Genomic DNA, 231481 nt, shown 5'->3' on the forward strand with positions numbered 1-231481 from the left:
TTCTGGCCTATAAAATTTTTTTGTTAGCACAGAATAGTATTTTACATTTTTTTAACAAGATTGTCATAAATAAATAAGCTTTCATCAGTACAGAGAAAAGCTCTCTGTATAGGGGAAAGTTGCACAGTCTACATTGGCAAAGTAGTAATATTGTAATAATTGAAAGAACATTTACTAGAATAAGATAAACAGATGATTTCATACGAACTCTCATCTAAATCACAGTTTATAAGCGCTGCATTATACAAGGATTGCTACAATTTGTGAATCGCATTGTATAATTCCCAAGCTATACAAGGTTTACCTGTATTTGTATCTTTAGAACGTGAATATTTATCAGATGTCAATGAGCCATAGTCACACAAGTGTCTGCATTTAATTGAAGTAATAATAATGATTTGTGCAGAATAAAATATATATTTCTAATGATATCAAAATTATCTAAATTACTGTAATTGAGATCTGAAATTATTTATCACACAAAATCCTTACGTATCTGGTTAACGACAGAATGAGATTTGAAATTTTATGCTAATACTTATTTTAAAAAATATATCCTGATTACAGTATCTCCCAGTTGACAATACCTGGATTCAACACTGAAAATTAAATTTTAAGTATTAAAATTATTATTATACAAATCTACTTAGATAGAAATTAAATAATATATGAACTTTGTAACATATTTTTGTAAAATAATTTCTCTACTAAAAGTTGTTTTTAAATCAATTTGATATTCTTTAAATGTATTTATTAAAATATAATAATGAATCTATAGGAAAGAATATTATTGAAAATATCCTAGAATTTTATATATATTATGGTATTATAATGTATACAAAATATATACGATACATGATCTATAAAAGATAACCCGAACTTTCTCCGGTTTTGTTTCCAAGAGCATTTATATATTTTATGATATATACTACAGGTACAGTACATAGTTATATTTTGATTTTGTATCTTAAAAATATATCTGTTGTTTTTGAAGTTAAGTATATTTATTTCATTTAATTAATTTTCTTCAAAAGAACTGTTTTTTCTTCTATCAAAGAAATATGCTTACTGTAATTGTGCTTATACAATGAAGCTTTTTCTACAAAGAATCTTGCCCTTTTCAACTCCTACATATTGTCAATAAAAATATCTCTCTGCTGACATTGAACATAGTGAAACGTACAGACATTTCTTTGGCAAGAATGATGCATCTCGTATAAAAGCTTTTTTGAGTCGATGTTTTCAGACTAAGCAAGTGTTGGAAAAGAAAGGGGGAAACAGGGTTTATTAATCCCAAAAGTACATTCAATTTACATATTAACATTTAAAATGTACAGTACATCTCTCTATTATTAGTTAGAATCAAAAGCATGACCAGCCTGTCATTTTATTTAAATTGGAAGATACATTTTCAGTGACAAAAATAATTTTATGCTATCAAAAATTTGATTAGAATAAAATGTGCACTCTGAAAAATTATAGTGTAGTTATAATGATTTATGATAGAATTTTCAATTGGCTCAATTGTCTTATAATTTAATCTTAATATCAATATCTTAACCAGTATTTAGAGAAATACAGTTAAGATCATTTCAAAATTGACAACTGAAAAAAATTTTCTTTTTTAACATTTTAAGGAAAAAATGTATTTCTGATCTGTTAACTACTCTGCATATTGTAATAGCCTTGTTAATTGGCATAAAACAATAGATAACTGATTAGTTTGTTTCACCAATAAAGAATTTAAGAGCAACAAGTAAAATATTGCTGTATCGATTGAAAGTTGACGACAAAGAAAACATTGTAAATTCAGTAAGAAATTCATTTCAAATTGATTATAACACAAAATTTAATTTCAGAGTTGTCAATTAAATAGATTTTTAGTATCACTAAGAAAGTATGTTAAAGAAGAGACAATTGAGTCTTGAAGAAAGAGTACAGATTGTACATGAGTAGAAAAAAATGGCGATTCTCCTTCTATTATTGCAAAAAAGCATCAAATATCACGAGAAGCAGTCAGAAAAATAGTGGTCAAATATTTAAATAACAATACAGTGAGAAATTTCCACGGGGACACTGCTCCAAGGCCACAATATCGAGAGAAAATGCCACGATTTTCCACGAGACTACCAAAAACTCTTATAACAGCTAAAGAAATAAAAGAAGAGCTTACGCTCAAAGCCAGTGTTTCAACTATTAAGAGAAGAATAAATAAAAAAGTTTCCGTGGAAGAGTGGCTCGTAGAAAACCGATGATTTCGGCAGTGAATTGGAAGAAAAGATTTGTGGACAAGCCCCTAGAATTTTGGAAGCGTGTTATTTGGAGTGACGAGTTAAAACGAGAGTTGCGGGATGCTAAAAGACGGAAATTTGTTTGGAGAAAGAAAAATCCAGCGTTCGATAAAAATAAACTGTGGGAACGATAAAACACTCGCCTTACGTAATGGTTTGGTGGTTTCTTTCGGGGCTCGAAACGGGCAATATTGTTCAAATTCACGATCGCACGAAAGCAGTAGATTACAAACAAATACTTAAAGACAATTTAATGGCATCGGCAAGGAGAATGGGGATCGAAAATAAATTAGTCTTTCGACAAGACGACGATCCCAAACATGCAGCATTGTTTCTCAGAAAATGATATCAAAGTTCTCGAACGACCACCGCAGTCACCAGACTTAAATTTAATAGAACATCCGTGGGACAAATTAGATCGCCATATTCCTCTTAGCCATAGAAAATCTTTATCATTGTACAAAAGAATTATTTAAGGTTTGGTCGGAAATCGAGCAGGATATCATTGGTAAATTAATTAACGGTATGCAAAGTCGACTTCTTCGTGTAATTCGGGCCAAAGGCGGTCCAACAAAGTTCCGATTTGACTCTCTCCGAATGTTTTATTTCGTGTCGACTTTGAAACGGTTTTTGCCGTACAACACAAATTTACAATTTGTAAAACATACATAATATTTTCTTCAAAAGTTTTTGACGGATTTAATGAAAAATTAAGTCTTAAAAGTAAAATTAAGGTTAATTTAATTTTTACATATTGATAAGATGATGATAAACTCAAAAGTTCAGAAACAGGCTATGTCAACTTTGAAATGATCTTGACTGTATGTTGAATGATTAGAAGAGCATAAAGGTGCTTTTTTGGAACATGTTACAGGCAATCCTTGATTTTCAGCAACTTGCACTTTCATATTGTTAAATTGGTTTTTATATGTCAAATTGAGACTTTTGTACATTTTCAGCCGATATTATACTAAAATATGGTGGTGCTTTGATAATTTTGGTCTCGGAAACAACAGAATCAATCATTTGCGAAAAGTATTTTTTCTTGTCTTTTTTCTAAGTTATGGCTTTAACCTTTTAAATAACGTCGTATGCATTGTAAGATATTTATTATAAAAAACTAAAACTTTCTCGTGTTAGTAAGATTTTATAATCTTTCTTTTTGGTTCTCTTTTATAACACGCAGCTCTATTATTTGATTTTTGTACAGTTTCAGGAATGCATTGTCTGAAAGTTGGGGACTGTCTATGTTATTGATTTTAAAAACTTCCAGAAGAAATTTTAAGAGATTATTGTTGTTGTAGCATTTAAGTTTTGTATATAATGTAACAGAAAAATAACAAATTAAGTTAAAAAATTATTTATAGTTTCGTAATACGATTTCATAGATACGAATTTTTTTTATCGAAACGGATATTAAAATAAATTGTAATTTTCTTTCTACAGTGGAATTATTTGAAATTTTAAAAAATGTTAATTAGTTTTGTTCTAAACGAGGAAATATTTTATTCTAATTTATTATAGCTTAGCAGAAATTTATTTTCATTTTGAAAAAAACTAAGTATTTAAATTTAACTGTAGGAAAATAAGAAAATAAGTGTGAAATTCCATAGGAATTTAGAACCAAACTTTGTAATTTTTCCAATTTTTAAGTATGCAAGTTATAATGAATGGCAATGGCAGTGTTAAAGTATTACTAAATAAGAGAAAGTGATTTATAACTTATAAAAACTGATCTTATATAGGTTGATCATGATTTTCTGGCACACTTAGTTTCAAAGTCTACCAGATCATTTTGTTAGACTGACCAAAGTCAAATTACAATTCAAGTCTATCCCAGACTGCTACAAGCTTAAACATGTATTAAACGTGTTCTGATCTTTAAATTTTATACCTGTGGTCATTCGGTGAATAAGTCTGGCGGTAATGAGAATTGTAAATGCCTTTTTTGTAAATGTTTTCAGAATTAAGAGCTGCCGGACAGTCTGGTATTGGAAAATTAGTGTGAACCTGTACTACAGGGCGATTCGTTTGGGACTCGTTCAATGCACGATTGCGCAGTCATGTTTTGAATCACACGTAATGAAAAACATACCTTGGTCAACTGCTTCATTATAAAAAGCTAAGAATCATTCCATTTGTATTTCGTGCTCATCTTTTTGTTTTACTCAGTCCCGAGTGAATCGTCCTGTAGTTTGTTATTTACATTTTTGTTTAAATCGAATGTTTTGGAATCGTTCGAATAATTATTCAAGAATTTCATTAAGGTAGTCATCTTTCTTATCCAATATATTCCTGATTTGTTGAGATAGTGCTTCTTCATAAATGATCATGCGCTGTGCAAAGCTCTAATAAATCTAATTCTTTTCTTATTCCATAACAAAACTGCTCAAACTGTATTGTTTAAAATATACTAATTTTTTCTGAAAGATTTTGAGATACTCTTACAAAATATAATTTCTCTAAACTGACAGACATATAGCTTCCGTTTTAACACAATTGACAAAAAATTTGCTAAGTTTCTACAATAAAATTTTGTAAACTTATACATACATTTTTCTTCAACGTAGCAAAATATTAAAATTTGGGTTCTTCGAATTCAAAGCCGCAGATATAACTATTAGTATCTGTTTCAATCACAATTTGTCAAATGTATATATATTTTTCAATGTATTATAAGATTATGATCTGAAAGTAGGATTTAATATATTGTTTTACAATAAATTTTCCATATTTTAATAATATAATTGTTTCGTTCAAAATTTATACAAACGATTTTATTGATGTCGTCGAGATTTGAGACTTTTCTGCTATGCCGTGGGAAATTGTGCCCAGATTAAACTTTTTAACCGGCTGATTTTTATTAATAATGTTCATAAATTTCAATTAGCTAGGTAAGGAAGTTTAAAATAATCAGAAATTTACTGTGTATAATGATTGTAATTATTTCTTGTTAAAAATAATAAAAATCTTTTAAATACTGTTTTGAAATTTTGAGTTTTTTTTTAATCATTTGTCACATTTAGAGATCTATAGATCACTCTGAGAAAACAAACTCTGAGTAACTAATTAACTTTTATTAAATAATAATTATTTTTTTCCGTCGCGTACGATAGACTCGGCTCTGATTATTATAGTAGGATTTTAAAAAAAACTGTATTTATTTGTGATGTAATTATTTCACTTTTTACATTACATTACTATACAAATTTGATTTAAAAACATTCACTCTTCCAAATTTCTAAATTTTCCTCGCATGTGTTTTGGGAGAACGACGACACCTGGACAGGGAACCTGACCCGGAATCTCACACATGCAGTGCCTGTCGCATCCTCTTCCAAAGTTGGCAGGATTGTCTTTCTTCTCTTTCTGCTTTTCTTCTTCAGCCAGAATGTCACTGAAATAGAGATCAGAATTACCAGAAATACAAATTTTTGTTTATTTTTAATAATAAACTTACTCGGATTTGCCTAAAATTCTTATTAAGTGGTTCAAGATTTCGTCTTTTGTCTTTCCTTCTATATCCACGACGACATCTTTTAAGTCCTCTGAAAAATTTATAAGATATCATATTTACTTGAATCGAGACGCCTTAATTTCTACATGCCCATCCGTAGATTAATTTGTCTCGAAATGTCTATTAAAAATAATGCAATAAATACTGATCTGTTGACAAGTAAAGTAATGAATCACTGTATTCTGTGGTAGCAAAATCAGAAATGTCTTCATTTGCCTTGTCTTCTGAAATCAACACTAATGTTTTACTTATTATATGTGTGTAGTTTTAATTTTAGTCTTAGTAACTAAAACTATGCTAATCAACACTGATTTAATGTTCACATCTTCCCAAATGCAATCGTACTCGGTGCCATATAAAGTATCAGAATGCAATATTTCCCGAAAGTGCCGCAAGACTTTTTCTGGTATTTTCATCCAAATACTTAACGTTACCATGATAGACTAACAAGACTGAGCTAAGTTTATCTCTATTATTAGTCTATTATGGAAAAGACTACCAACAGATAAAACAGCTAGCTAAGTGAAGAGAGAAGCTATAAGACTACATACATTCATGTTTGCCCACCAACCATTGATTGAGGAGAGAGAGAGAGAGAGAGAGAATGAATAACAAACTAAAAGCAATCTCTCCATTTTTCATAGATGGCACAACTTTGTTTCTCCGATTTTTGTTACTCCTTTATCTGCTCGAGTCTTTTTCCTTATATCTTTCTTAGCTAAGATTGTATCTACTGTAGACCTGTTGAAGTCATAAGTCATCTGCCTACCATATCAGATACATTCTGCCAACTCTCTATCTTGGCTATTATCTCTCGTTTAGTTTCTATAATGAATACAGTTCTTGACATTCCTCTTTCTTTAGGCCCCATAATAATATCAGTTTATTTAAATACAAAGTTCAGAAAAGCATTTACAAAAATTCAGAGAACAGAAATTAACTGCAAAAAAGGTTACGTCTCTTTCCATAAACTACATATAGATGTTATTAAAATATAGTTTCACAAATCTTAAACGCATCATCACTTCTTTTCGTGTTTGTTCTGCGAGGTATTCGTTATCCGAAAACGCGTTTGTCGTCGGAACATAAAAATCTTTCGTGAAAGTGTTCGTCCGATCGCCCACTGTATTCCGAATAAACGAAAAATACTAAACAATTCAAGAAACCTTACAGGTTTTTAAAAGGGTCCTGGAATTGTTTAGCAGTTTTAGTTTAGTGGAACTGAATGTTAAAAGGACTAATAACAAAACCTTATATTTCTTTTTAATAATGGTAATATTGCAGTTTACGGTAGCTTTGCTTTTCCAAAATATATCAGATTTGCATCGACAGAAATAAACGAACGAACCAACAAACCACGGCTCGTTCTTCGAAGGAAACAACTCGATTCCGGTGGCGTGCGGCGGCATTCGACGACGGGGAAGCCGTGCCGGCCACGGACGGAACCGTCGAAAGCACAATACGATATTTTTGTGCGTAGCACGCACGAACCAAACCGCGCCGGGTCGGCGCTCCGTAAAGAGGAGGCGCGTAACAGACCGCTTTACGCGATTCAAATATTTTTGCCACGGAAGCCATCCCGTATTCGACGACACGGCTCTTCCGTCGTTAGTATTCTATCGTATATTCAAATATACGATAGCAATCTCGTCATTTTTTTTCAGACATAGTATAGAAATTTGTAATAAGATACATAATGCTGTTAAAAAATACTGTATTCATTTTAATTAATTCAAAGCACGTTAAAGTAGGAAAATAATTGCACAACACATTTATATTTTATAAAATATAAGGGAAGCGGCGCTTTCGCGGGTTCCGCGGACGGCACACCACCTCTCGATTCGTTAGGGTCAAAATTAACAAACTTTATATCGGACGTACGGTACGCGACCCACGGGAAGACGGCTCTCGAGAACGGACGTCGTCGACACTCGGTAAATAGGGTATAAGTCACGGCATTCACGCAATTTGTATAACACATTAAGGAAAAGATAAAAACTTACCAAACCAACACCTAATAAAAGGATTGGGTGTCATCTCATTAAGAACCACCACTTGAATGTTAGGATTCTTATACTGTAGTTGGGCCAAATGCCAAAAAACAAAATCCCTGCAATAGAAATATTTAAATGTACTGTACGTTATTTCAATTAACTGGAAGAAAATAGTCTCGGGGACAGTTATTGTTCCACTATACTATCTTTCAACTTATCCTAACCTATATCAGGATGTATTTTTTATATAACATTATATAAATTTTGCCGCGTACTGCGACAAATTACGACGATAAATGAAGAAATAATAATAATAAATAAAATCAAACAAAGTAGGAATGATAATTTTATAAATCAGCAGGCGAAGCGATGAGTGCCAAGATGGCGCCGGCTAGTAAAAAGGAAATTTCGATTTTATCGAATGTAACTAAAATCATTATACAATAAATAATATGTCGGTTAGATCCATTCTAGCGAAATAAAAGACTTAATATAAAGACAAAAATGCACTTATTCTCTCACCTGGCACCTCGGTGAAGATCGCCGTCGGCATTGAAATTAATACTAAATATCTTAACTCGATCTTTAAAAACTAATCTTCCTTTTTGTAAATACTGTAAAGTGCGCCTGATGGGCGCGGGTCCTATTTTGAAAGGCATTTTTTGCCTACTTTAACGCTTCCGCGGTAACCGAGTGCCTCCAGCCTCGGACAACGTGCTCGGAAGACACGTGACCCACAAGCAATCACGTGACCCGCTTCCAGTGCGGTATTTTTCGAAATTGAATGGGCGTCCGAGTTATATCAAATGATATTTGTTTGGTTTTATCGTTTCGTAATTTGTTTTTAGTGTGTTTCGGACAATATAAAGTAAATGGAAAACGAAAGGAAAGTGTGTTTTGTTTATGACAATGATTACTTAAGAGAAATGAACAGATTGCCCAGAGTGGAAGGTCGAGTAAGTCTTCTATTTCTCTCGTCAATTTCATACTTATGTAAGGTTTGTTTCTATTGGTTTACATAAATGGCAAAATGCCACCAATTACTTTAATTAGTTTAAATGCGTACAGTTTATCTTAAAATAATAGAATTAAGATACATTTATTAAGTATTCGACAAATGTACTCAAAATAAATACAGTATATAAAAAATATGTACGAGTGGCATCACCTCTACATATATACACAGGTTACTTACTTACAATCAGTATATCGTGTGTTAATAATTTTTCGATATTATGCACTAATACGTGTACGTACTGGTACGTTAGTCTTTGATTTGCCAATTTGTGTTGACGGAATGTTTCGTAGGGAATGGATTAAATTATTCTTTCGATATTTGGAATAAATCGATAACTAGAGACGTTAAGCGCCGGGCGGCCTGCCGGCAGCTCCCCTCCGAGAGAAGTCCGTCGGGAACACGAACGGTCAAATGCCACCTAGTGGAAAACTCTAAAATGGAGTAGAATGCATTGCGAAAGGAAAGAAACCGTAAATACGATAGCTTTCTTATTTTTCGTTTCCGGTCCAAAAGTAGGGTATCGTCGAACTCGTCTCGGTCCCGAGTTAACGTATACGGTGGAACCTCGGTATACGACCTTAATCCGTTCCCGACGTTTGGACTTATACCGAATAGGACGTATACCAAACCGACCTTTCCCATAAGTAGCAATGTAAAATTGATTAATCCGTTCTCGTGTAAAAAAAACCCTCTCGATATGATATATTAATAGGGTTGTAAAATAATTTAAGCACTGTTTGAGCACATTAATAAAAAAATAAATTTTATTATAGATTTTTAAAGTTATTACAGTATATTGTATTATATTATTTAAATCATTAAATCAAAATCAAATCAAACCAAACTCTCCTTAATACTAATAATCCGTTTAGAAGTTGATTAAATCCCTTTTGCCACGTTAGCAGATTTAATAATGTCTTTATTTTTCACGATTGTAGATGTCGTCGTTCTCGGAACAGTTAAACCTCGAACGCCCGTGTCACCTTCGTATTTCTTAACAATCTCTTTTTTCGGTTCCATTGTGATTCTAGTCATTTTTTTAGTTTTCTGTTGCTTTTCATTTGTCTTTTTGCAATTCATCATCAATAAAAATAATAAAATTTTACTTACAAATTAAAATCAGAAGAAATTTAACAAAGTTATAAACCGTGGGACCACAAACGAGTCTGGTCTAGTACACCGATAGTGTTACTTGTTCGTAGATGGTGCGTGTAATTGAATTAAGTCGTATACCGAGCAAAATTTGTTTTGTCCAAACGGGACGTATTCCGAATTGGACGTATTCTAAAGCAGACGTATACCGAGGTTCCACTGTACAGTGGTGCCTCATATAACGTACTTAATCCGTTCCAGGTGCACGTCCGTTAAGTGAAACGTTCGTTATACGAAACGCATTTTCCCATAGAAATACATGTTAAAACATCTAATTCGTTCCGCAGCATAAAATAATCGTACTGTATCATTAAAAAAATGAACGTGGGGTGCGTTCTTTTATTCCTCCGCGTAACTCTGCGCGAGCGACATCCGTTTAAAAATTCCTGCAGAACGCGTTCCTAAATTCCGGCGGGAGTGCGCACCGTCAAACGGCAAAAACAGCCGCTCGTAGCAGTAGTTTACGGTGGAAAGCAACATGGCATCCTCCATGGCTTCAGATAGTTTCATTTCTGGGTCCATTATGTGGTTCATGAACGAAAATTTAGAAATTGTGAAAGCGCGAGTTGCGCACGCGGTGATGTGTCTTTACGAATTTTTTTCGAATGGTAGCCGACATTTAAATTTTTTTCGTGTCTATTTTGAATGTTCTTTCAACAAATAATCCATTTTATGGTTAAATTTTACAACTGGGACCCTTCTTTTGCTTTTAAAAGCTCATATTTTAGAATTATAGATTCCTCCATCACGATATTATCGATAGTGCAGGCGCTACCATTTTTTTTTCTTTCACCGTCGTTCCTAAATGTCTACAAACAGCAGCGCACTCCCGTAGTAGCGGAGACGCAGAACGACCGCTATTAAAGAACACATTCACGAAGCACTCACCAATTATGCCAGAAAGTCCGTTGTTCACAGCCAGTCCGTTGCTCAAGTCACGTAACGGCCAAACAGAAAGTCTGTTGTTCGCAGCGTTCGTTATTCGAGGCGTACGTTATACGAGGCACCACTGTATACTCAAAGTCCCGAAATTCCATACGGTGCAATCTATACAACAGCCGTATATTAAAATAATCCAGATCTCCAAGATCATATAAAATGTCATAGAATGCACACAGCTTAAATATTTATTGAAATCTCGATAAAACTTCTAACTCAATTATCAAAAAAAATAACCAGCAAAATACTCACTTGAAAAGCAAATGTTTTCATTCATTTTTTTAAAAAAGACATCTTCAAGCTGGTGTTTTAATATGGAATTGCACAATTTTTGAACAGTGTAACTTCTACATTGCAGTTGCTGCTGATTGAAGGTTACATGACCACTGTTGATAGACAGAAATATAAATATATATATATATATAATCTTGCAATCCCTGCAAGATTTATGATGAATGGATATGTATTTCCATGGAAATATTGGTGTTTTTAATGAATTATCATATTCACTATGCAGAAAGAAATTATTTAAATGTATTTTTTTCTTTAATTTCAAATGATAAATTTTTTTTTTACAGAATGTGTTAAGTATTTTGATCAGCTTTTATATATAAAATATTTTAACGGTTATGTACAGTCTGATTGGTTTCGACTAAAATCACCAAAGTGAAATATGCACAATCCTGTATACATTTTTACACCTTGTTTTAGATTGTTTTCAAAGATTGTATTTTTTTTTTTTTTTTAATTGTATTTCATAAAATATGATTAACCTTGAAAGCATACTTTATGAAAATTTTATATTTAAAAATACTTGTAAGTGTATTCTTTATAACATTTAAAGTTTTTCATTTTTTCAATTGTTTTAATGTGTTCTAACGTAGCTCATTTATATATTTTTATTGTTATTGGTTACACGAGGGATTGAAATCATTTATCTCGATCAGACTTTTTTTAATGTAACTAAAATAAGTAAATAAATAAATATATTTTTCAGTGCTTTGACTTACTTAAATGTTCTTAATTCTTTAAAGTTAATTCTTAGCTTGAAGAAAGTATAGATATTTCATACATATTTTGAATACAAGTCAAACACAAAAGGGGTTTGTATCATTGCACATATTGCTAATATTAGGCTAACAAAGATAAGTAGTAATGTAAAAATGGAGGCAATAATACAGTAGGAAGACAGTTAACATTAGCTATAAGTTTTATTTTTCAGCATGTATTCTAAGTACCCATAAACATTAATTGGTTTCAAATTAGAAATCTACAGAACAAAAAATGTTTGTACTCTAAGTTAATACCAAAATGATATTTCATTAGTTTTCTATGATTTTAATTAATTCAGCAATTCTATGAGGCATTGGGTCTACTAATCCATGCACTTTTTTTGATGGAATTCTGTTCTGTTCTTCTGTCATAAAGGTTTGAAGTTGTTGACACTTCAAGATTATGTGAGTCAGCATAACATTGAACTCTTTAAATATAGTCAAACATTGTTGATTGTGTTCTAGCAGGCTATGGCATCATATTCTGCCATAGCCTGCTAGAACAAAACTTAAACTTGGTTTTAAGTTAATGTTCATATTCATACTAACTAAAAACCAAGCCTGTATTATCTTGGCAATGTGGGGTCTGGCTTTGTCTTGTTGGAAGGTATAGGACATTCTGGAGAACAAAACTAACTTAAATGGCTGTAAACAGGTTTCAAGGGTGCCAATGCAGTCAATGTACAATAGTACCATCACAGTTCAACTGTAATAGTTTCCCTACACCATTTACTGACATGCAGCTCAGACACTAACAGAAGTTGGATTAACAAATACACACCAACGAAACCCGATAATTTAACCCATTCACTTATGGCTGTTGGATGTGTTGTAGAAGTGGGATTTTTCATCACTCGTGCAAAACAATCTGGGTTATTAGCCTCGTTTCACATTTAGATAATCTTATATGTATCATTTCATACATAGTCTATCTGACCATAATATTTATTTCCGCATCTTCACAAATCACTTTCTAATACCTTTTGTCCAAATAAGATGACAGCATTTGTTTACTGCAGTAAGAAATAATTTTTCTTTAGCATGATAGAAACCATAGCCTATTCTTTTGGTATATCTTTGTACCTCAGACACACTTAGCCCAAGTTACCAGATCAGTTAAATTCTGGTTTTTATGACTGTACTGATACAATATGTTTCCTTCCTGTATGTCATTTTAGATTTTCAGTTCATTTAGTGTATTGTACAATTGACTGAACTTTAAGATTTGGGCATTTCAATTGTTTGGTTATTTGAAGGTATCTTTGACTCTCTTTTTTCTTCAATAAAGATTTGTCTTCTTAGATCTTCAGAAAGCAGCTTTTATTGAGGCATTTTATCAAGTTAAGAACATTTGTTGCATTTATCAGCTTGCAAACAACTCCACTACAACTTCTCAGTAGCCTTTTTAAAATACATGCTGTCCAGTAAGGTTTTACACAACATTTGCATGCCAGTATGAACTATATTGAATGCTATAGACTAAAACATTGAAAATTATTTGAGTTTTCTTAGCAGTTCCTGTTTTTCTCGTAACAGATATGTATATTGTTTTGAAACCTTTTAGAATCATAACCATAAACTTCTAGTAACATCTATCCTACATAATGTCAACTTAGTGATTCAAGAGAAGAGTGAAAGCTCAATTCTCTACATTCTGAGCTGAAATTTACAAATATTAAGTCATACTTTCCACACTATTTCCCACAGAAACCAGTTAATAAAACTTAATGTAGTCAAAAACATCAGTTTCTTTAAGTTTTATTAAATTGTTTTTGCTGGAAATATTGTGGAAGGTGTGACTTAATATAGAGTGCAAACTGCTTTGCATTTGACTTTCTATTCTATTTATTTTCTAAATACAAAATAAAGTTTAAAAATAAATTTTGATTTTCAGGCTTACGTAGTGCACGAATTGATTAAAGCTTATCGTCTGTTGGAGTCGATTACTATTTTGAAACCGTGTCAAGCAACAGAAGAAGAATTAAAATCCTTTCATACGGAAGAATATGTAGAATTTTTGAAGAGAATAGAAGACATTAGTGACTTAGAGAAGGAAGACTTGTTGAATATGTGTGAACAATTTGGATTAGGTAAACTAATAGTGAAATTAAGCAGTTCAAAGTAATAGAGATAAGAAAATTTTTAATTATTTTACAAACTTTAAAATGTGAATTTCATCATTTAAAGATTATGACTGCCCTGTGGTAAACAAACACTATACCATGGTGACTTGGCAGGCTGGTGGGACTTTGACTGCAGCTCGTGCATTACTGAACGGTACTTGTACTATTGCCATTAATTGGGAAGGTGGTTGGCATCATGCTAAAAAGTAAATTTATTGCGTTTGTTTATGTATTAAAAAAGAAATGACGCTTAATCTAATGTTTTAATAAATAATTTCTACTTTAGAGATGAAGCTGCAGGATTTTGCTATATTAATGATCCCGTACTTGCCATTTTAGAGCTACGTTCAAAATTTGACAAAGTACTCTACATAGATTTTGATCTGCATCATGGTGATGGTATGTATCTTAATATTTTTATTAATGTGTTTAATTGTGCTTTATATCTATGAAACTTTTATTTAGGTGTAGAAGATGCATTTGCCTTTACAAAGAAAGTAATGGTTGTATCTTTCCATAAATATGGTGAAGGTTTCTTTCCTGGTATGTTACTAACTTATATTTTCAAGTTTTATAATTTTAACTATTTTAAGTTTAAAATATTTTAATATATTTAAGCATTAAAAAACTGCATAGCATTAAGTAGTTGCAGTCTCTTCTTCCCTAATGCTGATTGATCCTGTTGTGAGTTGAACTTTCAGGTAAAGAAAAAAAATTGTGGTATATTTTAATGTTCATGTACTGGTCTTCATATTGAAAAATTCATAAAACATCATCTGGTATATGAATTAATTTCTGTTTCATTTAAATGTATACAAACAACAGTGCATATGAATATCATGTAATTTTGAATATTTAGTGTCTTTATAGTTCTTTTTTTTATTTATAGTCAAATATCCCAGTTGGTGTTTTTAATTGTTCTACAGAGTATTCTTGAGAACATACTACTTTCTAGTCAGCACTTATGCATTATTTTCAAGTTAAGTAAAAAGTAAATTATTAAATTAGTACACATAAATATTAAATTAAAAAGTTTTATGTTAACTTATGTATAAAAATATTGAAAAGTTCTATTTTTCAATATTTATATACATAAGTTAACATAAAACTTTTTAATATTTGTATGTACAAATTTATTCATAAAAGTTTTCTAATTTCAGCTTCTTTTTTTGCCTTTCTTTGCATGTCATGCAATTAGTTCTAGTAGTAGGTCTACACCATACATTCTCCAATTTTCTTTTAATTTAATGTTTCACAAATCTCTACACAAAGGAATTTTAAATTTAATCTAAGAGCAGAGAGTTTAATGTTGCAATAAAATTTTGACATTTAGTACTGAAGTACTACTAACATTTCTTCAGGATCAACATTTATGTCATTCTCATTTATTAATTTATCTAAATTTTTAGACAAGCTTTTGTAGTATAATTCTATTAGTTTCTCAATGTTTTTCTTGAAGTTTCTTCTCCTTTAATTGTTGTTTTTTAAATTATATAATTTGATAAATTAAGGACTTATACAGAAACGTATTTTACAGAGATGGACAAATTAAGTTCTTTAAATGGTCACATTATGTAGAATGCATTTAGGATGATAGACTTATCTTCAGTTGCAGAGTATTTCTTAACTCTTTAAGCTCTGAAAATTTCTTCCTTCTGTGTATTTGGAAACAATTGGAGAGATGAACATATTTAGTTCAAACCATTTATGAAAATTTCTGAAAATACAATACAACCTGTACTTCAATCTGACTTCTTTAGAAGTCACAGGTGACAGTTGTGATGACTGGATAAACAGTAATTCAAATGGTTTTGTTATATTTGAAAATATCTTTATCTAATTCTGTTTTATATATAAAGAAGAAAGTTGTATCTATCTGTTCTTTATGTATTTGAAGACATTATGAGCAAATACACTTTCTAAAAATTATCTTCTCGGTCGGAAAAAGTCAATGACTACTTTTTATTTGAAAAAATTTGTTCTCTGTCTACAATAGGATAACTTATGTATCTAACTAATGAAAGTGTGGCATTCTGTAGTGTTATAGTACTACTGAACATCACACTGTGAGCAAGTACAGGATATGTACCTAGAGATTTGAAGTTATTACATGTTTAATTACAATTCCTAGATCAGGTTTTCATTGATACCTAGCTTTTGTAATGGGTCACAATAAGTACTTTTTGGATCATTTTGCACCTTTTTCATTGTCAAGAGTGAACAGTTATTGAGCAAAATGGCAGCAGATAAATTATTCTGTAAGTGAACTTGCATGTTTATTTTCAGTTGCAACTTCTACATATATCTTTATAGATATGAAGTTTTCAAGCAATTTATAAGTTTATTGGCCATTGTTCCCATTACAATAATGGACAGTATTTGATGAAATTATATTGCCTTACTTGAAAACTAGAATTATTGTATTTAAGCAAATTCAAAAAGAAGAAAATAAAGATTATTCAATAGCTCATTGTAAGGAACTAAGTCCGAACGTTATTTTTATTTTATTATTATTTCCGTTTTATTATCTTTTGTTTGGGGTTTATGTTTATTTAGGACGAAGGTTCCCCACCACTCTCTTGTTAGTAATGAAAAATGAAGATAAAACAACTCACGGAGAAATAAGCGCCATAGGAAACATCTTGCGCACTTGCGCTGCCCAGCGAAAGTAACAGTCCGCAGAAAAAAAAATGGAAGGGGGAGTCCCCACAATCACTAGTAGAGAAATACTTGATAAACCGTCTTAAACATCCCAGAAAATTATGATAAATATTTTGTAAACGGTTTATAAGCTTTGTCGGAAACTTAAAGCTGCCAGAAAAGAAAGTTAATGTTAGCAACTAAGTATGTAAATAAGGGGAGTAACCCAGCTCAAGTGTGACGTCACCTCACAGTATAAAACCCGTACGTTAACCGAAGAAGGAGAGGTGATTTCCAAACCGAGGTGATTTCCAAATCGAGGCGACTGTGAGAGCGAGGTTAATTCGAAAGCGAAGTATTTTCTGATAGAAGTCCAGATTGATAATTGGACGATCCAAGGTGTTAAAGAGGAGTTCAATTGACGATTTGACGATATCGAAAGGATTGAGGAAATAGTTTTCTTCGTATAGTGAGGTGACGGATAGACGTTTAATTAGTAAGAGATTTTGTTCATAGTTTCTAAGTATTTGATTTGTCGAATTTCAAAGGGGAATTACTATTAAGTTAAGCTAAGTAGCTAAGTTTATTGTCGGGTTGACTTGTTGATTTTCGTTAATAAATTTTGTTTGGAATTATTGACATTTGTACGTAGTACGTTCTAGTTATTAATTAAATATATTTGAACTTTTGATTTGACTTGGTATTTATCGTTATTATTACTAATTTTTCGGTGCACGCTTAAAAGCCCAGGCCTGGCAAACTAATCTCGAATCCGCGTAAAGTACCCGTTAGGTTAACGGAAGTTTTACCGACCGTAATTATAGTCGGTTTCCTAAGCTACTAAAAAAATAGTACTTTACATCATTAAGTGAATAAAATGAATTAATTTTATTTTAAAAAAATAATTTTTTTTTGTATTCAGGTACAGGTGCTATTACTAATGTTGGTTGCGGTAAAGGAAGATATTATAGTGTGAATGTGCCTCTTCATGATGGAATTACAGATTCTAAATTCTGCAATATTAGCACAAGGTAAAATTAATTTAAATATTCTATAATTGTATAAATTGACTTGCTGTTGTATTTCAATTTGATTTATGAGAAAACACAGATTATGTATCTGTTGCATTGTGAAAGTTATTAGTTCTCTTATTAGATTTTGAAATTTTCAAATTATTTTTTTTTTTTGCTATATTAAAAATTTATGAAACTTAAACAAATTAAATTAAACATATTCTTACACATTGGTTGCATGGTATTATTTACATCTTGGAATAATTTAGATTTGAGTCTGATCTAACTTTTCATGAGTAATTTGAGTTTTAACCTTATTTCTTATATCTCGCATATATACATACATACAAGAAAGACATCTGCCGTACACAAAGTGTTTAGCTAGCAGAAAAGAGGGTAAGGGGAAGGAGGGAGAGGAAATAGACAGTAGAGAAAGGTAGGATCCCTCTGAACGGTGTACATAAAGCTACAGTACCCTCTATGTTTGATGTTGGCATGCAGTTTAAGCTGCAAGGTCGTAGTCCCCCAAAGGGTCTAAAAGGAAACCAGAGTGTAGTGAACACCAATAATTGAGTGCTGCCACGAATAGCTAAGTGTAGAAGTTAGTACCAAGTAGGGTTTCTCAAATGGGATCCCAGTTGTTTTTTAACCCGGGAAATTTTTCTTATCCCGGGAAATCCTGCAAATTTCTTAAAAATTCACTTTTTTCTTACTTTACGTTAAGGTTGAGGAAATTTTGCAAATAGAAAGTATAATTAACTCATAAACTGTCAGAATAAATTTGTATTTATTAATTTTAAACCTACTTATTAGTTTTTTAAATTTTTGCTCATTATGGTATGTCACAAATGGTCAATAATCAATACGTAGCTTATTTGTGGCAGGACTATAAAAATTCTTTACTTGTCAGAACCTGTAATATGTGGAATAATTGTGATTATGTTGTCTTAACTTTTAACCATGCCCAGTAGCTTGAATAACTGCATATCGCCAGGTTGTGCAAATTGGGCAAGGATACGAACGAGTACGAAGTCTGCAAGTATGAAGTTTTTCTTCATAATCTGATTATTAAAGACAAACGAACTGCCAAATTATTGGGTTATGATGTTTCTATCAGGGTTGGCATGATTTTAAAAAAATGTTTTAAAACATAGGCATCAGACATTTAAAACATGGTTTTTTTGGGGAAATAAAACACTGGGGTCTACGAGTAGTAAAATATAAAAATAAATCAGAAAAACTTCAGTGTAAGACTCAAGAATGTACAGAATGTTTTATTTAATATAAAATACAGCATTTTTAAATGTTTCTTTACGAAATGGCATTTTTAAGATTTGCATGTACAAAACCAAAACAGGATTGACAACAGTGGCTTCTTCAGCTTGAAGAATTTCTTATTTTCAGAAATGTATAACACTCAGTAGTGTTGTTTAGGTGAATGAAAACTTTAACCCTTTTAATGTTGATATCTTGAGCCAGTAAGTTTAAAATATGAGCAGAGCATCCATAAATGACAATATCTAAATTTTCTGTCATTGCTAATGTTTCTCTCATTTTTTTCATATTGCTTGCATTGTCACTTACCAGGCTTCTTACTTTACAGCCATACTTTTGATTGCATTTTTTTTATTGCTGCAGTTGCAATAATTTCTAAGTGGTCTGATGTGTGCTTTTCTGCGCCTGTATCAACTGAGTCAATCAAATGAACTGTTCTATTAGGATCAGTCATACAGACACAAAACACTGGTTCATTATGGATATTACTCCACCCATCAATAGCCATACAGACTGTAATATCCTTTAACTCATCAGCTGATTCATTCTCAATGGAATTGTGTACAGTATCCAGCAAGGGTCCCCCAATTTCCTTTCTGTGTGCAGGATCATATCCAAGTGGCAACATCTGACAAAATTTTATAAATTTGGGGTGTTCTACACGAGTAAAGGCTGAATTGGTGACATATATAAATTTTGCGCATTGGAGATCCAATTGCATTTTTTGATTAGTTGACGTTTTCACAATAAATGAATCAATGCGTTCCAATTTTACTTTGCTTTGGGATGCAGTGCCAGCGCCACTAGTGGAGCCAGAAGTGGTGTTGGAGCGCTTCCCACTCGTCTCAGACTCAGGCTCCTGACTTTCTGACTCCTGCTAATCTAAATAATAAATATAGAAACAATAAATTAATTACTAATTAGGTGTATGTTTTTAAAATTACTACTGCATACAGACGTGTGAAAATTATTAGACTCAAGTCAGACAAGTGCAATATAAAATGATACACTTTAGGATAAGAACCAAAAATAATACACTTTAATGCACGAGTCTAATAATTTACACACTTCTGTATGTTCAGTTCACAATGTTTACGATATATAATTGTATACTATTGACTTCAGTTTCCAAGGCCTAATTAATTTCTGCTTGGAAAATTTTTAATCTATTCATTTTTTTATATTAAATAATTATTTCCACGTAAAAGCGAATCTGACAGCCGAAATAATTGCCGGGGAATAAATACCCTTAAAAAACGAGTTTTTATAGAAAAACTATATGAAAAATTTAAAATAACCAAAAAATGCTTTTATTTGATAAATATAGCTGCAGGGATTGTTATTCTTTCATTTGACAGGCGTGAAAATTCACACGTGCAGTCTACATTGTTTACCAACCAGTTGACAGTAGCATAAAAATCAGAAATTTTGTGTTATATTAAAATAGGGAAGAAACTGAAAAAGGTATATATAAAAAATTCTGCTGGATAAAAAACAAAAAACACCGGCTGATGTCATAAAAATCATCCAATAGTATTTTTTTAAATTTTATTGAAGTCAAAATGGTCCTATAAAAGTTTAGAATGATTTAATTAATTTGATTTAAAAAACTCTCATAAAAAACAATGAGGCAATTAATATGCTAATTAATAAAACGTTATATAAAACTTTCGCGGCAAAAGTAATTAATAAAATTTTCGTAGGTCATAGATAACGATGTATACGTACTAGCCCATACATTTTTGGAAAAAGACCGTTTTTTTCGTAACGCTATGTAAATTGTCCGAGAGGACAGAACTTAAGAATATCTATATAGGTACAAATTGAATTATGACCCAGGTAAAACTTTATAGCAAGCTATAGAAAAAATTAAAACTTATAATGGTTCAAAATACTCACCCAGCTGTTGCAATTCCTGTATATCATCTTGTAGGTGGTTATCTTCAATATGTTTTCTCATACGAGCGACTAATCCAGCCATTTCTTTCCTACATATTTTTCATTACACCCTATATGCCGGTTTTCCTGGATTTCCACAAATTAGTTTGTACTGGTTCCAGATATTATCAAGCCTTCTTCCTGCACTCATTTTTTACTTAACAAGTAACGACAATAATAATAGTCTTTTACCATCCACGTAATATTACAATACATTAGCTGTATTGCTAACAGTCCTGGCATGTGGTCGGGAAATCTCTTATTGATAAAAGTTGGCGTGTCACGTGCTTTTATGACCCATGACAGTGAAAAAATTTCCCATCCCCATGCTCGTATTTAGCTCACAAGTCAGAAAAAGTTTATTTACTAAATTTATGTAATAAAACGTTTTTTAAAAAATTTAAAACATTGTTTTAAAACAGTATTTTATAACGTAATATAAAACTGTTTTAAAACAGAAGAAAACAAAGGTTTCTAAATAAAACGTGTATTATTGTTTTATTTCAAAAATAAAAAATAAATTTGCCAACCCCAGTTTCTATTAAAGCAGTCGAGGTAGACAAATCAAGAATACTGAGAAAACAAAAGAACAAAAGAAGTGTTACAATCTTTAAAACAAACTAGAAATCTTTCAGGATACAGGTGAAAAACACATATTTGTCTTCTTTTAAATGCATTAAACACGATTCCAATCACATCAATTGAATTGGAAAAGATATTCTCGGTAGCAAGACTTTTCGTTACTAAAATAAGAATTAGATCGAGTGATGGGAGTATCGACCATCTTTGCTTTTTAAAATCTCATAAAAATTTACAATATTTTGTATTATATTTTATTTAAAAAAAACAAAAATTACCTTCTAAGTTCGAAGCTTGATCTAAGTTCATTTTTTTAAATTTTCAATTCAATTCAAAGACATTTTTGTTGTTGTATGCAGTTTCCAGCAAACTTTAATAAATTTTTTTCTATTTGTGAAAATTTCTACATAATTCAAAGGGAATTTTTAATATATTATAACTTACATAGCATTATTAATATGCTTTTGGAGGTTACAGAACATATTAAATTACTTTAAAAAACAAAAAAATAATTATATCATTTGATTTTAAGATATTTTGTATATCTTAAAAGTAATTAATTTTGTCCCGAGATTTCCCGGGATCCCGGGAAACAGTTCACTTTTATCCCGGAATCCCGGGACAAGCAAAAGACCGGGAAATGAGAAACCTTAGTACCAAGTGGCTGTTAGTAGGAAAACATATATCTACTTAACACTAATAAAACTGAGTGCAGTCGTGAATCTTAATACTACGTACAGCTAGACAGACAGCACAAAAAGCAAATGAAGACAATGACAAACTAGGTGAGATGAATGGATCGACAGAGACAAACGAGCAACACCCCAAATTTTTTTCTATTTTATGATTATTATTATTATTATTATTATTTTTTAAACATTAACTTACTCACACACAGATTAATTCCATTTTAGATTGATCTTGCTTATATAATTAGTGGTAGGCACACACTGGAAACTATAAACAAATTATGAAAATGAACACTTGAGTTGATGCTACTGAAAATAATAACTTTCAGTGTTGTTATTTTATCTCCTTAAACTATAGAAATGTTTTTTGTTTTATCAATCAAGCCCCTTTTGTCAGGCAGAAGAACAAGGATTTTTAAATGGAACATATTTGAAAATGAAGAAAGTTTCAAGAGAGTGTAAAAGATTGGATTATGATAGGAAAAAAATTTTAAAAATAAGAAATATTATGTGGAGGGGAGGAAAAAAAGTTTCCATATATTACTCAGTTTACCAATATTGATGTTACAAAGCTTTTGTTTTAGAATTTCTAAGAATTCTTTTGCAAAAATTGGGGTTATTTTTGGTGATAATAAGCAATAAGTTGGATACAGTCCCAATCCGAAAAACAGCCTTCTGTTACTAACAGCTTAACTAATTCTGTTGTAACCCTTATGTTCTCTAATTCTTTTTTGTAACATATGAATTGTAGCACTGATTTAAAAGGTAGTACGTGTGAACGGAGGATCGGCACATCTTTGATACCTTGTCGGGACTGACACTACCATGTCTTGGTTGATGGGAGCCGTGACGGCGAGTTTAGTTGGGTTTAGAGTAGGCCACGCGAGTGGCTGCGTGAGTAAGTGATTGGGTTTTGGATTGAGACCGAGAGACAGCCCGACAGAAGTGAAGTATTCAGACACTAAAGTTAACGACTAAATAACTGTTTAATTTCAATGAAAAGGAGTGCATGATACAATATACAATATATATATTGTGTTATATCGACTTAGCCTATCTTTCTAGCAGTCGTGAGAGAGAGTTTACAATTGTTTGCGAGTTGGGAAATACCTGCATTGATGGTGATGCTTCTTGATTTGGATTTCGTGGGGACTCTGATGTCTAAGTCTTGAAGTTGTCCCGATTTGGATTGTTTGGGACAGATCTGGATCGGGAAAGTTCTAGGCACAGTTGAGGGTAACACGAAAATCCGATAGAGTATGATTGACACCGACACAGGAAAATTTTGATGACTAATCCTAGAGGGATAGGCAACGACTGCTCCTTCGGCCATTAATTACGATATTAAAATTGGTAACATGCGGCCGAGAGGTCGAGGGATCACGAGAAAGTTAAAAACAAAATTGTATTTAACAGATACAAATTAATATACTTCTAAAATAGAATTTTTTGATTATTATTAATCTTCTTAAAATATTGAATACCATGTATAATGTAATATTTAGGGTGTAAATTAAATGAAGAAAAATAAAAAACGTTATGGAACTGGCAATATGTGACATGTCATAGAGACCAAAACAAAGCAGCTGTACAATGAACTAATGAATGCCAAATTCAAAATTATCCAGTTTTATTACTCACCTTTTCTCACTTATTGCAAAAATTCAAATTCTCTTCCTATCCTTTATCATTCTTTGGCATCTATTCATGTAAAATAAGACGTGCCAAAAATTTGGCTCAAATATTGTCATAAGCACTTTACCATCATTACCTACTCTATTTTGCAATGACAGACACCTTCAACATCTTTACAAAAACCAGTAGTATATAAAATATAAGTTCTGGTATAAATACTACTTTTTACATTGGTACTATGTTCATATTTTATAGAAAAGAATTAGAAAACACAAGGGTGATACAGAATTAGTTAAACTATTAGTAATGGAAGATTGTTTTTTCATACTGGGACTGTATTCCAACTTATTACTTAATCATTACCAACAGAACCCTAATTTTTGCAAGAGAATTCTTAGAAATTCTAATACAAAAGCTTTGTAACATCAATATTGATAAACTGAATAACAAATGGAAACATTTTTTTTTTCCTCCTCTCTGCATAATACTCATTTAAAATTCTTTTTACCATGATCCTACCTTTTAGATTCTCAAAATATGTTCCAATTTTAATTGTTGTTCTATCTGAAGAAGCTTCTTGATTGATTGATTGAAAACCTTTGCTAAACAGTTTTATAATTTTAGCGTTCTTATACGGTCATGCCTCTTACTTTGAATTTAATTCATTCCAGGAAGCTTTTTGAACTCCAAATCATTTAAAGTCCAAATCAATTTTCCTCATAAAAAACAATGGAAAGTGAATGAATTCATTCCCAGATTGTAAACAATACTTCTTTCAATCAAATTAAAACCTCAAATACTCATAATTTAAGGTAAAAATAACACAATGAAATGCCCTAATTAATGAAAACACAAAAACAATAAATAAAATATGTAAATACTGTAAATAAAATGAAAATTGCATTTATTGGTTGCACATTGTCAACTTTGGATCATAAACATGGTCACCAGATCTGCCACATGTGTACCACTTTCATGATTTTCAATAAGTTCCTTTTCCATCTCAATCATAGATATTACAACCTTCATCTTAGACTTTGTTGCTTCCACACACTTCTCGCATGCCATGCTTAATACTTAAAGTTTATATTGAGTTGAACAGAAAGTTTTTGCATATTTTTAAGAACTGTTATTGCTTAACATAAATGTGTGATTTAATTATAACAGTTGCAAAATTTAACACATTATTGCTAATGTAAAATTGTATTTTTTATTTAGAAGCTTATTTTAAACTTCACATTTTGTTTGAATAGAATCAGTTGAAATGTCTTCAGATAAAATGCATATCATACATATTATTATGCTTTATGAGTTTCAGAAAGGACATAATGCCATACAACCATGAAAAGAAATTCATAATATGAATAGGAATATGCTCTTAAACTTTGAACATGTCAAATGTGCTTTAAAAAGTTCTGTTTGGAAAATTTTGAACTAAAGGATGCAAAATATACGGGTTACCCAAAAGCTGTTGACAAAGAAAAATTGCAACAAGAAATTATTGAAAATTGACAAATAACACACAAAAAATGAAGCAAAAAAAGCACTGAAAACATGAGTGTAATGTGAGACTGAGAGATGATTTATGCACACAACATACTGCATTTATACTTCAAGTGCATTTTTTTGCTGTGTGTATTTTTGTCAAATTTAGTGTTTGAACTCAGAAGCATTCAAAGCTAATCATTTGAAGTAGGAGGTACCACTGTAGTAACAACTGAGAACTGGTGTACTGTAATATTAATATCAAGAACACTGTTGGATTTTCTGGTTTGGTGAGTGTTTAGTGTTCTTATTTTATCCCAAAGTTTTTACTTTCAGTAACATCAGCTCAAATGTTCATTTTTTTTACTATTCATTTCGGTGTTGCGTATAGTTGGGGAGAGTTTATTACTGGTCAAATAATTTAGTGTAGTAATATTGTATGTTACAAAATCAATTGACCAACTCTAATAAACTAATTCTTTAAGTCTTTTATTTAGTTTTTTGTTGATATTATTCATACTTCTTATTGTTTATCTCAGTTTACAGATGCAAAGCAGTTCATTATTTTGTTCATTTAATTTCCATTTCAGAATGTTACTATTCAAATTATATTTGTATAGTTATTTTCAAATAACAGTTTGATATTTAATTGTCGGTATGCTGTTAAAGTTATAACAACTCAAAACAAAATGATTATTATTTGGAGTTTGGTGAAAATTTAATTGAACTGTTGTCATTCTATATCCTAGGGCATGTGATCTCAAGAATAAGTCAAGCTTGCAGTTTAATGTTATTTAGTTAGGGGAGGTTTTCTTTTCAATTTCTTTCTTTTAAGTTGTCCTGATGATTTTATGACTCTTTGAACAGGTATACCTCGAGTTACGTCGTTCTCGATTATACGTCGTTTGTCAAAAAAGTATACGGAAAAATAAAAATCGAGTTTAAGTCATTTTATTCGACTTTACATCCGTCCGCCACAAATATCGAAGTCGTAATATCACTAGAAAAGCGTTAAAAGCGCATAAAATCATATTAAAATATATACATTTACAGTAAATGTTAATATAATCATCATAAATCCTAGAGAACGAAACACAAAAATGTGTGTTTCTGTGTCGTCGTCTTATTTAGCGGTCTTTAAGTGCTTGTTATTGGCATTTTCCACCGTAGTTTCGACTTATGTCATAACTACACAAGTGAATTCGACTTACGTCGCCTCTCCTGGAACCAATTGCTGACGTAAGGCGAGGTATACCTGTATAGGGTGGAACATTTAACTCTAATTTATTTACAATTTTTGATGCTAATGCCACACTTGCCTGCAACCCTCAAAATTTGCCTCTTATCTCTTGCATTAAACTCAGAAGGTCTTTTGTCATTGTATTTATCATCTTTTTGTTAATATAGTTGTACAAAACAGTGTGACTTCTTCCTATTTGGATAGCTACAGCATGATACTTTTGTAACTGTGGCCATAAAATATCAATTTGTCCTTGTTTTTTCTCTGCCAGTTTTAACCTTTTCATGTATGTGACAGATGATTTTTTTACGCAAATATATGAAAATTTGAAGTTATTTTTTCAGTTGTATTTAAAGTTTTGCCAACATAAATTACCTGGTTTTGTACAGTTTGTTATATAAATGTCTACTAGGACAGATCTTATTAATAGGACTTATTGTACTGGTGTTTGGTTTATGCAATTGAGGAAATCTTATTCGGAGAAAAACAAACAATCTTTATTATTCATCTGGTGTTTCACCTGTACACACTTTATTTGTGTTTCAGACTTTCGGGTCCCTCTTCGGCAGGTTTACAAAAACACGGCGGTAAAAACAAAATTTACAAAAATATAATATATTAAGAGTATCCGACAATAATATATAGATTTTAGTGCGACTTACAATTTCTCTTTTGTTAATTACTTCGATATGTAAATAAATACACAGAAGAATTCCTATCGTAATACCACAATACCCGTATAAAGTTAAAACAAGCATTTATAAAATTATAATGTTTAAAAGGTTTAAAAATATTTTTTACTCACATAACTTTGCCTGCAACAGCAAACATTGAAATTAATGGACATGGAATTAGAAAAATTGGAATAGTAATAAGTAATGGAATAGTAAGTAATAATGGATGAAGACATTAAAAAAGTCAAAACAGAAGATAACAGAACACCAAAATTTAATATCAGAGTGAAAAAACATCAGGAACCAGTTAAGTATAGACCTTTAATAGATGTTAAAAACTACATTTATTATAATTTATAAAAATTTTTAAAAATAAGTTAAATTTATTAGAAATATCAAAATATAACCTTAAAAATGTAGACGAATTGTTAAACAGATTAAAAAACGATAAAATAATTATTAATAACAACGAGAAATTACTGTCATTAGATATAAAAAGTATGTATCCTAGTAAAACTAAAGAAGATATCAAACATTTGTTATTAAGAATAAATGTCCCACATTGGCTAATTAAATTATGCTTATTGGTAGTAGAAAATAATTATTTCCATTTCGACGAAAGATATTACACTCGAACTGATGGAATATCGACGGGAACATGCATAGGTCCAAGATTGGCAGAAATATTTATAATACAGATTGATGAAAAGATTAGAAATATATATGGAGTCAAATTTTACAATAGGTATGTGGATGACTGTATTATTATTTTTGACAGTAAAAAAGCGAATGAGGAGTTAATACTAGAACAAGGAAACCAAATTAAAGCAAATATCCAGTTTCAATTAGAAACAGAAAAACAAAATAATATTAAGCCTATGCAGATACCTAAGGTCTTCAATTATAAGTCAAATGTACCTAAAACTATGAAATTTAATATATTTAAAATGTATACAGATAAAATAAAAAATAGGACAAGCGAATTAGAAAATAAAAAAAACGGAAATAGAGCAAATAATAAAAATGTTCGTATTAAATGATTACCCGAAGACACTGCTAAATAAATGGATACAGAAGATAGCTATTGATATACAGGGAGAAAAAATTTTGTAAAATATATATATCAAAATTATTTGAAAGGGTTAAGAAAATATTGGCTAATAAAATAAACTTAATATCAGAAAAAATAGACTCAACCAAAAAATATTTAAATTATAGAATGAATAAAAAAATGGAAACAGAAGAAAAAGAGGTAATATATTCATTTGATTGCAGTTGTGGACAAAGAAGAACATGTATAGGAGAAACAAAAGCAAAATTAAAAATATGTGTAAAGGAACGTATCAGAGCCATAAAAGGAAATTATGCAAATTCGGCGGTAGCAGAACATTGTAATAAAGAAGGATGTGAAATAGCTTTAGATACGATTAAAATAAAGAAAAAGGAAAGAAATAATTTTAAAAGACAGTTATACGAACATGTGTACGTAAAAAGACAAAACAATAGAATAAATAATAACTCAGGTAGAGAAATCCACCAATCGTGGAACATATTATCGATAACAGGAGTAATAGACCAGAATGTTTATAAAGGAAGTAAGCTAAGTAAAAATGTTATTCGTTGTTTGCTGTTGCAAGCACAGTTATGTGAGTAAAAAAATACTTTTAAACCTTTTAAACATTATAATTTTATAAATGCTTGTTTTAACTTTATACGGGTATTGTGGTATTACGATAGAAATTCTTCTGTGTATTTATTTACATATCGAAGTAATTAACAAAAGAGAAATTGTAAGTCGTGCTAAAATCTATATATTATTGTCGGTACTCTTAATATATTGTATTGTTGTAAATTTTGTTTTTAGCACCGTGTTTTTGTAAACCTGCCGAAGAGGGACTCGAAGGTCTGAAACACAAATAAAGTGTGTACAGGTGAAATACCAGGTGAATAATAAAGATTGTTTGTTTTTCTCCAAATAAGATTTCCTCAATTGCATAAACCAAACACCAGTACAATAAGTCCTATTAATAAGGTCTGTTCTAGTAGACATTTACACAAATAACAGACATATAACAAACTGTAGAAAATAAGGATATAAAGGCATATGAATTAATATCTGGTTTTTTACTTTTTGGAAGAATTTTCCAACATTATTCTTTCATTACTGTAAAAATCTATTAATTTACTTTTTTAAAGCTTATGAGCTAATAATTTTAATTAAGTTATTTGTTTAGGTGGAATTTTTGCTTATCTTAAAGTTTTGTCCACCACTGTGTGTCTCTCTAAAAATTTACTTATCGCATTTTTTGATCCAATTTGACCATTTTCAAAGCAATTCAATAAAGCTATCACGAGCGAGAATTATTACATCCCCGAGTTCGACAAGAAAGCGTGTCAAATCAAGGAATGCATGGAATGTCAAAAGAAGAGGAAGAGGTTAATGCAACAACCTGTGGATAGCTTTGCCGAGTTACAGATAAAGGAATTTGGACCATTTCAATGCGTTGAATCGACTACTTCGATCCCATAAATCTAGCCAACCGGAAGAGAAAATATGCTTTAATAACAACGTGGGGTTTCGAGAGGTATCGGTATCGAAGCGGTCGAAGTCTTAAATTTCTAGTCGCTCAACTGCTTTGAACTTCCCGTTTCTTCGATACGGTATGGTCTAATGCAGTCGACGTCGAAACGGTTTTTCGAACTCGTCGAAAGACGACGATAAATAATTTAATCGTTAGAAGAAAGTAATTTTCTAGACAAATTAAAAGCTTAAGCATTAATTTAGCTTTCTGTTATCATATTTTATATCTACAGCTGTTAAATGAGTTTTTAAAAACTTATTAAACTGTTTAAAATTATAGAAAAATACTCAAATTATTTAGCAACGTTCTGTGTAATATACTTTTTCCATCTTATTGGAACTAGTATGTCTTTACTCGTGGTTATTACAGCTTTCGCATAGTGAGTTTGCTACTTGATAAGGAACAATACCCGATATATCTGGCTAGATTACTTTTATAAAAATTTCTGAAGATGTGATCTATGCTTGAATATCTCTCTCAGAATGACAAGGCCATCACTTAGTTTATCTTAGTCTTCTGATCATTTTGCATAGTAAGTTAAAAACAGGTCAGTGCACAATGGAAATCAACGAAGCCATTTTACTCTTTGATAATTAGTGTTTGAATATGTTTGTTAATTTTGACATATGTCTTAATTATTTGCAAAATCATCTAATTATAATTTTTAAAATATTTTCTGTTAATGTGAATAAAATTACTTTCTAAAAGTTTACTATAGATCTTATTCCAAAATGCCTCTCTATATTCAAAGAACTGTAGATTTGAATCTGAATATATCTTAAAAATGAGATTTTTTATTACATAATGGCTAGTTGTATCTCATATTATGAAATTTGAGTGCTTCTACATTTTTCCTCGATACTTGCTTTAATAAATTAAAATATCAGTGTTTCGATAAAAAATTTCAGGATATTTATATTTATTATGAAATTTAACAAACTTTCGGTGTAATTGACGTTGAAAAATGATCCGTTCAAATTACAATTCAATAATTGACTTACTATATTTAAACTATTAAATTTTTTAAAATTTAATAATAAATTGTTGTATGACTTACTGTTAATTTTTTTAAACGAAAACTTACCTTACTTTAAATTATAATGTTGGATATAATTGGCAGAATTTTGACTAAAGTTTACGAGAAATTTCGGCCGGATGCGATCGTGTGTCAGTGCGGCGTCGATACTCTGAGCAACGATCCCATGGAATCATTTAATTTGACAAATTTAGGAATTGGAAATTGCCTGAAATTATTATTATCTTGGAAATTACCATTATTAGTATTAGGTGGTGGTAAGTCAAATCTATATATACCATTCTCAAATTACATTTGTTTTGAGAAAATTTATAAATAAAATTGCATTTATATAAAGAAACTTACGATTTGTTTTTATTATTCATTAACCATCATTATTATTTCAATTATAATCAAGTTGGTTAAAATATCTGTTTTTTGTATGTTATTTATATCATGATTAATTAAAATACAATCAGGAAACTGATAGTGAGAGACTGGATTCAATATATCCATATCTGACTAATCAGGAAAATGTCCTGATAATCTAGTCCATTCAGAGACTTGGGTTTTCTGAATGGCTCAGATGCCTAAAACAGTACAGACATTTGTCTGACTTTATGCTTGGTAATACCTCAATTACCATGGTTAATTCATTCCATGAAATTGACATATTAATCAAAATCAAGCTAATCCAATAATATAATGAATCTCGAAACTCCAAAAATTTAATTATTGTCACACTCAGTGGCAGCATAAATTATTTAATTTCATAATGCAGAGTTAATGAACACGATTACACACCTATAAACAGCAGAAAACAGATAAATGTTAATGAAAACAAACATTTTCCTCTGCTTTAAATGGACATTATCAGATTAGATGGAATGAAAATAAAATTGAATGCATATTCAAAAAATAGAACGAAACATCAAAAAACTTCCAACCGGCATAAACACAACTTATGTTACCAGTTACCAGTGGTTATAGTTATGTTTATTAGTACATTAGAACAGTATAAGTTAATAGTTGTGACTGTGTAATGTGGAGTTGCCAGATGTCTGAACAGATTTATTTTATTAAGTGAAAAATTTGATTTTCTTTAAATTATGGTACCCTTTACATAATCTTGTTGTTTAAGTAAAAATTGAACCAATAAAAAAGAACTTTAGTTTTAGATTAAATGCCATCTAGTCAAGTTTAATTAGCACCTAGTGGTCTGATGGACAAAAGCCCTCTGTTCCCTCACAATATTTTTCTAGACTGGAGTGTAAATACACAGCACAAAAACACCTCAAAGAACCATAAATAACTCCAGTAACTGATCAAGGACATTAAGACTAATGCTTTTGATTCTATCCACAGATCTTCAGGTCAAAGGTTTTGAATTGGAATGCTTTTTGAGTATCATTGAAATCAAAGCATTTCAATATCATTACATTTTCAAATAGGTTCAGTTTAGAATAAATAATGATTAGTTACTGGAATTATTTGTGGTTCTTTAAGATACCGTATTTACTCACATATAAAACAAAGTTTTTATTCATTTTTCACTGCTTCAAAACCTAGATCGTCCTATATGTGCAAGTGAAGGATTCTTTGCATTTTTGCAATAATTTTTGTGAACCGTGTATAGTTTATTCTGCCATCATAGCACCATTATAGCAGTGTTATCGAAGTCGAGGTGAATGTCGCTTTCAAAGAAATTATCCGAAAATGGATGGTCACTTAGCAATGATTATAAACGTGGTTATTTCAAATTTGTTAAATTGGTATTTTTAATGAATATTTGCACATTCTGAATCATCAAAAATAAACTCTTTCCTGTCATGCACATTATAACTTTTTGGGTTTGCTATGTGGGTATCAGGTGCATGGAAAAGCATTTCTCAAGAGCTGATGATAAAGTCATTCAAGAAATACTGCATTTCAAATTCATTTGACAGATCAGAGGATGATGATTTGTGGAGTGAAAGTGAAGAAGAGGAGAGTTGTAATGAAGCTTCAGGGGGTGAGTCCGAGTAGACAAAAGGTGATAGCGTAAAGAAAACGTGGTTGTTTGCCTTAATACGTGCATTTGATAATATTTTATTTGTGATTAAACGAAATAAAATTAGAATTCTATTAATAAATCTAATTTTCTTTATTTTGATCTTTAAAGTCATACCTCGTCCTATATGCGAAATCATCTTATACGCAAGTAAATACGTTATCTTGGGCCGTTCCCTCTATCCCGTCCCATTAGCAGTCAGATTCCAAAGTTACATAATACAGTACTCTCTAGTTTTCTTCTCATTTCCTTTTCTTTCCACCTTACTGAGCATGATTGTTTTTCTATTCCATTTGCCTGTAATCATATAGCCTAAATAGTTTAATTTTTCTTTATGGAGCCTTACCTCCAAAGAGTGATTGTATTTATTTGCTCTACTACATGCTAGTTGGTTCTTTTTGTAATCAAAAGTATTCCAAGCAGCTTCCAGATCCATGTTTCAGATGAATATACTTTCTTCCTGTCACATATCCTCGGGACTCGGCTTTCGTATCCTTACATTACAGCAGAAAAACTAACGTCTACAAAGTTAAGAATTGTGAAAACAATGAAGTCAGTTTTTCCTGTGCCTAAGAGTATTCCCTGTCTGATTTCTTTTTCACATTGCCATTTCTATTTACTCTGAATCCTAAGAAAATAAAGTTAACCACTGCCTTAATTTTATTCTACCTGTAAGCTCACTGAGCATTCTAGTTGATATTACCTTCATCTTACCACCATTCAATGTTAGACTAGTTTTATCATTTTCTTATTTAACTTTTCAAATAAGCTCTTCCAGATTTAGAAAATATCTGGAAGAGCTTATTATCTGCAAGTTAAGTAGTGTCATCTGTATATCTCAAATTATTGATCTTACAGCCTTCTATTTTCTAGCTGTCATCTTGACCAGTCCAGCCATTCTTATAATATATTCACTGCATAAATTAAATAGGCAAGGCTGTATACAAGTATACTATGCCCATATCAGATTTCTTTTCTTATACCAAACCATTCTTTTTCCAAATTTTATTCTAACTCTGTCTTTTTGTTCATTCTAAAGGTCTTTTCAATAGTACAGTTAGATGTTCTGGCACACCCATTCATTATCTTTGGTGCATTTCAAAATTTATAGTAGTCAACAAAATACAAGTAAACCTTCTTTTACTATTTTCTTGCTCTTTCCATTATCCTCCTTGTGTTTATTATCGAGTCTCGTGTTCCTTGACTCTTTTTAAACACTACCTGTTTTTCTGGCATTTCTCTTTCTACAATTTCATACCAACTGTTTTTGTAGAATCTTGACTAAAACTTAACCATACCATCACATGATCTCATGCAAGTAACTTTCACCATCTTTCATCTCCATTTTTTGTGATGAGTATGTATGTTATGGACATAGTGATTAATACGGGCATTGTGAATAATGACTGACAAAATTGGGCATTGTAACAAATTTCAATAATTTAGCAAATTGACCAGTCATTGCTAATACTGCTATCATCTAGTCGGGTAAGGTGATGATAATATGTCGAGGAGTGACGATCCGACATACGCTAGCCAATCGGAACTTACAACTTAGTTGCGCGTGCGTATTGCATTTAGTACCAAATTTTAAATTTATGTGACCGGTAGTTAACCTTTCTTTTTTGACAAAGGTAACAATCGTGGAGGAATCATTAAGTGATACAAATAATTGCTTCGACGACCGATTAAACGAGATAATAGCAGAAAAAAATGAGAACAATCAAATTTTTACAAAATCAGCATATTTGTCAATGATACAAAAAGTGAGAGTCAAAAATGAAAGTTACTTCTAAGTTACCGGAAGAATATCAGTTAATAGTACTTTGAAATAATTTACAAAAAAAAAAAAAAATATTTCTAAATGAAATAAGTGGAGTTTTTTTAATCAAATTTAAAATTCGGTACTAAACACGATACGCACGCGCAACTCGGAGTGCCGATTGGCTAGCGTATGTCGGACGATCACTCTTCGACGTATTATAATCACTTTGCCCGACTAGGTGATAGCAGTATTCGTAATGACCGGTCGATTTACTAAATTATTGAAATTTGTTACAATGCCCAATTTTGTTGGTCATTATTCATAATGCCCATATTAATCACTATGTCCATAACATATACATTGATCTTTTCCAGTCTTTGTTAGCAAATATAGAAGATAGCACAGCAACCCATACTGCAGTTAATAATCTCACTGACTCTTTCTTTACTTTCTTAAACAGTTTCACAGGTAGTTTGTCAATACCTGGTGCTTTTCCTTTTGATAGCTGTCCTTATGCCTATGTACTGTACTTCACACTGCATTTGTTCTGATTCCTGAGAATGTTTTATTGTTTACTTTCAAATGATCCTATCATTTTGCAATCTCACTTGTATAGACATTCAATATTTTCTTTCCATTAGTGTTTTCATGTAAGCTCTTTAGGGTTCCCACTTAAGGAACAAAATTTTCAATAATTTTCCAAATCTTTTCAGAAGTTTTTTTTATTGTTCTCTTCTACTTTAACATTCCTAGTTAAGATATCTCTCTTTGTCCCTTCTTTACTGACATTGAAATTCAGCATTAAGTCTTATTTCTGGGCTATGGCTATGGCTGGATTTAACCTTTTGTTGCTGTAGGCACAGATCAGAAATTCCTCTGATGTAGCCCAGACTTGTAACTATGGGAGGATAAGGAGGTGACTAAGCCTCCTTAGCTTAATCAGTAATGTTAGTGCCCATATATATGTTTTCACATAAACTTAGGCTACTGTTACTTATTTTACACTTAAATTGCAGCTAATAAGCTTAATATTGGTTGAAAAAATGTCACAATTTTTTCAGTTTGCCCCTCCAGACTCCAATGATTTATTCCTGGCTAAAGGACTGATTTAGTATAAATATAAATTCTTCTGACATTAATATGGGCTCTAATTACAGAAAATTATATAAAACTGTACTAAACTTAGTACATTTTAAATATAAAAATGATACATTTTACTAAATTGTGCGGTTAATGTACACGGTACATTTGTTTTAATTAAAAATTATATCATGCATATTGGTGTATGTTTACATTATAAGTGATTTAAGTAATTAGAAAGCTTAATCATTATCTTTATTTATTTATATAGGTGACTTAATTATTAAGTATAAATTTTAAATATTTGGAATATTTACTTTTTTGTGAAATCGTTATATTATACTTGCCAATTTTGCCATCCCTCAAAATCTGCTGCTCTAGGCCCAGTCCTACTGTGCCTATTTAGAAATCCATTTCATTCTTCTCTTTTCAGCAACTTCCACAACTTTTTCAAGAGAACTGCACTTTTCCATCTTCTATTGCCTATAATGTAATAAATCTGATTTTGATACTGTTCATTCAGGGATGTCCAGGTGTAGTGCTTGCATTTCTGCTGCTCAAAGTATGTATTGGCAGTTACAGGTTACAAAACTCTTCACAAAACTCAATTATCCATTTTCAGACTTTTTCTAAATTATGTTTCTGTGATTTTTGACTCTTTCTTATTTTCAGCTTTAGCATTCTAACCAACAGTGATTAGAAGTAAATCTTTGTCGTTGCATCCGGTACTACTTGTAAACTACTGTAAAATTCTTCAATATCTTCCTCCTATGCATCAATGGTACACTTGTATGATAGTTGTGTTCACTGAGTTGGCTTTTATTCTGATGGTCATGGTTCTTTATTTGGATTGTGTTAGAGGACATATTTTACCTGTGTTCCTCTGGAGAGTTTTAGCAATGCCATTCTTTCATATTGACTCGTGCCCTAAACAGTATATACTAAAATCATTGAAATGAAAGTGACCCATTCCAATCAACTGGGCTCACTGATGTCTAATATGTGTGTGTTGTTCCTTTTCATCTTTTTTCACCAGTTCCAATTTTTTTTTTTATTCTTGCTCCTCATATTTCAAATTCTGATGGTGTGTGTGGTGGAGCAAAGAACTTCTCTTTTGGTGCCGGCATCCTCAATGGCCAAACGTCCACGTGGATTTGGTCCGGCCGCATCTCTTCGACAAAGTCCAAATCTTCTCCAATATTGTGGCAAGTATCTTTAGCCTGGAGAGTCTCATCTACTGGCACAGTATTGTATTTATATGTTGAGCTCGTGTCCATAAGTTTTTTGGCAAGATTACAAGGTGTTCCGAGTATGTTGTATTGATAAGTTATGTAATAGAACTCGTTGTAGACTGCATAAATGGTTTGTCATTGCCTTCTTCTAGAATATTTATTACATTTTCCAGTCTAGATCTCCATTGTTCTGTAAAAAAGGTTGGAAAGATTGTGTATTTATCACACAATGAGGTCCCGACGGAAGAGAGGCTAAGACCTCGATAACCCATGTTAATTGTGAGGAATGTGTTAATGAAATACATGTTAACCGAGGACTTGCTATAGTACAACTTCTTTTCAAAAGTTTAGAAACCGTCATTAAAAATATAGTAATTTTATTTAAAGTTTAGTAATTTAAATTTTGAAAGAGCCAATTATATATTTAAATTTGTCAATATCTTATTGTTTTACTCGATTGTCTTTTTTCAGAAATCTTAATTTTTTCTTTTTTTGTTAGCTGCTTATATTTGCACTTGTCATTAAAGTTTCTAAACTTTTGAAAAGGAGTTGTAGAAACTTCATTTTTATGGGTTAATTGATTCTTGGTAAACTCTCATAAATTGATCTGCTATATTTCCTATAAGCTGTGTCATAAATTGAGATTATGTTCATGAAATACAGTTTGAGTTATATAATATCGGACTGACATATCACATTTTTCCAAAAGTCTGTCATACAATGGTAGAAAATTTTTACCATCTGTAAAACAGAATCTGCTAAATTTTCTTTCAACAATCAAAGAAAAACATTTGTTTTAAGACACTTTCGTGGACAAAGATTAGGAATCAAGCAATGTAAATCTTGATATTGCAGTTGTGTTAGAGGAAGCTCGTGATATAGTTATCAAAAATATTTCGTAAAAAGTTATTTATATATTTTACCAAACAAGATTTTAGAAGAAATTTCGGTTCTTTCAATTCGTTTGCAAGAACTGATGTTACGGGGAAAAAATTGACTTTAATGTTTGTGAAAAATACATTTGAAATTTTAATTTTATTTACAATACAAAATAAGATTCAAATAGGACCGATCTTTGAAATGTGTTGCAGTATTTAGGATCAAACTATTCAAGTAATATTTATGCATATTAAAATTTAAAAATTTAAATTGCCGAATCCTTATATAAGAATTCGACTTTCTCGTATATTTTTAGAAATTAATTATTTTGTCGACTAGTAACGGGACGAGTCGGGGAAAGACGTCTCGTCGGACGAGAAACCGTCTCGCGTGGTTTGCGAGATCGGGACGGCGGCAGTGCACCGTCGGTCGCTAAGGTGCAAGTTCTTATTGTTACGAATGCAGTGCAAAGTAACTTTTGCTCTTACTTTGCAGACTGTTTTCATTATTAGGAAAGAAATGATTTAATTAGTCCTAGAAAATAGAGTTTAGGGAGTGTACATTAGAGCCAAACGGTTGCTTGGCAGTCGAGATTGCTTTTGTTATCGTGGCCGGCATTTTGTCTAGCTAATTTGGATAAGATACCTCGTTACGGTAGGTGTAAGATGCTGCAAATTTTTTTTTTTTGTCGATAGTAAGATGTTTGTTAAAAGTTTTAAACAAATGTGCTGTCTGGTAGAGCTGAAATTGTTATCAAAGGAAGAAAGAATAGATTAAAGAAGTGCACAGAAAAAAATAGAATAAAACTGTGTCTAGTTTCATTTTTCCACTCTTCTTTTATTGTTAAAAAAAAATGAACATAAGTTTAGTAATTTTCTTTACACCAATATATTGTAAAAGTTAAGTTTGGTAAAATGTTTTAACTGAAAAATTAATAGGTCTAATATTATGAGTAACGAATATTTTAATTATATTGAAACCTTACTGGTCATCCTATTCCATACTCAGTTGATCCATTCTGTCAAATTTGTTTGTGCTCAGTTTTTCCCTACATCAATTTTATTCTGTTTGCACATTTTGATGAATTAACAATTTAAACTTCCAATATTTTGGAAATCTTAATTAATATGACACTGTTCTAATTCCATGTATGTTGGGTTAACAAGACTCTACTGCAGTTTTTATCATAATGCAACTGATAACTATGAATTATTTTATAAGAAAGTACATAAAATAGAAAATTAATTAATTTGAACATAATTTTCTTAGCTATGTTTCTTTATATCATCAAGATAATTATAGATTTTAGCTAATAAATTTTCATTGAAACAATAAATTTCTTAATAATTAATTTACAATTTAACAATAATAATAATTATTGTCTTTTAAATTACAATCAGGAGGTTACAATTTTTGGAATGCCGCTCGCTGTTGGTGTTATCTTACTGGCATTCTTCTTGGCATAGGATTAAATCCTGATATACCAGATCATAAAGTGAGTAGAATGTAAATATTTAAAATAATTTTTACATACATAAAATATTTAAATACAGATATAAACATCTAAAACCCTATTTTTGATTAAAGCCAAATGATTGCTGGATTTAATAATTAAATGTTAATTAATTTTGCATAGAGGTAGGCATTAGGCACCATCTCTTTATTTATGTTTAAATAATTTAAATTTCTCAAGCCAAACAATTGCCAGTTTAAATCGGCTGTATTAATTTATATTATTTATTTAATATTATTAATTTTTAACTCCAAATATTGCCATCATCATAAAATTATGGATATTTTACATTAAATACAGTAGTACCTCGACTTACGCTACCCCGACTTACGCAAACCCGGAGTTACGCGATTTTTAAATTTCATCGATTCGTCTTTTGTTTGAGCGTCACGCAACTATTGATTACTCACTCCCCCACACTATTGTTCGGCTTACATGTTTGGACGTGTCACGTAGAATCGACGCATAGTTACAATTTATTTTGTGTTATTTATTTCTGTGTTTGTTATATCTACGGAGACTCGAGAGTCTCTACTATGTCATCCAAATGAAGTAGAACTGATTCTTCTGCATCAAACAAGAAAAGAAAAACTTTATCTTTGAAATGTAAAGTTAACATTGTTAAAGACTTCGATACAAAAATGAAAAGGGGTTACAAATTTTAGAAAATATAGACTCCAACGAAGAGCACATTTCTTCTACAATATGAGTAATAAAAAAATTATTAGCATGCTACGAGGAAATTTTGCAGGAGAAAAAACAATCTGAGTCGTCAGACGAATTTGTTAGATTTTATGAAGCCTTCTACATCAAAATAACTTTGGATTATGATTTTAATAATATAATTTGTTATACATATGTATTATCTAAGATTTTATTAAACATTTTTTTTTTCTAAATTATTGATTTCTTTAGTCTCCGGCCCCAATTAAAAATAATTTGTATGTATTTTATATGCAAAATTATACCCCGACTTACGCAGTTATTGCTCGGTCCCACCTATCGCATAAGTTTGGGGTATTACTGTATTTGAGTTTTAGAAATTAATTATTCAGTTATATTTTCCTAAAACTTTAAACATTTGCAAAAATTATATGTTATCCAGGTTAATGAAACAAATCAGTTTGCTTTAAGCTGATGAAAATCATATCAAATAAAAAATGTAGAAGTTGAACTGGAAATATTATTTGTTTATAAAACTATATTGAGAACAATACCCGATAGCTTGTCGAGAGTCGTTGCCAAAAAAGTGTATTTTGATATTTTTAACGTGTAAATTTAATAGGTGTTGGATTCAATTGTTGCGAACACGAGATTTTTAAAATAAATTGAGTCATTCCGTACAAAATCAGAAAGGCCGGTTCTCGTATCGCTTCTTTTTTACCCCGAATCCAGCGATGCCCGGATTGGGCCACGGACCGAAGACCTCGCTCCCTTTCCATCACTCTGCTGTTATCAGTTTTCTTGGTCTTCACCCCTCCATCTCCTCCTCCAATACTAACTTTGGTATTCTATTGTCCTCCATTCTCTTGGTATGTCAAACCATCTCAGTCTAATTTGTTCTATCTTCTCCCCCAAATTTTTCACTCCTGTTCTTACTTGGTGTACTTTCGAGGAATTTCATTTCTGCTTCTCTCTGTGATGTAGTCTCATATCACTGAAATATTTAAAGTAAAAAGATTTTTACTTTTATAAACTGTAGGAAGAAGAATGATGACATAAGAATAAATATAAAATTTTGTATTTGAAAAATGTAAATCTCAAATGAATTTCTAATTTCTGCTACATTTATTTTTTAATATATACAATGTAATTTTTAATCATTTTTTAATTAGGGAAAAATAAGAAATTACAACTTTTATGTCTAATTTTTTTTTAGCTTTGATTAAATAATACTTAGACATCAATTATGTACAGTAGTATTTTTTTTTTATTATATCTTTGAAACTTTATCATTGCTCTTTAATTAATATACTCATTTATATTTTGCACAAATACAAAATAAGAGAACCATATCGATTGAGGGATCTGTAAATTAATCCCTCGATGTTACTGTGTCTATCAGAATTGCATTAATCGAATACAGAAGTATCTCGATACCGGACCAAACAGTCACCATGTGCTAGCAGAAATATTTTTATTTTAAACAAAAATAGAAAATTCACCAATGTCTTAGGTTTTTCTTGGAAAATATCTGTTTAATACAGCTTTAACAGCTGTATTTACTTAAGTTTATGCTGCCTGTAGAAAGGGATCACCACAATTAATTTTGCACATTTACAAAACGTGTTTGTTACGAAAATGACAAAATAATTTATTTACAGACAAATTAGAACCAAAACATCCATTGATACACACAGCACAGTGGCACACCAACGGAAGAACAACTCGCAACTTATTGGTCTTCTCTTTGGTCCGGTGCAGGACGGATCGACGCGGAGAACAAAAACTTATGCCACGTATCGAGTATTCTGTGCCGAAATACACGTACGAGATGCCGTTAACAGAACGCACGATTGGAATTCGATTACTGTGTGTTAATTAAATTCTGCATTTGGCGAGGGATAGCTTACCTACATCATTGGGAAACAGATTTATTTATTTGTAACATGTGTAACAGCCACACTACTATGTATTAACACACAATTTTATGCATATAAATATTGTCTGTTAGTCAAAATTGAAAACAAAAAGGACATGACAGAACTTCTTGTAGTAGAAGAAACTGCAGAAATCATATCATTTCTTTTTATAATCATCTGCATGTTACATGAATACACTGTTTGAAACATTTTTTTCAATATGTAGGACTGTGTTATTGATGTAGCTCTAAATTTTGAAACTGCTTAATACTTGAAAAGGAGTTTTCTATGCAAATTCTACATCTGAGATTTTAAATTAAAATTTTATAATGATTGGACTATGTAAAAATTAATAAATATCATATATTGGGTTGTTCGGAAAGTTCGTAGCGATTTTTAAGAGAAATAAAAGAAATTGTTTTAATACTAAAAATATACTTTTATTCCATTATGTATGTGCCATTGTTTTAATGACGTGTTGCCATCTATGGGGCAGCTTCATGATACCCTCTTCGTAGAACTTTCCAGTTTTTTCCGCGAAAAACTGATCCACGTGGTTTTTGCAAGTTTCCAAAGTATCAAAGTTTTTATCATGAAGGGAATTTTGTAGAGAACGGAACAAATGGTAGTCCGACGGGGCAAGGTCGGGTGAGTAAGGGGGGTGGGGTAAAACATCCCAGCCTAGTTCCAATAATTTTTGGCGTGTTCGTAAAGACGTGTGAGGATCTGGCATTATCTTGGTGAAACACAATGCCTTTTCTATTGGCCAGTTCCGGATGTTTTTCTTTAATTGCCATGTTCAGCTTATCCGATAGCTTCCTGTTTAACAGTGTGTTTGTGACAATAATAGTAACTTTAATTTTGAAGCGTAGTGACAGAATCTGTGAGCATGATTTGTGTAAAAGGAATATTGTGACGAGTTATGTATTGCTTATATGAACATTATGTTTTCGCGATATACTTTATTCATTATAAAATTAAACTTTTTTTGCCTTAATAGGAGAAAAACTATAAAATCTCATAAACTCTAAAGGGAACAGAATCACTTTTACAACATGTAACTTTATTCCTCAACTTTCGAACATCCAATTTTCAGGAACAATACTTATCAGAATCAATTGTTTGATTCTGTGGAAGCAGCTCGTAGTACAGGATTCCTTTCCAATCCCACCAGACAGTGAGCATGACCTTCTTTGGATGAAGACCGGCCTTTGAGTTTTTAATGGCAATTCATTTCTCTTACCCCACGATCGTTTTCGGCTGATGTTGTTATAAATGATCCACTTTTCATCACCTGTCACTAAACGCTTCAGAAAAGGGTCATTTTCATTTCGTCTTTCAAGAGAATCACAAATGGAGATGCGATCCAGTAAGTTTTTTTCCGTTAAGTCGTGAGGTATCCAAATGTCGTAACGATTCACGTATCCGAGCTTCTTTAGATGTTGAAATACAGTACTGTTTGATGACTTCACTATGTCTGCAATCTCTCGAGTTGTGTAATGAGGGTTTTCATCCAATAATGCTTTGATTTGGTCCTCTTCAATAACAGGAGGTCTTCCTGAGCGAGGAGCATCTTCAAGGCTGAAATTACCCGTTTTAAATTTTGCAAACCACTTTCGAACAGTTGATTCTGATACAGCACTCCCACCATAAACATCACATATCTTTTTTGCTGTTTGTACAGCATTTTTGCGTTTACGAAAAAAGAAAAGAAACAAGTGTCGATAATGCACGTTGTTCGCATCCATTTTTGCAATGAGCCAAATTAAACGTTATTTGAATAATCTTAACGGTTTTTTTGTAACGGACGCGTCTCAAGGTCATTTATCGTAATATTCATTGGTTTGTACAATTCTAATCATTTTTGCGTCAATCGGTGTCTCAACTGTCGGCTATCAAAATCGCTTACGAACTTTCCGACCATAAATATCATATACATTATTCCATTTTGTTTTAAAAATTTAAATGACAATTTATTTTCTTTTAATATAAAAAGATTCCGATTTTGACATCACCTTCAATATGGACATGCATGTTAATCAAGAATAGCGGTACTTCTCCGGTATGACTATGACAGCTTAAAGAAAACTGTTACATTGGAAAATCAAAACCTGTAATGATTTAAAAGACATAATTCTGTCAAAGAATATTTTATTCCAAAATAGAATTGCTTCTTAAAATTTCTTTTTGTAACCTGCAGAAAGCTTATCAGTCAGGCTGAGAACTTTTTGTTTTGATTAAGTTTTGCTGCTAGGAAAGGGTGTGAAGGGTGTGAAATGTGTCTAGTGTCTTCTTAGACACTAATCCAGCTTCAGATGGTGAATAAACAAAGATTAATGGATAGTTTGAGATAGTATAACATAAGATATGTGCTTTTCCCTATTTTTGTTGGATGATTGGATGAAGGACTATATAAAGTTTTGTAATAATACATGCAAGTATAAATTTTGTTAGTCCAGATCTGGCTGTCTTGCAAATCCTCTCTATGTGAGTTGACATTTACGACCACTGTTAATAATATAGTGATAACAATGTATGAAATTAAATTCGTTTCCATAATCATTATTGCCAGTAGCAAACAATGTTTGGTCTTGATTTGGAAAACATTTAGTTTGCATAATATACTATCACCTGGCATCACTATTGTACACTATAACAAAACCAAATGAAAGTGATGTAAATGAGGTAAGCAGTGCATAATTCTGTAACATTTTGTTTGTTGGTTATGTTTACTGCAAATAACAGAAGAAAGTATCAAAGCCTACTACTGTCTAGAAATTTAATTGTTTAAGAATATTTTATATTATGGTTACAATTATTTAATATTTGCTTAGATTGTCCAAATTATTATTATTGTCATTCTTGAAGGCAGCCGGTAGCAGAAAGAATGATTTGAAATTTTCATGCTTGGGAGAGTGAAGGTTTTGTCCAATACTGAATAACATTCTCTTAAATAATTATACAGATAGAATATAATGAAATAAATGTAAAAGAATTAGAGTTTATCCTCACAAATGAATAAAAGCTTTGGCCATTGGGTCATTTAAGGAGTAGTGAACTAACTGCTCTGGAGACCTGGGATAGAATTTAGTCAAATTTTTCACAGTGGTTTTGTTCTGCATAGATTGAGTGAGCCCTCTCTTTCCCCATTATAGGCCTAGAAAATGCCCTCTTAGTACACAAAGAGTAGAAAGAGTTTAAAATCTGTTTTATTTCTGTCCCAGACTTGTTTTTATTTGTTAAATTTACACACACACAAACATCTCAAAACTCCATATATTAGTAAAATGCCAGACAATTACCAGATTATAATTATTAAATTTAATAAGCGATGGCTCCTAACATCTGCCTCTAGTTACAAATTATTATTTTTAATTAATTGCAGAGAAGTAGTCATTTGGCATATACACTCACAAACAGTATGTTATAACTCAAGTAATGCCAAACCACAAGGTAGATATGTTTTGATAAACAAAATAAAGTTTTGTAATTTTTGTTGTTACAGTTTTTTTTAAATTATGGACCAGACTATGAATTGAATATTACTCCTGGAAATAGACCAGATAAAAACAGTAATGAATATATTGAGCAACTTGTAAAGACAATATTAGGTAAGTTACTATACTGTAATAATACTCTAATAAAGGAGGAGGGGCTGCCTGCTTTTGCAAACTTAGCCCACTAGGAAGAAAAAGAGAGAAGTATAAAGGATAAGGGAAAAAGTAAAGGCGAAAAAAGTTCTTAGGACCTCAGAGCGCTGTATCGGAAATTCTTAATTAATAACCAAAATTACAATAGTTGACAATATCATCAATTATGGTAGATAAGTAAGATAGATAATATTATTGTAACCTTGCAGTGATCAAAGTTATTAAAAACTGATTATGATTTTAATACGCAGAGAATGTAAATATTAGCTTACTATGATATTGAAATTGTAATCAATATTATTATTTGCAGAAAAGGTAAGTGATTTACAAGTTCTCTTACAATTGATAAGTTAACATGCCGAACATATATAACTGAAATGAGTACATATTAATTCATATTTTATTTCACCACATTGGGTACAATGCATCTGGGTGCCACAATAAGTATAACTTGATACAGATCCAGTGCAGTTAATCGATATGTGACAATTGAAGTAAGTAAAGATTGATTCAAGAATATACATAAGATAGCAAAAGAGGAGATAAAATGTACATACACGAGATACTATACAATAATATACAGGATAATTAAGCACAACAGCATTATAGTATACATACACGTGAGGATGACAAAATGCAGATGTCATGAGACATAATATACAAAGTAGGACAGGTACAATTATACCAATTATGTTTACAATGACAAATATCAGTTACAAAATACAATTACAGTATCATGGTGCAAAGGTAGAGAGTTGCTGGTTGAATGTACTTACAGCAGTTCTTCCAAAATACATGTTACTTACGATGCATTTATGATGCTGATTGTCTTTGTTATCGAAGACTTTGTTACAGTCAGTTGGCCAAGCACCACCGTAGCCTCGATTATTGTCTCTAGTTGATGTCTCTGTGACTCCAGCATGGGGCAGTTGAAGATGTAGTGCTGACTGCCGTCTGCAACTGCACAGAGGGAGCAGTTGAAGTTGGGCGTGTTCTTGAATCTTGCTAGATAAGAATTGAAAGGAAGGAGGAACAATTGGTAGGAAGACAAGCAGGCGTATTATTGACACAGTATGGCTCCTGACAAATTATAAAGTCATATTTATGCATTAGAGTAGTGAGAATAGACATCCGGCAATCCTTCACCCAGTGTTGAACTGCAGGAAACTAATGGCTTTATGGTCATACATATTAATGGAAATACTTTAGTTTTAGATTCTAGATTTAAAAAAAAAACTGTGCACAGAAGAATTCTGCACTGCCAATCAATCGCTGATAACATCACTGTCTTCTTGGTCATCTTGTCTGTTCTTGTTGATCTTCACATTGTTTACAGTGGAATATAAAACGTATGGCATCTCCTACACTATTATTGTCACACCGGCATTTATTAGTGTTTCTCTTCTTAAAGCGGTAGAGGTAGGCCATAAAATTGCCGTGCCCGTTAAACATTGGATAGTTTCGGATCTAGGTTCGTAGTAATTAGCCTTGATGCATTTAGTAATAGAGGGAATAAACTGGTAGCAAAGTCTCCCCGTTGTAGAATTATCTCAATCTTCCTGCCATTCAATTAGTGCCCATTTGTGTAAGGAATTTTTCAGTGTTGATTTTGGTAACCTGGTATATGTATCCTGCATCTTGAGAGTACCAGCCATTTTGGCCAGTTCGTTTCCTTTATGTCCTGGTATCCACCTGAATTAGATATTGCGAGTAGTACTGAGATATTGCGATACTTTAATAACTTCTTTGCCCACTAGCGTGATGTTTTCAGTTTTTGCCAAGACATGAAGAACTACCTTGCTGTCAGTAAGGAATTTTATATTACCTTTGTATTTATTTAAGTGATTGCTTTGTATGTGGCCCATAGTTTAGCTTGCATAATGCTACAATGTTTAGCAAGCTTTAATCTGGCCTGATACATTGTCTTATTGTTGTTGTTTTGAATGTACACACCAGCTCCCACTCCACACTCTTGCTTAGAGCCATCAGTGTACTGTACACTATCCACTGAAAGTATCTGTTTGATTCGGGATTATACTCAGAACTTATTTCGTAGCTGTGCATATCTGCTGAGTGTAGTTCGAGGCATATATCATTACTAGTTCTATCAATTTCATATTTTTTAATATCATCGGGTACATTCAAGTAGCTGTTTGGAATCATTTTATTTTTAATGCGTTTTTCAATATCCTTTTGTGTATAACCGTGTAGTCGAATATTAGTGCAGAGCCAATTCCAAACTATTTTTCTTGCCATGATATGTATTGGCATTGGTCCAGCCAATACCAGTATTGCATCTGTGGGGGCTGTTCGATAAGCACGAGTAATCTTTCTTGCTGCTCTTCTCTGCAAAAAATTACTGTCGATACAAACGTGTGTATGTTGTTAAGTGCATCTTGCCATACTGGGACAGTGTATAAAATTGCTGGTTTATTTGCCATCTTATAAATTAATTTGCTGTTTGTAAAGTTTAATCCCAGTGTTTTCCAACAATCAAATTGAGGAGGTTAGCTCTTGATTTGTTTTCTTGCTAATTTCATTCATGTGAAGATGCCAACTGAGATTTGGGTCAAAGAATATTCCAAGGTTATTGTAATATTATTGTTAATTGTCTACTTGGACTTTACTTATTAATAGGACTTTATACTGGTGTTTAAAGATTGGCACAGTAATGAGAGTTAGTTCAGGAAAGAACAAAATTTCTTTATTATATCACGTGTAGTAATAATTTCTGTACACATATAATATATGTGTTTCGGGCTAGCATGCCCCTCATCAGCAGTATTACTACCAAACACTAAAAAGTAATAACAACAAAACAAATAAGTTACTGTATAACTTAAAATTTCTTAGCAATAAAATACAATTTTAAAACTTACTGTAAATACATATTCCAATCCCGAGTATAACTGGATATTTCTCGTTTTACAATTTTAGAATTTAAGGACAGTAAGGCTTTTACAATTACTTAATATTCCAAGGCATTTCAAAACTTTCACCTGTTTGATTTTGTTATTATCTATACGGAGTTTAAGGGTTTTTTTGTAACAGTCCACACCATTGCTTCACACTTAGCATAGTTAATTGGAAGCATTTGTTCCTTGTTCCATTACTTTCGTCGGTCAGTTTATCGCAATTTTTATTTATAAGTAAGTCATCAGCAAAAGCTTGGACTTTTAGATCATTGCATCGGTCAAAATTTGTCAGTAGTTTATTGAACACCAAATTCCATAGTCCCGGGCCGCTACGGGAGCCTCGAGGGCATCTCCCGTTTATTGTTCTCCTTATATGAATGTAGTTGGAGTGAAACTCTATGAACCTTTCGTTTAAGTAGCTATCTAATAATAATCCAAAAAATGTTGACAAATTAACATCTTTGAGGCGATTTTTTTTTATGACTGGCCATCTTAAGTGGTTGAAGGCTTTTTGTAATCGATTGCTATTAATAAAGCATGTTTGTTCTCCTCCCATGCTTCATAAACAAATTCTTTAACGCTCAATGCTGCATGTATCATTGATTTGTTTGTTCTAAATCCGAATTGGTTTTGGTGCATATGACCATTCTTGTACATTCTTGTCTGTCGATCCGTTTAATAATAAGTTCGTGAAGGACTTTTCCCATTACATGGAGTAGGCTAATTGGTCTGTAATCACCAGGACTAGATGGATTAACTTTATATTGGCTGTCTTCCATTTAGCCGGGAAGTAACCATGCTTTAGACATTCATTGTATAAGTAAACAAATAGGATTGGGATCTCCTCAAAAGCATTTTTTAACATTTCCACTGTTATACTATCCAGACATGGTGCTATGGCATGTGTTATCTCTTTGAATGTGAATAATCTGTAATTATCATAGTATTTGTTAGTGTTTACTTCTGTACCTGACTGGCCATCTAAGTTACAATTATCCAAATTGATATCAGTAGGAAAATGATCATCAAGGATCCTATTAATGTTATGTTCAATATCATAGTCTTCACTATCTTCTGTTCCTTCCTTCCAATTAACAATGTCTGGTAGCTTAAGTTTCTTTCTATTTCTAAAGACAAGTTGACATGGAATTTCCCATGGACCTTTGGAGTTTCTCTCCAAGCTTTTGTTCTGGTAGCATTTATACTCTTTTTATATTCCTTGAGTAATTTTCGTACTTGTCACAAATTCTTTGCTTGGTTTCTTTGTCTAACGTCCTTAGATACTGCTTTCTTGTTTTGTTAATTATTAAAACCAACTTCTCGCACAATCCCTGGGAAGGATAAATCAACACACTAAAAACCTTTTTTAGTAGCCTGCACCTCTTCTCCTTAAAGTTTATACATTGACCCTGCTTCTCTGCTTTAAAAATCTCAAGCACCTCGAGTCCATCCGTGTTTGCCATTGTTCTAATTAATGTAGCACATTGTAAATTGGGTTTAACTTCCTCTATCCTGCATATATCTTTAATTTGTTTTTCTTTCACTTCACTTCTACATTATATACTGTCTTCTCGTTCAAGTGACCATTCCATCCGACCTTCTCTATTTGGGTGCTTTCAATGTCAGGTTGCTACAGGACTGAAGAAAAAGAAGACAAACTGCTAGTACTGTATTAAAATAGCTTCTTGCTGAATTTCTGGAACGAATCACACAATCGACAACATTTAAAGTCCAGTAACATAAAAATTTTAATGGAAACGAACCTTTTCGGCCGTATCCATGGTCTTCAACCAGTAAGATTCCAAAATGGAATGTGTAGAACAAAATTATTTGAAAAGTTACTTTTTAAAAATTTGGAATAACGCCAAACATATATAGAACAATTTTAACTGTAGATATTACAAAAATATAACTACCCCATTTACTGGTTAAAACCTGATGCAGACCATGGGTATGGTCGAAAACGTTTGTTTTCATTAGAATTTTTGTGTTTCTGGACTTTAATACAGTACTACACATAATCGAGAACCTTTAAATTTTACTATTCTAAACACTATTTATATACCAAAATATAGACAGCTTAATTAGCAGAAGATGACATTTTTAATAAAATTTAAGGTTATACAGTGGGTGATTGGACAATGAACACCTCAGAGAACAAACACGAGAAGTGACATAAAATAATGAATACCGATTGGTCTTCCCTCGTCTTCGGGCAACAATTTGAAACTTTCCAGAATGCGGGAGACAGCGACACTCAACCCGGTATATTCCGATCGGATAGTATTCCTCCAAACTTTGAAACTCTCCCTCGTAATTTCAGCCTTTTATTTTTGACAGAAACAATTCTTTTATAGTATTTGCAAGACCGTCGGGCGGGCACTCGTTAAGTTTTGCACGGGTTTTTTACCTTAGCTATTATACTCTCACCTTTCGAAAATAGAGAGTGGGCAGACGACGTTGCTGGGCAGTATGGCTTATACGGGTCTACAGTAGGTCGCAGTTCGATCTTATCTAAGATAGATACTGTATAATCGAGAAGACTCAAGCAGCTTAAGGAGAAATAAAGAACATCGAAGAGCTCATAATGGAACAAGAAACGCTGCAAGATACGTTTTTCTTCCGAAAAAGAGGATTAATGCCGACATCCGCTATTAAAGATCTTTCGAAGGAGTGGGAATGTCAGAACGACGGTCTTAGAAGGGCATCCAAACCGGGTCGAGGTTAATAGGCTTAGGGATCTCTACGATTACAATGCTATTCTTTGGGATTTTTCGGAAGTAATTAAGAGAGAAAAGCAATCGACATTAGACAGATTTTTTAAACCCCCCACAAACAATAAAAATACACATATACGTAGTCGTGTTTTTTCTATTACATATAAATAAATGTAGTAAGAAAGTATATATTTTTTATTTTTTGAGGTCTCCAGAACAAATTTATCAATTTGATCATCGGTTAACAAACAGCTTGGATAGCAAACAAAGACTCCGAACGGCTTGCGTTCGTTAACCGATCACCCATTGTATATTCTTTGGTAGTTTTAAACATGCAGAATTTCCATTAATTGTAGTCTTATTTGCTTAGCCCACATGAGATAAGGTTGGTTACACAAGTTTTAAAGTTTAAAAGCATTTTAATTTACAAAATTGATACTTGTGTAACATGTTGAGAATAAGCCAGCAGTTTATCCCAAAGATAAGTTAATTGGCCAATTTTGGGCAGTTAAAATTATTCTGTAGTGTAGTGAAGAAACAAAATAAATCAGAACTGATGAGCCATCTTAAAATGTTCCACCAATATCTTTCTTGAAATTTACAACCATTAATCAACATTAATCAACTCTGATTTAAAAATAAAGTTTTGTTTTAATTGTCAAAAGTCAAAATTAAGTATATAACACGATATATATACTTATATTGTACTATTTTTATGCACACTCCAATCCATTCTTTACTGTTTTTCTCAGTGTACATCTGCACAATAAGAACTTTTGGATGGCTGCCAATTCTAATCCCAAGAATAAGCTATTTACTTAACAATACGACCGAATAAATTTAATCCTAATTGTTCCATAGTTTAAATGACAGTTTGTGCAAAAGGCTCTTAATTTTATCGGGATTTGCCTACACAGATAACCATAAATGACCAAAATGATTAAATACGGCAAAACTTGTTAATTGTATTCTGTTTTCAGATTTCTTAATGGTTTAGTTAATTGTCAAAACCTACAATTTACAAGTACAAACGTTTTTGATCTTAACCAAGATCCCATCACATCACCAACAATATTCCAAATTGGAATGTGCAGAATATCATTGGCCACCTAATGCAGATCTCGGTTAATTTAATTAAGAAGGAAAGCATTCTTCAATTTGAAATTAACCTTTAACATCCAGTAATGAAAATTTTACACTTAGTATTTAGTTCCAGTCATTGAGAAGAGAGATTTTTTATTTTTTACAGTTCATACTATACTTTCGGGTGTTAATGATTTATCTGACTACAAGTGAAAAAATAATAATGCCAGACTTTTTATATTTATAAATGCTTCGATATTTTTATTAAATTCGGCAAGAATACGGTCAAAAGTGTCGTAATAAAGAATAATGCCCCATTCTGTGCATTAAAAATACTTTTTTTTTTGCAGGTAATCTGGATTTTGTGTGTTAAATTCAAAGTTTTTACAAGAAAAAAAAATTCTATTTTTGCATATTTAGCTTTTAACGAATTATAAAAATATTACATGTTGGTGTACAATGTATAATTTGTGTTATAATGTTTTAACGTATAAAATATTTTGTATTTTTATAATATATATTTATGACAATTTCAATATGTAAATGAAATTAAAAAATAAATTTTATTCATCGGTGAATTTTTTCTCATAAATCAAAGTAACAAGGAATGTGAAAGACATTCTCCAATTACAGTTAGCATCGAGGGATTAATTAATCGAGAGGTATCACATATATCAAGATTGCACTAATCGAGTACAGTGGTACTTGATGAAACAATCACCACCTACTCGAATAAAACTACTTGTTATTAACCAAAAATGGCTAATTTACAAACACCTTATTTGCCGAGAAAAACGTATCTACGTTAAGTAAAGACGGTCGTTAAGACTTCTGCCGCCTATAAAAAGGGATTGCCACAATTAATTTTACGCACCGAATCCCACGTTAAGCACGGGATACCTGTATGTTGACAAAGTTCCTACCTGTCGGAGAATTTGCCTCGTCGACTTTTTCGCCGTCTGCGGGCAGCGACGTATTTGCGACGCAAATTACGAGCGGGAATGCGGAATATTTTCGGGACCACAAATCATCACACGCAAAATAAAACCATAATTTATGAACTAATTAATAATTATTATTACATAGTTTGGAAAATTCAAACTAGTGTTGCGTGGCAGGCCTATTTAAACTGGTAACTTAAAACAATGCTTTAAGGACGTCTTCGTCGTAGCATAGCATATATACCGTTATAAACTCGATGCAATACCTCGATTAATAGAAAAATTGAAGTCAATGCCTATTTTTATTTTTAGAAAAGACTAATTCTGGGGTGTCAAACTCAAACTGTTTAAGTGCCAATTTTTTGTCTAGAGTATGACAGAGGGCCAGATGTTTTTAGCTTTTGTAGCCAAAAATTGTTTAAAAAGTAGCCGACTCAAAAAATTTCTTTTCAGTAACCCGAGATTTCGCAATAAAATAAAAACACAATTTGTAGTTTTCCAGCAATAACTTTAATCGCGGAACAAACATTTTCGGCCAATTTACAGGCCCGAAGCATATCCGTAAAATGATCTAGAAATAAGAATCGCGAGACTCAAAATACGAGCGTAAACTGTAATTTACTAATGTGTCGAAAACACGCATTTTCGTATGCAAAATCGTGAGAATTATGCAATAAATGATCTCGCCAAGACTGACTTTAATTTGAAATTCGAAAGATGAAATAGAGAAAATATAAAGTAAACAAGAAATTAAACACAAAAATAAATCACATAAAATAAAATCTAAGTAATACGAATAAATAACAATAATAATACTTAAATAATTGAGTTCAACAATTTTGTTTATTAAGTACAAAATATCACATCCTAGCACGCATCTAACGACATTTCACTATTTAAATTTATATTTTAATATACCGAAGTGTTCTTTAATGCGACGTTTAATTATACCACTTATATATTGTATAAAGAGAATAATATGATAACTTCGTACGTAACAGATATAATGTAAAGAACGAGAAAACAGCTAAACGGTATGTCTCCTTATTTAAACAGTTTATACGAAAAATATAAAAGTAAATTTAATGATCTTTCTACATTTATTGTCGGTTCCCAAAAAGCGGGTTATCAAATTCGTTAAATTTTATTTATGACGAAGAGGAAAATCAGCTGCCGGACGTAGCGTCTGTGGTATATAAACCTTCACATACGAACCAAAATGTTACGTAGGCAAAAAAGCGGAAGCTGGAAAATAGACTAAGAACACGAAGCGGCAATACTATTAAGGCGTAAAGATTCTCTCCGGTATCAACACCGTAATAAATATAATTGTCAAATTAATATACAATATTTTTATATTATTTCTAAAGAAAATAATATAATTAAACGTCGAGTTAACCTAATTTACCGAAGTGTTCTTTAAATTTTTTAAATAGTGTCTCGCCCCCTTCCGTCACACTTATACCATTAGTAATAGTCGTACCGGGCCGGATGGCCGAGCGGTCAAGGTGGCAGCCTACCGCTCTGGGGGACCCGGGATCGAATCCGAACGGGTCGAAAAATCCCCAGGAATTTTTCGGGGGATGGTCCGCTCAGGAAGCTCCTGGTAAGTGCAATGAGGGTGGTCGGCAGGTTCGCCTTCCGCAGCTCACCTACAATGGACGGCCACCAGACATTGTCGAATGCCCCCTCGACATCCATCGAGACGAAAGACGTGTGGAGGCTCTACGAGCAATTCTGGTGAACCAGATTGATCGCTCGGTGTAATGCACGGCAGGTTGACGTGTCCGGGCGGAATCCATATTGTTGCGGGTGTAGCATCCCTCCCTGCTTAAAATGGTAAAATATTCTGTCACTGAGGATTCTGTCGAGAACCTTCCCCAGGACTGGCAACAGGCTGATCGGTCTGTAGGACCTAGGTTCGTTCTTCGGGCGCCTGCTCTTATGAATGAACACAAGACGCGCCCGCTTCCACTGCACTGGGAAGTGACCCAGGAGTAGACACTTCTGATACAGTACACAGAGCAAGCCAGGACGTTCATATTGCAGAACTTGTACCATTTCGGCCGTGATTCCGTCATCGCCAGGTGCCTTCCTCTTCCGTATGTTGCCGATGGTGTAGGCTACCTCAGAGTCAGTTACCGGCTCTGTCGACACGGCCTCAAGAACGGGCAGCTCCGCTGTTCTTCAGTGTCCTCGGACTGCTCATCGCACGGGAAGTGCGAGCGGAGCAGCACCTCTATCGACTCCTCCTGTGTGGAGGTTAAGGTTCCATCGGGCTTTTGGATAGTCCCCAAGACTGTACTACGTTTCAACTTGCCCACCACTAGCTTGTAGGGTAGACAGAACGGGTTTTCGTCACTTATCTCCTGACAGAATCTGAGCCATGAGGTCTTTTTAGCATCGTTTAACTTGTACTTGTACTCAGCATTGGCCCTCTGGAACTCCAGTTTCCTGGTTGCCCGAAGGTCGTTATCCCTACAGCACTGAAAACATCGGCGGAGTGCCCTCGCACGCTTCCGTAGGACACTCAGCTCCTGGGTCCACCAGGGAACTGACCGGTGGTTGTTGGGCCTACTCTGCACGAGTGTGCGGTCTCCCGCTCCTCTGACTGCATTAGTGAGTTCGGCCACAACTTCCTCCAGATCCTCGACGCTCTCTACCGCGGAAACGCGGTTGATGATATCGGCGGTCTTTTCTACGAGGCATTTGCTAAATCGATGGCGGTTTCCTTCAGTCAGCTTGTAGCGCCTACTCAGCCACTGGGGCGAGCCGCACCCCACCTCATAAGAGATGAAGCGGTGGTCACTACAGCTTTTTGCATCGATAGTTTCCCACTGCGAGGTCAGTCTCAGCATTGCTTCACTCGCGATGGTGAGGTCAATCCAGCTCTCGCCCGAAGGAGAGGAAAAGGTAGCAATACCGAACGGATTGTTCAGGACATGCATCCCCCATCCCTCCATCGTATCCTTCATCGCGTTCCCGTCAGGATCGTCCACAGGTGAGCCCCACAGCGAGTGCTTGGCGTTAAAATCGCCAGCCAAGACAAGCTTACTGCAGAGCGAGACAACCCCTTCGAGTTCACTCAGAAGGGCTCCCAGATTTAATGACGGCAGGCGGTAACTGGAGACCGCGACCCAAGTGCAGGTGGGCGACCATATTTCTACGGCTACCACGAGTCGCGAGACGTGGAGAGCGAACGCATCGACGTCCCTCCGTGTAAGAACGACTGCCGCTCGACATTCGTCACCTTCTTGGGCAAATACGCTCCATTGAAGTGATAGACCACTAACCTTTCCTTGTACTAAGTATGGCTCTTGTAGCAAGAGAACATCTATCTCTCGCTCGACCACTTCCACCCTAAGTTGGGCAGTCGCGGCGCGGCACTTTTCGGCATTAAACTGCAGCACCCTGCAGTAACGTTCTTTGTCCCTCTGTGTGTATGAAGGTGAGGTATCGAACGCAATTTTGTTAGTTATCCCTGTTTACTGACTGTAGTCAGTCCTGGCCCGAACTCTCGAGTTCCCGCGCGTAGCACGGGCAGTTGGCACTCATCGCTGAGTGGCCGAACTCCAACTGCAGGCCAAACTTTGCATTAGCGCTTGTGCAGTTGATGCACTTCGGGGTGTTTTCTTTGCACTCTTTGTACGAGTGTTCCCCGAGCATCGGCTACATTTTTGAGTTGCCGCCGTACAACTCTTAGCGATATGCCCGAAGGCATAACACTTGTAGCACCGGGTACAAGCTACATATTCCCTTACCCGGTTGCGGGTCCAGCCCAAGTGGACTCTCCCCCTTTTCAGGAGGGTGTGGAAGGCCTTGGGAGTGGCGTCAACCACCCAGTTGACTAGCCCTCCCTTTCCCTTCAAAGGGAATTTGACTTGCAGGTCGTCACTCTGCAAATCGAGATCGTTCTGACCTCTTAAGGTCTCCACAAGACCTGCTTTTTCAATGTCTGCACTAACATCAAAGATTATGAGCCTCGGCCTGCGCCTTTGGGGCAATCGGCAGGTGACTGCCTCTCTTAGCACAGGTGGCCCTTCCGTCAACTCCTGCTTTAGTTTCGCGACATCCTGGCCCTTTGAAACCTCTACCAGGATGCCATTGTTTCTGATTCTGCGCACATTTTTAATCCCAACGCCCAACTTCGCTGGGTTGATGTGCATCTTCAATAGCGATCGTGTTTGATCACTATTCATCGTACTTTCGTTTCTAGGGTATACCAGGAGCGAATGCTCCATGGATTGTCCCCTCTGGGCTTGTGTCGCTACCCACGGCTGGACGGGCAGCAACAGTCGCGTAGGACGCGCGACTCGGTTGAACCTCTTTTCCACCTTTAGGCGTTGTGGATGGTGGGCGGCCATCCACTATGCTCTTCAGCGTGGCGTTCTCGGCTTTTAATGAGGCGATCTCAGCCTCTTGTGCGCCGAGGATGGCAGACACCCTGCTGAAAAGCTTATAGATTACCGCACAGGTTGCCTTTTGGCACCTGCTATCCTGCTTTGCCAGCAGTTTGGTGAGATCATTGTGTATCTCGTCCAAAGCGGTACACCTGCTTTCAACCGTCGTAAGCTTTCCTGTGTCACCACAGGGGCCGAGGTCGACAGTGTTTCAGCGTTGGTGGCCGGACTTGTTTTCCCGGCCACCGCTGCAGTAGGGTCTTTTTTCTTGGACCCGCCTTTGCTTTTAGCAGAGGGTTTCCCTTCCGCTATGGCCACCGCAGCTTTTGCGATTTTGTCTTTGGGTTTTCCACCCTCCGACTCTGCCGCTTTGGCTTTGGCCACCTTTGCCCATCTTTCTTTACGCCTGGTCCTGGCGTTGGAAGGCGCGGGCTTCCATTCGGTATCTTCGCTAGAAGAACTGGCCGTGTTAAACTCGTCCCCCCCGTCGTCGCTAGACGAGTCGGTATCCGACCCGCTGCCGACGAGAGGAATTGACACTTTAACAGTGTCCTTTAGCCCGCCCGCCTCGGGCTCTTGAGGGGGATCATTGGCAGTTTTGCGTTTCCGCGACTGCCTCCCCTGTGGCTTCGTGGCGGCGACCTGACCGCCACTAGCCTCCGCTCGCTCTCCTCCACTTCCACCTTCCGCACTAACGTCAACAACCACAGGTTTCGTAGCTTCACAATTCGCACTACTAGCCATATCGCACATTTGTTTATTCGTCATCATAAAGGTAAAAGAAAAATAAGGAGGATTCGGGGTGGTCCCAACCTTTCACGGGTGCCCGGAATCCGTTCAGACTTCAGGGAATGCGTTTGAGAGCCTGCTCTGGCTTCGGACTTACTGATGGTTCCATTTTGGCCATCTTATTGCCGGGCCGTCACCGCCTTGGCCCGCTGCCGGGACAGCTGCCCATTAATGGCCGCCTACCCAAGGTCACCCCAGCCCGGCTGGTTGCTTGGCTTGGGCCGCCCCATCCGCCCTACTTGGAAACCTTCTTCCCGCTTCCAGTCCTCTGAGACCATATACGGCCATCCAACACATCGTCAGGCCTTTAAGCGCCGCTCCCCTCCAGGACATAGGGAAGTTGGCCCTATGCGCCTGAAGAGCGGCTCTGCCAACTGCCCGTCAGGATAGATATCAGCTAGCAGAACCCTACCAACCTCTGTAGGTGCATACATCCCCCTGGCCATCACAATCAGGGCTTCGGCTTGGGAGTGCGACTCCTTGCCCCGTAGTTTGGGTAATGCAGTTCGTGGCCCCCAGGTCAGCGCCCAGGGTGTGTGCGGCACACCGGGGCCTTCCCCCAGGAAGCTGATTCTTCTTTTACCGGGCAGATAGGATTTACGTGGTTTGCGTTACCACGGGAGAGGCGTAATCAACTGCATTCGACCGCCCCTATACGACATCATCCCGCGCCACCAGGTCCGATGCAGGAGTTCGTTTTGTGTGTCTTGGATTCCAGATTGTCTCCGGTTTCCTCGCCGACACGGGAATTGAATCCAAGAAGCCCAGCAACCTCTGTGGCTAGTCAGAGGTAAACTCGTTGGATAAGTTCGACGATCATCTCGCTACAAGCAGACGATTTGACCGTTGCGAGTAGGGGGACTTGGGACCGTAACACCGAGGTGTAGGGTCCCTACCACGTTACAGCAGCGCCCCTATCGAGTGATGCCGATCAACGAGCGCCAGAACTTCTATCGGCAGGACTACCAACTTTCGTCGGACAAGTCCAAACGACTACACTCCACATATCTCATCCGAAGACGAGGCCTCCTGGGACTCCTGTTCGTAGCGGTTACAGCGTTCATCGCCCAGCTCTGGACTTAAGAGGGCCAAAATGAGCCCTCGGTATTGCCAATACTATTAGCGATAAACCCGTGCCACGATCGCACCAGTCTCCCTTCTGTCTCGACGTGAGTCTTTGTGTTATAGGCCAATTCACAGCTTTATTTGCCATCTGCCCCAATCAGAGATAGGTTCCAGATAGAGAGAAAAATACGGAAACTCGGGCGAACCCACTGCACTCTGGACGGCTTGCTGCCATGAGGCACATCACGCAGACCCAAAGCCTCTGATACTCTGACACCTCTGGAACCTTCGGCCCGAGTTTTAAAACTCCATCGGCGATCGAGGCCAAGACGTTGGTCTTCCGTCCCTATTTGCCTCTCTGAGACCGAGACTTCGGCCCGTGTCTCTCGCCGCTAGGCCCCCCACCGCGACAAGGTCGGCTTCCCTTCCGGGGGGGTGGTCCGTTCGGATATGTCGGGCCCCGTCCCTCACCACCCGGTCGCCCCATTGTGGGCCTGGCCGAACCCATAATGGGCCTACTAAAAGAGGCCCTCTTAATGCCCACAGGGCGGAAAGAGTTAAAAAAAAAATAGTCGTACCGGTTATCTATCTAACTCCATTCGCGGGAATATTTTTCCATCGAAATAACCCGACTTGTGGTGAAAAATTGTTATATAGTTAATCCGGGCCTCCCGGGCCTAATCTTTCCGTATCTGGTCTCGACTTTCATCCGTCTATGTTCTGTGGACTAAGGAAGGTCAGACAGTAAAAATTTATAGGTCTACAATGTTTTCAAATCACAGCCCAATAATAATGCTAACAAGGCGGTAAAAAATACATTATTTTTTTACACAAAAAACAAAACTAAACCGAAATTCCCAATGTTCGAACCTACATCGTCTATCTTGCGCCTAGCGTCTTATCCTGTCGGCTATTGCCGCCGGGAGACGCGAAACTTTCGAAGTTCTTATAAACTAAACATTAAATTCTCGGAGGTTTGTTTTTGGAAATGGGTTTTATTATTTGGACGAGAAGTTGTTTGTTTAGGGCTACGTACTCATCGCGTTTCGTTCGAATCGTAAAACCAAACGTCTGGTCCTCTCCTGGCGACAGCTTAACGCGTTACTTTCGCTTTTCACATAACTGTATTAACTATAAGCAAAACTGTTGGCGAAAATAACTTAAAACTAGCCAATGGTTGGCGACATTTTTAATTTTCCGGAGCCATCCCCGCTACTGTATAAAAATTTTAAAACTTTCCGTTCGGATTTAAAGAATCTTTTCTTTACCCGTTAAGCGGCGAATTCGAAATTTCACACCTTTATCGAATACCGTCGATTCGCATAAAAGGCGTGAAGTTTTCAATTTATAGAAACTTGTAAAGGAGGAAACAATATTTAAAACCGATAAACGAGCAACTTTCGATGTCAAAAGGACACGTTTGATAATTGATCCGTCCACCCGTCTTGCGTATTTAGATCTTAACGAATTTATTTCACCCGCGGTGGTAGTTTCCGGGACAATGGTAGGAATTAAATACCGTATTTCGTTAAAAATAGAAATTCGGTGGCAGTTGGTAATTTAAAATTTATCGACTCGGGTGTTTTTAAAATTTGGAGGACCAAAGTAGCGCGATATATTCTAGTCCGCGATATAAGGAATGGCTTTTTTTTTTTTTTTTTTTTTTAACTCTTTCCGCCCTGTGGGCACTAAGAGGGCCTCTTTTAGTAGGCTCATTATGGGTTCGGCCAGGCCCACAATGGGGCGACCGGGTGGTGAGGGATATAAGGAATGGCTAGTGTATTACAGTATATACAGACTTAAAAATGTATTTAACCATAACGGAATAAAAAGAAAGAAAAATAACTTACTGCTATTTTGCTGAGGTTTTCCTTCCGTATCTTCACTTTGTTCGGTCACTATTGCGCTCACTTTTTCCATATTTCACCGGCTTTTCTCACTTTTTCGGATTGAAAACGACACTCCGAGCCAGGCCTGTCGATGTTTTAAAAACATCATTACTGTCGATAGTAATGATGTTTTTAAAATGATTTTATATCTTACTTTTCACGTCAAAAAATATTATTTTCACGTCAATATTATTTTTTTTTAAACTAACTTTTAAAAATTTTTAATAGCGCTTTACTCAAAGGTTTACAATATCCACTCTTTCTAAGTTTAACCGTTAGCGGCGTAGTTCTCAGTACCGTCGAGGAAAACAATATTTCTGTTATCTTTAAATTGTAGAATATCCGTCAGAAAGAAATTAATATTTGGGAGTATTTCCAAATTGACGAGTCGATCAGTCAATATTTCACCAGCCGTGGAGATGTTTTCGATATCGACAAAAAAAGGGTAACTAATATAAATAAAATATCGGCAATATTCATCGCCTATGATTCACGACCGTATTCTATTGTTCGAGATAAGAGTTGTGCAATTTACACACGAATTAGAACTAAAACATAAACTACCCTGGACTAAATATATCGGCAACATACAGTACTTGTACTCAACTTATACGGTGTGTGTAAAGAAAAATTAAAAGTTACGATCGATAAAGTGAAACGTGTATCCGTAACAATCGATATGTGGATTTCTATAAGTAACCAGTCATATTTAACTGTTTTATTTTTAATCATATGTACAGTCGACTCCGCATAAGTCGGCACCCGGAGGGGAAGAGGAAATGTGTCGAGTTATCCGATGTGACGACTAAAGCCGAGTTGGAGAAAAACCACAAAACTACAATTAGGAAAATACAATAGTGCGTTATACAGTAGTATAGGCTTACGATACCTTGTGTCCTCCATTTACAATTACTCCGTAGATGAAAAACTGAAAAATTCGTTTAGTGTTGTTTGTTTTGAGCACTTAACTGTCTCGACTTTCTTTTTCAATCACGAACGCCTTTAAAATATCTTCGCAATTGTCAATTACAGTTGTCCCTTGATAATCCGACAGGTATGGGACCAAAGGATGTCGGATTACCAAAAGTGTCCGGATTACCGAAATTGATTACATATTTGGTATTGTTTTGCTAGCAGTAGCCTACAATATTCCTACATTTTATGAGTAAAATGTTGCCTAGGTTAATATGGAAATGAAACACCCATTTCGGTTAACTAAAACATGTTTATTAAAAGAAATATGGAAGCCAATAAATGTACAGTACATACAGTATGTACTGTATAGGCATAAATAATACAGTACGCGCAGAACTGCTCACGGAAAACACAAGAAATGTGTCATCGTGTAAGAATTGGGTGGGAAGATTCGTGTCGCGACATCCTTCTGTGCGAGCAGACACGTAACGGAGACGGGGACTACGGTGACCTTGACGGGAGGTGCGTCGGATTATCATTACTGAGCGTGCGGATTACAAAACGTCGGACTATCAAGGGACAACTGTATTGGCAAGTAACGTCTAAGGATTTCTAATGCCTCTGGCGTGAGAAAATGCAAAATTGGATTCTGGTGTGACGTTGATGTAGATTGTATATTTTCTTTTTATCTGTTATTATTTTATACATAAAAGTACATAAAATGTTAAACCATTTTTATTAATATATTAAATATATTAATAAATAAATCGATTCCTCTTTTGGAAAAAAAATGAGTTCGCACCACACGTGCGGAGTGAATTCATTTTTTTCAGGAGGGGTGACGACTTATCAGTGTGTGGGACAGCAAAAGTATGTCGACTTACGTAGTAGTGACGAGTTAAACCGTGTCGAGTAAGCCGGAGTTTTTTTTAACATTAATGCCTATGTAAGTCGGCCGGGACCACAGAAAACTCACTACTACTCCGATGGTGTCGAATTATGCGGACTCGACTGTATTTACATCGTGTGCGGTTCAAACGCCGGTAGTGGTAGCCACTACTCATACGGCCGAGAATATAACAAATATGTTGAAAAAAAGATTGTTTTTTAAACGGTCCGCAGAAGACAAAATCGTATGTTTAACTACCGATAATGCGGCCAACGTATTAGGTGCTTACAACATATTAAAAATCGGGAATCTACCTGGTTTTGTCCTCAGCTTAAACCTTGTTTGAGATGCTCTAGTAGGAGACGAACAACTAATAAGGATAAAGAAAAATGTAAAGAAACGAAACATACTTTAAAACCGTAATCAAAGCCTCCGATAAACTTCGAGATATCCAAACCAAACAAGGAAAAACGCCTTAAAAAAGTAACTCGAAAAGTAGTAACTCGTTGGACAGTTATTTAAATATGATAAGATGATTATTGGAATTAAAAGACGATGTAGGACTCGCCCTTATTTCATTACCAAAATCTCCCTTGCCACAGACAGCCGAAGAAATTGTAGTTTTACAAGATGGTTTTGATTGTTTGGAACTTTTTGAACCAGCAACTAACAGCTTTAGGGAGATACGTACAGTACGTTACAATAGCGAGGTTGCGGCCGAAGTTTTCGACGCCAAAACGTGTTCGTCGGACGTTCGGCGCCACCTTCCTGTAAGCCTAGAAGTGTGACAATGGCGTTTGGAACGTCAGTGGAATCACGCTCGACGTTCCAAACGCCATTGTCACACTTCTAGGCTTACAGGAAGGTGGCGCCGAACGTCCGACGAACACGTTTTGGCGTCGAAAACTTCGGCCGCAACCTCGCTATTACGTTCAATCGTTTCAATTCTTCGTGGATCCGAAGACGCTAGAAAATTCCGTTGCGACAGAATGCGGTAAAAAGTTACCGTAATCATAAGAGTAATCGAGAGATTAAATGGTCACGAAACACAAAACATATGTGGCATTTCAACAATTTTACATCGTAGATTAAAAAATCTACGATGTAAAATTGTTGAAATGCCCCGCTTTTCGAGTTAAGGAGAACTATCAGAGGCGGATTAAGGTCGGTCGAGGCCCCGGCGCAAAATATATTGGATCCCTTAAAAAAGAGAGAGAGAGAAAAAATATTAACATGTATTTTTTTCTATTTATTTAAAAATATAGTTATGTACTATTAATGTTTTATTTCCAATAAAATTTGATAATATATATATTAATATTCAAATTTTACCACCGATTGTAAAGTTGTAATTAAAATTGCACGTATGAAACTAAGCGCGGTGTCGTTAGAAAAAAAAAAAAAAAGTGTAAAGTTGGGGTTTTGCGGGGCCCCGGGCGCCCTCCGTTAAATCCGCCTCCGAAAACTATATACCTTTTTCGGTTAATGTTACCTATGGTTTCAAGATGGCGGCTCGTTTGATTCCAACAGGGAAACAGTGGGGATGCATGTTCTAACCTAACCTAACCTATTCTAATAATTTTGTTGGTAATCATTATGGTAATTTATTAGAATAGGTTAGGTTAGGCTAGAACGTGCGTCCCCAGTTTCCCTTCTTCTATTTGCTGGAATCAGAGACGAGCCGCCATCTTGGAACCATAGGTAACATTAAGCCATTTTTCAAAACCAATAACAAATGAACTTGCAAATACAATAAATTCAGCTTCAATGGATGCCGAATCATCCAGACTCGAGAACGAACAAGAAAATGAAGAAATAAGCCTAAATAATGCACCCGTTCTTTTTTGATTTTTTTAGGAAAGAGCAGACAATCGCCAAATACAAATAATTGAACAGGAGACGCAATTATGGCTTTTCGGCAGTATATCGAACGATCTATCGAGCCTCCAAATTCCGAGTCGACAACGGTCGATATCCTTATTTCGATAATCCGAAAACGATTTATCACAATTACGGCCGTATTTACGGTTCTCTGCCGCTGGCGAGAGCCTCCTCGACAGCCGGAGACATTATCTCCGAACAAAGAAGCCGAGAAATCTAAACTATTTAATATTATAAAAAAGCTTCTCGTCTCAAACTGTCGAAACTAGAATCTCAAATACAGTAGCAGAGGTAACAGACTTATTACACCGCTACCAGTAACATCAAAACGGCACTTCTACCGTCAGAATGCAACTTTATTACCGGTGCGCATTCCGGTGCACAAGACCGAAATCTCCTTAGTCACACATAAAAATTATATATTTTTATATATAAAAATATATTTTTGTTGTAGATAAAGATTCCATAGATAGAAAGATAGAGTCCAAGATTCCATTACAAAAGAAAATCTCTCGAAACTAACCTGTTGTAGAAATTGGCAGAGAAAGTAACATTAACTACAATCTAAAATTTAAAACGTACTGTACCTAAAACAATATTAAAAATCTACAAATGTATACGTAACACCTATTTACAGACCGACCCGTTCGAGATTTATTCCCACCCACACTTCGCAGTGTTACGAGGATTATATTACGAACGGATCTAAATTAATTTAATGTAAGTCCTATTACAATCATATTACCAGTTTAAAAACACTCACCTACAATATCCAAAAAGAAAATCTCTCGATAATCCACCGTATGGCGGCGGCCATTACGATTGGCATTACAGTATCTATCGGACCATTATTATTACCCCTTCCCCTATTGGGTAAAAATGATAACCGGGATTTACTCGGTTATTATTTATTCTATATTTTTCATCGACATCGAGAATTCTTAAATGTTCGTAACATTGTCTAGCCATTAAATAATTTTCAATTTTTAATATCTTAATCGACGTTCTATTTACTTCGCAGTCGTACCGGTTGCGTCGCGTAGCAGTAATGCGCGATGGGTGAAACATCGATGACCGATGTCAGCAATCGAAGGTAAAAAACATGTAAACATACTCCATCGATGTTTATTACCGTATTCACTCGAATATAGGACGAGGCGCGACTTTCGAGATCAAAATAAAGAAAAATAGTTTTGTTAACACAATTCTAATTTTATTTCGTTTAATCGCGAGTAAAGCATCAAATGAACGCAAATGCACGCGTTGTCCGGCAAAAATTACTGGCATTTTAAACTTGGAGGAAAACTCTTGTAAAATCGACGACATAATTTGTCGACGTAAAGCCGGACAATCGGGAGCCCTTTCTTGCCAATTGTCGACGGTCGAATCCACTCTCCGTCGATTGCGCTTCCGAGTTTCTCGAATTCCGATTTCCGAATAATCGTCCGTTTTCACCCGGGAATGGATGAAAACTTATATCGGGCTCCCGCGTGATTTCGGAATTTCGATTCGAAAGCTTTGCTTTTCCTATTGCTATTCGTCTTTACTGCCGACAATATACGAGAAGGATCGAAACGACCCAGATAAAATACTTGTTTTTAAATACGAGAGGGTAAGCATCCGGTAAAAAGTGCCGATACGCGGTTCACAAAAATTATTTGCAAAAACGCAAAGAACTTTTCGCTCGACCTAGGATTTTGATGCTGTGATAAATGAATAAAAACCTCGTCTTATCGTCTTAAATGCGACTAATTATGGTACATTTTTAGTTTTTTCCGATTACGTCAGAAATAAAAAGAAAACGAAAGTTAACTCTTGAAAAGTTTTATTGACATTTGTTTTTGCCATAGGCACACGAGTATAAGCCGCTCTTATAAAAGGAACAAATTAAACTGCTAATTTATAAAGATCTCCAAAATTCGTAGAACTTAATATTAATCGTTTTTGTACGCACTTTGGGCTCAGACTTGCTGGCTTTTTAATAATAATAAAGCCGGCTTTAGAAAACAACCTTTCCCACGGCACTGAAGTTTCCAAATCGATTCCAAGTCGATTTTTCCAAACCTCGAGAATTGTTTAAAAGCCATCGACGATCGATGTTTTCAAACAATGGTAAACACGATCGATCGACGTAAGAAACCATCGATGCCATTACTATTGCACTATTGCGTAGTCACTGCCGAATTTACGTAACCGTATTTAATTGATCGCGTGTGTTCTCATAATCTAGTAGCCAAAGTTCTTCCGGTTTCTCCTACATACGCTTCACCCAGGGCCGGTTCTAGGGTATTTGAGCGCCCCGGGCAAAACAAAATTTGGCGCCCTTTCATACAAGAATATACAAATTTACTGCAAATTAAAAAAAAAGTAAAAAAAGGCAAAAAATCAAAATTACACAATAAAGAACTGTGTAAAAAATTTATTTATTTAAAGCACGGCAAGTGTTGTTAATGCAAAGTTTACAGAAAGACAAAGTTATTTAACCATTAAGGCGTATGACAGGCGCCAGTATCACTTTGACTATTCATAATTTTGTTGATATTTGTAATTTATAAATTTGATCTCGTCCATTTTTTGAGTAGATTGTTGTGATACGTGATACTGATTACAAATTATCTTTTCAAAGTAAATAAAAATAAACTTTTTAGAGATTAAAAAGCATTTGACTGCATCAACGTTGTGTGATAGAAGCCAAAAAATTCTTAGGTTTCATTATTTTAATTAATAAATTTTTGTTTTTGACTATTAATCCTTTTTTTGAGTTATTATGAATTCTGGCTATACAAATAGTTTTCTTTGAATAATAGTTTATTTTTATATCGGCGCCCCGGGCAGTCGCCCGGCTTGCCCGCCCCTTTATCCGGCGCTGGCATCACCAGGGTGACAATTACAATTAAAAGCGTAGACCACTCCAGTTTTTTTGCGAAATGTCAGTCGCATCTGTAAGTTAATAAGAATCCTGTTGTCGTTTTTAAATCTGCACTTATTATATTATAAAGTTTCGTCATTTCTTAAATTTCTTCAAAAATTCCTTGTACGTACACTTTACACTTGCACATTTTGTATTACATTGGACTATTTTATTCTTAGATTTAACAGAAAAACTTTTTAACCAATTATCTAATATTCGATTTGAGTACTTATTAAATAGATACATTTTCTATTTCTGTTTTCTGGTCAACTGATTTGGTTGTTCTATTTATAATTTAACTCACATACACATTAATCTTGTTCTTTTGATATACATCGGAAAGCTAGCGGTATAATTTATTACTTTCAACACATTGCTTTCTTCACTATAAATATTAACAAATATTGTATTGTCAGTTTTTTAGCATTACGTCTAAATACGGTAATTTATTACTCTTCTCTTCCATTTCAAATACAATATTGTTAAGTCGTTAAAATTAATGTTAATTTTACTTGTAATTTTAAAATCCATTTGTCTACAAAATGCCAAGCCGAAGATTCGAGAATTATCGATTTATTATTTCTCATTTCGCTCTTGGATAAACTGTCAGAATGCCGGAATGCATTTATATTTAATTTAAGCCTGTGTTACTGATGGTGCAGCTGTAATGGTGAAATTTGGAAGGTTAATTGAATGTGAGCATCAGTTATGTTATGCACACGGAATTCATTTAGCGGTATGTGATGTTTTGTACCAAAAGTCAACCACTTCAGTAGCAGTCCCTCTTTCTGAAGAAATTCAAACTGAAGATGAAGAGCGCAATGATGATATTGAGAAAGATGAAGAAGACTTTAGTTATAGTATTGATTTTGAAAGTGTTTTGTGTGAGCGTTTGGCTGAAGATCCTTTCGATATAGATATTTCATTTGAATTACATGACACACTAGGTAATGAAATAGTCTGTTCTCAAATCATTAATAAGGTTAGAAAAATAGCAAAATTTTTTCGCAAATCACCTTTAAAGAATAACATCTTACAAAAATACGTTGAACAGGAACATGGGAAAAATTTGCACTTATTTCTGGATTCCAAAACCCGATGGAATAGCCTTTTAGCCATGTTAGAGCGATTTATTAAAATAAGATCATCCATATCGAAAGCAATCATTGACTGTAATAAAGATACGGACAATTTTGATCTTGACAAACAAGAAGTTACTGTAATTCGTGACATCGTGGCATCACTGCAGCCATTAAAAGCTGGAGCAGAAAAGCTTGGCAACAGAGGATCGACTTTACTTTCATCGGAAGGTATTTTTTCTTTTATTATAAATGAGTTAAATCAACTAAACACACCTTTTTCAAGAAGACTAAAAGAGTCGTTTATTCGACGCATAGCAGAGAGAAGAAATGTAAAACTGACTGGCCTCATACAATATCTCAATAGTGGAAAGAATTATGGAAAAGTTTCAACTTTCCCAAGTGAAAAAAGTTTGCCAGCCTTACCAACCAAGACTATGTTAATTTTATCAGCAAAACAGATGTTAGATCGTCTTTTTGAAGTATCTACTGATTCTACTTCCGGTGATACAGATCAACTACCAGATGTCGCAAGCTCATCTGCAATGACTTTAGCTGAAAAGCTTGATGCTGCTATCAAAGAAGCTGAGATAGACAGATCAAGAAAAGTGGACAACAAAAGCAGTACTGAAACGCGTCTCGAGAACGAAATAGAAATCTTTGAGGCTACAGGTGAAAAAACACACATCATCTGTCTTCTGTTAAATGCGTTAAAAACGATTCCACCCACATCGATTGAATCAGAAAGGGCATTCTCGGCAGCAGGACTTTTTATTACCAAATTAAGAACCAGATTGAGTGATCGGAGTATCGACCATCTTTGTTTCTTAAAATCTCATTATAAAAATTTACAGTAATATTTGTATTATGTTTTATTTAAATAAAAAATATCATTTTCTAAGTTAGAAGTTTGATCAAAGTTCAGTTTTTTTCTTTAAATTTTTAACTCAATTCGTAGGCAATTTTTGTTATAAGCAGTTTCGAACAAACTTTAACAAATTTTTTTTTATTTGTGAATTTTCTACGTAATTCAAAGGTATTTTTAATACATATTTTACACATCATTATTAATACGATTTTGGAGGTTGTAGAACACTTAAATTACTTTAAAAAATGAAAAATAATGATATCATTCGATTTCAAGATATTTTTTATATTTTAAAAATAATTTATTATATCCCGGGATTTCCTCCGGATACACATTAATCTTGTTCTTTTGATATACATCGGAAAGCTAGCGGTATAATTTATTACTTTCAACACATTGCTTTCTTCACTATAAATATTAACAAATATTGTATTGTCAGTTTTTTAGCATTACGTCTAAATACGGTAATTTATTACTCTTCTCTTCCATTTCAAATACAATATTGTTAAGTCGTTAAAATTAATGTTAATTTTACTTGTAATTTTAAAATCCATTTGTCTACAAAATGCCAAGCCGAAGATTCGAGAATTATCGATTTATTATTTCGTCACTTTGCGCTCTTGGTCTGCGAGCCACGAAAACGAAGCCAGCGCAATCACGTCGAAAATCTGGTTATTCGGTATTTATTACATTAAGTAAACGGAAAATGTTTTAATTGTAGACGCTTTCCACACGATTTAACTAAACAATCGTGTCGAACCGTAAGCTATTGATTTTTGAATATAAAGTAATATTCAAAAATCAGAATAGTTTACGTTTAATAGTTACGTGACCGTCGTCTAAAATGTCATAAATTTTTTACATTTTACACGTTTTTGTTTGGATATCGATTGTTTTTCTTTAATAATCGTATTATTACGTCGAGACAAGAACGATGACGCGCAATTCGGTCGGCGCTCGGCGACCCAACGCTTTCGACACGCCGTTTAGAAAAATCGTTACAAACGTTTTAATTGGCATAAATTTGAGTTTTTGTTATTCTGAGTTTTGAATAAAATTCACTTGTTTCCACGCAGGTTTATCCTTATAAGTGTAAAATTAAGCCGTAAAACTGAATCAGCTCTATGGAGAAACTCCCGTGAAGTTTGGCCGGCCGGCGCCTCGTCAATAACCAGAAAGGCTTAAGTTTAAAATTTGAGTTTTCTACAACCGGTGGCTTTTTTTTCTCTACCAGCGTCTGCAGTGCTGGATAAAGGAAAAGAAGAAAACACAGCTTTTTTTTGGCAACTTTTGCACTTTTCAATTGCTTCTATTTCGGCAACTGCTTTATAGAAATTCTTGAAATTTTGCACACTACCTAAGAAAACAATTTTCTTTCGAACAGATATTTGGCATTGCTTCGATGTTTGGGGGCGCAGAAATCAAACCCCAAAAATCCGCACTTCGATTCCTGTATATATACAGGAATCGGTCGGTCGGTGACTTTTTTACTTGGCGGGGAGCGACTGCCGTGACTCTCGATCCATTTCTTTAAAAATTTAATATCGCAAAAATAAATAATATCGTTATTGTACCGATATTTATTTTTGTCATTATAAAAAATAATCGCGTTTTTATTTGTTATTCGATTCCGGCTCCTCGGGATGGTAATTAACCGCCCGGCGACGGACTTTTTTTTAAACGGCGGAAGAAACTTCTTTTCGGGTCAAACGGCAAAACTACCGATTTGGACAAAGTAAATGCCACATCCTCCGAAACGAAACGATCGAACGAACAAGATTCCGATTAAAGAACAAAACGGCGGAAGACGTCGCGCGCAAAAACACCACGCCGTCACACGAAGTCTCGATTCCGGCAAACGATATCGAAAAACGGAGCGCCTCTACCGGCAATACGATAATCGGCTTGCTAAATATAACACGCATATTTTATCGTCATTGAGTCCAATTCCTTCGTTTTCTGCGCAAGTTGCCGTTACCGGGGAAAACTGTCTGCGTTTAAATTATTACATTTCGTTCGTTTGGAGAATCAAAAACAAAACCACAAAACGATTCTATTCATTTTAAACTTAACCAATTTTAAAAATAGAAACGTCCGTAACCCGCCGGACGGTGGTAGTAGCGGCCACTCGGGCAGGAATTACCGTCTTTTTCCGAAAATAAGACACTGTCTTACTTTCTTTTTTGGTCCAAAATACGCGCTAGGGCTTATTTTCGGGGGAGGGCAAAAATAAAAGTATATTTATATATTTTTATTTAATATTTATTTTACACAGAATACAGAAATTTAAATTTATTCAATTACAGTCATGTCATCTTCTTCTGGAACATCGCCATAAATAAAATTCTGAATTATATTCTGATTTTCTTCCAAATCCATTTCCTGTTGAATCATTGGTCCGAATCTCTCATGTCTTGCGATATAGCTATCGTTAAATGAATACTTCTTGTCTAAGTAGCCTGTTCGTAGTGCATTGAAAACATCACTATCAGTTATTTTGTCCCATGAATTTTTTACCCAATTCACAACTTCTTGTAAGCCTGGTTTTACAAAATTACCTCGATGATTTCTCACCATTCTGTTTTCAATATATTCATTGATTTCCATCCGCAAATGATCCTCGAATGGCTTGTTTATTGCAATGTCAAGTGTCTGGAGGTAACCAGTCATTCCTGCCGGAATCATTATTTGATCAATCTTCCTCTCAGCAAGAAAGTTTTTCATGTCTTTAGCGCGGTGAGTACTGGCTGAATCCCAAACTAGTAAACCTCTATTCTGACGCCTCAACAGTAGTGGTAGCATAAAATCAACCCACTTTCTTATAACTGCTTGAGTGCACCAGGCTTTTTCACTTTCAATGACATAAATTCCTGAAACACGTTGAATCTGGTCTTTTTTACCTTTAGTGATTAAAAATGGCGATACTTTCTTGCCATCTAGACGAATCGCCAAAATACAGGTAACACGTGCACTATCGTAACCGGTAGAAGGAACGTAAATTGACGAAGAAGCCTTGTGGTGAACTGTCGTTTGAGCTCCTTGGCCTAGGAATACCGCGGTCTCATCCATAGCAATCATGTTGGAGAGTTGGTATTTCGAAAAATCGATGCCATCAACAAAAAGCTTAAACGCAAGTGCACGCTTAACAACTTCATTGTCTTCCAGCTTAAACAATGTTGTTGATCTCCTTAGAGACAGTTCATATCGTTTAAGGAAGTTGTCCAACCAGTGTGACGATGCTTTAAATTCTTCTGTGGATATATCAAATTCAATTGCTGTTTCAAGGGCAAATTTTTGAATATCAGTCCTGCGCACAACCAAAGCCATTGCTCTCCTGCCTGCAATCCATTCCCAGATGCAATCTTCCAACTCAGAAAATAACGGCTGCCGACTTGATCCAACTCTGCGTTTTTTCTCATTTCCTTGGTCCACCAGTTGACACAGGTAATCGTAGTCTGCACGCCATTTACGAACCATACGGAGATCCAGCATCTTCTCTTTACAGAATGCTACAAGATTTACACCCCTGGAGTCTTCCACGATTCCCTTTTTGTACTCGACGGAATAGCTCTTTCGTTTTGTACTCATTTTAACTGGGGTTGAAAATTATTCATTTTATTTTTAAATAAAATTACGTATGAGGAAATAATCAGACTTACAAGACTGAAATGAATGAACGTTGTATACCTGCACTGTCGCTCAATGTAGACTGCTGCCTTATGTTGTATTTTTAATTCTTCCAAGTAACAACTTTGAGCGCTGTGGGTCACATAAGAGGGCCTCTTTTAGAAGGCCCATTATGGGTTCGGCCAGGCCCACAATGGGGCGACCGGGTGGTGAGGGACGGGGCCCGACATATCCGAACGGACCATCCCCGAAAAATTCCTGGGGATTTTAGACCCGCTCGGATTCGATCCCGGGTCCCCCAGAGCGGTAGGCTGCCACCTTGACCGCTCGGCCATTGCTACCTTATGTTGTATTTTTAAGATAAATTCCAAGAATTAATTTGAAACGAACTGTAGAGGTAAACAATTAATTTCTCGAAATATTTTGTTTCAAACATTTCTCTGAAATACGAGTATTAGGAAAGCTAAACATATTATTACTTATACTCAATAAATCAATAGCATTTTTTAACGAATTCTTTTTGTCACATTATTTTAACTAGGGATTATTTTCGGGGGATGTCTTATTTTACAAAAAGTTCCGAAAATCACGATAGGGCTTATTTTCGGAGGATGTCTTATTTTCGGAAAAAGACGGTATTAATTTATAGTTTATCGGGTTTTAGAAACGCGAACGTCGGCGCTTATAGCGTGCCGGGCGACAATTTTCCGTTCGGTGAGAATAAAGAGCAAATATAAACATTTTGTCGGCGTAAAATTTATGCACCGAATTTAAGACCGGAAGACAGAATATCATTGGCATATTTTCTCCACCGACAAGCCGTAACGCCATTCCGTCCCATCGAAGTTTCGCCACGGCAGGTGGCGCGCGGCGGAAGGAAAATGTCGACGGCGTCCAAGGTGACTCTGGGAATTTGCGCCACCGTCTCTCTGGGAATCGTGGGTTACGTGCATTACAGTCAACAGAACGAAAGGTCGAGGTTACACGAGGGAGTCCTGCGAGACGCGGAGAGACAACACATGAAAAGGGTTCAAAACATCGATCTGCTCCAACAACAGATCGACTTGACCCGGCAACTGGCGCGGGACAGGGACCGACGGATGGGAAAGATCGACGACTGAGGCTCGGACGTCCACCTCCGTCGGTAAACGACTCCGCTCGTTTAGAAAACCATCTTTATTTTATAAATAATAAAAGATACAAAGGACCAACTACGTCATTCCGTCTTCCGGGTATCGGATGCCTCCTCCGTCGTCTTCGAAGATTCTCGGGAAGATCCTACGTCTGGAGAAACAAATTGCAATCGTTAGCCTAATGTTTAATTACACGAAACGAAACTTTGTAGATTATCCGAAAAGATGCGGTGTGTTGCAAGCCCGACCGCCCGTCGTCGATTCTCTGCGTCGTCGTTCCTAAACAAAATTTGCCGTTAACGTCGTAGACCGTGCCGGAGGTAAAGATTTATAAGAACGTTCGATTCGGATATATTTGGAGCGACTTTGGCAGATGGACCGCGTCCGTTCGGCGATCGGTCTTTAATTTGTTAGACTGCATCCTCGTCGACGGAAGCCCAAAGAAACGATTTGAATTTATTTTACCGCTCTGTGGCGTGCGTTATTTGTCTAGATCTTTTGGCGGTGCGGTTTTCCGGCGGTTCCGAAGGACTCGAAAACCGGTTTGCGCCGTGCTTCGACGTCGGAGAGACGCCGAGCGTCTCGACGGACTTTCGGCGTCGATTTTCCCGCGATCCCCGTCTCGGAAAGTGACGGCAAAAGTTTTCTTTGGAACCGACCGGTTTAGAAGTTGTGGCTAAATGGTACGTAATTCTGGTACGCATCTTGTATAATAATTGTAAAATGTAAATGCCGATAACGAGTCGGTTTTTTTCCAAAGTTAACGATAAGTAACAATAAAAGAAAATTAAAGGATTTTCTTTTATCGTCTTTTTTTGTGCTCGATCCGAAAATGTTAAGGCGAAATAAAGCCGGTGCGCTCGTTTTGAATTTGTGCGTCGTCGGTGCCACCGACCGACCGGGTCGAAACGTTCGGTCCGGATTTAATAATTATTAACGAGTAAATTTAAGTTTTTCTCGTTAAAATGAATGGATAAACGCAAATGTTTATATCTAGATGCCAATATATTAAACGCTAATTACCTGGGAGTGACGAACTCGTTTCTACGGAGCCAACGGTGTCTTTCCACGCTGAAAAAATAGCCGTGGAATTAAAAATTAAGAAAGTCGGAATGACTAAATTTAAAATGTATTACCGTCTGTCGCTGCTATTTCTGTTGTTGTTGTTTCGGACTTTCCACCTCGATCTAAAGAAAAATAATGGCAAATGTTATTTGAAAATTTTGATTAGGTTTAAAAATTATTTTTTAATAAAAATGAATTAATACAAATACATTATCAATTTGGATATGTACAACTACAAAGGAAAGAAAAATGACTTTTTAATGTACATTTTCATTAAGATATAATAAGACACAATTTGTTTACAATTTTTGGATGATGTAACATTTGGATTTCTAAATAATTACCGTTTTGACAACAATTATTTACAATGTCAATCCGTCTCTGTAAATCATATAATCTGGTAGACGTATCTCGGCAAAATCTGGTTAGCAAATTGCTTTTATTTACGATAGACCGACATATGCATTTCGGGTTGGTATAATGTGATTGCAACCCCTCTTCGGTGCTAGTTCGTATAAAACGAAAATATATTAGAAACATGACAATGATATACCTTAAAACAGTATAAAAACACTTACAATTCACCTCTATGTAAACCACAAAAATTATGTTTAAATTAGTGGCTGGGAGGGCAAACCTTCCTCACCCAAACCAGTACCCTAAAAAAAAACAAATTGTATACATTGTATTACAGCTAAATTACATAACCAGCAGATAATATTATACTCACATACTTTCATACTTGAACACCTTTTAACATATTAACCAGCAGGTAATAATATTCACACACATTTAATACTTTTTTTTTTGATGAGGTGTACAGAGAACATATGAAAGTGTATTACATATGTATGAAAGTATGTGAGTATAATATCTGCTGGTTATGTAATTTAGCTGTAATACTATTTTCGTTTTATACAAACTAGCACTGAAGAGGGGTTGCAATCACATTATACCAACCCGAAATGCGTATGTTGGTCTATCGTAAATAAAAACAATTTGCTAACCAGATTTTGCTGTGAGATACGTCTACCAGATTATATGGTTTACAGAGACAGATTCACATTGTGATACCATACAGCAAGCCAATTATATATTAACAATTATTTAGTTTTTTGCATAAGCTTATTTCTTGTTAACATTTCGTATTTTTAATGACAGAATTTATACAGTCAAACATTTAAAGTTCTCTATCAAGTTCTGTCAGTCTGCACAAAGAAGATACTACAAAGCAATCAAACAAATGAGGAAAATTCATTTTTACAATGGATACAGTCTAATTGTTTAATTATGAATATGAATTTCCCTGCTATCTGAAAGTGAAGCATTCCCATGAAATCTTCCTTAAGGGAAAGAAGTTATTTATATGGATAAAGTTTTTGGACTCAACGTAGACATAATGAATCGTACCAATTAAACATAAAACCTAAAATATTACTAATACAAAGTAAAAGCAGGAATGATATGATAAATACACATAACTCCTGCTTACCGTGCAGTTGCATTGCCAGTTACGCTATCCGGACCTCCAGTTTGATTTCCTCTTCCAGTATATATAAGCTTACGTTATAACTAAGGTCTGGATTTTTGGGTGCAGTTTTAGAATGGATTGGGTGCTTTTAAATGCTGTATTATTAAGACAAAAACCAACAAAATGTACTATATTTACAAACTACATAATTGTTGATTGCAATTTAGACATTGATGAGCATTGAAATGGTTACTGTTGTAAATTACAATGTTCTTAAAAGTGAAGTTTTCTCGTTTGGACGACAGAATGTCTTTATATAAGGAAAAAGATTTTTTACGTCCACCGAGAGTAAGAGGACATGTTTCGGTTTTACTCAGAATTCTAGTTCGGTGCAATCCGGAATATTTTTCAAATCAGGATTTTTTGATAAACTAAATTTGATTTTGTCCAGGGCAAAACCGTCCAATACGTCGAGCGCCTGACTTACAACATTCCACCGATCCCGCATTTTGGTTCCACGTCTTTCCAGCTCGTCGATTTTATCCACCAATAACTTGTACAAATGCACGGAATAGAGCTCTGTGGTCACTACTCCATCAACGACCAGTTTCTCGACATCGTCGATGGCCGCAGAATCGCCGGGAGGAAATTCGTTGATAAACGCGTTAATTTTCTTGAAGTTCTCGCAGTAGAATACCACACTGTTTATCCAAGACCCCCAACAGATGACCAGATATTAGAGTTCGCTGAATTCGTATTTTCAAGTTGGTACGTTTCGAACGACATTGGTTGTATGTAGCACCTGGTCAGTAGTGCAACGAGAATGTTCGGCACGTACAGTTTTGTGGAATCCGTTGTTTCTTCCGGTATAAACACTACGGGATTGTCTCCAACAACGTCCAGGTGCCTCCATAAATATATGCTCGAAATTCCTCCTTTTTTGTTTGCCTTCTCTATGCTTTTCCAAACTTGTGTGTCGCCCGATTTTCGTTGCTTGGTGTTTCGCATCAACCGAAATCACATAATTGCAAATGGAACAGTGAAGAACTTTTCCATCTGTGCATACGCCTTCGTCTTTAAACTTATTTGCTAAAATGTTCGGTGTAGATGTGGACAATTTTGCCATTTTCTAATGTCGCCGACACCGAACAAAGGAAATTGGAACTGTTTTGCTTGCAAGTCAGGGTAAAGTGACCTCAATACAGAATTTTATAGATGTGTTTTCTTTTCTAAGAAAAGAACGATGTTGCAGATTTTTCAGTGAATCTGTTTACATTCTTAAAACAACCCTAAGGCTTAGTTGTTTAGTCCAGAAAATTCCGCTTTACCCCTTTTCTCTCAACAAAAGAAGAAAGTAAGCTAATTATCGTATTTTTTCCTCAGTATACGCGGTCTGGTTTAACAAATTTGTTTTCCTCCTCGAGTGAATGAATAAAAACCACCAAAAAGAGTGATAATTGTCAACATATTCTTTGCAAATGTAAAAAAGGGAAAACTACAGGATTGTCTCCAACAACGGGTGCAAAGCTGGGTGCAAAATATATAGTTTGGGTGCTAATCACTGTTTTGGGGGAGGTTTGTGATTTGGGTGCATTTGGATGCTAAACAATTTGGCAATGAGTGGGCCTACTGCAGTAAAACCAACTTAGTTTGTATTTGTACACTCTGCCCCTTTCAAAAATCGAGTGGGTACGGCACCCAAAAATCCGGGCCTTAGTTATAACCGACGACGGTTACAATGCCGGTCGGGGACGCATCCAGCGCCCACGTCCCGTAAACATCTCTCGAGGCACTCAACCTATATTTAGTAACATAGCTGTGTCTAGCCCAATAGAATTTAGCATTGGTTGGTGTCTAGCTTTATAGTATATCAGGTTTAGCGATGTTGTTTGTTTATAGATACACATGTATATAAAGTAGGAATGTAAGTACAACATAGTTAATGAAACTAAAACAGATATACTCTCTCTGGTAAGTAATCTTTAAGTTATGAAACTGCCCTCATCTCACCATTCAAAGCAATAGATTTTCCATTTTTATCATTTTAGCTTGTCTAGCATGCCGTCAAACACCGTGTAAAGTCGCGGTCCTTCGCCGCCCGACGTAGCTCCCAAGACGCTTCGCCACCCGGGGGTACCGTGCCTCTAAAATAGGCGTAAAACAAATGCAAAAATCCTTTTTGGGTTTTACAAAAAGTTTCTTTCGGTTAACAAAAAAATATAGGTCTTTTCGCGGAAGCAAAGTGGCATAAAGTAAACTTTTATAAAACTGGCAGGCCTGTATTTCATTCTGCTCAAAACTGTTTCATTCAATTTCCAAATTTGTATTCTTGTTACAAACTCAATTTTCCATTTTAAGAAAATATACTTGAAGATATTTCAGTTTTGAGATTTGATATATAAACTATTTGCCATAAAATAATAATGGATCTGTCTGTTGATCTGTAAGAGCAATATCGTTGGATGCATTCACACAGACAAATGAAAACACAACTTTCAAAAGCAATTAGATTTTTGCTACAGAATGGCATAAGGAAAGATGCCATTTTTTGATGTAATAAGTGCATTTTTGCATCTAACAAAAAGAAAAAAATGTCAAATGGCATTTTTGCTTTTATTAGATTCCGATCAGTTAAACGAAACTAATTTCTTTTCAAGCATAATGTAAAATAATAAATATTTTGGGAATTAACCAATTCAACTATTACTATCGTCTTACACCAAGGAAAAACTAATATACAACTTATAATTACTTGCAATACAGTATGTATTATATAGGAAACTTCAGTAGAATTGTGATTTGTGAAGTATTTGTAAAGAAAATATCACAAAGCACTCAGCAGTTTAAATTGTTTTATATCTTTTAAATTTATACACATCAAAGAAAAATAACTCCAGTGAATTAAATTTTATTATTTCAGACATCAAACCTTTCAGTTTTATTATTTTAGAGATTTTATTCTCTCACCATCTTTTGATTGTGTAACATTATGGAATTTTTACATGGTGTGAAAAATTAAAATTAGTTTCATTAATAAATGAAATATAAAAAATGTCTTTGGATTGGAATTTTCATAGAACAGATTACAGTACGTCTTATTCGTAACAACACACTAAGAACACTTTATATTTTGTGTATCTGTAAACAATTCAAAACATTTTTGATTTATTTTAATTAATACTATATAAATTTGTTGTAAAATTTAATCTATTTTATACAAAAGAAAATTTATTCATTTGAATTGAATTTTTCTGTTTATTATTTGTTTAAACTATCTCACAAATTTAACTTTTCAAATCAATTCAATCAAATAAAATAGGCTTTACACAGGAAATTTCAATAATTCCTATAATGAACTTTTAGCTATACGAAGCAATTGATGATCCCCGGCAAATTTGGTACACAAATGTCTGGGATTTATTACGATGTCGTGTAACAAACAAATTTCGAAATCTTGTGGCAGAGTTTCCTTTATTTCAAATTCCTGCCGTTCGTGTTGCGATAGACTATATCAAGAATGTCCATTTGAGGAGAGTTGAAGACGCTAGCTCCAACTATAAGGTAACTATTTTCAACAATTATTGACAGTTTGGAATGCACACGTAGCAAGTTGCCAGATCCTGCAACTTCTTGTTAATTGGATAACTTTTAAAGAAAATTTTCAGTCATTTTAATTTTGCAACTCTTGCTTATTAAAAATATTTTCTCCCAACTTTTTATCCCCTATGTACAGATTTCTGACATTAAAAGCTAATCCCTGTTAAAAGCCAAAGTTTTAGGCTTAGCTTTCCTTTGTAACAAAACAATGGTGTTTTGCAAATTTTTTAATAGTGTTTGAGCATTCCTCGGCCGATTTCCGATAATCTTACCACGAGTACGACGGCGCCATGGCAAAAGTGCGAAAAAACGAAACGAGCGTCGTACATTTTTAGTCTTTCCCACACTTTATTAGGTAAGTCGTAAATGCATTTTACGTTTACAAAGCCATAGCCGATCATTTATTGGTCACCTCGATTTGTTAATCACATAATTTCCTGTAATTTTTAATGAAATTGGTTTCAAATTTAATTAAGAAATTTTATTTCTTACCTTTGAAAGAAGCTTCTCGATTTTCCACGGACAGTATAAGTTTCTCTATCACTGAAACACAATTCATAATAAATTTCAGAGTGAAATATATGGGGCAGAAACTAGTGTTTTGAAATATATTCTATTATATTTTATTATAATGAAAGAATATTTTCAGTATTTTAGGATAACGAACAACGAAGTGCTTTTGCAAATTTATTTAGCAATAAATAAAAAAAAAATAGCTTAAGTAACAATGTTATGTTTATGAAAATTATATTTTTTACCTATTTTTCTAGTGAAGATTTTTACAAAATAACAAAAAAAGTTTATATTGTATAAACTGACGCATTTATAAAAGACAAACTTATGTAACATTAATAGTAAAATGTCATTCTTATTGAATATTTACAAATTTTCATCTACTTCTGTTTTTACTAACAGTTTTAAAATAAATTTTTGATAAAATATAAACCTCATCTTCATTTGACATTCTAATTATTATTTATACAAGCCAACATATCACTATCAGCATACAAAGATAGACAACTTTTAGGCCAAACTTAGTAAAACTTAGCCAATATTTAGCCAAAATATTTCAAATGTTTACATTTGTTATAGAAAATTTTATACACTTTTCAAAAAACAAATTACGTTATAATTAATTTAACAACACCAAAACTTTCAAAAATTACCTTTTGCCGCAATTAATTTTCTATCCACCGTATCGACGACGCGTTCGACGACTGCGAAAATAATCGTCGTTTCAGTGTCGTACGTCAAAATAAATGTATTTGATAATTGTATAGAGCTATATTTTTATAATTTTTTAAAAATATTTATGTATATAATAGAAAAATGTTAGTTACTACACGAGCATTAACGGCTAACTACTTTGTCGATATAAATAACGTAAACTCTAGCGAACGATCTCGAACGACCATTCTACGTACACTTAAGAACAAAATTTCTATTTTAAGCATTTTAGTTCCCGTTGCTGCTAAATATACTTACGGAATCAAACCGATCTACGATATATAGCAGGAGTGGCCAACTTTTGTGCACATAAGATCTACTTTTTATCGTAAAAATGTGTCGCGATCGACTTGTTATCATAGGCATAGTCTAAGTGGGGAGGGGAAAGTGTGAAATACATACTATGTTTATACACTGTTTCAGTACGAAGTGCACTCACTGCTTGTGACTCGAGTCAAAACTTCATGCACACAGTTGCGTTCGGTTACAAATATAATACATTAAGTCAAGACATCACTAGCGATCGACCAAAATTGGCTTGGCGATCGACCGGTCGATCGCGATCGACTTGTTGGCCACCCGATATATAGGATCCGATGCAATTTCTACTAAAGTATGAAAGTTTGGCAACAAAATATACATCAATTAAGATTAAACATTCTTTCTTGGCATTTATCTTTTGGTATTCTTAAAAGAGTACCAAAAAATTGCAGAAGTTTTCCATTTTTTAAATAAAATTAATTAAGTCTTCATTTCATTTATTAATAATCAGATATTTTTCATGTAATATACTGATGCTTTCTTTATAAAAAAACTTATAGCATTTTACAGTTATTTGTGCATATTTCATATCTTTTTTGTGTAAAATATTTTTTCCAATATTAAAGAAGATAAAAGTAAAAACACCTGCCTCATTAGGTAAATAGAGCTATCATTCAATCTTATGTTATGGTCTCAATCAAAAAATATGATGATTGAATACAAGTGATTCTAGTACAAGATTACAGAAAATAGATTTAATTATATATAATTAAAAAAAATAAATGTTTTTTTTCCAACAAAATATTCTTTTATTACAAGGTTAATATGGGATAGTTTGTTAAAAACTGCTAAAACTCCAATTCACTTCTCTAAATTCACAATGATTTGATATTATGAATATAATGGTTTCAATTATAAATCCAAAAATCCAGCAATTCGGAAACACTTTATAAATCAATATATAATATTGACTAATTCATAGATATTTTCCATTAAATATCCTTTGTAGACATCTGAATTAAAATAATCAGGTTAGCTTCTAGAATTTTTTCATCTAAATTTAAAAAACTTTCAATGCAGAAGAAAATATAATGAGAATTCTACAGATGGCGATAATTATCTACTAAAATTTTTTTCCAAATTTAAAATATGTACGTAAAAGGATAAAAAATAAACAAAATTAGTACCGTTATCGACGTCTCGTCGAATATTCTCTCTCTCTTCTTTAACGGTAACTTTGGATAAATCTGAAATTAAATAAAAATTCATTATGATGCAGATGTTAATTTTAACACTTCATATGTTTACTCAATATCAATAACAACATTTTTTAACATTTGAAGAGAATTATTGCCGATTTTAGGTAATTACTTATTTATTTATTGAATTCTACACCGGTAATATCGTGGTGATTGTATTTAATATGTTGACAAAATTTTGACTAGCTCTAAATAAACAACAATATACATTGTCATTTACAGACTCTGACAAAAAGTTCATTAACAAAACTACTTTTTTCTATTTCATTTGTAATTGGATGTCATGAAGTAAAACTAATGCACAGTGAATTAGGTACCCTATTATATTAAAAATTACTGATAATGTATGAAAACACAGAAAAACAAGACTTGGTGAATGTAAGAAAGCAACTACTGATATGGATTTGAGTGATTGGTAACCAGAAGAATGTAATGTGGTACTGGAAAAATAATAATGAGTAGTCAAAAGAAGTATCTACATGTCATTGTAATGATGCTGAAAGTATGCAGAGTCTGTGAATGTACATGCATTTTCTTTATTATTTATTATTATTTTTTTAAAGTTTGTAAGATAATCGATACATTTGAATGACTCAACACATTACAGATAAATGTTTAAATTACAATGAGATTTTAAATGTTAAAAATAAATGTTCAATTGTTTGACTAATTAAAAGTTTCTAAGATGAAAGCTAAAGTTTCCAAAAAACTTTTAAAAAGAAATTTTTTTATCTCCTAAAAAAGCCACGTGACAATTAAGAGCCTAAGAGTGGCAATTATAAAAAAAATTGTTCTTAGTTATGTAATAAGAAATTATTATTTATACGAATAAATACTTATATACGTGTCAGTTGCTATTCTTTGAAAAATAAATACTGTATATTTCTGCAGATAAGACGATAGTCGAATCATAAAAAAAGGCCCCCAAAATCCGAGGTCGTCTTATAGGACAGATACAAAAAAATTAGATTGGAATTTATATAAATTAAAACCATTATAAAAAATGGACAAACCGTAATTATTTACAAGTAGAGAGTAGGGCACGTCCACAAAATAGAATAACCCGTACGACGTTTTTGCGAATAGTCGAGGTCGTTACCCGAATGCCCGAATCGGTGCGAACGTTTGCAACAATAGCGAGGCGGAAAATAAAATTTGTTCGTTCGAAAACTTACGAATAGGACGTAATTCCGTACACACTATACGGTATTATTATTCGGACGACGATCGCCGACATAAACTAAATTCGTAGGCCGTCGATAGTTTGGGGGTCGTCTTATAGGACAGATATACACTAAAACTATAAAACTTTGACAAAAATTTATACCTCGTCTTATCTGCGGAAATATACGGTATTTCTCTTAAGTTCTTCTACCAAAACACGAATTGTCTTTAATTTACATACAACATTTTTATTCATCCTAAACCAGAAATAATTTCAAGCAAAGCTACTATATTGTTTACATTAAAATTCTTTTTTTATTTAAGCAAATGATGTGATGACATAACTTCAATTCAAATTCAAATTCAAATCAAATTTATTAGTATAAGGCACCAGCCTGTTACAAAGAGAGTTATTCCACTTAAAAGTATCATAAGAATATTACAAAAACAATTAAATATTAAAAAACTTTATAGCATAGTTATATAAATTGCAAATAAATCGATATGTTGCCCGACGGAACATTCTATACGTTGCTTCCAACCGAATCACATTCATTTAGACCAGTAAGATCATATTTCTGCCTTAACTCTAGGCTCTTCTCATATTCACAAATCAGATGAAATTTGGAAAAAGACATGTGACGTCTTGGGCATAAATTATTCTCATATACAGTCAAACCTGTTTTTATGCGCTCTTTTTATGTGCGATTTTTATTTGTGCGATTTTTTTAATGCGAATTTTTAATTTGTGCGGTATAGTTGGCGACTAGTCTCGTGCGATTCGTCATATCTTACGTTGACTTATTATAGCTAAATAAACTTATTATAGCATAAATGCACTTATTATAGTAATATTATTGCATGAATATGCGAAAAATGAAATAATTTACTTTTTAAGTCAACAAAACACCACCTGGACAAAAATATGTAAAACAGACGATAGACCAGACGATGCAGTCGAGTGCTGACATCTGTTGTCAATAAATTCTATTTCTTACGGTTTTGAGTTATTTTCTATGTGAGACTTTTTTATGCGGTCCCTGTTGACCGCATAAAAAATATTTTTTAAATTGTGTTGCGAAAACTATTATTTACAGCCATTCGTGAGTTATTTTCTATGTGAGACTTTTTTTAATGCGGTCCCTATCCCCCGCATAAAAACAGGTTTGACTGTATATAGAGTTTGCATAACTCCAATTCAAGTGTTTAATTGTTTTTTAATATTGAAAAAATTTTATAAATTCTAAAAATGCATTAAAACATTCCAATAAATATCTTTATTTATTAATAAAGATGTTGATAATTTTAAAATTTTGAATACAATTCCAAAAAAATACAACCATACAAAAAATGGCAAATTTTCACTGAGAAAATTATTATATGTCATAGACTTATTTTTAAAACTTTTCTAGTATTGTATCAAATTAAGAGTTTTATCTAGAGTTTAATCAATCACACTCCTCTTCCTTCTGAAATTTATCAATTATCCAAAACACACAAAATACAAAATCTCTTTGCTAAAATACTTCATAAAATAGCCAGGACATTAGGTATAAACTTAAAAAATTTATTAAAAAAAAAGTTTTCCAAATGACATAATACATAACAGTGTCTTTATCTTGTCCTTTTCACACCTAAGGAAATAATAGTCTTACAGCAGAATTGACTTTTCTTGTTTTAAAACTTTTTTATAATAAGTTTTGTAAGTTTATACTTAATGTTCCTGGCCACTTTATTAAATATTTTAGCAAATATATATTTTTTGAATTGTGCCTTGTCAGAGGGATGTTTATGTTTTATATATTAAGATAAACAAGAAGATTCCAAAGAAAGGTCAACTTCACCATAAGACTATTTACCAAGGTGTTTAAAGGACAAGATGAATATACTTGTATGTAAAAAAATTTTGGCAAGTAAAAATTCATAATTTAGACGACGGTCAAAATTTTTCTTAGCAGTTTTTCTTTGGTAAAGATAAGCATGGCACTTGTAGGCAAAATGTAGAAAGCAATAATTACGTTACACCGCAACACGTTACGTTGCCGAGCGGCGTCCTCGACCGTTCGTAAATAAATGTCGCCGATTTTGCCACGGATATTTTGAAAAGTCGCTACTCGATAAACAACAAATTTCCAAATTCGTAGAAAGGCTTTATTGCAAAACAAATTTATTGATACAATCAAGAAAAGTTGTACAGTACACACAATAGTTGTGTTAAAACAATTAACAATAAATAATTGAATTGTTAACAATGTGCACAATAATATAATTATAATACGTATATAACAAAAATAGGAAAAAAAGAAAAAAGGATTTAAAACAGATCTCAATCGGTGTTGCTTTCGTATTTTGTCGGCCTCTCTTATTTTATTTTAAAAAGTTTAATTATTTAAACTTATTATTTAAATTAATTAAATTTTTTTGTATATTCATTTTCAAGTGTGTCATTAATGTCAATTTTCATAATTTCAGTAATTGGTTTTAAATTGCATACTTTATTGGCTTTAAAAATATTTTTTTTATTCAAAAAAATCTAAATTTTCATAAAAAATGGTTTGCAATTGGAAGTCTTTTAAATGCTTCACTCATTGCTTTTTGGTAAAACTAGACATTTGAAAATAAATAATTCATTGTCGGTATTACATAAATCATTAATCGGTGCTCTCGTGGGTAAACTTGTTGAATAAAGGTAATATAAATTTAAAAAATAATAAATAAGCTTTAACGTGTGGATTCTGCATTTGATTAAAAATAAACTGACATGGTTTGTTTTTTCTTCAAATTCTGCCACTCGAAAAACTTCGGTGACACGTCCCTACGTAACGACGAACAATCCGTTTTCTTCGTCCCCGGCGACAAAAACACGGAACGAAGAAATAGAGTTGTCGTTTGTTCTCGATCCCCCCTCTGGCGTTGTGTCGTCTCGACATTATTGTTGTCCTTACTTAGCGAGTTATTAGTATATAAATCTTGTCTCTTTAGTTTCCCGAGACAACTTAAAGAAATTTGAGTTCGACCACAATCAAACTGGATTTCTCTAAGATAAAATTATGACGGTGTATAATTACACTTTCAAAGATTTCTTTACATTCCTGAATTGCAAATATCTATAAATATTACTTTTTTGTATAATTTGTTTTGTAAAAAACTCGATTAAATGTTTTTTAATTTATTACATGTAGTACACCTGGCTGATATGTGCTCTTTTGAAACTTTGTGATCCGATAAAATAACTGTAATTAATCTCCAATTTTGCAAACCAGTTATTATTTTACACTTTGATTTAAAAGAGTTTGCAACAGTAGCAGTAAATATTTTTGCTTCTTTCTGAAAATATCAGCCAATCTCTCTTTTCCATAATTCTATTTGATTTCTTTCTGTAAAAATGATCATAAGAAAGTCCTTTGTAATACACTTCATCTCTGTCTTTACACACTGATTTGAAATTCTGTATATTCCTAATACTTTTTGGTTTGTTTTTAAGAATATGGTCAATAATAGCATCTGTTAATTTTGTTGGCCATAAAGCTATATCATTTATTACTTCGATGTCTATATCGAAGAATCTTTCTGGACTATCTATATCTTCTGCATTTTCTCAATCCCTTTTTTTAGTAGCATTTTAAAGACCTTGGGGGCTCCTTCGGGGTCCTTTTGTGTTCCCGGGCCCTAAGCAGCCACTTACCGCGAGGCATATACCACAAATGCTACCACTAAAAAGCAAAACGTGATGTCATAGAATTTCTGCACACCTTTTATAACCTCGGGACTAAGATTTTATTCGGGAGTTACCATGTTTTCAATTTAGCAATTTTAAAAATATCCCCTGGCAGATTTATTTTTGTTTCAAAATGTTACCTCTAAGATTTCACTGTAGAAAATCTAGAAATACAGTTTTGTATATTGTAATAATATTAGTCGTCACCAGAGAGTGCTATAAAGTAGAGAAAAATCTGCTAAATTTTAATTTTAATTTCTCAAAAAATTTAGCTTTTTTTTCCTTATTTAAATTTCTCAAAAAATAAATAAAAAATTTCAAAAGTTGCTACTTTTAGCTGATTTGTCTGCTGTCACCGATACGTCACTACGTTCTTCTAAAAGTCGCCACAGTAGGGAACACTGTTGCCGAGAAAAATTTATTAAAACGTAACTAACGTTTTTGGCCAAATCTATTGGACATCTTCAGGTTAACTTATTATCTGTTGAGTGATTTTTGTCGAAAGCAATCATATGGGTAAAATCTTGTGGGTATTGCTTCCGAGCAACAACCTTATCTTTACCAAAGAAAAACTGCTAAGCAAAATTGACTGTTGTCTAAATTGTCATAAATTTTTACTTGAAAAAATTTTTTTACGTGTCGGATGTTTTTGTTTGGATATCAATTGTTTTTGTTTAGTAATTGTATTATTTTATATCAAGACAGATGATTGGTCGTCAAGTGTCGAACGAACACGTCGTCAACCAAATGCACTGCCGACCGAACACTTTCAATATTCATTTTGGTCAGTGCCGACCAATGCTTTCGATACACTGTTTAGAAAAATCGACGTAAGAAGTTTAAATTTACATCAATTTAAGCTTTTGTTATTCTGAGTAACATTTTGAACAAAATTCACTTGTTTCCACATAGTTTTATCCTTATAAGTATAAAATTAAGCTGTAAAAGTGAATCAGCTCTATGCGAAAACTCCTGTGAAGCTTGACCTATCATCCTGGAAGTTTGGCCAGCACTTCACCAATAACCAGAAAGGCTTAAGTTTAAAATTTGAGTTTTCTACAACTGGTGGTTTTTTTCTCTACTGGCATCTGCAGTGCTGGATGAAGGAAAAGAAGAAAATACAGCTTTTTTTTTTTTTTTGGCAATTTTTGCACTTTTCAATTGCTTATATTTTGGCAACTGCTTTATAGAAAATCTTGAAATTTTGCACACTACCTAAGAAAACAATTTTCTTTCAAACAGATATTTGGAATTACTTTGGGTGTTTGGGAGCGGAGAAATCAAACCCCAAAAATCAGCAACTCTGATTCCTGTATATATAGCCAGTCACTGACTTTTTTACTTGGCTGGGAGTCACTGTCATGACTCCTAATGTACTGTCTCGTTTAAAAAATTTTTCTGTAAATTTTCTTAGTTTTCTAAAAGATATCAAATTTTGAGTGAAAATTTTTAAATAATTTACACTATTAACTTTTAAGAATGTTTCTTGCAATAATAAACAAGTTATTTAGAATATTTTAAAAATTTATCTAAATATTAAGTAAAAATCCAATATACGTATGTGGCCGGCACTATTTACATTTAATAAAAATATAAATAAGACTTTTACAAAGAAAAAACTGCATGTTGTCCTCCTTTTTCACCATTTATGGTATTTTTATTGTAAGTAAAAAAGAATATTTTAAAAAGTTTTATAAAAACACTTTTTATACATGTAAATGCACTAAAAAGTAAAAACAAAATTTTTTTTGTCTTTCGCAGTACTCTTGGTATTATATGACAAAAAAAACACGTGCGAGATCCCAGGCTATCATTTATAAAATTTATATTTGAATTAAATTGAAAAGTTAAACAAAGCTAAAAATCTTGGAAGTCAACAGAGAAGTTCATGAAATTTTATCTCTTTATAATGCTTCCTTTCTGAATGACATATCTTCCTGGGATGACTACTTACCCAGTAAAGTTTGAAAATAAATCAGAGATTGGATAATAATCTCACTTCTACCCAAATTTGGTAAAATTGGATATGTTCAGAGACATGGGAAAGAAAAGTGATATAAGGGGCCGTCCATAAATTATGTAAGGGTGATTTCGGTCATTCTAGACACCCACCCACCCCTGTGTAAGAAACCGTAATATTTTCTTTGATCCCCCCTCCCCTTCCCTATCTTACGTAATATTTTAGGCATATATTTTATAGAAAGATTTTAACAAAAATAAATTTTTTTAATGAAACCCTGAAAACCTTAGGTCCAAAATATATAATTATTAATTAGTTAATTAATATGTACTATTACAGTAGAGCGTCGATAAGTGGAACGTCGGTAAGTGGAATGGCCGGAAAGTGGAACGATTTTCAGTCGGACTGTGTCGTGCTGAATCGAATGATTTTGATACTAAATTTACTTCTAAAGTATAATTTTCATGTTTTTTATATTCTTTAATATATTTATTTTGTTTGTATAAAATGCAGAAATAATTTTTAACGATACGATAGCCTCGATGATTATTATAAAAATTTTCGTTAGGCTTAAAATCGACGAAAATTCAACACGAAGCGACACGCAACGGAGAAAAATTCAACAGGAAGTGATACGCAACGGAGAAAAATTTGAACATCGGACAGGTTAATGTATTTTTTCGTACAAAGTCGGAAACTGGAACAAATCATTAACTGGAAGGACCCCAGTCCCCAATTGGTTCCACTTTTCGACGCTCTACTGTATTTATAAAAGACTTTATGTGAACAAATTTAAAAATATAAAAATTTAATGAATTCGAATGAACAATTTAGTTTAAGAACTTTATTTTTTAATTACTAACAATCTTTTTATTATCATCATTAATCGACGTCATAATATTCATTTTTATATTAATTTTAATTTTCACAAAAGGACGCAAAAAACTTTGACAGAGCGACCAGCTAGTGCACGTGTAAACAGAAACTTCATACAAAATAAAACAAGAGAGAATAGAAACCACATTCCGTTGCCATATTAATTACATCTTGGCTAAGGCCAAGAAAATAAACTAAATGCTGCTAAAATGTGCTAGGTGCACCGTGGGACTAAATCGTAAAGCTTATAAAACTCTATATAATGGGGCAATACAACCAATGCTACTTTACGCGGCCTTTAGCTGGGGTCATGTAACTAGTAAAAATTCAGTACCAAGTAAATTACTCTCTCTTCAAGGACAGTTTGCCATCAGAATTTCAAAGTGCTGCAGAACTGTTTGTACTAATGCCCCTCTGATACTAGCGGAGCTCCTTCCTTTGCCACTATGTATTGTAGAAAAGGTTCTAAACTACTACATCAGAACTACAAACATCAAGACTCAACAACAGTCTCTACTCCTATCTACGGCTGTTCAAATGCTACCATATTGCAATTACCCTATCTCTGATCATCACCCTGTAAATAAGGTTATCCCCAGGGTACATTTGGTGTCATCTGCTTGCTCCATGGATAACCATGCAGACATTAACATCTACACAGATAGGTCCAAAAACCCCCTTCATGTCTGCTCAAGTATCTGTATTTTCCTCCAAACTGACATATTTTGCCCAAAATATGTTAGAAGGTACAGATACCCCCACATATCAAGCTGAAGAAGATGCTGTCTGCCAAGCTGTTCAGTGGGCCACTTCACTAGCAAACAAAACTCTATCAACATTTATAGTGATTCTCAGTCTGTCTTAAAAGATCTATTAAATCCCAATTGCAATAGCAATAAAATCACATATATCCAGCACCATATTAAAAATCTTGTAAATATAATAACTTTTATGTTTGTTTGTGGCCATACTGGCATACTAGGAAATGAAAAAGCCGACTTTGAGGCTAAGTCAGCTGCAAAGGAATACACTCACATCCCTCTCTCTCGCAGCAGCCTTAAAAATTATATTTATTACAACGCTATGCAAAAATAGAATCAACAATAGTTGAGTAGTAAAACTGGTAGAATAACTTCAGAAAACTTGATTTTCCTAGTGTCGAATGCAGCTTCTCATCACTACTTAGAGATTTAACGCTTGCTACTGCTCAACTACTTACTGAGCATGTATAACTGGGCAGAAACTGCCTCTTGCTTTTGCTCCACAGAAAACCTAGACACCATCAATCATTTGATCTATTATTGTCCAATTTACGATCAAGATAGACTTATTCTGAAATTAGAAATCTTTACGCTTGGTTTCGGGTGGCCATATCCATTCGATAAGCTTGTTCGGAAGCCACTGTTTGATGCTTTTTACAATTATGTTCAAAAAATATGGAAGATAAGACTCTTCATAATTTCTAGTTTTACATTTTAGTTTTTACTAAAAACCAAATACTAATTTATGTTTACTTTGTATCATGTATTTTGGTTTATGTATTCTTAGTGTTATACACCCATAGGAGTAATGCACTTATTCAAATAAATAAAAAAAAAAAAAAAAAAAAAAAACAAATGAGAGAGACAACTACACGGCCTTTCTCCCATGATAAAAACATGTGTCTGCTAGCGTTATTACTCTATTATGTCACACTTGATGGCGTTAGTACAACAAGCGTTCTTAATAGAAACCGCCAAATTAAAGCCAAATTGAAAATTCCACCACTCGACGAAATAAAAAAATAAGAATATTACGTAAGACGAGATCTATTACCCTCCTACCCGAGTAAGAAATCCTTGACCCCCACCCACCCCAAAATACCTTACGTAATTTATGGACGGCCCCTAACAGGAGAAGGTGAAGGAAGGTCGGAGATTTCAAGTCTGAGTTGAGTTAGAATTTGAGTTTGTTCTCCCAATTCTCCACCACCTCAACTCTCCAAATTGTGCCTGTATATCACCAGAATTGTTGATAGTGCTTTTTACAAGCATTATCTTCTGAGGACCTGTATCCAAGAGGAAAGACGACAAAGACATTTTTATATTCAAGGACTTTAACTGATAATTAGTGGGAGATCACTCTACTTCTATAAAGGTATCATTTATCTCCTAGTGAAAACCAATTGTAAACTCTCTCTCTAATGGAAGTAGACACATTGATATAGTAGCTCAATTGTAAATGATTGATATTGTAATATTCTTTGATAGGTTATGTTAATTGTAGTATTATGTAGAAACCATCAATTGTTCTATGCTAGATGTAGTTTCTATCCATTCTGTAGTGTACATCAATAATTGCTCATGCTTAAATAAATCTTTTTTGTTTTATGTTAACTTGGTAATGGAGTGAATCACTTCCAGATATTATGTCTCTCTTATCCCTCTTCCATCCGCTTACCCCACAAGTTTCCCATATGCAATCTCTTGCACACCAGAACATGGGCTCCTCTGTCTTAATTGAATTCACAGGAGTCAGAACATCCTGATCTGGGGTGCTGTTTTATACATATCACACATGGGATGATTGTGGAAAACCTTAAGTTAATTGAAAATGTAACTAACAGTGGCATAGGGTAACATTTGATGATAGAGAAGCTGTGCCAACCCCGGATAGAATCATCGAAAGCGTTAAACAATATTTTGGTATATAGCATCTACAAGCTAAACCGTACGAGGTTGGTGCTCTGTAAAGTGCATGCACGAATGCCCGTAATCTGGCTGCCTTATACCATTCAAATGTTTTCCCTGCAGAAGCTATCCCGTATTCGACAACACAGTGCTTCCATTGGGAACATGCATATACGGATTTATATTCGAATATACAATAGCAATCTTATCATTTCTTTCACATGTAGTATATAGAAATTTGTAATAAGATACATAATGTGATTATAATAAAATATTAATTTTAATTAATTCAAAGTACATTAAAATATGAAAATAATTGCACATTATGTACTTATATTTTAGAAAATACAAGGGAAGTAGTGCTTCCACAACTTCCACGGACAGCACGCCACTAAGAATATTTCTAAACACGAGTGAGAGTCCATGCTTTAATTTTTTACTTTTTAGTGTATTTATGTGAATAAAAAGCATTTCTTTAAAATTTTTTACTTTTTTATTTATTTTCTACATTTTAGTTTTATATGTGTAACAATGAATTATCAAAATTTTTTTCGGTGTAGTATTTAATTGAGAAGTGGGTGAAAAATTGAGTTACAAGATTTTAGGTATACAGCACACTAAAGAGAAGCAAGAGCTTGCCGCTTTTGCGTGACATAAAGGGTACTTGTAATCTATTAAGTTATGTGTAGCAATATCTGTTATCAGATTCTAGTCACAAATTTTAATTTTTCACTAAATTTTTTGCTAATTGTTAGATTTGTTTGAAAACTCTAAAAAAATGTATTGTTGTTGGTAATACATATGTGTACAAACTTTCATCAAAACCAGAAATTAGGAAGTGGATGAAAATTCAGTTACAAAATTTTATATGGAAAGACAGACAGTATGTTAATAACAAGCAAATAAAAAGAACTATAATTAAATAATGGTGAACAAATCAAAGGACTCACCATCAGTTTGAGTTTCTTCCTGTTCTACAGAATCAACTAACTGTTCGACAACTATTTTAAAAAAAAAAAAATAATAAATATATTAGTATTAAATGAAGCATGCACATTTGAAGGATGTTTATTAAAATTAAAAGTATCTTATTAATTTCAATGTTAAAAAAAATCTTTACAACACAGAGTTCTAAAGATGTAGAAACATATAAAGGTATTTTTTAATGCATTTCATTCATGTATGTCAAAAAACCAATTTGAAAATACAGTAAAATCTTGTTTTAACGGATTGCTCGGGCTGCCAAAATTCATCTGTTGTCCTGTGAATACTTTATATTAGAAACAATGGATTTCCGGCACACCCAGGAAAATATCTATTGTTCAAAAACAATTTCAGTTTTTAACCTCATACATATAAGAAATACCAGTACTTGAAATTATTTAGTCTCTTAAGATCCCTATTCTTTATTGTAAAACACATTGTTTCAAAATTGTAAATTATGCCATATACACGTGTGACAAAGCCAACAGAAATTATATATTGTAAGCATAAAAAAATTATGTATGCTCATTAGCACTCCCACTTGACTTCACAATTTGTTAAAAAACTTGTCCATCTTGGTTAGTTTTGATGCCACTTTTGGAAATACTCAATTTCCTTTCTAAATTTTAGCTCTACACTTGGACCCACATCAGAATGTTCATTAGGTAGCTCCTCCTCGATCGTATCGGCTGCTGACTCACTATACAATTCTTCGATTGTACATATCCTGGATATAACAAATATATCATCAAACTACAAATTCCCAGAAACATCCAAACATTAACTAAACATTGAAAAAATATGAAGTTTATAATACATGGTGCTAGAAATATTTGTTATTCCAAGTTATGTATCTGAGAAAAGGAAGTAAAATTATATTGATTTGGTAGGACCTGGTAAAAATATCTGTTATTCTGAGGAATACGTTGTTCCGTGATCTGTTAAAACAAGATTCTACTGTAGCAATATTTTTTGTATGCTACATGTTGCCAGGTCTGGTGATTTGCATTGGTCTGGTTCTGGTCTTCTAATTTAGTCAGTTTGAAAAAAAATATTCATTCCATTCTGCTTTTCTCCAATAGTTTATGCCAGGGGTCTTCAAACTTTGTCAATTTAAGGAACCCTTATAAGTATAAAATTATTTCGCAGAACCTGGGATCATAAACAATAGAGAATATTCACAATCTAGGTAGTACATATAAAGACAGTGGCGTAGCATAGTGGGGGCGGCAAGGGCGGTCCGCTCTGGGTGGCACTTTTAGGGGGCGGCAAAATTTCACAATAAATAATAATAATATCCTGTAAAAATTTTTGTAACTTTCACAGCATCTTCTACCATCAACCATAATAATACAGATGTTTAATAACATTAATACATATGACAGTAAGTAGTGATTGACAAATTAATCAGATTAGTCTTCTCTAACAGATAAAGCATATTGTTTGGCTTTTTCCAACCTGCCCTCTTTCCTTATTTTTATTTTAAGCCAGTCTTTATTCAATGCCTGTGGTCAAAATTCATCATCTGAAAGATTATTTGAACTGATTCTTTGATTTCAGTTTGAAATATTTCATACATAATTAATTCTTTCAGAATATTGAAAGCAAGACATTGCATTTTCATAAAGTTGATTATGAACAACAACAGCTATTGTTTAGAGGTAAATATAATAGATATCCTATTTGAAGGGTCTGGGAATTGTAAAAATATCTATTAAATAGAGGTGTCTGCTATTCAGGAGTGTCTGTTAATGGAGATTTTACTGTATCTTATTACAGAGCCCATAGGTAACGTTCAGGAGTCTGTAGTCAAATTTGTCATTTATTTTGTCATAATAGTAACTATGCCTACGACATGGAGCTATTGGTAACTGATGATGGCCTTACCTAGCACACAGCACAGATGAGCAGCATATAATTATACTTATTTGCTAGCATAAACTAAAAATAAATAAATAAAATCATAAGTGTTTTCCCTTTTTATGAAATGTTAGATGTTTTTAATGCCATTTTATAAAAACATGCATTTCCCAATTTATTTCACAATAAACACCTTAAAACAAAGGTATACAGGTAGTTCTTGACTTATGATGGATTTCTGTTCTGAACTTTCTATCGTAAGTCCATTCAACGAAATTCAAAAGAATCAAACATCATACTGAGTGAATATTGCAATTTGTGCATGGAATGGATTTTGTTTTTAATTTGTTTTATTTAATTCATTATTATTTCACATTAACCTTCTTTAAAATTGATAGTTGTATAATAATCCCAAACTAAGCAGATCCACATTTCATGTTTTATTTTTGCTTTTTGGCATGATTGGATTCAAGTTAAACATGAATAAATTTGTTGAATAAAAAGCAACTGCAACTGCTGACTTTTTGGAATCTAAAGAGATTTTTTTTAATACACTACATTTGACCATCATAACTCATAACTACAATGTTTGCAAGTCAAGAATTGCCTAAGTAGGAGACTGACTGTGTGTGAAGTTCATTAAAAGAAAAAACAAAAAACACAGAAGAATGAAGTAACTCAATAAAGCATTAAGCATTAATATACAAGGTATTTCAAAAAGAATGCAGAACTTACATGCACATACATTTTATGGCATAATATTTATCAGGTAGCAGCACTCAAGGTTAACATTCTCTAGTCATTAAAATGGCCTTGTCCTGTGCTAGTCCAACTTATGTGAGAATTACATGCATGAAAAATTAGTGTTTGGCATACAATTTCCCATCGTTGGGTGATGAACCTTTCTTTTTTGATACAACTGTAACTGGTAAAGTTTAACATGACTGCATTCAATATTTTATTGCACTACTGGATGTGAATAAAAGAGACTGTTTCAATAAGAGGGCATGACTGTTCATACTGCAAATGAAACAATGGTCACATTGAAAAAATTTTTTGATTGTCATTTGATTTTCAAAAAATTGTGGCCCTCAAGATCCACATATTTTTATCTGAAGATATCTGAAACATGTAGTTTTTCAAAACAATACTTACACAAGATGGCTGAAAATATCACGAAACAGCTTCAAACCCACATCCAACTTGCAGGAAATCATTTTCAACTTCTGTTGTAAAGGTATTGTGCATAGATATCTCATGTGCATCTTTTGTAACTTGTCTGTTGTCAAATTTACATACAAAAACACAATAGAGGATTGCATCCTTTTTGAAATACCCATACAGTAGTCTTTTGCAGTAATGTAGTAATTTTGCAAATACACAAATTGAAACAGATTTTATTGTCAAATGTTATATGAATTTAATCAACTGATAGTTTTCAGAAAATATATAAAAGTTTTTCAATTTTTTTAAGGTTCAGTTTAGAAAAATAAAAAATTATTATTTATTAAAATATTGGTATCAAAAGTATGAAGAAAATTTCCATTTATTAAAGTTGGTCTTTCACTTTTAAAGTTTTATTTGTTTATACTTAAAATTAATCTAACTCTGCTAAAAAATAATACATACCAAAAACAGTCACAAATATGTAATCGTCGCAATTTGATAATTATTAATTTTTAAATAATCTAAATTAGTCTAATTACTAATAAATTAAAAATTTATTTCTTTAAACATTATATAACTTATATATAGATGAATGATAATTACCGCTGGTTGTTATTAATTTGTTCTCCACTGAACTAGTAATTCTTTCAAGCACTAAAGAAAAACAATGACAATAGTAAATTACATATTTAACAATTAGTTAAGTGAATTATAAGAAAATGTAAATATGATCAAGTGAAAATGAAAAACAAATTAAATTTAATTTTTGCTTCTGAAAAAAATTTGTCTCCGATAGTTTTTCTTCTTACTTTCAGAATATTTCATTATTTATTTATCTATTTTTGTTACTCAACATTTTAAATGTAATCTAATGACACGATTATTTCTTACACAGTATTATGGAGTTTTATACTAAAATTAAATGTGAATTCCAGTATTAACCTATAAAAATAAATATAAACTTTACAAATATGAATATTAAGTTTCTATTCACATTTTTAAATTAATAATTATCACTATACTCTAAGTAGATAAATGTGTAAAAATTAATGATATTTTGGATTATAAAATATACTGAAAATTGCTTTTGGATGTGAGAAGAGAAATATTTATATATTAGAGAAAATTTTGAAAGAAACATTAAAGCTTGATTCTAAGATAAGACAATTTATGATCCAAGTCAATGGATACACTGCCAGAAATAGAAATCCCAACGCCGAGGAGAGTTATACTAGGTTGCGGCAGTTGGCAACACGGTGGTCGACTGCCGTTAACAATCTAGGTGACGTCAGACCGAGGTTAACCTCGCTCTTCTGGTAGACATGCTTTTTCCCGGTTGTATCTTCACTTCACACGTCGAACATTGTCACAAGGTTGACATATAGTTGTAAATTTTGTATATAGATGTGGAAATAAATACTCGGCAACTGCTCGGGAAACATATCATCACGTGTGAATTGTTTAATTACCTCTATTATTGGATGCGTGCAAAAGCAGACGCCTGCATTCAAATTGGAACTAACTACAGCAGGTACTGAAATGGACAATATTTAACTTTCATATGACGCTGCACTCATATTTTGTGAGTTACACTCTCAAAACTCATATCAATGTAATAAATCATATAGATTAATACTCTACATAATTTTCACTCACCAAGTATAACTTCTTGATGTTGGGATTTTCATTTCTGGCTGTGTACTTTTTGGTATTAACAAATATCTCCAATGATACTAGGTAAAGATACTAGGATTTTTAAATTTTATATATGACACAGGAATCCTATTCTTTCACGTTTGTTTAACAGATCACAAATTATCTCAAATGTACATTCTGGTCCATAATTTTACAAATTTCTAATTTCTAAATATTATTTGAATCCAAAGTGTTACTATCATCAAATATTTGTATACATTTATTGTGATTGAACCTTTCAATAAAAATACATTAAAATGATATTTCATAGAAAATGAATAAATCTGGTAAAACATTTGAATAGCTTTAGAGATGAACATCACTAATCTCTCTCTTTAAGCTATGGAAAAAGTTAATATATTTCATAGTGGCAAGCTGAGATTTTTCTTAGTTAAATTTATGTAAATTAAACATAATTTCAAAAAATAAGTTTTATTGACAAACAAACTTTGTAGAATATTTTTGATAATGTCTATCTTTTATGATAAACCTGAGTTTATTCACAATCATTTTATCACTTAATCAAAAAATTTTAAAGTGATCATAGGAGATTTATATCAAAATTGTCATACAGTGGAACCTCATTTATCTGAATTATAAAACATAATCCTTGTCTCGGAAGTATGAAAGACAGACATACAGAAAACTTATAAATGAAAATAAATAAATAAATATAAACCAAAAAACTCTTATGTGCATTCTCGCTTGAGTGTAACATTGCAGCTTGCAAGAATATACTTTGTTTTCTACAAATCGACATACAACGTACGTGCATTGTTATGCATTTCGTGGGAGTGTTTTTTGAGTTTACTTAATATCTTGTTGAATCTTTTCTAATCTTTTAAGATTTTCATTTATAAAAAATTGCTACTTTCCCATTGAATAAAAATGCTATGCTTCTCATTCCAGTCAATGTGTTAAATGAGTAAAATAAGTCATTGTGAGTTATTATTCACTTGATACCCATATCTACTATTGTTTGGCTAAGTTTCAGTCACCTTCAACATTTTCAGAAGTAAAGTAAACACTATGGAAATGATATCTGAAAGAAAGAGTGTGGTTGCTACAATGGAGAAGAAATTAGAAATATAAAATAAAATATCTACTGTATAAATTGTGTTATTTATGTCGCTAATGAATTTTCTGGATTATCTGGATTTTTGATCATCGGTCCTGTTTGAGCCTGATAAATGGGGTTATACTATAATTCAATAAGTATTCTTTACACTTTTAATTTTCTGAAAATAAATATAAAAACTGTTGGCATTTTCATACTTACCATTACTAACCTCTTCATTTATTTCTTGTTTTTCTATTGAACTTTTAACTTGTTCAAGAACTATAGAAAAATAAGTAATAATTAAAAATAAAGTGCAATACATGACAAATAATAACTATGTCTTCAATACAAAATAGAAAATTTAATTATATTATCTATTTGTATTTCAGGACAGTAATACTATATAACTGCAGCAGAATATTTTCATTAGCATATTTTATTGAAGAGAAATTTAATCTAGTCAATTTAAAAACTCTCTAAACTAAGCAAAATAATGTAAGAAAATTATACTGAATCCTGAAATGATTAAAATCAAAGTGCTTTTGGGAATGTCTGCTTACTTTCAAGGAATAAATTTTTTTCAAAAAAAAAAAAAAAAAAACAATTCAAAAAATATTAAAACTTAAGTATTATAAAATACATTTCATTTCATTTTTTAAAAATTTCCCAATTCTTCTCTTAGAAAGAATAATTTTCTTAAATTTAATTTAGTGAACAAAGCTTGCCTACTCCCTAAATCTAGATCATTACTGTCAAATGATCTTCCAAAATATTGGGCTGTTTTTAGGTTACATTAATGATTGGTTACTAATTAATTTGACTAGAAATAAGTGGATAAGCTGCCATCTTGTATTAGTTTTAATAATTACTAGCAGGTAAGCCCAGCATTGTCCAGGCAAAAAATAAGTACAAACATTAAGATTATTAGATTATTTCGTACAGTACTTCTAACCTTTATATTATATTAGAAATATAGTACTTGATTATATAAGGTTACAAGGTATATAAGGTTATATAAGGTATACAAACAAATATCTTACATAAGAGTTTATCACACCAAGTGACCAATCTAACACATTTTAAAAATTCTTTAAATTGTGTACAGTAGAAGTAGAAAATTTTTAAAATTTGTTACATTGGTCAATCAGTGTGACAAACCCTTACATAGGATAACATTTGTAGTTATATAAATCAATTATTATGATATAAAAAATATCAAAACAAAAACCATATAAACAGTTTGATTATTTCTACCTTCCATTGTTATGTTTATTGCAACACTCAGATGGTATGAAATGGCACAATTTTGGGATACAGTGGTTTGGTCATGTTTTTAGAATGGATAAATTCTGTTTGGCATACAACTCCTTTGGATACCAAAACCTGCAGATTGAAAATATTGCACTTAAAAATACATGGCAGAAAATGATTGACTCAGAGCTACAACTGAAAAGATTAACTTTCAGCAAAGCAGAAACAACTGTTTCTAATTGAATATTATGGTAGGGCATTGTACAAAGCTACTGTGAATCAAAGGCACCCACAGCAGCATATTGGTTCTATAATCAGCTATGTCAAGTTGCGAGCTAGTGGGATACAACAATAACGACAACAATGATGATCCATTAGCCCTCTGATGAACCATTGTCTTAATGGTTCATCAGAGAAAGCCTGGCAATCCTGGTCTTATGTTGCCAAATCATTCTGTGATAAATTTCCTAAACAGATATTACATGTACACTTTTAACAACTAGTTTGCCATACTAAACATATTTTACAAAGCAGTTCTGTTGAACTAGTGTGAACTGGCTGAATTCCACCACTATTGTTATGCATCAGAAATAGCCAAAAAAAGTCAAAAAGTTCCGCTTTTATCAGGATACCAGCCCATCATTCTCAATTAGTGCAGTACTTTTTCAAGAGGAATAAGACTGAAGTGGTTCATCATGCTGCCTACTCAAAATGATTTTTGCTATCTCCAAATATCCAAAGAATGTCCTTTGTGAATGAACGTTTTCATCTCATGCAAGAAATAGCATGTCTTTTCTTCAGTAGGCATATTTGCAGCAGCCATCCAATCAAGATGATATCAGTGTGAAAAGTATGTGATGTTGCAGGAAGACTAGGCTAAAAAATAATATATGTTTCATGTTTGTGTGCTTTACCATTCTTGAGAAATAAAATAAACTTTAAATTTAGATGTACCTTGCACACTCACTTTAATAAATCCTTCACATATTTAAAAACAGCCATATTTTTAAATATGGTCAAGATTTAATTAATTTCCTCTCATTTAAGATTACAATATTTTCTATTCCTTAAATAACAATATAAGATTTTCTATAATGCTCAAAAGGATGTCTTATAGCTTGATCTTCACTACTATATATATCTTAACCAGTAAATTTACATACAATTAAATGATCACATATTTTGAAATTGCCATCTAATTCTTATCATATCTAACATTAACTTTTATAATATTACAGTTAAGGCTCTAAAATTTTTGTTTGTCACCACATGTTTTTTTAATCAAATATTCTACTCCATCAATAACACTAATCTGACCTATTCCTGTCTCTAATGATTCATTTCTTGATAAGAAAGCAGTGAAAGTTTAAAAAAAATTTTACCAGGCATTCTTCTTGTGGCCCCAACATACTTTGTGTTTACTCGCTGTCTTGCGGAACACCAAGAGGTCATTGTGAAGGGAAGGCACACTACAGAACTTACAAAAATGGTGCTTGAGCAGGGTTACAACCCGCTGTGGTCCCAAACAATTATGCTCAAGAGCTGCTAAAACTTGTTTTTTATATGGGAATCCCTTCTTACTACAACCTTAGATACATGCAACACTCCTACCCTCGACCAGCCCAGTGTATGGTCATGCTGTATAAGTGGTTAAATAACTATCCTTATCGTCCATCATACTTATAACGTGTGCCTAGATCCACGCATGCGTCACTTTGCATATTACGTATCTTGCTGCTTGTTCAATTTTGAACATATTTGAATATTTGTTGCTTGTTCTTAACAGTGTTGTCAAAAGTTTTAATTTGAATAATATTTGTTCTGTTCTTCTTCATCAGAATATTTCTGTTTGCTTTTATTAATTTTCTGTACTCGCCTGACAACAACGACTATAGGTTTGTCAAAAGTACTTATGATAAAATGCACATATAACACTGATCTCAGGGATTGCTCCATTCTACTACACAATATTTGGCGTGAATATCAACCTATAGAATATTATATCGTATTAGTTACTTTAATGTCTTTCTGTTTATGCATTTTGACCTCAAAATTCTTTAGAATTAAAAATGAAAGTTTTTGGCAAAGAAACATTTTGTTTTCAAATCTATTTTTATTTTTATTATATAAAATATATAATAATATATCCCATTCTTTTAGAAGTTATTTATTGCACTTGTACATTTTTATAAAACTATATTTCTTGTTAAAATAAAACAACTTACCCTTGATCACATCCTGATATAAGATGTCCTGTTTTTGACCTTCTGGTACCTGTTTTTCTATTGAGATAATAATTTGTTTCAAAACTGAAATAAAAATAAATTAAATTTAACTCTTCAAATTTTTCTAATTATTCACAATTAAAAAAAAGGCATAAATATAAAAATTACAATTTCATTGCAAAAAAGAAACTAAATTTTAGAATTGTGTTTGAAATTATTTGTTTAAACTTAAAGAAGATAAAAATAGATTATATAAAACAGAATAATAGAAATAATAATAATTGTCATAGTGGGAGAGCCCAGTAATTTTACTGATCCATAGGGCAATGCAAACTGGAGCACAAGCTCCTGGTAGGGACACCCATGCCAGTAAGGTCTATGGGGAGAAATGAAGCTAAGAGTGACCACACCCACATTCTGTGGAGATATTTATCATGATAGTAACCAGATCAAAGTGTGATACCGGCTCGGACGTCGCCCGGGTTAACAAGATCCGCATTCGTGACTTAGGCAGAGGCTCACGTTCAAAAAATAAGCCACAGTCTCCCTTGGTTACCGGTGGCAAAAACAGCACCGGCCCAAGCATGGCTACTGCAATGCCATCAACAGATGTGAGGAACCAACCTAGCCTTGGTGTTTCTGTGGCAATGCATCCACAGACCGCAAAGGCTGGAAAACCATGCCAACAGATGAAATGGACAATAGAAATGAACAAATTTATCATTCGTACTTACTACACCATCACAAAACAAAAACAAATGTGACAGCGTACACACAACAATATCCTCACCTCACTATCACCGAACAAAGGGTTGTTGATCAAAAAAAGAACAATTATACACAACAACCTTGTCCCACAAACAACACTCAAACTTATCAAACAACAGGTTGCTGATCAAATATATCAACAGACAGAAACATTTAACATTAATGAAGATCACATAACCTGTCAGGATAATCCAGCAACAAGCATTGATAATAACACACATACAACAATTACCACTAATGATACTACAGACACTTCCTCATCCATCACTGATAACATAGACATGGATTTAGTTAATACGCTCTCACTTATATTTCAGGAAACACTCACTAAATACACAGGTACAGATCCCAAACAAAAACCACAAATACCAAAAATCAACACGTCAAAGGTAGTAGGAAAAACACTAAATTATGTAAACACTCACTTACTACCACACTACATTCATTCAATTTTTACACTCGCAGACATTCATACATTAATTTATGCTGGGGCAGTCACAGTAGTGACACACCATGGACTGAAAAATACAATCAAAGACAGATACACACAAAACACAATTCTATCACAAACCTGCCTAGGAGAGAAGAACAGAAACACAAATAAATGAATTAGACAGCAATTAGGCAGGCTGACTCAATACATAACACCCAAATTAAAGAAACAACTCAAAAGCATTTTCAAGAAAATCAAAACACACACAAAACAGGAATGTCACAACACACACATTACAGAATACATTGATACACTAAAACAAAAACTCGCAGCTAAAGCACATAGACTCAAATGATACAAAACAAGTACACTACGAAAACAACAAAATAAGTTATTTACAAACAATAAAAAACTCTTTTACAAACAAATTAGTACCAAAACAAACACTGATACACAGCACAGTGGCACACCAACAGAAGAACAACTCACAACTTATTGGTCTTCTCTTTGGTCCAGTGCTGTTACACACAATGCTGATGCAGGCTGAATTGAGGAGGAGAGCAAAAGCTTGCACAACATACCAACTATGCCCTGTGCTGAAATAAACATATATGATTTCCAATACACTGTTAACAGAACACATAACTGGAAGACACCTGGTGTAGACAAAATTCACAACTTCTGGTAAGAAAAGTTTACATTGCTGCACCAGGAACTAGCTAAACACCTAACACATATCATCATCAATCCACAAGACATGCTGAAATTTCTTATGCAGGGCATCACCTACATAAAACCTAACAACAACAATTTCACAGACCAATAACATGACAATACAGACCAATTACATGTCTTCCAACACTACAAATTATTGACATTGTGAGGGCCCGAATATAAGAATAACAAGATTCGATTTAAATCTTTTGTTTTATTTGCTGTTTTCCAACCGATGTTAGAAAGTTAGGGTTAATTCAACCACAGAAACAAAAAAACGGAAAAACACCCGACAAATTTTCTCATAAAGAATCAATTGTAAACCTTCGTTCCCATGGCAATACTTCCTTGTAGAAGATGAGTTAACTGTTGAAAAATGATTATGTCATTTAATTCACCATTGGTCAAAAGAGACTTTCACCCCGATGTATATCGCAAAATCTAGAAACTGAGAATCCGAAATAAAAGGAAAACGAACGATGACGTAAGAGTGAGAAAAGTTTCGACAATTGTCAAGTATGTGTGTGTGCCTTGGATTATCGTCTCCCGCCATTTCACCATTCATCTGTTGAAGGATCCATCCGTCCTTATCATTTACATCAAACTTTCGTCAATCTGACTTCAAATCCTAACGAACTTACGTTCTTCGGAACTTTGTCAATAATCTCAGGATTTCCAAGGTATCATCATCTCAAGGTATTTACTCTACTCATGATGTTTTGTAAGCTCTCTCTCTAGTCAAGCGAGACGTGGTCTGGTAATTCGATTCGATATGTAAATAACTCTTCCGATTATGTTAATTAATGTATTCCTTATTCATTCCAAAATAAACAGGTATTTTTTATTGAAATACAAAGTGGTGTGCGTTTCTTCCTCCATTATCATCTCCTCCGTTCGAACCTGGAACTAAATACGGGATCACTCATTTGATCCGTCAGTTCTTCAAACTCGAAAAATGCGTATCTATCCGTGAGGAACTGATAGATTGGTGTCAGTTCCTGACGTAAACAGGATCCAACGATCCTCGTCCAAAAGAAAACGTTGACCACTCGATCCCTAGTCATCTCTTCGACAAATGAGGTTGACCTCAAGGTCTTGTGCCGACAAGAAGTAGAGAAGAGAAAAATCATCTTCTATCTCCTACCCACGGTTAACCTCACAACATCCTGTACTGCAAACAAAATATACAAACGTGTTGAAGAACACGACATTCTTACAGAACAACAAAAAGGTTGTTGTAGAAATCACAGGGGATGCAAGAACAGTTATCTATAGATTCAGTCATTATACAGCAAGCACACAAACAAAATACAGAAACATATACATGGCATATATAGACTACAGAAAAGCATTTGACAGTGGTTCCACACAGTTGGCTGCTACATATTCTACACATGTACAAAATACATCTATCACTTGTTGCATTCTTCCAAAACACTATGCAGAACTGAAAAACACAGTTAAAGCAATACAGTTGTCCAAGTACTCACTTATTCTTTTGGAGTTATACATTGGACTCACACAGATCTTGAACAACTCCAAAGGAAAACAAGAACAACACTAACTAAGCATAAACATCATCATCCAGAATCCACCATAGAAAGATTAACCCTTGCACGTAAAGATGGTGGTCTGATCGACATAGTTAACCTTCACTACAAACAAACACTGCGAGAGTTTTTCTACAAAAAAAAAAAAAAACATCACAATTACATAAAGCAGTAACTCTAGCAGACTCAAACAACACACCATTAAATTTACACTCACAACACATGGACATGACACAATATATAAAAAAGCAATTAAAGCAAACATTAAGCAATCGTGGGTTCAAAAGGCACTCCACGGCAGGCATTCCTACAACCTGGCCCAGGAATTTGTTGACAAAACCACATCAAACAGATAGTTAGTTCAGGGATGCCTCTTGGGAGACGGAAGGATTCGTGATTGCCATACAGAATCAGGTCATAAATACTGAAAACTACAGAAAACACATACTCAAAGATACAACACTCACAAATGACACATGCAGAAAATGTCGCATCATCCAGAAAATATGCAACACATCATTTCTGGTTGCAAGCTCTTAGCACAGACAGATTATTTACATAGACATAATCAAGTAGCAAATATAATACACAAAGAGCTTGTGGAAAAATACAAATTATTAGACATCCACAAACCATACTACAAACACATCCCACAGACAGTATTGGAAAACAACACGCACAAACTGTACTATGACAGAGCCATAATCACAGATAAAACAACAGACCAGACATCACACTCATTGACAAACACAATAAAATCACATACGTTACAGACATATCCATTCCAAACACTCAATATACAAAACACGTTCACTGAAAAAATCAGCAAGTACACAGAGCTCACCCAGGATATATCCTGGTCATCTGTGGAGGATGGATAGGGTGTTTATTGTACCTGTTGTTCTCTCCTGTACAAGTGTCATACCAAACACACTACACAAAAGCCTGGGAACATTACAATTGAATAGAAATACATACATTACACTACAGAAGGCCATTATATTGAATACATGTCATATTGTTAGGAAATTCCTAAATACACATACATACACTGACACACTTAACGTAATTTTTGTTTTGTTTTGGTTGCTATGCCTCGACTTTGGTCCGGCATAGTACACGAACACCGGTGTCAACCGAGTATAACCCCTAAACCCAACATAATAATAATAATATAGAAATCTTAAAAAAACTCTACATAATAAACTACAAATTCAAAAGAAAAAGTTTTTAATTGAGTTTTCAACAACTAATAATTATACTGAAACTGTGCAGAAGAAACAAAATTGATTCCAAAAATTACCATAAAATTCTACTGAAAATAATGTTGCATTCAAAAATATCAACAAAAAAGTTATATAAATTGTTGTTATACTAAAAAACATCAAATCACTAAGAAGAATGGGAAATAAAAAATGAAAGTTGAACATCTTTTATGAAACACAGCCAACAATACAATTCACTTTCTTTAGCTTAAAGATTTGCAGATAACTAAAAGAGATTTCAAATATCTTTCTTCCAATTAATTTGTATTACAGATATTTATACAGTCTGTGAACTTACACATCTTTTTTTTAAGATTCAATTTAATATACTATTTTTCACTTGGATATTTAGAATTAATTAATAACTAAATCCAAAGTTTAAATTTTTTTTAAACATTACTTTTAAATGAAATATATTTCAAAGCATATGCAATACATTTGTGCTACAAAACAACAAAATGAAACAATTAAAAATACAACTTCTAGAAATTTTTTAAATCATAATTTATAATACATTCATAGCAAAAAATTCAGAAAAATATAAATTGGACATTTCGATAGAATTGCCATTTCCAAATATCAAAACAAAGAAAGATAACCTGATAAAAATTTGATATCTGTATCCATTTATTATATAATACATGAATCTTTGAAAGATAGTGCAAGACATTTCATCCATACACAGAAAACACATTAACAAACTTTTGTTCATTAACACATTTTATATATTAGAAGTATCAAATAAATACTTTTAAATTTGATTTTCAATTTGATTTGTACTCCATCTCTAGAACCTGAAGATGACCTTTGAAAAAGGCTGAAAATGTTTGTTCTTTGAATAAATTGAATTTATGGTGTTTTGTTGTTTTGGATTCTAAATACATTCAGTTTTTAGGGAGATTTACATTTATAAATCTGTAGACAATACTAACCTATCATGAAGTGACCATCATATAATGAATAGCTACAATAACATTAACCAACAAACAATGATCAACTATTAATTGTTTATTATCTGTTGATTATTTTGTTATATTTTTCTAAAATAATACCATATTTTCGTGGAATGACTGGCATGCCGGTCTATCGAAGAGAGACCAGGAAATCAGATATTTCAGTATGGTAAAAATTGGCATTCCCCAGGAATAAATCATGCTGATTTATCCCTGGGGAATGCCAGCATGCATTTTTAAGTGAGGCTATAGATTCCTCTCTAGAGAGTGCATTAAAAAAACAAATAATTTATGTCCTATAAAACTGTGAATTTGTCAGCATTACATCAAAAACTACAATTATATGTTTAATTTCATTTTGTCTTCTTTCTAACGACCTAAAATACTTGTGGAATTGTGAAAGTGATTTTTTTTTTGGTGTATTTTATTGTTATTTAATTCAAAAACACAAAAAATAAACATATTGATTTCAAGAAACTTGCTGTAAATTATATCAGCTTACACCAATTAACATTGGCTTGGTGTAAAATTTGAAAGGAAGGTGTTATTTTTAAGGTCAGGGTAGATGGTCAGTGTAGCCCACACTGACTAATTACTGCTACTACTAATATCAACAAGTTAGTCCTATTGTCTTGTACACAAAAATGCTCTTCGTGATTTGTAGTTGGTCAAATTACAATGTTATTTTATTGTACTCGGAAGAATGTTTTCTTTAACACGTAATTAACGACTAGTTTTGTTAGATCTGATTAATTTTATATTTTAGTCACAGTTTAACCAACTTTCCGATAACTCCGGGGTTTCCGACATGCCGGTCTCCCCATTTATGTGGGGCATGCCAGTCATTCTACAAAAATACAGTAATGTTTTGAAACATTAAAATTTTTATGAAGTAAGAAATTTTATATATATAAATTCTCACACAGACAATTTATTAAGCGTCCTCAAACTTTTTTAATCGACTGTACCATCTTCATCTCCAGAGGGAAGATTGTAACATTTTACATATTGAGACAGAAAAGTAGCCTCTAAAGAATGGTCAACTCTGCCACGAGATTGTTAATTCCTAATGTGTGTGAAGTGATGAAGTTTGAGGACACTTTTAATATATCATCTGTTTGAGAATTTTTTCTTTGTAAAATTTCTAAGTTTATAATTATTGTCCTGGCAACTTTTTTTAAATTAAAATTTTAATTAAAGTATATACATATTGAAAAAACAATATAAATTATATATAAATGTTTATTACTACCTTTTGCTATCTCTTGATGCAACATTTCTTTCTTTCTTTTTTCAGCTTCTAAATTGAAAATTTTAAATTTAATAATAAGAGCTTAAAAAATAAATGCATATAAATATTTTAATAAAATTTACATTTTAATTAATTTTGAATTGGTGCTCGTTTCACTTTAATAGAATTTAAAATATTTATATAAAATGGATTAATTAATGCTCATTATGAATTATAATTTAAAATAAAAACAACTTATAAATTATAATTTTCTAGTTTTGTGACTGAAAAATAACTACTATTAGAAATGTGTGTAATTAAAAAGACGAAAATATTCAATGAATTTCAAATATAAGTTCTGATCAAGATGTATTTTATAACTGTGACCCCCACTGCTTGAATGTTACAGAATGTACAGTACATGGCATAATGTTAGTTATGCATAGCCCACGCTATTGTTGAATGGCTTAAGCAGTACTGCTGAAAGGTTATACGCCATCTGCCGTACAATCTAGACTTTGCACTTAGTGACTATCATCTGTTTGGACCTCTGAAGAAACACATCACCTAGAAGAGGTTTTTATCTCTACGACAAAGCAGTCAATGTAGTCCAAGTGTAGTTCCATAAATACACTCATTCACTAAAAAGTTATGCATCAAGGAGGAGGAACTGGAAACAAATAAAATTTTATTTCTGTGAACATAATGATGATAATAATGAGTGATTACAATATCATAGCAAAGGGACAATTTCCTGTGTAAGAACAATATAATTAAAAGCAATCTTTAGTACTGCTATTGCCTTCTAGGACCTCCTATTGTCTAGATCCAATTGACGAAACAATCGGACATTATGACATACAGGAATCGTATGCTATCCTACTACAGATTTTCTTGCAGATATTGCAATTGTCATTCTAGATCCCACACACTTGTAGACGGCTAAATCTGGAGTCCCATCAGGTTTTGCAAATGCTTGATGGGCAATAAATCTGCAGACTGGGCAGGGTAAGGAAGTGTGACAATGTGAAAGACATTCCTAGGAAACCTTAGCTGTGTTTGACTGAGCACTACATTCTGGAAAATAGCTGCCTTGAGAGTGCAGGATTTCCTGAGCATGCTGCTGTTCTGTCAATATCCCTTGTACTATTACTAGCTATTACTATGGATGACCAATTGTCATAAGAGCTAGCCCCTCTAGACCATTATGCCAGCAATGGGGCAGTGTGTGCCACTCAACATCAGAGTTGGCAAACTGGGCTATTTGTTGACGATTTTGGCTCTGCTGATTCCAAATTTGCTCCTACTTTTTGTTTGATCTACTTGCTCCTTTTCTCCTGGTTTATTAATTTGGGCTATTAATAAAATTTTATTGTTAATTAAAAAGAATTTAAAGTTTAGAGCAAAAGTTTTAAATGCACTAATCAACTAAGTGTTTCAGTTCTTTGTTAACTCTATATCAACTTTGTGATTGTATGTTTAGCTTTGTCAGTAGCATTTTTATTTCCATTACAGATCTGAATGGTCAAGTTAACTGTAATCCAAGCATATTTTTAAACTGTACTTAACAAAGGCATACATGCCCTGTTATTGATCAGTTAATATTTTCACATGATTGGATGCTTTTGTTCACATTACTTTTCACATTCATTATAAATCATTTCACTTTAAGATTCTTCTTGTGAGTTTTTGGAAGTACTATAATTGGAACTGAACTTAAATATGAAGGCCAAGATGGATAAGGAAAGATCCTAAGACCTGCTCAATATTTTGTTAGAAATTTTTCTTTTGTATTTTTTATACTTGCTCTTGTAAACAACACAGATCTTCCTAATAATTTTTTTCATCAACATGTTTTATATAGATAATAGGAGTTTTTGATTTACTAATATCTGTTGGAATCTTTTATAATCACTGATTTTTCAGAGATTCAGATTTAGATGATAAAAATGTCAAAACAGTTTTTTAAAATCATAAATAGATCTGCAATCAACTATACAACAGTGCCTCAACCCTATTTGGAAGAAATAAATGCAGAATTTTTACTTGGAATAAAAAATTAATGGAATGAAATTTGGCAGGAAAAACTGAGTTTGTGTTTTTATTAACATGAAGGATGGAAAATGAATAAATTAGTCTTAAGTAGGAAAGAAAACTTTTAATATTTAGAATGTGTTATTAATAAAATAAAAAACACACATTAAAATTGTTTATATTTACAGACATCAAATAAACTAAAATGTTTTTTACTGCTTAAAAATTTGTTAATTACATACAATAAAGGAATTATAAAAGTAACTTTTTTACCAAAGAAATTTCAGTGTTACAAATGATCAGCAAAAAGCATCTATCTACTCTTTTTATCAATATGTATCAATTTGGCTAATGTGGGCTACATTTTTTATTATGCTTGGCTACCAGTAGATGTCACTATCTGGCAACTCTGATCAACAGTAAAAGTGGGAAAGATGCTTGTCAAATGATCCTCCAGACTAACACAGTAGTTGGTCACTGTTGCCAAATGAAAGTGGGGTTTGTTAGTGAAGGAAACACACTGCCAGTTCATAGCAGTCCATGCTTCTCTGTCATGACACTAATGCAAACAAAGCTGAACATGTTGGGTGCTAATGGCAGGATGTATAGCAGTTACTACACATGCAAATTTTCCTCTACTAGTTGCCTGTCAATGATACTGGAATTCTGTAGCAAGGCTTGTGCTAAATGCATTGCAAAGATGTCAAAGATGTATTGCGGCTGTTTGTCTCATAATCATATAATAGTCTTTTCAGATGGTTTGTCTGGGGTGTCCAGATCAGCTTGGGGCGGCTGATATGTGTGTCTTCACATATCAGCTGCCCCAAAACTTCCTTAGCTTGTAACAACCCAGATGACAGACAAATCGGCCAAATGACTGTCCTGCTTCCCTCGGCTCAATTATGTGGTCTTTCTGAAACTCTATCAGCTGTGAATAATGTCTTTGATTGCATCATATAATCATGTCTGGCATTTGAACACTTCCAAACAACAGTTACACTGAAAATTCTGAACAGAGTCTCTGTCTCTGCAAGTCTTTTTATAGGATATTGGAGTTGCAATTTTAAGGCATTCTGGTGTCATTGTCTAGCATGCAACTGGACCACAACTGTAATTATTTACATAGCTGATTGTAGTCTAAAATGTAGCTGTATTTTATTAAACCACTCCAACTTTTATTATAAAAATTATTTACTAACTGAACATTTTGGCTGTATAAGCAGCCATCTGCAAGATCATAATGAAAATTACAAATAAAATTAAAAAACTAAAAAAAACACAAAGAGTTTTTATGCATTTAGTATGCTTTAGCACACTAAATGCATACAAAATAAAATATAAATAGTGTAGCTACAAACCATATTGTTAAATAAAGAAAGAGTATGTATTTTAGCTAACACCTCTATTATATTCATATAAACACTTATGTAAGTGTCTGAAGTTCGAACCTACTGGAAATTTTCCATGACGTCATAGTTGTCGTCTTGTTGTCACTTACTAACAACTAACTGTCAACTTTCTATGTGAGAACGTATTCTCTGTTTAGTTCTCAGACGCAATTCTCATCACCTTCGCCCTAAAGTGCATCGAAAAGAACAACAATACTACGAGAATTCGAGCAGTTGTCGCTCGGATAGCCTCTCATGCAGCAGTACTTTTTACATAGTGCGCTACCTTCCCTGGATTTTGTGCCAAGTCCCGCGGACTAAGGATAGCAACACCGAACCCGTTAGTGCCGTTACCGAAATCATCGTAGGCCCAACGCCAGGACTAAGACTTTTGCTGAGACTGGAACGTCGCCCTCCGTTTGCCAGAATCTACGAATATCCTTTCACAAGGTATTTATCACCATGCTGAACCCGTTTGTAAGCTCTCTCTCTCGTAAATCGCGTCACTAGACCCTTGATAATGTACATGAATCCTGTTCCAATTAAATATACGTTATGTTTTGTTAAAATGGCCTCTGTTATCTCCTGTCCTCCAACCCGAATCCAATCGCCCGAAAAACGCGACCGCTCGCGCGACCAATCGTAGAATCGCCGCGGCTTCCGTGTCAGCCGAGACACGGTGGTGTCAGACCTGACGTGACACCAAAGAGGTGCCGACCCCCCGGTCACACTTAAAGTAAGTATTTCTAGGCTATGGAATTTTAGCAAAATTCAGACAATTCTATCTGGGGCATAACTTTCTTTACCAACAAGTATAGGACCAGAATTCTATGTGCAAGGTATATGTTTCTTCCACAGTTTTTATAACAAATACTTCAATGCAAACAATATATACATGTAAATATATGTACTTAACACTATGCCACCACAATGCTAGAGCAGCATTGTGACATTTAACTGTGCACTAAAGCAGTGCAAGGATAGCTTTGAAATAGCTCTTGACTGGAACTTACTTTTTGAGCACACCAAATACTGTACTGGCCCAAATATTAGTCAATACTTTTCACAGTTTTAAAAGGACCATAAAACATCTACTCTCAACCTATATTTAAACTTTGTATTAAATGTAATAATTAAAATTTAATTAAATAATTTTAGAATAAACTGGAAGAAAAGAATCAGTTCTTAACAGTGTTTTAGTAATAAATTGGGTTTCATAGGATATTTATAAATAAAATACACATAAAAAAAAGCACTTTCAGAATTCTGCAAGTATTTTAGATCGTTAGAAAAAAGACAAAATGAAGAAATTAAAGATATAATCATAGTTTTTAATATAATATTCTGACAGTTTCACAGTTTTAGAATAAAAGCTCGTTTGTTTTTCAATGGACCCTGTAGAGAGGGACGCATAACTTCATTTAAACTGACATGCTGATTTTTACCATACTGAAATATGATTTTATGGTCTCTCCCAGATAGACTGATACGCCAGACAATTCACAAAAATATGATATATAAAATACCGATTAGGATTAAAAAATTTCTAAATTCATAATAAATAATCATTGCTATGTACTGAAACTAAAGATATTTGAAGAAAATGAAATCATATCTGTATTGTACTGCATGGCCATTTAGTTATATTATTTTATATTTATTTGTTCAATTTTTACAGATAATGCTTCACATCATTCAATAATTGCGCTCTATAACAAATCCTAAAATACTGAAACGAATGTATAACAAAGACCACGCAGTATAAAAACATAAAACAAATGTAGCACATTATAAAAATAAAACAAAGAAAAAAATAGAACAAAAATAATAAATTATACATAGTATTATAATATAAACTGATTTATGTAGTAGTTTATATTTAAAATTGCCAAACACTTGATTTCTGTGCATTATTTATGGGTTTCAGTGTAATGGGTCACATCTTGGCTGCCATTTAGCTTAGCTAAACAATCTATACTCCAAACTTTATCATCAGTTAAACTTTGTATGCTTACCACAGACAGTTATTGATATTGAAGCAAAAATTTAATTGGACATAAATATGAGTTGAGATAGCATCTAGCACCTCCTCTAGGGACAAATTAATCTGTAATTCAAATTATTATCATTGAAATATAGCCAGACATTATATGGCAGTTGGTATGTATTTTATTGTTATTTAATTCATAAACACTAAAATAAACACATTAAATTTAAGAAACTTGCTGTAAATTATATCAGCTTATACCAATTAACATTGGCTTGGTGTAAAATTTGAAAGGAAGGTATTATTTTTAAGGTCAGGGTAGATGGTCAGTGTAGCCCACACTGACTAATTACTGCTACTACTAATATCAATAAGTTAGTCCTATTGTCTTATACACAAAAATGCTCTTCGTGATTTGTAGTTGGTCAAATTACAATATTATTTTATTGTACTCGGAAGAATGTTTTCTTTAACACGTAATTAACGACTAGTTTTGTTAGATCTGATTAATTTTATATTTTAGTCACAGTTTAACCAACTTTCCGATAACTCCGGGGTTTCCGACATGCCGGTCCCTCCCATTTATATGCCAGTCATTCTGCGAAAATACAGTATTAGCTTGGATGTTGTGATGCAAACCAATTATATTTAAAATTTTGATACAAATTTACAAACTTTGGTGAATATTAAAGAACACATAGGGCCTAAACTGTTATAATAAGAAAGACATAATAATAACACATCTTTAGTTAAATTTAATCAATATTTAAATGAAAATAACAACCTTTATTATCTTTCACAGCAATTTCTTCTTTTTCTATTGAATTTATAATTTCTTTAAGAACTAGAAAAGATAAAATTCATTTACAAAAGTTAATATTCTCTTCACAATAACTAAGGGCATCAGAATTATTTTATAATGATGCATACAAAGTTTATATTTGATCTTAAAAAATAATAACAAAAATTTCCACTAAAAATTTCAGCTTTCTCCAGTTGAATTTCAGATTTTTTTCAAACAGATTTAAAATATTATAAAAGAGCTTCTTCTTTCAAAAAATTGAAAAAATAAATCTCAAATACTACAGCAGAGATAACGGAAACTTGTCACACTGTTACTGGTAACATCAAAACAACACTTCTATCATAGTTGATATGATAGAAGTGTTTGTAAACATTTAAAATAGTTAAATGAAAATATTGGAGGGGAAATAGGTAACAATTGTTTAGATTTATAGTTTTAATCAATATTTTAGTAATTAAAAATTGTATTTCAAAAAGACCAAAAGAACTAGGGAAAATTTTTAAAACTCTCAAAACACAAAATTGAATAAAAATTTTGATTAAGAATAATACATATTACATAATATAAGTTGATTAAAGAAAACTATTTTAAAATGTATTTTTGAAAAACTTTAAAGATTTAATTTCTATCTATAGAGGCTTTTTTATGTATCTGATATTTTGTAATGAGTCTCTTATCACATTTTCAAAAAATATACAGAAATTTAGAAAATCCACATTCTACACTTGTGCTTCCATGTGAAAAGTAGCATATAAAAATCTCTGAAAAGTTATAGTTTAAATATTTCTAACAGGGCAGTGTTTATGGTCGGTGCTTTTGGGCGATTATTAATTAACACTTTACTATTTTTCAGGTAAGATTATCGAATTTATTCGTGATGTCGAAAAGGAAGTCTTATTCTCCGGTTAGCCAGATGGATAGTAGATCTAAGGTGTTCCACCCTGACCCCTTGGAAGAAACGATGATTTTGGAGCTTCTTCAGGGAGAATTGGATATCAAGGATGGGATATCGTTATTAATTCAATTAAATTTAAAACAGAACTCGAAATTGGAAGGGATGATTAACAAAATTGATAGAATTTATTCCCGGGTGGAAAATTTGGATGAAGCCATTGTGAATTTGGAATCGAGAATTGAGGTCCTAGAGAAAAAATTTACTCGTGATACTGGCAAGGTTTTATTGGTCAATGGAATAGACTTGGAGAAAAAATTGGCCGAATTTACATTAAGTCAAGAGCGGTTTGAGTGTTTTTTAAGACGTAATAATTTGATAATTTCTAGATTACCTGAATTAGAAAATGAAAATTTGCCAGTTAAGGAAGTAGTGTTGGAGTTTTTTCAGGATAAATTAAATGTCGATCAGGTCAGTTTGGACCGGTGTTATAGATTAGGGCAGCTCCAGATTAATAGAATTAGATTGATTTATTGTAGTTTTTTGGACTATGGTGATAAATGTAAGATTAGAAGAATGGCATTTAAATTAAAGGGTTCCAGGATATTTCTAATGGATGATCTTCCTCCACTAACCAGGGAGATAAAGAAAATAACTAATAATTTTGCTAAAGAAAAAAAGAGGATGGGAGCTGTAATTACTTATTTAAATAATCGAAATGCAGTTAAAGTGGACAATAAAATTTATAAATATAACATTGTCTCCAAGACAATGGAAAAGCTAACCTCAACTTGACTGGGAACAGGTATGAATGTACTTTCGTGGAATTGCGAAGGGGTTGTTAATAAACCTAACTCTTTTTGGTATTATTTGTGTACTTTTGACATTGTTTTCTTAATGGAGACGTGGTGGGATGGTAGGACTATTTTGTCCGATGTTGACAGTTTGGATAATTTTATGGTTATTCAGGAAGGAGGGTATCGTGAGACGGATAGAGGGCGTTTCATTGGTGGTCGGATATTATTGATAGCAAATTCGTTGAAAGTGAATATACTTGAAAAAGATAGGCATTGGGTTGTTGTGCAAGTGACAACAGCGCATTTGGTGACGTCCTTTTGTTTTGTGTATATAAGACCGGCTATATGGAATATTATTTGGATGGAGGTGGTTAGGTTGGCTGGTTGTTATGATTTGGATTGTCTGATCGGGGATTTTAATGCTCGTACAGGTCTGGAACCACAGGAATGGACTTTTGATTGTAATGAAGAGTTTGATTGGAATTGGACGTCAAGAGTATCGCAAGACACACTGATAAATAATCGTGGTAGATTGGTGTTGGAATTTTGTGAAGCCGCGGGATATTTAATTTTGAATGGTAGAGGTGCATCGAACTCTAAAGATTATTATACTTATGTAGGAGAAATAGGTTGCTCTGTTATTGACCTAGCTTTGGTCAAGTTGACTCGAATGGTTGATGTATCTAATTTTTCTGTATTGGATAAAGTCTATAGTAATCATTTTCCAATTAGAGTGACTTTGGATTGTAAATTCAAAAAGAAAACTAGAGTAGTGTGGAATAGGTCTAGAGATAGTAGAGTGAGAATTTTTTGGAAGGAAAAAAGTAAAGAGGTGGTGAATCATAAATACAGTGAGTTATTGTCTGCAATCCAGAGTCAGTCGATATTAACGTTTGAGATTTTGGACGATTTAATTAAATCATCTTTTTCTGATTGGTATCAAAGGTCAGTTGGAACTTGTATTTCATGGTTTGATGTCAATTGTAGATTGAGTATTGCGAGGAGAAACCAGGCGTTGAAAAGAATGAGGCAAGCCAAGATTGGAAATAGTATTGCTGTGTGTAATTACATTAAGGAGTGGAATATCACTTGCAATTTATGTAGAGCTAAGAAAAAGCTTTTTTTGAAAAGGATGAATAGTAATTTGGCATCTTGGTAAACAGTTCTGGCGATTTATTAATTTCTTTATTGGTAGGAAACGTAGTGAACTTCCGGATCTTGATTGGGTAACGTATTTTGCTCGGAAATTTTGTTTTAGGCAGTATTTACCAGATATTGCTGTATATAATTGGTGTGTGAATTGGCAGGACGAGTTGTTGGATACTGAGATAACGGAACAGGAAGTTAAAAAGGTTTTAGTTTCTATGAAAAATGAGACTGCTCCAGGTATAGATGGTATACCGATGGAGCTGTATAAGAATCATCCAGAGTTGGTTGGATATTTGGCAGGTTTGTTCAATAATGTCTATCAATCAAGAATAATTCCATTGCATTGGTGTACTTGTAAGATCATTCCTATATATAAGAAGGGGCGCAGAGATTTTCCGGAAAATTATAGATCAATTTCATTACTACTGACTATTTCTAAAGTGTTTTGTAAAATTTTAGGTAAGCGATTGGTAATGTGGTTGAAGAGGTTTGAAGTTCTTTTGGACTTCCAGGTTGGTTTCCGGTCAGGTTTTTCAACATTGGATAATATTTTTGTTTTATATGCTTTAATACAGAAGTCTTTAAGGAAGAAACAAGGCAAACTTTACATCTTTTTTGTAGATTTGACTGTGGCATTTGATTCCTTGGATGAAGACATTTTGTGGAGACAGCTATTGAAGATTGGGTTGAGTTATAAATTTGTAAATTTTTTGATTCAGTTATATACTAATACAGAGGCTTGTGTGTCCGGTAAAGAGGGTATTTCTAATCTTTTTTTTATGCTAAAGGGTGTGAAACAGGGTTGTGTTTTGAGCCCATTATTGTTTAATCTATATTTATTTCCACTGGTAAGTAAATTGAATGCTTCTGAATTAGTGGGTATTGATCTGTTGGGAACTGAGGTGACAATTTTGACATATGCTGATGATTTGGTAGTTATGGCAGACTCGCCTTTGGGCCTACAGAGATTGATAGATTTTTTGGAAATTGCATTACAGGAGTTAAATCTCTCGGTGAATATTAATAAATCCAAAATTATGGTTTTTCGAAACGAAGGAAAACATTCTAAAAGGAAAAATTGGTTTTTACAAGAGTGTAAAATACAAGTAGTTGATGAGTATAAATATTTGGGTGTATTCTTCCAGTCTAATGGACGTTTTTCTAAACATTTAAAGTATATTCATAATAAAGTGAATATAGGAATAGATAAGATTATCAAGGTATGTGTTTCTGGCAGATTGGTATGGTGGAAATATAAGTTAAAATTGTTTGAGGCTTTTATACAGTCAGTAGTGTTATATGGGTCTGAGGTGTGGGGTTTTGATTGGAAAGACAGAGATGATAATCTACAAATTAATTTTATTAAGCGTCTATATTCATTAAAAAGATGGATTCCATCGTATATTGTATATTTGGAGTTTCAAAGGGTTCCCCTTTATTTTAATATAATAAAAAGTAACCTAAGATGGGTATACAAACAGGCTGCTAGTAAGCTTACCAAGTCGACTAAATTATTATTAATTTCATTAAGAATAGCGTGGGGAGATTGTATTACGTCTTTGATGCAGAAGTTCGGTTATCAAATTGAGCCGACAATGGTCAATGAAACTATTGCCTCTGATATTTTAATGCGGCTTGCAATCAATTATGTAAACGAATTCAAAGATAGAGCGGCCAATTATAAATATAATAAGTGGTATCGGGATGTTTTTAATGATTGGGGGTCGCTGACTTATTTAAATATGGAAAGATAATTTTGTATGATACAAGCAGTGCTACATGTTTCTAAATGTTATACATTTAGACGAATGAGATCTCCGTGTATCGAGTATTATGAGTTTTGTGATTCTTACTTCAATTTTGATGCTTATCATGTGGTAGCTGAATGTAAAGTTTTAACTGCAGATAGACAAAAGTGCTTTGGAGAAGATTACTTGTCAATTCAATCAAATAGGCATCTGTTGCAAGACCATAACAAATATTACTGTATTTACAGGTTTATTACTAAGATAAACGATCAAGAGGATTGATTTGATTAGAATAAGTTATTTTATTCTTTCTTTTTTCAGAAATTTGTCCACCAGGTGGTGTGATTATAGTATTTAAGAGGACATCTGAGTGTTGGCTAGTTGGCAGCGTTTATGGTCGGCACTTTTGGGTGACTATTAATTAACACTTTACTATTTTTCAGGTATTTGTTTAATTTACTTTATTTTATTATCAGTTTTAGTTTTATATGCGTCGACCAATCGCTGCCACTTTCTTTTTTTTGTGTGTGTTTATTTGTTATTTGTCATTTTGTTTTTTTTGGGGTAACATTTATTGACTTTAGTAAGGATGTGATGATAATTTTGTACCTCTTTTTGTTTATAGATTGATTGTCACATGTTTCTTGTGGAAGACACTGTAATTTTGTTTTTATATTAGTATGTGTGATTGTAATACTTTTTTTGTTTGGTTCATTTTTTTGCCCGTACATACAGGACTTTCCTTGTACTATCAAATAAATAAATAAAAAATAAATATTTCTAACAGTCTCTCTCCAAAGGTGATCAATATGTTTTATAGAGACTGAATATGATTTTACCTCTCAAGTACATGTGAAAATATTGTGAGTTCTATATCTTTCTAGCAATGCCATATGTTGCTAAACCTGTTATATAATTTTTCTGTCAAAATTAAAATAAATTTAGCTAAAATTTTTTCTTTTTGGTAAATTTACGTTTAAATAATATATGCCTACTGGAGTTAAACAAACATTAAAAGATAAACAACACCTTTTTAACAATTCAGCAAATGTTTACATTTAAACATATGATTCCAGAATCAAGACAAGATAGAGCCATTATAAATGGGTATGTTAAGAATAAATTTCAAAACAATTGCTTCATTGATGTTATATGGTGATTTATAGTTTTCATAAAATTTCAATAAATTTATAGTTTTTGTCTTTTCAACTGGGTGTGAGTAGTAAAATCCAAATTAAATTATTTTGCAAGCAAAAGATTCTTACTCTCATTTGTCTTTGGCTTTTATCAGAGAACAGATTCAATTACTTCAAGCTTCACAAATCACTCCTTAATATTCTTCAAAATTAAACGAAAAGAAATACAAAGGAAAGATACCAAGTGCGAGTGTGTATCTGTCTAAAATTCATTGAAAAATGATTCCATTTCAGATGCTAGAGATTTGAATGCTAGCTTTGATAAAGTTGTGATAAAAGCTGCAAAATTGAAATTCTTACATTTTATTACAATTTATCATTCTTTACAATCATCCACAAATTTTTAATTTTTTTATTGAAATCAATAACTTTTAGTAACATCTGTATTTTCAAGTCATTGCATAGAACATACTTTCTTGGAGAAGACTTTTAGATTTTAATACAATGTATATAATGCTCTGCATATTGCAATGATTGATAAGTTTGATTTCTAGCAACCTTTAACTTTCTCCTTAAGAGCTTGTAATTGACTCACCTGCCATGTAAGTTCCACGCAGTCCTGTTTATATCATATATACCAAACTTCCAATTATATGTGCTAATTAGTGCACAGACAACTGGAATGCAGCCCTCTAAACTATAAGCAAGCTCGGTCAAGCTAATCTGATAGCACGCTCCACAAAAGTGAATCAAATATTAATTTTGTTTAAAATAAATTTTATGAATTCTTGGAATCAAGTAGTTGTTGCACATGTGTGTGGACATGAGCAATAAATGGATTGAACGGAACATAACACTTAGGTAACAAAAGTAAAGTCATTGCACATGTGCGTGGACATCTGACAAACAGACAAAAGTCCTAACATAAGCACTTCACCACTATAGTGGCGCGTGCTAAAAACTATCCAGAGATTTTAAGTGAACTACAGTATGTATACATCTCAACTCTGTTATGATATGATACAAGTATAAGTCTTAAATTTCATAAACTAAAATGTATATTTAGTCAATAAACACAAGATGTAGATTTCTTATATTTTCAAAAATATTGTATAGAAATATAACCAATAATTACTTAGCACTTTAACACTTCCTCCATCAATTATTTTCTTAAAAATACAAATGCTTACAAATTTTTTTTCCCTGTTTGTTTATCTGAGGAAGACCTCTGAAAAGGTCAAAAATGTTTGTATTTTTAAGAAAATAATTGCTGAAAGAGGTGTTAAAGTGCCAGGTAATTATAGCTATCTCATTTCTAGCTTCTGTGGATCTTTTGGCAGAAATTTGAATTTTAGGACTAGTAGCATCTTGTTTTCAACTATTTATAGCATAAAAGTGTGATTTTTAAAATATTATTTTCAAAATATTTAGTTTTTAATTCAGTATTTTCATTTCAATTATTAAGATCAGTTGTTGAGTAAATAATACAAATAATAATTAATCATTAATAATCAAATCAAAATACTTTCACACAAACCTTGAAGTATCTCCAGTAGAAAACTTTCAATAAACTATAATATACACAAATGTTTTTGATCGACGAATAAGACCTACATCACGTCTCAGTCGTGTTCCAAGTTGGAATGCTAGTCTGAACATATTTCAAAGTTCATGTGAAAGTAGTATTATATAGTTTTTTCAAGCCCAGTAAAAATTCTAAAATGAATTTAAATAGTTTTATGGAAAATTAACTGTTAATTTAATTTAGTGATTTCTTCCATAAAATTTTTTTTTAATTTTCAAGATTCTGAATACACATTTTATTCAAAAAATACATACATAACTACATTCAGTTATATAAATATTTTAAAATATATCAGAAAATTTCAGAATAAATTTAAAAAAAAGAGAGAACTTACTATTTGATGTAACAATTTGTTTTTCTATTGAGTCCATTATATAGTTTATCACTATAGAAAAATATTTTTAATGAATATATAGCAAGAAATTATTTCTATTATTCACTTATAATAAATTGTTATTAATATTCATTACTTCATTAAATATTACCATTTTTTGCTTCTTGTGACGTATCCAAATGTTTTCCTCTTTCTTCTGTGCTTACTTAAAAACGTGAAAAATTTTTAAAATTAATTGCTTTTTATTATCCTAAATTTTATTATAATAATTTGAAAATTAATATTCTGTAATTATTAAAGATAACATTTTTAAAATATAAATTAAAAATTATTACTATTACTACTAGAACTAGAATAAATGAATTCTACCAGAAAGTTTTGAATTCGGACTTTCCTCCAGTCTGACAGTTTGTTGAACTAAACAATAAATAACGACTAGATTAAAAAAATTACCAAAACCTCTCATTTACAAAAGTGTATCGATAACAGCAAACAAAAGTAATTTTAATTAATGAACTTACTTTCAGATGCAATTATTTGTTCTGCAGAATCTATAATGTTTTGAAGAACTGTAAAAAAAAATAAATCTTTATTTAAAAGAAAAATAATTATTATTAATAGCAAATCTCTAAAAATAACTTAGTATAAAAGATATAAAATTTTACATTATTATGTATATAAGGACATAAAAGGGACTAAAACATCCAGTTTATGTATAAGTTCCTTCTTGAGTAATTGCTCTAATTCATTTAAGTTAGTTTACACTGTAATATGGTTGCTGTCTATTGGTTCTAGTATATTAATGTCTCTTTAATCCAAAACTTGTTCGGTAGATTATCTCGCAGCATTACAGTTAGAAACACCTTGTTTTTAAAAAATTGGATTACAAATGCATTTCGGGTCGGTTTACGTTCCCGACCCGTTTATGCCCTTTTATGCAGCGAAGAGGGGTTGGGAATGTAAACCAACCCGAAATGCATTTGTAATCCAATTTTTTAAAAACAAGGTGTTTCTAACCGTAATGCTGCAAGAGTCTACCGAACAAGTTTTTGATTAAAGAGACATTAATATATAAGTTAGTTTAGTTCATTGAGATTTCTTCATTAAAAAGGTATATGATACAGTTATCCCTTGCTTAACAACTTCCTGAATTGTTCCTGAAAACTCTGTTGCAAAGTGAAAAGTCATTAAACAAATAAGCAAGTTGCATTAATTTCATTGGATAAAATTATAACGCATCTGACCTCAACCAAAGATATCCAAACAATTTTCACAGATAGAAAAATATATCAACTGAGAACAATGAAAATAAGTTTACATTAATTATAAACAACAATCAAAGTAAATAAGTACAATTTGAAGAAAAGATATAACTTATCATGAAGGGTATTTTCTGTACTCACAAAAAGAAAATAGAAAGATTTAATGATAATAAGTAGTGGTTCATGATAAAAGAGAATGAAGTCACTGTCCAGAAAGTTATGTAGAGTCAAGTGATCCACTTTCTGACTCCATGTATAAATCAAATGTAATCAATGATAATTTTCTTTTTCTTGATACTTTCGTGCTAAAAATTCCAAATATGAAAGGGTTTGATATATTCTTAGAATTGGAAATATCTCTGGGTTAAAGAAATTCAAGATGAAACTTTGTTTTCATTGTTGTAGTTTATGTACACATTGTTTTTTTTTTACTTTTTTCCCTATAGGCACTAATAAAGCCTTTAATCAGACCCATTGCAAATTTGGCTAGGCCCAAAACAAAGTGATCAGGTGATGAAGGGAGCATGACATATCTGGAACAGACCACCCTTTAAAATTCTGGAAATTTTCCAACTTGCCAGAGTTGTTCCTGGGTCCTCCAAAACAGTAGGCTGACACTTTAACCGTTCAATCATCTGGCTGTTCATATATCTTCATGAAGGATACCAAAGCATTGATGCCTATGTGATAGCATTTTTGAAAATCTGTATAATTAAAATAAATTATGAACAACATAGACAAGATGCATTTATCATATTTTATTTCTATCTTAGCAGAATCCAAAGTTTCCCTGATCTTTTCTTCTTCATCTTCATCATTTCCTTTTCTATTTTTTCATTTATCTTAATTTCAATCATTGTTATAACACTCAAAATTTACTTTAAAAATTCCTTTATGGCAAAATAAAGACTAAACACAATACTTTAAAACATAGAAACTAGACATACACACAACAGACTAAAGAGCATCTCATTGCCAGTTTTAGAATAAACTAATGAATATGCATTTTTATTAAAAGCTTTTTGGTTTAAAAAAAAATCATTATACCAAAACTAGTGTCTTTACTCAAAAAGTAGAATAATGTACCAAAAGCCATTATAGTAAAAAGTCATTATGTGTAATGCAATTAGAATTCAGATGGAAGATTGATCCTCTGGAATTGTGTGTATAAATGAAATATTCATTATTGAAAGGGGTAGGAATGTTTTAGGACTGACATAAAATGACGAATAAATATGAAATGTATAAATGGGTTTTGCTGTATTTACTTAGTGTAATCTAGATTATTAAATATATGAAAATATACCTATGCCTTAGCATAGGTATATTTTCATTAGGATTATTAAATATATGAAAATATACTATGCTAAGACATAGGTATATTTTCATATATTTAATAATCCAGATTACACTAAGTAAATACAGAAACGTGGTGTTCCGATGGGCAGCTCGCTGTCAGGCGATTTATGCAAGTTGGTCATTAGAAAGCTGGAACAAAGAATCATACCCCTCTTTAATTCAGATAAACATATTTATAGGAGGTACGTTGATGATATCTTTATCTTATGGAAAACTAAGCCCAATATAAACAGGTTTATCGATGCAATGAACGACAACCCATATGGACTCCACATCAAGCTTGACCAAATAAGCAACTCAAATGCGAACTTCTTAGATATCCATATGCAAATAGATGGCAACACAATATCCACTAAGGTCTATTACAAACCATGCTACACTCCTTTATTCATCCCTGCTGTTTCAGAGAACCCCTTCTCTTACAAGGTAGCTGCCTTCCGGGCTCTTACAAAAAGAGCGTTCACGCACCACTCCAGAATCGAGGACACCATATCTGAATTAGAGCGCATCCAAAACATAGCCACAAGACATGGCTATAGCCGTACATTGGTTCATAACCTTGCGTCTGCATATTATACACAATTGCATCGTACTGACAACACCAACACACGCACTAACGACTACAATACCACTCAATCACTTGTTGTGGTTGAATATAATAAACACCTAGACTCCATTTACAGGGAAATTGCTGCATACACCAACAAAAGGATCGCTTACAAGAGGCATAACACTATATATGACCTCATGCGCAATTCCAAGGACATCGTAGATAAAAGAATGGCACCGGGGGTATACTCTGTTCCATTATGGGATGGCAGATTCCAAAGAGAGCTTGTATACATCGGTTCAATGAAACAATCGCTGGACAAGCGTCTACGCAAGCCTAAGTATGATATTGACCGCAACAGAGGCACCACTGCCCTCTCCGCATATGCCTCGACCCCGGGCATAAGTGCTGATCTACAAAACGCAGAATTGATTAAACTCTCCCACCGATTGGACCATCTGCGATCCCTGGAAACTCTGGAAATATACAAAGCTGGACTGCGCACAACCTGCATCAATTCTAAAGATGCGTGTAACATTTCTCAAGCTTGGAAGTTTTGTTACAAAAGGGATGTTCCCCATAGCTCTATTTAATGTACAGTACATCCCTATCCCTTCGTTTATATATGGAATGTAATTACATTGTGTTTTTGCACCACACATATTACGTATGTCAACAACACGTATGATACCATGGCAACACAAACGCGCAACGGTTCTATTCGAAAATTTGAATACGTTCTGAAAGAGTTTTGAACTTGTAACGAATCTCAATATTTAGAACCTGAGGAAGACCGAGTTAACAGTCGAAAACGTTTGTTTTCAATTACTATTACTAGTTTTTTAAAAGGTTGTTGAGTGTGAATAAATAATTTTACTTATCTGTCCACAACAAGTGGAATCTTAATTCCCACTTTATTCAGGATTTACAGTTTATGCTAAAATTAAAATTGCTCCATTCTGAAGTTATTTTTCTGTTTAGGAAGGTTCCCATTTTAGAGAGATTTACTACACAACTTTTGAGTTTGATCTGTTCAGAACATGCATGCTTTTCTCTACTATATTTGATATACCACTACAATTAAAGCCAAAACTAATTTTGGTTGAACTTAGGGATCAAAAACATTTGTTTGAATAAAGTGTTGCTGGAAAAAATATTTAAAGTATTGTACAATTTGATATAACAAGAATCAACCATGAAACTCACAAATTAATCCTTCACAACAGTATCTCACTTATTTAGATCAAATATTATAAAAGGTAAAAAATGCTTTATAATAAATTAAAAATAAAATGCTGCCTGCAACTGTGCAATGGTTTAAAAATAGAGGCAAAAATTTTATATACAAAATAGTTATTGAAATAAAACAAGAAATCATCAAATATATCAATAAATTAAGAAATTATCATATGATTAAAAAAATAAGATATTGCAAATTATTTCAATGAACATATGAAAAAAACAATTAAAAAGTATACAATAAACACAATGAAGGAAACTACTTTCACTCCCATCTGCAAACTGACATCCAGAAACAGTAAAAAACACAAGATTTGATTCACCAGACATTTAAAAAAATACTTGACAGATAAACCAAATACTATCAGTGTCTGTCTTTCTCCTACAAACCTTACTGATTTAATTCTCTGTTAAATAAAAATCTATACTGTACAATTAACAAAACAGACTTTATTTGTAATTAAAATTAAGACAACCACAATCAGGAAGACACCAGACCAAATGACCAACGAAGCCTCTGCTATGTCTGCAAGGCCGCAGTTTAAAATTTCATTTTTAATTCATCTTAAGGTAGTCTTTTTCAACAAATATTATTGAAGAAAACATTTTGTCACATAATTATTGAGAAAATAATTTGTAAATAAACTTATATTTTCTATTTTATTATAATTATTATGCTTACCATCAGACGTAACTGCTCGATCTTCCACGCGACTAATGATGTCATCAAGAACTATACAATAAAATATATGTATTTATTAAAATTCTGTTTAAATAATAAATCATCAATTATTGTTACAAAATCTATTTTTACATACCTGTGACTGCAATCATTCGAATGTCCACCAGCTTAATTATATTTTCTAAAACTAAAAATTTTAAAATAAAGATAAAAAATGATTTATACTGATATGTACATATTGAGCCATGTGAAATCTATTTATTAAAAATGAATAAAATGAAATTTATAGGAACAAAAGAATTTCTTTTATTCTTACAAACTTCATAAAGAAATTTTCATAAGATAAAAGAAGTTTAACAAATAAATCAAAATTTTAGTAAAGAGATAAGATAAACAATAATAATTTTTCCAGATGAATATGTTATCTGTTATGTCATAATCTTATTTATGCTACAAATAAATAAACAATAATGAATCTAAGAAAAAATTATTTAATTTTATGAAATCTGCTTTACTAAATTGTAACAGGCTTTATCATCAAAACAAAATAAAGACATTGCTACATTAAGTCAACAAAAAATTTTAGTTTTTACAGAAATCTTTTTAGCTTTCTGGAAGCCCTCAATGGCTATTCAAATAGAACAGTTCAAGCATTTGGCTGCCTTAATCTAGCAATATCTTTCTCTCATTTAAGATGGCATCAAGTTCCATAGAGTTTGATGCTTTTATCACTAGTTACCTCAAATGTCACAAATAGTATATTATTAGTTATGTTACAGAATAATTACATGTCATTCAGCAACCAATAAAACATATATATTTGTGCCAAACAACTTAAAAACTATTATAAAATTTTTATTTGTGCATATGCACAAATATTAATAGAATAGAATAGAACGTTTAAAATAAAAGGTTAAAATTTTAGGCTTCATTAGCTAATAACTGTTTGAGCCCAGAAGCAAAAGGAGGGTTGGGTGTTGGATTAGCAACCCGTCCCTGTAAAAATTATTAGTGCCACGGAAACAGCAAGAATAAGCAGAAATTTTGATTGAATGAGTGGAACTTCGGCTCCAAGTAATATGTCGGAGGAAACTGACAACGGTGTCCGATGTCCAATGTCAGAAATGATCTTTACCGCCAGAAATATTATGAAAATTGAAACAAGGAATGTGTGTAATCTATATCGTAGTGGAAGACTCGCTCGACTATTATGGACATTTGATGAAAACTGATTGGACATCCTTGGCAAAAGTAAGGTTAGATGAATGACAAACAACTGAATCAGTAGTGATGGCAAGACCATTCTGTACATGGGCCATGAAGAATGGCATGAATGTGGAGTAGGTCTTATTCTGAGTAAACGAGCAACAAAAGACCGACTTGGATGGAAGTCCTTTAGTGATTGAATAATTACAGCTCGCTTTATCCATGGACACGCCAAAGCAACTGTGGTGCAGGTTTATGCACCAATCAACAATGCACAGGGTACAATAAAAGATAAATTTTATAAGCAGATCCAAGATGTCTTTGATGGTATCCCGAATCATGACCTGAGAGTCTTGATTGGGGATTTCAATGCCCAATTGGGCAGTGATTGTTGAGGATTTGAGACTGTGATTGGTGTTCATGCATCCTCTGCTTATATGAGTGACAATGGAGAAAGGCTAACATCGTTTTGTGAACACAATGGGTTTTGTGTTGGGAACACCTACTTTCAGCATTAGCTTATCCATAAGAAGACTGGGCGGTCACCAGATGGGTGCACTTTTAATGAGATAGACTTTATTTGTATTAGTAAAAAGTGAAGGTCATCATTGCACAATGTGAGGGTTTACAGAAGTGCAGATATTACATCTGACCATTACTTAGTAAGGGCGAATATTAAACTCACTCTTTGTAATCAAAGGCAGTTCATGCTAAAAAGACTGTTCATGAGAGAAAAATTAAATGATCCAATCATCGCTGAAGCATTCACTCTGGAGTTGCACAATCACTTTGTCCTTCTTAGAGAGATGACAGACATAAAAGATCTCTGGAGGAACCTCAGAAACATTACCATAGTGTGCACCCAAAACATCAGTGAAAAAAGTGAAGGAAGATGAAAGGATCAGTGGATCCAAGATCGCTCGTGGAAGTTGATTGATAAGAGGAATGCAAAAGTTAAAAGGGACCAGGCTAAAACAATGGCTGAGATGGAGGAACTAAGCCAAAAATACATCAAGTTGGATAGACATGTAAAGAAAAGCTGTCAGAAAGACAAGAAGGAATGGTTAAAATAAAAGGGTGCTGAAACACAGGAGGCTTCCAACCAGAACGACTCCAAGATCCTATACTGCACCGAGGAGTGGAGTGGAGTGTCCTCATCTCAGTCAATTCATTGACTAAGATGAGGACGTAACTCTAGTGTTCCAATAAAACACAAAAATGGGAAGCTTCTGATCACTCAAGATGAGCAGAACAAGAGGTGAATGGAACATTTTCAGAACACATTTAATCAAGCGGAACCAACCATCATATACAATTTCAATATTGAGGATACATAGGATGAGCTTCAGGTGGACACTGATGATATCATCCTTGAGGAAGTGGAGCTTGCAATTAAGAGTCTAAAGAATATTAGGGCAGCCCATGTTGGAAAAATTAAAGTTATTGTTTAACAGGTGCTAGCAATGTGTGGAGGTCCCAGAGGATTGGAAAACGGGCGATATAATCAAAATTCCTAAGAGAGGAGATATCTGTGAATGTACTAACAGGGACAGAAAGGAGGTATCACCCTTCTTTCTGAGCCTGGAAAGGCATTTTGAGTGGTCCTTTTCGACTCCTGCAGTTTGCTCTCGATCAGCACTTGCAGGAGCAAGCTGGGTTTCGCTGCAGAAGATCGCGAATCAAGCAGATCTTCTCCCTTCGAAATATCATCAAACAATGCATTGAGTATCAAAACCCATTGGCCATCAATTTCATTGATTTCAACAAGGCTTTTGACAGTGTTTCCCATGAGTCCCTCTGGTGGATCCTGCAATTATATAGTGTACTGACAAACTTTGTCATCACTTTCAAGGCCTTATACCTGCATTTGAGTTATTGCGTCAAGATTGAAGGTGGTCGTATGGACTTCTTTGAAATTATAACAGGAGTCAGGCAGGGTCGTGTCCTGTCCTCTTTCCTCTTCCTCATCACCCTTGATTATGTTATGTGATGGGCAGAAGAGTCCGGTGTGTGCATTGGGACGACGTCCACTGGTTTGAACAGGACCATCTCGGAGATTTGGTTTTTGTCGACAATATGGCCCTATTAGAGGAAAACAAGACAATGCTACAGCACATTACAGCCACATTGGGTCGGGGGAGACACAAAATTGGCCTCAGGACAAACACTGTGAAGACAAAAATTATGCATGTATGTAACACTGCTCAAATACAGAAAATGTTTGTGGTGAACTTTTTCTTTTATTTTTTTTGTCACACACTGGATATAGGTTCTCAGGGTATGTTATTTAATACACACTGGTGTTATGTGTTGTTGTTTACGATTTGAAGGAGATGGAGAGATTTACCTACTTGGGTAGTATTATTTCCCAAAATAGTGACACGGAAATGGACGTGAAGTGCTGCATCAGAAAAGCGATGACAGTCTTCTGGCAGATAAACAAGATCTCGTCCTCACCATCTAGCTCACTGAAAATCAAATTCCGCCTGTTCACATCCATCGTGATTCTAACAGCTGTTTATGCTAGTGAGTCCTGGAAGACATCAGAAAACATCAATAGAAGGCTCGAAGTCTTCCAATAGAGATGCCTACGACAAATCCTAAAGATCCGATATTTAGATCATATCACCAATGAAAAGATTCTCTGAAGGAGTGGAGTGTGCAAACTTCATAACATTGTTGCCCATAGAAGAGTCCAATTGGCTGGCTGCATTTTTTGTATGGAGAACAATAAGATTCCTAAGACAGCCATGAAATGGGTTTCCCCTGGTGCAAAACGACCACAAGAATACCCCAGGAATACTTGGCAGAGAACGTTTCTTCAATATCTGAAGATGCTCAATATAACTTGGGAGGAAGCTGAAGCCCTCACCCATGATCAAAATCAATGGAAGATAATTGCAGCCCAGTATGCTACCTAGCATTGGAACTACTACTACTACTACTACTACTACTACTACTACTACATGTGTTTCCTAATACAAATTTATTTAAACAAATAATTCACAAACAATGCCTCAGAAGTTTGAATCTGTTAAAAAAATAGACAGTTTAATTTTGCTTTTGCAAAGTTAAATAAACATTTCTTGATATTAAGTAACTTGAATAAATGGATGGATGTCACACCAACAATTTTATTGATCCCAGAGAAAGTTCACAAAAAAAGGCATTAAAGAACATTTAAAGAAACGTTTTTTATTATCCTGCTAGTGCTTTCGACGTATCTACAAACGTCATCTTCAGACAGAATCGGAATGAAATAAATTTTCAAACAAACTTTTTAAAAATTAGAACAATAACAGCGGGATAATAAAAAACATTTCTTTAAATGTTCTTTAACGCATTTTTTGTGAACTTTCTCTGGGATCAGTAAAATTGTTGGTGTGACATCCATCCGTTTATTCAAGTTACTTAACAAAATGAGTATCAGATATTCTTTTCTATGTTAAATCTACAAAAGCTGTGGCATAAGCTACATGCCCAGCTGGTCTTTCTGCTGAGGTGTAGAGGCCAAAATCTGGGGCACACACACACTATGTATGAGCGACTACCAGGATGCTATCCACCCGCATAACAGAGCACCAACAATCCATCACAGGAGGCAACTGTGACACCGAGCTGTCCAAGATGGTTGTACAGCACCAACATACCCCCGCTTTGGAACCGTGTGGTGATACTTAGGTGCTGTGGGGAAAGGAACTTGCTGTATATTTGGGAGGCCCTCTTCATCACAATGCTTTCTCCGTGCAACTCTCCTACCCTTGAGTTGCCCGGAATTTGGATTAGCCTATACAAGCGGTTAAAAAACCTGCATTAGTCCTGTTACCATATGCACTAAAGTGCATGCACGATGTTGATTTACGTTTCTAAGCTTTTTGTTAAAAATGGCTAATTGTCGTACCAGATTTCTGTTTTGTAGGACGCATGTGCGATGTTGTTTTTAAATTTAAATTTAATTTAGATTAATTAATATTATTTTAAATTTGAATTAATATTCTAAGCTTTGTATTGCATTCCAAATGACTAATGCTACTCTCGTTCTCTGCGCAGTGTGACGCATGCGCGATGTTGTTACGCATATTTTAATTCTAATGCTTTATATTTTTAAATTTGTGTTGTTCCAAGTGGCTAATGCCGTTATTGTTCTAATTTTTAAAAAGTTTGTTCGAAAATTTATTTCATTCCTATTCTGCCCGAAGACGACATTTGTAGATACGTCGAAGGCGCTAGCAGGATAATAAAAAACGTTTCTTTAAATGTTATTTAACGCCTTTTTTGTGAACTTTCTCCGGGATCATTTTTTGATATTAATTTTACAAAATCCTTGGTTTACAAGCCTAGATTAGAAAATATCAAAAAGCTGAAATAAAACATTCAAAATAAATGTGCTTAAATCAATATTTCTCTTTAAAAATATTAGAGAAATGTATGTAAAACAATTATACAACCATAGAATTTTAATGGCAAGCAACTTGAATATTTAGATAATGAGAGTAAATTTATTCTTTTTTAGATTTTTTTTTCCTTTCAAGTCATCATCTGAGATGCCCTGTTTATGAAAAATAGCAATTATGTTTCCATTTAAAACAATAAAATGTAAAACTTACCTTCTGTTGTTGTTATTTTCTCCTCAACAGAGGTAATTACTTCTTCTAATACTAACAAAAAATATATATTTTGTTGAAAAATATTATTTAATACAAAAATCGAACTTATTGATTTTTGGATTAAATTATATTGCTATATAAAAATACTTTTTCATAAAATATCCTCATTCAAATTTGTTGATGAAAACAAATTTGAAGATAATAAAATATATAAAAAATTCTTTATAAAATAATAGAAATAAAACTATTGGCAAAGAAATGAAAATATTGTTTTTCAAATGAATAAGAGAATGCAGAGGAGAAATATTGCAAAAATCAGCAAACATACAAAAGATGGAATCAATTTTTAACTGAATTTCTAATGAATATTTCTTTACAAACAAGTTTGACTTTTCTAAAATTTCTCTACACACTTAATTTCTGTTATATCTTTGCTACTTATAACTTCATTTCTTACAACATTCCAAAATGATAGGCTGTACAGTATATTTTATATATTACATAATATTTAATCAAATGACTTTTACATACATATGCATATTAAGCTAGAATATCCAAATTGTGGTTAAATGAATGCCATTTGAAAATTAGTTGCTCACTAAACAGCCATTACAAATAATATATTACTATGAACTTTATATGTGTAGAAGAGTTTCCAATTCAGAATTTTTGCATAACGTAACTGATAATGCCTTCAATTATGCACAGATTATGAATTTAAATTTATTCCAGGTCCTTATTCTGTCAAACATTTCTAAATTAAATTATTTAATTATTAAAGTTACTAGTAGATGGTCATATTTAAACTGACAACACAAATTAGTCAATTATTAAATATTCGTTACTATATGTGACAACAAACTGACCTTTCATACATTTCCAGCAGCAACAGCATTGTAAAGGAAAAGGCAAATGTTTTTGGCCATGTTCAGAGGCTTGTGTCAGGATTCTACAGAAGGTTTTCTTCTTTTCTGGCTGAACTTTTAAAATTTAAAACATTTAAAAAAAAAATAACATTCTGGAACAAAAATTTTTAAAACAAACTGCTCAGAAAAGAAGAAAGTCTTCTATAAAAGCCTGAGGCAGCCCCAAACAAAGTTTTGTTTATAATGCCATCACTGCCAGAAACATACAAAAAGTCAGTTTGTTGTCACTTATACAGTAGTTCCAGTTTTAAGAATAATTTTATTTTATACTTGTTATTAATTTCAATGTAACTTTTTTGATGAATTTAAAGATAATACATTGAAATTTATGTAATAGCCAGTACAAGATTTTAATCTATGAAATTTTTAAACTAAGTCACAAAGTTTTATCGAGATGCACATAATTTGAAAAAATTACAATAAATTCCTGCTTTTATGACAAAATTAATTCTTGGAAAGCAATCGTTACCTAAAACCATCATATTTCCCATAAACTCAGTGTCATAAATTAGCACCACACTCCTAAAAGTGTGGTGCTGATTTCTTAATATGGTTCAAATACAGTTATATTATTACATAAAAATGACTAATAAAAAAGTCACATTTCATAACAGGAAAGTAATGACCATCTCAGAAGCAAGAGTTGTAAAGTAAATAGTTATAAAAACTGGTTTAATATGTATTATTTCGTGTATCAAAACTTCCAATGTATTTTTTTTCCACAATCATTTATTTAAAAATTTAACTTTAAATAAATTCAAAATTATTTTTTTAACTTTTCTACTAAATTTTAAACATAAACAACAATATTGTCAAAAACTTATTTTATTTTATTTAGTATATTATTATGCAACAATATTAAGTCAAATAAAGATTAGTTTAAAATTACCTTCGGAAGATGTTATTTGATCTTCAACCAAACTAATCACAGTTTCTAATGCTGAATAAAGTAAAACTTGATCAAAAAAATATACAATCAACACACATTTTAATACTTGATTTTTACTATGACTAAAAATAATCATATGTTAATACAAAAGAAAATGTTTAAACTCACTTTCTGAAGTCGCTAGATGATTTTCAACTGTAGAGACCATGTCCTCTAATGCTGTGAGAAAAGGAAAAAATTAAACACATGCAATAAACACTTCATTCATTTATAATAAAATATTGACAAAATATATATTTATTGGGGGGTGCTGCTTGCTGCGAAAAGTGTTGGTGAACTTTTTGTGAGCCTATTTTGAATTTTAAAATTATGGAAAATATTGAGTTTTGGATAATGGTGTTTGAGTTGTTGTTAATATTAAGAGGAATCAAATTAAATCCCGGTCCTGTTGATCGTACTCCACTGCATTCACAGATTCAATCGCCGGTATCTACTGTAAAGCGACGTCATTCTCCGAGAGAACCTTCCTTGAAGTCGGCAAGACTGGAGGATTTTTTCTCTTCAAAGATAGACTGAAGTAAGTCCATCCCTAGGGAGATTATTTCATATTTGGACAACCAATTTGATAAGCTTTTTTTGACTCTAAACGAGGTTGTTATGAGGATTGACTGGTTGGTTAATTTACATAATGAACACGACCAATGATTAACCCAGCTGAAGGTTAAATTAGAAGAAATTTCCACACTTAATGATGACATGCAGCGGAAAAATAGTTTGATCTTGCATTCTATAGACAAGGTGTCGAATGAAGTGAGAAAGAAAAATATTTTGATTAAAGGTTTAACTGATTACAGTTCCGATTTGAATAGGAAAGTGCAAAACCTGTTTTCTAAACTGATAGGTGAATCAAAATCAATTCCAACAGTTAAGATAGTGAAATTTAACCAATCAGATACTGTATCGGTGGAATTACAGTCATTTACAGACAAAAAATTAATTTTTTGTAACGGTAAAAGGATAAAGGCAAATAATGCATTGAAGAATATACAAATATTTGATGATTTATGTCGACGTTCAAGACTGAGACAGAAAAAAATACTGCCTTTTTTTACACAATTATACGCTGGAAGGCAAAAGAGTTTGACTGATGGCTGATGCTTTGCAGATTGGCAATGAAAGACATACTTACGACCTAGATAGAGGAGAATTATTAAAACTTGATTTTTTAGTGGAAAATTAAATGGCAAATTCTCAAAATCTTCATTCTCTGATCCAAAGAAGTGTACAGTTGGATTGAAAGTTTCAACATGGAATTCTCAGGGTACCCTCCTAACTAATGTGAATGATAGTGGTTTTGTTAAACACATTTCTGAAACTGCTATTTTGGGACTAACCGAGACTTGGTCTACAGCTCCATTGTGTTCGAGAGTTAAAAGCCTTAACTGTAGATTAAAAGTTTTTGAGGTAATGGCTACTAAAAGTTTAGGAAGAGGTAGACCTTCGGGCGGGATACTTCTAGGTATAAACAAAGACCTGAGGGAAGTAAACTTGCTGCTGTCATGGCAACATATAATGGTTGTTAGAGTGAAATTTAACTGGTGGCAAAATAAAGGGCTACAAGAAATGATGGTTATATTAGCATATTTTCATATTCCTGTCTTTGAAACTTTAATTGTAAAATTGGAAGATTTGACTTCTGATTATACTTCAGATTATGATCTTCTGCTGATGGATGATTTCAATGCACGAATTGGCTTGACTATGGACACTATTTATCAGGGGGATGTGATTTCAAACATTCAATTATCGAATGATAAAATTTGCAATAAAAGAGGAAATTTACTTATTGAACTAGTGAAAACTTATAATTTATACATAATAAATAGTCAATACTCTTTTGAATCATCAGCAGACTTTTCTTATACTTTCAAATTGGGTGCTCAGTAATCGATTTAGTAATCTTGAGCGAGAGTCTGGTAGAGAGATTGCATAAATTTTTTATTTCTGAAGATTATATGTCTGACCATCATTTGGTCATTTCTGAAATCCTGATAGACACTGACGAGGCTAGAAAATCTAACTTGATTGAAAAGAAAAAAGAACTAATCTGGAAAGAAGACAAATCCAGTTTATATTCTGAAACAGTTTTGGCCAAATATGTAAATATTGTCTTAGGTGATGGAATAGAGGACAGATATTCTGCAATTCTGGACTTGATTAAGATTATACTTGGGAACGACAAAATTACCGTCTTCAGTTTGGTTTGACAGAGACTGTAGAACAGCAAAGAAAATAAAAAAACAGGACGCTGTGGAAATTTTGAATATTCCATAATAATGAAGATCTAATAAAATATTGTGATTCTAAAGCAATCTTTCATTCATTATGTAAGACTAAAAAACACTACTGGTCAAATATTAGTAGACAGTTGCAGTCTGCATGATCTTCTATACAGTTTTGGTCTATTGTTAAAAGATTCACCTCCACTCCCTTAGCACAACTTTTACATATGCACAGCTCCATAGTCCGGGCACCAAAAACACCAAGAATTTTCACATTCACCAAGATGCATGAGCCGGGAAACCAAATACGTCCAGTCGTCAAGAAATTTAATTCGCCAACATTTTTGATTGAAAAGGGGCTAGTTAAATTCTACCACGATAAAGCTACCATCCCTTTTCCATTAACAACTCATTACAGATTATAGAATGCCTCGGTGACATTTCGCTAGTAGAAAAAGAATACATGACAGTCTTAGACTTCAAAGCAATGTATCCATCTATAAAAATACCTCGTTGTTTTTGTGCAATAAGGGATTTCCAGTTTGCCAACATTGAAGATGCACATAAACATCACAATCATATACTGGAACTTGTGCATCTTGTATGTTATACATCATTCTTTGAATTTGAGGATAAGGTATACTTACGTGGAAGAGGTGTGCCTACGGGCAGTCCCATTTCAGCAATACTTTGTGAACTAGTGGTGCAACAACTAGAAAACAACATTCTGCCCAAATTCCAACACCTCATCATCGTATATGCTAGATATGTTGATGATATCTTCATCTTGTGGCAGAGAAAACCAAACCTGCAGCAGTTTTTAAAGGCAATCTATGATAACCCCTATGGATTACTCCTACAATTAGACCAGGAGAGTGAAACAACAGTAAACTTCTTGGACGTTTCTATCTCTTGTAAGACGATGAAATCTGGACCAAGGTATACAGGAAACCATATTTTCAACCTCTGTTAATTCCATATAACTCTGTTGATCCCTGGTGCATAAAATTTGCAGCATTTAGATCCTTGATTAGAAGGGCATATACCCATTGTACCAGTATACAAGACACAGTATTGGAGCTAAATTACATATTAAACATTGCAGAGCAACATGTTATCCAATAAAAATAATACAGAAATTGATCGCAACCTTTCAAGCATCAAAAAGTCAACATGTATCAAAAAACCAGAAATGAAGAGTTGTTTTAAATTATATCCCATCTTTAAGAAACATGCATAAGAAAGCGGCCAAAGCTAATGACGTAGCGATAGTATACTGATGCAACCTGACAATCTTCAGGATTTTAAGGAATGATAAGAAACCATATAACTGTAATTCATCCGTGGGGATTTACTCCATCCCAATAAACGACCAGTGTTTCAAATCAAAACTGTTCTACGTGGGCGCCACTACACGTGATTTTCAACGACGACTTAAGGATAAGTACACAATTGATAAAACTCTAAATAATATGGCACTAGCAGTTTACTCACAACATCAAGATATACAAGTACAATGGGAGCAGGCAAACATCATATCTAATATACACACAATGAGATATCTAGAGAAATTGGAAATCTATAAAGCGCACAAAAAATTGTCATGCATCAACCATAGGGATGCAGACAATTAGTCTACAGCATGGCGATCTGTTTATGAAAGTTAATTGTATTAGGCGCATGACGCTCCATTTAGGAAAATTAATTTTATTGGACGATATTCATTCATTCAGTGTTATTTTATTTTTAATTAATATTTCTGTGATTATTTATTAACCTCGGCTATTTATTTATATATTTATCTTGGAATTTTTCTTAAAATCTCAGAATCATTTTTAAAATTTAAAATTTTCGTATTAGTGTTCTATTCTATCGTAACTGATGTAGATTGGTAAAACTGATCAAAAACATTTTTATTTTATTAAATTCATTACTGGTTCTTTTAAATGCATGATTTTTTGATCTACCAGATTTCTCCAATAAACTCCAAACATCCCATTGTTACAGATTAACCTACAAAATGATGGTTGTAGGCAGATAGGTAGATTAAATCCAAAAGGTCAAAATAAGTAAATTTTATAAAAATATGATCTAAAAAAAGGATTAGGGTTCTTAGAAAAGTTTGGTTTCTTGTAAATGCATATTTGAGATAAGAAACAAACAGTGAAATACCTTACAGTTAAAAAGTAAAAAGTTCAATATTGTAAACCCAACTCTCACAACTGCTGCAATAATTCATTTTAGTTCAATCAATATTAATTCCAGAGAAAAAGCTAGCATATAAGCTCTATAAGTTAAGGAAGTTAAGGTTGCATTTTTATAGACAGAAAGTTGCAATGAGTGGAAGATATATTAATCAAATCTTTATTGAACTTGTTGAAGATTCTTCCACAAGTCTTTATTAGTCTTGTAGAAGAAATTTCCCATAATCCCCTTTCACATTATTGTGAAGGAAAATTAAATCATCATTCACAATAATGCCTGCAATATTTTGTCATGTTATGTTGGCATAATATTTAGAATGCTTGCCACATGTCTAATTAAAAATCAGAACAACATATCTCAGTCATTATTCAGTCATTGTTAATAAAATGAATGTTAGATGCCTCAACTGCAGGAATGGGGAGTTGGCGGAAAAATACATGACTCCCGACTCTCCCATCCCTGCTCAACTGACCCTCTTTGAGCTTATAGTCAATTACTGCAATCCTGTTTGGATGCAGGTTTACTTTTTATTTTGGATTCTTTCTCTATTTTAGATACAGGTCCATGAAATCAACCTACCTACTAATCACTTTTACAACATGGGTTACTCCTTAAAATCTTCTAAATTGATAATATAAATAAAATTATTCTGATGGAGATTAATGTATTAATATTTTATACATAATATTTACATTTATTTCCATTTGATGTTAAATTTTTAAGCATTTTATATATGTTTTTATTGATTATTTTTAAACCAAAACCATTGCATAATGATGTTCTAACTGCAATTTAAAAAAAGTAATCTTTTTTCTGTTTGTTTGCCCAAGAAATGTGTTATTTTATCAAAAGTATTTGCAAAGAAGTAAAACTTGTTTCAATTTTTGTATTTATTTTATTTTCTTGAACATTAAAATAATCTTTAACATCAAAAGACTGTTTATAGGACAATTACAGTAGCCAGAAGACCTAACAATGTACTGTACAGTACTAGCATTCTGAAAATCTAATTTTTTTGTTTCAACTCAATATTGTTTACTTCAATATTATGTTTAGGTATCAAATTGTCTTTCTAACAATATATAATACATTGTTGAAAAGATAATTTGATATATATTTGAGATCTTTTTTCAATCTGAACTCTCTTACACATAGTTATTAGGCATCTGGTTGTTAAAAACAAAACACACAGATTCACCAATAGATCAGAATACAGTCTATTATTTAATTGGATAGCTATCATTTTTTAATACCTAAGTACATTCATTTAGCATGCTGTTAATGAGTTTCTGCAACTCTTGTTACAATGACAAGATGCTGTGGGCAATTTGCAAGATGCAGTCTCAATCAATGATCTTTTGGATGCCCGGTCAACTCCATTTTTTTTTAATGTGAACCTTTATTTTTTAATGCATATTATGATTCTATATAAAAACAAACTATTAACTTTTATCTAGAACATTTTTTCTGAAAGATACACTTATCAGAAATTATGAGCATTTGAAGTTTTTTCCAGCCACCACACCATGCACACATGCATGAATCTGTGGATAAATGTAAATATTCATCAAAGAAAAGGAAGAAAAATGCTTTAAAAATCATTAGGAAACTATAATTATTTGGTGGAATCATTCTTTTTCTTCAAGTAATGAACTAATATAAAACTCATGTCACAGCATGTTAAATCCATCAAGCTTGTGATAAAGAGGAGACATTGATCTCGGCTAATTTTTAATATGTATCCTCAAACTCGGCTCAAGATCATTTTAAATTTTCTCAATACATTTTTCATGCTATTGAACTTTTAACAGAGTGTTTAATTAACACGAGTTTCCTTGCCTCTCACACTTTTCTTCTGTTGCAAATGATGTTCAAAGACTTTGCCCTTTTTTCCACATGTATAAATCAATTCTTTATTGGAAATGTCTCACAGCTAACAGCACTACCTAATGGTGGGGAGTCCTTCACAGATGCATGCACCTAGAGCAGTGGCAATTTATAAGTTCAAACACTCATAACTTCCAATAAGTGCACCTTTCAGAAAAATATTTTAGATAAAAGAATTTTATCTAAAATATTTTGATGTAGAATTGTAATATGCAATAAGAAAATGGGAATTCACATTTAGGAAAATAAAGTACACCCTATTTTACCAATTGTAGTGCCATTTTTAGAGAACCCTTAAAATCGAACATTTTTGATTTAATGAATTTTTTGTAGAATGCATATTTTTCAAGCTATCACAGTGGATTGATTAAAATGAACCCTGTATAAATTCAACTAAAATTATGAGATATACTTTAATGGAGTGTGTTACGTAGCTTTCAAATACTTTTGAGTTATCTCATTTATCTTCAGGAAAACAAACACCACCACATTATATGGGAACCCAAATAGAGAACTTCAGATATTTTGAATACAAAATAAAAGTAAAAATAAAAAATTAATAATCAATAAATAAACAAATAAAATTATTAACAACAGTAAGATAAATTAAAATAAAATGAGGTGATGTTATTTTATATGGATTTTACAAAAGTTAACTAGAGAGCACGTTAGCCACTTTCGACGCCTTGCTAAATTGTCCGAGTCTCTACAGTCGACTACGTTAGTTGCTAAGTCGGAGCGAAGTTGCAGCGAAGTGGCCGGCTCTAGACAAAAGAGACTCGAGTATCTCTACTTCGTCCCATACGGTGTCAAAGTCTCCATCTAGCAGAGTTTGCACCAGCGTGGTATTTTCTCTTCCAGACGAGTGAATAATTTGTAACTTCTTGACAGCTTTGTAATAACTGGATGTATAATCCATTAAAGGATATCTCAGTTTTAGTTGTTTATTTGCTGAGTTATAATTTATTAATATAAATTCAAATTATCTAAAATGTTGCATTAATATATAAATATATTGTTTTCAATGTATGACAACATATTAATGTATAGTATATAAAAAGTATATTATTAAACTATTTTATACAAATATGAAAATATTTGAAAATTTACTTTCAGAAGTTATCATTTGATCTTCAATCTGACTGATTACATTTTCTAGCACTGAAAAACAGAAAAAAATCTTGCTTTAAAAATATGTGAATAAAATTATACACATGAATATTTCTTACTAACTTCTTAATAATAAATTTTTAAAAACAAAATTACAATTTCTGTACAGCCTTTTAATAAATGAGTAATTAGTGTGAAATTTACTAAATCATCATTTACTGCTAAAAATAAAACATAAAATATATCATTCTAGTTACATTAACATAAAAAGAATAGTTTTGTGAAAAATAATTTATGTATCATCTAAACGGTTTGCTTGTTTTTATCAAATCTCTATATTAAAAAACTTTGTAATTTATTTCATTTCTACAATTTATATATTAGGTAAGCATATGCAGGCTAAATTAATAATCCTAAATATAAAGATATTATATTTTAAATTTCAATTTTTTTTATCTTGTAAGAAAAAGTTGTAACATAAATTAGTAGTAACAGTCTATAAGTTATTACATTCTATAGATATAATTCATGTAAACTTGCATTAATAAATGTTATATATAATCATTTTTTAATTATTATTCATAATGATTTTAAATTCATATAAAATAATTTAGTAGATAATACCTAAAACTAACTATAAAATTAAACAAAATGATGCATTTAAGTGAATTCTAACAATTATATTCAAATTCATTTAGTGAAGATATAAAATATTGTTGTAAACAGGTTATCTTCACTACTCTATAGGTACTGGTATATTATATACTAGACTCTTAACAACCTTTATGTCACCGGTAAAATATTTAATTATAAACAAACGTTTTCGACCGTAAAACTTCCGGTCTTCGTCGGGTTAAAAGTTCCGAGATTCGAATAACCGTCGTGTTCGGCGAACACGACGGTTATTCGAATCTCGGAACTTTTAACCCGACGAAGACCGGAAGTTTTACGGTCGAAAACGTTTGTTTATAATTAAATATTTTACCGGTGACATAAAGGTTGTTAAGAGTCTAGTATAAAATATTGTTTTGATGTAATCATTTTGTAAATGTCATCTTGTGTAATATTTTATAAAAGCCATCTGACATTGTTGACAATATTTAAAATATCCCAAGCACTATAATATATAAATAATAATCATCTTATAGTATTATCATCAAATAAAAAATATACATAATATATAAAATAGAAATGATATACATAATATATATAAAATAGAAACAGCTTTTTTAAAATAAGTTACATCATCTTCAACTATTATTTTTAAACATACAAAAAATGTATTAAAATAATAATGATAATGATAATGAATAAATCACTTGTTGTGCCAGTAGTAAGTGTCAAACCAAACAAAAATCTAGAAATATGTGACACATACACAAATAGCACATAACTTTATCAGTCTGGCATAGCATTAGGCATCAGTATATATTATAAGTTGAGGAGGATACACTCCAGCAACACCACCATAATAATGATAACATTTGATAATAAATAGTCTAAGGAATAAACATGCTACAATCATGCTCAAAAATTCTGAAACTCAAAGTTATTCTTTCATTTTTGAATTTAAATTAAAAAATAACCTAATATTAATTTATTCACTTAATTTAATTTTACTAAGAATTAATATAATTTGTAGTGGATTTTAACTTTAAGAATTCGTATAATTTATATTAAATTGAACTGGAGGTTTTTGCATTCTTCAGAAAAATTTTTCTGCTGGATCAGAAATGTGATTTAAATTAATTAAAGCTATCATTACATTTTACAAATCATCACTGTATGATAGCATATTATTATTATATATTTATTTTAAGTTTTATTTACTTAGATAAAATCAATAATAAATGTCAATAGATAAGATAAATATACTGCATCCAAGAGAAAGTTCACAAAAAAGACGTTAAAGAACATTTAAAGAAACATTTTTATGATCCTGCTAGCGCTTTCGCCAACATTCTATTGCAGGAGGCAGCTGTGACACCGAGCTGTCCGAGATGGTTGTATAGCACCAACATACCCTGCTTTGGAACCATGTGCTGATGCTTCGGTGCTGTGGGGAAAGGAACTTGGTGTATATTTGGGAGGCCCTCTTCACCACACTGCTTTCTCCGTGCAACTCTTCTACCCTTGAGTTGCCCGGAATTTGGATCAGTCTATACAAGCTGTTAAAAAACCTGCATTAGTCTTGTTACTTTACGCACTAAAGCGCACGCACGATGATGATTAATGTTTCTAAACTTTTTGCTAAAAACGGCTAATTGCCGATCCCAATTTCTGCATTGTAGGACGCAGGTGCAACGATGTGTCATAAATTTAAATTAATAATCTAAGTTTTGTATTATGTTCTAAACAACTAATGCTACTCTTGTTCTCTGCGCAGTATGGCGCATGCGCAATGTTGTTACACGTATTTTTAATTCTAATGCTTTATTTTTAAATTTGTTTTTTACCAAGTGGCTATTGCCATTTTTGTTCCAATTTGTTTGAAAATTTATTTCATTTCAATTCTGCCTGAAGACGATGTTTATAAATACATTGAAAGCACTAGCAGGATAATAAAAACGTTTCTTTAAATGTTCTTTAATGCCTTTTTTGTGAACTTTCTTTTGGATCAATAAAATTGTTGGCGTGACATCCAACCTTTTATTCAAGTTACTTAACAAGATGAGTACCGGAAATCGGATGTTCTTTTCTATGTTAAATCTACAAAAGCTGTGGCATAAGCTACATGCCCAGCTGGTCTTTCTACTGAGGTGTAGAGGCCATAACATAGTACCCAAGTGCATCACTATCAACTATAAGGCCTTTCCTTGGTGTCTACGAGGTGCTTTGGAGCAAATGGAAAAATCCCTCTTCTCGAAGTTAATCAAAGTGAATATACTGCATATTATACTTTATGAGTTTTGACCACTGCCATACAAATACTGAAGACAATATTTTATGAGATTATTATTAGAAAAAAAACAGTGCAAACTGAGACAGCCTGCAGTTCAAAAAGAGCTCTACATTCCAAAATTTATACAGTTTTTTATGTGGTGAGATATAAATGGTATAATTTATTATAAGCTCTTAGAGCCTAATAAAATCATAAAGTCTGATGTCTATTGTCGAAAATTACACCAAATAAACAAATGTCTTTCACAAAAATATCCACATCTAGTCAACCAGAAGTAAATTGTCTTTCACCAAAATAGTGAATGCTCACACACCAATTTGATAACATAACTTAAAAAATAAAACAACTGAACCAATAAACTTTAGATTATCTACCCTATTTATTCTTGGTTTAGCATTTTCCAATTTTCATTTATTCAAATTATTATTACAAAATCAATTAAATAGTAAAACACTTTGAAGTTTTGAAGTGAAGTATGATGTAACTTATCGAAATTGATGTTGGATGTCATGCCAATCTTTTACTTAAGAAAGAGAAGAAACTATCACAAAAAGCATTGAATACATATAAAGTTCTTAAGTTAACTTAACTTTAATTTAAATTCTTTACATTTGTTTATTCTAAATACAATTTTGTTCTAAAGGACTAAAGTCGTTAATTTTAGTTTGAAAAGTTTATTTGTGTTTATATCTGCCCGAGGACGACGTCTTATAATATGTCAAAAGCACTAGTGAATAAAGCGGTATTTATACATATTTAATGCCTTTTGTGATAGTTTCTTCTCTTTCTTAAATGATGTAACTATACAATCATTTTTGAAACAAAAAATATTTTTATACTGATGAAATTAACAGACATGAAATGTTGGAAAAAAGTAATTGCAAATGATAGAAATTACATTGTGTATAATAACAACACACTACAGATACAATACTATTTAATAAAAATTGTCATATGGTGTTATAAATACCATAACACAGTTTTCAATACAAACTAACTTGTTATGGTATAACACCATATAAATGTTATAAATGCCAAATTACAAACAGGACAATTTCCTGATAAAATATAAATTACACTGTTGACTAAATTAATACATTTTATTTTTTTTAAATTATCTTGTCTTTTCTCTCAAAAAAAGCAAAAACTCTGTTTAATCAAACAGATGTTTACTTGAGACTTTTGATTCAAAAGATTTTTGATCTAAGTACTCTTTGTCGTAGTAAACTATTCAAATTTATTCTAATGTGTTACATGTTAGCTCTATAAAGAAAAGAAGATCAACAAATGAATATCTGAATTAAACTATCTATTCATTATGTTATCAAGCTTTCTGGACTTTAATGACTTTTTATATTTAGTGATTCTCTGAAGAAGGAGAGAGAGTTTAAAAATATCTCAATAAAAGATATTTGTTTAGCTATTTTTAATTTTACTGATTTACTACAGAATACATTTTATGCTTTTTCTTTGTTCTTGGAATTAAGTAAATGCAAAGAAACAATAAACCATCTTTAAAGAATGTTTAATTTAATAATATTTAATAATCAAAAATTATTTTCATGTAATTATATTTTTCAAATTACAAAAATAAAAAATTTCACACACACTGTTTTTTGTATTTATCACATACTCTTTCAATATATACTCCAGAGCACAAAGCTTCAAAGATTATACACTATTCAGCATTGAATTTCTAAGTAGCTGTAAAGAATATTTATGTAAAATATATAAAATGTTCATATTTCCTGAGAATCCATTTACTGCAAAATCTAATGAAGCATAGTTTAGAAAGCTCTCAATAGTGTGTGCTCACTACAAAAAATTATCAATAATTAGGAGATTAAATACAACAGAATTTATCTAAAGACATAATTTACCCTAAAGGTTTAGTAAACTGAATTTGTATCAACTAGTCAACTACTTGAAGATAATTTCAAACCAAAGTATCTTATGTAGAAATTGTTTTACGTTAATACTGTATTTTTGTGGATTGTCCAGCATGTCAATCTATCCGGGAGTCTACGAAATCAAATATTTCCACATGGTAAAAACCGGCATGCCAGTTTATCCTGGGAAATGCCGACGTACTGTTTTAAGCGAGGTTATAGATCACTCTCTAGAAGGTGCATTAAAAAAACAAACGAGTTTTTATGCCAGTCATTCCACAAAAATATGGTACATTTAAACTAATAAGTTTAAAAAAATACAAACAATTTGTAAACTGTAAAAGTAAAATGATAAAGCAAAAACTTACAGACAAATTCTGTTAGAAATTAAATACTTTATGTAAGAGCTTTATGAAAGTATACTTTGTCATTGTAATTGAATCTTTAAATACTTCTGAAAATTTTGTTTAGTCTTCAAATATCAAAAACTAATTTAAAACAAATTGTTAATAAAATTTGTTTTTCGAAAAAAACAATATGATCTGTTTCTTTATTTAATCATGAATATCTAGAAAGGTATTAAACAAATAATGATGATGATAAACAAAATATTGTTTCTATAATTAATATGAATTAATTAACTATGATTTAAAATAGATTTACCTTCAGAAGATGTTACTTGATTTTCAACAGAACTCATCACATTTTCCAAAACTGAAAGAAATTCTTATTAATACTATAATTGGATTTAAATCATAGTTTAATGCAATATATTTATTTAATTCATAACTGAATATTAAAGAAAAATATAGAATTTGTTGACAAATTATAAACATAATTAAAAAAAAAATGTAAATAAATCTGCTTAAGTGTTTATGAAATTAATGTTTAATAGTAATATCATTTTTCACATTTAGGCTGTCAGATGAGCGTGAAAATGCACAGACAGAAAAGCAATCATCAGATGAACACTATTTTTCACAGAGTGCTTTGGTAATCAGTTTCATTTCAGATGCATTTATGTCAACATGGATCTCATAGATTGTGATGAGCAGTTTTTTATTACATAGAGACATATTTAAAACAAAAGAAAACTATGTAGGGAATATTAAGTATGTCCTATTCATCATAACTGGCTTTCCTTTTTCTTATAAGGTTCAAATGAAGTTTCGCTCAATTCTGGCCCCTCACTAATTTGTACAATAATTTTACTAATATCCATGTCCATTTTTTAGAATATGCAAGTACTGTACACCCTTTGGTGAAACGATGCCAACCTGGCACTTCATGGAAACAATGTTAACATGTCATTTTTCATGCTCGTCTGACGACTGTAGGCTTAAAGTGTATCTCCTAGTGCGCAACAGTCATGCAACATCATGAGATTATTGCAGACGATCAGGCAGCCCATCCATGCCACACAACATGATTTTTCGTGCCTGCATCTGTCTGACCGCACCCATATATTTTATGCAATCCCACGACATTCGTAAAAAACGATGAATGTGAAATCGTGCTCATCTGACATTAGTCTTAACAACAAAATGATAAAGATACATCTAGTTATGAATTGCTTACATTTATTTCATGTTTGAAATAAATCTAAAGCATAAATAAATATATATATATTTGTTGAAAATGAATTAAATTTACATTATTAAATACACAATTATTTCATTTTTGTAATAAATATAACATTTATTTCAAAAATGAAATAAACATTACTAAAAAATATATTTAAAATAATTATGTTGGTTTACAAAAAAGTGTAATTATACTTAATGGATATTTTGCTATTTTAAATATTATTTTGATATATTTAAACTGTTAATAAAATTAAACTTAAAAACTTTTTATTCAATGCCAATAATTTACTGTAGAACAATTGATATATAAAAGCCAACACAGAAGAGAAACAGGTAGCCCTAAGTTACGAACCATCCCTCCATCACATATACAGGAGGATGGCCAATGATTTAAACATATGCATAGCATACAAAAAGAAACCCATCATGTTCTGCCTTTTGTCTAATGCAAAAAATGACACTGAGGACACAAGAGCACCTAGAGTTTACCGCATCCCACTACAGGATGACAGGTTCAACAGGATTTTAATGTACATTGGTTCCACACACAGATCATTACAAGCCCAGTTACGAGATCACAAGTATGACGCGGCAAAAGGAAACGTCAATACGACCCTGGCCCGATATGCCACCAAGCTGGGAATTTATCCCTGACGGGAGGAGGCTACCCTAATACACAGGGTATTTGACAGACAACACATAAGAACATTAGAGGCCACAGAAATCTACAGGGCTGACATAAGAGAAGCATGCATCAACACGGATTACATTCCCGTACCAAATGCATGGAAGTATTATTTAGATTCATAAAGGAATATATGTTGCTTAATATATGTCACAGCTGTGTTCAAACTGATTTTTAAAAATTATGTGTACAATGCAACATTCTATAAATAGAACAGTTATTTTCGTTTGACTTTTCCCGACGAAGGCCGATTAAGCAGTGGCCGAAAACGTTCGAATGTTGAATTTGGATGTTTTGCTGGAAATTTGACATTTAGGTGAGAGTCTAGAACTATTGATATTTTATATTTATATAAATTAAAGTTCTACTGAATTCTTTACAATGTAACTTTGTTTAAATTTATTAATTATTAAATAAAATATCCAATATTAACAATGTAGTTGTTACAAACATTTTTATATAAATATCCAAAATTCTGATACTTTAGTAATAAGCCAAACAATTGCCAGATTAAATCAGGCTACTTTATCCCACTATTATTTTGAATTAAATTCAAAATAATTTGGTACTAGAGGTAAATGTTAGGTATCTTCTCTTATTAAATTAAATAATTATTTAATAAATAGTTTAAAATATTCTGGAAAAAAAGAATCATTCCACAGCAGGACTTGAACCTGTAACTCTTGCTTACTATGCATAAGCAGGTACCTCCATCCAACCTTTTTTTCCAGACATATTTGATTTAGATATAATCATTGGACAGAGGTCTGGGTAGCTAACTGGCAATGCATCTACATGGTAAATGGGAGCTGCAGGTTTGAGTTCAGCTCTGGGCCGATTCTTTTCTCGCAGAATATTCTAAATTATTTATTAAATTTAATAAGAGAGGGTGCCTAACACCGACCTCTATTACTAAATTATTTCAAATTTGATTTAAAATAATAGCGATAACATAGAACGATTTAATCAGTCTACTTCATTACTATCATTTTTTACCATTACAATCCAGCAATCATTTGGCTTCTTACAAACTTTTTGAATGTATTCTTGTAATTTAGTTTATCAATAATAATATTTATTTAATTTTATTTATTAAAAATATATATATATATATATATATATATATATATATAAGTCTTGAAAACTGACCTTTTGTTGTTGCAACTTGATCCTCTACTGAAGTAATTATATTTTCTAATGCTAGAAAGATTTAATGAAAGATTCAAATGTAATTTAATTTTCTTTATCTTAACTTACAATTTTACCAATTAATTTATAAAATAAAATTAAAAACAATATTTAATTCAGAAATTTTACAAATGAACTTAATTCGAAATTACTTTCGGCAGCCATTACTTCATTTTCAACCAAACTGATAACGCTTTCTACCACTGAAAAATCATACATCATATAAAAATTATTTACTAAAGCTAATATGCACTACAAAATATTTAATAATTAATCAAATTAAATTAAAAAATCTTCTAACATTGCATTAAGTTTGAAATTACCTTCAGATGATGTCACACAATCATCCACTGACTTAACGATGTTTTCTAACACTGAATAAAAAAGTACAAATTACATTTTACTTTTGAAATCTTCAATATATTTATAAATACATTTTTCTTTCATAATTAATTATAATAGCATTATTTTTTTATTACTAGAAAAATATATGAAGACAAATCATATTTTTAAGAATACAGGTAAACCACGTATAACACAAGAGTTATGTTCCAAAAAATTGCCGTGTTATACAAAACAAAGAACTAGTACGAAAAGGGGGGTTAGGTTCCAAAAATTAAAAACCATGCTGTTATATTTTCATAATTAAGATAAATATCTTTATTAAAATTTTCTTAAAAAGTGATACATATTTACAGTAGAGCATCATTTATCCGAAAGCCGATCAACCAAAATGTCGGTTAACCGAAGGCTTTCCGGTCGGACTGCGTCGTGCCGAATCGAACATTTTTGATACTAGATTAACTTCTAAAGTATAATTTTTTTTTGTTTTTATATTTTTTCACTATATTTATTTTGTTTGTACAAAATAAAGAAATAATTTTTAACGATACAATAGCCACGATTATCATTATAAAAATTTTCGTTAGGCTTAAAATCGAAGAAAATTCGATGCGAAGCGACACGCAACAAAAAAAAATTTCAACATGGGATAGGTTAATATATTTTTTTGTACATAATCGGTTAACTGAAAAATAATTTATCCAAACAACTCCAGTCCCCAATTGATTCAGATAAACAACGCTCTACTGTAATATAAATTAAACAACACCAAAAGCAGAAGCGTCAAGATCTGGCAACACCGAAACAAGTTTCAAGAAGGACCACGTGTATGGACAGAAGGCGAAAAAAGAAAACTTACATACTGTACTAATAATTCACAAAAATTATGCAGGAAGATCTGAGAGTACATACGTGCTCGAATGAAAAATATCAAAGGAGGTATCTTTTGCACTTAAAAGCTTTATCACGTTTATTAAATCTGTTGTAAGGGAATTTCCCTAATTTCAAATTAGATAAAGTTCGCTTTTAGTTCGTTTTTATCACATTTCGTGTCGTACGAGGGTTTTACCCAATTCTCGAACCGTATTAGAGCGAATCCGTGCTATAGAAGTGCCGTGTTATACGGGAGTTACCTGTATTTTAAAAATTGAATAAAATAATAGTGTAGACCAAATTTAGTCTATGCACTTATTTATTAAAAAATCTCAGATAATTAATGATTCTTTAAAAAGTTCAAATATGAAAATATTCATATATAAAAATATATAAGACTTATATAACTGAAAATATTATAAATAGAAATTAAAACTTATGTTTATCATTTATAATGTTTTAGGTACAGTATACATATTAATTTAATGCTTTCTTTCAAGCATCTTTATTTAACCAAAGATCTGTTAACACTTTATGTCCAATATATCTGATCATGTCAGAAATATCTTTAAAATAAATATAGATAAACAAGCCACTAAACTTCATTCAATTGATCTAAGTGATGCCTCTTTGCGTGAGCACACAATAGATAACTATATATTCAAAACAAAACTAATTTTTTAAATGTTTATATAAAAAAATTTTAATTTACTATATTTCCTATCTTATAAAATATACTTTTTCCAAAGTTCCATTTTAAAAAACACAGTCTAGTAAGAAAATACCTAAGAGGATGCAGTTACAAATATCAAAAAATTGTCCCAATTTTGATACAGAGGTTCTTACATCAACAAAAGTCAAGTATATATAATTATAAATTGTGTTACATAGAAGAAAATAAGCAACAATAATAATTATATATAAAAAATTGATGGTCACCAGTCTGAAGTATGCCATTCTATATATTAGCAAGGTCGAGGCCGAAGTTTTAAATGCGAAAACGTGTACGCCGGACGTTCGGTGCCACTTTCCCGTAAGCCTAGAAGTTTGGCAATGGTGTTTGGAAAGTCGGCAGAATCGCGCTCGACATTCCAAATGCCATTGTCAAACTTCTAGGCTTACGGGAAAGCGGCGCCGAACGTCCAACGTACACGTTTTCGCGTTTAAACTTTGGCTTCGACCTCGCTATTAGTTTCATTTGTTTCCAAGTTCTAAATGCTATTTAAAATATTTGTTTCTCTGTTTACTGCTATAAACAAACCATCAGTTTAATAATTTCAGCCAAACAAACCACAAAATATGTTAAAATAAGAATTACGATGGCAATACATGTTGAAAGTCTTTGCTAAAATAATTAAAAATGAAAATTCCATCCAATAAATGTAGTCCTTCTGTACTCTATTGAAATTTCATATCAACTCTTTAAACCACCTAAATGCTGTTGCAAATGATGAAACATTTTCACTAAGTGCCTCCTTCAACATTTTGTATGATTAAGTGACTGTTTTCTTAAGGCAATAACAAAATTTCAACTCAGCACACTACTCTTCTTTTATCTTAGCCACTACAGAGTCAAAAGTGGATATAACATCACTTTCACACATTTTTATGCTAAAAAGGTAATCAGTAACAAACATTTTTTCACCACACCGAATCAGAAGACAGTGGTCTTTTTAATTACAATGGACATTTTACAAACATCACATCATTACTTCACTAAAGTTGCCATCTTATTCTCTTTTTGACACCCCTCATATTAATGCTTGCTTATAAATTAATGAATAACTAAGTATGATTATTATTTTTATTTCATAATTACCTTCTGTTGCCATTTCCTTATCTTCGACTGTGTTAACAATATTTTTTATCACTAAAAAAAAGTAGATATGTTTAATCATATTAAAATTTATGATTTAAAAAATTCTAATTAAACATTACATTATCTAATAAACAATCCCTGACATTTCTATTTTACATTAAAAATATTCTATCATGTTTTTGTTAAATAAAATTGGAAAATTTTTATGTAATTTCCATCTAGACAGCTTTCTCTGCCTTAATTCAAATCAGCATCACAGAAATTTCAATATATCCTTTCACAGGTGCAAAACATTTCTCTACCACTATTGTTATGTTCTACTTTTTCCAAACTACTACATTAGTTAAATTACAAAATTTTGTAACTAATTTTAACATAAAGTTAATTATTTTTATTATCTAAGTAAAATTTTATTATTCGATTGAAATTATCATAATAAACAAACTTTAAACATCCGTAAGCCCAATATTTATAGTAAATCCAAATGATTGCTAGTTTAGATAGGGCTATATCGATGCTGCTATTAATAATTAAATGAGAAGTAATCATTACAATTAAATTAATATTTATTAATTAATTTAGAAGATTCTAGAAGAAAAGAATTGATTCAGACTGTACTGTGGTACTGTAACCTGAAACTGCTGCTTACTATATGGATAAATTGCCAGTTACGCTACCCAGACCTCTATCTGATCTTTGCTTCCATAACTTTTAATTTAGATATAACCTTACTGATTACTTACAATGTACAATGCCAACGGGAGCCAACTGAGCATTTAATTATTAATAGTAGCAGTAACATAGCCCAATCTAATCTGGCAATCATTTGATTTTAATAAACAAAATTTGTTTGGTTAAAAATAAGAACAACACTACATCTTTCTCCATTATATTAAATTTATTTTGTTTAATGTAAAAAAAATTAGAATTTATAATTAGTTTAAAAATTGATATTTTACAAAACTGTTTAGATTTACTTTAAAGAGGAAAAACCAACACTATAGTATATTTTTATAATATATTGAAATACAATGTATAGTGTATTATAATATATTGAGATATCATTATAATGTGTGTTCCTGTGAATGAGGGGTTAATCTGTGGGGTGATCTAAATGGTCACATTGAGAAGAGGAAGAAAGCAGAAAGAAGAGTTTTTGGGCAGAGGAGTGTGGGAGAAAGGAATGGAGAAAGAGAAAGACTAGTCGATCGTGCAGTGGCTTTTGACCTTGTGCTAGTTAATACCTACTTTGAAAAAAAGTGAATCAGCTGATTACATACATGAGTGGGGATAGATCCAGCCAGATCAATTTTTTTCTTATGCCACAAGAGACATCTTAGTGAAATGAGAAGCAATAAGGTGTTAAATGGAGAAAGCATTGCTGCACAACATAGAGTTCTTCTGGTGAATTGTGACTTGCTTACGGGCCATTGTATGAATTGTGTTAGCCGGATTGAGCAAAGAATTAAATGGTGGAGATTGAAAGAGGAGAAATTGAAAAAAGAGTTTAAGGTAAAAGTGCTGAAAGAAATTCAGTTCCTGAATGATGTGCAAACATAGTGGCTGCTGAAGAGTAATTGCATTTTGAAAGTAGGAGAAGAGGTTTTGGGAAAAACTTTGGGAAAGAGGTCACTAGAAAGAAAGGAACTTTGGTGGTGGAATGCTGAGGTACAATCTGCAGTTAAACAAAAAAAAAGAGGCAAAGAAAATGTGAGATCTGAGGGGAAGGCCTGAAGATAAAGAAACTTACCTTTTGGCAAATAAAATGACTAAAAAGGCAGTGGCTATTGCAAAAGCAAAGGCTTTAGAAGAGGCTTATAAAGTTTTCGAAAGGAAAGGTGGGGAAAGGCAGCTGATGAGAATTGCCAAAGCAAGGGATAAGGCATCAAAAGATTTTACCTCTATTAAACTGATTAAAGATGATAAAGGAGTAGTATTACAAGATTATGAAAGGGTCAAGAAAAGATGGAAATTGTATTTTAGGGACTTATTGAATGAGGAAAACCCCAAAACTACATACAAGGATGGAGAAGCAAATGAAGGAATGTTGCAAGATATTAGTAGAGAAGTGGAAAGGGTGCTTAGGAAAATGAAGATGGGGAAAGCAGTAAGTGCTGATCAGATTCCGGTTGAGGCTTGGAGAGATTTGGGAAGGAGGGGGATTGATATTCTTTGGGACCTTATGAAGAAATTCTGGCAGCAAGAGAAGATTCCAGATGAATGGAGGAAGAGTATTCTTGTGCCAATCTTTAAAGGTAAAAGAGATGTACAGGATTGTGAAAACTACAGAGGTATAAAGTTACTGTCCTATACCATGAAGATTTGGGAGAAAATTGTAGAAAGAAGAATTAGGCAGGAATCAGATTGGAGAGGAACAGTTTGGTGTTATGCTGGGAAGGAGTATGACTGATGCTATCTTTGCTTTGAAACAACTGATGGAAAGGCACGGGGAAATGCAAGAAGATTTATTATACAAATTGTACAAATCGGTTGTTAGACCTGCAATATGGGGCTGAGTCATGTGCAATAACAAGAAAGAAAGATGGAGATGCAGAGATGAGAATGTTGAGATGGATGTGTGGAGTGTAAAGAAAGGATAGAATAAGGAATGATTTTATTAGAGGCTCTGTTAAGGTGAGCCCCTTGAGTAAAAAGATGCAAGAATGTAGGTTGAGGTGGTTTGGCCACATAGAGTGAAGAAGTGAAGATTATGTTGGAAGGAAGGTTGGAAAGCTGGTAGTAAAAGAAAAGAGAAAAAGAGGAAGACCAAAGCTGCATTGGAAAGATAAGGTGTTGGAAGACTTGAATCAGTGGGACTTAAGAGAGAAGAAGCCCTTGACAGGAAAAAATGGAGGAAACATATTAGAGAAGGAAACACCAACCCCATATAAACATGGGAAAAGGTGAAGACAAAGAAGAAGAAAATTGAGATACCATGTATTATATACTATTCAAAAATACTATAGAGAAATTTTCAAAAATGCACATATTTTAAAATAATTAAACAGAATAAATTAATAAAAGCTACTGCTAGACTAAGGCAACTAAAACTTTACCGAAATGTTTTTGGCTTTCTTGAAGCCATTATTAACTATGTAAATGGAACAATTTCAACATTCAAATAGAATTTCATTCTATGTTCAAATGTTTAAATTATCACAATCTAATAGTACCTCTGTCTTGTTTAAAATAATGCTGAATTTTACAGTTGTGAGGTCCAGCACATAGTCCAAACACTTAAATCCATTCCTCTAATAATATTATAAAATAATATTTTCAATTTGTTTACTTTCAGAAATTATGAGTAACTTTGAACTTTGAAATAATAACTGTCAGGAAGAAGTTTGCATTGTCTGATCCAAAATAATGAAGATTCCAAATCAACAAACATCTATGACTGGAATCGAATTGAACATTGTCAAATTATCAACATAGATGATTTTACATGACTAAGACGGTCTCTAATTTCAAAGACAAGGGACCAAATCTATAAAATCATGTCTCAAGGGCAAAGGATTGTTTACATTTTCTTAGATCATTTAAACAAAAAGATATTCCATGTGTCAAGGACAAGAGGTGTCTTTTTATTTAAATTAAAGAGTTCTACCAAATGCTCCTTTGTAAGCCAGATGATTTAGTTTTCTCTGTCCTGCTGTGTGTTTCTTTGGATATTTCAAGATTTTACCATTATCATCAACACTTCCATCTTCATCACACTTTCTTCAAAATGAGTTTGTATGTCCCTTTCTGACAGACTATTTGTGAGTCATCTGACAAACTTTACTGTGAATCACATATATTCTGAGCTTTTCCAGGAGGATGACTAATTTCCTGTTGAACTGGATGCCAGAACTATTGTAAAAATTGTGTGTTTCTAATCTGATGTTCTCATTGGGTAAAGTAAGTACTGTACCCAATAAGAACATCTCAATCTCAATAAATGGTTTCATTATGCAAAAATGAGTCATCCTTCAACCCAAGCTAATACACACATTTAATATCCCTTCCATTTGCATTGTCCAGTCAAAATCTTACAGTTTAAATTTAAACACCTTTCATTTAGATATTGAACTGTGACTGAAAACCAATGATTCACCCAGAATTTTAAGATATAATATTTTGTGAGCAACTTAATCTATAAAAAAATGAAAGTAAATTAAATTATTCTTCTAAACAAGAGAATAATAACTCCATATTTTTGCGTTCTAAGCAATGGAAGATAACTTCAATTATGACATCTACTTCACAGAGCCACATGAAAATGCAATTCAGAAATGTATATTAATATTAAGAATGCACACAAATAAAGAAATATTAATTCATTAAGCAACTTTCTTTCATTCTAATTTTCCATATGAAAATAACAAACTATATTATAACCATTTTAACTTAGATTACCTTCTTCAGTTGTTATCTGATCTTCAGCTGAATTAACAACATTTTCTAACACTTAAAAACAAAAGCAATGTTTATTAAATTAAAGCATAATTATTAATAAAATCATTATAAGTTATTTAAATAAAAAAATTACCTTCAGTAGCTGTTATTTGATTTTCAACTAAATTAACAATATTTTCCAACACTAAAATGTTTATAGTTCATAAATTAATAAAGTATAATGAAATAAACCTCAAAATTTAAATTATTAATTAAGAATTTCTAAATTGTAACTATAATAGTAGTATGATTTTACCTTCATTAGCAGTAACTTTATTTTCAACTGAAGTTACAATATTATCAAGTACTGAAAAATATATTTAAATGATAAGCACAACAAGTTTTATAGGCTTTATAATGTTAAAATAAAAATTATTATATTTTGGTTGTTGTTTAATTTTAATAAACTTAGTAATTAAAAAATTAATTATATGTCTTACTTTTAAATAAACTTTAAATATAATATATATAAATTATATCAAACTTTATTTCACTTTTTTTCATTACAAGAATTTTAATGCAGCTAATTAAATAATCAAAATAAAATTCTTAACTATGTATGAAAATGGTTTGAAGTCCTTTCATTATTTATAATTATTACCTATATAAGGATATTTATATTATGCTACAGATAAAGTATATTGTTTAAAAATGTAAAAATACCACTACACCTAATGACATGCTGACATAATGACAATGTTTACATTGAGGCATCACAGATAAAAAATATAGCATTTGAACAAATGACATCTTTGCTTCGACAGCACGACGACACTAGTTTACTTCTCCATTATCGTCTAAATTTTAATAAGATTAGTACACAGTGAGTATCAAAACTGTTATTGTTTAAGCAATGTGACATTTAAAGCTGAAACTTATCTTAACATTAATCAATATCACACCTTCCCTACATTTTCCAGAAAAACTTTATTGGAAACAAATATTTTCTTCCTATTTTATAGACCTGTTTCAGATACTACACTTTCAAATTAAACAATTTACTGAGAATTCCAAAATTGAAATGTTCCAACATTTAAAATGATATTTTTTGAAAATCAAATAAACTAATACATCAAATTAAATAAAGATAATTAGATATGTAAATGTATAAAATTATATAAACAATATTTAAAATAAATGAGCAATTGTTTATTGTGACATTGTTACAATTCTCTAAGCTGCAATTTTTAATCATCTTTTAATTTTAAAAAAAATCACAACTTCCAGTCCAAACCAGAAATACACACAGGTATCCCTTGTATAACATCATAGTTACATTCTGAAAAAGTGCCATGTTATGTGAATCTGTCCTACACAAAACAAAGGAATAATGCAAAACATGGGGTTAGGTTCCAGATGTTAGCAAAAGTATACTATGCTTTTTCATTACTAAGAGAAATATGTTCATTAAAGCAATCAATAATTTATTTCTAATCAACAATCACAACTAAAAATACTGTATTACAAGTAATTATTAATTTTAGTTAATAAGGGCATTTTCTTTTTACAAAGTATCATCACTGACTCGGTATTTTTGTCAATCTTGACCGAAAGACCCGGCAACATTTTCATATTTTATATTTTTACCGTAAAATTTTTTTATCGATTACAAAATGTTATTATGTTATTAATGTTGGGTCGGTCGAGTACCCAGTGACATTTTTCCAGAATTTGTGTTCAAATACCAAGATACTGCCATATTTCATTTGTCATTTTTATAAATGAAGTAATCATTCATAGGTAAGTAATACCTATGGTTAAAAAAAAGTTTAATAACACTTACCTAAAAATATTTAAATAAACTTTACTACATACGAAGATTAATCTATAAAAAGAAAACACGGTGACAGTTTTAAGGGCTAAAGTTTGAAAGCAACGACAATGACACCTAGTTGATAAGAAAATTAGCAATTTTTTCTTCCTTGTCCTATCAGTTTTTGTTAAAGTAAACCTGACAAAAGGCACAAAATAATTTGAAAATTTCAATATTCTAAAATCCATGGGTAAAGTTGAGATGACACTTGCTTACTTAAATAAACAGATTAAAAAAAACTGAATAATAAAGTTTACACTTAAAAATTATGAAATTTTGTATAGAGGATTTCCAAAACCATGTTAGAGTGCAACCAAAAAGTCATGTTGTATGGGGGACATCCCCAATTTTCCTACCATGTTAGAGCGAAACCGTGTAAAAGTACCGCACTGTATGAGGGATACCTGTATGTAGTTACTTGGAGTATCTGGCCCCTAAGCTTTCCATATTTAGTCTGTATTTTAGAAGTGTCTTGCCTCCGTACTTCATACTTCTCCTGATAACAACTGAATCATGCTGTAATCTAACTAACTCCATACTCAAGAAAATTATTGAATTAGAATCCTGTGACTTCCAGATTAGACCAGAAATTTGTATATAGTTAATTAGGGCCTCTGGCCCTAAGCTCTCCAGATCTGGTCTTGATTTTAATCTATATAACTCAATTTTCAAGATTAACAAAGGACATACTGACGGATGACAATGGGAATGTATGGGTCTCAATTATAACTCAAAATTAAAATAGAAACATTGAATAAAAATAATGATCAACAACAAAACATGTGCATTAGATGTTATATAACTCAATAACAGTAAATCTTTAATTAGACACTTGTGTACAATTGCCAAGTGTAACACTGTTGTGGGAGTTGATGATGAAAGTTGCCAGGTGACCAACAAGATCTTTCTTTCTTTATTGTTAATGCAATCCCATTTAGCTTTAGCACAAAAGATCTTCAAGGCCTCTAAAGTTCTTAATTTCTAGTTATCAAACTCCCTTCATATAATTTTTGCTTCATCCCAACATGGTGACGCCTTAGGCTCACTGGCTTAGTGCACTAGTGCTGTAACAAATGTAATTTTAGAGATGCCGTATCTGTGTTCCTTTATTTGTTGGGTCAATAATCTATTTGTTGATACATGTTAGCTTTTTGTTAGATCTGTTGTCTGTAACTAGAATCAAGTATACCCCAGGACTCTGGCTACTACAACTTTGTCTTTGCCATTTGTTAACAATTTAAATAGAATTACATTTATATGTGATGTGCATGTTTACGTATTTAGCAATCCTTTTATACACAAAGAACAGTCAGGGATCATGGACTATTATAGGGCATTTCTGACTGTGTATTGAATAAAATTTTATTGATTAGGTGCTAGTTTTTAAGGTTGTATCTACACTCTAAGCCATGTTAGAGATAAATTTTGGAATGTAGCAATGTGCTGCTGTGATGCTTTTTTATACATTTTAACTCCCAAAGTGTGCTTCTAATGTCAGAGCAATGACTGTAAGCTCTCCTAACTAAAGATCTAAATGTCCCTTTTTTATAATTATGCAGGTCATTTGATGTAGTGAAGATGAAAAAGGAGTTATGGGTTGGTTTGCAATACACCTGTGTTACTAATTGTCCATTTTTTTGACAAGGTTAAGAAATAAATAAAGAAAAACTTGAATATTAATGCTTCGGTCGAACTTTAATGTTAATCCATACTAATTGTAATTAAATGCCCGTAACACCTCCTCTATGTTTGGTTTAGACTTCTAGATAATAAAAATATCATCAATGTATTACACATATAATGGATACTTGTAAGAATTTCTCTATTGCTTTACCTTCCAGGTTTCTAATTAACAACTCACATAGATCCTCAAATGGAGCTCCCCATTAAAACACCACATTTCTGTATTTATGTTTGATTGTTAAAAGTGAAAAAAGGAGAGTAGCATAGTCTATCTGTTAAGTCTAATATTTGCAATGGTGTTTATGTGCATCAGATACTATTTGAAATAGAATATCCCTCAAGATGCAGAAACAAGGCCCCAGTCTAACATAGAAACAAATCCAAAGACTGTTAGGTGTTCACAGTCTGTTAACACAATTTTTTCCAATTTTACCAGCTGATACCAGTTGTTGAGGATTGGTGATGGTGTATGTATATTCTACAAAGTTTTCTGCTAATATGTGATGCATATACTTGTATGATACATGCATATCTGACTTCTTAAAAAATCTGGTTCATTGGTAATGATTTGAAGTAACTCATTAGCAACTACAACAGAATGCTCATTCTACTCTGGTAGAAGCAGCTGTGGAACAAATTTTGCCACGACATGTTTCAGGCCAAAATCTTGTGTCAAAATCTTGGACACAGTAGTTTTTGGAATTCCCAAATAAGCTTCTAGTTTTTCACTGCCAATCACCAATCTTCGTTGATTGCAGCATGTACACAATTCAACATTACCAAATGTTCTGCTTGTTGCAGGCCTTCTAGAACTTGGATCACTTTGAACAAATTCTCAGCAATCTTTGAAGTGCTTGTGCCACATGTTTATTTGCTCTGCACTCATTGCATTATCCTCAAAAGCCTTCTGAATCATCCAAATAGTTTTCATGGAGTAGACCAGCTCATTTAACAGCATCTAATGCCCCACTGACTTGTACAGTGAAGTCATCTTTGTTCATGCAGGTACATTCCAGTCCATTCTCCTTTGCTACCAAGTTACACCGATGTCATACAAACCATTCTTGTTGTATTAATTTAACAATGACTGGATTTTTTTCTGGACAGACCTCAAATGTCAGATTTATGTAAATTAATGTCTAGTATGTGTAGGTTATCTACAGTTTGATATAAATTTACACAAATTCCAAAAATATTCTTAAATAAAACAAATATATGTTGACAAACTAAAAAATTCACCAATTGATGTTATTAACGAATAACATCAATTAAATAACATTAATTTTTCAATTACCTTCAGCAGTTGTCACTTGATTTTCAGCAGAGCTAACAACATTTTGCAGCACTAAAATTAAAATAATTTATATTTAATCAGACAGTTATTGAATAAAATCAACTTATCAATTTTAATCATCATCAATGGCTATATGTTTACTTATAAATTACACGTTATAAATTTATTGTTCCAATTTAAATCAAAAAATTACCTTCAATAGCTGTAATTTCATCTTCGACTGATGTAACAATACTTTCTAAGACTGATTAGAAAATTTCCATATCAAATTTCAAAATAAAAGTACAGAAGTATGATTATGTAATACTAAAAGTATTTAATTATTAATTTAAATTATATATAATAATTAATATTAATTAATATATCAGACAGTGTTTGGATATTGTTCCAAAACATTTTTAAATTATTTCAAATGTTACACAAGATTTTTTATTGTTTTTTCCCTTTCCAGAGTTATGTACGTCTTAAAGAAATAAATAAACTAATTAATTAATATATGCATATTACTTAAATTAATATCATCATTAAAAATTTCAAAATGCTTCAATAATGTCAATATGTAAGTATGCATTTTTATAAATATTTTCAATTATATTCTAAATATCTGCCACTAATTTTTTAAATATATATTTTTTCATCATTATTACATATTGAAAATGAATTCATAAAATTATTACAAAATTAAACTTTTTAATGTATTTTTTAAAACTGATTTATTTAAATTACCTTCTGACGTTGTTATTTTATCTTCAGTTGAAGTAATAATATCTTCTAACACTGAAAGTGAAAAAAACTGATTTAGAGAAAACATTAAAAGTATATTAATAAGGAGAATCGTAAAACATGAGAATTTCGTATTATAAATACAGTGATACCTCGGTTTTCGTCGATAATCCGTCCGAAAACAATCGGCGAAATCCGAAACCGACGAAAACCGAGGCAATTATTTCTGAATGTGAGATCTGGAATTCCATCAGAGTCACTTTTTGTAATAATTCGTTTTAGGAATTTTCCCTTCATATAAACATCCTGTCTAGAAACATTGAAGTGAAAATTCTGGTCAAACTGTGATATGTATATGTTAATTCATACAATTAGATCGAAGTTCACGTGCCTCCATAGCATAAGAGCATAACAGAGCACAAACAAGTCTAATCTAGTCAACATGGCTTTGCCTTTACAGTAACACATTTTTGGGTGAGATACGACTCGCTTTACCCATTGATTATCCTTTTTCTCTTTTCTCGTAAAATATGGCCGGATTTCAGGTTTGCTAGATTAGGCTATAAGTAGCAGATGAGATATTTGTAGGGCTCCAGACTACTAGATTTGGGCAACTTGCTACCTTTTTGACTACTTTAAAAATAATTTTGGCTACATTTCAAGAATTTTGATTTACTTTTTATAAAACCTATCTGGCATCCTGTGAAGTTCTCACCAGACATGTGCTGTTTACTGCATGTTAGTACAGTACATGATATCATTTTTCTAAAATATTGATATCTATCCTACAACCAAGGAGCACAAAGCAAGTAGGCAGAAAGAGAACATTTTTGTGGAGATGGCATCAGGAAAAAGGCTCCAAGAAAAGTTACAACAAAATCTCAATTGCAAAACAACTGGACACTCTTTGGGAGGTGGACAAGAATGGACATTCAAAACATGCAATTGAAGAGCTTTCAATATTCTATTTTTGATATCTCTAATTCATTTTTAATTATTAAAATAACTGTAGGTAAGAGTAATTCTTATTATATCCATGTTGAAATTTAAATTGAACCACTATAATTCAAATTTCTGTCATTTACTATCAAAAATTATAATAATCATTCCGTACTTATACCTTATATTGCTTTTATGTATGTAAATAGATAATGTGTATATAAATATACATTTTTTTTTATGTGAGTTTTCTGTTTGCATTTCAACAGTAAGAAGTTATTTTATACAGTTTGTTGTATTGCCTTATAAAACTATTAAATATCTTTAAATAAATACTTACCTTCAGCGGCTGTTTCCTGTTCTTCAACTGAAGTAATGAGGCTTTCCAATACTAAAATATAATTAATTTAATTAATTTCTTATATACTTTTTTAAACACATTATTATAGTTGATTTACATCTACTATAACAAAATATTTTAAATGGTCTGTCTCTGGGAAAAATCTGTTACAAATTTTTATTTTGACTTTAATAAATAAAAAAAAACTGTATATTTAAATTTAAAATATAATCTAAATTTAATTAAGTTCAGTTTTTTCTTAGTAAATCATCATTCTCTAATAATATTTTATATTAAATTAGAGTGGAAAACTAGCAGCCTCAAGTCACATGGTCTTTTGTTACTTCTAACAGCCTGATAAAGTATAAATTATTAAAAGTTTAATTTTGCTATCATGAATTTTGTATTATGAAAAAACGCCTTCTGTTTTTTTTTAAAAATAAAGACGTCTTTCTAAATGCATCTTGTTTGTATAAAATATATTTATACTTTTTACACATTTGTATAAATACTTACATAAACTTATGATATGTGACCCTGTAAGATCCTCTGAAGTAAGATGTGACATTTCAATTAAGAAAGGTTAACCATTTCTGCATTAAACTATATCTATTATTTCCTTGCGTCCAAATTAATTTTATTTTATATGTTTATACTTCTACTGTTTGAACTGAGCAATCTGACTTTCAAGTGCTCTGAATTTGTAAACAATTTGGTGAAAACATCTTCCAAACTGACAGAAAGGTACTGTTCTGCAGACTGTAATAAGACTGTAGTTTATAAAAACCATTCTGAAATGACATACTCCAAGAAGTGAGAAATCACAGTTTACTGATAATTTATGATACTCTTATAAGTGTTGCTATAGCATTTAATAAGCTAAAGAATGAAAATTTCAAAATAGTTTTGTAAAAGTATTGCAAAGAAAAAGTGCCAAATGAATCCAGACTACAAAAACATTATTTACAAGAAATTTGTATCAATTCAAGCCAGAAAGTTTACCTGGGTAAGAGCATTGATAAAACAATGGATCTCTTAAGAAGGTATATTGTTAATATTATTGTAAGAGTTCTTGATTTTGCATTCCAGACAGAAGTAGCAGCAACAAGACATACATTTCCTTTGCAATGTATGGTACTTTTCCAGAACAGACAAACAACTCTACAATTACTGCAACTTTGAATAACTCACTGCAAATTTTGTGGCTATCTGGTATACAATAGAGTAATAACTGTACAGTACTGGAATAGAATACACATACACAACATACTAATACCAGCACACTTGAAATTAAAAAATATTTACTAACGTTTTTATCTATTTTACTACGTTTAACAGACATCTTTAGGCATATAACACAAAACAAAATGATTACATTAAAATCAGCAACTCTGATTCCTGTATATATAGTCAGTCGGTGACTACTATGAGGCAAAATGTAGAAAACAATAATACAAATAAAAATCTTCCGAACACCGAGCTTATCTTTACCAAAAAAAAACCGATAAGAAAAATTTTGACTGTTGTCTAAACTCTCATAAATTTTTACTTGGAGAAATTTTTTTACATCTCAGATGTTTTTGTTTGGTAATTGTATTATTACATCAAGATATAAGATGATGATCTACAATTCAGTCGGTGCTCAGTGACTGAACACGCTGCTGACCAAGCGTGCTGCCAACCAAATGCTTTTAATATTCATTTCGGTTGGTGCCGATCAACACTTTCAATATGCTGTTTAGAAAAATCGTTATAAAAAGTTTTAATTCACATAAATGTGAGCTTTCGTAATTCTGAGTGACATTTTAAATAAAATTAATTTCTTTCCATGCAATTTTATCTTTGTAGCATAAAATTAAGCCGTAAAACTGAATTAGCTCTAGGGAAACCCCCGTGAATTTTGGCCTATCGACCCGGATGTTGGCCAGCACCTCACTGACAACCAGAAAAGCTTAAGTTTAAAATTTCAGCTTTCTAGACCCAGTAGTTTTTCTCTACGAGTGTCTGCAGTGCCGGACATAGAAAAAGAATAAAATACAACTTTTTATTGATTTTTGCACTTTTCAATTGCTTATATTTCAATAACTACATTACAGAAAATCTTTAAATTTGCACACTATCTAAGAAAACAATTTCTTTCGAACAAGATATTCAGAATTACTTCAGGTGTTTGGGGTGGAGAAATCAACCCCCGAAAATCGGCAACTCTGATTCCTGTATATATAGTCGGTCAGTCTGACATTTTTACTCGGGGGGCTTGACATAATTATACAATTACGTAAACAATCGTCAACTCCGATTCCGATTGTTTTGGTATGCATTTGATTTTAATATAGCCGTTTTGTTCTGCGTTATATACTTGAAGATATCTGTTATAAACGAATGAAAACATTAGTAAAAATTTCTTAATTTCAAGTGTTCTGATATTAGTATGTTGTGTATGTATAACAATATGATAAGTTGCAACTCTCCTGTTTCTGATTCAGGCCATACACAATTAAAACTGATGATGCTTTGAAGATGTTTTATCCAAAGATGATATATCTCAACCTATGTAGACTATGGTCTTGTTGCATGTGAATAAATTTGCAAATGCTATGGAACTCTGATTCAACTCACTCCAATATGAAAAAGTATTTGTAAAGATGTTGACAAGTCAGGAATTTTCATTCATAGCAGCTGGTGCAGCACTTCCTCCCAAACCAGTGTTGGCAAGATCAGGTATCTGGCTATATCCAGCTGAATACTATGTAGACAATTTTGAGAAAGTGAAGAAAGTTATTTTTATCTTTAATACAGATGTGTTAAAGATAAAAATAATCCTGTGTATTAAAAGATCAAAAAACTCAGAACTTCTGGCATTCAGAATGAAAGCCAGTTTTGCATTCATTGCACAAATTGTGAAAAAGATGGAAGGCAGATTATATCTCTCTGAAATTATAGAATTAATAGGAGATGTCAGGATGAAACAATGCTGTTTAAGAATTTGCTGCAAAGTGTGCATCAAAAAAATTGGAAACTGTTTTAGAAAAGAATAAGGGATGGCAACAGATCATCCAAATCAGTCAAACTCTCTGAGCAAGATGAACATTTATTGTGATTTTAAATATAGTGAGATTAGTGTTTAAGTTTGCACTAGTGCTGTCATGCCACGATTACTCACAAAACTCATTTTCTCAATTCAAGACTGTGCTTAGAAGTAATACAGTAGAACTTCATTTGCAATAGAATTTAAAATTCTATACAGCAAGTCATTGTAAAAAGTTTTATAAAACATAAAGCACATTTACACATTAACTAAATATATGCATCAAATAACATTAGGGTGTCATTTTTTAACCCCTTTGTATGTGGCAGGTTACAAATGGAATAACATACTGCTTAGAGCATTTTGTATATACCATCATATTAGAGCAAAAAGAAAACGTAACCAGGTCCAGACCAAGTATCCCGTTTTAAAAATGCAGTAAATACTTCGACCAGATGTTATATCAAATATTTTAATGATTATGTAAATTCCAATTGGCTCTGCCTAAAAATACCTCAGTGAAATTTGTGTAATTCTTTGTGTATTTTTACACGTTTTTATAGATTATCTATTTCTCAAAGATCTTATTTCTATCATATTTTACATAATATGAATATCTACTTGACAAAAATTTTATACGATTTAAAAATACTTGTAAATGCATTCTTAATAACTTTTAAATTATTTATTTTCATTTTCAAATTGTTTTATTGTTTAATGCTTCTATTTCCACTTTATCTTTTTATCTCTTAAATACTTTTTGTAAATTTGTTACAGGTTTTATTGTTATGAGGGGGTGGAAATCTTTAGGCTTATTCAGACTTTTAATATTGCATGTAAAATCAATAAATACATTTTGAGTTTTTGTTTTTGGAATATCTGTATATTTTATGAAGTATATTCAGGTGCATATTTTGCAGTTTTCTACAACCTAATGTTTTGAGGTTTAATTATTACCCGATATTTTTCATTTCTGTATTTGTAATATTCCATATTTATGGAAGTTTTACAAAATGTAACTTTTGCAAACATGGAACTGCTATTGTAATTATTTTCATTATTTATCTATTTAAAAAAATTTTATATTTAATAGAATATTTAACAGATTTTATGTTACATAAAAAAAACACATTGAAATTCTAACATTTCAACTAATTTAACGCAAAAAATTATTTAATATTTTAAGTTGATTAATAAACATTATTCTATGCAAAATTTTATTATATTTATTCATTTATCAAACATCATATAATAAAGTTAGCAAGCAGAACTAAATTTTTTCCAATATTTTGCAAAATACTTTAGCATAAAAATGAACAAGAGCAATTACTTGTATACACTTTTGTACGAACGATACTCAAAAGAACAACATTTGAGACAACAGCATCTATCAGGGTGATTCAAAAGTTCCTAGACACTAACAACACTTTTGTGATAAAGATCTTTAGCTCTGGCAACATTGCTATGAATGCAAATGAGCTGATATTTGCATTATCATCAAAGCACATACTATCATTAAATAGACCTGTTCATTCCTCTGGTGAATATTGTTTACCACAAGAAAGAATGATTGACAAAAACTCATGATTCAAGGCATCTGGCATCATTACTGGAAACAAAGGTTCAGTGCAAGGGTAGCAGCAGCAGAGAAAACTTGCAAAATTGAAAGCCCAGGCTTGATGAACAAGACAATTACAGCTAAATAGTTCTGCTGCTTTAACTCTGGGAACAGCAGCCATTAAATAAGCTTTGGTCTGAATGACTATTGACCATTGATGATGAAGCACTGCTCCCAGCTGTTCAACAGAAGCCAGGCAGCACAATAATCCACTATCTTCCAAACTCAGGTTTCATACTCAACTATTGTTCAGCATTTGAAACATCTTGGCTTTCTCAATAGAAGACCTTGAGAAATGTCCATGAACTGATGGAGCAGCAGGAACAAAAGAGGATACAAATTTGCAATCATATAATGCAAAATTCAAGAAACAATAGGTTCTGGCACAAGTCTGTAATGAGACAAAAATGGATCTTTATCAAAAATCCTAACAGAGGAAACCAGGTTAAGTGCCAGCACAAGTGGTTCAACAAGCACAGTTCAAACCAAAACGTAATGTCATGCATTTAGTGGAATTTGCATTGTCCAGTACATTGGGTTCCTAATGGCCAGGCTACGAATGGAAACTTCTATGCCAAGCAACTGGAATGGATGTTTGAAGTCCTGCACACTCGCTATCCAGCATTGCATAATTGAAAGCATACACTGCTCACAATTTTGCCTTACCCAGCACATAGCCTTGACCTTACTCCATCAGATTTTCACCTCTTCTGGTTGTTGACACATTTTCTGCAAGGACATTGCTTCAATATAGTGCATAACGTTGAAAACAAGGTTTACAAATTTTGGCATCAAAATCAGCCAAGTGGTATTGCCGAGTAATCTACCAATTTGCAAAGAGATGGGTCAAGACCACAACTAACAATCACCTTCATTTTGAGGAATGACCATGTCTTTATGTTTTAGTATCGATAAAGTTTTGTATCTTGTGTGTACAGGAACTTTTGAATCAACCTGATATTAGAATTCATCGTGCAATATGTCACTATATTGTAAATGAGTAAAACTAAAATATTTATAAGCCCGATAGTTATATTAAAGCCAATCGACTGCTGGATTAAAATGTACTATAGCCCGATCTAATCTAACAATCATTTGACTCTAAAATATGTATTTGCTAATTAAAAATTTTTTCAATTTTTTGCATTTTTCAGTCAAATTTATGATATTTATATCTAAATTAATGATTATATAAAACTATAAATTTGTAAAACTGCAATATTTAACATTTTCTAGAATACTGAAAAAGCTATATCATTCCCAAAAGAATGAAAAAATTCATAATATAGATAATGAATAAAATTTAAAAGTATTTAAAAAAAAATAAAATTAAAGCTATTTCAGAGACAAACAAGAAGAATTTAACAGAAAAAATAGATTTTAGATAACTAATAATATAAAACAATATAATATAATATAATACAATATAATATAAAACAAATGTAAAAATACATTAATATGCTTTAGAAATCTCCATATTTTTGACATCCTTTAATCATAAAAATTCACACAATTGAATCTTAAAAGTAAAATTCCAGAAAAGTTTAATGCACATGAAACACAAACGTTTTTGATCTACATAGGTGATCTTCTTCAGGTTAAAGTGTTCTCAAATGAAATGCAAAAAATGGAACATTCTTAAGATCATTTGAAAAATTGTATAACACAAAAATTTATTATTCAAATAATCTTAATAGACAATAGATTCAAATGTGATCTTGAATACATCAGTGCAACCACACAATCGATCAAAGTAAGGCTTGCGGAACACAAATACGATATTGATAAAAGAAAATACAACACCGCCCTAGTTAGGTATGCCGCAGACAATAACATTCAAGAGTATATAGACAAAGCATTATGGAGATTAAGTGTGACGACCAAATCGGGACGCTAGAAGCTCTCGAGATATTCAAATCTGAAAAGAGAGGCAATTGCATCAATTTTAAAAATGAAGAACAATCATCTTATGCCTGGCAATCTTTATATCAACAGGAATAGTCAATATAGAAAATTATTTATAAAAATACTTTTCTTTTTAATTTTTCATTATACAATTTTTCAAATAATCTTAAGAATGTTCCATTTTCTGCATTCCATTTGAGAACACTTTAACCTGAAGATTTCCTATGTAGACTGAAAACGTTTGTGTTTTATGTGCATTAAACTTTTCTGCAATTTTACTTTTAAGGTTCAATTGTGTGCATTTTTATATATTCCAGATTTACAGTGTTTGAACTATCTTTTAATCATTAGACACAAATATTTAATAACATTGAAAAGGCAGTTTCCTACTTCATTCTTATTTACCATTGATGTCAACTGTCATAAAAAGTATTTATTATTATTTTATACAAATCTGGAAATATTGAAAAATTTAAGAATGATATTAACAGAGTCTGCACGATACAGGATGGGGCAGAAAGAGCGGACATATTTTAAAAAATTACATCATCTGTAATTGTTACTATAAAAGATATTTGTGAAATATGTGAGTTCGTATTGAAATAGCATTTTACAGAATCAAGTGTAAAAAACAACATCTCCTATGTTGTGTCTGTTATCAGTGATGAATTTCTGGAAGTGATTTTGGCGACTTCTATGAATAGCTTCCTTCAGTTCTTGCAAAGAACGGGTTTACCCTCATATACACGTGACTTGAGATGTCCCCACAAGAAACAATTGCACATGGATAGGTTGGGCAAACGAGGAGGCCAATGAATGTCACCGAACTTGGAAATGAGGTGACCAGAGAAGAGACGACAAATAATGTCAATTGATGTTCTAGATGTGTGGGCCGTCGCCCCATCCTGTCGAAACCACACACGTCTGATGAGAATACGTTTCCATCATAGGCAAGGATGTGGAAACGTATTACCATCCGACGTGTACAATTGAACAATCCTCTTTGCATATGACTGTTTTTTCAGTGTTCTATCATCCATGGCTCTATGCCTTCAACTGAAAAGACAATGCTAAGACCTCACTACTTTCATGCTACCTGCCACAAATCTGTCACTCTACCTGGTGGCGAGTTCTAGCCATTTCAAAAACGTCTGTTCTTTCTGCCCACCCTGTACAATTCTTTCAAAAGTTGACCATACATAGTTATGAAACAATTAGTTTCATAACTAGTTAAATTATGAAATAACTAATGAATTGTTAAGCATATTTTGTCATATAATAATATAACTAAATTAATCAAATGTATTTCTCATTAAATATATAGATAAATTACCTTCATCTGATGTTACACGATTCTCTGCCAAACTAATAACATTTTCTAAAACTGAAAATAATTAATTTTTGCTTAAGTAAGAATGTAAAGATAAACAAAGTAAATAATATTAAAAGTTTTATCCAAGTTAATGAAAATACATATATTAATTATTAAATAAATAAATTCTAATCACCTTCAACAGCTGTAACTTGATCTTCAACTGAGCTAATTACATTTTCTAACACTAAACACAAAATTAGTTTAAATTAAAACATTTCAATACAAATAAAATCTCTGTTATTTGACAAAGTTTGTATAAATCAATTGATATATGGGTATTTTGTAATTTCCTTAATATTTCCTTAAAAAATATATATAAATTAATGAATAAAAATATATTAAGATAGATATTTTATATAAGTATATTTATTATATATAAAAAATATATATCAGTACATAGAATATTGCAAAATAATTTTTTCCTTGTGCCATTTTTGGCTTACGATATTCTTCAAATCTTTTACTTAATCATTTGAGAACCATACATTTATATTATGATAAAAAATTATGTTAGATGTAGGTAATGATTTCTAACTTTTAAAAATGTATAAGGAAATCACTTTTCATCAATTACATAATTATAATCATCAATGTAATGTAAGTAAAGTAACAGTTTCTAAAAAAACTGCATTATAATGGGAGTATAAACTAAAAACTATGTTCCCACTGTCATTGCCATTTTCACATTTTACAAACATTTTAAAGAAATGGCAACAGAAGTAATGTATTTCAAAGCTCTTTGTAGTTCCTCACCGTTAAGGCATAATTTTCCAGATGTTCTGCTAGTGTGTGGTGTATCTTATTCTCCAGAATTTTAGTGGGAGCTCTAGCTTTATCCAGGATTGGTCTGAGTGTAGGTGTAGGCTTGTGTGTTTTCGCAAAAGCAAAGAGTCTGGGTGTGTCTGGTGATGCCACCACTGCCCTGTAAGGCCCGGCATTTTTGCAAGACACAGGGCCTAAACAGGACCCCAATGTAAGAGTCGACTTAAATAACACCAGTCTCACTAAAAAATCATTCAAAACAAACCACGTCGGGGCCTTGGAAACCCTTGAGATTTACAAAGCAACCAAATTGGGGAATTGTATTAATTTCAAAGCTAGTAATGAAATATCTTATGTGTGGCGATATACTTGTAATGAGCATCCGCATTGGTAGTTATATATTATTCCTTGGAAGATAGACCACATCATTATTATGAAAGACTTCTGTCTAGTAAATTATTTCAAAATCTTTGATCGTTACTACATACTGGCAAAAATTAATTTTTGTATTGAAATAACATTCTATATTCTTAACATTCCATTTTTGGAAATGACAAAAAACCCGATTCAGATCTTGGTTAAAGATCGAAAATGTTAGTTCAGTGACTATCTTCATTTTGTACCGGAAATCTAAAGGTCGTGGAAGATACATTTAATCTTATATGTACCGGTATTTATTAGTGAAAATTGTTTCTATATAGATTAATATTTGAAATTTTAAAGTTACAATCATTTCATCTTTAAAGTTCAGAGGTTAAATTATCAAAATAGCATGTAAAAACAGTTTTTTGGATGCTAAAAAATTCTTAAAATCAGAGCTATAACCTGGTACAAGCTTTCTAGACATGCCACATAAATTAACCTAAATATATAAAATTACTTGTTCTATTTGTGATCGAGTGACTGATTGACTGATTCATCATTGCCCAGAGCAAACCACAGTACCTAAAGTGGTGAAATTTGGTACACAGTTAGGGTACGTCACAAAAATGCACACTAAGAAGAGATTTTTCAAAATTCCCCCCGCAGGGGGAGAGGGAGAGAATTAAAGTTTAACCCGAAGAATGGCTTCTACAGTACTATTTTAGATGGGATTTTTTTGTTTTTAACTGCATTTAGCCTTCATTGATTACTTTGGTGTATTAAATTAATAACATTTCAGACATTGTTATAAATATTTTTATATATTTCAATGTTTTAGCAAAATGTTCAAACCATTTTAAATTGAAATTTGTTATTGAATATTGGTTCGATTATAGAATGATTGTAAACATTCCAGAAAATTGATCAAATCGAAAACAGTTCGTTTGATTCTTGGTAATTCTTATCATTCTGGGCGGTAGGTGTTATATAACAATTACTATGGTTGTTGAAATACTGGATGTAAATGGTATTCACTTGCAAAATCCACATAGGCAAAGTTGCAGGTATCAGCTAGTATTGTATAATTTTGTAAATTTTCCTAACAAGATATACTAAATTATAGCAAATATATATTATTACTTTTTAATAATTTTTTCAGTTAGTTTATGTTTTATCATACACACTGTTTAGATGTATTACAGAAAAAAAGTTATGCATTTTAAATGAAAATCTGCAAGTACAAACATTTGATTTTTCAAGTAATTAACATATATTTCTTGCCTAAATAAAAATAACAAAATACAGAAATTGAAGGAAATGTCAGAAAATAAATTCACATCTTAGAAATCAACTCCAGCAGAAAGTTTAATGAAACAACGTTTTCAACCTGATCTAATAGGTCTTCATCAGTTGAACATTCCGAAATAGAACATATTTAAATAAAAAGAGCATTCAATAAATGTCAGTAGGATAGAACAAAATATAAAATTTAAATACAACAGAAAATAAAATAAATATAAATTAACAAAAATAACATAACATAAAAATTAATAATAAATATATAAGAAAATGAAATAAATAGTAATGTAGAAGTGTCCCTATTAAAGGACAGTCAAGTTAGATAAAGTAAATAGAACTTCTGCCTGTATTAATTACAGGGACGTGGATTCACTATCTACTGCCCGGATGTCTCTGTATGAGCTCTAACTTTATCATCTTTTAATGAAGGCACATGTACATTATTATTTTATTGTTATTCTTATTTTATTTTGTTAATTATTTATTATTTTTTATGTTATTTTATTTTCTATTATATTTAAACTTTATATTGTGGTCTATTCTACTGGTATATATTGAATATCCTTTTTATTCATGTTCTATTTGGAATGTTCAACTGATGAAGATCTATCAAATTACATTAAAAATATTTTTGCTTCATTAAACTGTTTGCTGGAGTTGATTTCTAGAGTGTAAATCTATGTGAGAATTCTAAAGTAGAGAACGATTTTATTTAATCAATTAAAAATTTATTCAATTAATCAACAATTTAAAGTAACAGATTTTGTCATTTTTCGTGGGAAAAGGAAATAAAACTTCCCTTGGAAAAGATGTTATTACACATCTCTGACGAACATCTGGCTGTTTGACTCCCCATATGTCCTGTCAGATGATTTGAACTCCAATTCTTGATTGGAGGAAAGTTTAAATAAAAAGGAAAAAAACCCACAAATTCAGGGCAGTCAACAATAACAAGAACCTGTGATAATAACAGGCAGTCAACAAGAATAAGAAACTGCCATAGAGGAAGGCAGAAGATGACAGTAACCGGGACTGCCATAGAGGGAGACGACCCAAGGAAGAGGACAGCCATAAGAAGATTCCTGCACAGCTGAAGCAGTCAGGCATTAAAGTCCCGTCTCGCTACTCTCCAGCCCTCCTCTGTCTCCATATCAAAAAGGTATCTCTACATATCATTTGGATTACATCAATTGAAACAAACCAACTAGCCCAGAGGTATTATAATTAGAACCCTTTGTAAACTTTCTCTCTGGTTTAGGTCCTTAGTTATGCGTTGATATAATAATAGATTATTTCTTTATGTATTTCTTTATTTTATTCATTAAACTTTTGTTTGTTATTAATATTTGTTAACCTGTCTGTTCACTTGGTTAAATATGAACATCCAAACTGCCTACGATCAGAACTTACCCACAACTTCCCCACTCTATAATTATACAGTCCTCCTTTTAAATATAGATTTTAATATCGCAAATTAGGGCACAAATTCCTATCCTAGCCGGTGTCGTGTCCCGACGTCGGAAGGATCATACGATCCCGACGCCATTTTATAAATTTCGCCATCCAGCGACATCGCGAGCGGGTCCTAACAAGCCGACAGATCAAAAGGGTTACGAGCAAAACTCTCGTACACCCGTATTCTCACACTATTTTCTAAATAAAAATTTAGGTATAATAGTTTAATAAGATAACTGTTAGCATTATGTATAACAAAAAATCTCAAATTACCTTCAGCTGTTGTAATTTGATTTTCAACCGAATTAATCACATCTTTTAACACTGAAACAAAATATCTCATTAAGAATATTTATGAGATAAAAACTAATTTTAATACGTGTCAATACTGTAAAAACTATTAAATTTATTTAATTAAAAACAAAAAATAGAAATTTATTCAAATTACCTTCTTTACTTGCTTCTGTCCTTGCTTCTTGTTCTACTAAACCAATAACATTTTCTAGAACTGAAAATAATTTGTAAGTGAATAGATGCAATTAAATTCTATATATTATTCTTCAATTTTTGACAAAAATAAACTTTAAAAATACAGAAAACACTACTAATGAAATACAAAAAATAATAATTATTCATTTAATTAATTTAGAAAGTATATCATCTACAAATAATGTATAAGATTTACTATTAATTCAACTAGAAAACATTATAAATGTAACTCCCTAACATTTAAATAATAATAATTATATTATACAAGTATAAGTTATAATGATTACATATACATAAACAATACAGTCAGCACCAATAAAATCCAGCAAAATTAGACATTGCAAGCCCTATTCAATAAGATTCTATTCTAATTTTTAAAATTTTCATATTCAAAATACTGTTTCATTTTAGAGTATTCAAGAACCAAATGATGATTGCTAAATGTAGTTGAAAATATTTGTTCATTATTGGATTTTGTCAAATTTTGCTGAATTTTATTGATGTTGAGTGTACTGCTTATTACTGTATCTAGTTTTTAAGTCTACAAAAATTATACAATGTTATCATCATTAGGGTTATATAAATGCAATACTTGATTAATACTTGTGCCAGTGCTCTCAGGACCAAACTCAATGTACAGCTATTAAATTAATCATTTCATTGTGTTTGTGTGCTGTTAACATACAGGATGGCCATAATTGAAGTTTCCCTGTTCAGAGCACTCTGTAGCTTTAACCAATAAGCAGATTGACGCCAAAATTTGTTTACAGACTATGCAAAGGATGCAGAATTTCACTAAAAAAAAATAATTCAGTTCAAAAAATTCTGCTGGGGGCACTTTGGCATATGGGTTGGAATATGGTTTATCATGGAAATATTCCAACTTCAGAAGATTTAAAGCACCAGAAGATTTGTATTACACTGCACATGCAAAACATCTTTGGAGAGCAGTTACGGTTAGCTGTAGAACACACTGTTCATTGCCTTCAAATATTACACCTGAACAATGGGGCACACATTGAGCAATATTCCTTATGTAAGTAGTCTCTCCAGAAGGCATGTCCATTGCTGAACAAATTAATGTATTAATGTGTTTTCATTGTTCTGTTTCACATAGTTTCCTGTAAAGTACCCCTAGCAGAAGCTTTTGAACAAATTTTTATTTGCAAAATCATTTTCCTCGTCTTTTTTTACAGTCTGTATACAAAATTTTAGTGTAAATCTACATGTTTGTTATGGCTACAGAGCTATTGCTCTGAATAAGGAAACCTAAATTATGGCCATTCTGTACATTTCTACAGTATATTTTAAAAATATCTTCAATATGGAAATTACTGAAATTTTCTCCAAATAATCCAGAGATCATTTGTGTTTAAAAATCAATTTGAAAATAGGTATGGATGATGCACATCTATAAAAAAAATTATTAGTTCACCATGCCAAAATATTATCCATTAAAGCAAGAGATAACTACTGTCTATTGGTATTAAACATCATCACAAGCACTTTCAACATTTGACATTGATTGCAAATGCATCCAACTATATATAAACAAACCTCGTGAAACTCAATAAATTTATAAAGCTAAACACCAATGAATTACATCGAGCTACTTAATATTCTAAATCAGGGTTGTCCAACCTTTTTGTTTCTCTGGGCCACATTGGAAGGAGTTGTGGAGTTTTGTGTCACAAGTATATTATACGCTGAGCAGCCAAAAAATTAGAGACACCCTCTAATAATGAGTTGGTCCACCTTTAGCTCTGATCACAGCCGATATTCTTCTTGGTATGGACTCATCAAGTTGCTGATACCGTTTTTGAGGAATGTTGGCCCATGCTAACATAATGGCAGCTCTAAGTTGGGTCAAATTGGATGGTAGCATTTCCAAGCTTTGAAGTGATTTTTCGACTTCTTCTTACAAATGCTCTGTAGGACTGAGGTCAGGGGACTGGGCTGGCCATGGAAGCAGGTTAAACTATGATTGATGTTCCTCAAACCAATTTGAGACCAATTGAGCATGGTGACAAGGTGCATTGTCCTGCTGAAAGTGACCATCTCCATCAGGGAACATTACGGCCATAAATGAGTGTATGTGATGAGCAGCAATGTTGAGGTAAGCTGTTCTATTCAGAGACGTGTCCACAAATATCAAGAGACCCAATGTATTCCAGGAAAACATTCCCCATACCGTAATTCCACTGCAACCAGCCTGAAGAGTTGTTATTCGGCAGGAGGGGGTCTATGAATTTGTGCTGTTTGTGCCATATTCTGATCTTGCAATCTGCATGATGGAGCAGGGAATGAAATTTATTGGACCAGGCTACTTTTTTCCAGTCCTCAAGTGACCAATTTCGTTGTTCCTGGACCCAGAACAGGTGCCTTTTCCTATTTTTCTGTGATACTAAAGGCACTCTTGATGGTCTCCTGCTGCTAAAGCCCATCCTTTGCAAAGTGTGTTTTGTTGTGTTGGGATATGCTTTGTGATGCACCTGCATTGAATTCAGCTGTAACTTGCTGTATGTTGCCCTTCTGCTGCTGCAGACTATGCGTGCTAATCGCCTTTCACCTCTCTCATTCATCAGCCTTTTTCAACCAGAATTCTTATAGCTTGAAGTTTTTTTTCTCAACTGCCACTTTCTAAACACCCAAGATACTGTTGGACAAGAAAATCCTAACAGAGTTGTTATTTCAGAGATGCTGACACCAGCTCTTCTTGCACCGACGATCATCCCTTGTTCAAAGTCACTTAAATCTTTCGTCTTACCCATTTTGACATTAACTTCCATGATAACTACGTCGTCCAAAGCTGAGCATACCTTATATAAGCAACTCTGCAATGTTACATCACTCTACATTACTGTCGGACTGATTTACTTTCAAATAAGTGGTGTCTCTATTTTGGCCACTCAGTGTATATACTTGTGGCCCAATCCTTAAATATACAAGTATATTTAAGGATTGGGCCACAAGTATATACACTGAGTGGCCAAAAAAATAGAGATAGAAATACATGTCTAGATTATAGTAATAAGTATTAAAACTTTATCACAAAAAAGGATATTTTAAAAAGTTACCTCTAAAGACAATTTCAATTTTTACTTAGAAATAGATAAATTCATTTATTATAAAGGAGACAAACAAAAAATTTATTTGAAAAACACAAATATTTGTTTTATTTGGGTCTCTAAGTAATAAAAAATGACTAAACACCATTTTAAAGTGCATTTTTATACAACTAATATATTTATAAACAATATGTAGCCCAAAAAGTAGCCAATGCATCAAACAATATTTTTTATGCCAAACTAAAACAAAGGTAGCCAAATTTGGTGCAAAGTAGCCAAATCTTGCAATGCTGGAAGAAATACTAAATAAAGGTGGAGTTGAGACTCAAAGGATTATAGACCCAAATGTGGGAAAAGGAGAGAAAGGACAAAACATAAAGAAGTGAGAAAGATTAGAAAATTAAGGGTCAATATTTGCATAATAGAAGGTCTATTTAACCTTTCTCACTACTTTTTATCTTTTGGCCTTTCTTTTCCTCGAATTTGGGTCTATAATTCTTTGAGTCACAACTCCAGCTTTATTTAGTATTCCTTCCTCATTCACACATTTCCAAGTATTTGAAAATATTTCCTTTCCACTCAAAAATAAAATATGTATAAAGGTTTGACCCCAATTGCATTTGGTTTTATGGAACCATGCAAAAATAATACAAATGGTGCAGAGGAGACAACAAATAAAACATGCAGAAGCCTGGCACTTTTACAAGGAAAGTTATGTCAAAGGAGCAGGCAATTAATTTCAAGGATGTTAATGTAGTACCTAGAAAGCATCGCTGCACAACAATACTGAGTGACGTTTTAAATATTATTTTTATAGGGAGCGCTTCAGACATTCAATGGTGTTGGCATGAATTTTGAGTAAGCTTTTCTTGAGAAAGAAAAAGGATTATTCGATGATGATTTTGTGGCAATTTCAGGCATATTTACTAATAATTGCAAATATTTTACTTTTTAGGGAAATAATTTTGAATCTACATTAATAGATTATTTTGAGTTGATGAAGAAGGATGATAGCTCTACTGTTGCCAGCTTATGTCAGTTGTCAAAACTAATTCAAGCCTCACAGTTCCACAACTGAACAAATTTTGGAGGTGAAAACAGAAATTAATTTGATACATCAGGACATTAAGGATTTTAAGACCAAACTTGGTTCATTGGAACAGGTTAATAAATTAGAAACAGTTTTGCTGGGCTTAGACAGGAAAATGGAAGCTCAACAGTATACGACAAATAATATTTTAAATATAACCAATCAACTTAATCTGATGTTATTTGGCTATCCGACGAATTATAACACGATTATTAAAGAAAGCCTAATAAAATTCTTTAGGGAGATCCTGAAATTGACAGAATTTAAAATGGAAGAAATAACAGGATCTTATATTATAAGAAAAGATGAGACCGTGATCCTAAAAATTACATTAAGTACTGTTCAAAGAAAAAATCAAATATTATCAGTCTTTTATAAGTACAAAAAAGAATCCTGTAAAAAGATTTATAGCAATTTACAATTGCTTCCCGATCTCACTCGAGACTAGGGATCATAGAGCCAAAATTCTCACGTTTTATATAGAGGCAAAGAAGAAAGGTATGCAAATTCTATTAAGAAATGATTATGTTATTTATAAGAATAAGAAAATTACATATAGTTTTATAAAGACTTGCTTGGTCGTCGAATGCGCATGTCCAATGCAACAATTTTAACGAGATGTGTGTTCAATTTGTTTAAATATTGATGTTCTATTTTTTGTTCTGCATTCCGTTGCTTCTTTTTTATTGTCCGAAGAAGAATTATTAAAGTTCGAAAACGTTTACGAAATTTTTTCGTCTTTTCTCCAACACCGGTAACGGGTTCGGGTACGTGTTGATTTCATCCCGGTGTTTTGTGAATGTAGAAGTTTACCGAGTAGGGATATCATATATATTATTTAACAATACGGAAACTGAATGGAACTTTGGATTTACTGCCTTAGTGGAAAATACATTTAATAACTCAATCAATCAAGAAGTGAAAAAAATTACAAAATTCAAAATTTCATTCATGGAACAATTTAAGCTTTCCTCCTTTGAACGATTATATTAATTTTCAAATCCCATTTAAGATGAAGAAGTTTTATATGCAGCTTAGATTGAACAGTTTTTATGTAGTAGTCAATGCAAATTATTTAAATATCGAGCTTAGTCGATGCAGAATGTGTCGAAATCAATTTTCCATTTACCATTTAATTTGTTTATGCAATAAATGTATAAATCTTAAAGATCAGTTTGGTATTTCTACTTTGACTGTGTGTAAATCTCTGGAAGAACTGTACCACAAATTATTTCAAATGGGTCCAACTATGATAATAACAGTATACCTTTTCAACAAACATATTAAACTGTCAGAGAATTACAGCGGCAAAACAGAAAATGAGCCTCGAGTCTACACTTACCGATTTAACATCACGCATTCAAGTGTTACAGAAAATCTCCAATATCACAGACAATTGTATTTTATCTCAGTTCATCTTTTGATTGTAGTGTTCTTAATTTAATGTATCCCCTTGTAACCGGACAAATTCCAAAATACACTAATAAATTTGAATTTGAATTTAACTAAAAGTGAATTAATCTAATTATTATATTATTTGTATATACTTATTTATTTACCTGTGTTTTATTTTATTTATGTATTTATTTATTGAGTTATTTACTTATTATCGATATGAGCTTTCAAAATTAAAATTTGTTCAATCAAATGCATTCCATAAATCAAATATGTTCTAGAAAAACTGTTTGGCATTCATTCTTTTAAAATGTAATTTTCTAAAGATTGTTTAAGACGATTGAAAATGTTTGAGTAAAGAAATTTTTAGGGCATTAGAAGGTTGTAGGATTTTAGAAAAAAGAATGGAATTCTAGTTTGCTGTAGAAATCTCTCTTCTATTTTTTATATTTGCTTTTATAGTAAAATTGTCTCTCTGATGAACAGTTAATGTTTAAAAGTATAAGAACATAAAGAATTTTTATATTTTTAAGATATTACTCCATTAATAAACATCTTTTTGTTTAAGAATAAAAAAGTGAAGAAAATGAAATTGAAGTTAAAATTTTATAACTAAAATCACATATAGTATTAAAAATCATTTTAAAAAATATTATTGCATTTTTCAAGAAAAAAGCATCACTTCTTATACCTTATAAACAAATAAAAAAACGTGCTTCTAATCCAAAATACATAGCGTAAGTCTGTATATACAGCAGAATCTTGTTTTAACGAATCACTTGGTCCACCATAAATCATCCTTTGTTCCAATAGTCATTATATCACGAACAACAGATTTCCCACACACCTGGAGATATATCCATTATTCAAAAAAACTTCTATTTTTTAACTCTCGTTTATAAGAAATAACTGTACTTGAAATTATTCAGTCTCTTGAGATTTTTATTCTTTATTCTACAGAAACAGATATGACACAAGATTGTACATTAAACCATACACGTGTACAACAAAACCGACAAAAACTGTATATACTGTAAGCACAAAAAGAGGCAAAGTATAATACGTGTGCTCATTAGCACTTCACTTGACTTCACAATTTGTTAAAAAGTTCATCCGTGTTGGTTTGTTTCGATGCCACTTTTCTGCCCATTGAGTACAACAACTGTCTGACATAAGCAATGTCATTTATTGTACAGCCTGTCTGTTTATGCTAAAACTCATCAGAAAGGGATTTGTGACTTGGAAAGACTTGATGGCCTCACTAAATTTTGGCACTAGGACCGAAAGTAGCTCCCCGCACTAATCAATGTGCTACAGGAGGAAGTTGATGCACATTTGCAACATTAGCAATGTAAACCATGATGATTACACATGTATATTGTTTGTTCCACACGCAGTGTATTTTTTTAAATTCAGTACCACAAATACCCAAATATTATTACAATTAGCTTCTTGCTCTTTTATTATTTAATTTGATTCACCTAAATATTATTTAAGCATTGAAAAATGCATTGTTTACATCACATTTTTCAAGTAGACGGGGCTAGAGAAAAATCCATTATTCTGAATTACAGATCAACTTAAAGAAGGTAAAATTGCATTAATTTGGCAGGACCCAGAAAAGATTCATTATTCTGGGAAATCCATTGTTCCATAATCCATTAAAATGAAATTCTACTCTACATACATATAAAATTTCATTCAATAAAAAATACTTAAAAATTGCATTAAGTTCTTATAAAAATATTAAAAACAAGTTCTTATTAAATTCTTTATACTTATTTTATAAAATTCAGAAGCAGGATTAAATTAAAACAAAAGATTAACAAATAAGGTTACTTTTTAAATTACCTTCGGATGTGATTATTTGTCTCTCTACCACATTAACGACATTTTCAAGAACTAGAAAAAATAATTAAATATAATTTTAAAAATTCTGTAGATTAATAACAATTTATTTATAATTGATATTCAGAAATGAAAGTATAACTTTAATCTCATTTAGCTCATATTTAATAAACACAGCACCCCACACACACACAATTTTTGTGAACATAAGATAATTCTTTATAAGTTAAAGAAAACTGTTCTTAAGGTTCTTGCTAAAATTAATTAATTAATTAAATTTTATATCATTAAACTTTTCCCTCCAACACATTTTTGTTCTTAAGAAACTGAATCCTAAATATATTTCAAATGGAAGATAATCTGAATACTTGGTTATGACTCATCCTACAATTATCCTTTATACAAGGTATGACAATAGAGTTCAGTGAATGACCAAAAAAAAAAAAAATGATTACATTGCATAACGAAAACTAAACTTTACTGGCATTCAAAATAATCACCCTATCAAACAATGCACTTTTGACAACATTTGTATAAATACCAGAAAGCTTTAGAAAAATCTTTCAGTATCACCTTCATAATGGATGTAACTTTTGCCTGGATGTCAGGAATGTCTGCAAATTTCACAGAAACGTTTGAACCAATCATAAACACACTTTTTTGTCTTTGCTTCATCTCCATAAACAGTTTTCAGCATGTCACGAGTTTCTAATGAAGTTTTACCCAACTTAAGCAGAATGTTGATTCGTTGCTCCATTTCTTGCTAATGACAACCTCACGTATACAGCTCATGTAATCGTGCATGTGCAAAAGCTACGGGTTTCAACCGGTCAAAAACAAGTCCCAATAGTGCAGCATCTGGGCCATACTCTGTCTGTAGTTTCACTTTCCAAAATCACTCACCTTAACACAGAAACCCTATCCTGAACTGGATATATGTAATATAAGAACACCTTTAAACCTAAAATCCAGTGAGAGGAACAAAAACATTTATTGAAGAATAAACAGTTTCAACCTTTACAAAGGCCATCTTCAGGTTCTACTGGTAGAATGCAAATTGAACAAAAACAGAATTTAAATAACATTTGTTGTATATGAATGTCTGTGCAGAAACAAGTTATAAAATAAAATGATTACAAAAGAAAACACAACACATACAAAAAGGTTAAATGCTTATAAATAACAAAAAGTCAGAGTAAAATATACTCAAAACATCTGGAGTGCAAATATATAATGATAAGATATGTACATAATATATATGTTACTGTGAAAGACCAAAATTAGAGAATGTCCATATTCTCTGGTGAATATCGACACGTGCAAAATACGTCAGTGAATGACCAAATATTTGGTTATGTTATTATACATTCAAACAATCGCCGGTGTATGTCGACACCGCAGGCACATAAGCTTTGGTGGAGGACGAAACGACAAGCCGAGAAACCGATGTCGACAGAGAGGTGACGGTCTGTCGCCAAATCCTTTGTTCTGGCGTGATTGAAATCACGTGACATCTATTTTTATACTCTGGAACACTGCTGTTTGTCAGTCATGTGCAAGGTTTGCTGGTGCGTGCAACTTTTTCTTAAATTTTAATTTTTTTTATCTGATACCTAATTTATATCGAACGGATACTGCAGTGAACCATGAACTTTTTTTGAAAAGTTACATGCATTAATTGCAATAATAATAATGAACAACATTTTTAGCCCACGACTATAAATTAGATAGTTAAATAACCTAAATAAATAGGATTTAACAATTTGGAGAGCTTATCACACCAAGGCCGATAGAAAGGAGAACTAGATCTTTTACAACAAAGTTAGTCTTTAATAATCACATTCAAATCTAGGTAAAGATGCATTTTGGATGTCATGTGTTTGTAAGCTGATGAGGGGTACAAAAACCCCTCATCAGCTTACAAACACATGGCACCAACATAATAATTATAACACTCATAGTTAGCCAATACAAAGGAATATCTAAAATATACAGTGCACTGTATTTACAATTTTTAATGTAACCCATATACTACAGAACTAAAACTATCGAGCATAAAATTTTAATACAATGACAACGTGATATATCATATTATTTGGGACCAGTAAATGTCTTATTTTCTCCTATATTTTCCAAATTCTGGTGATGGTTCCACTATTAATAATAAATATTGTTAAGTATATTAAAAACCAAAATGGGAGGGAAACTAACAATGTACTTACTACTATTAAAATAATTGGTTTCCAGACATTAAACAAATACAAATACACCTGATCTATAAGACTAGTCCGCACAGTCTTATAGATCAGGTGTAAAGTCCAAATAACATTAAGTAAAGTAAAGTAAAGTTTAATAAAACTGGAAACAAATAGAAAGAATTATTTGAAAGTAAGAGGGCAGATACCAAAAAACACACACATACAATAAAAAGTCTTTGAAATTACCCTGAGATATTGAAATTTCATTTTCCACTGAATTGATAATATTTTCAAGAACTGAAAATAAAAAATCAATAATAAATTCAAAATGTCAAATCAATAAAAAAATTGTTGATATTCATTTTACCTTCAGAAATGGAAATGTGCTTTTCAACTGAATCAACAATATTTTCAAGAACTGTAAAGAAATTTCTTCTTAATAAGATATTGATCAATTAAATGTTTGTTTCTAAAATCAAAAAAACATCTCAGAAAATTATATAATAATTTTATTCTATAAGAAGCTGCTTCAATTAAACCATTAGTGATGAATTGATACCTTGTACACTAATGTTAACAATAGTCATCAATAAAAAACTCTTATACACATAAATTGCATAATTACCATCAGAAACAATCTGCTGTTTCTCAACCAAGTCAATAACTTGTTCCAGTACTAAACAGAAAAAAATTTGATTATTATTACCAGGATTTAATATATGATTGAAAATCAAAAAAATTTTCTATCTTTTATTTTAGATGTGAATAAGTTACAGTTCAGGAGAATGTATATCTCAAGGTATACATGGAACAGAAACAGATATATGTTCATTTTACTTTTTGATAGTCATATCTGATCATTTATCCTAGCAGACTTTTTGATCTGCTTTGGTAATAGAAAAATATATCTCACAGGTATAGTTAATGTATGCTTTCTATTGGATATTTTCATCAGATTGAAGACATAAGCTCCAAAGGTGTTTTCAATTTCGAGAATAGAAGTCCAATGGTGCCAAACTGGAAATCTGAGCAACGTGGAAAAGCAGTGCAGTGATACGAACAGTATATGGCCAGATATTATTATGGAACAAAATCACTCATTCCAACCATGTCCAATAAGTAAAACATTAACTACAACTGCAGGACATGTCTTTCTATCAATAAGGTTTTGATTCCTTAATCAATCAATGTAAGTGCTTCAAAAAATAAGACAATTAAATAAAAATACAGTAAGACCCTGCTTAATGCTGCCTCGCTTAATGCTGATTCGATATAACGTGGTCTGCTCGAAGCCTTAAAAAAGCTCAAAATTTACACTGATTTAAATTATTGCAGCATTTCATTGATTCATATACAATACAATTGGTTTGTAAACACAAACCAATCAGCAAAAGGTGGCAAAAAGGTGTACTTTCTTTAAATCTATGTTTGTTTGGTGCAATTTTGGAAAAAATATAACATCATGGATGCCATAGGAAATATTGGCTTCTCTTGGCAAGAATTAACTGATAAATGCATGAATGAAGTTATGACTGAAGGTATCCAAGAATTCTCAACAAGAAGATCCTATTGCTGTATCATTAGGTTGACCAAACTCAACCTAATCATTATAGAAAGACTAGGAGATATAGACGAGCAGGATATTGAGGAGTTACGTTTCTGGTGACAGCCTTACCAACGACGACGACCTTCAAGAACTGGCAGAACATGGAATTCATGTGAAACTGGAAAATAGAGATTCTGAAAACAAAGAACCCAAAAAATTTCTCTACAGATTTCCTTAGTAAAAGTTTGGTAATGATAACCAAAATCGTTGATCAAATTGTAACAAATGATCCAGATTTTGAAAAGAAGTCCAAAGCAAGACGAGGCATTTTGGATGCGATACCGACATTTGCTTCAGGAAAGAAAAAAGCAACAAATAAAACTTTACGACTTTATTGTAAAAGAACAAGAATTTCAGAAAAGTCAGGACCTTCGTCACAAAAAATGAACTTTACATTTCTGTATGCATATGTTTGTGTGTTATTTAACATATATTATTATGCAAATTAATATAAAAATAACTTAAAATTAAAGTAAAATTTGTTTATTTTTGGTGGGTGTGTTCCCCTATCCCTATTTACTCTATGTTAAAATGACCTCGTTTTCACTTAGCACTTTGATGTCTAGGAACGCATCCCCCACATTAAGCGGGGTCTTACTGTATATACCAAATATTTGTCTTTATCTTGTTCGTTATTCCAGATTGTAAGTTATTTATATTCAAAATACAAAACATGCAAAATAATTATTTTTAGTTATCATTATCAGTTTGAAAAGCAACTAAAATATAATTTTATGTATCAATTTATATATATAAAAAAGTATTTACCTTCAGCTGAGACTTGTTTTGCAATCATTTCTCTCTTATATTCAGCTTCTGCTTTTACTGACAGATCAACAATTTCTTCGAGAACTGAAAAATTACACATGCTAATTGATTCTAATAAATATTTCATATTAAATTACCACTTAAACCAAAAATGGTTCATTCAAAAGTCAAGCCAGCTTAAAATATTTAAAATATTAAAAAATCTCTGAGTCTGGAAATTACTATAAATTATATTCAAAAACCAAATCAATGAAGTCATATTCATCATGAAAATTATAGTTTTAGACATTTCTCAATTTTATCTTATTTGCTGAGAATAAAAAAAAGCATTAATAATAAAGCTATAAACAACTAAACCTCAAACAAAGCCTTTTAATATGCAGCCATTTAATTATCTATTCAAACACATTTGGTCATTTTTAATGACCTTCTTCAAAAACAAAAATCAAATGCTTCCAATTTGTATAAACAAAATTTGTTTTGGAATGTTTTTAAATTTGAACTTTCTAGGGCGCAATCTCATAAACATAAAATTACAATATATACACAATAATAACAAGTATAAACATATATATAAAGTATATACAAACATAATAAATGAAAATAAATAAATATGTAAATAAAGTAACACAACCACTAAAAAGGGCCACAATTGCGCCTATTTCTTTAAACTGTCCCTTTTGCCTACTAATATATTTATATTATGCCCGCTCTCCGTGTCACTGAGATTTTACTTGATTCTCTAAAATTGATTGCTTGTCCTGCCTGGTTGGTCTTGTGTATTTGCCATGCCTCTGCATATCGGAAGTGTTTCTTGTCTTGAATCTTTTGTATTATTTTAGCACATTCCCATTCCGCTGTAACCTCTGTTGAATCTGCTATAATATACATCGCTAGCATAATCCTATGATATCCGGGTCCTGAGCCGGTCACGGTTTACTCTGACAGCCAGTTGTTGCTTCAGGCCTTGAGTGATGGGCACCATTGAGACTGTATGTTACTGGAGATCAGAGGTAGGGCACTGAGGGCTAGGCGTGAACAGCGAGTTGATCTGAGATGGGTCCGGGGTTACATCGGAATCCAGGGCAATGGGCATGCCAACTTTCTGGCTAGAGCTGCGATCCAGAGCCCGTTTGTAACCAGGATGGTCGATCCCACAAACTCCTACATAAAAAATACTCTACTGCAGCGATTGATGACAAACTGGCAGGAGAGCTGGGGCCGTATTCTGGTCACTGTCTCTGGTCTCTTGTCTCTCACAAGCCGGTCGCCGATTGGCTAATCATTTGGATTAGCCAATCGGCGACCGGCTTGTGAGAGACAAGAGACCAGAGACAATGACCAGAATACGGCCCCTGGACTCAAAGTACAATAGGTAGGTCTACCTATCCCTTCATGCCTGACATTGGCCAAACTCCAGTAAGTTGTGATTGGTTAGTGACCCAACAGCTGACCGGACACGGGAGGTTTCCCCACTTCAAGTCCAAATTTGGACAGTGAGATGATTGCTGCTCCTGTGGGTGTTCTTGCGGAGACACGAAGCACTATGTACTTGATTGTCCTCTTATAGAGGACTTCCGCAGGACAGTCGACGTTGTCGACTGGTCCCAGCCATCTAAACAGGTACTTTGAACACTAGCAGAAAGTAAAGGAAATCTGTTGAAACTAAACAAATTGATGGGAATCATAATAGGTCTTTTTGACCTATGAGCCCAAGTGTTTCACTGGACTGGGCCCCCCCTTCCTAGAAAGGAGACTTTCGATGACCATTTCAAGGCAATGTCCCGACTGAATGATCAGCTGATTGGACATGTCAAGGTTTGCAACCCTGTTGTCTTAAATGCTTATGTGTGAGGTAGTTTCTGTTTGGTAGAGGACCTCAAAGTGCGGGACAAACTGCACCAAAAACGTATGTCCCAGTAGGAAGGTTGAGACTGGTTTATTCCAGGTTTGACTTAAAAGAGTCCAAGACATCCAGTAGTTGCTGGGTGTCCAAACAAAGCCGATAGTCTTTGTACTCTGTAGTGCCACTTGGTGGAACAGAGAACCTACTTAGAGTTTGTATATGAGGCTAGTGCAGTGATTGGTTGCTCGTTCTGTACATTTCTTTTATATTTTTTTAATCTTTCTTTTAATGACCTCCCTGTGGCTCCGATGTTGTAAAGCTCTTTTCGCCACCTTTTGTCTTGTACAGGAATTCTACATACTCTGGTCTATGTCTTCCTTGTCTGTATGTAGCATCTGGTATACTGTTGGATTCCTTTTGAAAATTATCTTTTTGTTTGTTGATACTCCTATTTGTTTGTAAATATTTCTTAGGGAGCCATGTATTCCATCACTGTGTAATCTTTTTTTCCCATTCATTAACTTTGCTATCATCCATTTTTCTTTTGTTGGTTATTACTTTTATTCCAATCAGGTTGACTCTGAATTGCCATGCTAGCTCTTTGATATGCTGCACTTCTTTAATTCTGTCCTGCACTTTGTTGCAGTGTGTTTACACACTCTTTATAAGTGCCCAGAATGCTGCCAGTTTATAACTTGCTGGGTCACGTGAAGTCCATGGTATTAACAATGGGTCATATGTCGGCTTTCTGTAGACTTTTGTAGCAATTTTCCCTCCTCTCTCTACTTTATTGATATATCCAGAAAGTGTACAGTTTTATCGTTCGCTTGTTCTAGCTCAATCTCTAGGCCGAAGTTGTATATAGAATTCCCGTACAAGACAAAAGGCAGCAAAAAGAGCTTTACTACATTGGAGCCACAGGGAGATCATTAAAAAAAAAATGAAAAAAACATAAAAGAAACATATGGAATGAGCAACCAGTCACTGCACTTGCAACATATAGCAGACCCAACAGAGGTTACAGCAGAATGGGAACATGCTAAAATAATACAAAAGATTCAAGACAAGAGACACCTCCAATATGCAGAAGCATGACAAATACACAAGACCAACCAGGCAAAACAAGCAATCGACTTTAAAGAATCATGTATAATCTCAGCGACATGGAGATTGGGCATAATATAAATACATTAGTAGGCAAAAGGGACGGTTTAAAGAAATAGGTGCAATTGTGGCCCTTTTTATGGTTGTGTTATTTTATTTATGTATGTATTTATTTATTTATTTTTTTCATTTATTATGTTTGTACATGTAGATATTAAAACAGCTACATATTAAAAGGTTTTGTTTGAGGTTTAGTTGTTTTTTACGAAGTGCAGTTAGAGAAGAGTATAATAAAGCTATACCAACTACTTTTAATTTTTAAGAAATTAATTATATGTAATTCAAAAAAAAAAAATTTGACCTAAAAATGTATTTTTTGTATTAAGCACAATAAGATGATATATCAAAAGAGTAAATGACACTCAGTCTAGATCATTTAAAATATGTTATTAATACACCAACAATAAAAATGGTTATCTATATACCAAATTAATTTATAGTGTTCTAGTTTCATAAACAGTCAAAATTGTCTCAAAAATGGTTTTACATTAATAAACAAAATTGCACAGACATTAAAAATTGGAAATTCTTATAACAAACAAATTCTCAAATACTTAAATTAATTTTAAAATATCTACTGTATAAGTATAAAATGCTTAGCTTAAAATTATCACATTTTTTTGCATCATAGAAAAAAAAACAGAAATGTTGACACCAAGAATCAATGAACTGTCACAAAATATTTGATCAAGCGAATAAAGCTTAGTTTACACTGAACAAATAGCGAGAGCAAATGAGAAAAGCAAAAATCAATTTTTATTCGCTTAGCGAAATTGACCCATACAACCAAAAATGAAAAGCAATTGCAAATTTTAATGAGCCATTCATTTGCAAGCAAGAGAAAATGTCATCTCAAAAAACAAAATGCCACTTCCGACATTCCGTCGTTAACCACGTTTGTTTATTTATCGAGAAAGAAAAATACGTCAAAAAGAAAACGATGCCGGGTGAGAGGAATATCAAAAATCCGTAATATAACATTAGCTCTATTACATGAGAAAGTTTCTGTAGCCATCTTGAAAACAACAAGAACCACCTGACAACTAGTTGGAATACGATTGGTGGCAAAATTTTTTGCTAGAGAAAAAGCTCGACCGTTTTGAACTTTGAAGCAATTTGCAAAATGGTAAAATTCACTGGAAACAACATTATGTCTGACCTGTTATTCACTCTGTTTTTCACTTTTGCCAGCAAATCGCGCTCAATGTGAACTAAGCTTAAAGCAAAGGGAGATTATCCCAAGGAGGGATCAAAGTGAGAGGAGACGAAGGGTTGAGACACCCAACCCAAAGTCTTGAGTAAAAGTTGAATGAAGGGATCAAAGTGAGTAGTAGTTAGTCCAAGGGGGTTTGAATTATCACAAAATTTATTATGAATACTCTATATTGGGGATAAGTGTACCAAAGTGTGCCAAATCCATGGGGCAAACAAAGCAAACCATCAAACCATTTTTAACAGGACGTTCAAAAAATCCTGACATGAACCAATTCAAACAAAAAAACAGAATATGTTTTTATTGTGAAATCTAAATGTTGTTCTATGTTCAATTTTTGATGGAAAAAACCTGAAATAAAAATCTGTTTTTTCCAATTAATCTGAATGTGGAAATGCATTTTGAAAAAGATCCAAACTTAGTTTACATTACAGAATCCTCACTCAGAATTAGACAGATGAAGGAGTACATATTATTGAAATCTTTGTTATGTACTCCTTCATCTGTCCAATCACAGAAAAGGTCATCTCCGTGTTTGAGAATTCTTATTTTGAACTGTCACTGGTAAATGAAGGAAAAAAAACGAAAGCAAGAATTTTTTCTGTATATATTTGTGATATTTTTATATATTTTTTAAAATTATTAAGTTTTTTAACATAAGAATTGTTTGTAAATCAGATTTTATACAAAATGTTTGAGCTATTTTTCAAAAATAATGTAAATATTTTAATGTTTAAAAATTTAAGCTTTTTCTTCTAAAAAAATTTTTAAAAGACATAAAACAGATGATGAAATCTATATATTACATTACTTTACAAAAGTAAGAATAATTTAATACTAACCTAGTTACTTAAAATTTTAGAAATTTAATAAATAGAAAAATTACAAATAAATTATAGATTAATTAACAGTCATTTATTTTTAATGCATTTTATACAATCCAAATAATAATTTTTTGTATTCTGTTAATCATTTTCAGAATTCATTCATTTAGAATATAAATTTCTTTAAATACAACCGAGAAATTAATTAAAATTTTTATTTTATGAATTTTATGTAAGTATAATTTGAATTAATTGACAAATCATGAAGGAAATCAAGAAATTTTACTAAAAGTATCACACTTAAGAATAAAGTTTTTGATTTAACAGAACTTCAAACTTTTTCAAACTTTATTTCTTATTGTTTTAGATTATTGTAAATAAAAGATTGGCATTGACTTCTCTCATTGGATGAAATTCCAGCCAACAAAAGTCTATTTGTTATCATTATTATTAAAACACTTAACAGTAAAAAATAAAAACATTTCTTTCTGTAAAGATATAAATATTACAATTTTTTAATATTCCGATAGTAAAATGTAACCTTTATATTAAGATAAATTTTAGTGAAAGCCTAATTGAAAGATATTAACCAATAAATCAATTCATTTTTAGACAGAAATTTATTCTCAAACTCTTAACATTTTGTAAAATTCTTCAACTTTCTAAAATTAATTTTTAATTATAACAATCTATATAAATAAAGATTAAAAATAAATTAATTTCTGTTATTCAAGACTAAGAGTATTTGATTAGTAATTTTGATAAATTGGAATATAACTATAATCATCGCTTTGATTATTAATAATTGTAAAATGATAATTAAAAATATGGATAATAATCTAAATCATTGTTTTTATAATTAGCTCCTATTGTTAGATGTTTAATATTTAACAGTTAAAAATATTTTATAAACTCACCTTTTTGTACTGTGTGAAGTAATATTTCCTCGTGTACTCTTTTAATTAACGAATCAACCATTTCTAAAAGAAATACAAACAAAACATAAATTAAAATCTCCAAAACTGGAAGATTCTCCATTTAAGTTATGTTACTAGCATTTTGCTGTTTTATTTGCTAACAACATTATATTTTGAGAATGGTTTACTGCAATTGTAAAATACTTTATTGATGCTTTACAGATAGTGTAGTCCATTTACTACCTGAGAAGCATCAATAAAGTATTATATCATTGCAGTAAACCATTCTCAAAATATAATGTTGTTAGCAAATAAAACAGCAAAATGCTAGTAACATAACTTTGAATAATTGGATCAAATATAAAAATGTCTTTCAATAATTATATTTTATATGCATTGTAAAAATGAATATTTATATTAAATTAAATGATTCAAGTTAATTTTCAAATATTTAAAAAAATGGATTTAGTTAATTATCGTAACAAAATTTATTTATTATGCACATTTTTTTATGTCTATGTATAAATGCACAAAAACCAATTAATATATTTATGTATGTACTGTACAGTGAAGTCCTGATAATCCGAATACCGCTAATCCAATACCGTCCACCTAATCGGAATGTGTTTCGGTCGGTGGAGAGAAAATTTTTTAGCTCACAAAATATACGTTCTTTGTATTTTTCGGTTAAATTTAAATGGTATTAACGGTACAAAAACATTTAGAATTCCACAAAAAAATAATTGTATTTTATTGTAGTACTGTATTAATACTGTACAAAATTAATAAATCAATGTTTGAGATAGCCTATTAAAATGGCAGATCTATACAGTATTTACACACAAAAACAGGAACAAAAGTCATTTTCAGAAATAGTCTGTTAGTTTCTTTTGACGTATGATATGTTTCACCACGGCCTCATAAACGTGCAGTCTGTCGGTAAAGTGCTGAGATGTTGTTCCAAGTAGCATGAAGCGAGGTCAAAGGCTGCTGCCACGTCCGTGTGTGACACAAAGTGGTTTGCACTACCACTGAGCTCGTAATCATTCCCGTCATCATTCTGCTTAGAGTCTTCTTGGGTGACAGCTGCCATGATGTCCTCATCCGACAAGTTTCCATGACCTATTCCATCCACTTCAATCCATTCGTTAACGTCACATTCTATAGCTTCCTCACACCTGGGAATTTTCTGTACTAGCTAAATTGTTCTCTCATTGTTTTCATCAGAACGATCAACAAAGCTGAGAGAGAGCCATAATTACTTCCATGATCATTTTATGGACTGCTCAGTTGCACTCTCCTACAACTCAGCAACCCAATACACAACTAAACAACAACTAACCCGTTACATATAAAGATCAACAACTGCCGAATTATCGGGCTAGCAAATGGCTATAGTAATATTAATAATTAAAGTTAATTTGCTACTAGAGTTAGGCGTTAGGCGCCATCTCTTGCTAAATTTAATAATTAGAATTTTAATTAAATAATTTAAATAAATTTAGGCCTAACTGGAAGAAAAGAATTTACTATAGCCATTTGCTAGCCCGATAATTCGGCAGTTGTTGATCTTTATATGTAACGGGTCAGTTGTTGTTTATTTTTATATATATATATACGCCTTGCCGGGGTTTGCGATGGCCGGTTGAGTGCCTTTGGGAGGACGTGGGCAATTAATGTGTCCCCAGCCGGCATTGTAATGACCGTCGATGGTGATACGGTAATCTTATATCAACTGGAAGGGAAGATCGGAGCGAAGGTCCGGGTAGCGTAACTGGTAACGTGTCTGCACGGATAGCAGAAGTTGCGGGTTCGAATCCCGCTTCGGGCCGATTCTTTTCTTCCAGTTAGGCCTAAATTTATTTAAATTATTTAATTAAAATTCTAATTATTAAATTTAGCAAGAGATGGCGCCTAACGCCTAACTCTAGTAGCAAATTAACTTTAATTATTAATATTACTATAGCCATTTGCTAGCCCGATAATTCGGCAGTTGTTGATCCCAATACACAACATCTTTCAAGTTCAATAAAAAAAAATATATTTCTCTTTGTAGACAATACATACATAATATGTCTTTAAACAATATGTCTTTTCTCACGCAGATGTTGGATAAGACAATATTGAATTATTTTACATTTGAAGGAAGACGAGAAGCCTCAAATAAAAGGTCGACTCCGCCGTGGAAACGTCTTATCCCTCATCTGTGTGAGAAAAGATGTATTGTTTAAAGACACATTATGTGTGTATTGTCTGCAAAGAAAAATATATTTTCTTTATTGTATTACATCATCCTGGCTTATTTTAAAAATCTTTTAAGTTCACTTGTTTAATTTTCTCATATAAAGAAAGTGAATTGGAGTTATCTTCTATCAAGAACCTAAAATATTTCTTTCTGTATGCTAGCTTAATAGACTGTAACACTGCCTGATCCATGGGCTGTAATAACAGTGTTGCATTAGGCAGTAAGAAAGCTGCCTTTATATCTCCTGATGTCAGCTAAGAAACATGGGTGGGACAGTGCATTGTCTATGAGGAGAATGGTAAAAGATGGCAAATCATTTTCATTGCTGGGACAGATTGATTATGAAACCACTCAATGAAAAGCTGTCCATTCATCAAAGCTTTTTTTTTTTACTTTTGTAATGAACTGGAAAATTGTTAATGTTGATATTTTTAAAAGCTCTCGGCTTCACTGATTTACCAATCATCATCAGAAATAGCTTGTAATTTCCTGAAACATTACTACAAGCCATCAACATCACTCGCTCCTTATTCATTTTAAAACCTGGGGTATGCATTTCTCCTTCAGATGCTACACTTTTTGTGGGTAAACCCTTAAAATTTAAACCTGTCTCATCAGCATTATATATCTGCTGAGGTGAATAAAGTGATACCAAATCAGCAAACTCACCCAAATATTTCTCTGCTGCAGCATGATCAGCAGCTGATAATTGCTCCTCAGTGATCATTAGCTGGCAAATCCCATAGCGCTTCTTCCAGCGATCAAACCAATCAGTACTCGCACTAAATGATTCACCATCTTTTATTAGTTTTTGTTGAGATGAATAGCCTTTTTTCTAACAAGAAGTCCACTTAGGGGTGTTCCCCTTTCTCTTTCCTGAATGAACCATATGAATAAGGCTTCATCAAGCTTGTCAAATGTTGAGAGCCTTGCTGTTTGTCGATGTTCAACTGATTTTTCTGAAGTAGAGATACAAAGCTGCTTGATCTTGGTGTGGTTTTTTCCAGTTGTAGATAGCTTTGTATATTATTATTTTGTTATCATTAAAATAGTATTATTTATATTACATTTATCTTCAATGTATTCTTTATTTATGTAATCTATTTTAAGTTTACAATGTTCTTCTGCATGCAAGATTATTTGATCTTTTCAAATTTCTCTTGATGACTGCAATTTGAATTTTGTTGAAAACATTTAAATTTTATTATTAAAGATTTCATTTACACTATAGTATTTGTTAACAGCAAAAAGACTAATTTTTTTTAAATCATGCATTATCTTCATGATGAGCACATTTGTTACTGCTATTAAATATCTTTACCTTTCAATTAACTATGTAAGGAGTCAATTCCGACTCGTTTCATAATGTTTGGGAATTATTTTTAGTTCATTTTCTTATTTATGTTTTTGGGGAATTTTATTTTGTTAAGGATAGACTACCACACCTCGCCTGGAAAAAATTCTAAAAGTAAAAACAAAACTCACCTTAATATGACGACTGCCGACAGCAAATCAAATTAATAAAAAATGTCATAAAGATAAATTATCTTTATAAAGATATTAAATGTTATAAAGATAAATTATCTTTATAACATTTAATACTATACAATAAAAATAACCCATTGAGAAATAATAAAAAGTATCTTATTTATTATTTTTCAGTAAGATAAAGACTATTTCCTGTTTTAATCACAAAAAATGTGAGGTGTAATAACTATTCTAATTCAAATTAAAATTTTTCAGTATAATACTAAGTTTTATATTAAATATTAGAATTACATTAAATATGTTTTACCTTTAATTAGTTCCCTTTCAGTGGAGCAAATAACTTGATTAAGCACTAGAAAATATCATAGAATGTAAATTATTACTTTTGATCTGTATAAAACTTAGAACATTAGTACTAAATGTGTCGTACATATGTGTTACAAATTTAATTTCTATTTTAAATACATTTTAAAAAAATTGAATTATATACATTTATATCAAAGCTTTGTTTTCAACTGTCTATTAACAGAAGGTAAATTTTAATTAAATATCTTCTCTACAAACTAATAAATAACAATTACATTTATTTATAAGTTAAATTGTATTTAATAAATTACAATGGCAGTTCCAAAACTATGACCCTTGGATAAAATCCAGGTCTCAAACATATTTGACATATTATTTATAAATGATAAAAATAGGCCTATTTAAATATATATGAAATGTATAAAATATCTGTGATTCATCTAACTACAACTATGTGCAATTTGGTCCAACAATCAAAAAGTTTGGGGATCACTATATTAGATTATTATTATTAACAATAACACAATTATATTGTAACATCAATGATTTCCTGAATTATGTCAAATTATAAATCTATATAGATGTAAACTAAGATATCATGCAACTTTGTTGTATTGTGAGAGAACTGAAGTGAAGCTGAAAAGAAAAAAGCGATTCCTGCACTTTTCGGCACAAAAGAGGCCATCCTTGTACAGTATCTGCCGGCCATGGGAGACATAATCCTTGAACCGAATGGGTATGGAGATATGATACTTGCACTTGCCAACATGGAGATACAATCCAAGAACAAAGCAATTGATGGTGATTGCTTTGTTCTTGTGTTCTGTTTGTTTTTCGTGCCTACTTTCCATTAAACACAAACAATACTGTATTTATTTTTGGTCCCCCTAGGTCTATTCTGACAGCCAAGCAGCTATTTAAATTATTCAGAACAATGATATTCACCCAATTACAAATAATATTAATACTAAGCTACAAAATTCAAAAGGTGCCTTCTCTCTTAATTGGCTGAGAGGATACCAGGAAAATATTGGCAACAAAAGAGCCAATGAATTACCAAAGAAAGCAGCCACCAACCAAGAAAACACCATAATATAAAGCAAATTACCATCTGTGACAACATTTAATGCTATATATTTTAAAAGAATGGCAAATGTTTTGGGACAACTTCCATAAGAAAACAACTTACTCATACTTACCAGAAATTAAAAGTATCTACAAGATGAATTGGCTTGAAATCAATTACAATATAACCCAACTTACAATTGTGATCAGAGGGTCAGCACCAAACCAGTGATGCCTACATCAGGACTGACACCCCTGTATCTTTTAAGACAGATACAAAAACCTTGTTTGCTGCTGTTCCGATTTTGTGTGAGTGGTCGCGTATGTAGACACTTGGAGTCCGGGATGGAGACAGACCGAGAGACGATGTGATCAAAAGAAATGCACACTACAACTTACTTATAAAGGGAAAAATACCCGTTTATTTTTATAACCTATTTACACGTATACATAGGATAACAGAGAGTTCTGTTTAGCTTTCAAATAGCAGCTTAAATTGGATAAAGCTATATAGCATAACATGATTCAGTATTCAAGTTAACGGGTTCCTAGCCAAGAGAGAGAGTTTACAATATTACATGCGATGCAAAATACCTTGATTGGTGGGTTAATTGTCGAGGTCGTAGATCAAAGATCGTAGATTGCTTGATGAATGGGATCATCCTGGGAATTTTGGCTCGTTATGTTGGCTTGTCAGGTTTGGAGAACAGTAACAATGGACAGGAATGGCAGTCAAGGGATCAGTGGAAAGGCAGATAAAAGGATCAGTGATGGAGCACTCACATAAAAAGGAGGTAGTCGGCAAACTCCCAAACTCTCGACGACCTTCTTGTCCTTAATTCAATCCTTTTATATCAAGAGTCCTCCCCCTTTGGTTTCGATGCCCCTTTTTAGCCACATTACTAATTTCGCCCAATGGTGAATATTTGTTGTTAGTTCCTGGTGACACATTCGATGAGTCCCCTGAAGTGACTCCGGAGAAAGAGATGTGATCATCCTCCCTCCGATAATTAAATTGAAAAAATTTTGTTTTTGCTGGGTTTTGAACTAATTTAACATTCAAAAGACAAAATTTAAATTTTTTCTCAAAAATTTTAAGTCCAGCACTCACACAATGAACCATCATTGCTTTCAAAGTTACTTACACAGGTTCATAACTACTTATAGTGATAAGTGCTCTATTTATGACAAAACCAATGGAAGCGACCACTACCTATTCACCTGCCCTATAACCAAAAAAGAAAGAAAGAGCTTACAGCAAATTTTAGGCTACAAACATATAGATTGGCCATGTAATAAAAGTCTTCTCCTGCAATGCAAGACAAAGAAATCTACAGGTCATTCAAAACTCTTATAGACTTATATTTCAAATAAACTGTAGTGCAAAAATTATATCGAATGCTCGGTTTTCTGGGAAGCTGCCCAGCCCTTTATTGTGGAAAGTCCCATACGTTGTGAGCAGTGACAGAGTCCACTCACACCCATACCATTCATTTACTGTTATGTCCATTTAACATCTCTTTTGAGCAATGATGACTATATGTAGTTTGTCATCCAGTTTTGCCAAGCAGTACTGGATATGTACTGTACATATCACTTGTACCTGATTAATAAAAAAAAGAAAAAACAAAACTTAAATTCCATTAGACGTGCTCAGTCACATCAGAAAGCATGGACATTGTCCCATTAATACCTGTGTATATTGAAAACAAAGTTAGGGACTCCTATTTTTACTTTCCCTGTTCTATTATATATAACAGAGGAAAAGTATAGTGGTTGATCAAGAGATGGTCCTCTCAAGATTTTTACACTTTTGGACTCAAGGCACCTTGAAATGTCAAGAAATGCAAAAAAAATTCAGGGGGTTTTTCTGTATGTATGGATATTAGTATGTGCGTGTGTGTGTGTGTGCCTATGGGGCATGATTTTGTTCACCCTCTTTAAAGCTTAATAACTCCGGTGCTTTTTGACGAAAATTTCTGAAATTTTGCAGGGAAGTTTGTGTATTAGGGAAATCAATGCTATTAAGTTTTGATGGTTAAAGGTCGAGGGGGTGGTGTGATAAAGGGGAGTTGTCTGTCATATCTCGACTAGGGTCGGACTTAATGATAATTTTACTCATTATCAGCATTTACAATTTTTTGTAAAACCCATTCCTATTCTCAAAATTAAGCTTTTTGCCACTTTATAATAATTAAAAATATAAAAATTTTTTTAAAAGAAATATCATAATAGATGGTGCTACAAAAATTTAAAATGTTGCCAGGAAAGTTAAGCAACTCTTTGCTGAATTTTTTTACATTTGAATGGACCCATTTTATTCCTTGTCTCAATTAATGGAAAATGGCAAAGTTTTATCAAAATCAGCCCATTAAATTTTGAGAACGATCTCAATTCTATAAGCTCTTAGTAAGCATGCTAGCAACCATAAAACATCACATGACAAAGTCATGCAATTTGTGTGATATTGCTTTGTCGCAAGCTCTCTTGAGACGACCTTATATCTAAAAACTAAAATCATGGACTCCTATTTTTTATTACATTTTTGGATTCCTGATCACAATTAATGAAAAATGGCAAAGTTTAATCAAAATTGATCGAACAGATTTTGAAAATGAGCACAATTCTGTAAGCCACATAGAATAGGCTTCAATAACATTCTGTTTCAATTATATTGGCTTTAATCACGGAATCACTACAAATGTGAAATATTTGAACGAAGCAAACTTCGGGTAGAAAAATAAAAGTGCAGTGAAAAGAGAATACTAACAAGGGGTCAACACGATATTCGGGTTACCAATTTTGATCAAACTCTGTGTGTTTATAGTGCATCCCCAAAGACTGACATGTGCCAAGCAGTAAGGTGCAATACTCAAAATTAAAGGAGAAAATTGAGGTGAAAATTGCAAATTACTTAAAACTTTTGGAATTCCCATCATTTGCATAGTGGCTGGTAGCTTGGTGAGAGTATGCCAATTTCATAATTATGAGGTTGGTATTTTATTGAATCTTGGGTAATAAAACAATAAAATCCATCTGTTTCAAGTAACAAGTCAATGTCAAAAACAATTAACAAATGCTACCTAACAATATTTATTTAAAAACAAAACATTTTCCATATTTTTGTATACAGTACATACTCTATCAACTAAGTCATTGTTCAACTTAAATGTATCTATAATTGCTAATCTTCATTTGCTAAAGAACAAAAAGATGGCTTTGATATGTCATAGCATAGAAATGTGTTCTGCAGAAGAATCACTGCATGACAATATTAGAAAATTTACATATTGTAAACACATCCTTCAAAATGAAGACCTAATTGCAGACGAGGGTTCTTCAGAAGTTGCAAAAGTGGTAGGAAAAAAAAAAACATTAAGCACTCTGACTTTTTCAAATTTAATAAAGTATGAATGACTCTCCTCCAAATTATTTGATGATGGAAAAGTGTTTTTAAACATTAATCAAGTTTGTTTTTCCAGTGAAGTACATATTTCTTATTATTATAAAAACCTGCATTTATTCAATATGCACACTGCAGAAATGTTTATTGTTTCACATGCTTCTATGAGAATTACCATCCACAAATTGTGTTCCCGGAAAACAGATTGAATAATGTTAATAAAAATATCTTTTTTATTAACAAAAAATTAGCCTTTAATAATAATTCATTTATACAGTATCTAATCCTCTTCCTAAATAAATTATAAATAAATATTAGTATGTATCCCATATGTACATGAATATTCAAAAATAATTTTTAAATAAATATAATAAATTTAAAAATAAAAAGAATACACTGAAAATTATAGTTTTGGGGGAAAAAAAATAATATTGATACTAACAAGATTCGAAACACCAACCTCACAATTACGAGACCAGATTGCCCTCACCAAGCCACCGGCCAATCTGAAAATTATAGCAATTCCAAAGGTTTTAAGTAATTTGAAATTTTCAAACTTAATTTTCTCCTTTAATTTTGATAGTGCCCCTTACTGCTTGGCACATGTCAGTTGTTGGGGACTATAACTGAGTTTGATCAAAATCAGTGACCCAACATCCTGTTGTCCCCTCATGAGTATGTTACCAAAGAAATCCTAAATTTTGAAAAAGTGAAATATTTTGTTCTAAAAAAATTACAGCTTAATCTCAGTACATATTATTTACCGTATTTTACGGACTATAAGACGCTACAAACTATAAGACACACCTTAATTTTTAAGCAATTTTTTTTTTTAAATACCTATAAGACGCTCCTGAATTTTGGAGGCAATTTTTCGAAGAAAAAAGTACGTCTTACAGTCCATAAAATACGGTAACTGTTTTGTTTCTTTTTCATTTCATGGCATCCAGCTCATTATTTAACTGTAGAACATTGTGTCTATATAGATTCTAGGAGATACATATGTTGACATGTTTAGAATTATATGAATGATTATATAATTTAAATTAATTGGCTTAAGAAAGATTTAGTAAAAACAATCTAAAGCTACATTTAAACCCAGAACACTTCTTTTACATGCAAGCTTAGTTTACTCAAACCCCATTTTATGTTACTAAACACATTAAATTCTTTCCAAATATATTGAATTTAGTTAAATATATAATCAGTTTTAGACATTTAATTACACAAATATTACTTAGATACATCAATCATAATTTTTATGTTATTCTAAATGAATGTACTGTATTTCTGAAAAAAATTTATGAGTTTTAAATAAGGTAACTGAGATTTATAGTAAAAAAAAATCTTAATTTTAATCTCTTTCCAAGTTTTTTCTACAAAACTTCTCTAAATAATTTAAAAAATAATTTGAGAATTGATTAACTAAATTTAATCATCAAATTATCAATAAATGGCAATATTTCTATTTACTAATGTCAAGTTAAACAAACTGTTAATTAAATCTGATAAAATTAATGTAAGTCAGAGAGTTATTAACAACTTAGTTATGATAAATAATTAATATTTTTTAAAGAAGGCTTATAGCACGAATGTTCACTTCATATAAGAAATGTCTACATTAATTTTTTAGAGCAAAAATGTTTTTGGTGTGGTGCTATGAACTTCTCCATGTTATATATACAGAGGAATTGTAAAAAACCAATTCAAGAATATAATAGATATAATATATTGAAAATGTTTAAATGGAATATTATTCAGGAGTACAGAAAACAATAAATGTTAAAAAAAGTAGAAATTTATAACTTACACAACTTTGTCACAACAAATAATTGATTTTTTATGTTACATAGAATATAATAATTCTATTCTATAATTATATAACAATAAAATAATTATTCTGTAATAGTAATAGAATATAATAATTCTATTGCTTTGGAAGTACATTATAAAACTAACCTTTGTATACAAATTTTACAGTATATATCTTTGTATCATAATTTTTTTAAATATAAATGTTTAAAACAAAATTACAGTGATACCTCGGTTCGTCCATAATCCGTCCGAAAACAATTGGCAAAATCCGAAACCGACAAAAACCGAGGCAATCATCTCCATATGAATCAACGTAATCCAATTAATTCGTTCTAGACACTCCAAAATACATACCAAAAACACAATTTATAGAGAATAAATATAGTGTTTAATACTAAAAACAATAGGAAATTAACATAAAATAAATATAAGAGACTAATGTACAGAATAAATGAACATTTAACATGCCATTTCTCATGATGAAGCTAAAAGGAAAGCAATGGAATTGGGCATTTCAAAATCCAGTGAGATGCTGCTGGAAGTGACGCAACTGCTGGTGTTTTCTAGAGAACACAAGTGCTGACTGCCAGAAATTTTGAGAAAGAAAAACAAAAATGGCGAATGACGATGACTTCCACGTTACGTTAAATTTATTTTTGAACTTATTTAATGAGAACAGCTTAATGAGAAAAGTAATATTCCAAAAAGAGAAATAGGGATGAAGATTTCTTAAATTTCCTAGGAGTTTAAATAATTAAATCAATCCTAAGATTACACTTTAACAACTAAAAAAATTATGTAATGTCTTATGTGACAATGCCGCTAATTTCATTTTTTTCCATGCGAGCGGTCACATTTGTAGGCATTTGGATCTTATACGAAGGATAACAATAACAATTTTCGTTTATTAAGCTAGTTTTACAAAAAGATTATTATCTCATAGTAAGGGTTACGTCTGTGATATTAACTAGTTTGCGAGTTAGAGAGAGAGAGTTCACATATAAGATTCATAGATACCTGGTAAGGAATCTGAGGCAAATCAAAGGATTGATGGAGTTCATCTTTTTCAAGGAGTTCTCTTTTTGAAAGAGTCACTTCAAAAAGAGTTCACTCTAGATGGAGGAGAATCTTGGAAGTATCCAAGTGAGGGGCAACTCAGTGAGGATGAACTACAGATATCTCTCATGAACGAACTGTTGTCATCATCAGTCATTGTCTTTGATTGGTCCTCCCTCTTTTCCCCTTGCCCTTTTTTGGCAATGTTGCAGCACCTATGTCCAATAACAATTTCTTGTCACCAAGTTTCTGGTGACACATTAGATATATCATCTTCAAAGGGAAGTGACTCCACAGAAGGATAAAATCATATCCTTTACAATTTTAACAATTGTGGAAAAAATTATAGCTAATTTTTAATTAAATTTTCAGCCAAAAAAACTTTTTTCTTCTCAAGTCCAATCTCTCACACTTATGTAAATATACTAGTATATTAAAATATTCTATTAATGTATTAACCAAATATTAATTTATTCAGGATTTATTCATCAAAATTCATCATTAAATTCAAAATTGTCAACACAAAATAGAGCTCTTACAAGCCTCATGGTGACTGCCATCTTGTTTGCTGGTGTATTGAGTACCAAAAAAGACACTTGCAGTTTGCTGGAAGCTTGCTGGCAGCACCAGAAGTTATCTAAGATTTTTAACAGAGTGCTGGCTGCACGCTAAGATTTTGAATATGCCCATTGTTTGGCTAGACATGCGGGAGTAATGCTCACACAATGAGAGACAACACCACAGTGAGCAGGAAAACGCATGGTTTCGCAAAATTAGCAGCAAGGACATGTGGGAACATCAATGAAATCTGAGGCAACCAATGAAAACAAAGACAAATTTTTCCAAAAAATTGACGAAAACCGAAACCAACAATAACTGAAGTCAACGAGAACCAAGTTATTACTGTAATTTTAAAAATTAAATGTGACAATATATTTAAATCAGAACTGTTATGTTAAAAACTATTTATATTAAAATAAAATAATTTTTTAAAATTAAACATTTTCAATTATTATCAACTAATTGCATTGTAATCTCTTTGGTTATGCACACAATTTCTAGCAGATACCATTAAGATTTTAATGCTTTTTCTATAAAAAAAAATCCTTTTCCAAAAATTCCTGAAAATGGAAGCAGATAGAACCAATTTTTTGCTATAGAATCCTGTTTAATTTTTTCATTAATATATGATTCATAATTTTAAAAATTAAATTCATTAATTTTCTACAAATTTTTGGAGTCAGAAAATCTGCAGAAAATTAATGAATTTGATTTTCAAAATCTGAATCATACCTTAATGGAAAAATTAAACAGGATCCTATACAGTGGAACCTTGCTTAACGAGCATAATTCGTTCCAGAGTCTTACTTGTAATGCGAAATACTCGTTAAGCGAAACAATTTTTCCCATAGAAATTAATGTAAAATACAATATTGCATTTCACGCCAAAAAAATGCTCAAATGTTTTATGTATAACGTTTATTCAAAGAAATTGTACAATATACACTGTTAAAGAGCGTGAATCATCATCGTCTTTTCTTCTAGCGCGGAATGAACCATCCTGAAATGAGAATTCGAGTTGCAAAAACGAAAAAAAAAAAAATTACAGCTAGTATGTTTAATAAATACTACAAACAATATGCCAAATTCTTGGATTATGTAAAGGTTATAATTAAATACTAGAAATTAATTAATTTGACTAGAGGTAGGCAGTTACGTTTCCATCTCGTATTAAATTTAATAATTATAAATAGTTAATTTTTAATTCGGACGTTTCTAAAATTTAATTTGGAATCGGTCATTAAATTTAATGACCCAAGAATTTGGCATGTCGTTTGGCGTGTTTATTATATAACGGACTTTGGTTGTCGATGTTTATAAGTAATACGTGTGAACACAAGTTTGGAAAAATATATGATCGCAAGCCACACTAAGATGCTAGTGGAATGAGTGCTAAACACACACCGATGGAGCATGCCGCATGCGCACAATTCGGGACTTTCCCTCTTCTCGTCACTCATTATGCGAAACATTGCTAGTTAAGCGAGACAAATTTTTTACAATTTGTTTTGCTCGTTATGCGAGGTGCTCGTTAAGCGAGGTTCCACTGTACTAACAATTTAGTTATTTAGTTCTATCTGTTTCTGTTTTTGAGAATTTTTAGAAAAGGATTTTCCCATAGAAAAAGCATTATATTTTTATCATCATCTGCTGGAGTTCACGTGCATAACCAAAGAAGTTACAATCAGTCTTAATAATTGTGATTACATATGGATATATTTCTTAACAATTAAATGCTGTTTTGCTAATGAAGTACAAAATTAATTAAATCTACCAGAATTTAATTCAAATATTTATAACTCCATAAAAACTCATTGAGAAAATGTAAGATATTTCTCTTTGTAATATTTAAGGAATTTGTATCTTATAATGGAAAGGAATAAAGAAGATGCAGAATTAGCATTTTTATCGGAACACATTTCAAAATGTTTCATTTCAATAATGTGTATAACAATTTTTATAATACTGAATGAATAATTTCACATAAATGTCTAAATAATAAGATCACTCAAATTTAAAGTACTGCTCTACTCACTACTAACACCGGGTACTATAACTATAACTTCAAAATGAACCTGTTACCGGTGTTCTTTGCGAAAATCGTCTCAGGAGCGTCTCACTAATGTTTTCGAACTTCTAACGTTTTCAGTTCTTCTTCCTAGGAAGAACTGTTAGAAGTTCGAAAACGTTAGTGAGACACTCCTGAGACGATTTTCGCAAAGAACACCGGTAACAGGTTCGTTTTGAAGTTATAATCACTCAAATTTTTGTAATAAAAAAAATCCTTCTGATTCTAATTTATTTTTATTTAGAAAACATATTTTGTAACAAACAAAATGAATAATAAATAATTTACTTTCATACCTTCATTCATGACATTTTCTGAAACTTCATTATAATCAATTCTCTCTAGAAAATTAAATTTTCATTAACTTGTATTAGAATTTTAAAATCAAGTCAAAGTTTGGTATTAAAAATATACAAAATTGAATAGAATTTACATGTAAACATTTTCAGCTTAAACTTATAGACTAGAGAACTGTGACTAAACTGTCAGTAATATTCAATGTTATACTTCATAATCACGCTGTAATTTAACTAAAGTTATAAAAAGTAGTTGATTTATTAATTAATTCTGAAATTTTCAACAGCATTTAGAATATGTCAAAAAGGTTTTTAATAATTACATTTACATTTACACAATAAGTTATATATTACCTTTCTATAGTAATATTTTTATTAATTCTTCCAATAAATAACAATTATTAAAGAATTTAAAATTTGTCAATTGAATAAGTTCTAAACTTTACAATGTATAATAGATTATTTACATAATTTATTATAAAATTTAATGAATAACTCATTAAATTTAATTATATTATTACAGCTTTATAAATGAAGCATGGGCATAATTCATTTATGAAGTAAACAAGTTTAATGTTTGTGATTTTTTAACTATACCTATATTTAACATTAATATAGATGGAACAAGCTAACAAGAGGAAATTATGATGTGGTTCTTGTGGATTTCAACTGTTTGTGTGGATAAGTCTTAATACGAACCTTTATTGAGCAAAAGGAGAAAGTATGCTTCTCAAATATTTTTGAGAAAATCAACATTAAAAAATCCCAAGCAACTTAAGAACCTTTCATCCAAGACCACAAGGCTTAGTGGCAGCATGCCTTATCCACATTTGAGATATTGCTAGCTTGTATCTTGGTGAATAAACTTTTTTAAAATTACTGCAATTTTTACCTAGATAATTGTAAATATCATAGATTTATCTATTTATCTTCTATTAAAACTATGCATTAAAAGCTTGCAAAGGTCAGGAATTTATTTTGAGTATATTCAAATTAAGTTAAATCTTTATACTAAAAATTGCATATCAATGTTAGAAATAATTTTTCTTCTTCTAAATGAAGTTAATATTGTAATAAAAATACTTCTTTATATAACAAATATAATAATACAGTAAAATTTTGACAACTGGCTGTCTATAAAATCAGAAAATAGCATGTGCTTCCTAGCACATGCTATCGAAAATGCAATACTTAATTGTTTTTACTTGTATATGCATTATTTTATGCATTCAATTATCTATTAAAGTTATATTCACATTATATAATTAAAAAAAAATAAAATTTTTAATTTTTAAAATTTTGAATTACAAAGCAACTTTGTGTTTTCTTTTTTATACAATTGATTGTGTTCATGCTATTTGGGCATCAATTTTCAAACTGCAGACCTATAAATTCCCACTGGCATCCATCTGTTGGTCTGCCCTTCCTTAATCTCAACAACAGAGTTAGATAGATAAAGATTGAGACCAGATATGGAAAGCTTAGAAGCAGGAGACCTCAATTAAGTATATGTAGACTTCCAGTTTGGACTGGAAGTAACATTATTTCAATTAGAAAATTTTCTGTAGAACAGAGTTGGATAGATGACCAGCATGACTCTATTGTTAAAGGAATATTATGATGTACAGGGGCAAGACACTACCAAAATTAAGAGCATTGTGATAAAAAATTGAAGCCAGGCATTGTGATGATGTCACAATAAATAACTGCTCATTTCTTGATAGATTATTATTTAATATAGTCTGGGAATTCCTTTCCCATTTGCAAAAATTGTCTTCATACAGTTTGATTTGTCATAAAGATTAATTAATTCTCTTTTTCTCTTTTAAAGACTAAGATACAAATTTTCATTTCAATGACATCTATAAACGGTAAACTATATTGTACACAATCTAATTTTACTCAAAATACATTATTGCAACTATTGCTAGACGATCTTGACAAAAAGTAGCCAGAACAAGCATAAAAGACATGAAAATAATCAACTTTAAAAGTACACAGTAAAGCAAAAATTTTGTAGAAAAACATATTTAGAAGAAAAAGATCAAAAAAACATTTCAAATATCAATTACTCAACTGTTATCTGTGCATCTATTCAATGCCACTAATAAGAGCATTTGGAAAATAAATATAGAAAGTGATACAAAGGCCAAGCCCATAGTGGCAAAAGCTAACACAACAGTTAGCATCAAGGTCAAATTTTGTCAATTGCCATTCCAACTAGTTCAAAAACCCAAGTTTAGTTTGAGATGTCCAAATATGAGTGCGCTATACTTTGATGGCAGACTCAGGTTGGCAACCAATCAGATAACAGAAAAGTGCCTAGTTTTCATTCAGAATGTTGTTTCTTGCAATGAAAAAAAATGGAGTGTTTGAGGAAATATTAATTGAAGAAGTCAGGAAAAAACTTTTTTACATGACATTTTAGTAAGCATTTGGATATTGTTGGTCTAATCCATCATTATCATGTTCTTTTTCATAAATTTCTTTATATAATACAGAGAAGTTCAACATATAACAGAAATGTAATCTTTTTAATCTATTTTGTCAATCCATTTAATTTGTTTGAATTCTACATATATCTATATTCTACCACAAATGCATTCAACAATGTACCAAATGGTATGAATTGTGGGAGAAAATGTGACAATTTTATGTAACAATTGGTTGATGCTCAAACTCTGATATAGGCAATGGAAATTGCAAAAGATAGCAAACATTAAAAATCACTGATGATTCCAGTCACATTTATTTTGCTGCTTGTGGGTGTCATCCTTTAAACTTCACTGTTGATTTCATTTATAGTCATCTGAAAGACACAAGTACTGCAAAACATTTGAGGCACATTGAACAATGAATAGCAGAGTGAATGTACTCCCACAATAAAGCATTGGAATCCAGTAGCTGAATGAGAGGTTGTAAATGTACCAATCTTCTACTCTGGAAATCTATGTTTGAGTCCAAGTCAGAAAGTTTCATAGGTAAGGTGATCCTGATATGCTTAGTTCCATCCCTTACTATACAGCAACTCAGACTGAAGATTTGGCCAAACCCATGATGAGAATAACTAAAAGGTTTCTTAATACCTGAAGGAGAATAAAATTTAAAAAATACATACAGTAGTCTCCTTTTGTGAAAAAGAATACTATTCCTCTTTTTGAAAAGTAAAAAGAAAACCTTGTTTGAATCTAACTTTGACTTGTTAACTGAAATTATGGTTCAATCTAACAACAAATTAACAAGAATTAAATTATTAGTGTCTATAAAAAATTTATGAGACTGGAAAAATGGGGCAGCTTAAAGTTTGACTGTATATTTTAACAAGTTACACAAATATGTAAATTATATATCATTTAGCTTTAAAAAGTTTGAAAATACCTTCTATTGGTTCAATTGGTCCTTCCTTTGGATGCAAGAAAGCTCTTTTCATTGCCAATTTCTTTGACGTTTTACACAAATACTTCAGTTGTTTTTGTAATTTCTTTTCTGTATAAAATAAGCATATTTTCTAATCAAAATGTTATTAATTTATAATTAATTAAATATCTATTAATTTTCAAAATCTAGATGAAAAATATATATGTCACAATTTTTTTTCTCAAAAGCAAAACAACTTTTCCATTCATTTCATTCAACAAACAAAATATAAGATAAAATAATAAGATAGGAGAAAAAATATAACCAAATTATCAAAGATAAAAGATCTTAAAGTGGAGTGAATAATTAAAATTTATTTATTTATAAATCCTAATGTACAGTTCACACATCCATCTAAAAAATAAAACAAAGATCAAACAAAGGTAACTTTCTTTCTTGAGGAAATCAGTAACAAAAAATGATTGCAGCTGGATTCCTACTAAACCAACTTTAACAGTAAATGACTTTCTAAAGTATCACATTTGACTGACAAAGCTATTGACTCTTTTACAAACAATGATTTCAACACATTAATAGAAAAAAGGTTAGAAGTAGCACAATCTAAATGGCATGATATCAACTGCTGTAAGGAAATTTACTTAGTCAAAAAACAGAAGCTGTTCAATATATTCCAAGTAAGTATTTTAAGAAAAACAGAATATCAAACTGAAGATTTTGAAATAGAAATTGGTTTCTCAAAAATTGTTTATAGTTAAAAATTTTAAATAATTGCATTTGTGATAGTAGTAGTTATATTTATAAGCTGAAAAGTAGTTATTTTTCAATATATATCAACATTCTTTTTCCACAAATTATCTTTCCTGAAAATTCTAGTTTTGGAACCTATTGCCAATATCTGAATGATTTCCATTGAAAAATTCTATTTTGATTTGCATTGTTTCAATTATGTCATGTTTTGTATAAATGCATCCTCAACACAAAGTAAAGCATTGGTGTACAAGTCAACCATTTAAACAGGTCGAATATTTGTTTGAACCATTTAAATTGCTTAATCCAGCAATATCTTTACCTTGTTTCAGATGGTACTGAATTTTGCAAATTTGATGATTTACTTCTTAAAAATAAAACAAATTATTTGACATATATTTGTGTATGTTATATGGGTCTAAATACCTCTTCTACTTGAAGTGTAGTTTAAATGGGCATGTGTATTATAGTAGATTTTTGCTTTAAATACAACCTGTTTGATAATCTTTTATTACTAAATTTAACAAAGGCATTTTATAATTCATTTGATAGTGTAAATTATTAATTTGTTTTCTTACTTACTAATATTTTTAATAATTTGATTAAAAAGATTTAAAATGCCATTATTAAATTTTTTTATTAGGTTATTGACAGCTAGCAACCTATTTACCTGTTAAATTTGGATGACACAAAATGTTAACAAACATTCTAGAAGCCACCCTATTTGCATTTGGTGTTGGTTTTAATTTGACAGTCAACAAATGAAGTTAGTTTGTAAAATAAATAATATATTTATTCATAACACAAATTCTCAAATCATTAAACAACATAATCCATTTCCATTCCAATGCTTTTTGCTAAAATTATTAATATTGACATATAATAATAAAAATATTTTTTCAAATATTTTCATGTGTTATATCATAAGGCAACTTTTTATATCTTTAATTAATTGAGTAATTTATATAAATGAAAATATTTAAGAAATTATCTAAATATATAAAATTACTTGTCCTGACTGACTGACTGACTGACTCATCATTGCCCAGAGCAAACCACTGAACTTAGAGGTGAAATTTGGTACACAGAATACGTCATGAAAATGTACACTAAAACGGGATTTTTGGAAATTCCCTGCGGGGGGTGGAGGGAGAGCATTAAGGCTTTACCCGAAGAATGGCTTCTACTGTACTATTTTAGATGCAATTTTTTGTTTTCAACTACGTTTAGTCTTCATTGAGTACTTAGGTGTATTAAATCCATAATATTTCAGACATTGTTATAAATATTTTTATATATTTCGATTTTTTAACCAAATGTTTGAACCGTTTTAAATTCGACTTAGTTATTGTATATTGGTTGGATTATAGAACGATTGTAAACGTTCCAGAAAATTGATCAAATCGAAAACGGTTCGTTTGATTCTCGGCAATTCTCGTCATTCTCGGTGGTAGATGTTATATAACGATTACTATGGTTGTTGAAATACTGAATATAAATGGTGTTCGCTTGCAAAATCTGCGTGGGCGAAGTCACGGGTAACCGCCAGTTAGTAATAAGCAAATACTTTTGATTTATGCTACCTCTGATAATCATTTGCAGAATAAAAATTATCATCAAGGATGAGTCAAAAGAAACAGACCAATTACTTTTCTGTCAAAATTGTAACACTAAGAAATTTCAGATCACTGTGAAGGGTTAATGTTACCTTAGGATCCAAAATGGCGGCGGTGGGATTTTTTCCCTACTTCGGAGACTACTACGGGGAAAAAAATTTTCCCTAGAGTCGTGACGTCGACGCCGTTGAGAATTTTTCCCCGTTCGGTTTCGACCCTGCGTTCGACGTGGCCTAGTTTCCTGTAACCTCGAAACGAACGGTAGTGTGTATTTGCGACAGTAGAGGGAGCTTTTTCGTAGCGTCGTGCGAGAGTAAAATCGGCGGGAAATACATAGGGGTGTTACGAACGAATATGCAAATGCATGATCTACGACGTGATTCTGGTCCTTTCCGGGCAATTTTATGCAAATCGACTAGTTTCCAGTTGGAATCGTTTGCTGTAGTGTTGTGACGAATTGCGTATTGGAATAATTGCTGTTTTATTTCGTTACGATATTTCATTCTCGCACAATTTATTATCGGTAAACGTATAGTTTATTTGCAATTGTTCGATAATGAGTAGTTTTGCAGATTTGAGTTGCAACGACGAATTTTGGTCAAAATGCACCACCCGTGATTTCTCCATGTTAATTGAAGACGACTTTTTGGAACCAGGTTTGCCTCCCAGTATCGATAACGCATTGAAATTTGCTGTAAAATTAGGCATACAGCCGACCGAGTCCGTTTGCATTCATTGCGATTCTTTATGCAAATTATACTATTGGAGTAATAGAGAAAGCTGTTTCTTGCGATGTAGTAAGTGTGGAACGAAGACCTCTGCCTTTGATGGAACATTTAAAAGTAAATTTGGCCACATTTCTTGGAGTTGCATTCTGTCGTTTATATGGCACTAACTATGTATGGAATGTATGGCGACGACCTCGGTGATTGCGGCGGGCAAATCCAGAAAAACGGGAGTCGATTGGTCCAATCACATACGGTTGGTATTGCTTATAGCTTTGAGTAATTTGACATCGTTTAAAAAAGGAGTGCCGAATAAAACGGTGGAAATCGACGAGACCGTAATATGTAAAAGAAAGTACGAGAAAGGGCGTATATTTAAAAATACGTTCGGAAAGGAGAAAAAGATAGGAAGAAGCAGGCAACCACCATCGAAAAGTGAGTAAAAAAATTCTTTTTTTTTATTGTTTATTTCGGTTAATATCCGCGGAGTGTGCAGAGAAATTCAAGATGGCGGCCGAAACGCAGCCATCTTGAATCGAGGGAAATTTTTTTTCCCCGTCGCAGTCTCCAACGTAGGGAAAAATTTCCCCCCGCCGCCATTTTGGATCCTAGGGTAACATTAATCCTGTGAAGAATGGTTATTTATAAATCTGTCCAAGAATTGGTATGGCTATACGATTTGCACTACAGTACACAGTGCAAAATGTCATATGCTGCCCACCTACAACAAAATAAAGACTGATTATGATGGACAATATGCAAATTGAAATTTTGCTTTCACTTGCAAAACACAGCTAGGGAAGTTTATGAAATGTTGAAGTAAACTTGCAGTAAAGAAACCCTTCCACAATCCATAGCATTTCAATGACTCAAGGCATTCTCTGAAGACTGGGAATCAACTTCAAAGAAAACAATACTCCTGTAAAAATGCTGACTAAAGATATTGTGCTACCACATACAATAGTCACCAGACAATTCTGTACATACTGTTGGGTCATATCCACAGGAAATGTCCCAATTTCCATTGATACACAATGACAATGCACCCCCACACATTGCTAACATGATAATTGAGTTTTTGGCCAAGAAAACCATTTGATACATCCCACATTCATCATATAACCAAGATTTATCACCCTGTCACTTTTTACTATTCCCAGCACCAAATTCTGAAAACATCTCAATGGATGGGCTACCATACATCTTCGGGGTAGGCAGAAGTACAGTACATCAAATTTCTCCGAGAACAGAAAAACACTGCAGATACTATGCTCAAAAATGTTTATCACAAAAGAGAAAAAATCAGCCCTCAATTTGTTCTGACTCACCCTTGTATAAAATGAGTACTTGTATAAAAAAATTATCTAAAAAAAAAATAGAAAAATAGTCCATTACTTAAAGGAGTAAAATTTAATTTATTAATGAAACAAAAAGTATTTTATAGGGAAAATTACATTACAATACAAATAATAGTTTTGCCAATATATTAAAATCTTTAAATCACAAGAAATAATTTAGAAAATATACTTGGTACAGAAACTTCTTCAAATATAACATCTGTTCCAATAGTATCTTCATATTCCCCAGAAAAGAAATAATTATCAATTTGCAATATAGGATGACTTGTATTTACACCCTGAAAAATAAAATAAAGAAAATATATTTAAAATTTTAACAGACAGATTTTATGGTCATTTATAGTTAGTTTACAATGTTATCAGCATTAACAATTTCATAATTCAAATAATCTATAAGATAAATGTACACAAAATAATATATATTTCCACCAATAAAATCAAAATATAATTTCATATAATATTTTAATTAAAATAACAAATGAAATAATGTTATAATGTTTAGTATCACTTTTCAATGAGATTTAAAAATTTCTAAATTATTTAATAAATATTAATTTAATTATAATTATTAAATTTAATAAAAGAAGGTGCCTAACCTCTAGTGCCAAATTACACAGTATTTAATAATTATTAGTAGAGGCAACGTAGCCCGATTTAATCCGGTAATCGTTTGGCTCCGAGATTAAAAAATTCGTAATTTTATATCAAGAACCAAATAGTGTCAGATCATCCATAAACTCCTTTTACACAAAGGAAAGTAAGTTTTGTCAAAAATCCCAAAAATTTCTATAAGTAAACGAGATATGCTCTACCAAACGATATTTTCGACCGTCGTATTCGACCTCGACAGAATAATTCAAAATAAATTAACAAATGTTTACTTTTTTAAACTGCCGGGATTTGCTTTTTATTTCGCTAACATTTTCAGCCTAGTCTAATAGCCCACCAGAAGTTGAAAACATCGGTCGATACCAGATATTTTCAACTTCTCGTATTGACCAGAAATGGGCCGTCTGGACCGAAAGTCAATTTTCTAAATGAGACACGGTATTTTTAAATTTAGATTCAAATTAAGACAATTGTATCTCAAATATTTTTTTCTGAAAATGTCTCCATTCACCATAAAATGATCTCAAAAGTGTGATTCACAGAGAAAAATAATAGTGTCAAAATAACAAAATATCTTGTTACAAAATATTTTTATTAACATATCCTTGATTTAGGAAAAACAAAATAAATATTGGCTAAATTAACAAAAATTGTTACTATTGATACATAGTATTTTTGTTTACGTAAATTCTTCCGGTATAATCTACTTGGCACTGATTTTAACTGTTGTTTAATCAAAACGTTCAAACTAAGCCGTTTCATCCTGCGATTTTTCAGCCAGCTGAAAATGACAAAATGGCTTACGATAAGATTTTGCATAGACGAGTTTGTCACTTTCAAGATTGTTTTATCATAAATGGAGGCATTTTCAGAAAAAATGTTTCGGACACAATTGTCTTATTTCTTTATATTTAATTTGAATCTAAATTAAAACATATCATATTCCATTTAAAAAATGACTTCTGACTTGAATGGTCCATTTCAGACAGTATCAGAAATTAAAATATCACCATTTGGTAGAGCATATCTCATTGCATTTACTTATCAGTTTTTGAGATTTTTGATGAAACTCACTTCTTTTTATTTTAAAAAGGGTACAGATGATATGTAACCACTATATGGAGCGTACAATGCCATAAGGTTGTAAATGCCATTTCTCTCAAAATACGTTTTATTGAAGAAATGAATTTTAAATGCAATGTTTTTTCCTACAAAAAAATATTGTGGCGATAGTGGCGCTCTAAGTGGCTATATTTTGAAGATGAATTTATGTGCAAGCCATAACGTTTTAAGCACCAAAGTGCAAGCCACGTGACTTTTGGCACGTAAAATGTTACGGTTTACATTTACGTCATTTTGTTATTCCAATTTGTAACGCAGCGAGTTTTTTACGCAGAACCGGATAACTGAATGCCAGTTTATTAATATTTAACCCGTATCACCTTATTATTTGATATTTCAAAATGATATTCGGACTTCCATTAATCTTTCATATTTCAAGTTTTTAAATACATTTTAACTTTTATTACACTAAATTAATACCTTATTGTTTATATTTTCTTTTATTTATCGTAATTATATTACAATTGATAAAGATTACAGCCCAGTTCGAGTACCAAAACTGTGGGCCCAACATTGTTGAAGCCAGGAAGCAGTCACTAATAGATTATTGCCAGTTTTTAATGTTAAAATTGACATTAAATTTGTAAATTGTTTAATAATTTAAATGTAAGTTTTTGGTATTCAAAACTATTTTTCAGCTGTAGAAACATTAATTTTATGATTGCAATTGTTTTTCACATTTACAACTTTATGCACTTGCACAATTTTGGCATTTACGACGTTATGGCTCTAACCCTGTTTTTAAACTTTTTTTCTTTCCTTACTATCATACTTAGGTGTTTGAAATTAAACCCAATGTTTTATTCCAAAGTGTAAATTGTTAAAATAATTTTTATAGCATTTGATTAAAGTTTGTTCATTAGAAAAAGTGTTTTTTCTCTCTCTTGAAAAGTTTGTTTTTTGGCATTTACAACATTATGGCATTGCACGCTTCATATATTCTCATGTCCAAAAAATAAGCTCTATGTCTCAGAAACTATCAATCAGAATAGCAAAAAACTCAATATAAAAACAAAGTTTTGTATCTATGCAACAAACCAATTGAAAAGCAAAAATTTAATCTAAATTACGTCAAACCAAAAACAAAAAGTACTAAGCACTGTCGTAAATCTTTCTGCACAGAAAATGATTATGTCATAATGCATGGTTTCCTCTTTCGTTCACATATGATGTACAGCATTGCTCATACAGGTTATAACTTTATCAGCTCTTTAGGAGCTAAGTCCATTCTTGAACAAGATTGTCTTGCAGCTACTGGAGTGTTTTTTGGTAGGAGTTGATGGAATGCAACTTGTCACTCTGTCCCACATAATCTGGAAATCCTGCTGGCCAATCCATACAATGAATGCCTTAACTGCAAAAGTCATTGACAAATGCATCCCTAACTGCACAAGCATTATCATCATCCATGAAAATAAAATTGCACCCACATCTTAGAAAAGATTCCAAACCTTACTTTTGTACCTTCTTGTAGTAATAGCATCTGTTGTAAAAATGTAGAGTTCAATGTAGCCAAGAAGCAAATTGCTGCCTAAACTGTGATATCATAACCTGCAAACTGATTTTCTAAAATATTCACGAGACTTTATTGGGTTGTCCGTTCTCTCCAGATTCTAATTCGACAAGAATCATTTTGTTAACTGTACCTGGACTTGTCACTGAACAGAATATTGGCATTGAATTTTGAATGAATGGAGCAATGTTCTTGACACCATCTTGAATGGACTCTTCTATGGGTAAATGGAATGTAATATACTGAACATCTAGCAAAAAGACCATTTGCCCAAAACCTTTTGTAAACAGTTTGCTATAAAAGTTAGTTTCACAACAAAGTAGTGGCCATAGACAGGTCTGCAGATAGCTGTCTACCAGATATTCTTTTAACAAGTAAAAATCATTACTTCTTTTCTGGCATGAAAAAATATTTAAAAATAATCATATCTATGTATATGGTCACAAGATCCATAGACTTGATGGTGGCTTATGAATTAGGCCAAAAATATTTGTCACTACATTAAAATCTCTACAAAAATAAAACCATTTACTATGCAGTAAATATTTATCAATCTAATGTTTTCAGTCTTCTTAATAGACTTCTTCAGGAGATATTTGAATTTTACAATTTAAGAAGAACAAAGCTACCACTTATTCTATAATGGTTTACCAACATTGTTTTTGGAATAAGGAAAATTTTTAAAATGCACATGTTGGACTTTTACATGTTAAATGGAGGTTACGAAAACTCGGACAGACGGGGACGACGGGGGAGGGGAAGTAAAAATTTCAAGAAAAATGCGGACGTAATTTACGTACGGCCCCTCCCTAACCGCAAAAAAAGTTCATAGTTTTTGTAATTCACGATTTTCACAACCACTAGACATATCAGATTATCACTTGGCTTTCTTTTAGAAATCTAATCCGACACAAAGATACTTTAAAAATTTTTTTAAGAATCGTAATGGCATCTTTGCGCAAGCATTACGACGTAATTTTTTAATTATGCCATAGCAATTATTATTCCGTTCCCATAGAAACTTTTGGACTTCTATAGACTGTCGTCGGTCGAATCGATTTTAATAAATTCTAAACGGTTATCATAAGTTTTCAAGAATGCTTATTTACCGGCATTGCTCGAATTGTTCTTTTAATATAAATTGTTTAATTAATTTATCAAACGATCGACCGTTACCAAAGGTGATCAAAAATGGTAATTCTTTCGACAAATTTTGGCGTCGGGCGATTAAGTCTCGATAGTCCAAACAGAACATTTTAAATCGTTTACCAATTCTAATTTTAATAATTCCGTCTAATTTACAGACTCGCCTAGGACGATTAGGAGAATCGATAACATTTAAGGCTTTTGCAATTGCATTACCTATCTCCAACAAAGCAGTTTCTCTTAATCTTTAAAACGGCTTCCTTCCAAATAATTTTCGGCGACGTCTGTAAATTAACGGCTAACGAGGCTCCGGCAACGGTTTCCGAAGCACATTTTGCAGTTGGAAAAAATGCAGGGCGCAGCGATCGTCGACTTTTATCGCCGTACGGTCCTTAACACTTCGTTTTTGGTTAATGCGTAACATTAACCAAAAACGAACTGTACCATAGGTACTACGGTAACGAACACGGCGGCTCGTCTCCGAAACGGTGGGGACACACGTTCTAACCTAACCTAACCTATTCTAATAAATTACCATAATTATTGCCAACCAAATTATTAGAATAGGGGTAATTTATTAGAATAGGATAGGTTAGGTTAGAACGTGCGTCCCCACCGTTTCGGAGACGAGCCGCCACGTTTGCCACCATAGGTAACATTAACCTCGTTTTCTTCTAAGTCGACTTTTAAAACTTTTCTTAACGCAAGACTTTTTCCTACATGTTCCGAGACCGTCGTCCTCATTTACAAGTTACTAAAAATTATAGCACTAGCATTTACACGAATCGGAGCTATTTTAAACATTTGTAAACTTAATTATTTATCTTGTAGAAAACAATTTCAGGCACCTACCAACATTTTACAGGTTTTTTCTTTCTTATGTAAAAAATCATTGTCTACGATTCCGGACAGTTCAATGACGATTAAAGCTTCCTGAAATATTAATTAACGAATATCAACGAGAAATTACTCGAAAATTATTGTACATCAAGTAATTATTTTGAAATGTTTAAAAATGTTCACCTCCTCTTCTTGTTTATCTTCCATGGCAAAATACTAAATAGCTAATTCGCAATTAAAAATCTTTAATAAAGTTTGCTATTACGCAGTTATTAGCCGATCGAATTATTCGACGTATCAAAAATTAATTAAGCGGGCAAAACTGACACTTTGTTTACTTTCCCATTCACGTGGTTTTGAATGCCAAAGTCTACGAGCGATTTGCTAACTGACGATATGTTGCCAGATGACACGTAGATGCATTGTTAGAGGGCGCGTTGTCGGGAAGCGGCGGCTTTGTTAAAAGATAGCGACGTTCGCTCTATCTCAGTGGTTCCCAACCTTTTCTAGGATGCGGAACACTTTTGTGAGCAATTTTCTTTAGCGGAACACTTACTTAAGTTAATATGAAATACATAAGCTTGTCATCAGTTATTTTATTACAATTGAGCAGTTATAATTCAAAATCTCTAATCATATTATTAACGCCAATTCTAAGACAGAAAAAAATATACCTAAATAACTTTAATAGGAAACTTATGCCCGATGTTTTTTACATATTTCATTGTTTTTATCATTGCCTTTATCTTATTCGAAACAGTAGTACACTCCATAAGTACGAGTCGTACATATATATTTAAGTTTATGAAAATTTTATGATTTTAATTTTTTGATATTCGGCGGCTCGAATACTTTCCGATTTGCGACTAAATCTGCGGAACACTTGGGAGATGCTTACGGAACACCAGTGTTCTGCGGAACACCGGTTGGGAACCACTGCTCTATCTTCTGGAGTGTACGGATGGCTCGGCTGTTGGTCTAGAAGCGCTTAAGACAAAATTTAAGAAGGCCGCTACAACGACAAAGTATTTGTAGAATCTTCTAAACTGAAAATATGTATCCTCGGTTGCCTCCCATAATATGCGGTAATTGTTATAACATCAGATACAGTTGCATATTTTCTAATTAAACGGATTGCTTTGCTACAAAAAAATTGTGTTTACAAACCGCAAAGCAGCGATTATAGAACTGTTTCCTTCAAAAGCCAAACGCTCGAAATTCGATCTATAACACCTACGTCAAGCTGGATATGTTGCCCGTATTGGGCAGCATATTCGGAGACAGCTCGAGAAAAGAAAGAAAATTCTGCCGGTTCGTGATGAGCGATATTTCAAATTATGTGATTTAACCACCGTGATCGAAATGTCACCGGTAACGCCAGTCAGATAATGTTTCAATATTCGGCTATCTGTGATTTTTTAACTGCGGTAAAGAACCGATCATAGAAATATCCTTTGTTACAAAAGTTCGCCGTAGTTACAGAATCACCGATTGTCGAATATTTAAGTGCAGTACAATATTATGTCACTTGTGTTGCCGGTGACTTTTCAGTAAGATAATTAAATCACAGGTAATGATCACTACTCGTCATTTTTTTCCTATCGTGGAAAGCAGAAATTTTACAAAACAACTTATTAACTAAGATAGGGACCTATCCAGAAGTGTTTGTGGTGCTTCGGCACCTCCTTGATACCAAAACAATCAGTTTTGTTAGTGGGATGGATGTCGGCTGGATGGCCAAGCGGTTGAGGTGACAACTTATCGCTCTGGGAAACCCGACATCTAATTCGGTTGAGTCGATAACTCCACGAGTTTTTCGGGAGTAATCCGTCAAAATATGTCGAGCTCCGTCCCTAACCACCCGGCCGCACCATTGTAGACCTGGACAAACCCGTAATGGGCTTGCTGAAAAGGATGTCTTAGCACAAATTAGGATACGGATACGCCAGGTCGGCAGATTTGCTAACTCGCTTTCCTGTCACTTTGAGAGGGCACCGAGTTTACGGTCAATATGGCAAAGGGGAAAAATTTTTGTTGTTCTCAACCAGTTAGAAAATATTACTTAAAATGGCTGTGACCTTATATACAGAATTAATTTATTACAAAGAAAATTTGCTACCGTTCGTTTCTCGAACGGCAAATTTGTCTTTTGTCTAATATTCCATGTTTATACCGTAGCTTTAAAAGACGACTATTGTTCATTATTTTTATCAAAATATTTAAAATTATACAGTATATTATAAAAGTTATACTACAGAATATGTAAACTTTCCTTCTTAAATTCTTTTAATCTCAAGATTTTCCTGCCGAATTTTCATCTCTTACTCGAAATTTTTGTTTTGTTTTGTATTATTTAATAAAATTATTCATTGCTTTTTAGAAATAATTTAAACGTTTTATATTAGAAAATTTGCAATATTTTATTTTACAATTAACGTTTATCTTTGAAATGTTCCACAAAACCAAACTCAATTTTCCCGTAGGCATCTTTATTTGGTTTTCACGAGATTTTTAAAAAACCTAACCCTGGTGAATACCAAGAGTTAAGATTATCTTGCGTAATTTGAGTAGTCTTTTGAATCGGTAGTTTAAATTATCATCGTCAGTAAAATATTAGTGAACTTTTTGGAGCTTCATTTAACAGATCTGCAATGATTTATTTGAATGTTAGCTAAGAAAAAAAAAATTTATTAAAAATTATACATTTGCAACATTTTTATATACACAATCTGTTACTGAATGTTTTCTTTTTATAGGTACTGTACATATCTGAATTGAGTGTAGTCACGATCCCACGTGCTAGAGCCGCACGAGTAGAATTTATAAATTCCATGTACGACGCAGATAACTTTAGTTTTTTTTTTTTTTTTTTAACTCTTTCCGCCCTGTGGGCACTAAGAGGGCCTCTTTTAGTAGGCCCATTATGGGTTCGGCCAGGCCCACAATGGGTCGACCGGGTGGTGAGGGACGGGGCCCGACATATCCGAACGGACCACCCCCCGAAAAATTCCTGGGGATTATTCGACCCGTTCGGATTCGATCCCGGGTCCCCCAGAGCGGTAGGCTGCCACCTTTACCGCTCGGCCATCCGGCCGTCAGATAACTTTAGTTGGTTCGCAATTCCTCTGTGGCTTTCCATCCGTAGAAATCTGTCAAATACAGTACATAATATTTTTATTTACTACTGAATAAGCTGTTAATATTCATGAAAACAATTATTTTAACATATGTTAATTAAATACAGCATTTTTAAAATTTCAGAACAGAATTTACTTGCCTTTCGTATTTTTGAATTCCAGCTTCACAATTTCGCAGGCAAATCCACGTACGGGTACAGTACTTTCTCCAAATGTTCTCGTAATCGAAGAGAAGTAGGAAATCCTTTGGAACGTGAAGTCTCGCGACAGAATATAGACTTTTCCTCCACCGGGATTTGCTATGTTGTAATCTTACGTGCTTGTTAGTAAGATTTTCTTTTGAGAAGTGTTTATCGCAATAACAACAAGTATTTTCTGATATATCCAATGCAATATTCTCCATAACGATTTCTTAGCAACGTAGCAGGAATACTTCAAAGCCAATTAACGATGATAAAGTATGGTTTTAACGCTGAAATACTGACAAAAAATTCCAAGCACACCGTACAGTACGAGGTATACGCTACGACCGCGTTTCTTTATGCAGCGAGAGTGTAGCGAAATGACGTCACGAGCAGTGTTGCCCAATTAGAAACCAGTTTCAGTGCGTTTGCTGTGAAGCGCTTCTCGAGCGCTTCATAAAGAAACGCGGCCTACCTGAACGCAAGGTCTGTATAAGAAGATCAGAACACGCGTGACTACTTCTTGAGCCTCCATTTTGGGGTATTTTGAGTCGCATGTTTTAAGCAAACTTAGAGTGCGTTCTTTAATAGCGGTCGCTCTGCGTCTCCGCTACTACGGGAGTGCGCTGCTGTTTGTTGGCATTTAGGAACGACGGTGAAAGAAAGAAAGATGGCGGTGCCCGCACTATCGATAGTATCGTGATGGAGGAATCTATAATTCTAAAATATGAGCTTTTGAAGGCAAAAGAAGGGTCCCAATTGTAAAATTTAATCATAAAATGGCTCATTTGTTGAAAGAGCATTCAAAATAGCCACGAAAAAATTAGAATGCCGGCTACCATTCGAAAAAAATTCGTGAAGACACTTACATCACCGCGTGCGTTAACTCGCGCTTTCACAATTTCTAAATTTTCATTCATAAAACCACATAATAGACCCGGAAACGAAACTAACTGAGCCATGGAGGACGCCGTGTTGCTTTCCACCGTAAACTACTGCTACGAGCGGCCGTTTTTGCCGTTCGACGGCGCGCACTCCCACCGGAATTTAGGAACGCGTTCCGCAGGAAATTTTTAAACGGATGTCGCTCGCGCAGAGTTAAGCGGAGGAATAAAAGAACGCACCCTTATACGAGCAGTCAGTTTTATACGACATTAATTAAACTAAAATTGCATAAATCCAGTGATTTCCAGTCAAAAATATAATAATAATTTCGGATGATTATGCAACCCCAATTTTATGTAACTTTTCGAATCAAATAGTTTAAAAGAAACAATCATCTATATCAGGGGTGGCCAACTTTTGTGCATATAAGATCTACTTTTTATCGTAAAAATGTGTCGCGATCGACTTGTTGTCATAGGCATAGTCTAAGTGGGGAGGGAGAGTGTGAAATACATACTATGTTTATACACTGTGTTTCAGTACGAAGTGCACTCACTGCTTATGAGTCGAGTCATAACTGCATGCATACAGTTGCGTTCGGTTACAAATATAATACATTAAGTCAAGACATCGCTAGCGATAGACCAAAATTGGCTTGGCGATCGACCGGTCGATCGCGATCGACTTGTTGGCCACCCCTGATCTATATCATTTGCTGTCGTGATTGAAACTAATTAAATAGGCGCTAAAACTGATGCAATTACGTATATAAGCACTTCGTAAAGTAATGCAATAACATAAGTTATCCAAAATTTTATTTTAAAACATTTACCAATACAATATTAATGCATTAAAAAATAAATACTGGACTAACGTCTAATTAATGAACATTTTTGGCTTTGCAAAGGCTTAAACGTCATATTTTTCCAATTACATAAAATCTAATCAAAAAGGATAATATTAAACACAATTTAATGATATTTTTAACAGAGCTTATCTGAGACATAACTTATTTCTCTGTAAACACACAAGATACAAATATAATAAAACACTATTTTTGGAGGTCAGCACAAGTACGCATAAATGAGCTTTTGCTTCCGTACAGTTTTTTTTACATTCAAAGTACTGTTCATATCTCTGGCAAAAATATGTAATCTCACTGACAGAAAAGTTGGCTGCCACTTAGCGTGTCTGCAGTTCTGCACCCATTTTGCCTTCCTCTGCTTATCTGCAGGAAATCTAAACAATCGAACGTCGACAGACTTACTTTTACAATTAGGTGCCATACAATAACCCATTGTTTAACGTTTTGAGTACGTATACACGCAATAATAGGCGACTCGCTCAGGAACCACGTGTAGTGAGCTCTATTGATAAGTCCCAAAATGGCCGCTGCCGCATTGAATCACGGGAGCGTGCCCTGACCTTCTTATACAGACCTTGACACAAGCGAATAAAAAAAATTCGTGTCCCTCATTTTCAGGCCGACTGGTGGCGGGAAATTTAGTTCCAGTGCAGAAAAGTGCGGGTATTTGCAATTATTTTATAAAATAATAGAGAAAGTTTGCTTGTTTGAATAAAAGCAGAGGAAACACTATATAATTTTTAAAAAAATTTATTCAATTAGGTACACGGTAAAATAAGAGATTTTCATAGATATTTACTGATGTTTTTGCAGGCGAAGCATGGCGGAAATTGAAGAAATTTACTAGCCTCGAATTGGATATTATGGAAAATATTTAAAGTACAGAATTTTAACCCACATACTAGACGGTCGGATAGCCGTACGGTCAAGGTGGCAACCTGTCGTTCTTGGGCACCCAGGATCGAATCTGAACGTGTCGAATAATCCCCAGGAATTTTTCAGTCCGGATATGTACCACCCGTCCGCTCCGTTAGTGGACCTGGCTCGAACTCACAATGGACTGGCTAAAAGAGGTACTGTACAAGTGCCCGAATAATCCCAGGAATTTTTCGGGGGTGGTCCGTT

The 231481-nt window shown here is 32.2% G+C and overlaps 3 protein-coding genes across 4 annotated transcripts; 1 reads left to right on the plus strand and 2 right to left on the minus strand.

Annotated features, from left to right (window-relative positions):
• Positions 1 to 5428: 5428 nt before the first annotated feature.
• Positions 5429 to 8461, minus strand: mRpS25 (mitochondrial ribosomal protein S25). Its single transcript, XM_067289183.1, has 4 exons — positions 8325 to 8461; positions 7812 to 7918; positions 5752 to 5839; positions 5429 to 5688 (listed from the first exon to the last, which is right to left on the minus strand). The coding sequence occupies exons 1-4, from the start codon at positions 8459 to 8461 to the stop codon at positions 5517 to 5519; spliced, it is 504 nt and encodes a 167-aa protein (XP_067145284.1). The 3' UTR covers positions 5429 to 5516.
• A 59-nt stretch (positions 8462 to 8520) lies between these two features.
• On the plus strand, positions 8521 to 52787 carry LOC136990731 (histone deacetylase 8-like). 2 transcript variants are annotated; one of them, XM_067289157.1, is made up of 10 exons: positions 8521 to 8795; positions 13858 to 14053; positions 14151 to 14292; positions 14373 to 14485; positions 14552 to 14629; positions 17649 to 17757; positions 30957 to 31129; positions 39258 to 39352; positions 45458 to 45563; positions 52668 to 52787. In XM_067289157.1, exons 2-10 carry the CDS (start codon positions 14032 to 14034, stop codon positions 52688 to 52690), a joined length of 861 nt encoding a protein of 286 aa, XP_067145258.1. In that variant the 5' UTR covers positions 8521 to 8795; positions 13858 to 14031; the 3' UTR covers positions 52691 to 52787. The 2 variants fall into 2 exon arrangements, with proteins under 2 accessions (XP_067145258.1, XP_067145257.1); XM_067289156.1 differs by having other exon boundaries at positions 8521 to 8758.
• A 21945-nt stretch (positions 52788 to 74732) lies between these two features.
• LOC136990717 (fap1 adhesin-like) lies at positions 74733 to 225674 on the minus strand. Its single transcript, XM_067289137.1, has 50 exons — positions 225471 to 225674; positions 225300 to 225380; positions 220227 to 220335; positions 215612 to 215719; positions 212234 to 212278; positions 201971 to 202015; positions 197931 to 197993; positions 191967 to 192050; positions 190218 to 190268; positions 189960 to 190010; positions 189839 to 189889; positions 187398 to 187448; positions 179953 to 180012; positions 179778 to 179828; positions 175759 to 175809; positions 175584 to 175634; positions 167700 to 167750; positions 166424 to 166474; positions 165891 to 165941; positions 165698 to 165748; positions 161164 to 161214; positions 161002 to 161052; positions 160869 to 160919; positions 156471 to 156521; positions 153760 to 153810; positions 153589 to 153639; positions 153398 to 153448; positions 150641 to 150691; positions 145187 to 145237; positions 137871 to 137921; positions 137703 to 137753; positions 135888 to 135938; positions 130211 to 130261; positions 130075 to 130125; positions 125504 to 125551; positions 125352 to 125399; positions 125134 to 125187; positions 124983 to 125033; positions 117321 to 117380; positions 111149 to 111196; positions 104214 to 104297; positions 100957 to 101016; positions 98586 to 98636; positions 94922 to 94972; positions 83513 to 83572; positions 82004 to 82054; positions 81330 to 81380; positions 75841 to 75891; positions 75728 to 75775; positions 74733 to 74855 (listed from the first exon to the last, which is right to left on the minus strand). The coding sequence occupies exons 1-50, from the start codon at positions 225492 to 225494 to the stop codon at positions 74788 to 74790; spliced, it is 2778 nt and encodes a 925-aa protein (XP_067145238.1). The 5' UTR covers positions 225495 to 225674; the 3' UTR covers positions 74733 to 74787.
• Positions 225675 to 231481: the final 5807 nt, after the last annotated feature.

The sequence above is a fragment of the Centruroides vittatus genome, unplaced genomic scaffold, assembly GCF_030686945.1.
Source record: "Centruroides vittatus isolate TY-2023 unplaced genomic scaffold, ASM3068694v2 contig_134, whole genome shotgun sequence".
NCBI lineage: Eukaryota > Metazoa > Arthropoda > Arachnida > Scorpiones > Buthidae > Centruroides > Centruroides vittatus.

Bases quoted from the DNA above. Each gene is read 5' to 3' on its own strand.
- mRpS25 (XM_067289183.1), bottom strand. From the start codon at position 8,461: ATGCCTTTCAAAATAGGACCCGCGCCCATCAGGCGCACTTTACAGTAT. The intron at 5,840-7,811 runs GTAAGTTTTTAT...TAAATTTTTCAG, and splicing joins TTTTATTAGGTGTTGGTTTG to AGGACTTAAAAGATGTCGTC. The intron at 5,689-5,751 runs GTAAGTTTATTA...TCTCTATTTCAG, and splicing joins AGAATTTTAGGCAAATCCGA to TGACATTCTGGCTGAAGAAG.
- LOC136990731 (XM_067289156.1), top strand. From the start codon at position 8,675: ATGGAAAACGAAAGGAAAGTGTGTTTTGTTTATGACAATGATTACTTA. The intron at 8,759-13,857 runs GTAAGTCTTCTA...TTTGATTTTCAG, and splicing joins TGCCCAGAGTGGAAGGTCGA to GCTTACGTAGTGCACGAATT. The intron at 14,054-14,150 runs GTAAACTAATAG...CATCATTTAAAG, and splicing joins GTGTGAACAATTTGGATTAG to ATTATGACTGCCCTGTGGTA.
- LOC136990717 (XM_067289137.1), bottom strand. From the start codon at position 225,494: ATGGAAGATAAACAAGAAGAGGAG. The intron at 165,942-166,423 runs GTAATTTAAATA...TTTTCTAATCAG, and splicing joins TAAAATAACAACGTCAGAAG to TCTTAGAAAGTATTGTTACA. The intron at 125,188-125,351 runs GTAGAATTCATT...CACGTTTTTAAG, and splicing joins TCCGAATTCAAAACTTTCTG to TAAGCACAGAAGAAAGAGGA.